We start from the raw sequence: 243,793 nt of genomic DNA, 5'->3' as shown, positions 1-243,793 counted from the left end.
CTGCTACCACCAGACAGACACACTTCGGGAACTGTGTTGGGGAAAACTAAGTGAATTTAGTGCTTGTGAAATGTGCTGGAAAGATGCCGTGTCTATGAGGTAAGTTTCCCCACACAGTTGCATACCTGCCTTGATGACCCCCAGCTAGTAGAGTTGCCTTTTCCTTTTTGTCCTTGGTGATGAGAGAGACTTCCAACAGAGGAGCGTATTAGGATGTGGTTATTTGTCCACTAGGAACTGGACTGAGACACTTCACAGGCCCCCAAACACACTGCTGACATCATTAATAATGGTGCATTTTCTTTCCAATTTAAAAATCATGCCTAAAGAACATTGGCCTCACTTTTAAACCAGCTGAAGAAGTGTTTTTCCATATATTTATGTTTTAGTAAATATTTATGAATTAAGTGTAATGTTCCCTGAGACCAGAAATGGTGTAAATAGAGAATTCTCAATAGCCTATTGTACAAATTAAGCTCACCTCACAAAAATCGAATAAATGACTTTTATTAAATATATCTTTCCTCTAAAATATAAACTATACTCTTATAAATGTGGAGTAGGCCCATATTTTGTCAATCCCATCCAAATATGAATCACTCCAAAATCTGTAAATGATGAAGAAATAACATTTGTAATTACCATAATTTTTAATTTGTCTATAAATATATAATATGAACTTTCTTTGCAAACTATTTAGTTATTCACTTATACTTCATATAGAACTGAGCACCTTAGATTACATACTGTGTAATTTAATTATTGATACTAATACGAATTCTGATTATTTACATTGAACATACATGTTTATATAACATTCCAGTGACTTTTAAGTGTTAAAAGAATAAGGACATAGTGCAGTATAAGTTACATATGTATTGTCCACAGTACACAAGCTGCAGCTTGAATCTCTGAACTTTCTATAGGAACAGGGGTCCAAATGCATAAACATTTTGTACTTGGACAAAAAACGCTTTGCATTGTGTGATCTAGAAGGTTTCAGGGAAGATGCCTCCTCTGTTAAATTCACAAACCTTGGCATTTACTTTTTGATACACTTTGCATAGGCTTTTACTGAAATAGATTCTATGATCAAAGGCCCAACCCTATACTTGCCTCCCCGAAAGAGGTAACCCTAAAATCACCTAAACCAGAAGAGATCAGAGATCTGCCACAGATAACTGCATGAATGGAAAATATTGGCAAATTATTTAACATTTATTTTTTGGGGGGTATAAAATAAGTTTTTAATTCCTTATTGTAAGTGCCATTAAGGTAGAAATGAAAGTTTACTAGATAGGCAAATAACTTTCAGGATTTTTGTGAAGATAACTATATTTGTGTACTGTTCAAAAATTATCTTCTTTCTTGGGTATAACGTTTTGCAAGTACAGTACGGTGTTTGTGAATTCAACCCAGCATCTCTTTAAAATTTTAAAATGAGTATTTTTCTATTACTAATTAACATATGTATGAAAACCACCATAAATCAAAGGTTTATGTATGTGGAAACAGATTTGACTTATTTACTGTGCTCGAGACCTCAACTGAAAAACAATTACAATGGAATCACTGTTTTATTATTTAGTATGTGTGATTTGTTTTCTTTGCCAGTTGAGTGACATCTAAATTAAAGGTTTCAGAGTAGCAGCCGTGTTAGTCTGTATCCGCAAAAAGAACAGGAGTACTTGTGGCACCTTAAAGACTAACAAATTTATTTTAGCATGAGCTTTCGTGCAGCTCACGAAAGCTCATGCTAAAATAAATTTGTTAGTCTTTAAGGTGTCACAAGTACTCCTGTTCTTTTTATCTAAATTAAAACTTACTTTACCTTTAAAGTTTAAAAAGAAAGACAAATCATTGCAATGCTACAGCTGAACTTCTGCAAGCAATCACATTCATGACTTCTGCTTCTTTCTAAAAGCCTGGCTTTCAAAATGTGGCTTTAGTGTCAACACATTATGAATATCTAGTTCAAAGAGTTAGTTCTGTTTGCAGCTTAAAGGTGGTATAAATTCTACTTGATCAACAGTTTTTCAGTCCACTCCTCCTAAATTCTCAGGCCACTTTTTGAATCTCAAATACATTTTTAAATGAATTATTACAGAGCTACACATGTTTCTTAATGAAATCTATTTCAATTTAACTGATTTAGCAGCAGGACATACTACTAGGTCACAATGTTAAGTGAGGCACTGTAACTTGTCTTGTGGGTAAAATTTGCAAAAGCAACTAGGTGCCCCTGACTTTCAGTGGGACTTAGGCTCTTAAAGTTAGGTTAGTTCTTTTAAAAAGTTTACCCTGTGTGCTCATAAGTTAAGGACACTTGAACAGGCCCCTTTGTGCTCTCTTGTTAAATAGCCTGTTAACCACAGAAGTCCTATAATTACTGCTGCTTTGGTGCCCCCTACAGGAATGTGCACATATGCTCCTTACATATGGATCATTTGAAAATGCCCCTCAATGGTTTGATTTGGGTGCTGGGCTGTTCACTAAGGACCTCCTTGCTGCTTTAGAGCAGAGGTTCTCAACTGGGGGTACGCCAAAATAAACTAGAGAGCAGGGCTGGCATCAGAGTCATTGGAGCCCAGAGCAGAAAGCTGAAGCCCGAACAACTTCGCTTCATGGGACCCCTTGTGGCGTGGGGCGCCAGGCAATTGCCCTGCTTGCTACCCCCTAATGCTGGCAAGGGCTTTTAATCTACTGGATATGAGAAAAACGGATTTGGGGGCACAGGTGGGCTGGAGAGTTGTTATAGCATGTTGGGGGGATGTGTCAGACAGAAAAGGGTTGAGAACTCCTGCTTTTGAGCACCCTACTGGAGTACATGCACACACACAACCTACCTGCCGGGGTATTAAAGCAGCTGCCTCTCATGGCTCTTTCTTATGGAACAGCAAGTCATTTAAATAGCACATGAACTGGGATGAAAGTAATATTTTACTGATTTTTTTTTAAATCTTCATAAAGCCGCCACTTCATATAGTATTAAAAAAGAGAAAAAAATCAAGCCTTATTCTGAATCACAACTGATAAGTGCCCAGTCTTGCATCCGCTTAGCCCTTACTTACTCTAGATAAACAAATACTTTGAAATAGGCACAATTTATGATTTTGAAATGTCTACACATACAGTACTGTACTCATTTCAACTGTACAGTATGTGGTTTTAAATTAACATTGTAATATTCCATTTTTGCTACTATTTACAATGAGTTTTGTTATCGTCTCCTGCAACTGACAGTGATTTAAAGGACTATTCTGAAATCTGTTGGTCTTTTTCTGTGTGCGCCTCCTTTGTAGCTGACAAAATGAAGGCTGGGCCTTGGAGAATCACCAGAGCTGAAGTCCCTGCATTGAACTCCAATCTTTTGTAGATTGCTAGCAGCTACAGGTGTCTTCTATTGATTGTACTTCAGATTAGCATGGCAGCTGCATTTTTCTTTTAGGAAACAGATGTAACTTATGCCACCAAACCAAGTCTTGTAATCTTAGCTGAAAGGAATGAATGAATAATGAACACAATTGGCTTTGGACAAGAATGAAGATCCAGTTGCTGAAATTAGAAAAGAGATGGAGTTAGTGGTTGTTCAGGTCACAAAGCACTGATAAAACTAGCAGTCATTTGCAGATTATTTACTTGATTTATTACCTGCTAATATTTTTAAAGCAATCAGATAAAAGAAACAGCACTTTATCATATCCATCACACTGCATCTTATTTTTCTACAGCTTGTCTTGTTGCAAATACTTGGGTCATTAAGAGTAATCAATGACCCTGGCACTGTGCAAAAAATCCTAGAGCTGCAGAGTTTGCTTTCTGATCGGTTTAGAAACTGAACACTATAGGTTCCTGTAGGGCTGGCTTAGCTGATATGAGCATGCCCAACTTAAGATAAGACATGCCTGAACAAGTAATTGCAGAAACTACTCACTATTGTGAATACATGCATATAAATAATGGAAGCAAAAACTAACTAAACTAACTATTGTGGATAAGTTTAGAATAAATAAGGTATACAGAAAAACCCTGAACTGATAAGCTTGCTTTAGAGAGACCAGATGGGTGAGGTGATATCTTTTACTGGACCAACTTCTGTTGGTGAGAGAGACAAGTTTTCCAGCTTACACAGAGTTCTTCTTCAGGTTCTGGGAAACACCTGAAGAAGAGATCTGTGTAAGTTTGAAATCTTCTCTCTCTCACCAACAGAAACTGGTCAAATAAAAAGTATTACCTCACCCACCTTGTCTGTCTAATATCCTGGGCCCAATGCTGCATACAAGCTTGCCTTACACAATCTGCAAAGCACTTGGTCTTTACATGCAAGAAGTATAGATGTTAGGGGTTAGGAAAGATGTGCGACATGAATTGGAATTGTGGTTGCCACCAGTTGTTGGGCCACGCCAGCACGGGCAAAGAGCTGTTACATGTCTAACACAAAAATCGGAGTGATATGCTAGAGTCAAACTGAGTTTTTTGGATCCCAGAGAACTGGATGAAGTGTCCTCCCAGAACTGGATGAGGGGTTCTGGATAAACGGAGCAGAAAGCTCTCACAGGGAATCCCAATAGTTCTGTTTTGAGGATGGAAGTAGTTTAACCCCTGAAGTTTTCTAACAGGTTCAAGTTCCAGCTGTTAAAGGGAGCCTCACCCAGGAGAGAGGAAGGTTAGGGGGCACAGTTTGGATTGTGAAAGCGAGGCTGAGTTCCTGAGGTTTACAAGCCTCCATGCTCTATGCAGCTGCCTTTTCAGGTCCACAAGTAGGTGGCTACAATGGATTTCACTATATAGAGAATATAATTTCTAAATGTCACATGCATCTATGTCACTTTCCATTAAGGGTCTGTTCTTACTTTTTCTGACGCTAATAGCAGAACTCTCAACTTCAATATGAGTAGGCTGGGTCTCTGAAATACTTGTTCACTGTACATGTTGGCATTGTTATCCTAGCAGCTATAGATGGACCAGTCAGGATGCACCATCTTTTAACTAGCCAATGGGGTAAAGATGGCAACTGGCTGTTCTTGAGGGCCAGTGCCTCAACAACTGCTAGTCAAGCCAGTTTCCGGAAGGAAAATAGATTCTTCACTTCACCTCCTGCAACAGCAGATGGAATGTTTTGTATCCCATTGATCGTGCTATAGCAACTGGGGCTGTTCTGTTTTCTATGTTAGACCTCATTCTACATAGAATAAACATGTAAACTCATGAACAATACAGAACAAGATGTCATCACTATGTAGTAGGCAATAGCAGGACAGTCAATTCTTCTATTATAGAATCCTGCCATTAATATTGGCCTAGCTCCACACAAGGATTTAGGCACCTAACTGCCACTCTAGGTGCTGAAGTCCAAAATTTAGATCCTCAAAACCCCTCACTTAGCTCTTCCCTAACCCTTTAGGTGCCTAAACTCTCTAGGCACCTATATTTCCACCAATAAAGTGATTAACCATAGAATATCAGGGTTGGAAGGGACCTCAGGAGGTCATCTAGTCCAACCTCCTGCTCAAAGCAGGACTAATCCCCAGACAGATTTTTACGCCAGTTCCCTAAATGGCCTCCTCAAGGACTGAACTCACAACCCTGGGTTTAGCAGGCCAATGCTCAAACCACTGAGCTATCTCTCCTAAGCCCCTAAATATTTGCTGTGGGGCATGTACACAATCACCTCAATCCTGATGCCCAGGCACCTAGCTCATGCCTACGCCCTATCAGGATCCTCAAATGAGGTCTTCCCCTAACTAACTCACTGCGGGATGTGCTCCGGTAGGCATGCTCAGAGGTTAACTAACTTATCAGCCTCCCTACAAAGCAATGGTGGTGTGGATACTGCTGTCTATATGAAACCTTTAGCCCAGTGGTTAGGCTGCTCCCCCAGGAGTCCTGGGATCATTCGTTCCCTCTATCTGATTTGGATCAAGAATGTGAACTTGGATCTCCCAGCTCTCGGCAGAGTGCCCTAACCACTGGGCTATGGGATATTTGGGGTAGGATTGTCTCAGTCTCTCCTGAAACTATCCCAATTTGTATATGGAACAGGATTGGAACTTGGGTCTGCCACATCCTGGGGCTTGTTCTAACGGGGGGAGGGATAGCTCAGTGGTTTGAGCATTGGCCTGCTAAACCCAGGGTTGTGAGTTCAATCCTTGAGGAGGCCACTTAGGGATCTGGTGCAAAAATTGGTCCTGCTAGTGAAGGCAGGGGGCTGGACTCAATGACCTTTCCAGGTCCCTTCCAGTTCTAGGAGATTGGTATATCTCCAATTATTACTTTACTATTGCAACTGGGCTCCTGGCAGGGGTGGAGATGGGGGGTGGGTCTCTTGGTTTTTTTTGTGAGAAAGAGATGACCTGGCTTAGGTTCCCAATGTCAGGAGAGAGTTCATGGCTGTGAACCCTGAATGAAGAACCATGAACCCTGCCTAAGTCCCTTTAAGGGGTGGGGCTTAGGCTTAGGCCCCCACCCCCTCTTCAGTATTTCCTGGTGGCTTGCTGAGGTGACTCCCTGCTCAGCCTGCTGGCTTTTGTGACTCCCATTCCTAGGCACCTAACTCTCCACATGCCTTACATACAGAGCTAATTCAGGGTTGTGGATTCCATAGGTGGAAGGGTATCTAAGGGTTAGGTGCTACAGTGCTGAGACGAAGTCCTTTTGTGGATCTAGCCCACAGTCTCTACCCTTGAAATGAGCCTATGTTTGTTCTGCACTTGAAGCTGATATGGTTCTTTGTTTCGATGTTAGGATTTCATAAAGCCAGGAATAGTGGCACTGTATTTTAAATGGCCATTTATTTCCACTCTTTGTTCTACATTCAAGTACAGGGAACACTGTGTTTCTACAGAAAATGACTTTCTAAGCCATTCTCTCCCACTGGTCCAGGTCGATGGCATTAAAGTGCAACATTATGGCCTCATCCTGTTAGGTGCTGAGCACCTTCAACTTACAGTAACTTAACTGGGAGTAGCAAGCACTTAGCATTTTGCAGGACTGGACACATAGGACAGAATTTTCAAAAGAACTTAGCACCCGCAATTGTGGCAGATCTTCAGACGTGCTTAAAGCCCATTTGTGCACCAAAATAAGTGGCCAGGTTTTCAAAAGTGCACAACAGATTGGTGGCTGAGTTCTTTTGAAAATCTGGCCCTAAGTGTCACTGTGGGTGCTGAGCATGTTTGAAAAATCAGTCCCTTAGTTAACAAGTGTTTACAGATTGATGCATACAAATGCAAAAACTCTGGAGTGTCTGACCACCATGGAACTCAATTTGTCCCTAAATACAGGAAATCATTCTTCCCTCCTTGCATGGTTTTACCATTTTATCCCTACCCCATTTGTATTTTATTGACTCTTTCTAAGGACAGATCAATGAAATCATGATAAAAGGCCTTGCCAGTTTCCTTATAAATTTTAATAGATATCAGTCATTATTATTTTAGGAGTTCAGCAGTGCATGGAACAATTTACGTTTTGATTACCAGAAATCATGGCACCCAAGAATTGTTTCTATGTGTATATTTAACCTATGTTAGCTAGGTTTGTAAGTGCCTGCCCCAAACCATGAACTCAAGGACAGTCAGCTCCATTGAGCACACTGTCATGCTAATCATGCAAAGAATAATTGCTTGTAATAGTTGCATGCACAAATGGTAACCTGCATTCCCATAGCTAAATGCAGTACTTACAAATTCTCCGTCTTTGCCTCCGAAGTCTAAATAAAGCATCCTAATGCCATCATCTGAAGACACTTTTAGCTTTTCATAGGGACACTGTGCAATTGTTTTGGACAAGGCACCATCTTGTGGTTCAACTGTGAGAGAGAATCCATGTTCATAATGGATGGTCAAACGGCACTCCTGGTTTTTGTAGGTGCAAGCTGAACACGAAAAACAAAATTTAGATTATGAGACCTCTGCCCTTAAAAAGCTTGTATTTGTAAAATGCCATTCACCTCTATGGCGACTTATTAGCCACTCTACTTACAACACTAACAAGGAAAATACCTTTTAAAGGAAACAGAGTCACCCTGTCTACTTCCACATTTTGACCTGCTTTAAACCTCTTCCAAATTCTATTTAAAATAAAAAGAAACCAGCATTCTTTTATAGACAGAAACTCAAGCCACTTTTCTGAAACAAATAGTAGTGTGGGTATGAGATTGGTGATTGGAGATGAGTAGCTAAAGAACTAAGCAGTGTGGATTTGAATGTCAGGGTGAGAAAAGATTACTTTATGTGGCTTTATCTGTATTTCAGAGTCACTATTCCTTAGCCTCTTCACTGGCTTTCACTGAGTTTCCTTGAACATACATAGTGGTGTGTATGTTATGCATAATAGACACACACATATTCTGTATCAATTCCCATGGAAATTCTAGCAGGTTTCACTGGTGTCCTTTCACAGGATTCTCTTGGTTTCTGCTGGTCTGTGATTTCTACAAGAGGGTGAGTTGCACTTGCCGTGTTCCAAATTTTGATTGAAAGTTAACTAGTTCCAGTTGGCAAACAGAATTTCCATCAGGCATATGTAAAGCCCTTCCTTATCCTTTGCTCTTGCAGGTGAAATTAGTTGTTCCGTCTGTGCTGTTTACTGCTGTTCCTGTGCTCAGCAGGGCAAGTTACCTCCACAATGCAACTCATTGACTGCTTACAGGTATACTTACCTGAATGATTGGTTCCTTGCTCAAGAGGAGTGGACATCTGCATAGTGCAGTGTTTACCTTCATCTGCCTGAAGTTCTACCTGGAAATAAGCCCCTCATGGACCTGAAGGATACTATGCCTTCCCAACCTCCAATACGAGATCAGTTGCTCCATACTCTGTCCCTAACTATTCAAAGATATCTACATGTTCTAGTTTGAAGCTTTCTCTGCAATCCTCTCCATAAGTGCTTCACATGTTTGTTTTATGCAGTGCAGACAGAACCCCGAATTGTGTCTGGGTTTGGTGGGAAGGAGTGGTGTGGCCATGGTTTGGGCGCTGGTGGTCCCCCCACTTTTAGGCAGCTCTTGCTACTCCTGGTCTGAGTAACTAGTTTGGTTCATCCTCCTTCCTCCCAAGAGGCTCCCTCTCTGCACTAGGACACTCCCGAATGCATTGCCCCCGGAGCAGCTGATCTGGCTTCATGGGCACCTCCTCAGGACACTACTCCTTACAGAGTCACAGTGGATCAACTGACATGAATGTCCTCGTCAGGACGGAGCTAGGCAGATAAGTGTTGGGTGTGGATGGAAGAAAACCAGCTGAGTGGATGATGTAAACTGAGCGCTGTTACCTGTAAGCAGTTAAGATAACTGCCTGTCATTGGCCACAAAATCAGAGCTGGGTGGACGTGCCCTAAAATTAGAACGGTTGTTTACACCACTTAGCATTAAAAAAGGGTTATTTTTAAAGGCTGGCCTGAAGAGCTGTGGAGAAGGACTATGAAAGGCAGCACTCTGAGAACTGACTGATACCTGTGAAACTTCACATTTGATACAGACCTACAGTAAATTAATCAAATCCTGTTCTACTCCTCCAGCCCGTGAAAGACTACTGAAATTCTTTCTGCTTTACAACACCCAAACAGGAGTCAAATATACAGAGTTACATTAATTTGTTGGGTGTTGTAGGGAGTAAATAAAAAAAAGTAATTCCCCTGGACCTAATTTGTTTCACCCTTCATGTTTGTGTGCATCTCTGAATGCCAAGATACAAAAGAAAATCTCATTAACCTTAAGATTCAGGTAGCACCCCTGCTTCCAAAACAGACATTCAAAGAGCCAGCCTCTCTTTTCAAGCACAAAACGAGCATCAAAAGTTAAAAGCTGCAAAGGGAATCACTGAAGAATTTCAACGAAGATGAAGACTCTCTCGAGTACTAATTAGTTTCCTGGTAATTGAAAAAAGACCCTGATAATTGTAACCAGCATCTATTGCAGCAGGAATTCTGCAGCATGGCTGCCTTAACCTTTACGTTAGCTCAGGGACTGAGACTTAGACCTTCAGGTAGAATTGATGGAGTACCCAATTTTACCAGCATTGGTGAAAGGAAAGAGTAGGTGACAAAGAGATCACAAAACAAGGATTTTACAGCTTTGGGGGATGGGTCTTGAACAGCGAGAACTGCACCCCTTTGAACAAGTAAGAAGGCAAACCAACAAATAGGAGCAGCAGGGTGAAGGGGGCTCAGTCAGGCATTTGAGATCAGTAGGCCAAAATATGGGCTTGTCCACATGGGGAAGTTAATCTGAAATAAGGTGAGGTGTGAATTTGAAGCCCTATTGCTATTCTGGAATAACTCCACTTGTGGACACACTTATTCCAGAATGAGAGCATCCAGACATGGAGATAATCCAGAATAGCTATGCCATTTTCCCCATGTAGACAAGCCCTATGAAGAGAGACTGTCGTGCTCAGTCATTCAATCTTGACTGCATCTTAGAAGGAAGGTAGATTGTCTGAAAGGGGGAGGTAGTTTGCACCCATTGTTATTAGACTGGCCTCCATTTTTTATTTTTAAAAACGCAGGTCAAGGTGGGTAAACGGCCTATATCTATTCGTGAATTTTGGACAGTTATGGTTCTGACCTTACCCACTCTTCTCTGCAGACAGGTCCCCCAACCAGATCACCAGTAACCTTTACTCCCTCCCCCCGATGTCTCCTCTTACTCCAGGAGGATGTTCTTTCCAGGGGTCACAGAGCTGAGGCCTTTGAAATAGAAGCATAGCAGCAGCAGGAGCCCCTCCTTTCTCATCAAGACAATCACTTCCCAAAGGCATGAGGTCCCCATCTCTGACTCTAGCAATTCAGGCATTATTGGCTGCTAGACTCGTATCAGAATGAGGAAGAAAAGAGCAAAATGGACGTCAGAATGACATGATAGGAGGCCTGAAAACACACAATTTGCCACAGTTCCTATAGAAGTTAAAAGCTGGCTGCAAAAGCAGCAATGAACTTTTCACAGAAAGTTTTGTCTACATTCTGAGTTTCAATCAGCTCCAGTGGAAATAACTTGGAGAGACCAATATACTTCTCCAAGCATTGATGCTGGACTAATGATCACAGATCCAGCATTTTGATTTTTGCACTGAGAAACACACCTAAGGACAAATGCCAACGTGACATAACATAAAGAAGAAGAACTTCCAAGTGTTACTCACAGGTTGTGATTTCCGTGATGAGCTCAGCTGAATTGTGGCAGCCCTGCACTATGTTCCTTGTCCACAGTGAGAGGTCTCTGCTAGTCTCTGTCCTGAAGAGATGGGTTTCAATCCCTTGCTTTGTACCGGTGCGCGTTGCAAAAGATAAATCCACCCCAGATTGTGGGGATCCCTTACCTGGACCTGAATGGACCAACCTGAAATTGGATTTAAAAACAAAATAAAATGTTTGCATTGCTTGACGCTGCTCAGACTGCTCGGAGTTTTACGTTGCACAGCTATACGCAATGGAGTGAATTTAGTGCTGGTGAAAGGTTTGAGAGTAACAGCCTTGCAGACTGAAGGCTTCCATTTATCCACACAACAGGTACAGAATGGGCAGAAGCAGAACAAGAAGCCTTAACACTGACCTGCATATGGGAGAGAGTGTGACTCAGTTTCCAAGCCCACTCAGAGCTTGACGTCCCTGTTGAGGCTGCCAACAAGAGTGGCAAATAGTGCTAGTTGTGGGAGGTGGCTTTTGTCATGTGGACTCGTCTTCCAGGAACTGGACACAACACAACCCAGCAGTCCCAAAATCTTGGGTCTGGGGTTGTATATGATCCTAGTTCTCTCTCATTTGGGCTAGGAATGATACTTGCTGAGCCTGATTTTCAAAACATTGAAAGCACCGGGCAGCAAGCACCAAATCTGCCTCGCAATTAAAGCAACTGCACATACAAAGGAGCAACAGGATGTCTAAACGGATGACAGGGTGTCTAAATATTCATCTGAGTGTACAAAACATTCAGTTTGCATCAGGGATTGTGGCAATTGTGCGTAAAAATTAGCTACACAATTATGCACCTGACTCTGGCCTTAGTGCTTAAGCCCTAAACTGTATGCTTTGCTTCAGAGATATGAGCACTAATTCAGATAACATTATATAGAGAGAAACCTCTTCCTTCCAGTGGCAAAACGTATCTCTGATAAAACCTAAAAATCTGCAGCCTACCTTACAATAAATGATGTTAGATAACAAGGTAACAGGCTCCTATAAAATATCTAAGGGCAGACACCAAGTACCATTTTGTATATATTTTTCCTAAAGCGCAGATAATTTCAGATGCACCAGCTAACTGTAACCTTGAACTTTTCTCTTATATTTTGTGAAACATAAAGAAAAATTGAATCTACTTTTACTCCAGTACAACCAGCTGATTTTCTGAGTGGCAAAGAAAGGTTTATTCACCTAGCCCGATAGCTAAATTTCAGAAAAAGTCATTTTAAGATAAAATTTACATCCAAATATCTCTTTTCTCCTTGAGATTATCCATATTTTAAGGGGAGTGCAGGAAGTTAGAGAAGTAATTCAAGGACATTGCAACAGTTCAATTGTAATGATAAATGCAGAGAAACATCTCACCATTTAAAGGTTAAACACTAAATCTCAGAGAGACTGAGAAAGTGAAACCACAAGAAAACAGGACTATAAATGTGTCTTTTTTTAACTCTCACCATATGGAAATGATCAATGTTATACACAGAGACAATATATAACAAAAGGCCACTGCTCCAATACCTGCAATGTAAGATAATCCCTAAATTTAAATATTAATTCCCAACTAACAATTTCTTTGCACACCTTTAAAGAAAGATTCCTTGTGCCTGACATCACAGAACGGTACTCTTTAATGAAGAAAGTGTATTCTAAAATAAAAAGGAAGTAAAGCCACAGGAGTTTGGCATTTGAGAATCAGATGCCTCCATTCTGAAACACTGCCCCTTGGAGAGTGCTGTACACAAAAGCTCATCTGAATAGATAAAATCACAAAGCAAAGACATTATGCCTAGAGCAGGGAGATTTTTGAAAGACATAATGGGCCAGTTCCTCAGTCAGTATAAATAATGGAGGTCGGCCAATTTATACTAGCTGAGGATCTGGCCCACTCCTCCCGAAGTGCGATTTCTTTGCTGCTGGGATATAAAGTTTTCTAGGTTTGTCCATCTTTGACTTGATGGAAACTTTCCATGCATTCGTAGCTTCTGATCCATTTCCTTGATTTAAAAAAGACAAGACAAGACAAACCATGAGAAATTAAAACAGGGCCAGGTTACTGTGTGCAGATCTGCCTCTGACCATGTGGCTGGGGAAATGTGCCTCTTCCACAGAACTGTATGTCATCACAGTACCTCACTTTCATCCTGCAAGGCAGGCATGGCTTGACATATTAACTTCCACAGCCCCCTTCTGAGCTTTGGCATCCTCTCATCTTTTGCGGGGGATCCTGAGGACAGCTGATAGCACACCTCCCTTGCAGCCATGCGACTTGATGGAAGAAGAGGCAGAATCAGAGCTTGAGTGGAGGCCTCCTGAGTCCCCCGTTTGTTCTGCAGGCTCTCTTCCCCACTCCCAGTGAGACAATACGGTGAAAACTCTGCAAGGGCCATCTGGCCCTTGACTATCAGCGCGGAGGACTGGGAGTCAGTACTCCTGGGTATATTCCTGGCTCTGCTTCTAACTTCTTTGGGCAAATGACAGCATGCCTGGGTGACAAGATGGGTGAGGTAATATCTTTTGTGGGACCAACTTCTGTTGGTGAGAGAGACAAGCTTACACAGAGCTCTTCACAACAACACTGGATACAGCATGCCTGGGCCTCAGTTCCCCAATCCGCACAATGGGTATAATAATCACTTTCACACTGCCCTGATGACAAGCCATTTTTAGTAAGAGGGTTTGAGAGCCATATACAGAGGGTGTTTTACAGTATCAAACTGTTGTTATAAAACAGTAAGTCACAGAGCACAGACTCAACATTATTTCCCAAGAGAAACTGTACACTCGGAAACTATTTCAAAGTTCTCTGTCACATCCTTTCTGCTGTGGACAGAGTTCATTAACAGCTCTAATAAGTACTTCCCAGCACTTGTCACACACCGTGCCATTCAATTTGGAAACCACATACTCCGAGATAGTAAGTGCCTAAAACTAGTTCACTTCTACAGGAAAATGGCATCATATGTTATTGATAACATCAATAATACAGCAGGACTAACATTACTGGTGCTACAGTATGTTGACGACACGAGCAGCATGTTGGTCCTACATAGTACCATAACACCACATCCAGTATTAACCATATTTATTCCCTACTTTCTCATCCACACCACTATCTTCTTACTTACTCTGAATACTAGAATTTCAGGTACATCATTTAAAATTCTACTCATCATGGCATCAATTGTACATCCAGTTAGAGATCAGGCTTTGCAAAGTCCTGCAGTGAGACATGAACTAGACAGGTATTCAGCAGGGAGTTAATATTATGGGATATCATTACTTAGGTCTTTAAGTCTGAGACAAAGGACTCCCTAGTCTCGTTTTGGCCAACACTATTGCTGTTTATATGAAATATTGGAAACATCAGGCTACTGAAAAACCCGACAGCCATTAAAGAAAGCCAGCTAAACCAGTTCTTTTTGCTAAACCAAAGAGCATGTTATTTAGCTGCTCAAACTGGCTGATTGACACAAAAATCAGTTCTTCGCTTGAGGAGATATGCAAAACCACTTCGAGAGCTTGCCAACAGTCCTAATAACATTACAGAACCTCAGAATATTTACCAGCATGCATCTTTCGCTATTCATATTAAAAAGAGGTCACCTGAAGGTTATTCAGTGGTGGACACTGTACAAAGAACTCCAGAGATAGACTGGAAGCTGGTCATTAGTATAACCTTCAACTTTCAGCCAATGCAGTCACCGGAAGGACAGACTTTCCAAGGTATGAGATCCACACAGTGGTTCTCAACCAAGGGTCCAAGGTCCCCCTGGGAGCCACAAGCTGGTTCCAGGGGGTCCGCCAAGCAGGGCAGCATTAGACTCACTGGGGCCCAGGGCAGAATGCCAAAGCCCCGCTGCATGGGAGTCGAAGCCTAAGCAATGTAGCTTTGAGGGGGGAGTCCTGTGGTGTGGGGCCTGGGCAACTGCCATGCATGCTACCCCTTAATGCCGGCCTTGGCTTTAATATTCAGAAAAACAGTTATTGTTGCTCAGGTGGGCTGTGGAGTTTTTATAACGAGTTTGGGGGTCTCAGAAAGAAAAAGGTTGAGAACCCCTGAGATACAGTATATGTCTAAGAAGCACTGATAGCTTCTAGCAAAAACAACATGCATCTGATGAAGTGGATTTTAGCCCACGAAAGCTTATGCCCAAATAAATTTGTTAGTCTCTAAGGTGCCACACGGACTCTTCCTTATTTTTGCTGATACAGACTAACACGGCTACCACTCTGAAACCTGAGAGCTTCTAGAGCTTTTTCACCAGAATTCAGAGCAGCCACCAGAGGGCATAAGAATGTTGGTAATTGTAAACCAGTCTGCTCAGGATTATGTTGATATGGGGTGTATTAGGAATAGACAGATCTGTAAAATGCCCCTCCTTACATTCCGTAGAGAGCTGTAAACACAGATTAGTTTTTCAGTTTATCTGATTGCTCCCTCTTCTATTTTTATTCTGTCTACCGTCTCCATTTTTCAGTGCTTTACGTATACACAGTATCATGAGATGAGGAGTACAAACCAAGGTGTTGGTGCTAGGTGGGACTCTGTGGTCTGCATTTTACTTTAATGATATGAAAAGAATCTCAGGCATTTGTTGCAGCACAGAAAAATCTTCACAAATGACAGTGAAATTCTCATTGACACCCTGGGGAGAATTTTCAAAGCAGGTATTCAACTGCTCATCTTAGATTTATGTCAGTAGGCATTGATGTAAGTTCTTCATCAAGTGCAGTCATCAAGCAGCTCAGTTGAGCAGAAAACTCTGAAAACATTACTCCTTTTCTACACAGGATACTCCCCAGTCTGACTTCCCCCAATGAGACCTGCTCTTGGACAACTATGCTATTTGGAAATCTGTCCCTCTCAGCTCAGTTACTCATCCTAGCTTTGTCCCTAACGTAACATCACTGGAAGACTCAAGATAAGACAGTACTAAACTTTCAGACCCTCCTAAAGGGAGAAAGCAATACAAGTTTGAAAGTGGTCTCCACATTTTGGGTTGGTTGAATGTTTTTCTAGTCATGTTGCAGAGATAGTGTTTGTGGAACTGGGGAGTACTCACAACAGCTTGGTGCTCAGATAACAGTGAGGGGACCGTTAGAAATACCTAGATAAATATAACACACAGTAATTGTGATTATCAAATATCTAAGCTTTGTTTTGACATTAATTAACAACAAAAACTATTTGTTGATTTGTGGTCCAAAGCATCAAGAATGTTTCCAGACAAAGGCATTAACTATTAACTGAGTTAACACCATTTAGGTCACAGGATGTAGCTTTGCATTAGCTTTTTGGCATCATAATGTGTAGATGGTCAATATTAAATCAGATTTTGGGATTTAGCATTTTTTTCATGTCTACTGTGATATATGATGCAGTTTTATTGTAGGGTTGTTGGTTTTTTTGTTTTTTTTTTAACTTCTACAGCACTTTACACACATTTAACATTGATTTTTTTAAACTGCACACACTCCTGTGATGTGGGTAAGTATTGTTATCCCTGTTGGACAAATGAGAGCACAGTGAAACACACATATTATGGCAAAAATGTCTCAGACTCAGCACCAAAATGCAGGAGCCCTAACTCCCAATTGCCTCTTGTAATCCTAGAGTACAGTGCCTCCCAGTGTATCGTTTAAACTTATCTCTATTATATATGAACCATATTCCACACAAAGCTGGAAGTGCAGACTGATGTTGTTCTTTAGGGCTGATATGGATGCCTAACATTTATATGTTGAAATATTGGGGGAGGGGGAGAGGGAAATCAAACATTATAGATATAAAAAAAAGAGATCCATGTAAACCTGGTGGCAAACTGACAAGCAAACAAGGACAGGTTGAAATTCTGCTACTACAGTGCAGTAGAAATACTGTACCCCTTATCCTACCTCCAACTTCCTCTGCTCATTGCCTAAGGTAGATTGACCAGGACCAGTATCTGCTACTGAACTTCATCAGTGTTCAGCAGCATTTCAAGTATGCTTTAGCTTAGCAAAAATGTTTTCCCAAGGACTCATAAAAAAGCTGAAAGATGGGAACAGCCAAGATTACAACATACTGTCTGCAAACTTTCCAGGTGAAAAGTTATAAATTGCACCAGTCAATGCACAGAAGGGTATTAGAGAATGTGCCAGTGGGCAAGTTAATCACTAACAAATGTCTGAAAGTAGCAGTTAACATCAATAGTAAACTGCATGCTTTAAAAAAAACAACAACAAAAAACCCCCTGCTCTGTATGGCAGATAATCAAATTAGGAGTCCCACTGGGCTTTGAACAAAATACAAAAATAACAGTATGTTTAAAAAAAGTCACCACAGCTAGCAGTAGACAGGATTAATTGGTTTAAAAAGACATAGGGACGTCCAAACAGAACCCACCTACCCACAAACAGATCAGCAAAATGTGTGCTTCCAGGCATAATCTGCTCACATTCAGGGCTTCAGAAAGTGAAATCACATGGGCTCTGAAGGATTTTTTTTGCCCAGTTTCATTATGTGTCATTGCACAAGTGTCTAGGTGCATTGTGTCACTGATTTCCCCAGTCTTCATTTTCTTAAGCATCAGAAATAGAACACTACTGTAGGCAGGATACTGAAGATGGACTACAATGGTCTCATCAGGAACGTCAGGCAGGACAGAGCTCTTCCATCAGCATAATGAAACCAGCACTGTGAGCGGTGGTAGCTATGTAGACCGGAGAAGCTGTACACACCAGCGCTTACACTGGTGTAACTGATGTCGCTCAGGGGAGTGGTTTATCCACACCCTTGAGTGACATAAGTTATAACAACATAGGCTGTAGTGTAGATGTAGCCAGAGGCATCCAGGCTGCCTCTCCCATTAATATAAGTGGGATGTAGGTGCCTAAATACCTTGGAAGATCTGGGCCCTTGGAGCCTACGGGTTTGTCTACTTTGACCGCAGCAAGGTGGGGTGGGAATCTACCCCTCACTAGCCCTCTGTGATCTCTGTGCATCCTGCTAACATTCCTTAATGCAGTGGCTCTCAAACTTTTGTACTGGCGACCCCTTGGCTCCTTACAGCAGCCTGATCTAGTCCTCTTTGAAATGGCACTAGCTCAAAATGTATTAATGAACTGTTAACATGTGTCAGTAGAGTGCACATAAACAGTTAACCACAGCAGACTAGGGTGGGGTAGATTCACACCCCAACTTGCTGCAGTCTAAGGCCTGGTCTATACTGGGGGGGGGGAATCGATTTAAGATACGCAACTTCAGCTACGAGAATAGCGTAGCTGAAGTTGATGTATCTTAGATCAACTTACCTCCCGCCCTCACGGCGCAGGATCAATGGCTGTGGCTCCCCCATCGACTCCGCTTCTGCCTCTCGCCCTGGTGGAGTTCTGGAGTTGACGGGGAGCACGTTCAGGGATCGATTTATCGCGTCTAGACGAGACGCGATAAATCGATCTCCAATAGATCGATCGCTACCCACCAATCCGGCAGGTAGTGTGGACGTATCCTAATAGTTCATGCTGACAAGCCCTAAGTCTCAGTGAAAGTGTATGGAACCAAAGCTCCTATGGGCCTACGTCAATATTAAAAATGGGACTTCAGTTCATTTGAAAATTTTACCCCGTCCAAGTTGTTTAAAAAAGGCTTAAAACATTATTCCAAGTGCACTTACTGTCCAAGCATTTAGGGCAGGGGTTCTCAAACTGGGGGTTGGGACCCCTCAGGGGGTCACGAGGTTATTACATGGGGGGGTCTCGAGATGTCAGCTTCCACCCCAAGTCCCGCTTTGCCTCCAGCATTTATAATGGTGTTAAATATATAAAAAAGCGTTTTTAATTTATAAGGAGGGTCACACTCAGAGGCTTGCTGTATGAAAGGGGTCACCAGTACAAAAGTTTGAGAACCACTGGTTTAGGGTCCAATCCAACTCCCCACTTAAATCAGTGAAAAGATTCCTGTCAACTTCACTAGGGGACGGATGTGGCCACTGAAGAGCTTTAATTAGTTTGTTTTGGGGCCAAAGAGGGTGTAAAAAAGGCCAACTTCTCCCTCAGAGCCTGAAGGTTAGAAGAAAAATAAGAGATGGGTGAGGAAGTACTAAAGACATATGGCAAATACTATCTTGGCATTTAATCTGTCTTTAGGGGTGAAATCAGTGTTGTGTGCGAGGTACTGATTTGAGGGTCCAATAACGTGCTCCTTTTATTCCCTGAGCAGGCATGGCATGGGCAGCAGCAGCCAATGTGTCCCTTCGCTGTCCTGCCAACATGCCTCCACACGCCTGTGGTTAATCTGACTCCCTAGCTAGGGGGACTGTTCTGGCTGCCTCTCTTGATTTAGCTGAACAATGTGGTCTGTGTAACTCAATGCACATAACGTCACCAAGCAGCAATACTTATACAACCGTGTCTCCAGTCTCTGCTCCCGGGGCAAGGATTTCACATTCTATGTATCCTGCACAATGTGCTACAGTAATACCTACATGCTGGTACAATATGTATCTCCCCAGACAAAGGAGAGCGACTCTCTATCCAGTACGTGTCTTGTATTGCTTCAGTTTTTTAAAACCCACAAGTCATTATTAGTGTTATTTCACTTAATGCAAGCTCCTTTATCCCCCATTGTTTATGTTTTCAGAAAGTTCTACCAAGGAACATGGGCACAGATTAATTTCCTCTCCCACCTGCATTTAAAGCTTCCTCAGGTTACCATTTGCCCCTTCCAGGACTCATCCCCCACTGGGTCACAACATTCTGCCACTTCCTCAGCACAGAAGGATGTTGCAATGGGATGAGATGATCCATCACCCTGGCATTGGCCCAACTACCCCGATACAATGTTACAGTCTTGGGATGTACTATCACCTGCTGCTGCAATGTCGGGGAGTATACACGGTGTCAGAGCTTGGTGACAGAACGTCAGCACGTCCTGCAGTTCTGACACACCCTTCTGCTGCAACATCCTACCTAGCTTTAAATAGGGATTCTTGAATGTGACCCGTTGTCCTCTTATTGGATTTGCTGGAGGGACACTGTAAGCTTGTCAGCGTGTTGTAAAGCACAGTGTGATTACCTTACTTTATACCAACACTGTGTGAACAGGAATGAATAAGTTACTTCTCTTTGACTACGTTTGAAAGTTCCCAAGGGTCTAGATACATTTGGGGTGAAATAACTTCTAGTATCCTTGGCCTTTTGATAAAATTTTGATTTATTTTTCATTGAATTATTCAACAACAAAATCTTAGATCGTTAGGCAACAAAAGGCAGTTGAGTAAACCAAACGAGTGAAAGCTAAAAGGAACTAGTGAGCTTGCCGTGAGTGATACCACTTGTGGCTACTTGGCACCAGTCCCACTGAATGGAACGGCACTGAGAAATAATCTGACTTGGAGTCAGACCAGGGAAATGAGAGCAGAACTCCTTCTCAAGCCCCGAGACTGTTCTAGCAGACAAATATGATTAGAATTAGTGTCAAAAGCCATAGATGACTCTCAGTGTAAGAAACACATGTGGGCAAATCTCTCCATAGTGCAGGATCCCGCACACATGCCGGTAAATAAAAATGAAGTCGGTGTGTCTGACAGCTGTACGTCTGACAGTCTCAGCTCAGGATTTAACTGCGCTATACTAACCCTAGCCAGTATTTCTCTCTGGGGTCTATTGGGAGTCAGATCCATGAAAGAAGCAGGAAGTCCATCACACAGTTGGAAAATACTTTAACTGGACTCTGTAGGAAAAACATGATGGTATGATGCGTGCACTTCCTGTGCTCTACACGCTTGCTTGGCAATGATTTCTCATATGATGCCCATGAGTGAAAATATTTTTGGGGTGGCACTGCACTTTAGTTTTGTCTAAAGTAAATATACTGTGGATCACTTGAAGGACACTAGTTTGGTTAAGAAATATGCTGTAGTCAGGGGTGAAAGTAAAATTGAGCTCTTACCGGTATGGGGCCAGCTCTGCCCCTCCCCCCTAGGAAGGGGTGGGCCTCAGGCGGAAGGGGCGGGGCATTGCCCACAGTTAGCCCACCTGCACTGCCTGGCCTGCACTGTGGTAGCAGCAGCAGCGGCTGGAGCCCCGGGCCCTTTTAAATCGTGGCCCCGGGGCAGCTACTACTTTTGCCTCCCCCCTGGCTGCGCTTTAACGTCGCTGCCCCTTTTGCAACCCCCATCGGTGACCCTGCCGGGTCGTCGCTGCCCCTTTTGCACCCCCCATTGCCCGACATTAAAGCGCTGCCACAGCAGCACTTTAAAGTCTGTGGTACAGGCCGGTACTGGCAGCTACTTTTTACCGGTACACCGTACCAGCCCATACCGCCTTACTTTCACCTCTGGCTGTAGTCTTTGTTTTCCTGTTCACTTGCTTTCTCCACGTTATGGACACAGACACACAGAGGATAGTGAGGAGACCACATGCTTCTCCAGGTCTAAACATCAGTTTCTCTGGGCAAAACATATCTGACTCATATTATTTTTGATCTATCAGGTGAGTTACTTGATTCATTATTAAAAAAGAATGGAAATGGTACTACAGCATTATTTGCAAAGCATTTTCACTCAAACAGGTGAGTCTGGAAACATTGCAATACCTTCCAATGGATTACCTTGATGTACATAGTCATGGGACAAAAAATTAGTGATTTTGGTTGACTCAACTTGACACATATCAAAGGGGCTTGATTTTCAGAGGGCGGATGCTCAGCAGTTTCAGAAAATCAAGTCCTGTTAAATTGCCTCACATTGGGCACCCAAAATCACTAGTCACCATAGAAAAGTCTTTCCCAGTATGTCTATCTCAGTAATGGCCACATAAAAGCATTTTGTTAAATCAATATTTAAGCATGTCATCCAATCAGTGTTATTCATTTGTTTGACTTGATTAGCTATGGGGAGCATTTGGCACTTCAACACACTCCACCAGTTAAAGAATTTCAGTATCTACCCATTTCTTTTGGATAGAGCGCAGGCATTACTAGAGATGGGCAGGTATGGTAACTGGTGTTGAAATACTATGGTGATGGGAACCCTAGACATACCTTAGATAGAAAGATAGATAGATTAGATAATGAGAACAAAGAGTTCACTGAATTAGGAAAAGCTGTAAATAAGCCACTTAGAACAGGAACGCAAACAACACTGAAAGTAAAATATTCCAAAAATGTGCATGACTCTTGGTGATAGGTGAGCTTCCAAAAAACTCAGCTGTGGAAACACTACTGGGTGTCATAGTTCCAACCCTGAGTAGTAATGTACTACATTGACTTCCTGGTAGGTTTAGCACGGATAAGCATTCGGAAGTGCAGATACTTATTTCAAGCCCTTGGGTCTGCAAATTTAATTGGAAATCTCATGGGAACAGGTTCTATCATGAGATTTCCAGAATTTCTGTTTCAATTCTTGGCCCACAGCATTGTGGGAATAATCTTTCTTGTGATATTTTGGCAATTCCAGTCTTGGACAGAATTTGGAAGTGGGGGAGAGGAGGACACATAAACTGAGTATTTCAAGATCTCAACAAAAAGTTTGGTTCTAAAAACATGACATTTTCAAGTGTGATGTACGTGACAATCTCTTTTCTTACTAGGTACATCCACTCCTAATAACAACTGAAGTGCCTGCAATAAAATATAAAGCTACCTGGTGGCTAGCAGAGGGTAAGTATGGAGAGGGCTGAACCAAGCTTCTTTCATTCGTGGCATGCTGTCATATATTAAAAGGTCTTTCTCGGTCAGTACAACCAGTGCTGGCTTCCAGTGCTTCTCATTCTCTCCTGGCACCTGGAACAGAACACAGTTTCAATGAAACAATGAGTGAGGAAGAGAAGAGGGACAGGCTAGCAGCCTGCAACTACAGAGCGTGCTAATGGGAGCAAGTAGGGTTCAGGCTGAAAAGATTAATGAAGAAACAAGTTTTACTACTACAGGTCTCTGGAATGATTCTGCCTCCTGAATAATATCCTAAATTTATGACTAGAAGCAGCAAAAATGGATTAAAGCATAAGGAGAACATCTGTCATTGTCATTAGTACTAAAACTTTCAAACCTGCTGTATCCTTTGCTCACTATTGGCTGTTACATACGTGAAATAAGCAGAGGAAAACGTAGACAGAGCTGGCTCTGTTATTTATATTTGATCTTTAAGAACCTATGAGGTCCGTTGTCCTTGAATAAGGAACTAGAATCAATGCAAAGCATACTGTGAGAAACAACTCTGAAATAGTGACATGGGTGGGTGGGGGGAAGGGAAAACCTGATGATCTCTCTCTAATTTCTATGATTAATGATTGTTGGCATGATCCTGCACTCAACTTACCACTGGGCAGAAATCGTGGCTCTGTTGAAATCAATGCAAAAAATCCATTGACTTCAATGGAGCTAGAATTTCACCTCTGGTGTTTTACTTACTACCATGCACTCATTGTAGTAGTATGTTACTTCTCAGATGAGACTCCTGGAAGAATTCTGCGCCAATGGAATGGATTATCTAAGGAGGCTGCAGAATCAGCGTCACTGGAGGTTTTTAAGAACAGGTTAGACAACACCTGTCATGGATGGTCTAGGTTTACTTCATCCTGCCTCAGTGCAGGGGTCAGGACTAGATGACGTCTTAAAGGTCCCTTCTAGCCTTACATATCTATCAGTCTTCCTGAAGCAACATGAACAAAAACATCTTTTGGTTTTACATTGAAAAAAAAAATCTCTCAAAAAAAGTGAATTTGATTTCATGTTATGTTCAAACTGGACAAAAAGGGTGACTATTACTAAGGCTGCAAGTTTGTAACCTCTGCAGCAGGCAGCCGGTGCACCTGGCCCGGGAGCAGCTCAGGCAGCCCCTGCACCAGTCGCACCAGCCACTGCTGGGGAAGTCTTGGGCCACTGCGCCCCCCGCTGCAGCAGGAGTTTGGGTGTGGGAGGGGGTTGGGTCACAGGATGGGGTGAAGTGGGCTCTGGGTGGCTCTTACCTCAGGGGGCTCCCCGGAAGCAGCAACATCCCCCTCACTCAGTGCAGGCAGAGTGCAGAGCTGCCTAGCCACGCCTCTGCCTAGGAGCTGAGCGAGGGGGATGTTGCCACTCCCAGGGAGATGTGGCACCAGGTAGGGAGCCTGCCGGCTGTGCCAACTCCCCCCCTTCCCCTGCCAGCACCAGGGAGGGTCCTGGGCTGCACGTCGCTGCCCGCTCCACCATCCTCCCAGCACCATGGAGGGTCCTGAGCCGCACGCCCCAGGCCCCCTCTCTGTCCTGCAGCACCTGCAGCACTCCCACCTGAGCACCTGCGGTGCCCCCGGGACACCCCTCCCCCCAAGATTTAGTCAGGAGTATATAGTAGAAGTCCTAGACAGGTCACAGGCCATGAAATTTTGTTTAGTGCCTGTGACCTGTCCATAACTTTTACTAAAAATACCTGTGACTAAAACAGTGTTTCTCAAACTGGGGTCGCCGCTTGTGTAGGGAAAGCCCCTGGCGGGCCGGGCTGTTTACCTGCCCCATCCGCAGGTCCGGCCAATCGTGGCTCCCACTGGCCGCAGTTTGCTTCTCCAGGCCAATGGGGCTGCTGGAAGCGGTGGCCAGTAATTCCCTTGGACTGCGCCGCTTCCAGCAGCTCCCACTGGCCTGGAGCAGCAAACTACGGCCAGTGGGAGCCGCGATCAGCCGGACCTGCGGATGGGGCAGGTAAACAAACCTGCCCGACCTGCCAGGGACTTTCCCTGAACAAGCGGCGACCCCAGTTTGAGAAACACTGGACTAAAACGTAGCCTTAATTATTACCCCCCCACAAAGTGGCAGTAAATCTACCTCCTTCCTTCCTAAAAAGATGACATGCTCCAACTTTCCATTTAATATTATTCCTCTTTTCTGCTGCCAACAGCGAGGACAATTATGGCATAGCTACCTGTTACCAATTCTCTTCAAAACACAGCTACATGTCTTAAAAGATCTCCCCCTGAAATTCACAGCTTGTAATGTAGGGTCATGTATGTGTACTTCTCCTTGATGGTGTCTGACCTGATGTTAGTAATTGTTGTCCTTTGTGGCTCCCACTCCCCCAAAAGCCACTAAAAAGAACCAATATTACTACTGCTAATAGAAATTCTCCTTTAGCCCAAGTGGTAGTGATATGTGATTCTGGAGCAGGTCTTGAGTTTTACTCAGCAGCCAATGAGTTCTGTGTCCCCTGATGACTGTTCTCTCTCTATTTGTGCTGTCCTGGCTTCAAAACATTTTCACAAGCATCAGTTTAAACAAACAGAATCAGAACCAGGTATGGGCTTGAACCAGAACATTGATCCGAAACACTTCAAAGTGAGAGGAAGTTCAGATGTGGTTCTAAAGTTTGTGTATGATGAATATGAATTGAAACATCTGAAACCAAACCACTTGAATGGTAGAAAAATCCAGAGCTGAAACCAAATTTTGAAACTTGGGAACATCTCTATAGCCCGATTAAAGAACCATGTTTTATTGTACTAGGTTACATAATTAAATCTACTAGTGTTAAAATATGGGGCCTAAGTCTCATTTCTACTATTATTCTTTATTATTTGTATTACCATAGTGCATAGGACTTGTAGTCATGGACCAGGACTCCACTGTGCCAGGCACTGTACAAACACATGGGCAGTAACCATGGAGAGGACATGCAAAGACCAGCCCAGGACAGGGATGGTGGAGCCATATTTGTGCCCTCACTGACATTTGACAGCATGAGAAGGGGAATCAGATTCAGAACCAAGTTTAAACCTGGGTATTCTTACAGACCAAACAGGCCCCAATTAAACATCCTCAAGCTTTAGGGAAGTTCAGGTCTACTTCTAAGATGGTTCCCAACCAGAACACCAGGCCCCAAATCTCTCGAACTCTGCATAAGTTTGCATCTCCAACTCAAGTGTGACTTAGTCCCACTCTAAAATACCAGAGGTATTTCCCATGTGAATTAAGTCTTTCAATAATCACACTCCTTCGTAAGTAGGTAGCTGGTTTCTCCATAGTTATTAATGCCTTTATTTTAATTACAAGGGGAAAAAAACAGCCTAAACCCGATTAAAGGTTCATAAGTTTGTTTTGATGAGCATCCATATATTTATTTACAATTTTTCTTGCTGCAACATCTCATTTTCATGTGGTTCCCAGGGGAGAGCAGGCACACAATTAGTCCATCAAACAGTCAAGCAAGAACACCACACCCAAAGTATTAATAGACATGTGCAAATCACAAATATGTCAGTCACCAAAAAGATATCAAGCAACTAATAACACAGATACCACAGTTATCAAGGAAAAATGAAGGGGAACCTTAATCCTGTAATTTCCTAACTTTTTAGTGCTGGACTTACTATGGGAGTGTTCTTTAAATGTCATTTTTTGGATTTATATTTTCTAGGTTTAAAAAAAGAAAATTAGAAAATATAAATTTCATCATGTGGTCATCAGCAGTTTGAAGGCAGGTCCTTCAGATCCATAGCACAGATCGCTACTACTTGAGTTAAGACTTAAGAGCAGTAATAGTCTGTTATTTTCTCTATGGACCAGCCACTAGAGCAGGACATGATACACTTGACAGCAATGCAATGTTGGGAGTAAGCATTCCTGGCTGGGAATGGGTCTTGTTGTTAGAGACACAGTCACACACAGATTTGGCACATTCATTCTAACAGGCAAATTGGCTATGGAGGAGATGTGGCTCAACCACAATGGAGAAAGGGTTGCATGCCCCCAGCTCTGCCCGAAGTGAATCTGTGCAATCTCTCACCTATCCAATCAGTAAAATGGGAGGTTATATTTGCCAGGCCTCTGAGTTGAGGCCTTGATCATTAATAAGGGTTGTGAAGTGCACATAAGTATTTAAGATCTGAGTCAAGAACTCATAGTCTTTTCCTGGCTCCCAGCTCAGCACTTCTTTCCATACACCGAAGTGGTGGCTTCTGATGCTTTTCTCTTCCTGGAGCTCAAGTTCTGTGGGGCCAGGAAGCATGTTAAGTGAAGATGGAATCTTCAGAGATTTTAGCAGCAAGCCTCTAAAAAGCGATCAGTATTTGCAAATGGCAACTTTTAGCCCAATTTGGATGGATTTTTATGGGGTTAGCAAAAGATGCTCTCCAATTCCAAAGTGATCCCCACTCCCCACCTTGCCAAACATCAAATTCCTGCTCCCAATCATGGAAGTGCTAGAATTCCTAAAAAACAAAGAAGGTTGGGAAACATTTTTAATATTGACAAAGTCACCTATTCTCCCCTAGCCTTACTCCTAGAAATGACTGAGTTGTTTTTGCTGCAATTTAAAAACACAAAAAAACAGGACAAGCATGGAAAATTTCAGCTCAAATGGTTAAAGTCTGGCAAAGTTGAGGCTTATAACGGTAAGTGTTACACAACTTTAACTGCAGGCTTTGCTACCAACTCCATCTACAATTATTATTTGTTGGATATTAATATGTAAACACCAAAGAACAATTAAATCTAAAAAAAGAAATTGACTTATTGAGTTGGCAAAATAACAGGGAGCAATATAGTGAGTTGTAGTGTACTGTCTCCATTTTACAGATGATGAAATAGAGTCACGGAAAGGTTATGCAACTTGCCTATGGTTACATAGGAAGTCAATGACAGAGGCGGGATAGCACCAATGTCTCCTGACTCTCAGTCCCCACTGAACCAGCCGGTCAAAAAATGGAAAAAGGGAGAAAAAAAGAAAAATCTGTACAAATGTTGTCAGTTTTTGCAATTTTTTTTACCTCCATCAAAACACTGACAAATTATTTCATTGAAAAAAAAAAATCAAACCTTTGAAAATTTCAACCAGCTCTATTGCTTCATTAGTACAGAATGCTGGCATGTTTGCTGATATGTTCCTATACTATTCAAATTACTTACACCCACCTTGTCTTTCTAATATGCTGGGACCAACACGGCTGCAATAACACTGCAAACAATATTATGACAATTATATGTGCATAAACTGATGCATGTTTTTGTTATTACTATTGTTAGGTATTATACCTTGTACAGTCCAGCCTCCCCTAAACTAATCATCATAATGATTCTGCCTGTAAACAGAGAACAGACTGTGGAGTCTTCCTGGGGGAGTGACCTCCAAAAGCAGAATATGTTGATAGGACTCGGTCCTGCTTGGTCCAAGTTAATTTCCCATATACAAAATGTGCCCTTTTGCCTGGTGTCTATTAGCTTAGTAAAAGATCTGATCAACTTCAAAATTACTGTAAATATCTGACATGTCTTAAAGATAGCATTAAAGACACTTCCAAGTATAAATTTCAGTATTATTTTAGATATGTAAAGTGATGTTTTGTGATAATATTTTGGGTGCTGGTTCTTAGTGGCCTTTTAAAAATTCAGGCACTCACAGTGTAATCCCTTCACTCCCATTACTATTAACAGGCATCATATTCACATAAAATCCAAAGTGCCTTTATCTTTCAGACATGTAAAACCACCATCCGATCAACCATTTAAGCCGGAGACCTTCTTCAAAGCCAAAACATTGGATTAGATTAAAGATGAATGTTTCTAGATAAGAGCTATATAAATACTTTTCAAATTATATTTGGGTTCAAAAATATTCATCCCATGTCAATAATATGGAGTGCAGCTCTTCCAAACCAGCTAACATGGTTGCCTTCTGCATGTGGCTATTAAAGTAGCCCCCAAAGCAAATTAGTACCTAGTTGCTCATCCCAAAGCCTCCTAGCCAAATTCACCACTTGCATAAGCAGCTATAATTCCATTGAAGTCAATGGAGTTGTGTACCTGTTTGTACCTGTAGTAAATATGGACCCTGAAATTAGAAAGACACTGATGCGGTCTACCAAGTAAAGGGTCTTTGACCACACTAGACAATCTGCATCATTTATAGGCTTAATCTACAAGCAAACTTGAAAAAGGAGAGAATACCCTAACAAGAAGAAATGCCCAGAACAAGTATTCTTTGTGCTGTTAGCAACACAGCTTATTGACCTACCTCATCCAGCAGTGCAGTTAAAATCCTGGTTTTACAGAGACTGCCTGTAAACACTTTTCAGTTTTGCCTTTACAAAGCTAGGTAACAATTCTGTGGTACATGGAGCACTGTCTAATTTTCCTGTGTCTAGTACAGGGAATTTCTCGGCCCAGGACTGGAACACAGGAAATCAGTGTTCAAGTCTCACTCTGCCACAAACTTCCTGGGTAAATTTGCGTAATCTCTTTGTGCCTCGTTTCTCCATCCGTAAAACAGGGATAACAAGATTTCTCCCCCCCCCACCACACACACCACTTTTTCTTTGGCCTGTCAATTTAGACTGTAAATTCTTCGGGGCAGGGGCTGTCACTTACTCTGTGTGTGTACAGTGCTTAGTACAATGGCTCCCTGATCTCACTTTGGGGCCCCTAGGTGCTGCTGTTTTACAAATAATGCTGCATTTAGTGACAGCAGCTGAAATACCTGTATGGGTGATCACTGCATTGTCAACAATCTACAGCCCATCCACGATAACAGTGTCTTAGAGTTAGCATTCTGACTTCACCAGGGCAGGCACTTGGAGAGGAAATGTGAGGTGGACATGGGAGAAAAACCTTGTTTAAACTTAGAGAGCATCCTCTTAATTTATCATTGAGAATAGCACATGAAAATAAAATAGAGTTACGATACAGCAGAACAAGTTTGAGCCTTCTCTACCCTTGGATGCATTTGCAATGGCTGGCCACCATGTCAGTTCTTCTACCACCTTGAGCATCAGGACATCGCCTGGCCAGCACCATTGCCGGTGCTAGTCTCCTCAGAGAGGTGCAGAGGCAGGGGCTACCCGCCACCAACTCGCAACATCGGCTCCATGCAGCAAGAAGAGCAAGTGCCTGCTGTGGTCAGGGGCGACTCTAGACATTTCACCGCCCCAAGCAGGGCGGCATGCCGCGGGGGGCGCTCTGCCGGTCGCCGGGAGGGCGGCAGGCGGCTCCGACTCCAGTAAAGCCGCGGGACCAGTGGACCCTCCGCAAGGACGCCTGCGGGAGGTCCACCGGAGCCGCCTGCCGCCCTCCCGGCGACCGGCAGAGCACCCCCCGCGGCATGCCTCCCCAAGCACGCGCTTGGCGTGCTGGGGCCTGGAGCCGCCCCTGGCTGTGGTGATGCCTCCACACCATCTCTCCCCTATTTGAGGGCTGCGGCTTAATGCCATGACTTAGCCTTAAGGACCTGGCCCTGCAAACACTTAAGCACATGTGCAATTTTATTGACATTAATAATCCAATTGTCTTCCCAAAGGCTACTCACATGCATATGCACCATTCTTTGCAAGATCCAGGCCTAAAAGTGCAATCCCTCTGTTACATGACAAACATAAACCAATATATATTTCAGAGGAAAGCAGGGTCTCCCCCGCCCCTTGGGGGAAAAAAATCTCCCTTGAAAGACGTCCTAGTTTTGTGACACCTTTTATATTTTTACTTATATACTTTGAGCCATAGAGTCAGCTGGTATAAATGGACGTAGCTCCACCGAGTTCAACAGACACATTTATTCCAGCTGAGGATTTGGCCCCTGATTGTTTCATCTCCCTTAGGTTTCTCTTTTATAAGTTTTTATTTTAAACTTCAGTTATTTGTCCATTTCAGACTTTCAGGAATGGATGAAAGAGTACTTTCAATTTGTGAGTCCCACGGATAATTAAATTAGAAGCCTTGGTCTATTTTGGAGAGCTAGTTTATATTTTCATTAACTCAAAAGAGCCATTTCAATTACATTCCCTGTTTAGTAAACAAATTATCTATTACTAGCAGACTTCATTTCAGGAAGCATCCAAATATGGCCTTTAAGAGAACTGTTCTGTTATGGTGGTTTATGCTTCGCAAAAAGTGGTTAAAAAACCTCAGATATTGTGGTGTTACATTATTGGGAATCCAAAGTACAACAAAAGACCTTTTGAAAACTAGATCCTTACTATGTTTCCTCTCCCTCTTTTAATGCTCTTTTCTGTTAAAGAAAAAATAAATAGCTTTGACACATGCTGGGGTATGTTTGCCTGTGTATTTCCCCCCCCTTTTCTTTGTCTTTGATGAATTGGTTATGTCCACATTCATAATAAATTTGATTCATTTACAGAAAGCTGCTTGTTAATTTCTGAAAACAATGACTGTGACCGAACAGTATTTCACTGGCTGAAGCAAAACAGTCTCAACACATATATATCAAGCAAAGTTTATGATGCCAAGTGATGTTCGTATTCATAGGAGTTCATTTGATTCAAGATAATTTTCAGTGCAAGGGTGGGTGGAACAGACAGCCACAGGCAAGGGATGTCAACACCTCCCACGCAACATGAAGATGCAATGTGTTTTACTTCTGAACTTTGTAGTTTTAAACAGGAAATAATATGAAGATTGTTTAAAGAGAAAAACGTGTCTTTTCATTCCTCTCTCTCTCTCTGATCCCAGTGAACAACATAATAAAGGCTTGCACCTTTATCAGATTTGGATTTTAGTCAATGTATACAAAATTCCAAAAAGGACACAATATTTCATCCTGCGACTATCTAACAATTACACGTAGAACTGTCAATTAATCACAGTTAACTCACGCGATTAACTAAAAAATTAATCACTATTATTCGCACTGTTAAACAACAGAATAGCAATTGAAATTTATTAAATATTTTGGATGCTTTTCTACCTTTTCATATATATTGTATTCTGTGTTGTAATTGAAATAAAATGTATATTATTTTTATTACAAATATTTGCATTGCAAAAATGATAAACAAAAGAAATTGTATTTTTCAATTCACCTCATAAAAGTGCTGTAGTGCAATCTCTTTGTCATGAAAGTGCAATTTACAAATGTAGATTTTTTTGTTACATAACTGCACTCAAAAACAAAACAATGTAAAACTTCAGCCCTACAAATCCACTCAGTCTTACTTCTCGTTCAGCCAATTGCTAAGACAAACAAGTTTGTTTACATTTACAGAAGATAATGCTGCCTGCTTCTTATTTACAATGTCCAAGAAAACATCCAAAAAATTTTAAATAAATGGTATTCTATTACTGTTTAACAGTGCAATTGCACTATTAATCACGATTAATTTTTTTAATCGATTGACAGCCCTAGATCAAATATGTTGAAATGAAATGTTTTGACCTTTCTGAATCATAATTTTTTGAACTTTCCATCTCACAAAAACTATTGACATTAACAAATTTGGTGTATTGTGATTTTCCATGGGGCAGAAATTTTAATATTTGAACAGCTCTAGGAATTTAACACAAAACAGGAACTGATGACGGATTATCACACATATGCCCTCCTTCTCTTTAAGCAATCTTTCCTCTGTTCTGGAGAGTCACGCAATAAATATTGCACTCTGGATTTTATAGTCAAAAAGTGATGCAAAGAAAAGGTGATTACATATGCCCAGCTGTGGTTCTGAGCGTGTGAACTGTGAGATGAAGACAGCAGGGATGGGAGCCTATGCAAATGTTCCAAGTGTCACAAATATCAGCAGTGTTTGCGTCCAGGCAGATACCTCAGATTTGGTCCCTTATAAGTGGGCCTGGAGTACAGGCAGGACTGGAGCACAGGAAAAGTGGTAGGAAGCAACTGTCATTGCCACAGGTGACTATAGATGGGACTGGATATCATAGACTGCGAGTTATATGGGCCCATGGTGCCCGTGCTCCACCAGTATTTAGGAACGTGGACCTGGCTCCACCAATGTTTGGACTTAGGAGGACACGGGGTCCAGGGCAGCTTGGGGTGCCAGCAGCAGCAGCGAGCAACCCAGCCCCAGCCCGCCCGCTCTGCCTGGCAGGCTCCTGGCGTCACTCGGGGGAGGGGGCAGAAACCAGAAAGAGGCAAGGAGGGGGCTTGGGGGAAGGGGTGGGATGGGGACGAGGAGGGGGCGGAGCAGGGGTGGGAAGACGCGGAGCGGGGGCAGGACATCTGCCATCCACAAGAGCTATTACCTCTACTGCCGCTGTTCCTCAAACCGGGGGCTGGCTGCGGATGAGTTCAAACTCCCAGTTCAATTTACAGCAGCCTCAAGGATGCTTAGATCAGTGGTGTGCAAACTTTTCCAGTCACGCCCCCCCTTACCATTCACAGGATTTGTCGCCCCCCCTCCCCACCATTACTTGTAATTTGAAACTGGGTTTTTTTTTGGCATTTCTTGTAATCTGAAACTGTGTTTTACCCCGGAAGGTGGAGGGGAAACACAAAGATGAGACTGTTCATTCGGTTTAGCGTTAGTGTGTCTGACTCACTCAAAAGGTCCTGACTGCTCAACTATTATACATATTGTCGGTTTATGTCTTTTCATATAAATTATTAATCATTAAATGAGTTTTAAAATTCATGACAATCAAAAATAATTTTAACGGGATAGTAGGTGTACTATGGTTACGAAACTTATTAAATTGTTGAAAATAAGGCAGGCTGTGCTGTTATTTGTATGTTTGTTTTTAAAACGGGTTAAAAACTGAAGTTTCTTCACACCTGCCCAGAGAACCTCTTGAAACCTTCTCCTCCGCACCGGGGGAGTGTACCCCCCCGTTTGCACACCACTGCTCTAAATTGCCCCTGGCTGCCCAGGCCACCTCAGGGGACCATTCCAGCAGCTGGAGATGTGTTCCAGCCACAACCCCTATCCCAGCGGTCAGGAAACAGGTAGTGCAGAGCTGCTATGTGGCTGGCCCTAAGCAACTCAGGGATTCCTCCTATGCCAAGGAAATCATCAGGAGCACCAATAAGCTGGCTTTATAGTCCCTTTGTGCCGGCCAGAGCAGCATAAGGAAGCCGTAGTTGGGCTGAGGCTCTTTAATGTACAATGATTTGTTCCTGATAGCAATTGTTTCTTCATATTACAGCAATTAAAAGGACATCTACTGTGCTTTAAAAAAATAAGGAAGTCTCTGATGCTTTCTGGTTAACAAGATCTCTTTCTTTAACGCAGCTTTTCCAAACCATAAAACTAATGTCTAAAGTTTAAAAGTGGTAAGATTACAAGGTGCTGTAAATAGCTATTGCCCAACCTCAAACAAATGCCCCGCAGTGCTGGATATCTTCTGCAGGGCATGCTGTAGTGCTTCTGCTTTTCATTTTCTCTCTTCCTTAGAAATTGGGGGGAAAAGAAAACCCCAACCATCAACAGCAGTGGCCTGACTATTAAAGTACAAAAGAAGAGACAAAGGGTGAGAAAGGGGCTTACTCACAAAGGCCGGAAGAAGACCAGCCAACCCTGGAAACAGAAGGCTGATCCAGGGACAGTGAAAAGGCCAGTTGTATTTCAACTCTGACCTTCAAGGCCAGTGTGTCTGTGAACAATTTTGTGCTGGCAGAGGGCACAAACTACAGTAGTGTTTACATTTCTAATATAACATATTTATTCATTAACCTCAGGCTTGCTTAGGCTAGCAAAATTTGCACTCAATCTGTTACACTGGCGCAACCTTCTACGGCATAGTCAGTGCTCTGGTGCAAGACCAGGGTATATCACACCAGTGCAAGCTCTTTCTCACAGTAGTGCAATACGTCGCCACTGGGGTTTGTACCAGTGTAGCTACATCAATGAAAAATAATCCCAGGGTAAACAGGGCCTTACAGTATGTCTACACTGCAGCTGAAGCTGTGATTTCAGCTCACAGATGCTGCTGCATCTTCACTGCTATTTTTAACCAGACTAGCTAGATTAAAGCTAGTGTTAAGTGTGCCTAGCCAAGCTGCAATCACACAGGGCCGCCCAGAGGATTCAGGGGGCCTGGGGCAAAGCAATTTCAGGGCCCCCTTCCATAAAAAAAAAAGTTGCAATACTATAGAATACTATATTCTTGTGGGGGCCCCTGCGGGGACCGGGGCAAATTACCCCACTTGCCCCCCCGGGCAGCCCTGCAATCACATCTCTGACTGTGATGTAGACCTACCCTCAGAGCTGCTTAGCTGCATAGCCCATCATCATCTACATTCCACTCTGTCAGTTCCCCTCCTCAACTATCTCTTCCCAAAAATTCCAACACACACAGAGCTGGGGCATCTCCACTCTTATCTTCCACATTGGGGCCCTTGACCCATGACCATGTTTATCCACTGCACGTTCATGGCTTTTGATGATTACTACAGGGTTGGGATAGGTTTTGTAAATGACGTCGTACAGAGTTCTGTATGGACGTTTTATCTGTGTAAGTGAGCAAGTTATGGTATCAGATTGCACGTGATGCCTGCAAGATACGGTTTTCTCCAATGTTTAGGAAAACTCATATGAATAGGTGGCATATTGTTAGGAATTGTTGTAAATTTGCGATTCATTTTTATGTCGCTATTAGAGAATTAAAATCCGCAATGGTATACTTCTTTTAGGGCAAATGTAAGGCTGAATGTTGGATACTCAGCAGAAAGCTAGATCCATTTAGGCTCCATCTCTCTCCCCCAATTCCACCACCAAACCCTGCATTATCTAGCCTATCTCCTGGGATCACCAGGTATATGTGTAGAGTAAAAAAAAATCAAAATAAAACCTATCCCAACCAGAGCTCCGATCACCAGGGAAGGAAAAGACACAGGAGTCTCTATGACATCCTCTAGGGATTTAGCTTTGTCAGTTTAATTATGTGGAGAAGAGCTCATTAACTGCAATGATGCATGCAGAACAAAAAATGGGAGCTGGGTGGAGAATGGTAGTTCTATTTTCCATTCAAAATTTCAAAATCTGGTTTCATTCTAATTCAGGATGTAAACCAAAAGTTGTGAAATTCTCTACCAAAGGGCATTCCTGTACTCTGCCTGTCTGTCCTGGGGGTAGAGATCGTGGAAGTCTGGGTTGTGAAAGAGGCAAGAGCTTGGGAGCTGGGACTCCCAGACTCCCTGTTCCACATCAGCCTTCTAAGGCAGGCTGCTGAGGAACTAGGCTGGTGAGCTGGCAGGAAAGCAGGTAGGTTTGCGATAGAAACCTCCGCTGTTCCATTTGATGAGAAAGAAGGAAACATCCTTGTAGCAAGATTTTTTTTTTAAACATGCAGCTGTTATAAGCAGCTCAGAGGTTTGGAATGTTAGAAGAACTATGTCCCACTGGGAAATGAGTTAGAGGCTAGAGTGCAGAAGGTGCACGATAAATGCCTGTTATCAGTGAGTTCTGTAATTTATTATGTGGATATCATCACCATACATATGGTATATCCACACACAACCATTCTCTTGTAAAAAATGCTAGGGGATCTTTAATGACTAATCAATAGTGCCAACCTTAAGCAGTCAAAAATCACAAGCCAGTCCCCAAAACCCATGAGACTGGCTATGAATGTATGATTTTTTTTTGGAAAAAAAACCCAAAACCACCCAAATAATATTAGGGTTCTTTTTTGTTACTCTTCTGAACCTTTAGGCTGCATTTGCTTTACATTTTCAACCTTTTTTCTGCAACCACAAAAGCAAGAATCTAATCTTATTTTTCCCTTTTACTTTTTTTTTTTTAAATGCAGAGATTTTTCACGCACTCTTGATTTCCAGAACAGTGGCAATTAGAAGTACACCAAAAATCATGAGACTTGTGATAAACTCATGAGAGTTGGCAAAACTGGACTATAAATTAGGGTGTCCATTTTTACACCTCATTCAAATGAGATACTATATCTAACATCATTGTTGGGCACCTGTTGAGTATGCATTCAGTTAGAAGTATACCATCTACTGAATTAACATTGCTCCTTTCTGGAGAACCTTGACTCTTTGTGGGGCATCACTGACCAGGCCTGATGCTGCTTAGTTTATGAGATATGACAAGATCACAGCCCAAAGGGCTATGGCACCAATCTTTTAACTAATCAATTATCTGTGATAAAACATCCGCCCTCAAGAGCTTGCTACATTTAACAGGAACTATGAATATTCAACATAGGTGAATTAGCAGTATGATTATATCGAATCTTCTACTTGGTAGTTATCTATGCTGAGTTTTAAATTAGCCACACATGGTACTAATGGATTTAGTGCAATGCTATGTTATTTCATAAAGATTATTAAACTATAGACCATTAGCGCTGTCAATCTTCAGACTTAAGTTCTATGAATATCAACAAATTATATGGTATGAGCAATACAATTTTGAAAGTTGATGCTTTTAAGCTATATTTTTAACACTTTCACTATGTGACCATAGCATTTAATTTCCAGAAAGGACATTCCTACTGAGCACCGATCATCTCTCTCTGGTAGAAATGTTTTAGAGGAATAAAGTAAAGAACTTGTCTAAGCAGATGACATGGGGCGAAGGTTTCACACATACTTTTAAGAGTCACCACTGATGTACATAATTTAGGAACCTTAACAGTTTCCTGGTGATGATATCATCTCTTCTGTTTCTCTTTGCAAATTCACCACATCTCTAAACAAAAATGTGTGAGATGCATATCTTTTAATCAAGTTGGTTTCATCAATAGAGGAAACTTTCCTATTGTGAGTTAATAAATCATAGTACATAGCAAATGCCAGGTACATTCAGAAAGAATCAGCTTCAGTATTCACAGGATTCCCTAACAGTTAAAACAAACGTAGATCAAAGGTCACCATTCAAGCCACATAAAAGTGAAAGAACGTAGAGCTATGTATAGAGAATCATCATAAATTCGGCATTCTTTATTCAGATAAAGCTCCTATTGAAGTAAAAGGAAACTCTGAGTACAGACTGCAGGATTTGGTCCGGAGATAAAAAAAACCATAAAAGGCCATTTGTGCTATCCAGTGTGATCATCCCCATCGAATACAGTGCATGGTCCCGGAAAAGGCAGTTCCAATGATGTCTTATTTAGCCTGCTCTTGGTTATTTGTTGTGATGGTGCCACAACTACCTCTTCTTGATTAGTTTGTGTCACTGTTTTCAATTGCTCAGATCTTTCTCCTAATACATAACACACTTTCTTTCCTTCACATAGAACCATTGCTCTATATCTTCCGAGACTAAGAATTATTCCTTTCCTCCAATTATACTCTTACTATGAAGGTAAATATGAGTTCCCTCTTTTATAGACTTTATGGGCCTGAGTCTCTTCTCACATAAAATGGTGTAAATCAAGAATAACTCCACTGAATTACCGGGTATCAGAAACTACACATATCACTTCCTCATATATCTTGTTCTCCAATTATGTGTTAATTTGTTGCCCTCTGTGTAGTCTCCAGTTTTTTATATAGTCCTTTTTAAACTACTAGGGAACCAACTGCATGCCACATTCCCAGTGCAGTCACAAAGCAGTTTTTAAAATGTGATTTCTCCTATTGGCTTTTAGTTTCCCTAACCATATGGAAAGTATTAAGTATTTGACAAAAAAAGAAGCTATCAGTGTTCTTTTTGCAATTAATTAGCACAATTCTATTACTAATTGTGTGAATGAGCAGAAAATCTGTATGGCATGCCTGTATTCAAAACTAAACATAACTACAGATAAGTTGCCTGAGACAAGTGACCAAGGAAAAGAGAACAGCTGTGTAGAGACTTTATAAATACAGGACAATCTCAGAGTTACAAACATCTCAGATAGGGTGACCAGATGTCCCGATTTTATAGGGACAATCCCGATTTTTTGGGTCTTTTTCTTATATAGGCTCCTATTACCCCTCACTCGCTGTCTCGATTTTTCACATTTGCTGTCTGGTCACCCTAACCTCAGAAATGGTGGTTGTTTGTAACTCTGAACAAAATGTCATAGTTACTCTTTCAAATGGTTCCAAATGAGGAGTGTGGTTGACTGATCAGTTCGTAACTCTGGTGTTCGTAACGTAGTAGCAGCCAATGGAAAGATGGATGGTCCATAGGACCAGAGGGGCCTCACCGTCTCATCTCGCAAGCAGACCTTATCAATTGATCTTTGATTGAACTTGGGTGGAAGTGGATTTAACACTAACTCAAAAGTCTGTATCAAAGGGAGTCAGAAATGAGAGTGAGTGGAAGAATCAAAGTGTATAGCATTTTGCACTGGCTTAATTCCACTGACCTCAAAGGAGTTAGTCCTGATTGAAGTTAAAATCAAGCCAGACATCCCTAGTTATCTGCTACACCAGTTTAGGATAGAACAGCAGCCTGACTGTCACCTCTGAGACAGGTAGGCACCTTCTTGCCTTTATTTTTTTGTAAATGTCTGTACAGTAACCGGAGCTAAAATCAATCCATCAGCCCACTTTTCAGATCCACCTTGCGTGTCCAAGTTATTCAGGTTTACAGATGCATAACAATTATCAGATAGTGCTTGCTTCCTTGTGAATATTTTTCAGAATTGTTCATTCTTTTGGATATTATCCTAAAGCCACATCCTATTTCTGCTGCCTATTCTGGTACATGTTCAGGCAGATGTCAAAAGCCATTTGAATAGAGTAAGGAATAATTTTTATTCAATGCTTTTCTTGACTAATGGAAAGAGATGTACATGACCTCCGAGAGTGCAAACAGACCTTGTTTCCTATCCTAAGTAAAAAAACAGAAAAAGTAAGACTCCTTTCTTGGAGATCTCCTTGTAAAGCAAAAAATTAACCTCAAAGTTATAGCAGGTTCAGCCGGGGCTGGTTTGGGTCTTTCAAATGAGGAACTTTATAAGAACTATCCATGCACCTATTTTGACTCAACATTCTCATCTCTGTGCTGATTGAGGAACCAGGTTGGAGCAAACAGCCTCTTCACTTCAGCTTCACTTCACACATGACCATCATAATCTCCTTCCTCCACTGCCCTCTCCTCCACCTTCCTCCCTTCGATGCTCCCTCTTCTTTCCCTTTTCATTCCATTTAGCTTATCTCCTCCTGAGTCCCACCTAAACCCCGCCCCTCCAAAAAATCCCCATAGAACTAATATGACAATTGCCACCATCACATTACTCTCTCTGCTTGTGTGTTATACTCCTTTCTTCTTCCTCTTGTCTATGTAGATTGTAAGCTCTTTGGAGCAAACATTGTCTACTACTCTGTATTTGTACAGCACCTAGCACGATGGGGCCTCGTTCTCGGTTGGTTCCTAGGCACTGCCATAATAAGCATGATTATTAAATAATCATGGTTTAGTTGGGTTTTTATACCCACCCCAGACCCTACCCCAAGTAGTAAAACACCACAGAAGAAAACAAACTCTTACTCAAGCTTCTCTTGCCCCAACCCCATCTAACCAGAAAGGCCCACTATCTCAAGAGAAGCAGTCCTCTGAGAAGATTCCCCACTTCATCCCTCCAGCTGCATATGTCCCATCCCTCTCGAAGCTGATCTTCCTTTGTGACATTTCTGCCGTCTAGGTACTAACTGCTCCAGTCTCCTCCTGTTGCCTGTGCCTTGAGCTCCTGCCCTACACCCCCACACAGAGGATGGATCACTTGATGACTGCCTGTTCTGTTCATTCCCTCTGAAGCACCTGGCATTGGCCACTGTTGGAAAACAGGATACTGAGCTGAATGGACCTTTGGTCTGACCCAGTGTGGCCATTCTTATGTCCTAAAAATGCTTCCCTTACTGAAAGCACCCCATAATGCCTTTTACATGAGGTGGGGGAAAGAAGCACAAAAGGGTGGGTGAAGTGAAGTGAGATCACAGAGCAGGATATATATTTATTTACATAAATAAGTGCACAAGCTTTTCCTTCCATAAGCTTTCTTCTCAACATTCCTTTTTTTAATTAGATTTCCCCCCCCACAAATGTCATTGATGTTGCTAATATAAACCAAACAAGAAGGTATATAAAAAATGTACAGCAGCATTCTAAAATGTACAATTATTTTTAGTAAGAGATCAGTAAACAGACACTTACATGGTACAACTTGTTCAGCAAGAACCTATAAATAAGGGAAAAAACCCACAATATGCAATATGTTCACACAGCTTCAGGAATGTTCAAGTGTGGCCAAAGTGCATAGCTGTTGGAGCCTGGTGATTAAAAAAAACAGGTGTTTCCTGCCAGTAGCCTAGGTTACCATATGAGAACCCAAGATATACAGTCGCCTAAATAGCATCTGAGAAGAGATTTGGAAATGTCTATTTGTTTTCAGAGGTAATGCCATAGACACTGGGAGCAGCAGGCCCCTGCACTTAATGGAAGAAACATTTAAAAAAGTGTATGCACACATATGAATATTTATTCATCCTCCTATTAAAAACTTCTTGTTCTCTGGCTGTACATACTTAATTGGGAGGTCAACGAATATACAATGCTTTCCTGACCAAATTCTCAAAAGCAAAATGTAAATTTGTGTGACATGCAAACCCATTTTTTTCAATCTTCCCGCAGAGGTCATGTTTTCTAGACCTTTAATTATTTTTGTTCCTCTTCTCTGGACTTTCTCCCAATTTGTCCACATCTTTCCAGAAATGTGGTGCCCAGAATTGGACACAATACTCCAGTTGAGGCCTAATCAGCACTGAGTAGAGCAGAATAATTACTTCTTGTGTCTTGCTTACAACACTCCTGCTAATACATCCCAGAATGATGTTTGCTTTTTTTGCAATAGTGTTACACTGTTGACTCATATTTAGCTTGTGATCCACTATGACCCCCAGATCCCTTTCCGCGGTACTCCTTCCTAGGCAGTCATTTCCCATTTTGTATGTGTGCAACTGATTGTTCCTTCCTAAGTGGAGCACTTTGCATTTGTCCTTATTGAATTTCATCCTATTTACTTCAGACCATTTCTCCAGTTTGTCCAGATCATTTTGAATTTTAATTCTATCCTTCAAAGCACTTGCAATCCCTCCCAGCTTGGTATTGTCCGCAAACTTCATAAGTGTACTCTCTATGCCATTATCTAAATCACTGATGAAGATATTGAACAGAACCGGACCCAGAACTGATCGCTGCGGGACCTCACTCGATATGCCTTTCCAGACTATGAAGCACTGATAACTACTCCCTGGGAATGGTTTTCCAACTAGTTATGTACCCACCTTATAGTAGCTCAATATAAGTTGTATTTCCCTAGTTTGTTTATGAGACGGTCATGCGAGACATTGTCAAAAGCCTTACTAAAGTAAAGTTATACCACATTTACCACTTCCCCCCTATCCAGAAGGCTTGTTACCCTATCAATTTATCACGTTGGTTTGACAAATCCATGCTGACTACTACTTATCACTTTATTATTTTAGGTGTCTGCAAATTAATTGTTTAATTATTTGCTCCATTATCTTTCCGGGTACACTGTACATTGCAGGAAGCAAATAAATGTATCATGTACCTTCTTGTAATGTACAGTGTACCCGGAAAGATAATGGAAACTGAGCATATTCATAAGAGCAGGTACTTAACTTAGAGTTCCACTGAGCAGCTTTATCTCTAGAGTTCATATACAGCAAGCCACAGAAAACTACTAACCCTAGCAGTGACCAAACCCATCTTGTCCTGTGAACATTACAGAGCAGCAGTTCCCAAAAAGTGGTCCAGGGTCCACAGACAGCGGACTGGTCATAGGGCACTGGCTCCTCCTTGTTCTGCTCATCAAAGATGTCACTAATACTAATTCTCCAGGTAAGCAATTGCTGTAGTTGCCACATGTAACCTTGATTTGTGTGTTTCCAATAGTTTAAAAATAAGGAATAGAACCAAACTGAGCTCCTCAAGGGTCAAGCTTCTGGGACAGTTACAAATATTTTAACTTAGTGGAGGACTATGAATGACATAATGAGTGATAGAATTAAGACTTTATTAAATAAAATTAGTTAAAGCAAACAGACTTTCCAATATAACCATATACTGCATTGATACTCACATTCTAGGATGAAATGGTGTATGTAGGGGTGATTAATCCCTGTATGAGTAGAATGGGTATGTAACCCTCTCTAATGGTACCTTGATGGTGGATGAGCATGCTAATCTAAAATTAGCATACTGCCCTTGGTATAATCATAATACCCCTTAGTTAATTAGCATTATGCCTACCTTTTACCATATCTGTATTTTCACTACCACCATTAAATATTTTCTACTTTCTCACTGGCTATTTCACATTAAATGTCTTAATTAACATCTGCATCAATATCATTCTAATAACTATCGATACAGATCCCATTCTTCCAAAATAGTCACATTTTGTCCACTCGTGAAAACCAAAACACGTTTATAACATGACCTGGGGTTATGTCCTAACTTTTCTCTCACTTGCTTCCGAATTGTCTCACTTCACTTCACTCATGTTTTGCTAGGCCTTGTTATCAAACCCAAATTTGGGCCCCAAAACCTACTCTCTACTTACATTTCAACACACTTCTACTTAACATAAGCAAGCATCACCTCTACAGGCTACACACAGGGATGCTATCTGATCACCGAAGGGAGGGAGAGAGCCCACAAGACAATCTCTTTAGTAAGACATGGGTAAACACTGCTCTCAAAATCGTTTCGGGAGCCCTACTAGAGAGCTATTTGTTGTTCAATGCTTCATGATTTTCTGTCTGACTTCCTATTTCAAGCAATAACATTCTTTCAGCCTTATTGATAAGTTTTTGTTGTATTAAAGTGATGGCTTGGAACTGTCTGGGAATCTGTGGTTGTATTTATTCAACCTTTGCATGTCTAATGTCCTCCTGCAGCTGGATGTTTAAGGCTTATACTCATCCCAGCATTCTTAGTTTCATATTCATGTGGTTAACATGCAATGTTTGTTTTTTTCCTAATCCTTAAATTGGGGTAAATGGCCGGGAGTAACAGATTGTGCATGTTGGGATTTTTGCCCATGGCTCTATGTGGATGGTTAACCAGCTGCCTGCTAACAAGGCCATGTGGGTAACAATCTGTTACTAATTTGGGGGCAAATCCTGGCGCCCTTACCCAAGTGAAATTCCTGTGGACTCGGAGACTGAATATGAAGTGCAGGATTCAGCCCTGTGTTTTTTAGTGAACTAGTGTCTTCAGAATTAGCTGCTAACTGTTTGAACGCAATGGGTCAGATATGAAGTAACTCCATTGACTTCAATGGAAGTACTTTGGATTTACACTAGTGTAAAATGAGATCATAATCTGGCCTGTTCAATCCAGCACCATTTCTCACAATTGAGCAAAAGCACTTGCATATAAACTAGCTGTTGTGACAATGTTCTAATACCTCAACCCCTGATCAAAGTGGCCTTTCCTATGACGATGGAAGGCCTCTCCTTGGGTAATATATTCATACATGCGTGATCACATGTTTGTCAAATGGAAACCATAGCCCTGCTCTAAAATGCCTTCAAATCCAAGGAGAATCATTGTGTGGTAATCGGACAGCCTTAAATGTATTATTCAATGGCTGTTCCCCAAAGCAGCTTCCCCTTGGTAGTAAAATCATTACCTTACTGTTTAAATGTTCAGGCTTTAATCTCTATTTCACAGTTCATAAAGCACCTTTATGATGCAGAGATTTTTTTTAAACAGACAGAAGATGGCTTGTTTTTTCCTCCCTTGATTACATTCTACTCCCACAAGCAGTGAACCACTGACATGTACTACTGTTTTTAATTGCACGTTTCTATTAAGATGCCGGCACAGTGCATCTCTTTGAAACCCCAGTGTGATTTTGCTACGTGCTTGGCATCTGCACAGTCAGGTCTGAGGTTAATGTGTACACCATACAACTCATTAGCTGCACGTAACTATCAGAGCCAAAAATCAACATGATTGATCCAACAATACGTTTGGTCTTGGGACTGAGCCTCAAATGAGGTCTTATCAAAAGCAAAGGAAAGCAGCTTGGCACAAATTATGCTGTACATATTAAAAGCTTTTCTTTCAAACTATTCATTAGGGAAGGTAAGAATGACAACTAATATGGGCCTCATTAAAAACTGAGAAGAGGAAACCCCTTGGAGAAGGCAACGAGGCTCCATCACTATCAATTTGTTTTTCAGTCTTTCGCTAAAGCTTTTATTTATGTTACAGTGAAGACAGTGGAGTGCTTAAGCAGGAGGGGAGAAAAAATAACAACACTTCAGGGGAATTAATATAACTCATTACCACTCCAAATGAGCAGACAGGATAACTTTGCAGCAAGAAATCAGCCTATCGGGTTGAAGAGTTTGGGGGGAGAAGGGGGAATTGAGTTAAAGCACTTCTGTCCATCTTTCCTATCATAAAACAAATATCTAAAATAAGCACACACTAGTATTGGCTGTGGGGAGTGGAAGATATAAGTGAACTTTTCAACTAATGACACGTTTCAGAGTAGCAGCCCTGTTCTTTTTTCAAGTAATGGATTCCTTTCAACTGCAGTCCTTTATGAGAATTTCCCACAGAACTAAACTGTTCTTGCTGCAGAAGGTCCTTGTGACCAGTATCTCGCAATATACTATTTTGCATATGGCACTGCCATGTTCTCACCTTCCGTTGCGACCAGGAGCATTGAAAATGCTGGCAGTGGAACAATTAGGTTAAGAAAGAAATACTGCCACACTGTCTCCAAAGTTTTGTTGCAGTGTAATTGTCTAATGGCACATTTTTGTTAGGGCTGTCATGGTATTAGGGTATTTTCTTTTTATAGGATGCAATAACAGGGTAAAAGCCTGGAGTTAATAGCTTTAGGGGAATATTATATAAGCAGAGGTTCATGGCTAAAATTAGACTGATTTTGTAGAGTCTGCATTGAATTAATGTCTTGCCATGTTGTAAATTATAGTGCATGTAACTTTTCCCTCACCATTATATTTTTTACTCTCATATTTTCCTAAAGGTCAATCTAATCACTCCAGCAAGCAAACTTTGAGTCAGAATTTAGTTTCTTTTCAGGGTATTTTTAGAAAAATTTGTGTTATTTTCCATCTCAACTCTTGTTTGGCGAAACAGACACTTTGGACTGAACGGTCTGTCCGAGAGCCAATGCAGTGCTGGGAGATGGGCTCCAGCAACTGTAACCCCCGAGCCAAGCAGAGGTGGAGGGAGGCATTACGCATGTGAAGGACAAAGCATGCATAGTGCTTCTGGGAGCATGCTTGGCACACCCACCTGTTTACACCTACGTGACAGGTGCTGTCAGCCAGAGACGGCATCTGAGCAATATAACTGGTGTATGCACTGGCAGGGATGGCCAGGGCCCTAATCCAATGCCCACTGAAGTTGAATGGTCAGAGTCCCATTTACATCAATAGAAGCTGGATCAGGCACATACCCCCAACAGGTCCAGGCACACCACTTCTGGTATTAAGGACACAGTTTTTAAAAGCAACCTCTAATATTGCATCAATGTTTAGGTACCTATAGAAACATAACTGCCAAGCAGGATCAGAACTGTGGTCTTTCTAGTCTGGTTGGTATGGAGGGAACTTGCTTTCCCCCAAGATTACAGTGAAACTTTGCTGCTTGCTCTGCAAGTGGTTGCAATAGGGGTCCATGCCTGGGGGAGGCTTTGAAGAACTTACCGCTGGCTCTATGCCACTGATTCTGTCCTGGTCTCGGTGAAGGGAGCTTCCATGCAGCCTCCTTAACCATCTTGGCATGGCCCTCACTAACACACAAGCTGGCAGCCTGGTTTCTCTGCGGCCTGCTCAATTATCTCAGCATGGACACTGTCCGCATGCAAGCTGGGCATCTGGTTTCTCTGTCTTGGCATGTACTTCACCCCGACACCAATTAGGAGCTTTGCCTTTGGTGCAAGAGCTGCCCTGGTGACTGTGTGTGTGTGGTGGGGGGAGGGGACTACTCTTTGTCCAACATTTCCAAAGTTGGGGGATTGGGACGGGGATGCTTCTCCTCAGAAAGCCAAAGGGTTTTTTTTTTTTTTTTTTTTAAAGTTTAGCAATTTGGCTTTAAGACTTTTCTCCCTCAAATCAAGAAATGGAGAGATATTTAGCTAAAAATGTCTCTACAACTCAGTGAAAACTCTGCTCCAAAGGGAGCCATCGTGTGTGCCATCTGAAGGCAGAGAATTACGGAGAGTTCTCCTGTGAGGTGGTCCTAAACCCGGGATCAGAGTAAAGATCTGCTCTGCCCCTTGCTGCCACTGTGAAGACTGTCTGACACGGAGCGAACCAAGAATAGCATAAGCAAGTACACTCAGGCAAAAACAGCTGAGCCAAGCAGCAGTTGAGGGTCTTTGCTACATAAGGCAGGAAAGTTAAGTAAGCTATATAAGGCAGCAAACAAAGAGCCATGCTTTGATCTAGACGTGTGTTCATCAGTCAACAAGCAGGCCCCATCTCTAACACACTTTAAAATGTTTTAGGAAAGCAAGACAGGCAGTGTGGTTAACAGTGTACATCACACTTTTTAAAACATGAGTCTGCATTATGTGATGAATTAGTGACTGTACATTTGGTAACACTTACTGATAGGAACTCAGCAAAGGGATGGCTCTGCTGAAAACAGCTTAGTTAAAGTGGCTCTCTTTCAGCGAGGACAGGGCTTAAGCCATTTCTGAAAACTATTCTGATCTGTGCTTCATGTGGGTGAGGTACATGAGATTGGGCACCACAGAGCTATCTGTGGGATGAAGCACATACCTTGCTTCAGCCAAGTGATATTATTGAACCTTTATATTTCAGTAATGCTTAGAAGCATGAGTCAGGTTGCACTGGGCCAGCGTTTCTCAAATGCGGCCACGCTGGCCACATGCAGACACCAGGGACTTTGCTTGCGGCCAGCCACAGGCTCCTCGGTGGTGATTAGGGAAGAGGTGCAGGGAGGGGAGGGAAGCAGCGGCCCTTCCCCCAGAGCCACCAGCAGGGGTTGGGCCCTGCCCCCCTCTGCAGCAGAAACACTGGAGAAGCAGGCAGCTGGTGAGAGTTCCCCACCTTCCTGGGACCGGTGGAGCTCGGGCTTCTGGCTTCAGCCCTGGGGTGGCAGGCTCCCATGGGGCGGCGGGCTCTGGTCCCTGGCCACAGGACTTCGGCCCAGACCCACTGGCCCCCACTGCCTCCCCTAGCCCATTGCCCCTGGCCACACTGCTTCCTCCAGCCCCCCAGCCATTGTCCTGGCCCCCACTGCCTCCCTACCCACCTCCCCATTCAGGGCTTAATTTGTCCCCCAGCTTGTCGGGGCTTTGTAAATTTCCTGTGAAAAGTGATATCTATATGTTTTGTTAATATCACTTTTCATTGTCTCCCAGCTAGCTGGCAAGTCTGCTGCTGTGAAAAATGATATTAACAAACATACAAATCTCACTTTTCATAGCAGCAGACTTACTAGCAAGTCTTCAAAAAAGCAACCAAAAAAAAGCAAAGGAAACAACAACAAAAGCCAAGAATAGGCGAAGCACCTTACTTTGGTTTCTATTCTGTTTAGGTTCAGTAGAGAATAGAGACAACTGTACATTATTTTTATTATTGAGTTTTCAAAAAAAAAAACCCAAACCCTTACATAAATAAATTACAATGATTTGGAGATGTATACATGCATGTTTATTTGTTTTTTCCAAAAGTTAATGAAGTATTTTAGGAAAAACTGTCAGAGAGGCCACCAGCAAGAGTTGGTGGCTGCACTCTGAGGCCACCAAAAAAATTAACATAACATAAGAACATAAGAAAGGCCGTACCGGGTCAGACCAAAGGTCCATCTAGCCCAGTATCTGTCTACCGACAGTGGCCAATGCCAGGTGCCCCTGAGGGAGTGAACCTAACAGGCAATGATCAAGTGATCTCTCTCCTGCCATCCATCTCCATTCTCTGACGAACAGAGGCTAGGGACACCATTCTTACCCATCCTGGCTAATAGCCATTTATGGACTTAGCCACCATGAATTTATCCAGTCCCCTTTTAAACATTGTTATAGTCCTAGCCTTCACAACCTCCTCAGGTAAGGAGTTCCACAAGTTGACTGTGCGCTGCGTGAAGAAGAACTTCCTTTTATTTGTTTTAAACCTGCTGCCTATTAATTTCATTTGGTGACCCCTAGTTCTTGTATTATGGGAATAAGTAAATAACTTTTCCTTATCCACTTTCTCAACATCACTCATGATTTTATATACCTCTATCATGTCCCCCCTTAGTCTTCTCTTTTCCAAACTGAAGAGTCCTAGCCTCTTTAATCTTTCCTCATATGGGACCCTCTCTAAACCCCTAATCATTTTAGTTGCTCTTTTCTGAACCTTTTCTAGTGCTAGAATATCTTTTTTGAGGTGAGGAGACCACATCTGTACACAGTATTCGAGATGTGAGCGTACCATGGATTTATATAAGGGCAATAATATATTCTCAGTCTTATTCTCTATCCCCTTTTTAATGATTCCTAACATCCTGTTTGCTTTTTTGACCGCCTCTGCACACTGCGTGGACATCTCAGAGAACTATCCATGATAACTCCAAGATCTTTTTCCTGACTCATTGTAGCTAAATTAGCCCCCATCATGTTGTATGTATAGTTGGGGTTATTTTTTCCAATGTGCATTACTTTACATTTATCCACATTAAATTTCATTTGCCATTTTGTTGCCCAATCACTTAGTTTTGTGAGATCTTTTTGAAGTTCTTCACAATCTGCTTTGGTCTTAACTATCTTGAGTAGTTTAGTATCATCTGCAAACTTTGCCACCTCACTGTTTACCCCTTTCTCCAGATCATTTATGAATAAATTGAATAGGATTGGTCCTAGGACTGACCCTTGGGGAACACCACTAGTTACCCCTCTCCATTCTGAGAATTTACCATTAATTCCTACCCTTTGTTCCCTGTCCATTAACCAGTTCTCAATCCATGAAAGGACCTTTCCTTTTATCCCATGACAGCTTAATTTACGTAAGAGCCTTTGGTGAGGGACCTTGTCAAAGGCTTTCTGGAAATCTAAGTACACTATGTCCACCGGATCCCCCTTGTCCACATGTTTGTTGACCCCTTCAAAGAACTCTAATAGATTAGTAAGACACGATTTCCCTTTACAGAAACCATGTTGACTATTGCTCAAGAGTTTATGTTTTTCTATGTGTCTGACAATTTTATTCTTTACTATTGTTTCAACTAATTTGCCCGGTACCGACGTTAGACTTACCGGTCTGTAATTGCCAGGATCACCCCTAGAGCCCTTTTTAAATATTGGCGTTACATTAGCTAACTTCCAGTCATTGGGTACCGAAGCCGATTTAAAGGACAGGTTACAAACCTTAGTTAATAGTTCCGCAACTTCACATTTGAGTTCTTTCAGAACTCTTGGGTGAATGCCATCTGGTTCCGGTGACTTGTTAATGTTGAGTTTATCAATTAATTCCAAAACCTCCTCTAGCGACACTTCAATCTGTGACAGTTCCTCAGATTTGTCACCTACAAAAGCCAGCTCAGGTTTGGGAATCTCCCTAACATCCTCAGCCGTGAAGACTGAAGCAAAGAATCCATTTAGTTTCTCCGCAATGACTTTATCATCTTTAAGCGCTCCTTTTGAATTTTGATCATCAAGGGGCCCCACTGGTTGTTTAGCAGGCTTCCTGCTTCTGATGTACTTAAAAAACATTTTGTTATTACCTTTGGAGTTTTTGGCTAGCCGTTCTTCAAACTCCTCTTTGGCTTTTCTTATTACACTCTTGCACTTAAGTTGGCAGTGTTTGTGCTCCTTTCCATTTGCCTCACTAGGATTTGACTTCCACTTTTTAAAGGAAGTCTTTTTATCTCTCACTGCTTCTTTTACATGGTTGTTAAGCCACGGTGGCTCTTTTTTAGTTCTTTTACTGTTTTTCTTAATTTGGGGTATACATTGAAGTTGGGCCTCTATTATGGTGTCTTTAAAAAGGGCCCACGCAACTTGCAGGGATTTCACTTTAGTCACTGTACCTTTTAACTTTTGTCTAACTAACCCTAACTAATTGTTGTGAGAAACCCTGCACTGGGCACTGTGATATGCACAGAAGCTGTTAGCAGTAGTTTAATAAAGAGAGTTATACACTACAGCTCCAGAGGATGAGACTGAAGGTGGAATTAAAAGGAAGACTTCTCCTAAGATCCCTGAAAAGGCAGAGAGATATCCAGTTTCCTTCGGGCAGTTCTCTGCACCCGTTTCCACTGCGGTGCTCTCTCCAAGCGATGGGTCACAATTTCCTCTTTCAAAATAAATACTTGGTTTGTTCACAACTTTAAGTATATCTTCAGAAGGCCAGACTGGCTTTTAATTTTTACTACATGTTCCTGCAAATTCTGTGGTCACCCACAGGAGTTCATACAAGACACGTGTCTCCTGGTCCGGAAATTGTAAAAGCAAGCAAAATATCACAAACAACATAATCCCACCAATGAAATGCAGTTTCCTCTGGGTCTGAAATAACAGTAGCACCAATATGCAATATTTTAGGACAGGAATGAAGACTATTGCTGTAAATTAAACCATAGGGAGAACTCAGAACATACATAATGTAATTACCTCTACTGGAATTTCGCTAGGGCACTGGGGCTAATTATAGACTCATAGAACCCTTGTGAAAAGTGCTATGAGGGATATGTAGGTTCTGATTTTTAAACTCAGCCTGCAGTTTCATGTTACTTCAGGTTTACGTCTTTCCTAAGCAGAGGCTGGTCATTCTCCCAGATAATGCAGTCTGTTACATAATTGAGCACTATGCTGTGCTGTTTTACGAAGCAAACAACCAAGTTCTGGAGTTAATAAGTTACAAAGTCAAGCAAAATGGGGCAACAGGAGAGATCTCCCTGTTCTTATACAAGCGTTCAAAAATAAGTGAGCTAGCCAGGATTTAAAAATCAGTTTCTTGTTGGGGAAATATATAGGATGTTTCCATTTTTGTGAGATAAGTAGCAGGAGTTTTATCATTGAGGTGAATGGGAGAGTGTATAATGCTGCAATGAGGTAATTATAGATGGGGTTTTGAAAACTGCAGGAAAACTCCTGGGTTGGGGTTGAAGGACTGCTTAATTCTGCCAAAGAGGGCACACAGGGAATGTGCTGAATTCAGCACCCTGTTCAAGTTGGGGGGAGAGATAACTCAGTGGTTTGAGCATTGGCCTGCTAAACCCAGGGTTGTGAGCTCAATCCTTGAGGGAGCCACTTAGGGATCTGGGGCAAAATCAGTACTTGGTCCTGCTAATGAAGGCAGGGGGCTGGACTCAATGACCTTCCAACATCCCTTCCAGCGCTATGAGATAGGTATATCTCAATTATAAAGTACCATGACTGCTCCCATTTTCTGGGTTGCACCAACCAACTCCTGGCTGGGACTGTAGGAAGCTTGCACCATGGTGCCTCACCCTCCAAGTCAGATTTCTACAACCTGGGACCTGCAGCTTGCATCCCGGTGACAAAATAAAACCAAGCTGAATTACTTTATATTATACATACCCTTTATTTCCCCCTTCGAAATGGGCTACCACAATAAAGCGGTTAGGAGATTTTTGACTTCTGACCATTATTACTGTACACAGCTGAGTGGATAGGTTGGTGTGAAAACATGTTTACTTTCCAAAGACAACACCTCTTAATATCTATCAATGCTAATTCTTCACCGTAGCTATTCTAACAGTACAGAAATTAGTACACACAGCCAAATCCTGGCTCTATTAAAGTCAATGCACATTTTGCCATTTTCATGCTGGTCCACAATGTATACTAAAATTTGACGCAAGATTTTGAGCCACAAGAAGGGGTTCCACTCACTGCTGGTGCGCCTCCTTGTGGTTAGAGCTGGGAAATAGTTCTTGCCCCATCTGGCGCCCCCTCCCATCTGCTACTCATGCTGACCTCTCTCTGTGACTCGGGGTGCTTTCTCTTCATGACTTGGCCTGCTGGCCAAGGTCAGATAGACCCCTCCCTTCCAGGGCAAGAAAGGTTCCACCAGACAAGCTGTCCATATGCCGTCTCAGGCAGTCTTCTGTTCCAACTCCAGGTCCTGTGCCACTTTGCCAGTGGCGGGCAAGAGAACCTGGGCTCATCTGCTACTCTGGGTTCCAGCCCAGGGACCTGATGACTAGCAACCTCTGTCTGCTCAATCTCAGACCCTGTTGCTGTTTCCACCCAGGCTCCTTCATTCCCCACCTCACTATCTCCTTGCCTATCTCTGGGTTTACCCCTGGAGCTTCTTCTGCTCTCCGTGGCTACTTCACTCGTCTAGGTCTCTTGTAAGTTTCCCGAATCGAGGGCAGGACCCCACAGCTTACTCTCCTCCTTGTCCCTGGTCAAGTCCCTTTACCTCTAGTAAGTGACTGCAGACTTCCTCACGGTAACCTCTTCCTGCTCTCACCTCCTGGCTCTCTCCCAGCTCCTCCCCCAGCTGGATTCCCTCTACCGTTAGGCCCTATCAGTACCTGGTTCTCCTCAAGGTGCAGCATCTAAAGAATTTGCCCCTCCTGGCCCACATTAACCTGCCCAGAGCTTGTGGGGGGCGGACACCCCATCACAAGACATGAAGAAAGCGAGGGGACCATGTGTAATGCAGATTATATGGTGATTGTGAGGAAGAGGGCAGACGGCAGATGCTTTTTCTTCTGAATGAGGAAACACTGGGTTCAGTTTATAAATATATACACTCAGTAATAATTTTAATGAGAATAAGAACAAGCTGCATTTACATGGTACCTTTGATCCTGAAGGATTCACAAAAGGATTCAATGACAAGAGAAATCAATTGCCCACCAGTGGAAATGCAGCCCCCACTTTAGGGTGGACTATGGAAGCTATTTTGTACCAGTATCACTGCATAAAATGTCAGTGTATTTTCAGAATGGATGCTCATCTCTTATTTATTTAAATGCTAGCACGTCCACAGTGTGCTGTACTGCAAACCTGCTGTGCTGCTAAGGAACTGTTTGCAATTTCACAACTCTCCTTTATTTTAATCCTGCTATGTGGTGATGCTGATCACAAACGCTTGAATAAGGAAAGGCACTCTGCAATGTATTCTGAGAACATGCAAAATATGATGCTTTAAAGTGACCTTTTAACCTGCTCATCTTTAACATGGATATTTACTTTAAGCCTATCGATATACCATTGCAAGGTGTGTAAATATTCTAATGCAGAACAGCTACATTCACTTAGGATTGGGAGACAGTCTCCTGTTCTGAAGAATACAGGCTGAGCATATAGAGGTTATGCCTTCAGAATGGGGCTACATACTCAGATGATAATAAAACTTTTCATGCCCAATAACTATTGGTGTTTTGCCTCTTCTTCGGGGAGATGATTTGGAAACAATGAGAAGCCAAACCTATTCTATGTTCAAAGAGCTTATAAAAATGAGTGGGGGAAAAGGGAGGCTGCCCTGATGACCCCAAAGCTGCCAACTGTAAATTTCAAAGTTAAAATTCATTAATGAGGTTCAGCAGTTCTAACAAAGGGCCCTATTCTATTATGGTGAAATTCAACCCAGAATTTTATGTGGTATATAGGCCTCAGGCTGGCTCTCTACAGGGTGAGCTTCACCTTAACATAAACAGCAGGGTTAACGATCACGGACTTTTAGTGGCTTTTCTAAGCTCGGATGGAGCTGGGAAAGGTATCTGAAAATTTCTGCATCCTTTGCCTCATTATGAAGCACTAATACACCACATGTGCTGCTGATGAAATCATGTGTCTTTTTAAGTACACTGTAAAAATCTATAGCCCAGCACTGCTAGTGGAACCATCAGAGAACACAAACTATTAGAGTGTAAAGTAGATTTCTGGAGCTCTGGCACTGAAATAATGTTGGACCTGTTCCTGTGCATGCATGGATTGTTTTCTCATTACACCAATGGTTCTCAAACTGCAGCCCATGAACCACCAAAGGTCTTCCTAGTGTATGCAGATTTTAACATTTGAGAGCCAAGCAGATGGGAGGCAGGCACCTCAGAGGATCTGGTTACTAAATGGTCTGCAGAAGCAGAGTGTCTGGGAACCACTAAGTTAGATAAGATACAACAGGTCACAGCAGGCACAATCAAAGGCCTTCGTAAAAGCTAAATAAAAACAAATATCTGATTCAGCCTCTACTTCCAGACACACAGAGAGCTTTGAAATGAAAAAGGAAATATCTCCATTACCTTTTCTGCAAGCCAGCCTAGATGCCTAATCTCTCGACTTCCAGCGATCCCACTTTTTCCCAGCTGGTCTTTCAACTCTGAAATCACCCTGGGAATAAGATCACTCACACTGGAGTGGATAGCATTGAACCAGGCCTGGGCTGTGGCTGAATCCTTACTCCTTAGAACCACAGTGTGCTTGGCATCGGGTGAATGGACTTCAAGAAGCCTAGAAAAACAGGAGGAAAAATATTACTTTCGCTCTCAAAAACTTGGGGTAATTAATTGACTAAATATACTACGCCCTTTTACAATAAAGCAACTGAGCTAAGAGGACATCGGCAAAGTCTTAAACTAAACTTACCTTTACTGTTGTTGAATTTAATAGCATTCACCTTAAGGATTTCAGCTCTGGTGAGGTTAGTAGTTGTTGCTCCTTTGAAATGCTGATCCTTAAAGGTGACTTGCAGGGCAAGACCCTGTCCCATACTTGGAACTTCAGTGGGAGTTCCAAGCGCGGAGTGGCTAGGTTAGCAGGGACATTCATTTGTTACTTAAAACATATGTTGTTGTTTTTCAGGTCCCATGAATTTCCAGCCTGCTGTGGATCACCACCTCCTGCCTGATGCGATGCCCCAGCAAGCATTATGCTGGTGACATGACACCCTCCATGAAACCCTGATGGAGACTAGAGTGTATCGATAAGGGTTAGGCAACTCCCTTCTTTTTCCAGTATTACAGATTTTCCTGCAATGATTAATACACCTGTTATAAACCCTACAGAATAGTGCAACAAAGAAATAAAAACCCCACTACCTGATCCTATATAAGGTGACTTAAACAGAGTTCCACTGTGAGCTTGATGTCACCACCAAGCAGGAGCCAGCAGGCCACACTGATTCAGATTTCGTGGGAAGTAAAGTAACAAATGTTCCGAATGCTCCCTTTAGACCCTGTCCACACAGAATGGGAATTTGTTAGCTATAACCATATCAAACAATGGTTCTTGCTAGCAGTGTCCTGTTACGGTTTCCCTGACTAGCATGGAGATGGGTACTTTTCCCCCCGAGAACCATGCCCCACAAACCATAATGTGGGTTGCCACCTGTCGTTTCAAAGTACAGTTTAAAACAGTTTTTGGCAAACGAGAAATTTCCTCTCCATGCTGGTCATGGGAACTGTGCCAAAAACATTACTAGCAACAACTGCTTTTAATGTGTGCTGTCTCATACAGCTCTGCTCCCAGGGTGGACAGAGCCTTAGATATGGATTGGTGGGGTACTGTGTGCGTGCATGCACACACTTTTTTCAGTTAACTTTGTGGGCCACTTTTAATGCCTCCCATCAGAGCCTGAATAAGTTAAAGTGTGGCCCAGCTATGTAAAGAGTGTGTGAAAATGGCACTGTGGGCATCCATATTTATTGCCTCTGTGACTCCACATTGCATTTGCTGTTTATAATACAAATAATAAGACTTCCTCATCTAAATTCCATCTTTGTAAATTCATTACCTGAGATCAGAGAGTCAAGCTGTATACTTCCTGGTTTGAACCTCACTGCTGTAAGCTCTTTCGGGAAAGGCCAGGCTATTTCTATTTCTGTGTGTACATTCCTAGTACAGTGGAGCCCCGCTCCTTGTTTGGGGATGCCAGACAATACCATAATATTCATATATACATCATTATCAAGATCCTGAAATTTGGAGCTTAGTTAACAATTCTGCTGATATACAAGTCAGAGCAGAATCCAACTTACTCTCCCATAGCTGAGTTAGCACTATAGGGTTGACAGCAATCATTACACTTTTTGGGGGCTGAGGGAGCGAGAAGGGGTGTGTGTATGAGACTCTAAAAGCCCCTCAATGTGAACTGGCAGAGGACCCACCATACTGTAACTCATGTCAGGCCTGACACACTCATTACTTCAAACACACAGTCATAAAATGTATCTAAAAGGTGTCATGTAAGGTATATGTAAATTGATGACATGCTGGTCTTGAAAAATCATTGTACGATGTATGTGTGAGTTGTGTATAAAGAGTGCTGGAAATATGTTCTTAAAAATGTTTGGGAGGCAGTGCATAAACCCAGCCTGCCCTAGACAAAGGAATATTGTTGTACCTGCCTGACTGGCTTGATCACATGCAAAGGACAATGAAAATACATTTACATATAAGGTAAACAAAGCCATCAAGCTAACAAGCAATGGAGAAGATAGCTTAGTGATCATACCAAGGGACAGAATCTGCACCCCAGGAATCCTTCCTGGCTCTTGAGGCATAGACAGTGGACTTTGGGAAATATAAAGGGAGCAAAAACTTAGGGGACATAAGGTATAGCACCTTCTGAAAGTTGGATCCCCTAGTGTGGAGAGCTAGAGACGGTAACTTGATATAAGAACGAAAACTACTTAGGCAAAGATTGTAACTTGCTAAAATTAAGATTTAGTCACTAGAAACCATGTTTTGTTTGTTACCATACCTGTCTCTTTTTCTTTTCCTTAGTATCACTTACATCTCTGTTCTTTATTTAATAAACTTATTCTTAGTTTTACTATAAACCATCTCAGTGCTGTTTTATACTGAAGTAAGTGTGAGTCTTCAGCTAACCTAATCAGCTGGAGCGTACACTATCTTTGGAGGCAATGAACTTAATTTCTGTGAGTGCCACAGTGAGAAGGAATGGACACAGCAGAGAGACATCTCTGGGGAACTCAGGTTCACAGATTCTTACCTGCAAGGCAAAGTTTAAACTGGCAGAGTCTCGAGGACTTTGCTGGTGAGGAAAACAGACCCAGTGCTCTCGCCACTAGGCCACACTGTCCTCCATTTTAATAATTCTTCTAAGGAAAAGTATTATGTGGGGAAAAGACTTGTACTGCGCTACTTGTAACAAAAGTTAATGTTCAGCTTGATTTTGTGAAACAATGCTCTTTGCAAAAGTATTATATGACAATATCTTTAAAAGAACCCCCAAATGTACTGTGTTACAAACAAAACATTGTACAAGCACTGTAATGAGAGACTGTTTTCAGTTACAATGAAATTGACGGCAAGTTTGGTGTTTGGTTCTTTTTAAGTTAATTTGCAGCAATGTTTGGTTTAAAAATAAATTCTCCATGGCTAAATAACTTCCAAATGATAACATGAATCCTTGCCATTTTGAATTAGCAGCCTGAATGATGTGTGTCACTTTAATAAACAGCTATTTTAAACACACAAACATATAACTTGCTACGTTTGCCCCCCAGAGTGTATTTTCCTTGGCTGCATCAATTTAAAGTGTATGTCTAAAATATCTATATTCCTTTTCCCTCCCATCAGCTGTGTCTAGATACAAATACAACAATATATAAATAGAGTCCTTCAGTTTCTTGGCAAAATACATCAATTTAGTTCTTCTTATCCTAACCATCATGAGCATTTAGAGGGTTTATCCCCAATAAATTCCTTTAATTGAATCAAAATAATCAAATCCTGTTACAATTTGGAATTATGCAATACATTTAATAGAAAAATTTGCAAAGTATCATCTGTATATGATTTTTTGATAGGGTTTATTTTTAGGAAAGGTGATTATACCCGGTTTCTTGTAAATTGCCTGTCAGACACCAAAGCTTGATAGTGATGTACTAACAACTGCAAATGGCTACATTACTCTTCACCACATGACAGGAAGATGGAACAATATATACGGTATTTTTTAAAGTGATTTTAGAACTGAGGAAAGATGTGTTGACAGTAATGACAACTGAGCCCTTCTATCCACAGAAAAGATTCAGCATGGGAAGTAACAATGCAAGTGTAGCACCCCTCTCTTCCCCGTTGTGGACAGTCCACATAAGATGAGAGGTCTACTATAGCTACCAACTATTTACTCCTTTTGCTCAGTCAGCAGAGACTCATGATTTTATGCGGAAAGTCCAGAGATCAAATCTTGCAGCTAGCCTGAATGAGGGTCATTATAAGAGCTGTGTAAATAACAGATTTTTTTTTTTGTTTGCTGGCAGTTCCAAAATAATAGTAATAAATAATAATAATAATAATAATAATAATAATAAAATAAACTGGCTAGGTTGAACCAAAACTGATATTCTTTCTGAATTTTCAGCAAGTGAGAAAAATTTCATTTAGTTTCTGTGCATTTTTAACCCTTTCTTTTTTAAAGCAAAGAAAATGAGGGGTTACATTCATAGAGGAGGGGGAGGTTTACAACCCTACCCCTTCTTCTGCTGCTAGGCACCTAAGCCCTCTCTCACCAAAAAAACACACCGAGAAGGAGGTGCCCCTCTCCCCCAATAACTTTTAGCCCAGTGCTTAGGGCACTCCCCTGGGATGTGAAAGATCTAGGTTTCAAACACTACTCTGGAGCAGTGACTGGAACCCAGGTTTTTCCACGTGGATGCCCTACTCACCAGACTAGTGTCGTTCTCACTCTGACCCCATGGCTGTTCAAGTATTATCCAATCTATAAAAAGGGAAATAAGGACAACTGGGGAATTACAGACCAGTCAGCTTAACTTCTGTACTCAGAAAGATAATGGAGTAAATAATTAACAAATCTATTTGCAAACATTTAGAAGATAATAAGGTGATAAGTAACAGTCAGCATGGATTTGTCAAGAACAAATCATGTCAAGCCAACCTGATAGCTTTCTTTGATAGGGTAACAAGCCTTGTGGATAGCAGGTGAGCGGTACATGTGGTATATCTTGACATTAATAAAGCTTTTGATACAGTCTTGCATGACCTGCCCATAAACAAACTAGGAAAATGCAACCTAGCTGAAGCTACTATAAGGTGGATGGAAAATTGGTTGGAAAACCATTCCAAGAGAGTAGTTATTAGTGGTTCACAGTCATGCTGCAAAGGCATAACAAGTGAGGTCCCACAGGGATCAGTTCTGGATACGGTTTTGTGCAATATCTTCATCAATGATAGAGAGTACACTTATAAAAGTTTGCACACAATACCAAGCTGGGAGGAGTTGCAAGTGCTTTGGAGGATAGAATTATAATTCAAAATGATCTGGACAAACTGGAGAAATGGTCTGAAGTAAATAGAATGAAATTCAATAAGGACAAATGCAAAGTACTCCACTTAGGAAGGAACAATCAGTTGCACACATACAGAATGGGAAATGACTGCCTAGGAAGGAGTACTGTGGAAAGGGATCTGGGGGTCATAGCGGATCACAAGCTAAATATGAGTCAGTGTAACATTATTGCAAAAAAAGCAAACATCATTCTGGGATGTATTAGCAGGAGTGTTGTAAGCAAGACACAAGAAGTAATTCTTCTGGTCTACTCAGTGCTGATTAGGCCTCAACTGGAGTATTGTGTCCAATTCTGGGCACCACATTTCTGGAAAGATGTGGACAAATTGGGAAAAAGTCCAGAGAAGAGCAAGAAAAATTATTAAAGTTCTAGAAAACATGACCTATGAGGGAAGATTGAAAAATATTGGGTTTGTTTAGTCTGGAAAAGACAAGACAGAGGGGACATGATAACAGTTTTCAAGTACATGAAAGGTTGTTACAAGGAGGAGAGAGAAAAATTCCTCCTCTTAACCTCTGAGGATTGGACAAGAAGCAATGGGCTTAAATTGCAGCAAGGGAGGTTTAGGTTTGAACATTAGGAAAAACTTCCTGTCAGGGTGGTTAAGCACTGGAATAAACTACCTAGGGAGGTTGCGGAATCTCAATCATTGGAGATTGTTAAGAGCAGGTTAGACAAACACCTCTCAGGAATGGTCTAGATAATACTTAGTCCTGCCATGAGTGAAGGGGACTGGACAACCTCTCAAGGTCCCTTCCAGTCTTTTGACTGATAGGAGGGTGGTGAAGCACTGGAATGGGTTACCTAGGGAGGTGGTGGAATCTCCTTCCTTAGAGGTTTTTAAGGCCTGGCTTGACAAAGCCCTGGCTGGGATGATTTAGTTGGTGATTGGTCCTGCTTTGAGCAGGGGGTTGGACTAGATGACCTCCTGAGGTCCCTTCCAACCCTGATATTCTATGATTCTGCAAAATGGAACCACATCAGCAGGAGACCCATCCCAGAGTAGCCAATAGCACTGGGGTTAAGGCACTCACCTGGGTTCAAGTCCTTGTTCCAGAATAGGAATTCTAGCCTGGGTCTCCCACATCCCAGGTGAGTGCTTTAACCACTAGGTTAGATTTTATAAGGTCACCCCCCCAACCTCCTCCTCTTCTTTTCTGAACGGTGCCTAAATCTTCTTGTGAACCTAGCATGAAAAAAATCAAAACAATTCATTTAGATATTTCTGAAGTCATTTTTTCATTTTGACCAAAAACAAGGAGCCAAAACAGACCTGAATTTGCAAAATGTTTCAGTCAACTCAGATGTGCTTTTTTCAAAAAAATGTTGAGCTGAGTGGAATTTTCAGACTAGTCATTGTGCAAGTTTCCCTCATAGAGTGTTACCAAGTCACTTCTGTGCTCAGAGGTCAAAAGCATTATAACTTCACTGCCTATCCCTCCTTGTCTCTTACAGAGTGTACTTGATACATTCACAAATCCTACTGGGAAATGCTCTGAGTTAACAGCTATTTGCTGACTCATGGTATTTCCATATTTTCTGAAAAGAAATATTGATGATCTTAGTAAACTCAAACTCTAAAGTGCTTAAATTTTTCCAGCAGTCCAGTCTTTGTAGCTTTAATTGGCTCCCTGGCTGAACTGACCAGCTCTTGCTGAATTATGTTTATCTGCAGTTTAGTGATAAAGTTCTCTTTTAATTCCCCGTTGAATAGAAATATTTAGGGCAATGCCACAGCTGTGTTTACTCTCACACTCCACCACAGTTATGTAAATACTGCATATGGAACTATTTCTGATAAAGCCCATACCAACCCAAAGGAATTATATGTTAGCTCTAGATGGCTGCCAAGATGTGCGGTCTCTCTCCAGATTGGCAATGCATATGAATGATATCACATTTTCTCAGAGATCATTTGGCAAACCTTATAATAAAAGAGTAATTTTCTCTCTCTTGCAGAGTTCCAGTGAGCCAAGGAATATCTCCCTGCGTGCCTTTTCCTACTTACAAAAACATGGGTCCGACATAAAACCCGAAACCTCTAAATGCTGCAACCTTGCAATAAAAAGAACATTCACCTCCCCACCCCCCTGAATTCCAGAGCTTTTATTTTATAGAGGGGCAGATATCTAAGACAAATACCCAGTATACTATATTAATCACACATTTGATAAGATCTCACTGGAAAGGAGTGTTTGTTTTCTAAGAACCACCTTTTGTCAAATCACTTGAGGATTTTCCCCTCCTACATCATCTTAGGGCCAAATTTTGCCCAGATTTACACTCTGTACACTCTCTCATGGATCAGATTCAGGAGTCTGTTACTCAGATTAAAGGGAATGATAACTTCATTGCAATTAACAAAGAGTGGCATCAACAGAGTTCCTGAAGTCAGCAGAACTACTCTGGATTTACGCCACTGCAATTGAGAACAGAATTATTCCCACTGATTCCAGATTTCCATGGGGTATAAAGTCAGCACAGCACTTGATCATTAGGGCCAATTTCTTTTCTCAGTTACCCTTGCGCAGCCTGCTTGGATCAGTGGGGACATTTTGGTGCATTTCTCCAGTGCAAAGAAGGCCATAGTGTCCCAAGATCTCAGTCCCCATCCCACTCCAACATATAATGTTTCCCTCTGAGTTCCCACGTGGCTCCATTGGCAGCAAGTGCTGTTAGGGTTGTGCCAGTTCAATTCCAGCTCTGGTATCAGGGAACTTAACTAGGAATAAGATGTTGAAATTAAGAAATGGAAAAATTTAGGTTTCATTTCAAGGGAAAAGTCCCAGAAGTCCAACCTATTAGACAGTGGAATAATTTCCTAGGAAAGGTCGTGGAAGCCTCATTACTTGACATAATTAAATGTGGACCAGAACAATGTTATAGGGTGAGATAATCTAGGCCTTTTCCATCTGAACACTCTATGGTCCCATGATTGTCACAAGAATGACAATTGTGCTCAGCATTTAACAGTTTCTTGCTGACTTGCAACTAATGCCAGTTAAGTTGAGGATTTGTATGATATAAGATACCTGTTAATTGGGAACTTGACTGGACTGAAATGCCCAGCTAGGGTAGAATTTTGTCCTGCAATAAAAATGTGTACTGACACCGACTGATCTACAAATCCAAACTAACCATTTACTTTATCTAGAGCGGGTAACAAAAGACATCAATTTAAAAAAAAGTATCTACAGACATTAAGCAATTTTTTTCCCCTTTGCACAAAACTCTTATCTTCGTCCCTTTTCATGCTCTAGTCGTAGTAGTGCTGAATGCTGAGACAGTGATATCCAGTCCAACCCTCATTACTATGGGTAACTGGTTTAAGTACTGAACCATTGAACCAAACTGTTTCAGGTACTGGTGAAGGTTATTTGAAAAACCAAGGAACAGTAGAGTGAATTTGTCACAGAGAGTTTAGTGTCACATAACAGAACAAAATCAGAGACACTGCAGGATCTTGCCTGTACTCTGGACTGAAGCACCTTTAAAGCTTCCTGATATACAAAGCCTGTTCACGTTGCCTTCCATATGTGTTTGGGGTGAGAACCTAGAGCACAGCTCCTTGAAGCAACTAGCTGTCAATGGAGGGGGGAAATATATGTGTTTTGATGAAAAAAATACTTTAAAAATCTCTCTCAGAAGTTACAGCTATCCTAAAACCATTGCCAAGTTCACAGAATATAGCGTGTGCAGTTTGTGGTGAATCTCCACTAAGTGTGACTATACTACTGTACAGTGCATAGTACGATCACTTTATTCAAGGAAAATCTTAGAGAATATGGGACAGAATCTCATGCCACAGCACGCATATAACTTCCACTGGCTTCGGTGAGAGTTAGATGAATTCTGTGGTGGGAAAATAGGGCCTCAATTAAGAGAAATCAGGTAGCAATGTCACAAGACACTGGGGTGAAGAACGGGACTCCAGAAGCATCCATAAAACAGCTGAGAAAAGCAGAAGAATGAGGATACAGTCTCCAAGAAGACTGTCTTATTAGTCAACTTCCTGCCATAAAGAGATTACTAGAAGAGCACACTCCAATTCTTTTAATTTTACACTTCTTTGTGGAGACACTTGTCCTTTTATCTTAAGAGATCACTAATGGGCTGTGCAAAAAGGTTAAATAAAAGCAGCAAGAAGAAGAAAGGAACATCTGAAAGAAAAATCACAAAATTACCTAGGGTTCAATTCCTGGCAGCACGGTCCAGTGGAAAGAGCAGTAGCCTGGGAGTCAGCTCTGCCACTGACATGCTGTGACTTGGGACAAGTAATTTCACTTTTCTGTGCCTCAGTTCCAACATCTATAAAATGGGGCTAATGATACTATCACATCACACCCATATTCTTCATAGAAATATGCTTATGATATGAATATGGCATAACTAAGATCTGTTTTATGCAAGATGGGTCATGTGAAATATCATTGAAAAGATTATGATTTACTGAATATGATTATCCTATTTGTACGCATGTATCATTTCTGTACCTGAAGTTAGAAATATTGACTATGTAACAATTACAACTGTGTGTGTACTTGGGGGAACACCAGCCAGACGTTAGGCAATCAGCCTCAATGGGCCATTTAAGGAGGACAATAGAACCTTGAAGATACTAATTTCCCCACCTTCCTGAGCAGCTGCTTTGACACTGCAAGGTCATGTCTTGATGTCATCTGGTACAAGTACCACCGTAGACACTGCTGGTATTTTTCCACTGGAAACAAAGCATTCCCACCTTATGTAAATCTTATTTAAGGCTGAGAAGGGAGTCAATCAAAGCTCTTCTCCGCTGCCTCCCCGCCCAAGAAGGAAGACTGCTGAAAGCACCCGAAGAGACAAAGGGACTAAGCTGGGGAAAGTCAAGGGCTGAGTCCAGGCCGAGGCAGGGGTCTAGCCTGTGAAGAGAAATAACTGGAACTCGAAGCTGCGGAAACTCTGTAACCCGCCTAAAACAATGTTTAGGGTGAGAAATTATTGTTTGTAACCTGTTTCTTTAGTGAATCAAGCTAGGGTTGGGTGTTTTGTTTTATTTTCTCAGTAATTTGCTTAATTCTGTTTGCTATCACTTATAATCACTTAAAATTTATCTTTTGTAGTTAAACTTATTTCTTTTTTATTCCAAAATCCAGCTTGTGCAATTCATGGGGGGGGGGGATTTTTATGAGCTTGCGTTGTACAGATCTCTCTATACAGCGCAAGACAATGTTGTTTTGGGGGTTATACCCCAAAGGAGGTGTGCACATGAGTGGTGAGTAAATCCCCTAGCTGAGTCCTCCCACAGAGAGTTAATCACAGACTCTGTGTGATTCTGCAGCTGCGTGTCCCTACCTGCGTGTATGCTGGAAAAGGGCTTAAGAGCGTATCACAGCAGCATCAGTATAAGGGCAACCCAGGTTGGTGGGACAGGTAGACTCAGTGGGACCCCAGCACATCTGGTGGGCATTCCAAAAGGGGGGTCCAATCTCATCATAGATACTTATCCTCCTTTGTAAATACACTACAAAAAAGCCCTAGGTAAGTGCTAAGTATTCCTATCCTCATGTGAGCAGATATAACAATGTCAGTCTAACTCCCTCGTATTGTGATCGCAATCAAAGAAAAAGGCACTTAGTATGAGAACTGTGTATGTGTGTGTGAAAACATGAGCGCAGTTAAGTGGCCATAAGGAGTTAAGAATAGCTGGGGTTGTATGTGTAGATTCTAGTAGAATAATTCCAGCAATAAGAGCCCCCACCATTATCTGTAACCGAGTCTGTAGTTCACACACGCTTTCCTTTTAAGGACACAGCGGATCATTTATGATGTAACATTTATCTAGTGCAATGCTTTACAGAGACTCGGAGGGCCAGTTCATTGCCCTGCACCTGTAGTTATTTACACTAATACAAAATGAGTGTAAAGTGGATGCAAAAATGCTACAAAATCAGAATATTAGCATTTTGCATTGGTGCAAAATCAGCAGTTCTCAAGCAGGGGTCCGGGGCCCTCTGGGGGACCCACGAGCAGGTTTCAGGGGGTCTGCCAAAATAAACCAAAGAAGAGGGCCAGCGTTAGACTCTCTGGGGCCTAGGGCAGAAAGCTGAAGCCCGAGCCTGCCTCCTAGGGTGACCAGATGTCCCAATTTTATAGGGACAGTCCCGATTTTGGGGGGCTGTGTCTTATACAGGTGCCTATTACCCCTCACCCCTTGTCCCGATTTTTCACACTTGCTATCTGGTCACCCTACATGTCTGGCAAAACATGTCTGTGCCAATAATCTTACTTATACAGTGAAACCCCGCTATAAACACGATGATTGGGGTCCAAAAAATTGGATCGCGATAAATGCGGGGTTGCGGTATAGCGAGGTTTACCATTTCAAGCCGGTCAGTTTCAAGCCGGTCAATTTCTCTTGGGCAGAAAACGACATGCGTTTGCAAACTGCCCATAACAGTAACTGAAAGGGTGCAGCTCCAGCAGCGGGGCTCTCAGCCATGCAGCGAGAGAGGGAAACACTAGGGGAGAGCAGGGGAGACGTGCAAGCAGCAGAGGAAGAGCGAGGAGCAGCTGGGAAGGAGAACGGCTCTTCTAGCCAAAAGAAGAAGCGAGGGTAAGGGGGGGAAGAGGCAGTGGGGGAAGGCAAATTCCATTTTTTGCCCCCCCTTCGGCGGCACTCCAGCCTCTTTTTTTCTTTTTTCTTTTCTTTTTTCTTTTTTGCACTTCAGCAGCGCTTTGGCCGTTTTTTTTTCTTTTCTTTTTTGCGCTTCTGTGGCGCTCCAGCCGCTTTTTCTTTTTTTCGCTTGCGGCGGCCGGAGCCACCTTATGATCGCGTTATATCCGAATTCGCGTTATTGCGGGGCACGTTATAGCGGGGTTTCCCTGTATTATAACTAAGTTCTTGAGGCCTTTCATTCCAGGATACCCAAGTGTTTTAACAACCATTAGTTAAGGCTCCCAACAGCCCTTTGAGGTAGGTAAGGCATCCCCATTTCAGAGACGACTTGGCCAAGGTCAGATAGCAGCTTTGTGACAGAACCAGGAACAAGACCCAGGTCTCCTGATTTCCAGGCTTCTACATTCATTCTTAGACCATACTAACAAAAAAACCACTATCTCACACACACAAGTCACAAGCTAACAGCAACAGAAGTATGAAGGGAGGGTGAATAAAGCAGACTGTTAATATTTATTATTTGTATTACCACAGCACCAAGGAGCCCTGGGAATGGACCAAGACACTTTTGTGCTAGGTGTTGTACAAACACAACAAAAAGACGGTCCCTGCCCTAAAGAGCTTACAATCTAAGTATAAGCCAAGAGACCACAGATAGGGGAGTACACGGAAACAATGAGGCCTGGTCTACTCTTAATAATTAGATCAACCTGGCTACGTTGTTCAGGGCTGTGAAAAGTTTTGTGCCCTGAGCTCTGTAATTAAGTTGATCAAATTCCTGGTGTAGACGGGACTAGGTCTATGGAAGAATACTTCAAAAAGAATTTGTCCGTTGACCTACCTATTGCCCCTTAGAGAGATGGATTGACAACATAGCTGGAAAAAACCCTTCTACACTGTAGTGCCTTAGCTGTAGCGGCTGTAGTGTTGACATGCTCTGAGACAATATTAGTCCACATGATAGGCAGTGGTCTCAAGTTGTTTGTGTGCATCATGGCAAAGAAGATATTTAGGGAGGAGTTTGAAAGAGGATAATGAAGTTTTATGGGAAACTCCTTGTAAGCGTGGTGGGAGTAAGCAAGAAGCTGCTTGTTTGAAAATTTTACAAGTGGACAATGGAAGCTAGGATTGGAGGTAGGAGTCAACAGCTTGATAGCAACTGACAGTTGACAGGTAGAGTGGGGATAGGCTATGAAAAACCTTGAGAGAAAAAACAACTAGCTTATGTTTCTGTTAGTAACCAGCAAACTGCGTGCCGCTGTGGAGATTACACCCACGCAAAGTAAAATTGTTTCTCTCTCAATTAAATGATGATCCACAGAGAGACAAAGCAAAGTAATTAAAGTGCTTCTTCACGATAAAAACCATTACTCACTTGCTACAACTTGGTCATTCTTAACTTGCACAGTATGCAGAATACACTGCCACAGAGGGCCGGATTTCCTTCCCACTTACACTAGAGCAAATCCACTAGCTGTAATGGAATTACACTGATATAAATCAGGAGTACAAGGAGAATCCGGCTCCTATTTTGTAACATCAACTATGCACTTTTTTGGATACATGGAAAACAGGGCTGTGGGCATGTTTCATAATAGTGAGGTTTTCAAATCTTGATGAGTGTCCTGGCCAACTTCCCATTCAGGTAATCACATGTGTGTGCTTTGGCTTCCCAAATCTGCCCCAACCCTCAAAGTTACAGAGACAGACACATTCCACCTCCCCGCCAAAGCAGGGAGGATGGGACACTCACCTAGGTCACCCCTGCCCCCCAAATTTGAAAGAACAAGACATCCACCCACCTTCACACCAACACAAGAAGCAGAAATGAAACATGAACCAGCCTTTCCCCTGTTCTAATGATCAGCTGCATGGATATGGCCCTGCAAAGTTTCAGGGATCAAGAAAGCCACGTTTGAATCCCCCCACCAAAAATCTTAAATTCTCATGAGCTAGTGCAACTAGTGAAACTGAGAATCCAGGACTGATGTTAGGTGCCAAGCTACATGCTCTCCTCTCTTGTGGGTTTTATTAAAAGTACGGAACTCCCACTGTGAAAACACATATTTATAAAATGACTAGACAACACTTACAATGAAAGCTGACCTAATAAAACAGTTCATTGTTTTCTAACACAGCTTTATTCAATATCATGTTACTGTGCCCTGCCCTCTGCTAAAACATAATCATATTTTTATTCTGTCCTCCTCCCTTCACTGCTTGTTTATTTCACTCACCCATTCTGCCTTGTCATTAAGACTGTGAGCTCTCTGGGGCATGGGCTGTATTTTACTATCAGAGAATCATAGAAGATTAGAGTTGGAAGAGATGTCAGGAAGTCATCTAGTCCAACCCCCTGCTCAAAGCAGGACCAACACCAAATAAATTATCCCAGCTAAGGCTTTGTCAAGCCAGGCTTTAAAACCTCTATGGGATGGAGATTACACCACCTCCCTAGGTAACCCATTCCAGTGCTACACCACCCTCAGTGAAATAGTGTTTCCTAATATCCAACCTAGATCTCCCCCACTGCAACTTGTTCTATCATCTGCCACCACTGAGAACAGCCGAGCTCCATCCACTTTGGAACTCCCCTTCAGGTAGCTGAAGGCTGCTATCAAATCCCCCCTCACTCTTCTCTTCTGCAGACTAAATAAGCCCTGTTCCCTCAGCCTCTCCTCATAAGTCATGTGCCCCAGTCACCTAATCATTTTCGTTGCCCTCCACTGGACTCTCTCCAATTTGTCCATGTACTTTCTGCAGTGGGGGGCCCAAAACTGGGCACAATACTGCAGATGTGGTCTCACCAGTGCCAAATAGAGGGGAATAATCACTTCCCTTGATCTGCTGGCGAACGCTCCTACTAATGGAGCCCAATAAGCCGTTAGCCTTATTGGCAACAAGGGCACACTGTTGACTCATATCCAGCCACATCCTCTGTCACTAGGTTGCCTCCCCCATTCAGTAAAGGTCCCACACTTTGCCTGACCTTGTTGCTAACATATTTGTAGAAACCCTTCTTGTTGCCCTTCACATCCCTTGCTATATGTCTTTGTACAGTTGTCTATGTCATATGTCTTCACTATATGTCTGTACAGTTTCTAACACAACTGAGACTCAACATGGTTCACACTTCTAAAAATAATTAATAGCAGCAGCATGACTGGATATTTCCTCTTATAGAAATGTCCCATGGAATTTACCAGAGAATAAACTTTCTAAAGCAATTTTTAAACTTACCGACAGAATTCTACATTAGGGTTCTAATTCTCTATTCAATCACTAAGATGGTTTAAAAATTCTATAATAAAAATTTTATTCTATATTATATTCAATGAGTATTTTCAGTAATTTCTGTAGGACCCTAATGACTTTAATATTATCTGCCTAAATACTATCACTCTGTGCAGGTTGCCTAGCTACCGGTAGCTATGTGTCACTCAGCTGCTTGGCTGGATGGTTTTTGCTCACATGCGCAGGGTCTAACTGATTGCCATATGTGGGGTTGGGAAGAACTTTTCCCCCCAAGATCAGATTGGCTGTGACCATGGGGGTTTTCCACCTTCCTCTGCAGCCTGTGGCATGGGTCACTTGTCAAGATCACCTGGGTATATCTCACTTAATTCCCTGCCATTGCAGGGGTCCCAGCATTGGTGCGCCTCAGTCCCTGCTATTCTCTACCGTGTGACAAAACAGTAATACTTTGGTCTAATTTTGGTTGGGGGGGGTGGTGGAGGGATGTCCTGGAAGATGACAGTGGCGTGTGATATAAAAGAGATGCTCTGGTAGCCCCATCTAGGCTTAAACTCTATGACACTATGTCACTGTGATATTGTCCTTAACCCCCCTTTCCCATCAAAGGTCCCAGTGTTACAAATACTATGCTCATAAGTAACTTTATCTTTGAGAGCTGACCCACTGAATTTACTCTTTAGGATCACACTGCTTAGTCCAGCTGAACTGCTGCCAATGGGTAAAGTTACTCATGTGAACCAGTGTTTGAAGGATTAGGTTGAACACATTTTGTTTAGATGGATAAATGGCAAGCGGGGGTTTGAGTCAATGCAAAACAGCAGAAACCTGAATTGATTCAGCTTGGCCTCATCAGTCATTTTATCCAGCATGTGTCACATTTTTTGCATACTGAGCCCGTAAGTGTTTTTGCATCAGGTGCAAAAGAGGCTTTAAAAGCAGAAGAAAACAAATCTCACCTAAGGGAACTCATCAGAAATTGATGAGAAGGTTTGTTGTACTGCGGAAACATTTACTGCTTAGCGATATTAATAACTTTTCCCAGTCTTGAGTTACTGGGTTGGGAGGGGGATCTTTTCCCTTTGAGGCCTGACAATCTCTAGTACTGCTATTGTATATGACACTTGTCAATAAAAGTGAAGGCAAACAGGCTGCAGTGGTAATTACCTCAACCTAGCTTATTCTACCCTAAAATATAACAACATAGGCTCCTGTGTCTGGACCAGCATGAGTTAGATAAATAGTGCTAAAATGCTCTTCATGTTTTCTCCTTTCACCATGTTTGTGTTTATTAGAAATACTGTCCTACAGTCCTCAGACCTTGGATTGATTTGTATTGCATGGGACATATTTTTTTATTGTCCCAATGTCTTCAAGTAGCAATGAAAATCATACACCATCCTGCTAACACTAAACTAATGCACAGAAACATTAGGAGAGAGAGAGAGGGGGATGGGCCTGTAACAATGCTCTGGGTCTGTTTTTTTGCAGGGCCTGCACCCAAGACCTGTGGATCTAAAAGCATGCAGCTTTACTGCTGAGCTAACAGGAACAGGTACATTAGACTGTTTAAAGGCAGTTACAGACTAATGAATCTCTTTACATAGTCCAGTCTCTAGAAGGAGAGAAAGACCCTATACAGGCCCAAAATGGGAAAACAGACCTCGTATCTCCTCCGTGTCTGGGGAAATCTGGTTCTAGAAATCAAACTTCAATTTTTAAAAAAAAGAGGTATTTCCTTCTCAGTCTCTTTCAACTCAGGGGAACAACAGTGCTAAGTAAAACCAGTTCAGCAGAAATCATTCTATAATCTAGCCCCTCTCGCTGATCTACAAAATGGTTCTACTGCACAGCTGTGACCATGTTGTATGCAGACCTCTTCACAACCATGTTTGGGCTTAGCCACATTTAAAAGTGATTTCAAATACAGTTTCAAGTCCTAGTATGGAGAGGGCCTTAGTGCAGGCTTTGGCAGCCAGCTGATTCTGCTATTATAAACACTACAGTAAAGTTACATGATCAGTTATAGGATCCATGTGTGTTAGGGAACTGTGTTATAAAACAGTAGTGCACTGAACATGCTGTAACATAGTATGGTCTTGCCTGTGCTTTAAGAATGTTTTGGAATCCAGCTACTGTCCTGATCTAAGTTATACAGGGTACATCTTCTAACCTGCATTATGATGTCATTCCACTACGGAAAACTTCAGTTCTGATATTCAGATATCTAAAAAAAGAAATTATGCTCATGTGACCCACAATATTCTGCGATTTCACTGCTCTTGTCGAGTGGCAGAGAGACCGTTTGCTTGTATGGAAAAATCCAGCATAAGGTAGTGTGAAATTTTGCATGCTGGACTACAGTAAAAATCAGAAGTCACTCTTTCCACAGGAAACAAAAGCAACCGGAACAGAAAACCATGCTAATGAGTGACATGGCTCTCCCACGCATTATTTCTTAGTCACACCAAAAACTGCACATGTCACTACCATATTTTGTCATGGATAAAACTTGTATACTATTTACAAAGTATTATGTATAATGTGATGTTGGTTCCACAAAATGGTTTTTAAGCAAATTTTAGGGTCAGGATTGTGGTAGAGGCCCAGAATTACAACATAGCGAAAGACGATTAGGCCTCAACTGGAGTACTGTCAGAGTGGTTAAGCACTGGAATAAATTGCCTAGGGAGGCTGTGGAATCGCCATCATTGTCTAATCTGCTCTTAAAAATCTCCAAACACCTGTCAGGAATGTTCTAGATAATACTTAGTCCTGCCTTGAGTGCAGGGGACTGGACTAGATGACCTCGAGGTCCCTTCCAGTCCTATGATCTAAGAAGGAGAAAACTCAAAGAATCTAAAACTCACACGCGACAAATATTGTTATTCTCATAGCGGTCCATACAATGGGAATGGAGAGGGTTTTTTTTCCCCCTATCAGACAGCCTGTGACTGGGAGAACTGCAGGCTGGAAGGCTAGTGATGCAGCTGCCAATCTCCATTTTAAAAACCAACCCCCCCAGCATTCTAGAGTGATGGTCCAAACCACTGCACTCTGTAGCAATGACAGCTTGCAATAGTGCTTTGGGTTGTTACTGCAGAAAACTGGACTACTCTTTTATAAGGGTTGACTACCACTAACCTTGCCAACAGCCCTTTGATGAGTTGGGGACTAGGAAAGGAAAAAAGAATATCAGCGTTGAAAGGGATCTCAGGAGGTCATCTAGTCCAACCCACGGTTCAAAGCAGGACCAATCCCCAGACACATTTTTGGCCCAGATCCCTAAATGGCCCCTTCAAGGTTTGAACTCTCAACCCTGAGTTTACCAAGCCAATCTCAAACCACTGAGCTATCCCTCCCCCCATAAGTGAACCATAAGAGCAGTATGTACAAATAAGGAAGAGAAAAGTGAAAGGGAAAAAAAACCTAAATGAACAATAGATCTAGAAGTGGACAGGAGAGGTGGAGAAAATTAAAAGAAAACAGCCAAAATATTGGAACCCTTCCAAGATGCAATACAAGGGAGCCAGGAGCATGTATCCTTCAAACCATCATGGGGGATGGGAGTGTCTCCAGCAAAAACCAAAAGCATGGGGAATCATTGCCTTACACAAACCCCACCTCCTCGTTCCACATGAAACGCTAACTCTGAAAATGTAAATTTTCAGTCCCTCCGATATGTAAGTGCTGAGAATCAAAAGAGCTCCAAGCAGCTTCTTTAAAAACTTGTGTGCTAGAGAAGAACAAAAAGCCCATTGTTTGAATGGAAGAATCAGTCTCTATTTCCACCCCCTCACTGACTCTATTGGTTCTCTTTGTTAGCAGCTGTTAAAATAGACGATCATTGAGCGTGCTGGTGTGATGCAGCTGTTCCACACATGTTATAAATAAGGGCCAGTAAGCTCATCTTATTTTTAGCATTGTGAAAAAAAAATTAAAAAGCCACAGAAAATCACCATTTATTTTCTCAAATGTAACCTCTCTCTCATTCTCCCCTTCAATAGTCAGAGATGCATTTAACTGACAAGACAATTAGGCCACCCTTTAAAAAAAAAAAAAAAAAGCAACTTTTTTCCTTCTTGTCTGATCTTATTTTTCTGATGCTGCTATTAGTGAGTGGGGGGTTATTCTTCTTGAAGAAAATCATACAACTGTGCTAACAGCAAAGTGTTAATTTGTGTATTTCTTATGAAAAATATTTGATTGTGCCACCAGAGCTTTTTTCCAGTACACACCCCAAAGCTGATGAATGTGTATTTACCACAGCAATCTCATCAGTGTTATGAAATGCTTTGTTGTGAAGTGTTTGCAAAAATACTTTGAGAACTTCACATGGAATGAGCTTTGTGAAAGCCAAGGGCCAGATTATTATCTCAGTTCAATGGAGTTAGATGTAACAAAGAATCTGATCCTCAGTGTTATCGTTCACAGTATTCAAGCTTTATAGTTAACAGCTCTAAGATGAATAATAGAATAGCATGTTCTAATGCAAAAAATTATGCCAAGACAAAGCCATAGCTTACCTGTTTTCAGGATCCGACACAGCCATGTTGCGCGTCACGTAGCACATTTTGAGTGGAATTGTTTTTTTGTCTCTCTGGATGGCGAGAGAAAGCTGCGACAGTGGGTCGAAGGATACACCTCCCAACCGTGGAGATTCAGGTGGAGGCGTTTCCCACCCAATTTCTGAAACTGGAGAACCTTTCTTCACATATGGGGTTGCCTCTCGCATGTATTTCACTATTTAAAAAAAGGAAATAAATAGACACTCAATAGATGCTTAGGTCCAATGTGACTTCTAACCATTATTACTATTTATTGTTGCTGTTGGGCTAGCATCATTGTACTAGATGTTGTACAACCCCATAGGAAGATATGGACCCCACCCTGAAGAATTTATAATCTTCTTCAAAATTACACAATAAGTTGGTGTAACAAACAAAAGAGGGGCTGGGAGAAGGAGAACAGAGGTAACAGCAAGACGACTAGGTGGATTCACAGAAGGGACCATTATGATCATATAGTCAGATCTGCATAACACCAGTCATAGAACCTCAGCCCATAATTTCCATATCAAGCCCATAACTTTTTTGCACTATAGCATATCTTTAAAAAATATAATCCAGCCTTGATTTAAAGGCATCCAGTCTGTCTTGACTTAATGACTTCAATCCCCCACACCCCTAGGTAAATTGTTGCAATGGTTAACTAACCTCACTATTGAAAATTTGCATCTTATTTCTGGTTTGAATGTGCAGTGTGGTTGTAGCCATGTAAGTCCCAGGATATTGGAGAGACAAGGTGGGTGAAGTAGACCTGAAGAGGAGCTCTATGTAAGCTCAAAAGCTTGTCTCTCTCACCAACAGCAGTTGGTTCAATAAAAGACACTACCTCGCCCACCTAGTCTGAATTTGTCTGGTTTCAGTTTCCAACCACTAGATCTCATCACACCTTTTTCACACTAGATAAAAGAGCTGCCTATCAGCCCTCTCTCCCCAGTGTAGGTGCTTGTAGATCATGATCAAGTCCACCCTTTCACCTTTGTGATGATCTAGAGATATGTCTGTATAACCTATGAATTCTGGGTGATACCATGAAGTAGCATCATGAAATTCCTGTCTTTTTGTATGTGACATTCCACCTTGGTTGGCATGGGCTGTATCACGTCCTCCTAGAACACATACAGTGGGGTGGCACTCAGAACTCAATGATCCTATTCAGTTGCAAACACCTTGGAATAATGGGTGAGCTCGAGCCCAGGAAAATCAGACCCCTGGCTATGTCTATACTATCACTTATGATAATATAATTTAGGTCATTGAGGGATGCGAATAAGCCACCCCCCTGAGCGACCTAAGATATCCTGACCTAAGCACCGGTGTGGACAGTGCTATGTCGGCGGGAGAACGATGCAGCTGCACCACTGTAAGCTCTCTAGTGTAGCCATAGCCATAGTTTACACTACAAATTATTTTGTGGATAATCCACACCCCAGAAAGATGTACGTTATACCAACCTAAGCGCCAGTGTGAATAGCACTATGTCTCCTGCTGACACAGTTATGGCCTCTCACGGAAGCAGACGTTATTAAGCCAACAGGAAAACTCTCTCTCATCGTCTTTGAGTGTCTTCACCAGAAGCACTCCAGCAGCGCAGCTGCATTGGTACAGCTGAGTCGCTGTAGCGTAGACATAAGGTGTGTCTATACTGCCACTTTTGTCAGTATAACTTCAGTTATTCAGGGGTGTGAAAAAAACAATTTTTCAACTGTAGACGTGGCCTAAATATTTTTTTTAATGGATTATTTTCAAACTACCTATTGAAAATAAGTTCCGATAGGTTACTAAACTGTGTGCTAGTGATGTACCAGCACTCGTCAGCCAAAAGAAACTTTGGGCCCCAATACGGTAGCTACTGCATGCATGCTATTCCCACGCTCTTCAACGGGAGCTATGTGCATAGGGAAGCAATAGGACTGGGCCCTCTAAAATTAAGAAAAGAGAGAGGGGAAAAACTGAAGTTGGAGTCAAACCTTTGGATCGAAATCTAAACATTAAGCAAGAACATTGAAATGTGAGTATAATTCCCAAGATACTGGGAACTGAAGCAAAGACTGTTCCCTTCCCCATGCCAAGTGAGTTTCCATGCAATGTAATGGTGACATCATGACAAGCTGCTGCACTATTTCAGAAGCCTCTGTGAAAGGACTGAGTGGATATATATTACCAGGAGAAGGGGGTAGAAAAACAACATGCTTTCCAGGGATCCAAGTACCAAACACAGTGCAATCTAAGCAAATTCCCAGGAGGGAAAAATCCTGTAGAGTCTGGTTGGGATTTTCAGCTCCCTTGAATTTTTGAGAGAATGATATCTAACTTCGGGCTTGGCTACACTTACAAGTTGCAGCGCTGGGAGTTACAGCGCTGGTCATGCAGCTGTGGAAGGGCCAGCGCTGGAGTGTGGCCACACTGACAGCTACCAGCGCTGCAGTGTGGCCACACTTGCAGCACTTTCCAGCGCTGTATTGAGAGGTGCATTGTGGGCAGCTATCCCACAGAGCACCTCGTCCCGTTTTGGCGCCGTTTTGGCGCTGAGTATTGTGGGAAGGGGAAGGAAGTGTGCGGGTCATTCCGCTTCCTGTTTGCCAGCGCCCCATGGTGCATCGCTTCACATCCCAGCATTCACTCTTTCCAGCAGCGTTTGGCGCCATTGTGAGTGTCTTTCTGTTACTCTCTGTGTGAATCGCGATTTCTGTGGCAAATGGAGCCCGATCTGCTGAGGACTCTGCTGATGAGTGTCACCAGCACAACACGTTTGGCAGTCCAGCTATTCCTTCAGCTCCAAAGTGACAGTGAGGATTCCGACGATGATATCAATATGGATTTGCCTGCCGCGTGTGACACTAAAGTGCTTGCGGCATTTACGGAAATGCTCAGCACCGTTGAACGCCGCTTTTGGGCTCGGGAAACAAGCACTGAGTGGTGGGATCACATCGTCATGGAAGTCTGGGATGACGAGCAGTGGCTGCAGAACTTTCGTATGAGAAAAGCCACTTTCATGGGACTGTGTGCTGAGCTCGCCCCCACTCTGCGGCGCAAGGACACAAGATTGAGAGCTGCCCTGACGGTGGAAAAGCGAGTGGCTATTGCAATCTGGAAGCTGGCAACTCCAGACAGCTACCGGTCGGTCGGTCGGGAACCAGTTTGGTGTGGGAAAGTCGACCGTGGGAATCGTTTTGATGCAAGTTTGCAAGGCAATTAATCGCATCCTGCTAAGAAAGACCGTGACTCTGGGGAGCGTGCAGGACATTGTGGATGGCTTTGCACACATGGGTTTCCCTAACTGTGGAGGGGCGATAGATGGGACGCATATTCCTATTCTGGCCCCCCCCCACCTGGCATCAGAGTACGTTAATCGGAAGGGGTATTTCTCTATGGTTCTCCAGGCGCTTGTGGATCACCGCGGGCGTTTCATTGACATTTACACAGGCTGGCCTGGAAAGGTGCATGATGCACGCATCTTTCGGAACAGTGGCCTGTTCAGGAAGATGCAGGCAGGGACTTTTTTCCCAGACAGGAAGATCACAGTAGGGGATGTCGAAATGCCCACTGTGATCCTTGGAGACCCCGCGTACCCGTTACTGCCTTGGCTCATGAAACCCTATACAGGGAAGCTTGACAGGAGCAAGGACCGGTTCAACTACAGGCTGAGCCGGTGCAGAATGACTGTGGAGTGTGCTTTTGGGCGTTTAAAAGCCCGCTGGCGTTGCTTGTATGGGAAGCTAGACTTGGGGGAAAGCAGCATCCCCGCGGTTATATGCGCTTGCTGTACCCTCCATAATATTTGTGAAGGGAAGGGTGAAACATTCAGTGAGGCATGGACCACCGAGGTTCAAGTCCTGGAGGCTGAATATGCACAGCCAGAGAGCAGGGCTAATAGAGAGGCCCAGCACAGGGCTACAAGGATTAGGGATGCCTTGAGGGAAGAATTTGAGGCTGAAAGCCAACAATAATGTTTGCTGCCTTGCATGGGAGTGAATTGCACTGCTTACACTGTTATTCTATTATCCATAATAATAATATGATTTGTAGTGCCTCTTTCTTTACTGGGCTAAGGTATCTTTCACTATCTGCTATAATAAAGACTGTTTTCAAAGCCAAGAATTGTTTTATTGAAAAGAAAAAAACTTCCTTGACAGACAGACAGACACACAACATTTCATGAACACAAGAGGGCAGGGGTGTGGGTTGGTGAACTGTACAGTCACAAGTTTGCATATGCCCTGTCTGGATTGCTGTTTAATGAATCCTGCACTTCAGGGTTCATATACTGCATGGTGATGGGGGTTGAATGCAGAGGGTAAGGGTGGTGGTAGGTATCAGGGCTGGTTGGGGAACATACAGGTGTTGGAGGCAGCTGGTGGTGGTAAGAACCTGGATGCTGGGGAAAGGTGGTTTGAGCTGACATTGGGGCACAAGGCACAAAGGACGGGGCGGGTGGGGGAGTAGCACGGTAGTGCTCTGCTTGCATGGCAACGAGTGACTCTATAGACTCCGCTTGGCGCTCCAGGATGCTTAGCAGCCGCTCCGTGGTTTTCCTCTTGGCCACTGCATTTCTCTTGCGTGTCCTGCTTTCTTTCTCTCGCCAATCCTTCAAGTCCTTACTCTCTCGAGCAGACTGATTAAGAACAGTTTTCAGCATGTCTTCTTTGCTCTTTCGGGGATTTTTTCTCAAATTTTGAAGCCTCTGTGATGTTGAACATCTGGGCAGTCCAGTAGTCAAGGTCACTGTAGAAACAGAAATGACAACATTTAACACGGGCAGCATTGTATCCACTATCTCCAGACATGAATTGTTACACTGAGGGAGTGAGTTCTTATTTAAGCATTCTTTTACCCACACGCATAACACTACAGAAGCCACGACATGGTGAGTGAGCAGTGCTTATATGGGGAGAAGTGGGGCTTGGGTGTAAGAGGGGAGCTGGTTGCTTCGGGTAATCTGGAGTGCTAGAGGGGTTGAGTGAAATGCAGATGCAGGGGTGATCTTATCTCCCTATCTCTTCACTAAAGAGTCTCCCAACATTTTTCACAGGACTTAATCCTGGAAGATGTTTCCCTACTGCGAGTCACTAGGGAACAGCGGGGGGCTCTTTTAGAGCAATGTGGATTCCGCCCGGGACCCTATGCGGCTTGCCTGTGTTCAGAAATGGTCCCCCCACCACTGGCAGAAGAGTGGCGCGGACGCGTCACCGTCACTGGGACAAGGGACACAGTGGCTCTGCCTATAAACCTGCGCAGGCATATTGCCCACGCTCTGGATGAAGCTTTTGCTGAGATAACTGAGGCAGATTACCGCGACGTGATAGACCACATCAACGGGCTATTCCACATCTAGAGGCTGGCATGCATGCATCCATAACCCCCCCTCCTCTCCAGAAACATTTCACCCAGAAAATAAAAGCCGCTTACCGGTAACACGCTCCTCTGCTTGTCCTTCTGCAACTGCTGGCTGCTGCGATTGGGTGCTTTCCTCCTGGCTTGAGAAGAGCTCCTGGCTGCATGCCTCCAGGGAATCTGCGGTTTCTTCCCCCATGCCAGGAGCTTCACTCGCGGTTTCCTCCCCCCCCCACGCCTCCGCCTCCGCCGCCTCCTCCGCCTCCTCCTCCTGTCCCCCAGCCTGCTCAGAAGTGTCCATCGTTATCCTGGGATTGGCAGTGGGGTCACCCCCAAGTATCTCATCCATCTCCCTGTAAAAACGGCAGGTCGTGGGAGCAGCTCCGGATCGTCGATTCCCCTCTCGGGCTTTGTAATAGGCACTCCGCAGCTCTTTAATTTTCACCCTGCATTGTACTGCGTCCCGATCATGGCCCCGATCCAGCATGGCCCTTGATATCTGCTCAAAGATATCGTAATTCCTACGGCCGGAGCGCAGCTGTGCCTGAACAGATGCCTCACCCCAAACACTGATGAGGTCCTGCAATTCACCAGTGCTCCATGCTGGGGCTCGTTTGCCGCGTGGAGGCATGGTCACCTGTAACTGATTAAAACTGATTGCACTCCACACCTGGCTGCAGCAAACAGGAAGGAGATTTTTAAATTTCCCGGGGCATTTACAGGGCGGGTCACCTGAGCCAAGAGCAGTAGAGTGCAAACTGATGTGCAGAGTGGCTGAACAGGAATTCTGGGATACCTCCTTATTCCCTGGAGGACAGGTAAAGCGCTGGTGAGTGTCCACACCTGCTGGGCAGCGCTGGATCACCAGCGCTGCACTCCTTATACCCCTGCCGGGATGGGTTTTCAGCCAGCGCTGCAACCAGGGAGTTGCAGCGCTGGTTGTGCCCTGCAAGTGTGGACGGGGTGTTGTTGCAGCGCTGGAAAGCCTCCACCAGCGCTGCAACTTGTAAGTGTAGCCAAGCCCTTCCACAGGAAGTTTTGAAAATCCCAGGCTTTAATGCAAAAAGAAAAAAAAAACCCACTGATAGAATTTGATAGAGAATTACTTCCGTGCTATAGAATTCTATAGGCTGGTATAAAAGTAAGAAAAAAGAAAAAAAAACTGTAGAAGGAACAGTGAGGAACTAAAGTTTACTGATTTTTAGAGTAATTTCTACTGAACCCTATTTCTACAGAACTCTCTTGGTTTTGTCCCTATTCAGTTCCACAGAGTTTTTTCCAGAAGGGCTTTAATGCGCTTGTGTGTTCAAATATTCTTTTTTAAAAATAAATATATAGAGAGCGATCCTATAAAAATGACGTATTGTTGTGGCCATGTTGGTCCCAAGATGTTAGAAGGACAATGGGGGTGAGGCAATATTTATTGAACCAGCTTCTGTTGGTGAGACAAGCTTTCAAGCTTCAGAGACCTGAGGACGAGTTCTGTGTAGCTCAAAGGCTTGGCTCTCTCACTATCAGAAGTTGGTCCGATGAAAGGTATTACCTCACGCACCCTCTCTCTCTCTAACAATGATGGCATATAAACATAGCAGGGTTCATGGTTGTATTGGGTGGCAGAATTTGACCCTATGTATATTACATAAATATTTTTGTATTGTGTATATTTCCAATGCATATGCCATCACTGAGTCAATGGGGGTGGGCAAAACTAAAAGCAGGATTATGGTAATAGACATTATGGGCCCAACCATTTCTATTCCATACTCTGGTATCAAAAGGGCCTTAAACCCACTGACTTCAATGGGAGTTTTACCATTCGCTTCAACAGGTTAGGCCCTAACACTGAAAAACTGCAATACAGAATCAAAATATTAATGGGAAAAGAGAAGGTAATGAGTTTTATGTTAGGATCAGAAAATTCCAGAGCTGGTGTTCCCTCTCAGACACAGTGGGTACGTCTATACTACAGGACTATTCCGAATTTGCATAAACCGGTTTTGTAAAACAGATTGTATAAAATCGAGTGCGCGCGGCCACACTAAACACATTAAATCGGTGGTGTGCGTCCACGGTCCGAGGCTAGCATCGATTTCTGGAGCATTGCACTGTGGGTAGCTATTCCGTAGCTATCCCATAGTTCCCGCAGCCTCCCCCGCCCCTTGGAATTTCTGGGTTGAGATCCCAGTGCCTGATGGGGCAAAAATCATTGTCGCGGGTGGTTCTGGGTAAATGTCGTCAGTCACTCCTTCCTCTGGGAAAGCAACGGCAGACAAGCATTTCGCGGCTTTTTTCCCTGGATTGCCCTGGCAGATGCCATAGCATGGCAATCATGGAGCCTGTTTTGCCTTTTGTCACTGTCACCGTATGTGTACTAGATGCCGCTGACAGAGGCGATTCAGCAGCGCTACACAGCAGCATGCTTTTGCTTTTGCATGACAGCAGAGATGGTTATCAGCCATATTGTACCATCTACCAATCCATAAATTGGTAAAAAGATGAGCATGGTTACCAGTCGTTTTGCACCATTTGCTGCTGTCATAAGTGCCCCTGGCTGCTCTTAGCCAGGGGCGCAAAAGCCAAAATTGGGAATGACTCCCAGAGTCAATCCCTCCTTTTTGGTATCTAAAAATAGAATCAGTCCTGTCTAGAATTTGGACAAGTGTATTAGAGAACCACTGTATCATAGAACCAGAGAGCACAGCTGCTCTGTGTCAGATCCAGCAGAAATAATGAGCTGTATGCTATTCACAGGGGGTGCTCCTGCAACAACCCCACCTGTTGATTCCATTCTTCCCCCAGCCTTCCTGGGCTACCGTAGCATTGTCCCCCCACTTGTGTGATGAAGTAATAAAGAATGCAGGAAGAAGACACAGTGACTTGTTAGTGAGAAATTAGTGGAAGGCAGCCTCCAGCTGCTATGAGAGTCCAGACAGGACAGTAAGGAGTGTGGAGGAGAGGAGCCCAGCATCCCTCTGCTAGTCCAGGGGCAATTGAATCTTTTCTTTACACATGAAGGGTGGGGGCTGATGGAGCTCAGCCCCCTGTTGCTATGATGACGATGGTTATCAGCCATACTGTACCATCTACCAGGAAAAATTAGGACCAGGCGCCCTTCATTGACCTCATTGATGCTAGTACGCATGGTTACCAGTCCCTTTGCACTGTCCCATATGCCAATAGGCTGATGATGACAATGGGTATCAGTCTTATTGTACTATCAGCCACCCATAGAGGGGCGGGGGAGCAAGGATGTTGGTGTTGAGTGCTGCACCATCGTGTCTATCTGCAGCATTCAGTAAAGATAGGGTGACATGTAAAAGAGTCAACAGAGGATTGTTTTCCCTTTCACTTCTGGGGGTGGGTGGGGGGGTGCGTAAATTGCCGAGCTATGCCCTGACCCACCGCTGACACTGTGTTTGACCCTAGAAGCATTTGGAGCTCAGCCAAGAATGCAAATACTTTCGGAGACTGCAGGAACTGTGGGATAGCTTGAGTCCTCCAGTCCATGAGCGTCCATTTGATTCTTTGGCTTTTCGTTACGTTTGTCATGCAGCAGTGCGCTGAGCCCCTGCTATGGCGTCTGTCTGGAGATTTTTTAAAAATGATTTTGAATTTCATCTTCTGTAATGGAGCGCTCATAGAACAGATTTGCCTGCCCTTACAGCGATCACATCCGCATGGTCCATGCGGGAGCTCTTTCTTTATTTTGATTTTTAACTGCATTGCCACACGTGCTGATCTGAGCTCCACGCTAGGCAAACAGGAAATATTCAAAAGTTCACGGGGCTTTTCCTGTCTACCTGGCCACTGCATCCGAGTTCAGATTGCTGTCCAGAGCGGTCAGTGGTGCACTGTGGGATACCGCTCGGAGGCCAATACCGTCGATTTGCGGCCACACTAACCCTAATCCGATATGGTAATACCGATATTAGCGCTACTCCTCTCGTTAGGGAGGAGTACAGAAACCGGTTTAAAGAGCCCTTTATACCAATATAAAGGGCCTCTTAGTGTGGACGGGTTTGGCGTTAAATCGGTTTAATGCTCCTAAAACCAGTTTAAACGTGTAGTGTAGACCAGGCTAGTGACACACAAGTCCTAAGAGCGATTGAAAGTAAGGTTGCCAACTTTCTACTTGCAGAAAATCGAACACCCTTACCCTGCCCCCAGCCCCACCCCTTCTCCGAGGCCCTGCCCCCGCTCACTCGATCCCTCCTCTCTCTCCTCCACCCTTGCTCGTTTTCACCAGGCTGGGGCAGAGGGTTGGGGTGCGGGAGCGGGTGAGGGCTCTGGGCTAGGGGTACAGGCTCCAGGGTGGAGCCAGAAATGAAGGATTCAGGGTGCGGGAGGGGGATCCGGGCTGGGGCACGGGGGGTTGGAGGGTGAAGATTCTGGCTGGGGGTGCAGGCTATGAGGTGGGTCCAGGGTTTGGGGTGCAGGAGGGGGCTCAGGGCTGGGGCATGGAAGATGGTTTGAGGTGCAGGCTCCGGGTGGGACTTACCTCAGGCAGCTTCCAAGAAGCAGCGACATCTCCCTGTGGCTCCTAGGCGGAGATGTGACCACATGGCTCTTTGCACTGCCCGCGCCTGCAGGCACTGCCCCCTCAGTTCCCATTGGCCACGGGTCCTGGCCAATGAGAGCTGCTGAGTTGGCGCTGGGGGCAGGGGCAGCACGCAGAGCCCCAGTGGCTGTCTCTCCATCTAGCAACCAGAGGGAGATGAAGGCAGCTTTCCAGGAGCCATGCAGAGCCAGATAGAGAGCCTGCCTATGCTGCCAACAAGACTTAACAGCCCAGTCAGCAGTGCTGACCAGAGCCGCCAGGGTCCCCTTTTAACCAGGAGTTCCGGTAAAAAACCCGAGGGGTAGCTGTGTTAGTCTGGATCTGTAAAAAGCAACAAAGAGTCCTGTGGCACCTTAAAGACTAACAGATGTATTGGAGCATGCGTCTGACGAAGTGGGTATTCACCCACGAAAGTTTATGCTCCAATACATCTGTTAGTCTTTAAGGGGCCACAGGACTCACTGTTGGTGACGCCTGGCAACCCTAATTGAAAGAGAAGCAGCTCCAGAAAGCACTAAGTTTTGGTCTGTTTTTAAAAAAATCTAAGGTCTATAATGAACCAAAACCAAAAGCATGTGATAAAAAGGAATAGGAAAAACCACTGAATAGTACACAAGATCAGCTGTTATAAAATGAATGAGATTTTAATACTTCAGGATATTTTTTTCTTTAAAACACCAGAGTGTGTATTCATAATACAAGGTTTAATCTGCAGGGACTGAAAATCTAGTGATTACATAATTGTAGCTTGGTGTAGTGGTAGACAATAATTTCAGTCTAAAACTGTCTAAACTCATCCACTTGATGCTACAACCCAACTCCAGAGAGCCTTTTAGTCTGTACTAATTAATAATCATGCCCTTTTGCTGCACTGCAAATTAATAACTGTGGTCAAGCAATTAAAATTCCAAACTGCAGAACCAACCCCTCCCCATTCCTTCTGTGCATTCCCCGCCTCCCCTCCTCCCCCAAAAAAAGAAAGGTGGAAATGGCAGTCAAATGAATTAATCCACTGATATACGTTCAGATCCCTATTTTTTCCCCCCAATTTGGAAGGCAGGAAATGAAGCTTCCAAAAAACAAAAAAAACAAAAAAAAACCCAACACACTTCATTAATGCACAATTCTGCCAAGTCCCAGGTCCCCACAATTAAGTCTTTGTAGCTTTCCACAGATGACAAAAGAAAGCATGCCTCTTATATCTTATGAGGGAAATACTACAGGCAAATCTTGTCAAGTCTTCTACCAGACACGATACTGAAGAGTCCGGAATTTCCATGGACACATTCAAATTGGTTTTGCTTAAAAAACAAAATAAAAGTCCTTCATTACTACGGAGGCATGGTCAGGAAGTGGACGTTGACAATATGAAACTGAAAGGAACAGCATGTCCTTGTCGGCTCAAAGACAGAGGATCAAGACTTTTACCTTGCAGGGAAAGACAGAGGGCATGCAATCTGTGTGCATTCTCTTAAAGAAGTGATTGTTGATTGCTACTGCACTGACTGCTTGGTAAAGAAAAAATAAAACTTAAAAGACTATTTTCAAAGTTGTGCAAATGCTAATGGAAAAATTCAACCAAACAAGAAACTTCATTGAAAAGTCATTCAAATTCCCCTACACCCTGTTTCCAGATGAAAACATTTTTCTTATTTTATCCTCTCTCAGGATGAAAGTTAGCCCTGTGCAGAAGCCCTACGCAAGCCCCTCATACCAATTAAGACCCATGTCAGCCTTGCATTCAGGGCCAAACCTTGATACAATGGAAGCCCATGAGGGCTGATCCAATGAGACCAGTCTTTGGCCTTCTGGGGTTAAGTGGTGTGAAGGGCATTATTTGGGCTCTCTGCACTGGACTGACTTTCCCCCTTTCTGACACAGATCTGACCACAGGCGATATAGCACACAAAGAAGGAGGGGGGATATATCACACGCTCCTGACAAAGCAGCTATGCTGGATGCTCCTGATAACCATGGAAAAGACCTAGTACAAGAGAACCATATGAATGGTCTTCACAGAGCCTGTCAGTAGGAAAGGAGAGAGGAGAATGCAAACTCACACCACCGAAGTAGCAGAATGGAGAAGAGACAAGGGCCATCTAATCTAATGCTACTACAGGCAGTGCTAACCATCCACAGCGACACAAACGTTGGCAAAGAGACGTTGTAGAAACACTCGGGAAGAAGCAGATCAGCTGAGCAATTTGATTATTCAACAGGGACGTGGCCTTTGCTTTACAGAAATGTCATATACTAGTATTTCAAATGCAGCAGGTTCAGTATGTTACCAAGACAGTTTCAGAGCAATTCATAATTAAATATCTTAACAAGTTATTTTCGGTGACACTTTTCCCTGTAACACACACAGGACCAAATTCAGTACATAGCTACCCCAGCATAACTCCAGCATTAGCTAAGGTTGTAGTCAATGGAGTTACTTTGGAATGACACTAGTGTAACTGTGAGAAGGATCAGGACCATAGGGTCAATTTCTGCTCTCATTTACATCAGGACAGCATAAGTATCAGTGACTGCAGAGTTTGTCTCTGATTTCAAAGCTCAGACCAAAGGCCAAATACTCAGTTAAATCCGTGCCACTGCACAGATGTAAAATGAGGAGAGAATCTGGTCCTAAACAGCTATAGGTGCTGTCATCATAACTAATAGTGAGGAAAATGCATGTTCATCATTTACTCTAGGGAAAAAAAGTAAAATTATGGTTTCTATGATAGGGCCACAGGAAATAGTTTTAATCACTTCTATACTGAAATGGAGAAATCAGAGCAAGTATTACTGTACATTTGTGGGTGTTAAGTTTCCATCCACTTTCCTACAGACACAACACCTGTTCTCATGATCAAAGAAAGCCACCTCAAGTATTTATTATGGTTGCTGAATGCCAAAAGGTTCTGAAATATACTAAACCTCTTGATCTGTCAACAGCCTTAGGTCTCTGTTAACAGATATTTTACAAATTAGAAAAGTTTAACATGTTGAAAGAATACAAATGCCCTCTTCACTCTCTTGCACACAAAAAAGTTAGAGAACTTGGCAAAGAGTTCCGTTTACTGTTTTCTGTCTTTCTTAAATGAATTCAGCTGAACTCTGCATACCCTGCTTCAGCTCTTAAAGAGATAGGGTTTGCGGGCCCAAATTGTGACCAACCATTTTTTAAAATCTGTGTAATTCCTTCTGTGTATGCTTGTATTCTATTTTATTTGAAACGGAGGAGTCAGTGCTCTTTAAGGAAAAAATAATCAGTGTCTTCAACTAAGCACTCATGAACCACCATACAGTACACCTGAGCTATGATACATAGGTGATTGGGCAAACAGTTCAGATAGATTCTGGAAACAGACACTAGATATAATTTTATTTACATGGGTTGGGGGAGGAAACTGAGGCTAGAAACTTCTTGGTAAGGAACCAGATTTCAGCTTCAAACTTCCAATGTTCTATTATAAATGGGGAGGGTGAACAATTTTTTAAAATTAAGGGTATGTCTACAGTACGAAATTAATTCAAAATTATTCTATTCAAATTTTCAGAAGCGATTTTATACATTCGGTGTTGTGTCCCCCCACTAAAGCGCGTGAATTCGGCGGAATGCATCCCCAATACCAAGGCTAGCATCGAATGTCGGAGTGGTGCACTGTGAGTAGCTATCCCACAGTTCCCACCGCCCACTGGAATTCTGGGTTAAGCTCCCAGTGCATGATGGGGAAAAACATTCTCGTGGGTGTTACTGGGTGTGTGTCGTCACTCACTCCTCTGTCCGTGAAAGCTACGGCAGACACCATACTGCCAGCAGGCGGTGCACCAACTGTCTCATGGTACTATGTATTATGAATCCACCTCGCATGTCCACTCGTCTTTCTATCTACTCTTTTATCTAACCATTTCCCGCCTTTTTTCGGCCACTGTGAGCCGAGCAGCACATTTTCTGCCGCAAACTCTGCTCTCCCGCTCTTGCAGCACTAGCAAATTTCTCCATGGTCCTGGGCTCACGTGGAAGCTACAGAAGGCAACCATTTCCTGCTATTTTTCGGCCATCATAAACTGAGCCACACAGCTTCCGCCACAAACTCTGCTCTCCCGCTCTTGCAGCTCTAGCAAGCTTCCCACCTCCATGAAAGCTACAGAAGACAACCATTTCCCACCTTTTATCGGCCATCTTGAATCAAACAACTCTCCTACATTTTGCACCTTTTTTTCCAGGATTACCCGTGCAGGTGCCATAGCGCAGCAATCATGGAGCCTGCTCAGATCTCTGCTGCAGTTTTTACCATTGTAAATAACTCTGGCATTATCCAGCAGTATGTGCAGTACCTGCAAAACCGGGTGAGGAAGCGACGACAGCATGATTACTATACTGATGAGGACATGGACACAGATGTTCCTAGAAGCACAGCATGTGGCGATTGGGAGATCATGGTGGCGTTGTATCCTGTTTTGACTGTATCCTTTTAAATAAACCTTTATAACAAACTCTGGTGGTGGCAGCAGGCTGTGGCGCTTCATAACATAGTCACACCCAGAGGTGAACACTGGTCTATTCACATCCTGGATGCAATCATTGATTTTTCAATGGCACAGAGAACCTCCTTGAAAATTTCATATCTTCTTACAGGTAGCTACCTACCTATTAAAAACGTTAACACATCCAAAGGGACTTTCCCTCCTGATCCTTCAATTTACTGTATTTATTTTCAGCCTCAAAGTTTCTTCTTCAAACAACCATTGCTGCCCAGTTCAGTTTTACATTCTATCATGAGCTGTGAATTCTAGTTTCAAGTTTCCATATGTAGTTGATTCGTATCTCTTTTTAGTAGGGTTGTGCTTTCCCTAAATAAAGTAACAAAACAATACATCGCCATATATTTTTCATTAAAAAATGTAAGTGTTTTTGGTAAATATTCCACAAAACCTAAACGTATAATGCTAAGTTTAAAAAGTGAACACTCATTGTCACTTAGAGCCTGAGATAAAAGACAACATGGGCTCTGCCCTGAACAGCTTACAGTCTAATACACAGCAAATCAACAGTGAGCAGTGGACAGGTACAACATACAAGCTAAGTAAACAGGTGGTCATTGGCCACATCCTGATAATTTAAAAACAAAGATATATTGACTATAGCCAAAGTACTGCAGAGCCTGGTCATGAATCAGCCAGTTCATTTCTGTTAAGCGTCCATTCTAAGGCCTGGTCTACACTAGGACTTTAATTCGAATTTAGCAGCGTTAATTCGAACTAACCGCTCAACCGTCCACACCAGGAAGCCATTTAATTCGAACTAGAGGGCTCGTTAGTTCGAATTTGGTACTCCACCCCGGCAGGTGGAGTAACGCTAAATTCGACATGGCTAGCTCGAATTAGGCTAGGTGTGGATGCAAATCGAACTTAGTAGCTCCGGGAGCTATCCCACAGTGCACCACTCTGTTGACGCTCTGGACAGCAGTCCGAGCTTGGATTCTCTGACCAGCAACACAGGAAATGACCCGGGAAAATTTGAATTCATTTTCCTGTCTGGGCACTTTGAATCTGACGTCCTGGCTGGACTTCGGGGCAAGCTCCGCAGCACCTGCAACGATGCAGAGCTCTCCAGCAGAGGAGTTCATGTTATCTGTGAATAGAAAGAGGGACCCAGCATAGACTGACTGGGAACTCTTCGATCTGATCGGTGTGTGGGGCGAGGAGTCTGTGCTTTCGGAGCTGCGCTCCAAAACACGGAATGCGAAGACCTACGAGAAGGTCTCCAAAGCCATGAGAGACAGAGGATACAGGCGGGATGCAACGCAGCGCCGCGTGAAAATCAAGGACCCCAGACAAGGCTACCAAAAAATCAAAGCGGCAAACGGACGCTACGGAGCCTGCCACCACTGCCCCACCAGTGACCGTGGACTCTGACGATGGGACAGTGTCGACGGCCAGTTCCTCGGTGATGTTCGCGGACGGGGAAGATGAGGAAGGGTTTGTAGAGGACGAGGCAGGCGAGAGCGCTTACAACGCTGGTTTCCCCGACAGCCAGGATCTATTCATCACCGTCACGGAGATCCCCCAACAACCCTCCCCGGCCATTAACCCGGACCCTGAATCAGGGGAAGGAGCAGTCGGTAAGTGCTTTAACCATGTTAACTTTTATTCTTAATATAACAGGAATCTTAACTGTGTGAAAAGGAGGACTCTCTATATATGGGGATAGAACAGAAATCATCCTTGGAGATCTCCACGAAGCTCTCCTTGCGTTAATCGAAAAGCATCAGCAGGAGGTTCCTGAGGAGAGCTGCCTTATTGGGTGCTCCGTGGTAGCACAGTTTTCCGCGCAAGGCTTTCATGAGGTACTCAGGGAGCACTGCCTCCCCGAGCACGGCGCTATCGGGCCCTGGTTCGTGCTAGCTTCCACGCAGCATGCACTCTCTATCTCCTTCAGTGACCCTCCTCAGGGTGATCTCGCTCGGAGACTCCTGCATCTAATTAGGGTAATTACTGTAATTTTACGCCTGGTCCAAAGTATTTTTAAAAAATCTACGGACAGACGGCATAGCACAGACTCAGCACGCAGCTGCGTGACGAGCGTAACGGAAAGCCAAAGAATATAATGGACGCTCATGGAGGGAGGGGGGAATGAGGATGCAAGGTATCCCACAGTTCCTGCTGTCTCCGAAAAGTATTTGCATTCTTGGATGAGCTCCAAATGCTTCTAGGGTCAAACACAGTGTCTGCGGTGGGTCAGGGCATAGTTCGGCAATTTGCGCACACACCCCACCCACCACCAGAAGTGAAAACAATCCTCTGTTGACTCTTTTACATGTCACCCTATCTTTACTGAATGCTGCAGATAGACGCGATGGTGCAGCACTCAACACCAACATCCTTGCTCCCCCACGCTATGGATGGCTGATGGTACAAAACGATGGAAATCCGTCCTCATCATCAGCCTATTAGCACATGGGGCAGTGCAAAAGGGCTGGTAACCATGCCGACTAGCATCAGTAAGGTCGATCAAGGGCGCCTGTCCCTAATTTTTCATGGCAGATGGTGCAATATGGCTGGTAACCGTCCTCATCATTGCAACAGGGGGCTGAGCTCCATCAGCCCCCACCCTTCATTGTAAATAAAAGATTCGATTGCCCCTGAACTAGCAGAGCGATGATGGGCTCCTTCATCCACACTCCTTAATGTCCTGCCTGGACTATCATTGCAGCTGGAGGCTTCCTTCCAGTCATTTCTCACAAACAAGTCACTGTGTCTTATTCCTGCATTCTTTATTACTTCATCACACAAGTCGGGGGACAATGGTGTGGTAGCCCAGGAAGGCTGGGGTAAGAACGGAATGAACAGGTGGTGTTGTTGCAGGAGCACCCCCTGTGAATAGCATACAGTTCATAATTTATGCAGGATCAGACACAGAGCAGCTGTGCTCTCTGGTTCTATGACACAGTGGTTCTCTAGTACACTTGCCCATAATCTAGGCAGGACTGATTCTATTTTTAGATACCAAAAAGGAGGGATTGACTCAGGGAGTCATTCCCAATTTTGGCTTTTGCGCCCCTGGCTGCTCGGCCAGGGGCACTTATGACAGCCCCAAATGGGGCAGTGCAAAAGGACAGGTAACCATGCCCATCTTATTACCATCTTATTACCAATTTATGGTATGGTTGATGGTACAATATGACTGGTAACCATCTCTGCTGTCATGCAAAAGCAAAAGCATGCTGCTGTGTAGCGCTGCTGGCCCGCCTCTGTCAGCAGCATCTAGTACACATACGGTGACATACACAAAAGGCAAAACAGTGTCCATGGTTGCCACGCTATGGCGTATGCCAGGGCAATTCTGGGAAAACGGGCTTGAAATGATTGTCTGCCGTTGCTTTCCCGGAGGAAGGAATGACTGGCGACATTTACCCAGAATCCACCGCGAAAATGATTTCTACCCCAGCAGGCACAGGGGTCTCAACCCAGAATTCACAGAGACAGCCTAGACTCAGTTAATTGTTCGCAAAAATGTATCTTTGCAAGGAATTCACTCCCTGTTTCCCATCTCACAGCTTCCACTGTCTCCAGACCTGCCACAGCATCCCCCTCGCAGAGGCTGGCGAAGATTAGGCGGCGAAAGAAAAAGACAAGGGACAAGATGTTCGAGGAACGTATGGGCTGCTACCTAGCAGAGGCGGACCAGCAGAGCCAGTGGAGGGAGACCGTCTCTCTGGGCCAGCGCTCACACAGCGAACGGGAGGAGAGGTGGCGTGAGGAAGACAAGCAGGCGACTGAAACAATGCTTGGACTAGTGAGGGAGCAAACGGACACGCTCAGACGCCTTGTGGATGTTCTGCAGGACCGCAGGAGGACAGAGCCCCCCTGCAGTGTATCTGCAACCGCCCTCCCCCGCCACAAAGTCCCATAGCCCCCTCACCGAAAATAATCAGGAGGAGGGGCGGCCGGGGACGTGAATACTGTCACTGCACCACAACACAGTGCTCAAGTACCCAAAAGCTATCATACCGTACATTTGCCAAAGTCCTTCACTTCCAGACTCACAGTAGTCCCAATCCCAGTCCCATCCCCTAACTGTCTACTTAATTAATAAAAATGATTTGCTGTTAATTACTGTTTCCGTTATGTTTTTTCAAAGAAGACTGTGTTCGAATGGGGGGCGTGGGGAAGGGGGTGGTTAATTGCATAGGACAGTCATCTTTCCCAGGGTACAGACACGGGGGCAGGATCAGCAGCGGGTCACACACACGGTGCAGTCAGTAGGCAACCTGGTCGGTTTTTGGAGGTGGTTTCCAGGATCTGTGTGGGCGGGGGAGATGTGACTTTGCAGCGGGGGAGGGCGGTTACAGATCTTATACAGCGGTCCTTGTCCTGGACCGCTGAGTCACGCAGCTGAGGAATCTGTATCCGTCCTCCTCCACCACGAGGTCACATATCCGCCCGCACACAGAATTACATAAAGAGGGATGGCAGGCTCCGTTGAAAGAAGCCTTCCGGCACTGCGGACCGCTCTAGGAGCAGGAGCCTGTCATTCCTTGAGTTTAGAGGCGGTCTTTACATCACCGCACACCCTACCCAGCACAGCCTGCGTCCCAGTTTCAACCCTTTCACGAAAAGTCATGAATAAAGAAACCTTTGTTAAGTAATAATGGGACATGTATTTTATTTTTACACGTGTGCTGGAAGTGGGGGTAACGGGGTGAACGGGGTATGTAACCGAAGAGGAGAGTCAACAGTAACTGGGTAAAGAAACAGGGGCAGGTTCAGCTTCTCTGTAAAGAAACTGAACAATCACAGGTCACGCTGCTCGCTGCTCGCTGGTATTTGAAGAGTTCCTTGTCGCTGTCCCAGGCGCCTGTATAGGGCTTCATGAGCAAGTGCATTAGCAGGCAGGCTGGGTCCCCGAGGATGACTATAGGCATCTGCACATCCACAACAGTTATTTCGTGGTCCGGGAAGAAACTACCTTCCTGCAGGCGTCTGAGCAGCCCACAGTTCCTGAAAACACACGCATCATGAACCTTGCCCGGCCACCCGACGTTGATGTTTGTAAAATGTCCCCTATGGTCCACCAGTGCTTGCAGCACCATTGAAAAGTAGCCCAATTTCTCAGCAGCTGACTGTGGAAGACGTGGACGATAAAGTGCGAGGAGGAGAAAACGGCGATGATCGCAGCGGGCTCCGTGCTTGCAGTGCTGTGGCGTCCGCGCTGTCACTGACCAGAAAAGTGCACGAACAGATTGCCCGCAGGCGCTTTCACGGAGGGAGGGAGGGAGGTTGTGATTGACGGTTCAATGACGACACTTACCCAAAACCACCCTCGACACATTTCTCCCCCCAGCAGGCATTGGGGGCTCTACCCAGCATTCCAATGGGCAGCGGGGACTGCGGGAACTGTGGGATAGCTTCCCACAGTGCACCGCTTCCAAAGTCGACGCTGGCCCCGTGAATGTGGACTCAGAAATTCGAATTAGTGTATTTAGTATGGATACACAAATTCGACTTCATAAGGTCGAATCCACAAATTCGAACTAACTTGATTCGAAATAGTCTTGTAGTGTAGACAAGGCCTAAGAATGTTTGCATACACAGAGCACATCTCTTACTATAGGTGTATTTGACAGTGTAAGCTTTGTAACTAGAACTGTGTGAATCTTTCATACTGAAAGATTGTTATCATCGATAGTACATGGCTGCACTTTGATTTCCTCCAAAGAGGCCTACATTTTTTTAAGGTGGATTTTCATGGTCACATAGTAAGCCATCTATGCCAAAACCTTGCAAAGCCACAAACAATATAACATGAGACACTATCATGGCACATGCAACAAACTACAAATTTTCTTCAGTGGCCTACTACAGTACTTACATTTGCCTGGGCTTTCTCCCCTTCACAATGTCAAGCATTTTTCACCAATACTCTTAAAAGTAAGGTTGGTATTTAAAATAGTTTATCTAAAGTTCAGAAATGAAGTCAAAGCTTCTTATGTGCTTTACAAGTGTGTTGATTTTTCTTCTGTTAGTTTGCAAAACTCCCTCTCTAATCATCCATACTCTCAGATGAAATTCAAGGTGTCTGGTGTTGCCTGTACACTATAATTTTTCTATTTACCTGACTAAGCTCAAGTGTCAGAACAAGATACATAAGGGCATTATGTTTTTGGAACATGCCATTATTTCAGCAGTCACACAAATCATGGAATAATGCAGGATAGACCGGAATTGGCACACATCAAGGGAAGTTATTACACTGGGTATTATTATACCTGTTTTACAGCTGGGCTAAACTGACACAGACAAATTAAATGACTTCCTCAAAGTCACACAGTAAGTCAATGGCCAAGTTTGGAACAAAACACATATCAGTGCCAACTCTCAGTCCCCTGCTCCACCCAGGATTCCATTTTCAGTCAGTCTGTCCCTCTGCTCCCTATATTCTGGGGCAACTGGGGCTTGCCCAGCCCTTGGTGCAAGTTAGAACAGTTGCAAGTTAGCAGTCTAACTTATGCTCTGCCTCTAAAGGCTCCCCCTCCCCCAATGGACCCTGGGAAGTAGAGAATAAAAGTAGCATTATGTCCTCTCAATTCACCTCCTCCCTTCCCTCGCCTTCTCCTCCTATCATCATACATTCCCCTCCTATCATCATACATTCCATATGGTTGGCAAAAGAGCTTCAAAAAGCTCCTAGATCAGCTGGGAAGGCCCTACGCAGGAGTTATTCTCAGGAGGCAGCTTCTTCCCCCTTTATAGATTTTTGCTGCCAGAACAGCATCAAAGGACCACAGGGAAGTGAGAACTGGACCAACAATATATATAATGATGTTTATCTAAGAAGATACAGATGTATTTTAAGGACACTCCATACTACTTGCTGGTAACGACACATAGGAATCACTTCTCCCATCAGTGAGTTGCAACCATCTCAGAATTGTCATGCTGCAGCTGTTTAACAGAGCATCCACAATAACAGCACAATGATAGGGCAGGAAGAGCATAATGCCTTATTCAAATGAATGTATGGGGAAATTTGCACAGAAATGTTGGGATTTTTGATGCAGATAGGAGAATAGGAAATACCAAAAACTGTGAGGAACTACACCTGATAACTAGGCCCATCGTCCCAGGGCTACATTCATTGTGTAATTATGGGATAGCATGGCACCCACAATTTGACTTATCTTGGCTTGGGATGAATGGGCATGCAGTCCTTTGCTATGCGGTGGAAGAGGACAAATCTATGTGCACATTAAGAACCCTCTGCTTGATATTACAGATCCTGCTCAAAGTGGCTGCATGCCAGGAGGACTGGGAAGGGAGAAGCTGAACCCAGTTCTAACCTTGCGTAGCTTGACCACTGAAGCTCAAGACTTGGCATGGGGAGACCTACAACAAAGCATGGGAGAAGGAGACAGAGCCTGAAAACAGACCTCAATTCAGTCCTTTCCCCGCCCCTAGCACTTCTGCCAATGAGGCCAGTTGCTGAGCCTCTGGAAGGAGGGATGGGCCTTATTCCACATAATCACTCAATGGCAAGAAGGAATCACAGACCCGCAAGGTGGAGAGAGGAAGAGAAGAAGCGACAACACAAGGAGGAGATGGAGACCCCAAGACAACCCCAGGACTGGAAAAGAAGGAGCAAGGGAAGAAACAGAAAAAAATGGCTTTTGTGTTTAAGGCTGGGATTTGAATGACTTTCCTTCCTCCCTGGGATTACTGTTTCCAATAGACACAAACAGCAAAGCTCCAATAACAAACTAGAAGAATTAACTTAAAACATCGACCAGAGAGTCACAATAAGCACAGGACTTTTTTGAACAGGGGAATTTCTCAGAAACGCAACGGCTGAACGAACTGCTACTGAAACCCAACTCTGCATTCACAGAACAATGACATCGCCCACTAGTCACTGCAAACCACACCAAGCAGCTGAAAAATCTCTTTTTAACAGCAATATAACTTTCCCATCCATATCCCTGATGAGTCACAAGCTATAGGACCTTAAACTTGTCACTGATCCAGGACTGAAGATTGCCCTCCTGGTACACCAGGCACCATAACTTTAAGGAAAAAACATCACAGCTGAGGGAAAAAAGTAACTATTTTTACAGCAGGTTTATCACTTTTAAATAGTATTGGGAAGTTTCTCTGAGGTATGGGATGCTACAATAGGCCTGATCCTGTTAGATACAGAGTATTTCCTACAATGGACTAAGCTCTTTGGTCAATAGGATTTGGCCTTAAATCCTATTCAGGAACAAGGCAAATCTACCCTTTTCGGTTTAACATGTAGCTTTAAAGGTAACTTCGGGAAGGGTCAAGCCCTTTAGCATAGTAGACAACACTTATTTCACAGATGGCCCAGCAGTTATCCTGTAAATATAATCGTGTTTCAGTGGACACTTAATCCTCCCAGAAAATGGACAATGGTTTCCTGTCCTTACACAATCTCATTAATCCTCAATTTACTGACAAGAAAAGTCTTCCATCCACCCGGGCTTTTACTCAGAATTGTCTGGCACTGTTCAGTTGTTAATGCCAGCATGTTCACCCAGCTTCTCCACAGGACAAGGCAGATATAGGTTGCCCATAGCAGCTGCTGAGCAGTGAGTGCAGTTGACTTGGCACATCAAGACAGATTTTTTCCACTGAGCACAAATGCCAATTCAGAGTGTCCCAGGTCAGGTCAGAATCAGGTTAAAACAGTAAAACGTATTATTTTTCACAGGCAGCTAAATGCTTGTCAAACATGTTTTTGGTCAACTGCAGCACAGGAGGTTGATAATAGCAGGGATTCTCAAACTGGGAATCATGATCCCTCAGGGGATCACAAGGTTATTACATGGGGGCTGTGAGCTCTCAGCCTCCACCCCTAAACCCCCGCTTTGCCTCCAACATTTATAATAGTGTAAAATATAAAAAATATGTTTTTAACTTATAAGGGGGAATCACACTGAGTGGCTTGTTATGTGAAAGGGGTCACCAATACAAAAGTTTGAGAACCACTGAGTTAGAGGCTGCAAGTGATACAAGAAAACAGACCACATTTTCTTGGCTGAGTCACTAAGGCCTGGTCTACGCCTAAAAATTAAATCATTCTAGTTACATTGCTCAGGGTGCAAAATTTTTCACAGCGCTGTGCAATATAGTTAGGTCAACCTAATCCTGAAAACATTTTGGAACGGAATTCTTCCATCCATTTAGCTACACCTCTTGGAGAGGTGGATTAACTACATCAACAGAAAAAACCCTCCCATCAATGTAGAGAACATCTTTCTCTACAGTAGAGATCCAGGGTTGCAGCTCTGCTGTTGTAGTGCAGACATATCCTGAGTGTTATAAAGAAAAGCAGCCTTATCTATTTCAACCCCTCACCAGCATTGAGCAGAGAAAAAAACCTGAATATTTTTAACCAGAAACAGCTTCACAGTAGAAGGACATTAAACTCATTTGTACATCTGTTTACTTTTTGATTTAGTAATTGTAATGTACGCTATACTGGAGACGTGGCATTATAGACCTGGAGAAGCATTCATGGTACTTAACACAGTCTAATGGACCAAAATAAATATCTCCTTAAGTGAATTTTCTTTCATCTTTAAAGCAAACCATTTCACAAGCTCCATAGCAAGAATCAAACTCAGTTTGTTGCATCCAAACAATATCACTACCTTGAATTCATGTTAGGGGCTAGACTCTGATTTTAAAGATGCAGTCCTATGATAGTAGGGGATGTGTCATGTAGTGCTTGCATTCTACACCCATTTTATAGCTGGATCCTGCAGAAGTGAAAGTGGGTTGGAGAAAAGCTCATGGCATTTCCCTATTGTTTATCTGCACAGGGCTAGCCATAGTCTGACCATAGACATCTAAAGGACAATATAAGCGCCTCTTTGTAGGACTTCACTTTTTTTCCTTTAAGGAATGAAAGGGGTTAAGGCCATGCTCAAGTATTGCACAACTGCTGGCCAGAGCAAGATTAACAGCCTGCACGAGTCAAACTATTCACCGTCATCACAAAATTCCTTTATTAAGTGTATAGCTGCAGAGCATCCTCCAGATAAGCTTCCTTTACAGTTCTCTGTCCAGTTGCATTATCTTTACTAACCTCCTGAAATTTTAACAGCTATGAAGCAAAGGTTGTAACAGGGCACTGTATTACTTGCCTGTAAACCTAAAGAAAAGGACAATGATCCAGTTCAGAACACATGGAAATAGTACAGGGATTACCCTGAACCATGATACTCTACTAGACCTCTGTATTCTGGATGGAACCCAGACATAAACTTAGCCTTGACTGCAAACAATAACAAACTGCTATGGGAAACAGTGGCTGCTGGTGAAAACAAAAAAACAAACAAACAAAAAAAAACCACAGTTGGATAATACAATAGCAAAATGTGTGTTGCAAGTGGGGCAATTTGCCCCAGGCCCCGCAGGGGCCCTGCAAGCCCTGGCCCGGCAGTGGTCTGGGTCTTCGGCAACGGGGGGCCCTTCAGTGCTACCAAAGACACGGAGCGACTGAAGGGCCCCCCCGCATTTTGGTGGCGACAGGCCCTTCAGTCACTCCAGGTCTTCGGCGGCATTTTGGTGGTGGTGGGGCCCTTCAGTGCTGCCGAAGACGCAGAGAGACTGAAGGGCCCCCCCGCCGTCGAAATGCCACCGAAGACCCGGACCGCCGCCAGGTGAGTACAATCGCCACCGCTCCCCCGTTTTGTCCCAGGCCCCCTGAATCCTCTGGGTGGCCCTGATGTCACCATCTAATGGAGATACTCTTTAGCTCGATTGAGGTCTATGCTGCAACACTAAAGGCCTTAGGTTCAAAACCCTACTGACCACCCGTGTGGAGAACTGTTGCAGTTGCAATGTATTTTCTTGTAACAAAGACAGATGTAGTAGGTGGCTTTTCTGACAACGTAAGGAAGTAAAGGAAATCAGAGAAGAGTTATACAGTTGCTAAGATGCATTTGTATGTAACTTGTATGAGTGATTTTTCTTGTTTGCACTTTCACACTCTATTCAGGGACCAATCAAGTTCTAAAGCATTTCGGTGCCACTGCAGGGTTGGGAGATTTTAGCACTGGGGACCCTGTATCAATACTATTTAAGCCTACTTGTCCCAAGCTTTGTTTTTCACTTTATTAATCTTCATGTAGTTGCCATTCGGTATAAATAGCTCTAACAAAAAAGGAAAAGAGCTTCAAAGAAAGGCCTGCATATATTTGTCTCTCACAAGTCTTGGAGATAAACTTGCTAAGAAAGAAAACAAAACTTGCAACACAAAAGAAGAGTGAAAAAAAATACCCTATTTGTGCTTGTTTGTTGTTATACTAATAGATCTTCTCTATGCTCCAGTGCAGGAGGGGGCTTTTACAGAGGGGGCTGAAAGCACATCTTTACCAGCCATATACAGACTCTGTGACAGAGAACAGTGACAGCTATGTGCTTGAGGCTTATCTGCTTTATTCAGTTCAAGAGCAAATATGTTGCCACATTGCACAGTGTGCAATCAGGTGATATCACTTGTTGTTAATTTCCTATAGAAGATAATAGATTCATAAATTAGAAAGCCAAAGGAAACCACTGTGACCATCTAATCTAATTATTTTTTGTCAGGGTCCAAATTTCTTGGACAAGGTGTAGTCAAGGTCCAGACTCCAGAGAAAACACAAAAAACACAACAATAATGATAAGTAAATAAAAAAGATTTTGTGATCTGTTCAAAATCATCTGGTGGTCCAGATTTGGCCTGCAGTCCACCTACCCCTGATCTAGTCCGGTCTCTTGTTTAACACAGGCATTAGGACTTCCTTGAATTAATTCCTGTTTGAAGTAGAACATATCTTTTAGAAAGACACTTATTCTTGATTTAAAAATTTCAGCAATGAAGAATCTACTGCAACCCTTGGTAAGTTGTTCCAATGGTTAATTACTCTCATAGTATTGTATAATTCTAATTTATTAATCAAGATGTCATTAGGTACCAAGTCAAATGCCTTACAAAAGTCTAAATATATTACATCAACAGTATTACCTTTATCAACCAAGCTTGTGATCTTGTTTACACATACACACACACCCACACACATTAATTATATTGTATCATATTAATTATATATAAAGTTAGTTTGATAAGATCTGTTATCCACAAACCCACATGCTTGGCATTAATTCTTTATGGATCAAGTCCCATATCAGCCATCACACTGTTTTGCCTGGGATCAATGTCAGGCTGACAGGACTATAATTACCTGTGTCATCCCATTAACCCTTTTAAAATATTGGCACATCATTAGCTTTCTTCCATTTCATGGAACTTCTCCAGTGATTCAAGACTTATTGAAAATCAAGATTAATGGTCCAGAGTTTCTCAGTCAACTCTTTTAAAACTCTTGAATGTAAGAAATCCAGACCTGCTGATTTAAAAATGTCTGAGTTAGTGTTCGAATGGAAAGTATTTCATCAGCATATGATATGTCATCATCCACTTTTTCTAAATAAAGAACATTTGTTGAACACTTCTGCCTTTTTTGCATTGTTATTGATAATTCTACCATTTCCATCTGGTAATGGAACAATACCATTGCTAGGATGCTTTTTGTTCATGCTGGACATAGATTTAATCTTGTATCCTTTCACTTTCCTTATCAATTTTCTACAATTCCTAGATTTTAATTTATAGTCATAACCATCAACTTCCCCTTACTTCCATTTGTTACATACAGGGTTGTGACACTTCCCGAGGCAACCCAGAGTTGTGAGGCACCTCACCACCACCTGCCCTTAGCATGAAGAAGTCTTTTCTGTGCTTGCTGTGAATCAGCTGCCTGAAACCACCAGCCTCTGGCAACACAAGCACTGCCTTCCAGGCCTCACTCTCTCTGTGCAGGGTAGCAATAGGCACACACCATCCCCCCGAGTGTCTCTCTGGAGTGCTCAGTCCCCGTACCAATGAACACTCAAAGAACTCTCTGATTTGCTATTCCCAGAGGAAGAGTAGACTTGAGAGATTCTCAGGATCACCACTTTACTTACCACACAGCATGTGAGAGAGAGCAAACAAGAACAAGTTTATCATCTAAGAACAGAGATTCAAGTGACAGACAGTGAAAATATTGGAAACAAATGGTTACATATGTAACAAAATAATAACATGCTTTCTAGAGCCTAAACTTAACTAAAAAGGCATTCCCCTATCTCCTACAAGATAGCTTCCCCCAAATCCTTTCCTCAGCATTTTCAATCAGTTTGTCCAAGATCCCTTCTCACAAGCAAGCCCATTGGCAAATTGTCCTCACAGACTGAAGGAACACTCCAGAGTGGCGTAGTTATGCCAACCTTAACCCCACATGAAAATTGTACTATATCGGTGATGGGACATAGCTACCACCTCTTGCTGAGGTGGAGTTATTAAGCTGTCTCCCACTGACTTAGTGCAGTGGTTTTCAAACTCTTTCTGGCGACCCATTTGGAGAAAATTGTTGATGCCCACGACCCAAAGGACCTGGGGATGAGGGGCTTGGGGCGGGGTCTAGGTTTGGGGGGGGGCTCAGGGCTGGGGCAGAGGATTGGGGCCCGGGCTTACCTCGGGTGGCTCCCGGTCAGTGGTGCAGCAGGGGTGCTAAGGCAGGCTTTCTGCCTGACCTGTCACCACGGACTGTACTGCGCCCCAGAAATGGCCAGCAGCAGGGCCGGCTCGTATGCAGAGGCACGCAAGCAGCTACACGCAGCTCTCGTCCATAGGCAACACCTCTCCCCAGCTTCCATTGGCCAGTTCCCGGCCAATGGGAATGTGGAGTCGGTGCTTGGGGTGGGGACAGCATGCTGTCAGAACAGGTAGGGACTAGCCTGACATAGCCGGGCAGCACCACCCAAGGGACTTTTAATAGTCCGGTCGGCAGTGCTGACCAGAGCCACCGCGACCCAGTGCCTTACATTCTGCGACCCAGTACCAGGTTGCAACCTGCAGTTTGAAAACCACTGACTTAGAGCATCTTCACCAGAAGCTGCTACAGAGGCGCAGCTGCACTGATTCAAGTTTGTAATGTAGACATGCCCATAATTTCATTGTCTTGATCCTAAACAGGATAAATCCTGCTATTTTTCCCCTCCAACCCCCACAATCTATTGATTAGTATTTTGATGAGACTGTAATTGGGTGTCCACTGTGAACCATACAATACTTCATTTGCACGTGATCAGCCAGAGTGAGGTAAGTATCTCTTCCCCCTGCCTGACAGGGCTATATTTATCACCTTTCAGAGACTTCCTTTAGCTCAGAGGCACAGAGAACATAATTGTAGTACATATACAGAGCTCTTCACATATTTTCTCTAGATACGTCTCACAATGATTATGATGACAAGTGTGACACAGGCTTTTATTAGAGACCTTACATGACGTTTCTGAAGGACTAGTAGATAGATACCAGATGCAGGGGCAGGAGCGGTGGAAACTCCCTAAAAGTGGGGAGCTCACGGGCATCCAAACTGTAGCCTCATCCCCCCCATGCTACCCGTTCCCTGAGGAATCGTCCCCCTGTGCTGCCCCTTCTCCCCAAACCCACACCCTTACATCATCCTTTCCCACAAGGCCCTGTCTCCACTCGCTCCTTTCCATCCCCCTCCCCCCATCGCTCGCCCTTATGGCCGGTAAAAAGCAGAGGGCATAGTCCTCCCACTTTTAAAAGTAATGGGGCTATGCCCGCCCTGTTCCAGCCCCTGAGCAGGGGATCTCTAACCCCTGTGTACCCCTGTGCCCTCTGCCAGTTGGCATCAAGATGTCCGTGGGTCACAGGGTTTTAGTACTATTATTTATAGCTGCATGGCACTCTAAGTAAATCAAAGCGGGATTTCTGCCCAAAATCTTAAAGACTAGCTCCAATTCCTAATAAAGTCAGTTGAAAGATTTAACTTCAGTAGGAGTTGGCTCAGCTCCAATATTCAGATAAGAATAACAGGCGACAATAACCTGGAGCACTGGGATGGAATTGGGAAAAAATATTAAGGTCAAGCAATCACTTGGGTGACTAGCTGATGAACCCCAGCTCAAATGACTCTTATTATTTGTGTTACCATAGCACTGGGGAGGGCGCTAATCAAAAACCAGGAACCCAGGGTGCTTGATGCTGTGCAAACACAGTGGCTGCACCCAGGGGCTTACAATCTAGGCACTTACTATGGCTTTGAAGCCAATGGCAGAGCTCCCATAGACTTGCATGGCACAGAGTCAGGGCCCTGTGGAGAACATCAAGCACAATAATGTTAGTTAAATGTTTGCCGGGGTTCACAAGCTCAGGATGCTGTTCCTATGACTTTCCTCTCTACTCCCCACCCCAGAAAGGCCATCAGAGTGAAGTAAACACTGCTCCGAAGAGATCAGCCACGTGAAGCCAGTTGACCTTTGGGCTCCTTGCCAAAGCAAGGGTGCGCTCCAATTTTTAAAGGACAACTTTGAAACCCTAGATTTCAGCAAATGTCACAAACCAATAAACAATTTAACATTTATAATATGCTCTGGATGCCCTCATTGCCGACCTTTCAAAACCCACCTCCCTAGTTCCTCCCTCTCCCAGAGGCAACAAAAGTCTGCAACAGAGAACTAGTGGCAGACAAATGGGCTTGCATTCTTCAGAAATGTTATTCTGTAACACCAGTCTGCTTGGTTTGTGCTCACGTTTAAAAAGAAAATGTCATGAGCTAAGCTAAATGATGAACTCAGCTATCTTATTCCTATTTATGATAGATATAGAATCAGGCAAATTAGTGCATCACCGACAAAAACAAAAAACAAAAACAAAGAGACAGGCCTCTGTCCTGAGGAGCGTATAGTCAAAGAGCTAAAATAATCTCTAGTGTAACCCCACAGAATTCAAGTGTCCAGTCCTGCTGCCTTAGAGATCAAAGTCAAAACCTCTATTGACTTAAATGGGAACAGGATCAGAGCCTAACCAATCTATTCTCTTCACTGTACTCTGTACAGACCCCATATACTGCACCGTCTGTATTAATCTATCAGTATCAGTGTTGTCAGGGGATTACTGAGTTGCTAAATTACCCAGGTAGGATTCTGATTTGCTCAGTCAACAAGACAATGTTGGGGGAAGAAGATCGGGTTCAGTTGTTTGTATGTTTTGTTTTGTTTTTTTAAAGAGTTATTTTCACTCTGCTTATGTGAATGGTCAAAGGCACAACAGAGCATCCAGTTACTTAAAATTAGGTACTGAGAGGACTGAACAGTTGTATATACTCTCTGTTACACTAAGGGCTAGATTAAACCAACGCAGGTCAGGGAGAGCACACAACACCTTTCACAGCTCATATAACTGGAATGAGTGCAGACCACACAGTGCAACTCTGTGGGACTTGGTCAGTGCAAAGGTGGCCTAAAACTACTTTTGATTTTCACCAGACTAATTCCTTTGTACAATTTACTGTGGCCTGTACTAAGCTGTACTGCTGCATAGAGCCCCAAATGGCCATTCAAGCATCTTACCTGGTTATATCTCCTTTTTCCTATTCATGATCCCTGTGCCAGCCACAGGGAGAGGGCTTGGCTATCACAGTTACCAGGCTAACTGCATTTCTGACCCCTAGTCTCTTCAAGTTCACATCACTCAGGTTTCAGGCCTTGAGCCCTCACCACTTTTCGGGCAGGAGTGAGGAAGGAGAGAGACTCTTGGGGGAGTTGGGAAGGGAAATCACATCATTCTTACATTCTCAGACCAGGCCCCGGGCTGCAGACCCCAGGGCTAACAGTGATTACCTCAGCAGGCCTGGCTTACGTTCAGTATCTGCAGTTCTCTTCCCTCCATGACATTGGTAACCAATGACCAAACAACCTTCTTAAAGCAATGTATTTATTTTAACTGGGGTTCTCAAACTTCACTGCACTGCGACCCCCTTCTGACAACAAAAATTATTACACGACCCCCGGAGAAGGGACCGAAACCTGAGCCTGCCTGAGCCCTACCGCCTGGGCAGGGGGGCCAAAGCCGAAGCCTGAGCCCTGCCACCTTGTGCAGGGTGGCCAAAACCAAGGCCCAAGGGCTTCAGCCCTGGACGGTGTGGCTCAGGCTTCTGCTTCAGCAACCAGACCCCAGCAAGTCTAACACCAGCCCTGGAGACCCCTTAAAATGGGGTCCCAACCCACTCTGGGGTCCCAACCCACAGTCTGAGAACCACTGAGAGCCAAAGCACTTAAGACAAAAACAGATCTTAAAACAAATGAGCAGTCTGCATGGGTGCCTGCCTCTCTCTAAAGCTTACCATTCCCTGGAACTGGGGAAAGCCGAGCTTCTTCAGCCTCCCTCCACCAAGCCTTCCTCTGTGACAGCCTCCCTTGAGAGCATTTTTTAACCGCTTAGTGTACTCTTGATAGCTAGGCTCCCAGCATGGGCAGAACAAGACTTGGCACTTCTCTGCAGACACCACAGAACAGCTTTCTCCATTGTCTTTCAGTTGTCTGCCATTGTGTTAGCTCTCTGCTTGTATTTCCAACGGTCCTCTAATTACATTAGATTGATACACTCATACAGGAAATTGTAATAACCTCCAGATTTCCACAGTAACTTTACCTCACTCACCAGGTCACATATAGTATTCATCCCATTGCATACCATGTCGGCGTACTTAGCTTATTACATAGCAGCTCCACATCTGCCACAGCAGCACAGAGTCACTAGAGGAGATCTGTACCACTCAAAGATCCCCTTATGTAGGGGAGATCCTTCTGGCACCTGCTAAGATGACTTTAGAAGACCCATGCGTAGGCACAACGCTGCCCCAACCCAGCTGATGATCTAACCTGTAACATTCATAAGGACCCAAAACCCTTTAACAACATACAGTAAAATTAAACTTTGAGGAAAGGATTAATGCTTGAACTGGATAAGAAAATGTTATCAAATTAGAAGAGTAAATATAGGAAAAGAGTATCTTTTATAACAGGAAAATCAGATCCACTGTTAGGGCTATTATTGATATAGACACATAATAGGATAAGCATAGCAATTACCGACTGTCTACTCTTTTAACACACTCGACTTTGTGATCGTCTACAGGACACAGAGTTATTCGTAATGGTAAATCTTGGCTGTATTTAATACAGGCAGTAATTAAATGGTTATAAAACGTGACACTGGAACGCTGACAAGGTCCGCGAGTAGCATTATCAGCACTAATGGTCTAATAGTCAATCTGCTGCACTCCTACAGTTTAAATAACATTTGCCAGAATCCTCCAGTCAACACTCCCTGTCCCCTCCCCCCCCCGCCTTTTTCTTTTTGCATCAGGCTGCAGTAATCTTACAGGATCCCGCTGTGTTCAAATGATGAAAAGCTCAAGAGGTTCTTCAGTGAGAAACCACATAACTAAGCACTGTTTCAGCATCCAGAGACACTGGCAAAAGGGATTACAAATGCCTCCTCATGTACCCCAGAGAAACACTGGTGATCCTATTATTCCCCTCTCATTGTAAAGCCTATATAACAATTGTGTTAAAAAAAAAATCCAAACCATAATTATGTGACTGACAGACATCCATTAAACTGAGCCCAAGCACAACTGAGTCCATTTAAAGAAACGTGGAGCTAAGGTCTCAGCTATGGACAAGAGATACTAGCACAGCTGAGGGGCAGGGGATACACAGTGGTGCCTGCTTTGAAATTCCATTGATCTTGGAGCTGGCTAAGAGACAGTCCAGTCTCCAGCATTACTAACAACCACCTCAGCAGCTGCAGGCTGCTGCAATAGCAAGAAATTCATGGGCACGGCGATTCCCAGGGCACTTTTTTGCCTGGAAGTACCTCCAAGGTTGGGGGCTAGGAGGGGGGTTTGCATAGAGCTGCCAGGCTGGCTCGATGCCCCTTTCACATGGGGGATTCTCAAGCAGCCAGTGAAGCCAGACTAGGAAATGTGCACATAACGGTTGTCACTTTCCCTTATCACCTCTTCTTCTTTTGTTTGTCATCATCATCACTGGCTATATCTATGTCCAAACCTGATGGCCCATCCTGCCTACATTTCCAATATCAGTGGGACTACTCAGGGTAGCAAACACTTCATCTAGTCGTAAATATTTGTAGGATCAGGTCCTTCCATCATAAGTTTTTCAGGGCATGGACCATATATTTTATTGTTCTGTAAAACATCATGTGCTTTAAGGTATTGTCAAAATAATAACCACTTTTCTGCCTTTTTCTCTTTCTACTTCCCCCTTCCTCCCCAGGCCAGATTCATCATTTTACTGATTATATCCCATTGTAGGAAGCAATAAAATGCACAGCACAGACAAAATCCATTTTGCTGTTTCTCTCACAAAGCAAATCTTGTACAGACTTTGTCTGTTACAGTTCATTTATAGCAAGACACGTAGAAAGCTCAATCTGTGGGAGTGTGACTTCTGTGTTCTACAGAATAAAGGATGTGGGTTTTTTTCTTTTTAAAATAAACTACAGCTGTAATCCCAACTATTTGAGTTAAAACTTGTGCATTTTTAGTCTGAGTAGAAGCATGTTCCAGTGACAGAGATTATGTAGAGCTTCATTGTTTTCCTTTAAGCTTTTAATATTTATCATTTATAGAAAAGGAAACAGTGAGATATACATACAAATGCACACTTTACTGGTTCCATGTCATGGGTACAACCAGTTCTTGGTATGTACCACTTTGCTCTGTTGTTAGAAAAACAAATCAGTCACCAGAAAAATAACGTGGTCATAGCTACTGTACGCTGAAGCTATTTAACCACATCACAGATAATGAAAGAAACTCAACAATACTCAAATACCCTTCCCTGTTTATCCCTCTATCTTATTTGGGTTGTTCCTCCATACCTTCTACTTCCAGAACAAGGAGTAATGGTCTCAACATGCAGTGAGGGAGGTTTAGGTTGGATATTACAAAAAACTTTTTCACTAGGAAGATGGTGAAGCACTGGAATGGATTACCTAGGAAGGTGGTGGAATCTCCTTCCTTAGAGGTTTTTAAGGTCAAGCTTGACAAAGCCCTGGCTGGGATGATTTAGTTGGGAATTGGTCCTGCTTTGAGCAGGGGGTTGGACTAGATGACCTCCTGAGGTCCCTTCCAACCCTGATATTCTATTATTCTACTCCGCCAGTGATGCCAACCTCAATTAACCATGTGTCCACCTCTCCCACAACCATTTCTTCCCAAGTGCCCCTTGCACATAGGACACCCTGACCATATTAATGCATAAAGCTACTCCTCTGACCATCCTCAAGGTCCACTTTCTACCATGAAGCCTGTGGGAGGTTTCCAACGAACAACGTCTAGGCGGGTGGACAACAGGGATTACCACTATCTGTTTTATTGTCAGTTTACTTGTTTCCTATAATTAACAAATCACTTTAAATGTGTCAAGATCATGTAATAAACTTAGATGCACTATGTAACTACACTTTCCTTTCACTGTTACCCTCATCCTCCCTCCCACTTGACACATTGTGTCTTTAGTGCTCTTCCCCAAAGAGATTAGGATCTATCTCCTGTTAAGTGTTGTACAATGGAGTTCTAATCCTTATGTTTGCTGGACTGGAGAACGAGATGCTTATTTTGGTATTATGTTCACTGGGGGCCAAATCATGGAACTAACACCAAGCCCAACAGTCAGGCTGCCTGCAGGGGACCTCTTTAGAGTGTTGGAGAGGCAGTGGGAATGACTGGGCCCACCTCACGAACAGGAGCATAGTCCCATGGCCAGTACATTCCTCCTCCATTTGAGAGGATGGCTGGTGGAGCTTGGCTTAACTCAAATCCCCTTATATGTAGGTGCACAGGGAACACCAACAGAGAAGAACTTGATACGGCACAGGCTTTTCAAATCCTCCCTCCCTCTTCCTCAGCAAAACCTCTGTAAAATCAGCCCCTCTATACCCCTGGAGAATGGGGAAGTATTTGGCCTCCAGATCAAGGCAGATTAAGACCAGCACTGTTATTCCTGTCTGGCTTTCTTCAGTTCCCTTCTTGACTGTAATTCCATGTGTACCCAGTATAGCATGAATAGTAAAAAAAATGTGAAGAGTAGAAGCACGAATAGGAAGATATTAAAATTCAATGGTCTATACCACAAACTAACTGGTGTTACAAAATTACATTACAAAATTCAGTTTATAAAATTTAAGCAGCTTACCCTGTCTTCCAGTAATATATATTACAGGCCACATTCTGCTTTTAGTCACATGAGTCCAATGCCCACTGCAGTCAATAAAAGCTGCACACGTGTAACAGAGCAGAATTTGGCTCTACATCTTATGAAACAAAATTCAGATTTTGTTTCCAGTTATAAGCTTAGCAATGAAGCACATACTAGTATACGTAACCCTTTATTGGCCTGGAAGGTTAAGGGTCTTTGCCGGACTAGGAAATGCTTACTGCAGTGGTCCCCATCCTTTTAGTCTTGCGTGGCGGCGGTGGAGCATCCGCTGAAATGCCGCCGAATTTCAGCGGCATTTCGGCAGCGACGCCTCTCGATGACGTCGCTTGCCGCCAACAAGCGACATCATCGAGAGGAGTCGCCGCCAAAATGCCGCAGAAATTCAGGGGCGACACCTCTCGATGACACCGCTTGCTGCCGACAAGCGATGTCATCGAGAGGCACTCGACCGCCGTCCAGGACACAAGCGCATTTAGATGCCCCCGCGTGCGCCATGGCGCCCACGGACACTGCGTTGGGGACCCCGGCTTACTGTTTTTCTCATTGTAGATCACTTGTCAAACACAATTCAGTGTCTTATATACTTTGTTACACCCAGACACTGGACCTGGTTCTCTGATTCCTTGAACCTTATGTAGTCATTTATATCTATTCAAAGTGAATGTAAAAAGCAACCACCTGATACACAAGTGTGAGTTTTGAATTTCTGGATATGTGTTATGAAATGATCTCTTGGTAATCTTTCTGGAGCTTCCTAGCAGAAATGGTCACACAACAGAAAATGAAGAATTAATCTCTCACCTGCTAGTAGCCAATCAGCTATTTATAGCCTATCATTGGAAAAAGAAAAAACAGTCCAGCTGTAGCGGAATAGTTCAAAAAATAAGGGAGGTTGTGGTTATGGAAATGTAACACACCAACTACATACACAGCAAAACAGACACAGGACAAGTAGATACTTAGGTATTTAATAACCTCTTCTTCGATACTCAGACAAAGTACATTCACCAGCAAAAAAATCCAGCACCCCATCCATTTTAATATAACCATTTGATAGACATACTCAGCCATTAAATATGTATAATCAGAGATTTCACTCAATTGAATAAAATCACTAGAAATGACGTGTTACATATATAATGATGCTCACACTGTAATGGGGTAGAACCTTGTTCAATAAGTCTGATGACTATATTCCCATTTAATGGCTCTATAAACAAATGGTCACTGTTACCACATAAATATCAGAACAAAACAGTAATTGTTACAAGGATGTCTGTAAACCTGCTAATACTTCATAAATAAATAAATTAATAAATAGTGAATTCTGATTCAGAGGGCACTCACTCTGCACAGGTATAAATGACTACCCTAGAGTCAAGGCATGTCTATCTTATTCAGGATACTTGGTTGAGGATCACACATGTAACTAACGTGGCTTGTTCTGCCATATTGTGGACAGGGCTTTGGATTTCCCAAGACTCATTCAGGATTTGCTCTTAAATTGCACTTGCATTTCTCCTATGTACATGAACGCAAAGCAAAATTGTGTTATGTTTAAAACAAGTAGTTATGAGATTAAAATAAAATGTTACTGGGCTTGCGGTTTTGTATATAAAATACTTCGGTTACCCAAAGTTTGATTTGTCGTAGAGAACAAGGGAGTTGTGAGACAAAATGTTAAATCAAGTCAGAAAACTGAGCAAAGGCTAATGTTTAAGTCAAGTCTGGAAAGAAGTAGTAAGAAACAAGTATTTGCTTCTGCTTACAGCTACATCCACGCCATCCAACTGACTTTAATAACCAAAGGCAGAATTTGGTCCTATATTTCACTAGCACTCTGATTTAAGAACTGGAGACATACTTTTCCAAACGTTGCTACTCATCCAGCATGCAAAACCTGAGTCTACTCAGTCTTGGATTCAGAGGTACAGTGCATCCTCAGCTCCCACTGAAGTCAAATTGAGTTTTAGGGGCTCAGCATCTCTGAAAAAACAGACCCAAAGTGTCGCAAATTATGCGACCAAAACTTGAGGCCCTTGAAATCAGTGGCTGCTTTTTAAAAATTCTAGGCTTAGGCCTTCAGACTGAAAAGTCCTGAGAGAAAATTAGAAAAATGAACACAGAGTAAAAGTGCTATTGAGAAAAAATTCTGGGGGGGAAGGCTATGGAACAACCGAGACACATTTCTTGGCGTGGAGAGTGTACCCACCACCAGGAAGAGCCATGAAGTCCCCTGTAATCATCCATGCTCACAGAGAACACTGACCTTTCGAGAGACAGCACGAATAGAGATGCGCATCACACTCTAAAAAATGATGAAAAAGAGAAGTTCATTGAGATGTGACAGTTTGTTTGCAAGAGAGAATCCTGTTAGCCCCAGCAGGCTAAATCATGTAAACCACCACCACACTAAGCAGCTCTACCAGTGGATATATCAAGTGACATCAATTGACGTGTCCTTTTCTTTGCCCTTTAGCTTCTTTTTTCCCCTGCAGACATGCGGAATCTCCTGTCTAATAACATTTTAGAAAGCTGTATAATCTAGGGTTTAGATGTTATAAAGAGACAAGGAGATGTGCTGTAGGCCTCCCTTTTTTGGGAGTGCGGGGGGATGGGGGGGGCGATGAGACTCTGGCTCACTGTCCTCAAGCAAACTACTAGAAAGTATCTTGAGGGGAATCATTTGGGGAATCATGGTTACAATGCACAGCAAATGAAGGGGGAAAACAAAGAAAGCCTAAGGAAGAGTAAGCAGCAGGTTTACTTTAAATCAGGGAGAAGCAAACCTAAAAAACACCCAACCAGAGCACAGAGCTGAGCCTGACCATTCTCATTCACCCATAGACTCAGGAAGTCTAGTTCAGTGGTTTTCAACCTGTGGTCCATGGACACCTGGGGGGTCCACAGACTATGGCTAAGATTTCCAAAGAGGTCTGTGCTGCCATTTGAAATTTCTTCTGGGTCCGCAAATGAAAAAAGATTGAAAACCACTGGTCCAGGTTGACCACAGCATAAAAGAACATACTGCAGCTTGAGTAAGGAATTCATAAGGCAATTTTTTTTTTTTTTTTTTTTACTTTCCTGGTAATAAAACAACAGGAGGCCCTGACATTTCTGCCATAATTATAGTCTAGTATCAGCAGTAAGAGTCAAGCTGAAATTTAAAACTCTCAGGAATTTGTCATTTTGTTTAGTTGCTGCAGGGGACTGATACAAAGGCCAAAAGTTATCCTAACAATGTAGCAAATCCATTCTGTGTCCAGAAAGCCTTTCTATTGAGACGGTCTCCTGGTTACAATAGAAACAAGATCAGAGTTAATCTCCAATAGAGAGCTATGCGCCCTGGCTAAACAAAATGTATACCCCTTCATATTCTGCATCAAAAAGCCCTGCTGACAACAGCAGAACCTATGAACTGTTAGTTATGAGGACACAGTAGGACTGTTGAGGTTGAACTGAAATTACTTCATCATCTCTGTTTTGGTTAGCTTTTTTTCCCCCTCACTGAAACTCTGATGTTTTCATACCGTGCTGTTTATTTTAGCAAGGAGCATTAGGTGTTGGAATACTAAAGAACCATGTTTGCTATTGGACTTCTGAGCTATAATCCACCCTAATCAATGTAATTACACCACAGATTAATCTGGCCTTTACTGAATTTTCCAGTTTCTTCAGTTAACCCACCTCCTGTCCTTCCCCCTCCCCGCAAGACATACACATATATACCCCTAAAGGATTCAAGACAAGATTACACAAATTCAGCCCTGGGGCAAACAGATGCAACTCCATTTGCTTCAGTTGAGTCACACCTGCTTATGACAGGGCTATTTTGGCTCAAAGTATTGGTAACTACAAAACTTGTAAGAAATAAATGCTATCCCCTTTTGGGTGGTGAGCTGCAATTTTGATTAGTAGAGGGCCAATAAGCCTGAATCCATACAAGCCAGACACTAGGAAAAGAAGTTTGGAGATGCTGTTAACTGAGGGGAAATAATTATTCCCAGAGAATACCAAATATCCATGTACATCCCTAACATGGGGGTCTAGTACAGTACTTAGAATTAAGTTGTGTTTTTTGCATAGAGATTAGTTCCTGATGAACTTTTGCCATTCTATCCAGCAAGTTTTGCGTATACATCCATTAATTGCTTCTTTATATTGTTAATGTCTAATCATCATCTTGACCCAGGCTATAATTAGCACAGTAACTGGACAGGTTTCTGTGAGGTATAGGTTTACTCCCAAGTATTACAATAAAGATTTATTCAGATAACTGAATCCTGGACAAGTTGGACATAATTGCATCCTTCTGTTTCACTACTGAGGAAGAAATTGAGAAATCGTGCTAATGCAGAAGCATTCTGGAAGACTGATTAATGCTGGTTTAACAGAGTTCGTCCTATTCGCTTCCCTTTGTTGATCTGGTTTTCATCAGCTGTAACATTCCGTGTCTGTATGAGTTACCAGAAAAAGGGTTGTCCTCGGTCAGGCACAGACTTTTCTTCCGAGCTATTTTCTCTGCTTGTGTATGGAAGTTAAAAATGTGAATGAATATTTGTGGAAGTGGTTGGTTTTTTTGTTTGCTTTGTTTTTATTTATTTATTTATTTATTTTGCATTACTTGTCCAACTGTATGAGTTTTTCACTGATGTTTCCCTTTTAATTTATGGAATTATTTTATTAAAGGAAATGCCACATTTAAAACACAGAGCTAATAAGTGTCTGGCCAACAGCCAGGGCCAGATTATGACATTCTGAGGCTCTAAACCAGTGGTGGGCAAACCTGCGGCCCGCACCCGGCCCGTCAGGGTAAGCTGCTGGCTGGCTGCAAGACAGTTTGTTTACACTGACCATCCACAGGCCTGGCCACCCGCAGCTCCGTGGTCACGGTTCCTGGCCAATGGGAGCTGCAGGAAATGGCGGCCAGCACGTCCCTGCAGCCTGCGGCTTCTCGCAGCTCCCATTGTCCGGGAACAGCGAACCGCGGCCACTGGGAGCTGCGGGCGGCCATGCCTGTGGATGGTCAACATTAACAAACTGTCTTGCGGCCTGCCAGCGGATCACCCTGACAGGCCGGGTGCGGGCCGCAGGTCACCCATCACTGCCCTAAGTTACGTCAAGTGTAAAAGGCCCCATACCATAAAAAAAATGAATTTATTATTTTCACAGAAAGGACAGTGAATATATAAACACAAAAGCTTTATATTTGCATATATACAAAGGTGAATAATCTTCATTTTCAGCAGCCCTCTCTGTTACAATGACATCAGGACAAACAAATTTTAGACAAATTCTTTGAACTAACTGTGTATGTAAGTAAAGTAAAAGTAAACAATACAATATAAAAAATCCATAATAAAAAAATACAGTAAATAATACAATTTACTAGAAGATTTCTCAGGAATTTTTTCTTCTCCGTTGGCGCATCTAGATTGTGGAATTCCTTGTCTGAATACACAATGAGACTCAGAGGATGGCAACAGAGGATACAAGAGGCAATAAAGGATATAAAATGCAGATAACCCACAAGCTTAAAGCTCAACTATTAGTTATATTGATCTGAATTACACCCAGGTAATAAGCAAACAATCAGAAAACTGTATGTGGGTGGTATTTTTCCAATAAATTGATTTGTTTTTATTCTGAATTTTCCAATATTGGTACTAAAATTAGTAGCAGAAAGCTTTTATTGAAACCAGTAAAAAATTATTTCTATTATAAATATTGAGATTTATATATCTATACAACAAATAATAATATTTTTATTAATATATATATGCCAAAAACCTGTGTTATTTTACCAGGATATTTCTGTGAAAGTTAGTGCTATTTTGTCTAAGTTCTCACAGGAAAACAAGAGGATATATAATTTTTTTTACACCATGAATATGGAAAATTATCCTTTTTTTCATAGGAATAAATGAAAAAATGTTTGATTAATTTTGTTAGAGAAATACAAAGTTTATTCAGACTATATATAAAATATATTTATAAATGTTTATTATGATTTAATTTTTGCTACGAAACAATGAATTGTTGCTATTTTTCTTTTGCCATACTATAAAAATACAAGGTATTATGCATATGATGTGATTTATTAGTCTATATAAGAATTTTTACATAGCATACTACCTATAATAAAATATTATCTTGTGCGTTCCAAACCCACAGAGCAGAAAATCCCAGTCTTTTTCCTAGGCAGATATCTCTCTTCGTGTTCGCTTCTCTAGCCTCTGCTCCCCCCAGGACCACTAATTAATCTCGAGTAAAAAGAGAAAAAGAGAAAGGACGAATTTAGCAGAAAAAGACTCATAATCTCTAGACAGACATTGAGAAAGTGAGAAAAACTAGCTTATATTTAAGTAAATATAACGAATATTATAGGCTTTAATAGCCTATGAATCATATATGCACATAGTTTGAAATAACTTGTTCACCAAGTACTCAAAATATTTTGATATATGTATATCTTCCTTAACTTCTCTCAAAACCCTCTATTTATCCTTTCATCAGCACTCTCTGATATTTACTGTGAAGATTCCTGAAACTTGCAGAGGGAAGCCAACACAAATTTTGCTCCTCGAGATCCACTCGACCAAAGTCCATAAGACGATCATCTGCAAATCCAATCACGTGAACCATGGATAGTGCATGAAGCAGAAAGTGATGTGTGCATTAAAATACACAATTGTGTGTATGTACAGATCAAAAGAAGAACACACTAACATATGAGTTTGGCAGGATTGCTTCACGACACTGCCGTCTCCGACCTCACATTTTTCCCATTTTTATCGGCAGTGAGATTTATTTATGTCATAACTATAAAGGGAAGGGTAACAGCCCTCCTGTGTACAATACTATAAAATCCCTCCTGGCCAGAGACACCAAAATCCTGTTACCTGTAAAGGGTTAAGAAACTCAGGTAACCTGGCTGACACCTGACCCAAAGGACCAATAAGGGGACAAGATACTTTCAAATCTTGGTGGGGAGAAGGCTTTTGTTTGTGCGCTCTTTGTTTTGGGGGTTGTTCGCTCTTGGGACTAAGAGGGACCGGATATCAATCCATGCTCTCCAAATCTTTCTGAACCAGTCTCTCATCTTTCAAACTTCTAAGTAACAGCCAGGCAAGGTATGTTAGGTTTATCTTTGTTTTCTCAACTTGTAAATGTTCATTTTGCTAGAGGGTTTACCTCTGTTTGCTGTAACTTTGAACCTAAGGCTAGAGGGGGTTCCTCTGGGCTCTTTAAATCTGATTACCCTGTAAAGTTATTTTCCATCCTGATTTTACAGAAATGATTTTTACCTTTCTTTCTTTAATTAAAAGCCTTCTTTTTAAGAACCTGATTGATTTCTCCTTGTTTTAAGATCCAAGGGGGTTGGATCTGGACTCACCAGGAATTGCTGGGGGGAAAAGATGGGGAATGGTTCATTTCTCCTTGTTTTAAGATCCAAGGGGGTTGGATCTGGACTCATCAGGAATTGGTGGGGGGAAAGGAGGGGGAATGGTTAATTTCTCCTTGTTTTAAGATCCAAGGGTCTGGATCGGTGTTCACCAGGAACTTGGTGGAGAAGTCTCTCAAGGCTACCCAGAGAAGGGTTATAGTACTTGGGAAGGAAATATTTGGGGGGGAGAGGGAGGTAGACAGAGTTTCCCAAATGACTCATAAATAATTTGGGTGGTGGCAGCAAAACCAGATCTAAGCTGGTAGTTAAGCTTAGAGGTTCTCATGCAGATCCTCACATCTGTACCCTAGAGTTCAGAGTGGGGAAGGAACCTTAACAATTTAAATAAGTTATGAAGGCCTGGTCGGAATTTTACCAGTAGCAGCTGGCCAACAATGCTGCCTTAGGAGACTGACAGCAGACTTACTCATAGAAATATTAATTTTACAAGTGCAATTATCGTTTTTTCCCTCAGCCTTGGCCTCGCGCCTGTCAATAATGAACAATTAGTGAGGGATAAGAGTATTTGTGTAGCCAGATATGTATATTTTTGTCATGTTTGAATGAAAATGTCTATATTTAAGAGAGAATCTTCTTTTTCCCCATATCTCCTTTATCAACCAATTTTGATAAAATTTGAAATGGAGTTAGTTTTTTCTTTTTTTAGAGGCCCCTCATATTGCGAGGCCCCAAATCGTAGCTTAGTTATCTTATCTGGCACTGCCAACAGAGTGGCAAAAATGTTAGAAATGGTCAGAACATTTTCAACTAAATGAAATTTCATTAGAATGGGCTGTTTTGTCAAAGCTGACAGTTTCAATGATGTTTTCAGTGGGAAGGTTTTTGAGGTCCAGGGCTTTCTTGTCACCTCTGATGAAAACCTGAGCTATTCGATCTGAAAACAGCTGTTTTGACAATTCTATTTCGTGAAAATGTTTAGAACAGGACCAAAAACGTTCAATGTAGGAAAAAAACAACAACTCTGAAACTTTGAAAGTTGTCACAAAATCGAATTGTCTTCCAGACAGCTCTAAAATAAGAGTGATACTTCCTCATTCTCAGTGCATGGTTTAATGCAAGGCTTGTGCATAGCATTCACAAGCCATGGAGTCTCAAAAACACCCAAAGGTTGTCTCTTTATTAGTTTATGGCCAGACAACAGAATCATTTTAAGAACTAGCTTAAAGAGATCAACAAGCTCTGTTACTCAAATCGTTTACTAAATTGAAAATTACAAGTTAGCTCGCCTGAAGGGAAAAAACAGGTTTGCTACACTAATTTCTTCTGAATCAGATGCACTTTCTCTGAATCATCTCTGGCAGCCACAATATCCTTTTTCATAAGGATGTCTTCTTTTCCCAGGTAAAGTCACATGTTTGTTTGCACAAGTCCTGCCATTGGTTTTGTTGTGGAACCATGAATACTGACAATGTATCAACACTGCTATCAAGTTGAGTCTGGCCTACTAAAGTAATATTGCCTAAATGTATATTCCTTATCCTGCTGAAGGGAGGTTTGTAAACAAGATGAAGGTATAATTAGTGACAAACAGAGGTCATACTTAAGATGGAGAAAAAGAAGAATGTGTTTATGAAAAGGTTGAAATGCTGTAACAAACAGGCACTTTGCTCCTTTTAAAGATCTTTGAAACTCTTGCTTCCAAGACCAAATACCTGAAAGATCTTCACTTCATTACTGTGGCATGCTGCCAGATCATAATGCAAAGAGGGTGGGGTGGATGAGCCATAAGAAGGGTTTCTGGTGTATTAATTCCCTAACTCTCTTAGATCTTGCTTCCTGACATCAAACTTTGTTTATGGATCAACTCTCAGTCTTTGCTCAATATAGATGGGGGTACAGAGAGGTTAAATGAGTCACCCAGTGTCACATAGTAGGGCAGTGATAAAGCCTTACCAGGTGTCCTGACTCCCAGCTTTATCCCGTATCCACACTCCCTTCAGGTTATCAGGTAACTGACTTCACCACCAATAAGTTGGAATCAATAGTACCCAGGACTATCAGCAGATCAGAATTAAGCAGAAGACTCCACAGATTTTAGAGCACAGAGTTTCTGCTGTATAATAGTTTCCATGTGTACAGAGGATGCTTAGTCCCCAAGCCTCAGGATCATGTTAGTCAGGATCATCTTTGTTTTTTTCTGACAGCAGAACTCTCATAAGGGCTCTTGCATTCCAGGACATTTGAAAGCATGGTACAGGAAAGCATAGGTAATAATGAGATATGTCAGCATACTATGGAAAGCATCTCTCCCTTGGCTATGTCCCCAGTTAGTCACCCCAAAGCTAGCAGGGCCCTGATCCTCTGACATTCACACACAATTTCTTCCACTGATTAAAAGAGGGTGTGAGGGAAATGATGCTGCTTAGGCACAATGCCCCACCCGCAGACAGAGTTTTGGCCATGTGAGAGAGTCATCCACTCTTCCTTTCTCACCTCTGGAGCTAAAATCAGAGGCAATAACCTGGCCCCAAATTCAGATCAACTTCTAGGTAAAGCCACCCTAGCAAGAAAACAGCTTGTTTAGAAAAGAGTTTAAGAATACTGTGAAGTCATTTGATTCCTCCTATTTCCTACTTAGCTCAAGCAGTTGTAAAAACCAGTGCCACAGGAATTTACTACACACAGTGGTTTACAGACATACTTTTGCCTTGGTCTAGCTGGTTTCCATCCCCCTACTTCAGAACGCTGAACACAAAAGTTCAACCCTTCCTTCTAATGAAAATGGGCTGTGATGTATCTTAACAAACAATTTTGGATGGCAATATGTGCAAGACTAACACAAATGAAACCTGACCGCCATATGAGACAGGAGTCTAATCTTTTGTCCTTAAATCATATTAGAGTTTCATTTTATAATCAAGTGGAGTCTAAAAATTCTGCATGACACAGCTGTAATTATAGAAATCTGTGGCCAACACAGACTCCTTGGTTTCCTAATCAATGTTCATCAGGCCCATCCAGCCTCATCTGGCTGACAAACTGATGCTTGCAATACAGAGGGCTGTACTCAGACCACTTTGACAGATAGCCTGCTGTTCTACTGCTAGCCCATACAAAAACCTCTGAAGTGCATATGCCACAGCAACAGAAGTCCCAAAATCCAATGCAGTTTAATTTGCAGCAAAGACGTGAGCAGAATTCCCTACTACTCAAAGAAGGAAGGCCATGCGTGAGATATGAATAAAACATTAAATGCACAGCAGGTAATCAAACGACTGAAGATGTTTTGAAGGGTTTTTCTTTTTTTTATTATTATTTTTGGCAGGGGGTATTGAAGTCGTCTGTCTGTTCCTAAACTTACGTCTCTCAGTTGGAAGCACAACATGCTGCTGTTGTGCTGCAAGGCTGAATTAAACTACTTTTTATATTTTACACCAGATAACTCCTACTAAATTTAATGGGCTAAAGAAAAGTTGTATCTTATTAATTTTCATATTTCGAGCTCTCTTCGACTGAAGGAAGGCTAGGAGGCTGCATTCTGCCAATTCAAGTTCAGCTCTATGTCTGACTGTCTATTAGTATCAATAGCCAAGTCCCCAGTGTGCTATTGCTTCAGTTACACTGGTGTAAATCCAGAGTAACTCCGCTGACCTCTGCAATTACACCAGTGTAACTGAAAGAATTTGGCCCATGTGCCTTTCAGAAGATGAGAGTGTAATGTTACCACTGATTTCACTGCAGAGTAAACCCACCCGATTTGCTAGTCATTCCTAACAATAGGAGTTTTTTGTAAACACACAGCAGACTTCAAATGCTAGAGGGAGTATGTCTCACAACAGGGAGCAGAATGCACCTAGTAAAGCAATGGACAAACAGGCAGAAGTTCTGGGTTTACACATATTCATAAAATCATGGATAAAAGCTAGGAACTGGGCTGGGAATCTGAAATGGAGAGGCAAAGGGCAACAGAAGAACTCTCTTCTTCTCATCCTGTCACTTTAAAAAATGCCCTTCCCCCTTCCCTACTGCTCTCTTCAGGATATCTTCCTGAGCTGCCTTTAAGCCAGAGTGGCATATTTGAGTAACTTTAATTAAACTCTCCTTATGCTCATGAACTTGCTCAGGCATCTTTTGGTTTTGGTGTTTTGTTCCCTCCAGGGCTCACCAGGAGGTCCCCCCCCCCGCACCCCTCCAAAGCTGTCACAGCTTTAATAAACACCTGCTCCTCACTACAAATTTACCAGAGCCCAAGCCAAGCTCTCCCTCTACTTCAGCGTGGAGAAGGAGGCTGTTCCTGAACACGGATCAAATGCTTGTCTCTCTGTAAGCACAACGGGGCACGGGGGAGGGGAATCCTTGAAACAAACCAGGAAAAGAAAAATGTCACAAGCCAGCCACTCCTAGGATGGAGCCATGTGTCCACTGGCAACTAGTTTGAACATAAGAATGGCCATACTGGATCAGACCCATGGTCCATCTAGCCCTGTGTCTTGTCTTGCAACTGTGTCTGGTGCCACGTGCTTCAGAGGCGACGAGCACAACAGGCAGTCATTGAGTGATCCATCCTGTCGTCCAGTCCCCACTTCCGGCCGTTGGAAGCTTAGGGACACCAAGAGCATGGGGTTGCATCCCTGCCCATCTTGACTAATAGCAACTGATGGACCTATCCACCATGCACTTATCTAATTCTTTTTTGAATCCCATTATAGTTTTGGCCCTGGCAACGAGGTTGACTCTGCCTTGCGTGAAGAAGCATTTCCTTTCAACAGCCTCTTCCTTTCCTGAAGGTCACTGAACAGTCACCAGATAACCATAACATCCAGTCACTACTGACATGGACTGAATTTGAATGGTCTGTGGAGAGGTAAAGACTCTGTATCACAATCCTAATACTCATGGCTAGGTATTCCCCACTCAAACCACTGCTACAAATGGTACCTTTGCTGGTTAGCCAAGGACTGAATGGAAACTGAGCTTCCTGTTACTGGATGGAGTCCCAGATTAGAGAGGGTTGAGACACACCAATGGGGCATGTGAAGGCTTGTGCGGTCACTGGCCATGCTGTACCTGTTCTATGGATAAGGATGGCTTTGTATTCCAGGACTATTAACCTAGCACTGTTGCACACCTCCCAGCTGCCTGAGCCCACCTCCCAGCCAGATTTCATCCTCCCCTCCCCACTCCACTCCACTCCCCTGAACCTCGGCAATTTTATTTTCAGTATGTTTAATATTTTCTCTCAGAGGACAGACATTTAGCATTTTCCATGTACTAGCACAAGCTACATTCGTGGGATTCAAGTGGGGGGGGAAATGGATAATTACAATTATAAGTGAGGTTAGATGTTTAACTGTGGTGAGTCTTACTCACATGCACAGTGTTAAACAGTTTGCTAAATGTGGAGACAGCAGGGAATTTCCCCTTTCCCTCCCAGATACACAGGTGTGGAATGTGGAGTTTTCACCTTACTCTGAGCAAATACCACCCATTAGAGTTTGGAGAGTGTATCCCATATGCTCAATTCGCTGCAATTCCAGGAGGACCTGGGAATTGCTGGAGTAAACATCTACATTTACTGTTGCTATTAACAGTGTCACAAGAACAGGCTATTTTTAATCAGGTTCGATGTTCAAACATTTTTAAAATGTGCTAAAAACAGAGGGAAGAAAACAAAGGTAGAATGCTACCTCCTTCCCACCCCACCCCACCCCACCCCCCGCCTAAAATCACCAATGAACCCAGGTGCCTAGAACAGAAAAATAAGATATTTAACCCCCACAGCAGCATCTGCTTCTTTGGCAAACTCCCAGGTACTCTAAAAGCAGAGATGTGCTGAATGGATCAGCCAAAAGATAAGCAGGAGGAAGATCAGAGGGAGTGATTCTATCTGCTGGTTTGCAGGCATCATACCACCTGTGGCCCTTCCTACCTCTATAGAAACTGCAGCTGAAGTACTGGCTGCCATGAGGATTCCTGTAGTCTTGTTACTGGGAATACAATAATAGGGGCAATAGGCAAGAGAACATAAAATAAGACCTTAAAAAAACAACAACAACAACAACAAAACAGAACATGTCTGCAGAGCATCACATTGTTCACCCTATTCATATGATGTATTTCTTTTTTGCCGCATCTGTCTTGTTGATTTAGAATGTAAACCCTTAACAGCAGAGACTGCCTCTCCCTCTCTGTTTGTACATTGGGACTCCACTCTTGGTTTGTCTCTGGTGCTACTATAGCACAAAATAATACAAGACTTTGTGCATAACCGTGCCAGAATTTAGACAACAGATACGTACGTTAGCCAACCTGTTCTCCCTTCAACCCTCTACTGAACTACAAAGTCAACTCAGGATAATCAAGGAGAGGGAAATTAAGGCCTCTCTAAACCTTGAGAGCTTTACAAAAATGTATAATTCAAAAATTTATCAAAGTGGTTGCTTCTACGTGGCTCAGAAGAACGGTAACGAGCCCTTCCCTCATTTGCATCTATCCCAAAATGGTAGTGACCCACGATCTTCACCATTATATGATTAGCAACGACAAGAGAATATGAAATGCATTGCAAGTCTGCATCCAGATTTTAACAGACAAGTGTGCTCATTTCCAAAAGACACCAACGCATATCATATAGTTTTGCACCCTTCTTGGCCGTATTATGAGAGACAGGAGACCAGCATCCAAAAAGTGAGCTATCTTTTCACTCCTATAGAAGGCCCCTTCATATGTTTGAGTGGAGGTACTAGTGAGGCAGCACAGAGGAAGCTTTCACTGCTCCTGCTTGCAACATCAAGTATTTCAGGCTCAAATACGGCTGAATTCACTTTTTAAAGCAGTTTTGGACCTTTGGATTGGGTTGCCTTTTAGGTTTGCTTTGTATCTGCTTTTAAATTGGTTCACCAATTCTTACTACTACTAAATACAGTTAAACGTGCTGTCTTAGAGATGCAAAGTATCTCATTAGGAATGTCCTCTCAAACATTAGCATCTCAGATGCAAGGGGTGTATATTCAGAGTAGCTCCCGTAACTTTATTCCAAGTTTATCTTCTCCAAATAGGTATTTACACCCTGCTTATCACCACTGTATTAAGGTACCTTACTAAATCTGGAGCTCCCAAGCTTTTTCCATAGTTTGGACTACAATGTAGTAGAGAAATTGTTTTTCAGACACCTCCTACTCTATTCATGCATACACTATGTCCTGTGGCAACTACGGCTAATGCTTGCATGGAAGAGTAATACTCAAAAAATATTTAATGTGTTTTTAGCTGCTTTCTAATGAGATTAAGCAGCTGGAAACAAGAACCAGCACCATGGGACCAGCCAGCTCTCCACAGACCACCACTCACCACAGTTTGGAAACAACTGACATATCATACAGGCCCTGAAGCAAAACCCATTGAACTTAATCAAAAAAACTTCATCCACCTCCAGTGGTCTTGGATTGTGCCCATGTACAGATAGTTTGAATACAGACTCTGAAATTCTCTCCCCCATTTCCCTGCAACTTAAATTACTCCATGTGTGTGGACTCTGCATTTGAAGTAAAAAATGAGTTACTTTGTAGGGGTCCATCCATGCGAGTAACTTATAGGATGCCATGGTTCTTTGGAGAATTGTTAAGCTCCCTCAGGTGCTAGTCTTGTCTAATTCCCCCCAGCTGTTTTTTTCCTCCACTCTAGCATTTTAGCTCTTCCTAAGGACAGCATCTGCCTCCCAGGTCTATGACTTGGGGAGCAAGCAGGACAGAAAGCCTATCCAGTTTGTTATAATTTGGATGGCAAGGAACATGTTCCAATGAAGTATTACTGGTGATATTACCATGTGTGGATTCACAGTAGCTCACAGAGCTATACATGTGCCAGTATTTGAGTTTATTTCCCACCTGACGGAAGTGGTATGGTTATCAAGCCTTTGGGTGCTAAGCCTACCTAGAGGCAGCTTTAGGTCAAAGTGTATTTCATGGGATCATTATGACTTTGAGAGGAATAGTCAAGTGCAGGAAGAGGCTATCTAGTCAGAAGACCCCTACTTACCCCCCACTTCCGGAACAGAGCTCGCAGGAAAACAGCATCAGGCTGAATGACTCTGTGCCCAGGACCCCATCACTGTTTCATTAACCAGGCCAGGTGCCACAGTTCACGCTGCTAGTTGCCATTCTCCAGAAATGCTTGCAGACAAATTGCTGCCACTGCGTTTCATGAGCAATAAGTGATGCAATGAAAAAAGCGGGCAGAGTTGCATGCATACGGACCACTGTTGTATGCCAAGAGACCTGCGTTTCTTGGGGCCAGCTGATGTTCTCTGAGCTCTTGTTGTCACACCAAACCAGGTCCCTCCTGAAACCTGACCTCCTTCCTCCAATTCCACTCATCATACTACAAAGACAACCTGGCAAAAGTCCCCACCGTTGTGAAGAAGATGGGAAGAAAAGAGTTAAAGGGGAGAGGAATAAAGGAGTGGAACAACTCAGGAAATGAAGACTGGAAAGAGATAGACTCACTTTGAGGATTTGGAGAAACATGTTTTTGTAAACAGGCAGAATGCCCACGCCATTCCCACACTCAATATGATATTGTCGAGACTCCTATTCCCTCTTGGGGTTTGCCTTTATTTTTAAAGGAAGTAACAAATCCCTAAGGCTGCTCTACACTTACAAACATAAAAGCCTCAGCCTCAGATAACTAGTCTCTGGGTTTTACTTGGCCAAACTTTCAGTCCTCCCTCTAGCTCTCCCCTTCCTCAGAGGGATGCTCAGTCTTTTATAATGATGAGATGGAGCCAAGACAGACACCTGGTCTGGATGCTAGGGTGAGTCAAGACAATAGCTCTGTATCTCTCAATTGTGTCTTAAAGTCTGAAATGGTTCACAGAGGCAAAACAAACATTTTTGCCTAGGGCCCCAACATAGCCAGGGTCATTTGTGGCCGTACTAAGCATTTGTTACTTCCTAAGCCCATGGTGAGATCACTTCTCTTCCAACTGAAAATAAATTTAGTCTACATATAATTAGTATTTATGAAATGTAATAAAGAAGATGACCAGGACCATCATTTGATTACATTAAAATGGATTAGATTCCAAACAGAGCTTTTCCTGGCTACCTACAGGAAGTTTATAATAACAGGGCCATTCAAAAATGCATCTGCTTTTAATTTAACTGTTGCACAAATCAAAGTAAAAGGATAATGCAGAATATCACACTTTAATATTTTGTGTTACAAGTGTGCAATATTTATAGGCAATAGATTGTTTCATTGGTTTCTCCATCTAAGAGTGCATTTCGGAAGCCCCTCAAAGGAACATTCTGACCAGTTTCGGCATAATTGTCTTCACCACTGAAGGTCTTCAGTGACTGAAGTAAGCGCAAGCTGGTTTTTGTTTATTGAATTAAGCATATTGTATATTTCAATTAACCAAACTATTTACCGGGGGATTCAGTGGAGGCAGATACCTTTTAGGACAATTTAAACACAGACATCCAAATTCAGAGGGGTGCATGCAAATTTCAACAATGTTTGCATGCATTTAACTGAGAATTTAGCCCAATTATTTGCTGTCTGTGGGCTGCTCCAAAGATCATTGAAGTCAACAGAAAGACTCCCTTTGACTTCTAAGGGCTTTGGATCAGGTACTGGATGTCAGATCATTAAGATCTGCATCAGTCATTGAAACTTCTAAAATACTTTCTTGTTACACTGAGAAGGAATCTTCTGATTTGATTAGCTACTAAAGATATTCTAGAAATTAGACTTTCTTCAAATGATGTATTATTTAGTTCTTTTAATAAACATGCTGTTTGGAAACTGCATTCAATTATAACTATCCTTTCCCTTAAAATTAAACTTTATATTTATAAATGAAATGTTCTGTCATTACTATTTTTAAATGGACAGATCCAAGACTTGGCTAGAGTACAGTGGCCCTGATTTTCATAAGTGCTGAACACATAATACCTACTGGGAGCTGCAGCTGCTTGGCACATCTGAAAATCAAGCCCGGTAGGTTACATATCAGACACTAGCACTCTGAGATAGAACGATGGAAAACTTTAATCATCATAATACTACTATTCATTTCAACAGCATTTTCCATTGGAGGATCTCAATGTGCTTTACAAACATTAAGTCCAACATTTTCTAAAGAATCACTGATTTGGGGTGCCTCAATTTTCTGTTGCCCATTGTCAGAGACCCTAAGTGTTCTGCTGATAACCCTGTGGTCACTCATGTTGAACAACCAAAAACTGATGTAATGGACATGTTGACAGACGTTGGGCCTCAACTACTTTCACCCTCACACTGTTCTGCTGTGAGGTAGGTATTATCATTATCCCCATTTCATAAATGAAACAACTGAGGTACTGAAACATTTCTTTCCTCCCTTCCCCCGCCCCCACTTATGCTGGCAGAGCTCTCACTGAATTGACCCTATGGGTATGTCTGCACAGCCCATGGATGACAGGCAGCAAGCCTCCAGCCCCAGGTCGGCTCACAGGGCTTGCACTAAAAATAGCTGTGTAGGCATACTCCAAATACCCTGTTCTAGATCACACAATAGAGGGCCTGATTTTCCCTTGCCTTGCACATTGTCATTTTTACCTGTACAAACCGAGTGTGTACTGTGTGCAAAAGAGAAGAGATATGAATTCCCACAAACTGAAATTAAGGGGGAAAAATATTTGCATGAGTTCTGAGCAGTTCTACTTACAAGGGAGCCTAGAGATCTCATTCCACTGATAAGAAAATCTCCAGTGCACCTTGCAAATGACATGTCAAAGTTCACCTCACTCACTAATCATTCCTATGTCTGACTGTTCACGAAGTGGCACAGACAGTTGTCACAAGGACACTACATGAGCAATCATGTAAGAGGGAACATGAGAAAAACAGGGATCAAAGAGCGACATAGAATGAAGGTGGGGGGAGGAGGGGAAATCAATGGACCCCTTCTGCATTTGGATGAAGGTTAGACAGAATATGAAGAAGCCTCACTTCCCAGAATATTTGACAGACCCAGGTAGAGCAAATGAATGAAATATGTATTATTCTGATTGCATGCCCTTTCTACCAAATTCTCCAGACATCAAACTCATGCATTTTGCAAAGAACATACCCTACTTACTCTTTCTGTACAGTGTTTCCTGTTCAGTCTCACTTGTTGCTTCATCTTGTGAAGCCAAACCTCTGATCAACTACTAGAGATTAACAAAACACACACTGAAAAGTATAGTTTATTCTTACACTTGAACAATTGTGACATTTCACGCGTTTGTAATTCTGATCAGCTCAAAAGGTTAACAGAGCAGATATATTCCCACAGGCTATTCATATCCTTAATGGATTCTTTACTAAATCTATAAACCAATGCAGGATGGGTTGAATATATTTAAACAGTAAAAACTAATTAAACTAACTGCAACTACTGCCTTTGAAGTTTTAGTAGTTGGTAGCAATTTCCATTCATCTATTTTTATGTGCGAATTGGAAACATTTGTGAAACTCAGTGTTCTTCTGTCATGGAAATTAAGGACAGTATTTTCAAATACAGAATCATCAGAAATCCTGCAACAAGTAAAGCCATTAGTTTAATCATTGTGCTTTGATAATTCTGCCCTGGCAGGGCAAGAATGAGATGACAGCTTTTCTCCCCGATTTCTAAATATGATTGTTTGTTGAAAGGATTCTTTCTCTGAGAAGTTTCTCTGTAAAAAGAGGTATGTTTCTTGTCTCTCGGGCTGCTGTTACACTCAAAGCTTGGGGCAAAAGTTTGCTAACACCAATGCAGCTCTACCAGTAGTAGCAACTGTGGAAGCTCTAGTGTTAACATAGTTCCTCCCAAAGCCTGCTGACATTGTGTCCTCTAGCCTTGATCACAACAGGTCTATGACTAGGGGCTTAAAAGTGCTAGTGGGTTTAAATCCTTATTTATATTAGCCTTGTTACCACTGGTAGAATAGCACTGGTGTTGAAGACAGTCTAAATTTTTTTGCCAAAATAACCTAGTAGGAGAAGGTCTCAATGGATTTCCAGATCCAGTTTGCCCAGTCTCCAAGTGAAAGAATGTTGCAATCTGGAAGTCATGCTGTACTACCACGTTCATTATCACAAGCAATTAAGATTCTTCAGGCCAAATTCTCCCCCATCCCTTCCCTCCCCTTACACTTCCCCTACTAATTTTAGTGCAGATATTTACAGTTAGGTTGACGTAAGCTGCCTTGTGTCAACCTAACTCTGCATTGTAGACCAGGCCACAGTAACTTGGGTAGGGCATTCCAGTGTGGCTGTTCACCCAGGTTAGCCTTGCTCAGGTGTGCACAGAAACACATACTGATCACCAGGGCTAACTCTATGGTGAAGACATACCCTAAGATACGAATTCAAAGAGCATAAGGCCCAGTGTTTTGCACCAAACATCAGGTGCTTTAAATGTAAGGTGATCAAAGAAAGGTAAAAAACTGGCAAAAGAGATGTCTAAATTTATAACATTACAGTATTATTGCCCTATGAACTCTGGTGAAAGGTCAACAATGGGAACAAACGCTTTGCTACTGAAATTTTTGCTACCCATCTTTCCCCATGGTAAATGAGCACTCCTTCCTGACATAAATACGGGCCCTCCTCTGCCATCTGAGCATCTTGAGCATAAAACTCAGGGAGATTCTCTTTTCCAGCTCTTGACGGGTAGTCCAAGAGACGGAACTCAATTGTACAGCTGGAGGAGAGTGAAGCAAAACCTCAGCTCCTGCTTTCAAACACCAAGTAGAATTCTCCACATGGCGACAATAAAATAATGTTCCCAGATCCTAAGGTGGATAAAAAGTTTCCCCTTTAGTTAAAAATAAATTAATCTATTTCTTTATTCAGCAAGAAGCAAAGAGATTTGGCATTCTGAAGCAAATTTTAAGGGAAAAAAGGCAGGGTAACCTCATCACCCACCCCCTAAAACATCTTACCCAAAAGGAATCAGTTTTGTAACAAAGAAGTCTTGCTATCACAGCTCTTCCAACGTGAAGGGCTTTTTTTTTTCTTTTTTTTTTTAAATTGATATTTGTTAGATCCAGAGGCACTAGATCAGGAATCGGCAACTTTTGGTACACGGCTCGCCAGGGTAAGCACCTTGGCGGGCCGGGCCAGTTTGTTTACCTGTTGTGTCTGCAGGTTCGGCCAATGGCGGCTCCCACTGGCCGTCCCAGGCCAATGGGGGCTGCGGGAAGCGGCAGCCAGCACATCCCTCGGCCATGCCGCTTCCCACAGCCCCCATTGGCCTGGAGCGGCAAACTGTGGCCAGTGGGAGCTGCGATCGGCCGAACCTGCGGACGCGGCAGAGAAATAAACAGACCTGGCCCACCAGGGTGCTTACCCTGGCGGGCAGCATGCCAAAGGTTGCCGATCCCTGCACTAGAGTCTGGAATCAGACAAGAGAGTTGTAGAAAAGGAAGAAGAATAGATACAAAAGCTTGACAGAAATTTGCTGGCTAGATCTGAAAGGAAAAGAAACAAACACACACTCTTCCAGGTACAGCAAGTACAATTTCCCATTTACATTTACTTCTCTTCATTTTCTCTCCCATCTGTACCCGACTTTGTGGCATCCATCCCACAACAGAGCAGTCTAATTAGAAAGGGGATACTTCATCCTTTCCGTAACCTCATCAAACAAAAGCTCTGGAAAAATATGGGGATTTGACTATAACAAGAGTTAAGATAAGCTTAAGTAGAGTGCATGAATGCTGGCACTGTGCCCAATGCTCTTGAAGGGTTTTCAGAATGCCAGCACAATGTACTTTCCAGCTGGCACTAGGCCTAACACTCTTCAGGGACATTTAGAAGGTAGCCTGTAGCCCAGGACCTGATGGATTTGTAGCTTTCTATAGACTCGCCTGCTTATTGGACGGTTTGTATTTGTCTGACGTGACTTAACTAAAGACTGTGAAGAAAACAAATTCCATTCTAACATGCCAACCCTGAAAAGGGGCTTATGCAGGACAACCCTTATGCCACGACTCTTCTGTAGGATCAGGGCCCAAGATGCATTCTGGAAAATTCTAGGAAGGACTCGCAAGTGTTCTTCAAGTGTTTCCTGACAATGTCACAGCAATAAAACACAGCTAAATAAAGGAGCTTTTGCACCACTTTTTATTATATTCTAATAGTTTGTATAGTCATAACATGCATTATCTAGCCATTTGCTAATACCAGATATCAAGATTCTGGGTATGGCATCATGCTTATACTTGACTGAGACTTAAAGCTTCAAATATCTTAATAGCATGCAAAAGCAACAGAAGGGGAAAAAATCAACTGCTGGAATAAAATAAAACTAAGTACAGCATACTGTTGCCCCACTGAAATCAATGGGAGTTTGGGGTCTTTACTAGAACACTCTTACAAACTGAAGGGAGAAGCTCTGATGAGTACTTGTTAGTCAGATAATGTACTCTATGCTTACACAGCATCTGCTTTCTGATGATCTCTAAGTGTTTGGCAAACATTAAGGACCCAATCATGAGCCACATATCATGCTTGCACAGGAAAGTAATGGGGTATTAGGCACCTCCTTGCTCCCCTGCACTAGCTAAGAGAGAGACTGTGTGTATGTAAAGCCTACTCACCCTCATGTGCAGGTGGGCACAACAACCCTCTCTTGTCCTCCCCCAACATGAAACAAAGGTGCAGAGGGGGAAGTGAGGTGTGCCAGAAAAAGAACTGGCTTTGGAGCAGGGACCAAACTGTAATTGGGGTCTTGCCTATACATGGGGTTATTCCTGATTATCTCCACAAGTGAACACACTCAATCCAGAATAAAAGAGTGTCCATACATGCGGTTATTCTGGAAAACCTAGTGTGCTTTAAATTCACATCCTATCTCAAACTATATTAACTTCCAAGTGTAGACAAGCCTTAGATCTCAAGTCAGACTCTGCTGGGCTCCCAGAGCAGCACAACTACGGGCTTATGCCACACGGCCAGGTGCCAATCCAGCCCTAGTAATCAAGCCTTAATACCCCAAAGAGATAGGTGCTAGTATCCTCACTTTACTTATGGGGAAACTGAGGCATAGCAGGATTTCTATAGTGACTGAATTGGGAATAGACCCTCTGATTTCCTGACTCCCAGTCATGCACGTCAACCACAAGACCCATCTTTCCTGTTATCACAATAAACCTATGTTATGTCCAGGCTGGGCACTTTCTGAAGAATTCTATGAAAGATTTATGTTTCGGTTTTATGCAGTAACACATAGTTATATGAAAGCTGGGTTACATGTGCACTGAATCAGATTACAGGTGAGGAGCATCCTTAACTGGCAGCTGACAATGCACAGTAGAAATTCAGGTTTCTCACCATGGCATGGGCTTTACACAGGATCTTTCAAACTCTTAAAGACCTAAGGGGGATATGGATAGAAAGGAAATGGCCCCAGGAATGAGTGGTGTGTGGGAGAAAGTTCTGTTACTGTTTTTTTAAAGGCACGGGCGCCGCCTTGCTGAGGGAGGAATGAGCTGAGAAGGGGAACAAGCATAAATTATGGCTCTTCCCTCATAGGAGAGTAGACAGGAGCAGGAGCAGGCTGCCTAACCCTTTGAGGCTGAGGATTAAGTGGGCCCAACTGAGGTAGTAGCTTGCTAAGGCCGTACAGCAAGCTAAATCACAACCCTGTTCCCAGAGGAAGCTGGGGCTCCTGCTGATTTAAAGAGAAGGATAATAATTAGCTGAATTACCCAGCTCCAGGAGGAGGCTTGGGCTCCTGTTGTAAGCAGAGATAGAGTGACAGAGAGGACACCCTGAGGGAACTGGAAACAAGGCCCAGAGGGCAGGCCTACAGAGGAACCCAGAAAGCCAGAAGAATCTTTTGTTTATCTGAGATTTTTGTTATGGACTATTTTGAACAAGATTTTATAATAAACCAGCCCTAAGGAGGATACTGTTGAGTCAGGAGGACCTGAAATGGAGTTACTGGGTTCCTGAGAGGGGAAAATGAGGCAGAGTGTGCCTGGAATGCCACACTTAGCCAGTAGAGGACACTCCAGGGCAGTCACATCCTGTGACACTTAGCATAAATAGTTATTTTAATATTCCTTTACAAGCTAAGCATTGCCATCACTCACAATTTTATCATGATCCTTGCAATATTTGGTGTTTTTCTTTAAACCCCAGCTCCTGAGGTCATGTGACTATGTGAGAATTTCAGTTTTCATTTAAAAAAAGGTTTCTACCGCTCACAGTTAGAAGGGAGGAGGGATAGTTCAGTGGTTTGGGCATTAGCCTACTAAACCCAGGGTTATGAGTTCAATCCTTGAGGGGGCCATTTAGAGATCTGGGGGAAAAAATCTGTGTGGGGATTGGCCCTGCTTTGAGCAGGGGGTTGGACTAGATGACTTCCTTCTAACTGTGATATTCTGTGATCTGAGCAGTTGCAGAAAATAGCTTGAAAGCCTGAGCCTCAAGGCTCAAAAACCAGAAGGCAATAAAAAGAACTCACAATTTTTGTTTTAAAAAAAATGTGGGGTTTTAGGGGGTGGGGAGGAGAATCTAATGATATTTGAACACTTGAGATTGACAATACTGTAAAAGTGAGAGGAAACTTTCAAAGAAATGAACATCTAAATGTATAAAACAAAAGGGAGGGAGTTAGCCTCTCTTTCAATAAAATGCACAAAAGGCTGTTTTTGTCATTGTCCTTTTAAGAACATGCCCTACATCTCAAACTCCCCTAAGAAAGAGGTCCAGATGCTTTTTTTTTTATGAATGGGGTCCAAAACCTAGATTAGTGTTTAATTTCATGTGGAATCCAGTTCGCACCTATGTTAAACATTGTGCCTATATGCAAGTAACTCACAGTTACTCAAGAGGTCAGAAAAGTCAGAATATGACTAGATCTCTCTTGCTGCATGTTCTTCTGGGCATTAAAGAACAGATATCCTAGTAATGGTTCTGTTAAAAAGCTGTATGCCTGTTCTTATTAGATCAGATTTTATACTTTCTTTGGTTGGATTTTTGGTGTCGCTGACAAAACGGAATATTTAATAATTAAGAAATGATACCACACTCTCTTTTAGAGGACAATCCAGCTACAAGATCCACTAGCATGGACCTATGAGGAGTCCCATTGATTGACTTCAACCCATTAACTCTGAACAGTGGAAACTCCTCAAGCTAAAAAAGCTGGCGCTTCATTGGTGTGGGGAGATTATTTGCTGGCCATTTTTTCCTCCTTCTAAGACTCCATCATTGAACAAACTAGCAGAAAACCAAATAAACTGCTACACATGAAAACAGCTATAAAATTCTTACAGCACATGGGATGTATGCTGGACACAGCCATGCCACACTGTGAATGCTCACCAAAAGATCTTGAGTGCTTTCTTCCACCACCTCTCCCTCAAAAGCATGAATATCAAAAATATCATAATTGGGATTTGTTGCAAAGCTAACAAAATTTAAAGGCTATGAATCACGTAACTTCACTTAACTTGGTTTACTGGAGTCTCGCTCAATCTACAATAACAGACAAGTGGAAATAATGGGCTTTGGCTCCAGCACAAAGCCTCTTAAGAATTAGCTTTCTAATTAGTGTCAGTAGACACTTGGTAATGCTCTCTATTTAACTGGGCAACGATTGTTAGGTTCCCCTCACATCCGACTACTTCTACAGTTGACTGATGCAATAAAAAAAAAAAAAACCTTGAGGCTAGATCAGGGGTCTCAAACTCAAATGACCCCGAGGGCCGCATGAGGACTAGTGCATTGGCCCGAGGGCCGCATCACTGACACGCCCCCTTGCTGCCCCTGGCCCCACCCCCAATCCACCCCTTCCATGAGGCCCCGCCCCTGCCCTGTCTCTTCTCCACCTCCTCCCCTAAGCGTGCGGCTCCCCGCTCCTCCCCCCTCCCTCCTGGAAAGTGCTAAGCGCCACCAACAGCTTTTTCAATGCACTCTTCCAATCCTTGAAATATGTCACGTCCCGTTGTGATACCCTTCAGTGGCATTAAGTCTAGCAGTTCTTCAGTTATATTCAAATTGCAGTCCACACCTCTAATGAACACTGCACACTGTGCGGTATCTGATACATCTGTACTCTCATCAAGAGCAATTGAAAATACTTCAAAGTCTTTTGCCATTTGAATCAATTGTTTTTGCACATTATCAGCTAAATCCGTTATCCTGCAGGCAACTGTATTTGCAGACAAGCTTATGCCTTCAAAAACTTTCTTCCTATCAGGACATAAAATTTCACTGGCCTTCATAAGACATTCTTTTATGAATAAGCCTTCTGTAAAAGGTCGCGATGATTTAGCTATCATTTCGCTTATCACAAAACTTGCTCTTACTGAATCTTCGCTAGACTTGTTAATCCCTGAAAATAAATTTCTTTGCTTGGCAAATACTGCTTTAAGTTGCTGAACTTTTTCCTCTCGGATTTTTCCGGTGAATGCATCATATTTTTCACGGTGCATCGTGTCATAGTGCCGACGCACGTTATACTCCTTGGGAACAGCAATCGTTTGCTGACAAATAAGGCATTGAATTTTATCTTTTACCTCTGTGAAAAAATATAAATTCTCCCATTTGTCTTGGAAAACTCTTTTCTTCCATGAGTGTTCTTTTTTTTGACGAAGTCATTTCCAAGCAGTTTTAATAAATATATACACTCAGTAATGCACCTCACTCAAAGGACAAAACACGCACTTAGATTTACTGCCTAAGGCTCTGGGAGGGAGTTTGGGTGGGGGAGGGGGTCTGGAGTACAGGCTCTGGGAGGGAGTTTGGGTGGGGGAGGGGGTCTGGAGTGCAGGCTCTGTGCTCGGTGCAGGCTCCAGGCTGCGGCAGGGGGTGGGGGTGCAGGCTTTGGGACGGAGTTTGGGGATAGGAGGGGGTGCAGGGGTGAGGGCTGTAGGGCTGAGGGTGAGGGGTTTGAGGCATTGGAGAGGCTCGGGGCATTGGAGAGTCTCAGGACTAGGGGAAGGGCAGCCTGCCCTGGCCCTAGTGCAGGGGGGCGCTAGGACCCTGCGGCAGCAGGTGATGCCGGAAGCCGGCATAGCGGAGGAGGAGTGGAGTCAGCGTGAGCTCCCGGGCAGGCTACCGGGCGGTGAGGGGGCAGCAAGTGGGGGCTGGTAGACACTGGGGGAGGCGCGTGGGGGCGGCAGGTGGGGCCAGGGGAGAGACCCGGCCCCAAACATTGGGGAGCAGCGCGCGGGGAGCTTAGGCACAGAAAATAACTCGGGGAGGGGGGCGGGGGTGAGGGGAGTTTGGCGGCGACAGGAAGTAACTGGGGGAGCTCCGCGGGCCGCAGGGAAGAGCTCCGAGGGCCACATGCGGCCCGCGGGCCGCATGTTTGAGACCCCTGGGCTAGATCCTGCTCTAAGTGTGCACGTGTGCACAAACTCTGATTACTCTATCGGCCATGTGCTGTTTTCTTAGGGTGGAAGATCCATGGAACAATCAGGAAACATTTAGTCAGACAGTGGTACCCCCTTTGTACACAGAAAAATAAAAGCATTGTCCCCAGTGCAAACATTCCACACTTTATTACAGACTGCTTAAACTTGCTTACTGTCCCCAATTTGCTACATGCCAACTAAAATCCTAAAGATATAAAGCGCTAGGGGAGGATTCCAGGAATTCCACCTGATGCAAAGGCACTGAAGAATGTTTCAGTATCAACGAGTTGTAGGCGGTTTCCTCCTGCTTCTCCCAAGTGCAGCTGAGATATGCTGTAATTCAGAGGTGCCCAGAGTATGATGCACAGATGAAATGTTGCCAGAGAACCTGGCAACTCCCTATCATTAAAGGCCTCAACTCCCTATCATTAAAGATATGAGTGGCTGCAATCTGTGCCATTTTATTCAAATTATGTGCCGCTCTTGGTTTCCTGACCAGTGGTTTATGTGGTTCTTAATGGAGCCAAATCTGGGCACCCCTGAATAATATGAATAAAAATACTGAGCACTTTACATTTTCAAAGCACTGTAAAAAAAATAGGTCCAATCCTGCTCCTATCGACATCAACAGCGGATTTGACATTGAATTCAGTGGGAGGATGACTGGGCTTTCTACTTCTGAGCCACGTTCTCTGCTCCATATTCTTCTCTTATGTTGCTTCTAAATTTATTTATCTTTCAGAACATCCAACAATGAACACAATCTGCCTGATTCTCTTCTCTTACATTGGCATAACTCAATAGTATCTTGTGTGGAACAAGAATCAGGCCAGAGTTCAAAGTTCAGCTAGTCATTTTCAGAATTAGGTGCAAAACAAGGACCAAACAACTCAGATTTGTTTGTTTACTTTCAGTATATGAGGGAGGTTGAATTACCCCATTGCCTGTCATATGGAAGCACTGGTGTGTACCTTCCTGCATCCCCTCCCCACTAGCTGGGATTCTTTAAGGAGGTATTTCCACCAAATCATTGCAAAAGAGCAAAACTGTCCAAGGAAAAAGATTGGAACAAACAAAACATAAGAATGGCCACACTAGGTCAGACCAAAGGTCCATCCAGCCCAGTATCCTGTCTACCGACAGTGACCAATGCCAGGTGCCCCAGAGGGAATGAACCTAACAGGGAATGATCAAGTGATCTCTCTCCTGCCACCCATCTCTAGCCTCTGACAAACAGAGGCTAGGGACACCATTCCTTATCCATCCTGGCTAATAGCCATTAATGGACTTAACTAGATAAATTCATGGAGGTTCTCCTTTAAACCCTGTTATAGTTCTAGCCTTCTCAAGCGCCTCAGGTAAGGCGTTCCACAGGTTGACTGTGTGCTGTGTGAAGAATAACTTCCTTTTATTTGTTTTAAACCTGCTGCCCATTAATTTCATTTGGTGGCCCCTAGTTCTTATATTATGGGAACAAGTAAATTAACTTTTTCTTATTCACTTTCTCCATACCACTCATGATTTTATATACATCTATCAAATCCCCCCTTAGTCTCTGCTTTTCTAAGCTGAAAAGTCCTAGCCTCTTTAACTTCTCCTCATATGGGACCCGTTCCAAACAGGGCCGGTTCTACCATTTTTGCCACCCTAAGCAAAAAAAAAAAAAAAAAGCCACTCGGACTGCCCCAAGAATGGACAGAATGCTGCCCCTTAACATGTGCCGCCCCAGGCACGTGCTTCCTCCGCTGGTGCCTGGAGCCAGCCCTGGTTCCAAACCCCTAATCATTTTAGTTGCCCTTCTCTGAACCTTTTCTAATTTTGCGTTTTTCAAAAGCAGCTTTGCAAGGCAACACAGTGCTGCTCTATAACCCAGTCTTCCATAAAACTGCTAGCAACCAAATTCAGGGAACCAATTCTGAGTCTCTAATCAGAGAACAAAATCTTAGTAATTAAAGTGCCCTGTACAGTCTTGTGACACAGCTGAGGTATTTTATGGCTTATGTTAAACTTTGGCTAATATACATTTACTCAGATTAATTACTTGGTGGACAGTTCACTCTGGAGCATTTTTAAGCTGACTGAGGGAAAAGACACTTGTATCCCATTTTATGATGGGCAAACCGCAAACATGTTACTGCTTTGGTTTAGAATCCATTTTTCCCCATTTCCCATGAAAGAAGGCCAGTAGCATAATTCTGTTTGTGTGCTGTACAAACAAAGCCATTTTGTTTCAGACTTGGGTATTGTTCTCCTGGGCAGCTCTGGATCACAAATTTTATACTGACAGCGTTCAAATATAGCTGATCTCACATTTTGCTAAATAATTGTAACGATGTAACAGATTTTTAACCATTAGACTCCCTTCATCAAACATAAGTAATCAAATTGGATACTGTGGGGAAACTCGTATGCATAAATTTGTAGGATCTGAGTTTAAATTCACACATTCTGCAATACTGCTCTTGTTTTGAAACCATTTTGAAGTTTCTACTTTTTTTTTCTTGATGTTACTTTTCCACTGGCACATATTACCTTTTATTTGCTTGTTCGGTTTTGGTACGTTTGGATGGGAAGGGAAAGAAGGGAGCAGGACTGTTAATGAAAAAGCTTAACACTTTTTGTTCTCACTTTTGGCTTGTGAGAGTATTATTCACCATCAGTTTCTTCAAAAGTGGGACATTTTAGACGGTTGAGTGAACTCATGTGGACACAACAGAGGAAAAAGAAAATCTGGGCCTGCTCCCGCAGACACGTCCTCAGATGAGTAACTCTACACACTTAACAAATTCCACTGAAATATGAGAGTCTACTCAGGGTGTGTAAAGTTACCCAAGTGAGTAAATGTTTTGCAAGACCAGGGCCTAGGCAAAGGAACAGCCTTCAGCTGTACTAGCAGTATAGGGGTTTATGATAAACAGGGATATGTTTAACATATCTTGATTCTCTACTTTATGGTTAAATCCCTCTTTTAATTGTAGGTGGCAGCATTGCAACTCTAAAAGAAACAAGATAAAGAAGCATGTCAACTCTGGCATTTAGCCAAAAGGACATCACCAACTGACGAGAGCTCTCCCTGTCTTAGGATACCACTCAACACCAGTGAATGTCTGTGCAGTTCCAGGAAGGTGTACAAAACATTTAACAGGAGGAAATCAAGTTTAACACTTCACTCATGCAAATTGTTTATTTAGCTGTAAATGCAGTTTCCTGTATAAGACTATTTTGATAATCAGCCTGAGCGGCATCTGGCTGTTTTTAACATCACCTAATATTATAATCAATGCACAGAAAGGCAGACTGACTTATTTTTGTGACAGTCACATAGCAGCAAGTTTGCACTTCACTGGAAACCAGAGAGGAGTCAAATGCAATCTCCACAGTGATGGGGCTTCTAGAATGGTGTGTATTCTGTCTGCCCAGTAATCACAGAACTACATCTTGAACTACAACCCTCCAGAAGACACTACTGTTGGGCTGATCGGAAAACCAGAATTTTTCTTGCAGAGCTGTCCACAATTTTTCCTAATTGTATCCCAGGGACAGCTCATGGGTATCTAGTTTATCTACTGCTATATAAGGAACACGAATGTCTGCTAGCCATGACTATGCCCACACAGCCTCTAGCTACTTCTCTCTCTGCACCCTGAGCTACCCCCCACCTGCACACAGCCCCTAGCTACCCTTCTCCCTGCCCCCTGAGCTGTTTTCAAAGTTTTTGAGCTAAGCCCCCCAACTGAGTTATAACATTTGGTTGCCGCCTCCCCCCCTTCCCCCCACACACACCCCAGACAGGCGGGTGGCCTGTTGAGGTGAGTCAGAGGGTGGAGGTGGTGCTCCCTCCCCAGACCCCACCGAGCGGAGCTGGCTTGAGCCCCGCTGGCCCCTGTCCACCCACAACAGAAGTCAAACTACACATATGCCTGAATTCCCACCCCCTGGCCCAGAGCGCCACATCACCCCTTCCCCTGCTGGGCCCTGGAATTTTTATACCATGTTGTGGGGGGCCTCAGAAGGAAAAAGGTTGAGAACCTCAGACCTAGTGGATGGAAAAGGACCATTGGGGCAAGCTAAGAGATAGGTGTGGATGGTGCCTCACCCCCTTGTCCCATATCAAGAGAATATAATGACAGATCCAAATGCCTGGTCATTGACACCCAGCAAACTATGACCATATATTGCCCCACCCCACCCGTCTCAGGAACAAAGAACTGGAGAGATGGGGGTTGAGTGTGGGCTGCAGGAAGCAGGCAGGCACACCTGGGAGCCTGACAAAGAAGGTCAGATGGAGGGAGAGAGATGGAACTTCAACTGTGGGGTTCACTACAGCTTGGCTGGGCTCCAAGCAAAGCAGAGGGGACTACACTTTAAGCTTCATTCCTCTATGCTAACCTAAAGACTTCCTTTGCTGTGTTCCAGATGACTAATAAACCCTACTGTTTTGACAACACAGTGAGAGTGTCACTGCAAATGCTTGGAGAGGTGCATTGATCCCTAAAAAGGATACAAATCTCCATCAGGGGTCTGTCTCAGCTGGACTTGCTGAATGGAGCTTCACAGTTTGAAGCAGCAGCGCTGCAGGTCCAGAAGTCCAGTCTAAGGAAGCGGTGAAGCTGTGTGGATTAGCCTGGAGGAACAGTGAAACCCCTAAGGGGTCTCGTACACTGTAGGAGTCCTTCTTAGAGACCGTTCCAAAGTTGGGGCCATAGCCCTGACTCTGTGGTGCCTGTCACGGATCCAACATCCAACCCATAACTGACAGTATGAATAATTCACTTTCTTTGGTTAACACCGAACATTAGGTTAAAAAATAATTGGTGTTTAAAGAACTATCAGTGACCAGCACAGAAATGAGCTCAGAGGCTGAACTGGTATCATATCTATTCTATTATCTATTTTCTTGTTAAAAAAAATTCTGGAACACAGAAACTCTCTCTTCAATAGGAGACAGAATAGCTTTACTACCAGAGGATACAGAAACTGGAAGGCAGGTTGCTCCCACAGGACACAATCCTGCAATAAGCTCTGCGCAAATAGATCCCTGTACTCATACAGAGCCCCGAGGAAGTCAGTCAGGCTCCATCCGTGAGTGGAGTTTACCCACAGAGTTCATCACAGGGCCACTTGACCAACAGACTAATACAGTCAGGATATAAGCACATCAAATCTTCCTTCACCTCCGTAAACTCCACTTAACACACACATATATATATACATATTTAGTGGGGTGAAAAACACCTATATATATATATAGGCATTTTTCACCCTACTAAATTTGTGAACAGGGAAAGAGGGAAAAAAAGAATGAAGTACTATTACCTCAAGTCCCTCCACAAGAAGCTCACCTTCTATGACTCTGTGAACCCTTCTCCCTAATTAGCTCAAATAGATATCTCTACATGTAAGTCTTTAATAAAGCAAAAGTTAAAGGTGTTATGACTCCAAGTGAAGCAGAACTGAAGTTGCAACTGTAACAAGGAGTAGTAAAAAAGTTATGCATATTTTATGGCAATTTTTAGAGGCTTCAGAAATTTATTTAAAATTTCTCTTTTTCTTTGGGTCTTTACTGTGAATATCCTGGTACTAAGGAAACTTACCACCTTACAGGTAGGAGTATCTGAAAAATACCAATTTAAAAATTAAAATTTTATCATAGATTTGTAAAACAGTTTCCTGTACGACAGGCAACACATGAGGGATACACTGTGGCATAGTATAAAGATTTTATGAGAACTCACATTTCATAGTATGTCACTCACAGCTTCACTGCTCATTAGTAATGCAGCCATCTCAGCTCATGAAAATACAACCCCAATACCACACCACAGCACCATGAAATGCATGAAGATATATGTAATAGGAAACAGAACAGAACCCAGTTAAGAGGGATAACATGTCCAAAAGCTTTGTTGGAAAGATATAAAAATACAGATGCTTGGGTATATAATGAACCACATAATTATGATACTTGATACACTTCTACCTCGATATAACGTGACCCGATATGACCCGATATGACACGAATTCAAAGCAAGATCGATATAACGCGGTAAAGCAGTGCTCCAGGCGGGCGGGGCTATGCACTCCAGTGGATCAAAGCAAGTTCGATATAACGCGGTTTCACCTAAAACACGGTAAGATTTTTTTGGCTCCCAAAGACAGCGTTATTCCGAGGTAGAGGTGTATTTCAGAACTACTGTGTAGAGATGTCCAAGGTTTTCTGGCTAAATAGTTTTCCCATTTGAAAATGTCACTTTATCAACATTTCCACAGGGAAAATGTCAATTAAGAATTTGTTTTGATTTTCTGATGAGAAAATTCAAATTCAAATTTTTCATTTTGAATTGACATTTTGAAACTAATCCACTTTAAAAAAAATTTAGAAATGTCATTTCAAATCAAAATGAAATAAAAAATCCCATGGAAAACCTGGAATTTTTCCCAGCCAAAAAATTGCAAAGTAGTATTTTTTTCCAAGAAACATTTTTACTAGAAAAATATGGGGTTTCTGACAAGTCCTCTTAGTATGTAAAACTATATTCTCATGAAAATATGATGATCTTGTAGGTTTTAAATAGCAAAGCCAGACATTTCAATTACCCTACAATGGCCCTGATTCAGTGTTCCTCACACAAGCAAACCTCAATAGGAGTTTGCTCTGTTTTGGTGGGATGAGAATTACCATAGGGGTTCAGGCCCCATATTTATTTCATCTAGGCTTTATGGATTAATTCTGCTATTTTGACAGTCTATTCTACACCTTTTTTAAAAAACAAGTATAACAGGTGGTGAAAGGGAAATGTAACCGACTTAGGACCATTTTTGAGTTTTAGGAATATTTTGTAAATCATCTTTTTAGGATCTGTATTTATAGCCTTTCCTTAATGGGATCTTTGAAGGTTGATTTTGTTGTATGTGAAGTGGAAACACCAATAATTTGTTCCTTATATGTTTCCTTTATGGTCTGCCCCCATGAAACATATGGGTACAATTTATTTACCCAAACAGCTATTTGTGAATGGACTGTGAACAGATTTTAACATAATTGCTTTCACTGGCACTTTTACCGAATGAGGATCCTGTATTTTTCCAAAGCTTTTTTGACTGGACACCTCTCTCCTGAGCTAGAAGATTGACATTCTTGCCGACCTTCAGTACTTGCCATTCAGTTTCTAACACAGGAAACTGGACTTACAATGTAGGCTCTTCTCTAGCCAAGATGAGGAAGCGTCCCTGCACTGGCTAGGGACTGCATGGCAGAAACAATGGATTAGCAGCAGCCTCTGCAATACCAGCAGAAGTTTTGTAGACAGACTTTATGTTGTTTTGCTCTGTCTCCTGACAGCATGCTCAAGACTACTTCAGTTGTTTAAAGAACTGGAGTTGTGTTAACATTTTGTCAGGCCATTTACTTGGGCAATATCCAGACTCTACTGTTTGGAAATGTGCTACATGAACTTAACTTTCGCAAACTGCAGTAATCACATCTGGATGCTTCATGAGGAGTATACAATTAACCAGTTCATTCTGGTTTTCAGTCCATACCCTTTCTAGTTCAACTCAGGAAGACGTGTTTGTTTTCAGAGAGTTAAAGTCAGCTGAATTCTGCTGCTGTAGGCCCTGGACGAGGCCTCTAGTGGCAGAATGCACAGAAATCACTACTCTGTTGGGGTGGGAGGGAAAAATGGGCCAGCACTGCCCACAACACTGAAATAAGGTTCACCACATTCACCACAGAAATACGTTTTAAGTTGCCTATTATATATATCCTCCAGGAATGTACTCTTCTGATACTGGTTCTCAGGAGGACCCCACCACCACCACTATGCATCATGGATAGATGTCATACATACCAGGCAAATCAGTAATTGTGTAAGATTAGCTGGTATGAATGAGGTAAGAGTGGACATTTAGAGAGGATTAAATGTTCTTTGGAAAGGTACGGCAAGTTAAAACTTTCGTATACACAACCCCCCTCAAATTAGGGGGGGACTGAGGGAACAAAACTCAATTAGCTCAAACAGCAGCAGTGTTGAAGACAAAGCTTGCTTATCTTATTCATGCAAAATATTCATTAAGTCCAGGTGTTAAATTCCCCCCCTGGAATTTCAAACCAATGGGGGTCTTGCATGAATAAAGCAAACAGGATGTAGCCCACTATGAGGAATCTGGTCTGCAACAGCATTTTCCATTACCTACTTGTTATTCCCCTTTAAGGCCTCAATCCTGCTCCCACTGAAGTCAATGAGACTTTTGCTACTGACTCCAGTGGAAGAAGATAGACACCACCCAGGCTGGGGAAGGGGACTATTTGCAGTGACTAAACCTGGGACCTCTCTCTGGATGTAAAACATGAGCCCCTATTACTCACGCTAAAACACCAGGACCATCCACTGAGAGGCAGTAACAGACTCAAACTTCTCTATGTGGCCTAGCCACTAGAGGAAGGCAAAGTACCACATGGTTAGGGTGGGTTATGCTAAATCCCTCCTGAACACCTTGAATACCAAATTCACTTTACTGTTAGTCCAATGAAAAGAAGAAACAATTGCACCAGCAATGAATTTGACCCCTCAACTTCAGAACCTTGCAGAATCAAACCCAATGTCAGTTTGTAGATAAAACAATTTTGGTTATCTTAATTAACCAAACCTCATCAAATATCTTTCTCACCTAACTGATCAACATTCACAAGTATTCATTACATTAATGGTATAAAGTGAAAATTGCTTTTGTACCATTGAACACACTAACAACAATAGAGCAATAAACTTATTTAAATGGCCACGTTACTCTTAGGTCTGACTGAAATATCTGCCTCATGAGTCGTGAGTAGGACCCACAAACTGTAGGGTCAATTTTTTTGCTGGTGTAAACAATCAAAACTCCATTGAAGTCAACAGAACCCTTTTACACCAGCAGAAAATTTGGACACTTTCCTTTTTTTCCTGAAGGCTTTATATTCTGATGTTCAAACACTGAATATGCTTTAAAATGGAGAGTTAAAACAACAAGTGGAAGGGAAGAAATACTGTTCTCCTAGGACCCAATCCTACAGATATTTATTCAATAAGCAACCTTACATACACTAGTTGGGGCCTTTGATGTGAACAAAACCTACTAACAAGAACAAAAGTTACTCATGTGTATTAGTGTTTCCAGGAGCAGGCTCTGACTTTAGCTGAAATTATTATTAGTGTGCTTAACTTTAATAAAAAACAACACATAAAATGTCCCTAAACCTCAAGGAAATAAAAAATGTATTCAAAGCCCTATTTTGGATCTGGCTTTATTAGTTCTGCCAATATAGTTACCTCCAGTAGCTCAGCAAAAGGCTACATAACATTTTAATCAGGAGTGCACTGTATGTTAATCATTTCAAATCACAGACAGTCTCTCCCGTCTACTGTTCTGGCTCATTTCCTTACAATTAAGAACTACATCTTACTCAAGTGCTACAATACAGATATATTACTTCAGATGACATACAGTGCAGTGCCTTAAGTACAGATTTAGAGAATGCTTAACTCTTTCATTACTTGGAATTGTAGACAGAATAATTAAACAGACCAAAATGAAAATGTACAGCAGCAGCAAGTAAATTTAGCTTGCCCGTTAGCCAAAAAAATGATGCTTCTTGATTTCATTAACGTTAAAAAGAATACAGCAATGTAGCAAAGAGTACATCAATCTGAACTCGGTGTGTAAAGCAAACCTGAGAGATCTGTTCACAAAGTATATGCTTAATTGCATTCTATGAAATGAGAGAATATAGACTTCACAGCTAAAACTCCATAACAAAACACACCTCATAAAATACATATAGTCACCCACATGGACAATCCCAGATAACTGATGAGTTGATGCCATACTTGGTATTTTTATGCCGATATTTCTGGTAGTTTAGTTGTTCCATTTGATGCACTGCATTATAGGTAGGGTGACCAGACGTCCTGATAAAATCAGGACTGTCCTGATTTTGAGGAGACTGTCCCACGTCCTGATCAGAGTATGGTTAGGACGCCATTTGTCTCGATATTTTGTTTCCTGGTCTTTGGCGGCAATTCGGCGGAGAGTCCTTAAGTCGCAGATGGTCTTCAGAGGTATTTCGGCGGCGGGTGCTTCTGTCTTTGGCGGCAAGGTTTATTACCCATCGCTGAAATACCGCCGAAGACCGTCCATGACTGAAGGACTCTCTGCCGAATTGCCAACGAACTCCCGGACGGGTGAATGTAAAAAAAACGCACCCCGCCTCTCTCCCCCTGCGGCAGTCCCAATATTTTCCCCTTAACATCTGGTCACCCTAATTATAGGTGATATACATTAATGTTTAAATGTAAAAAGTTATACCTCCTTGTAGGCAAGCTTGCTAACACTGCTGTTTTTGACAGATTTAAACCTGAGTAATTACTGAGTTGAAGTTGGTCAACTGCATTCTGATTACTTCAATTCCCCCTGCAGGTGCTGTTGGATCAGTTACTTTGTGTCACAATGTATTATATTGTGTTGCTATGCTCTGTGAGCTTGCAAGATGCTGGACACTCTCATTTCAATAAACTCCCCCTCTTCACAGGCACACAAGACACAAAATGCAGTAGAAATATCTCCTTTCTGCTAGGCACGGAGGCCAAGTCACAGAGACCCATGCAGAGGCACTCTAAGTTGCCAACGAACGGTGCTCTGCAGAGGGCATCTACACAAGATTGTGAAGTTGATGGGGAGCAGTAGGTGTATGACTCAGGGCCCAACACACAGCGTGATCCACAGCCCCAAATGCTGGGTGAGGGGCGGGGAGGAGCTATGCAAAGGGAAGCAGCCATTAATCCTACCAACAGGTGCTCACAGCTGACATGACCTGTCTGCGTGTTCCTTCTGAGTTACTCGCAAGCCTCTCTAGCCCTGAATAATTGTGTCTCTGGAATTTTTTCATACTCACTGTTCATCCCATTTCCTGCTCTCTGGTAAACAGATTAGATACTGGCTCTAGGACAGAACAGTTCTCAGCAGTTCTCTGGGGCACTGCTGAGAACTGACTATTGATCCCCAACTCTTTGTTGTGTCTCTCTTAGCTAGTTTCCAATCCATGACAACACCTTCTCTCTCCCTCCATGACTACAGAGTTTCCTTAATACCCTCTGGTGAAAAGATTTTTAAATGCCCAAATAAATTACATCTACTAAATCTTCTTTTCTACTTGTGACACTTTCTCAGGGCATCCAGAACCATAGGACACCATGTTACCTTCCAGTTCAGCACGAGAGACATGTTGGTGCTAAACTGAGTATCAGTTCCCTGCCCCTACAGCAAACTTCTCAAGATCCTTTATTTTGCCTTGCAAGTTAATACTTTGTGTACCCCAGTCCCCAAACTCCCCGGAAGCATCTCCCTGTAGTGTCCAGCCCGTCACTCAACATTCACACCAATTAGCAGGTAAGCTGTCCCCAAAGAGACAGTGTACACGCAGCTGGAAGGTTACTCCACAAGCTCAGGTCCTTTATAACATAAGAACATAAGAATGGCCACACTGGGCCAGACCAAAGGTCCATCCAGCCCAGCATCCTGTCCTCCGATAGCGGCCAGTGCCAGATGCCCCAGAGGGAATGAACAGAACAGGTAATCATCAAGTGATCATCCATCCCCTGTCACACAGCACTGTAATCTATGGTGAAAACAAATATAAGTCCATTAACAAAGAGCAAAGATTCACAGATTCTAGTGAGGGTTGAGTAAGAATAATGGAAACAGAAACAGTTATAAATAAACCAAAAGTATATCACGCTTTCCCGAGACTAAAGCTTAACAGGTTACAGCCCTAGTTTCTCACTCTCAATATCTTTCTGCTTGCCGGTGTTTAGTCTATCCAGGACCCATTTCTTCAGAATCAACCCCCTCTGCCAAGGGTGTTCCTCAGCAAAATGGATAACAAAGGGGTTCTTTTTCCTCCCTCTTACAGTGCTGCAAATCTTTGAAATGTAACCTTTCAAAGTGCACCCCCAGATAAGACTCTTCTCCTCTGTTCCTTGTTTTCCAGTGTGTTGGTGCCATGCTGAGTTCTCATCTCCCCTATCAACCTGTTTTTCCTATTGACAATATGCAAACAGGGCTTCCTTTCTGCTGATTCCACAATGCTTAATTTACAATAGATACAGGAAGATAACTACCTTTCCTCCTGTCTGGAAGAAACCAGCTTCCTCTTCTGTTTGGTTACAGACTCTAAAGCATCATACTAGTATCTAAAATGCCTCATATAGTGTTAATACATATATTTCACAATACTAATACCCATTGTGTCGCCAGCTTTCACTGATACCTCACACAACATTCTTTATAGATAAATACTATGACAGCAATGTGTTAGATGTAGTGAGTTTGTCAGGCCTGACAGGAGCTGCTGCACAGAGTTGTGAGTCATCAACGGGCCTCTGTATCACACTACTGACCTGCTCAAATAATTCTTTCAGATTAGAAAGGCACAGGTTTCCTTTGAAACAGCCAGGCAGGCTTGTCCCTAGCATATTTTGTTCATGGTGGTATTTTACGACTCTTTATTTACCATTTCAACCAATTTCCCTTTGTACTGACATAGTTGTAATACTTATAACAAATCCATGGCTACATAATCGAACAGATAAAGGCATAAAGAGATCCAATGGCTAGAAGTTGAAATCAGAAAAAAATTCAAACTGGAAATTTTTCACAGTGAGGTTAACTGACCATTGGAACAGATTATCAATGGACATGGTGAGTTCTCCACCACATAGGAGCCTTGAAATGAAGACCAAATGCCTTCCTAAAAGATATGTTCTAGTTCAGCCACAGGCTATTGAGCTAAAGAGAAAATGTATGCCTTGTGTTATGAAAGAGGTCAGCCTAGGTGATCATAATGGCCATTCTGGCCTTAAATGGCTATGAACAGCAAAACTACTTGGGAATCTTCACTGTTATTACTGTGCTGAAAAACATGGCCACTGAGAACTTCATGGAAACAGAACTTAGATCCTTTTGTTCCAAATTCAGTCCCCTATTTGAGCTAAAGGAGAATATCCATACTTGTTATAGGACCAATGACATATAGCTGAGCAGTTCTGATTCAATCCAGCAGAGGGTAGTGGTCTATATTAGCTAGTTTATTACATAGTTAACGGTATTAAAACCATCTTCCTATATGTTTAGAATGGTTATTGAAAAAAAATGGCAAAATCAAGATACAGTTCTATTTCAATAACTGCAGCAAATCCTTAGCCTTTGATATTTGATATTATTTATCTTAGAGGAATTCTCTATTTTTTTTTAAATGTACATCAAACGAAGTAGCTAACAATTCATTTTTACAGTTCAGTCTTTCATTACTGCCAAGAGTTGTGGTTTCCTTTCCAGGTATTCTTTAACTTGAATGCCAGACTAAATTCATTTAAGGAAGTTTAAGCAACAAAGTGTGTTACTGGGCCAAATCATGTTCCACTTACATGAGCTGGTCCTAGTAAACCCATAAGATTTAGCCCATGGTATCCTTGTTTTCCTTATAGCAATTGAAAAAGGAGAATTTTCACCAGATTTACTGGGAGGAGGTACTGATTCCTATTTGTGCATGGTAATACAGACTGCCTACAGACTATATTAGCCTTTATAGATCATCCATTGATTAGATTAAAGTGTTCCCTCTCAATTAAAAACTAAGCTTCAAAACCTTTACCATAATTTTCAGTCAAACATAATTATCAGGACTCAGATTATCACACAGTTCTTGGAACTGGTGTAACTGAGACTAAGATTATATAACTTTCTTCTTTATCTTGTGATTTGATATTCAAATAAAAGGTGTTTAAAAGATATCTAGGAAACCCATTAAGCACAATCCAGCTTCTAGATGATAACAGAAGCATTTGTTCAATTAGATATTTGCTGGCATAAAGGAAGTGATTAGCCTATTTTATATATTTGCTGTAGGTATAAGTAGTAACTTTATAAGTGAGGAACAATACATGTGACTGGCAATCTCAATTTTAGCTCTACATTCCCGGGGCCAAAGCATACATAGATTTCGTTAGTGGCTACAATGTAATATATAGGTCAGCAAGGACATATTTTATGCCCTATATCTCTCTTACTATTTTCACATTCTTGCAGGAGATGAGCATTGTTTGACAAGTAATGTCTTTTGCAATCCCCTAAAAGTAACTTGTTGCCAGATCACTGCTGTAGGAAACACATGACAACATAGGTAAGTGAGAGCAGTTTTTCAGTAGTCAACAAGTAGTCTTTGGCCATTTTGCTTTATGTGAAGTAGACTTCTGTTTTATAAGGATGAATTATTTTGGTTTTTTTCCCCAAGAGAAGATTAAGAAAAGGGAAATTTATTTATAGTAGTTGTTTTTCACACGTTGCTTTAGTTCACACTTTAAATGTACATGATGCCAGTATTTTCAGCTCCTAGAAATACTGTATATAAATTCCACTGGGGAAATATTACACCATATAATAGTACAGAGCAACAATATGCTTCCATTCACTCTAATGAGCAGAAAATTGCTCCTATCTGACTATTATTCTAGTCTAAATGAGAATCACAAAAAATGCTGAGTGAAATACATACAAACATTAAGAACCCCTGTGAAGATCCATTCTGTGTTTAATGCTTTGACGCTTGCCAGCCTCCATCATGTCCACCTCCATATTAGCATGTTAAAAAGTGATATGGTTCAGAGGTGTATCCGAATCCCTCTGATGTAAACACATACATTGGTTAGGTTATTTTCCTCTACCCCAGTCCAATGAATTAGCAGGCAGAGGCAATCCTGCCTGAAACTAGCATAGATTATGTTTAGTTTTTTTAACTTTATTATAGAAACATAAAAAGGGAATCTGTTTGGCCCATTAGTACTTACAGAAAGTGCCGTGATGTAGCGATCATTCTTAGATGCTTTTTAATACTCCTGTGATTCAAAAAACAAGATATCTATCTCCTTGAATGTAAGTACCTCGCATTGCGCAATCTCAAAGATCACTAGGTTTTCTGTGGTGTCTACTGTAAGGGGACCAAATTTAACTGGAGGGTAATAGGTAATAACTGGAGATATACCAACCTCCTACAACTGGAAGGGACCTTGGAAGGTCATTGAGTCCAGCCCCCTGCCTTCACCAGCAGGACCAATTTTTGCCCCAGATTCCTAAGTAGCCTCCTCAAGGATTGAACTCACAACCCTGGGTTTAGCAGGCCAATGCTCAAACCACTGAGCTATCCCACACACACTTTTTAAGCAGTAGCTATTACTACAATTAGGCAGCATTCCAAGCCCATAGGTAAACAGTTCACATTTTATAAAGAGATATTATAGTTTCCCATCTAAACAGCATCTAAGTGCATATATGGTTAAACACGAATTTGAGGATGACAATCCAACCTAAGCTCCAGTGCTATCCCCACTCCCTCTGCTCACCAGCCTGCCTCCTTCCCCCAACACATGATTTTCCTGTTGTAGGTCTAAGCAGGGCTAAAGTAAGGGGGCTCAGAAAGAAGCACATCTCCCCCTCCTCAGGAAAGATCACAGGGGAGCTGTCCCTCTTCACCCTGGCAGCATTTCCTACAGTTCTCCCCCTTCCTTGGCTAGTCAGGGACAGCTCCCCTGCCTTTTTCCAAGCTTCTTTAAAACCACTGGGTGTGAGCACCTTCCACCTAAAGCTCCCAAAACAGCATCCTCTCTGCCTCAATTACTTTCTATTTTCAAATTTCTGTAACAGACTCCTCCTCTGGGGATCGGGCACCGAGGGGGACACAGCACACGCTGACCAGGAGGTTACACAAACGTCTTTCTCTAAACATACACTCTAAATTGGTGTTGCCTTGCTTTCATGTTAGACGGGTACGAGATTGAGGGTGTGCCACAAGCCCTGAGCAAGGCACAGCGCATTGTTCTGCTACTCTAAGAGCAGAAAGAAACTGAGCCATCCCTATACTGGTACAGATTACATCCCCTTGCACCAGCTCCGATACGTTGGCTGATGCAGTTGGGGAGAAGGGGTTAGACCTAAGGTTCATCCCTATTGCATGCACCCCCATTCTCCACGCCCATCCATGCAGGAGGGGAAGCAGCCACGCGCCCCATATACATATCGCTCTCTTTCATGTTAGTACCCGCAATGCAGGTGGCAAGCACAGGGGATAAGGGGGTGCCTTCCATCGCCTTAATCCTCTGTGCTGGCATGCGGAATGCACCCCAGTTTGACTCCCACTTTGTAAATACATCATTTAGCTGGTCAAGCATTTTTGCATAGTGTTTCTATAGAGGACACCATATAAAATGAAGGCCTCACTGCTGTGAGATGCTGGGTTTCTTCAAGCCTCACCCACTTCAAATTGGGAACAGAAAGAGTCAGCATCTTTCAGGATCAGGCCCTTAGAACTCCATTGCACTGAACTCGCCCATTCAGATTTTGTTGCCCAGCGGGCATGAGTAAATTCCATTACTTCCCCAACAATATAAGCATAACGTATCACGACACAAGAACTAACGTGTTAGCACAGCAGCTGGCAACGTTCCTCTGCCTTGCCAATTGTTTTTAATGGGGGAGAATTCCTGGAGGTTTGTCTCTTGCACACCTGTGTGTTTTTCCTGCAAAGCCCACTGTTTTTAATACAGAGCTCTCTAGGAGGCTACGGTTAGGGAACTGCAAGTAAATAATATAGGGCATAATCCTGTCCCCACTGCAGGCAACAGCAAAACCCCCATCAACTGCAGTAGGCAAGCAGGATCAGTCCAGCTGTGTCAGCCTCTTTAAAAAACAAAGTTTAAAGAACCTTTGATTTTCCTTTCTTTAATCATAAAAGGACTGTTTTAAATGGCATCACTGAAGAATGAGCTGCAAAGTGGGAAACTGACTCTCAAACTGGCTCTCTTGTTTTAAGCTACCTGTCCTTCATAGATTCCCTGTCAACTGAACAGCAGGATCTAGGAGACACTATGGCAGATTCTGATTTCTCCAGTGGACCTGGCCCGATGTAAATATTTCAGCATCAGTCATCCATTGGGGTGACTATGAAAACATACCATTGAATGATGAGCACTACTACTCTGTTGCAGAAATAAGGCATCAGCATTAATTTCAATGGAGGAACGAGCCGAAGGCAGCAGCTGCAATAGGGTTTAAAAAGGGGGACGGAGGGGGCAGGAGTAGACTGAATCCCTGGTCAAACTGCCTGGTCTTTGCTCCTATAGGGAACAACACTGACTCTTTTATAAGTGTCACATCGCTTCTGCATGTCCAGTTTTATGTATTATGCATAGAGGAAAAGAGTTAAGAAAATTATACAGTATTTGCTATGTTAATCATTAGACAACACCAAAGGTCAAATTCTGTCCATACGTCAGTAACCTCTTCCCAAAGATGGAATCTGGCCACAAGAGTCTCTCCCTTTCTGCTCTCTGACCTAGTAGACCGTCATGAACCATTTCACTGCTGAGTGAAGAAAAGGGGCAATTACATAAGAAAACTCTGACAAACAACTACCCACTTTCTTCTGGGTGCTGAGGTCCCATTGTTATAAGATGCAAAGTTGATCAGTTCCTCACTTTCACAGCCACAGAGTCAGCTGAAATGTTCTGCCTTGTCTTTTACCCCATAGACTCTATTAGGTTTTAAACCAAGGATTCTCATCCCCTTTCCATACCATAAACTTATAGTCCGCTATTTATAACTGATCCTCAAATGCACCCCATTCCAAGAGGTATTACGGTTCTTCAGTGACTCAAGAGAGGCACATCAGAAATTGTATTGTTGTTTAGTAGAACCACAGGGAGGACACGTTGAAAATGACTGAGCAAATCCATTTCAAACTCAGATAGGCGGTATGGAATGGCAGCAGGTTAACCACCTCACTCCACAGATGCTAATGACTCTAAGGTCAAGAACCTCTGGTTAAATGAACTTCTGTACAAACAAACAAGCACTTTATCAAAACACACACATACACACCAAGGGCATTTTCTTTTTAACACTCACGAGGCGTGTTTCTTTCTGCTGAACCTTTTCTCAGGTCTAGCATCTAAATTAACCCTCAAGGAAAAAAGACACACAAAAGATTTTTTTAAAAAAACAGCTTTCAATTCCGCTCTCACAAGTCTTGAGATCTATGGAACTTTTTATCTGGTCTCTCACTTATCCTCTCTCTTGTTTTTGTCTCTCCTCCCCAAACACTTTGCCTTCTTTTTTGGTCTTTAATACAGTGTGTGCCAAAACTAACTCATTTAGAGTGAGACTCGCTTCTTTTGCATTCAGTTTTTAAGGTGGCTTCTAAAAGATCATCTCACTGCTGCTTGGGAATCAATGTCTGTTTGTTTGTTTTTTCCCTGCAAATGTTTCAATGAAATATTTGCAAATTTCTACCAGATTGGTTCCCTTTTCCCCCTGCTATGACCTAGGAAGGGGAGGGTAAATTTCAGTCATTTAAAGTCACACAGGTTGGCATAGCCCTGTGTGATCTGATCTGCTTGTTTCTCCCCCGTTTTGCAGCGCAAAAGTAGTAGTCAAACTCTCCTCCTTGTGGATCTGAGATCTGCTGCTTCTTTTTTTTTCCCCCTCACCCTGTCATGTGTTATCTCAGCTGTTTAGGAAGGCTTTCCTAACCACTTCTCCTTGCAGAAAGAAGGGCTGCAAAGCCGCAGGCTGGGGATCCTGGCGATAATTTTCACTTAACCCACGTCAATGTGTGTGATCTCTGTAGTTCCTGGAGTTCTGTCACACTTCTTTCCTCCCCGTGACAAAGAGTTTCAAATCCCTCAACTGTGTGGCCAGAGACATGCAGTTGCTTTATATCCTGCTCAGGTTTGCACCGTACTGTAGTTTGTGTTCTGGTCTGGCAGGCAAGGCTTTCCTCCTCTTTTTTTTCCTCTCTCTCTTTTTTTTCTCTCTCTCTTTTTTTTTTTTTTTAAACATACACCCAGAGAAACTTGCAAGGCCGGCAGCTTTGCAGCTGGGGTTCCTGGAGTTTCTTTAGTCAAATTAACTCCTAACGTTCCCTAGCCATAGGCTGGAACCTCTCTGCTAACGTACGATCCGATCTGCTTTCCTTATAGAGTTGCAAAGTCCTGAGCTGTGCGCCTGGGGATCTTAGCGCTGCTTTAAAAGAAATTAACTCTTTACTTTCCAGTCACACAGACTAGCACAGCCCTGGAGTTTGTGATCTGAGCGCTCCGGGGCGGATATGTCCCTCCGCCGCGCCATAAACACGCCAGAGAACAGGTAGCAAGAGTGGCCAGCTCTGCGGCGTCTGTCACCCCTTACCTACCGCTGCCCCACAGGCAGCAGCAAAGCCCTGATCCGCGAGTCTCTCACGGGAGCAGGGAAAGTGGCTGGGGCATACCGGAGTCACGGTGTCTTCCCCCCTGCTCACCCCCCACCTGCCCCGCTGGGCGACCCTGGCCTCCCCGTGCGCGGACGGGGAAGGGGGAAAGGGGGGAGCTGCCGGGCCCATTTTAACCCCTTACCTTCCAGCAGCACCTCCTTGCCCGCCCGCTTGAGCGCCTGCACCGCCTCGTCGTGGGTGGCGTCCCGCAGGTCCGTCCCGTTCACGGCCAGGATGGCATCGCCCACGTAGAGGGCCTGGGTCTGGTCGGCCGCCAGCCCCTTGAAGATCTTGCTGATGAGGATGGGCATCTTGTTCTCCTTGCCGCCCTTGATGCTGATGCCCAGCCCGCCCAGCTCCTGCTTCTGCACCTTCACGCACCGCTTCTTGTTGGAGATGGCGTCGGGCACTTGCTCGGGGAGCTCGGTGAAGGCGGTGCGCACCCCGGGGCCACCCCCCGCCTTGGGGCTGCTGCTGCCGCCGCCGCCGCCCGGGGGCTCGGCCGCCCCGCCGGGGTTGCCCGCGGCGCCCGGCTGGCTCCCGCGGCCAGCGGCAGCCCCTCGGCAGGGCGCCCCGTTGCCGCTGGCCCCGACGCCGTTGTGGGCTGCGCCGTCGGCGCGCTCCTCGCCGCTCAGCACCAGGGCATCCTCGCCCAAGTTGGCCAGGACTTTGTGCCAGCGGTCCCGCACCAGGACTTCCAGCCAGCCGCTCCGCTGCTGCGCCCGGCCGCCGGCCGCTGCCGCCGCCGCTACCGCCACCGCCATCTTTGGAGCATTCTTAGCGCGCCATGTGATTGCACAGCCCGACCGACAGCCCCGCACAGGACAGGGCTGCGCCCCGGGAGCGCCCCGAGCGCCGCCAGCTGCGCCGGGGGGCGGAGCAAAGCCCGCGCTCAGCCGAGCGCCCCGGCCGGCCGGCGGTAGCAGCCTGGCAGCCGCTCACCTGATCCCAGGCGCCACCCCCCGCCCGCCGGCCGCTCACCTGCTGCGGGCGGCACGTGGAGGGGAGGCAGGGGCAGCGCCGATCCCAGCCCGCTGCGCGCCCCGGCAAGCCCCTAGCAGCAGCCCCCGCGCTGCAGGCAGCCGTCAGCTCCTGCGGCTCCCTGGCCACCTCCAGCCCACAGGAGGGTCCATAGCAGGAGGCACGTGGAGGGCAGCTCACCTGCTCCGCCCCCACCTCCCAGCAGCAAGCACAGATACGTCAGTAGACCAGCGCTAGCTGAAATCTACCCAAATCCGCTTTCAACCCCATTCCTCCCAGCCCTTTACCTCCCACTTCTTCCGGGGAGCAGTCTCGTCTCTCCACTCTCCTTCCCTGGTTTTGGAAGTCAGCGGGCTAGTTCCCTTCCCCTACCTGATCTCTCCACTTTGCCTATCTTTCTCTTTATAGTCTGGATAAGGAGGGACCCCCCACTCCAGCTGAGCCAGGGTCACTAACCACAAATGCCCCTACAATAGTACAGACTCAGAAGGGTGGTTCTGGTTTTGGGACAGAACATGAACATACGAACGGCCCAGTAGCCTGTCTGCTGCCAGATGCGTCAGAGGAAATGAGCAGAACAGGGCAATTATTGAGTGATCCATCCCCAGTCCCAGCTTCTAGCAGCGAAGGTTTAGGGATACCCTCCCAGAGCATGGGGTTACATCCCAGACATGGGCGGTGCGTATCATAGGCTGGGGGAGGCTTTGCCTCCCCAAACAGCCCAGTGTGGCTCTCCTCTAAAGGCCCCCTCCTGCTTTCCTTTCCCTTTTGGCCCCAGCCCAGACAGGCTAGCTGCTCCTCTTCAGGGAAGTGGGCTGGGGCTAGGGGGCTGTGGCTGGCCTGCAGCTGGGACTTGGGGTGGCTGGGCCGCTGGGGCTGCCCAGTGCTGGAGGGCCCCTGGGCACTGGGGTCGCACCACACAGTGCTCGAGGGTGGGCTGCCAGCACTGGGGCTGCTTGCCCTGTGCTCGGGGGAGCCTGGTGGTGCTGGGGCTGGGAACCACGTGCCGCCCGGCACTTGGTGGCTGGGGGGCCGCCCGCATGCCCAAGGCTCAGGGGTCCGTGGCCCACCTGCCCACATGGCACTTGGAAGGTCGCCTGCCCGCTCAGTGCTCAGGGGCTGGCGGCCACGGGGTGGGGGGGGGCCTCTGGGCTCTGGTGAGAGAAGGGGGATGGGAGGAGTGGGGGTAGTCTCCCCGAGCCAGCAGGTCACCTGCTGCCCATGATCCCTGACCATCCTGGCTAATAGCCATCAATGGACCTATGCTCCATGAACTTCTCTAATTCTTTTTTGAGATGGCCTTTTTGGCAACAAGTCCCACTGTGCATTGACTGTGCATTGTGTGAAGAAATACTTCCTTTTGTCTATTTGTCTAATTCTATTTGACTATTATGAGAAGGAGTAAATATCACTTCCTTATTCACTTTCTCCACACCATTTATGATTTTATAGTCCTCTATCATATCTCCCTTTAGTTGTCTCTTTTCTAAGATGAATAGTCCCAGTCCTTTTAATCTCTCGTCATATGGAAGCTGTTCCATCGCCCTAATCATTTTTGTTGCCCTTCTCTGTACTTTTTCCAATTCTAATATATCTTTTTTGAAATGGGGCAACCAGAGCTGCACTCAGTTTTCAAGGTGTGGGCGTACCCTGGATTTATATAGTGGCAAGTGAACCGAGTGCTGACTCAGGCTTTCATACCTAGCACTCTGTCACACAAGGGTCTCTGAGTAGCCTGTCGACTGAGACAGAAGCAGGACCAAGGATGCCCTGTTACACAGCGTTATGTACTTTCTGTCTTATTATCTATCCCTTTCCTCATGATTCCTAACATTCTGTTCGCTTTTTTTAAACTGCTGCTGCACATTCAGCAGATGTTTTCAGAGAACTATCCACAATGATTCCAACATCTCTTTCTTGAGTGGTAACAATCAGAGATGACTCGTGCCTCCTGATACTGGGGAAGGGGGGGTCACAATGTAAAGAGGGGCACACATGACCACCCCACATGTCACCTCTGAGAGGAACTTCCAGCCACAGCTCCCCGGGCAGCCAATCCCACTGGCTCCTGGGGGGCTGGGGCCACAGGAGTGGGGAGCACACCCCTTTGGGCCTGGCTGGGCGAGCCCTGGCTCAAGGAGACTGGCAGCACCATCGTCTCTCCGAAGCTCTTGGACACCTCAGCAGGGGAGGGCAGGGCATGGGCAGCGCCCATACCTCTGGCTGAGCCGAGGCCAGGGAACCTGCTCCCAGTCCGGGGCTGCCACGCTCTCCCTGCCCCACCAGTTACCTGCCAGGGAGCGGGGGGCTCTGTCCTTCTCTTGCTGCAGCCCCGTACCGGTACGTTCGGCCCCTCTCTCTGGCACCGGGCCTGGGCAGGAAGCAGGATGGAGCCACTTCTCATGCCCGCTGAGGGTTGCTGCTCCAGGCTGCTGCCTCTGTGCAGCATGGCAGTTGCCTGAGAGAGAGCCCAGCTGGGGAGGGATTGGCAGCTGGCCATCTCCGTTCCCCATCCTGGCCCTACTGCCGGGGACGGGCTGAACAAGCCGGAAACGTGCTCCATGGGAGGCACTAGGGCTCAGAGCTTCAGCTCCATGGGACACACTAGGGCTTGGGGCTTCATCCCTTCAAGAGGCGCTGGGCCTCAGGGCTTCTTCCCTGCAGGGCATGCCAGAGCTCAGGGCTTTAGCCCCACAGGGTGCGCCAGGGTTCGGGGCTTCATCTCTGTGGGGTGCGCCGGGATTCAAGGCTTCAGACCTGCAGGAGGTGCCAGGGCTAAGGGCTTCAGGCCTGTGGGTTTGTCCACTCTGGACAGCTCCAGCTGAATTTAAGTCCAGGCTTTAGGACCCTTTGGAGTGGGAGCTCCAGCCTGAGCCCAGAAATCTACACAGTAGTGAAACAGCCTAAGCCCCACAAGTCCAAGTTGGCTGGTCCAGGACAGCTGCAGGTTTTCCTTTGCTGTGTGTACGTACTTGTAAGCAGGGTCTGAATGAATGCTTCCCTGACAGCTAGCTGGGAGCGGGAGAGACTTTGGGTCTGTTTATGTAAATACAATTTGCTCCTGCTCTGTTTACATATTCAACAGACTTGGCTGGTGTTGGGTTACAAATCACCTTAGTACTGTATGCAGGGGTAGTGAAATACAGTTACCAATGTTGTAATTATTGTAGGAAAACAGGAAAGCAGGACTGTACGTAACCTAGCCCAAATAGGGGGGTCACCCTCAGTTGAAAGAACCTTGTTAAGCCAGGGGCTTGAATGCCACCACCCTATAAGAGTAAAAGATGGGGGGGCGGAGAAGAGAGATATTCTAGTCAGGAGCAAAGCCTCACTAAGGGTTCTTCTCTACTGTTCAAAGAATAGCACTAAATAGGATTTATTAGGAGTTTTATTAAAATGTTTCTTCTCTACACTGAGACTCTGTGCTTGTGAGTGGGTAAGTATTGCCTCTAGAGGTGCTCAGGAGTGGTGTGTAATTTTCCCAGGTTACTGGTGGGGGCTCGAGCCGGTTCTGTGGTGTATCAATGGAAAGGAACCCCTAGAGATAGAAGCCAGCCCTGGCAGAAGAGTTACATACTCACAGTGAGACACAGCCCCTGCCCCAAAGAGCTTTCAGTCTAGTTTTACAAGGTGTAATAAGGTGCTGAAACAAATAACTGGTAGGGAAGTAGGCTGGGCAATGTTGGTGATAGCTGAAATACAAGCTTATTTTTTCATAGACTAAGCTGTATAGACAACTAAACAACACAATGGAAATGATTCTTTTTAAGGGATGAGTGAATTTAAATAAATACAGTAGCACTAATGTATAGTGAATACAGTGAAACTTCAATTATCACAAAGTAGAAGGAATGCTCCAGGTTGTTTCCATGCAGTCCAAGGTGCACATGGAAACTGGTTCCTGTTAGGGAATCTTTGCACTAAGCCCCGTACCTGGTGAAGAAGCACAGGAGTGTCCTAGGCCAGTGGCTCTCAACTGGGCTTGGCTTAGAGTGCACAGCACCTTGTGGGACAGAACCAGTTATGCCTCTCTGCCTCTTACTACATGAGCCTATTACCCCGGAATCCAATAGGTACATGAGCCTATTACTTCATGTTTGCCTTCCAGTTCAAATACTGCTAGATCAGTGGCTCTCAGCCTCTCTAGACTACTCTTGCATCCGACGAAGTGGGCATTCACCCACGAAAGCTCATGCTGCAAAACGTCTGTTAGTCTATAAGGTGCCTCTAGACTACTGTATCCTTCTTAGGAGTCTGATTTGTCTTGCCTACCCCAAGTTTCACCTCACTTAAAAACTACCTGCTTACTAAATCAGACATAAAAATACAAAAGTGTCACAACACACTATTACTGGGAAATTGCTTACTTTCTCATTTTTACCATATAATTATAAAATAAATCAATTGGCATATAAATATTGTACTTGCATTTCAGTCTATAGAATATAGAGCAATACAAACAAGTCATTGACTGTATAAAATTTTAGTTTGTAATGACTTCGCTAATGCTTTTTATGCAGCCTGTTGTAAAACTAGGCAACTATCTAGATGAGTTGATGTACCCCCCTGGAAGACGTCTGCATACCCCTTGGGGTACGAGTACTCCAGGTTGAGAACCACTGTCCTAGGCTGTGCAAGCTTCTCCTCTGGACCCTGCCAGTATGCCCCAGTGCTGTGTTAACAGGGACACTTCCACATGAAAGTAGTCTCTGTGCTTATTCTGTTTTTTAAATATCTGCTGAGATTGGCTAAACAACAGGCAGTCTTGCCATACCCAGTGCTCAAAAGTCATGAGGCTGTCTTAAAAATCATGACATGCAAAAATAATACATTTTTGTGTTTGTTTATTTGCCCTGTGGCTTTTGAGCCTTTAGGGTGCACTCATGTGACATTTACAAGCTTTCTTTGCAGCTATGAGAGCTAGAAACATACCTTGTTAGTGAAAGATGAAATTCTCCTGCAATCACCTAACTGTAGGAGCTGAGGCTTTAAGAAAAATATCAAAAATTGCAAAAGTTGGCAACACTGACAATGGACTGAGGCTATCTGGGCATTTCACAGAGGCCTCTGCACAGCCATTACCTAATCTGTATTCAAGAGGTAGAAAGGACTATTGTCTTAGTAACAAGCCCACAAACCATCACTCCTTTCTACTATTTGTCTTTCAAGTTATGTGGTGATTCAGGATCTTTCACTTACAACTGAGCAAGCATTGTATGGAAGGGACTGTAACATTAACAAGGAGTTTGAAAACTCTAAATGTCTATGATTAGGAAAGATGAATAATACTTTTCCCTTTTCTAGCTACCTCTTCCCAAGGACCTCAAAGTGCTGTACAAACATTAATTAATTAAGCCTCACAAGGGGGCTAGTATTGTTATAGCCATTTTATAGATGGGGAAGAAGAAGCATGGAATGATAAACGCCTGGATCCACAAAAAGGACTCAGGTATTGTGATGCTGAGTGTCACAACACCTAACTTTTAGGTGCCTATAAAATTATAGGTGAACAACAGTGCAATGTACAAAGTCTGAGTTAGGTGCCTAGGCTCCTATACAATGAATGAGGAGAGATACCTGCCTCAGAATGCAATCCACAAAACCAGCATGTCAGAGAGCCACCAAGGGTAGCCAATGGGCGATGCTGAGGAGAGGGGGGTATGCTAAACCCCTCCCCTCTTTCATAATTTGGTGTCAAAATCTGGGTTCAGGGAGGCACCTATTTCTGCTTGTGATTCACAAATGGGGGGAAGACGGTCATTTAGCTGCCTAAGTTGTGTGTGGGGCCTGATCAGAAGCCTCCTAATTCCACAGGAAGTAGCCAGGATTAGGGGCAGCAGACAGGGGTGCTGGCCTAGAACCTAGTGGTTGGGCAAGGGTACCAATCCAGGTGGGGAGCGGGGAGCCCTCGTTTAAGTTCCCCTCCTGCCTCTGAGGGGGTCTTTGAACAGGGATCTGCTACCTCTCAGCCCAGCCATTAGGCTACGGAATAGTCTGATGTGGGGCTTCTTCAGTCCCTCCTATTGAAGTTGTTCCACTTTTAGTAGTAATTAAACATTATCTGGGCCAGAGAAAGCATTATAGCCTAGTTGTTAGGACACTCATCTGAGAAATGGCAGATCCCTATCCAAAACCCTTCTGTTCAGACAGCGGGGGGACTTGACCCAGAAGTCTCTCACATCCCAGCGGAGTACTCTAACCATTGGGCTAAACATGATAAGGGTGATGGTTGTTCTCCTGCTCCTGCTCCTCCTCCCCTACTCCCCCTCCCAGCTCTTTTGCGTGGGGTTAGGCTGTCTCTGAGCACACTAACTGGACCAGGCCCTGCATGCGACTTAGATAGCTGAATACATATCTTTCCCCTGGTTCGTGAATCCATCAGGGCTTAGGTGGGAGATAGGCACCTAAAGTGATGCAGCAGTGCACTTGCCCAGGGGCAGAACTATAGGCACCTAGGGAATCTGTTACTGCAAAAACTTAAGCAACAAATGACAGAAATTTGACGCTAAGTATTTTTCAAACTTTAGAAACTTTATAAGCAAACAAACAAACAAACCCCCACCACCAATAATTTAATGATTTTTGCCCTGTTTATAGAAAAGCCAAAGTTTAAATTTTACAAAAAATAAAATGAATGTTATTTAATTAATCCAGCACACTGAGGTTACTATATGCGTGGCACATGTTTGTGCCATTTCAGAACTCCTGCGTGGTTCCCACTGAAATACCTATAGTATATTGGCAACTGCACTGTATGTAATTGAGGCTTGTCCTTGTTCCCAACTTATTTAAAATCTCCTCCCTTTCCCTTCCCCATTCCAGCAGAGGTAAATAATAAGGGTGTGCAGGGCCAGCATCACAGGTACTGGTGCCCTAAGCGAGAGTCTCATGACAGCCATCACCCCCCTCTTATCCCAGAGTTGGGAGAAACCAGGGATGACATTTTTCTCATTAAAAAAGTAAAAAGAAGGAGATGTAAGGGCTAGAGTGGAGCTTTAGGGGCCAATCCAATGGCAATTAGCTGGACGTGCAGAGGCACATCACCCCAGCAGAAGCACCCCAAGGAATCATACCTGAAGCAGGCACGGTGCAGCATGCCTTCCATCCTGTGAGGGGCCAGTCCTGGTACCTGCTGTGGAGAGGGGGAGGTGCTCTTGTTCTGCTGTATTTGTGCCCTCTCATTCTATTTTGGGAAGCTGAGATCATAGTTGGAGTTAGTTTCTAACTCTCCTCATGTTCTCTGAGAACAAAGGCTGGGATGGTATCTGGCCTCCAAGCCAAGGGGCAGGAGCAGACGGTTCCTTGTGTCCTCTCCCCTCCTTGTGTGCTCCACAGAGCCAGACACAGTCTAGTCTTTAAATCAGTAAATCACACTCTTGAGAATGGTCCCTGAAATGCCGGTGAGAGTGTACAGTAGGAACAAGAATAGATTAAAGGGTATTTAAGGCAATATTGTGGGGCTTTTCCGGATATTTTTTCTTTCTATTTCCTTTCTCTCCTTCAGGCTCTCAGTTCCTTTCTTTATAAAAAGCAAATGATAAACACCGGTTGCAGTATAGTGGACTCTGTTTCTTGTGCATTAGAATGAAGGCCCTTAGTTGTTACCAGAACATTGCAGTGTGCAAACTCTCATCCCAGTGAAGCTGTTCTGTGAAATAATATAATCATCATACTATACTGGTAGGGTTCAATGCTCCCTTGAGGGCTTCAGTGGGAGTCCAAGGTGCTTAGCGCCTCACCGGAGTGCTCAGCACCATGCAAGGCCAAGTCCATGGTCACTAAAAAGGGATCCACTGTAGACATAGCTCATAAATAGCTGCACCAGATGACTGGCCTGTTTGGAAAAGCCCCATATAGAATTTAATAGGGATTCAAGCAATAGGGTTCTATTGTAATTTAACGTTTCTATTGTAGTAGTGCTGAGGTCCTCCACCTGCTCAGAGCCACGTTGTGCTAGGCACTGTATAAACATATGATTATGCTGGAAAGTGTTAATGACTGCCATCAAGTGGATCTTTGCTCTATAGATAATCATCAGGTTGGTGAACACTGATGAGTGTGCTAAGCACCCTTCTTTCAGGCTCTGTGGAAAGAACAACTAATTCCGTTTACGCAGTGAGATAGCTGGAAACTATAGAAGGCACCGCCCAAGGCACTGGGCCACATGGCAAACACTGAGCAGAAGTTGACTGTGCAGGCTGAGGCTAAGGTCTGGTCTACACTATAGAGTGAGGTAGACACAAAGCAGCGTACATCGACCTAACTATGGAAGTGTCTACACTTAAAATTTTGCTCCCACCGATCTAACTGCCCTGCTATGCTGACTTAATAACTCCACCTCCATGAGCAGTGTAGAATCAAGACTGATGTAATTAGGTTGACACAGAGTCAGTGTAGACTCTGCATTGCTTACGGCAACTGTTACTGGCTTTCAGGAGCTGTCCCACGGTGCCCTACACTGACAGTACAATCAATATAAGCCTTCCTGGTGAGGACGCTCATTGCTGACACAAGACGCAAAGTGGAGACACTCACAAGTGATGTAATTACTGTGGCGGCTGTATGCTGACATAAGTAAGATTGACTTAATTTTGTAGTGTAGACATGGCCTAAGGGATCATTTGGCAAAATGTGTGTGTGCAAGACGGAGAAAGCCAGGAAAAAGCAAGCAGAGAGGGAGAGCAGCATTCATGAATGTGGCCCTGAGAGGTAGCAGGGAGAGTTTGTTGGGTGCAGAACTGACTTGGGGGGCCTACTTGGAATAGTGAATCAGGAAACTTCCAGCTGCTATTTGTTCCTACCATATGCAGGGAACTAGGACCTACTGTACATAATTTGTAAATCAACAGGCTTGCACCAAGGAATATATCTGAGTCCACCATCAATCTCTCCTCCTAACAGAAACAAGGGGCCGAATATTGTCTAACCATTGGAGCCACATTGGCAATAATATAGTGAATGACACTCCCTGCCTCAAAGAGCTTTCTATCTAAAACACAAATGGCCCTAAAAAGCCATACCATAGTGGTGAATGATGTCCTATTTATAGGTTTTGCTTTTCTATTAACGTCTATGGGATATCTCAAAGCTATTAGAATATCCTAATTTCCTATTCAGTGTGGTAGGGGGCTTTTTAATCAGAAATAGGGTTATGATCCTTGAACATGTTTCAGACAATGGAGGTTAGAAAAAATCCAGTGTGCATAATAAAGTTACCACTTTATTACCCTGAGCCAGACCAGCTCAACGGGGGAACCCAGGTAGAATGAGAGCCTAGAGATGGAAGCTTGAGAACAGAGAGGAATAGAGTCTGACTCCTGCAGTCCTAGTTAACACTGCAGGAGCCAAACTTAAACGAATCCTGTTTAAGGGCAGTGTCAGAAACCAGAACTATTTTCCCCTTGCCCCTCTCACTGGCAGCCCATTGTGCTACAGCATTGGGGGAGACAGTCTGCTTTGAAGTCTCCATGCAAGTGCTCCCTTAGCTCTTCTGGTTAGCTGAAGGCTACAGATGCTGCGTGAGGCCTTTGTGTACTTGAGGTTGCATTGTGATTTGCCTCCAACGCTAGTAGAGCATTCTGATTTTTGTTACTCTCTAGCTTCAAGATGGCCAGAAGTTTCCACATAAATCATTGTAATTAAAAAAATAATAAAAATGTGCTCATTAGCTAGCACGTTAGGGACTAAACTTTTTAAAGTCAACGCTCACTTGCATGTGCAAGAAGTTCCCATACATGCACTCATGTGTGTCACAAATGGGTGTGCAAATTGGGAAAGTGCTCCCACCACTTGCAGCTTAGGAGCCAAGAAGCCCTCAACACATATGAAAGCATTTCTACTCTGCATGCACAATGCTGGGGGCAGGTGGGCATGCACACGACTTATGCACAAAGAGGAGGGGGGCACATCCATTTAAAAACATGAGCTGGATCCTGCTCCCATTGAAGTGAATGACAAAATTCCCATTTCTACCTTGTCAGGATCAGGCCCATAGTTCTGCAATCTAAGCCTCAGCCTCAGTCAGTTTTATGGTAGAGGTAAAAACAACAAACCCTAAAAATAAAGGCTCATAACTAAAGTGTTGGCACATCCTTAACTACAATAATGAGGTTTTTTTCCCCCTCTCTTGGCATCCTGTACTTCTTCTGCTGGTCTGTTTCAGTGCAGTTAGTTTTCCCAGACACTAAACCTCATAATGTTTTTTTTCCAAATGGCTCTGATTTTGTCACATTATGGTTTCTTGAATCAGTTTTATCTGTTGCATAAAAAAGCAGGTTGTTTCAAATGCCTAGATCAAAGATTTAAGCTGCAGACAGTTACTGAACAAATACAAATATGAATGAGAAGATCAAAGGGAAACAGGTTAATCTGGTTAGGTGTCAAAGATACCCAACTGCTTTTTATTTCCTGTGTTCCAGCCCCATTCTTTCAATGTTACAGAGGCAGAGCAACAGACACCCACACATTCCAATCACGGAATTGAAAGGCCTGGTCCTGCAATTCTGATGTAGATAAGATTCCCATCGAAGCAAATGGAATAGCCAGGATGCTGCGGAATATGACTTCATTGACCTGACTACAAGTTTTGTCCCCATAAGGACTGAAGGATTTGGGTCCAAGATACAGAAACTGCATCACTGAGGAGTGAGACCCAATCTGATGACTCAGTCTGTATGCTTAGAAAGTTCCCCAGGGCTGGGGAAAGGAATTCTCACCAACCAATCCACAGAAATCACTGAGCCTCTCAGCAGCTGCTATTTCCCAGTTCAGGGTTGGAGAAACGTCCCAGCCCCAATTCTCCACTGCACGCTGATGCATGCAGAACCCCACTGGGCTCTTCAGCATACTAGTGTGTGCACTTTCTGAACGAGCAGTTGGAATCCTGTTCCCACCCTCTGCACAGCAGAACCACACTGGTTCCCACTGCAAGATGGAGGAAAGGGACGGGATTTCCCCCATATAACACAAACACATGTTTTTTGTCATATGTATAGTGCATAGACTACACCAGGAAGGCCTGTTTCTCTGAGGGATGGGAGAATATAATGTTAACAATATAGGAACATTAGGCATAATGCTATTTACTCTCAGTGCTCCCATACACATAGCACTGCCAACTTCTTTCAGCTTTTACTTCCATACTCTATGAATGTTCACTCCCAGACTCCATTCATCCCCATTGTTACAGTAAATGTATGGGCCTGGTTGCCCTCTCACTTACATTGCTGTAAATCGTGAGTGACTCCATTTAAGTTAATGTAAAACTGCGTAAGAGAAAAGAGAATCAGCACCTGTGTATTTTTGCTGACTGACTCCTGTCTGTATATTCCAGAAATCAGAAACCAAGCTACAGGATCTATAGTTAATTCACTGGGGAAATTACCCTTTTGTGTCATGTTGGCAGTTATGGGGGTCTCAGACCATGTGTGTCTTTCTCCAAACCAGCCAGTAGGCCTTACTAGGCCAAAGAGAAAACCACTGAAAATGTATCTGTGTGTGAGTGCTATTATTCCGAGAACAGCACTTTCAAGTGTCAAGAGTAACTTGAAGGAAAGCCCCAGAGGGGTAGCCGTGTTAGTCTGGATCTGTAAAAAGCAACAGAGAGTCCTGTGGCACTTTTAAGACTAACGGATGTATTGGAGCATAAGCTTTCGTGGGTGAATACCCACTTCGTCAGACACATGTGGGTATTCACCCACGAAAGCTTATGCTCCAATACATCTGTTAGTCTTAAAGGTGCCACAGGACTCTCTGTTGCTTTTTGAAGGAAAGCGAGAGCCAGCTCCAAGCCAGCCACAGGAGCTTGGAGAGTCAGTGGAAGAACAGACCCCCTACACAAAGCAAACCCAGGGATTGCTAATATTTTAAAATAGATCCTATATTTCTTTGCTAAATCAGGGACTTTTATTAGAAATAATAAAGGCACAGCCTAGAGACTGCTGGGAGAGGTACCATGCAGCTCCAACATCTGGGCTGCAGCTTCCCTCCCTGCAATTTCCCTGCCCTCAGCCCCTTTCCTCCTGTGTGTCTTTGGAGAGGCTAACAGAGAATAGCTGACCATGAAGGGCGAAGGTGTGTGGGAAGCGAGGGAGCAAGATTTCCTTTGCGTTAAACTCTAATATCATTTTCAACACTTTGCAACACCCCCCTCCACACACACACACCCTGATGGCCTTTCATGACCCTCCTGGGGATTGCAACCCACTGGTGGACAGACGCTGGCCTACAGGATTCCTACTACAAGGGAATCGACACCACTTGCTGCCCTTGGTATCCTTCCTAGATGGTTTCACAGTGCAGAAAGAGATGGGGCACAGTCAGCATTAATGTGCAAACATGCTGTAGCTAGAACTGGTGCTAGGCATAAGCAGACTAAGCAATTGCTTAGGGCTCCGAGCAGTTCAAGGGGCCAACCTATCCCAGGGGTGGCAGAGCCTTCCCAAAAATGAGGGGGTCAGGCATCCCCACTCCCTCTGAGGCTCCACCCCTCCTCTTCCCCCCAAGGCCCTGCCCCTTCCCTACCTCTTCCCCAGAGGCACCTCCTCTTCCCCCAAGGCCCCTCCTCTTCTGCTGAGGCCACACCCCTCCTCTTCCCCCAGAGACTCCGCCCAGTGTGGGATGGGGCAGAAGCAGCCCCCTGCCCCTGCCAGTGTCCTCACCTGCTGGGCGCCCCACCCAGGGTAGATGGAGGGACCCAGGCTCCCCCACAGCTGCCCGCGCAGCTCTTACTCCAACCAAGCTCTGGCTGAGGGACAGGGTGGGGCCTTGGGATCACAGCTTGGTCATGGTAAGAGCCATGCAGGCAGCTGTGGGGAGCCAGCATGGACCCTCCACCTGCCCTTGGTCGGGTGGGGAGCGCGGGGGGGTGGGGACATAGACTGGGGGCTGTTCTCAGGCCCCCCGCACCGTGGGTAGGGGTAGGGTCCACGCAGCTCCCACGTCTGCCCAGCTCCCCTGCTGGGCTCCACTGGCTGCTGGCCTGGCCCGGGGGATGGGGCCTCAGGGTCCACTGTGGTGAAAAGTTGACAGGCCAGGGTGAGTCTAATCCAATTCCCTTGGAAGGCCCTAGTAAGACTTCTGTCCACTTCAACAACAGTTGGATCCGGTCCCATATAAATCAGAAGATTTATAAATGCTGTTTTATTAGAAGTGGGAATCATGTTAGCGTGATAGAGAGAGTAAAAACACCACCACACCCTTTATGATGTTTCCTAGGCAGTGGCATCACCTACAAATCCTGAAGCACTAAAATTAATTAAGAGGAAGACGCATGTTTATTCTCAACAAGAGAATGATACTTTGTTCATTATAAATAAAAGTGCTTTAAGCCTTTAAAGATGCCCTGGGAAAGCAGAGCAGGTTGTGGGCATAAAAGAAATGAAGTGATCAAAGAATTCTGGTTTCAGCAAATCATGTTCGTGCATGATACTCATAATTCAGGGTGCTAGGTAGCTAGTCAAGTGTAATTAACTTCTTCTGGGATCTGACATCTTATTTCTTTTTTGGTAGCAAGAACTTCAGTACATAATGTTTGTGGTAGAAAGCTGATCAATGGAAACATGCCATTACCTGGAATACTATGTTCTTTTGATTCTCTTTCTGGATTCTGTAACAGGGAAAGCTCCTTTTGTTCCTTGAGCAGAACTATAAAAGGACTCGGCACAGAATAAAGTAGAGAAGAAATGTGCTTGCCATCACATCCACACCAAGAACATTATAATATGAGTATGGGATGTGATTTAACCAGAAAATTTTTAGTACCTTATTGGGGAGGAGTGGGGAGACTGGTCTATAGAAACAATTCTGCATTTGTTAGGTGACCATATTTGGTTTACAAGTACATAAGACACTCCACTTCAATTCAAACAACCCAGCAAAATAAACAGAGTGTGACAGTGAAAGATCAATGAGAAATTAGTCCCATTAGCATTTAATTTTTTTCAGTGGCAATATTTTCTGAACAATGGCCCCTACTGATGCTGTGAGTGCCTGCATTGTGCCTTCTACTCATCGAACAGACATCACTTTATTCTTAGCAGCTGTGTTCTCTAATTGGGAAAGAGAATGTTCCAAAAATGATAAAAAGGGAATCTCATCACAGTGTTGAAAATCAGTTTGGAGCATAACTGATTCTGTTGCTCTGGTCTTTTCTTTCTTTCTTTTTCTTTGTTAGCATCTCTGTGAAGAATTTGTTCTCAGAAGTGGCAAGGTAACTAGAGGCCAAACCTAAATACAGTAGGTTCATTTTTTTAACTTCTGGAGTCATTTGTATTTTATTAGTGCTTATCAGCCTAAAAAGATAAACAGGGGCTTTGTCTACACTAGAAAGCATTTGTTGCTGTAGCTAGATGGCAAACTTTCCTAATGGAGATGCAGCATATACCGGCAAAAGAGTGTTTCAAGACCTTCCAAGCCCACCAATTGTTTACAGGTGTTCCCCCAGAGCTCTGCTAAGATTGTGGGTGCTTCTATTTAACCCCTTCAAGGACAATGTGGCAGGAAAGCAAGGAACCAGGGCTTAGCAAAGGAATTTCTTAACCACAGAAACTTCACTCTTGAAAGCATTTGTGAGTTATGGATCTTTGAAAAGAACCAAAGGTCCTGAGATGCACCCACCCCATGTTTGATCATGATCCTTCTGTGAGTCCAAGGTTTGTCAGCATATCAGGCTGGGCAGATTTCCTTCTGCCCTCTTCTCTTCAGAAAGTCTTTCTTACATGTGGTGATGGCTGGACTCCTTGCTCAGAGCAGTATCCAGCTCTTAAATAGAGTCTGCCTCCTTCCTTGCTATCAGAGCTGGATTTAGGGGCAGGTGACCCAGACGACTGCTTGGGGTGCTGGACTTGGGTGTGTGTGCTGGGATCAGGATGCTGTTTTTGTTCTTAACGACAAAAGGGAAAATAGAATGTGTGAAATAAAATGTTTCAGGTATTCCATATATGGATTCGTTTTTCACTAACCTCCTACAATGTTACAGTGTTGACCTTTGTAGAATCTCATGGAACTTTCTAGACTTTCTGAGAACTACATTTTCCTTGAGCCTGCTAGAATGTTGTCAGCCATGCCCTTGTGGGTATATGAGGGGCATAGCATCACCAGTCAGTCAGTGAAATATAAGAATGAAGTGAAGTGAGGGCCCAGCTGCAATATTGTGAACCTTGTTTTATTGTGTAGTTGTGAAAGAGTCCTTGTGTTTTAAGACTTGAAGAGTGTAAGTAGCACTAATAAAGGACATATTTAATGAGATGCCAGAGATATCTATCAAACCCCTGTCTACTCAACAATCTAAAAGGAGTACTGTTACTTCTTTTGCCATGCTTAACATGTAACATGTGATGACTTTCTAAGACTGCACAACATAGACTTTTGTTCTCCCTAATACTGTCTGTTTTCCCCTGTAGAAAATAAAAGATGCCCCCAAAGAAGCCTTCATGAGCTCAGTATAGGAAGCAAAAAGCTCAGTTGCAATCTAGTTTGCAGAAAGGCAAATTTGATGGGAAAATATCTGAAACAGAACAACATAGACCAGGCTTTAGGCAGTAGTGATTGTCCCAGTGCAGAAGAAATTGAGGCACAAAGCATAAATGATGGAAGCCCTATTACTAAGGAATTAGCAGATTTACCTGAAGATGAGGAATGGAGAGGTGAGGAAAGTGATGGAGAATCATCCAGTTTTCCTGGCAGCATAAAGGAGAGTGATGATAAAGAAGAATGTGGCTCAGATGAAAAGAAGAGTAATGACAAAGAAAAATCTGGTTTACATGAAAAAGAGAGAAATGATAAAGAAGAATCAGCCTTGCATGATGACAAAAACAGCAGTGAGAAAAATTGTACATCACAAATGGATACAGCAGATCTTGCTTTATGGCTGGTGATCCTAAACTCTGCTGATATTGATTATACAATTTTGAACAGGCTGGGCAATATCAAGGCTATGATGTGCACAGAAGTGACACTTCTCAAAGTCACACTGCGAAAGAGTGCTCAAGACTGGTGAGAAACTGAATTGGCATTGGTTAGTTTTCTCAAAATTAACTGACGAAGTTTTCTGTTTTTGTTGTAAAATATTTGACAAGAATGCCAGATCATTGCTTGTGCTTTCTGGGTACAATTATTGGCATAACTTAGCTGATGCTCTGAAGCAACATGAAAAGTCACCGGACCATTTTACAGCCTACTCCAAATGGATGGCGTTCGAGTCCAGGCTCAAGCTGAATAAATGCATAGATGCTGAAAACCAGCGCAGTATTAATGTAGAAACCCAGCGCTGGAGGAACGTTCTCAAACGTCTGAACTCAATTAGCATTCTCCTTGAGTCAGATGCAGTGTCATCTTCTTTAGATTCAGTATCTCTCTTTGGAGTACTATAAAGTATATATGTCCTATTTAAAGCATCAAATATCAGGTGGAAGATCCTCACGGACAATGTTACAAATCTGACCATGAAGCTGCTAAGTAACACTCACTGTGAGAGGCGCTTTGACAGTGAGGTACCAAGTGTCTGAGATTTATGACGCCCTGATGGAACTGGTGAAGTCAAGTAAAGCCAAGGCTGGAACCCAATATGAGGCAAACTAGATCACTGACTTTAAATTTCTGGTCTCAGTTGTGGTTTGGCACCATATCCTGTTCCAAGTAACTGTTGTAAGCAAGGCATTACAAACCCAGTCAGTGGACATTGCAACTGCTACTACTTTGATGAGAAGCTAACTTGATTTAATTGTGGCCTACGGAGACAACAGATTTGAAAATACCACCAGTGCTGCCAAAGAAATGGTGGAAAACTTAGGAGTTGAACCTGTTTTCAAGGAAACTTGTATTCATCAGAGGAAGAGATAGTTTGGTTACGACGGCAGAGATGAGGTGCTGGGAAGCTCAGAAGAAAAATTCAAAAGAAAGTTTTTTTGCTTACTCATTGACACTGCTTGAGTGTCCATCGAAGAAAGGTTTAGACAAATAAAGCAGCACAAAAAGACTTGGTTTTTTTGGTATGATCTTAGTAAGCTGTTGGCAGACAGGACAACACTCTTGAACAATTGTATGGACCTTCATCAGATGCTGACACATGGGGAATGTTTGGACATCAATGATAAAGACCTCTATGTTGAATTGGATAACATCCGTCACATTTTGCAGAGCTGAAGAACACTTTTCCTAATATGTGGATAGCGTTGAGGATTCCGCTCAAGTTGGCGGTCACAGTTGCAAGTGGTGAGTGCAGTTTTTTGAAGCTCAGGCTCATTAAAACATATATTCAGTCGATGATAGCCAACAAGAGACTGACATTGCATGCTATTTTATCACTTGAAAATGCCATTGGCTACGCTTTGGATCTCTCTTATGCTGTCAGGTTTCAGAGTGGTAGCCATGTTAGTTTGTATCAGCAAAAAGAACAAGGAGTACTTATGAACAAGGGCATAAAACTTATGCCCAAATAAATTTGTTAGTCTCTAAGGTACAAGTACTCCTCATTCTTTTTTCTTATGCTGTGCTTCCATTCGAGAGGGCAAAAGTGTGAAAAGCAACCTTTTGAACTAAAGGACGAGGGTTAACATTCCATGGCTGTCTCTATTGTAACACTATTTAATGCTGGTCCACCCAAACTTGGCACACAGTTTCATTTCTTGATGTTAGGACATTTCAGTTATTCTTAAAATTAATAACTTTCTATCAGCTTAGAGGAAATGAATTAATTTTTATTTGCTTATATATGGCATGAAACTATACAGATTTACAGATCATAGTGTGCAAATTTATCATCTTATATGACAGGGAGAAATCATGCATGCAAATCATGCATCAAAGTCATTAAATGGGCTACAAATGCAATAAAAATAAAGCATTCAAAAGTTTAACAAAAGGGGTGGCACTGAAGACACTCCTTACCTAGGGCACCATTTGGTCTAGGGCCAGCCCTGCTTGCCATGTTTCCACTGGAAAATGCCAGTTCCCTTCCCTAGTCATGCTTGCCTTCCACCCACCCTCCCTCATGGCCCCATGTGTAGGAAAAAATCATTGTCTCTCAACTGTTGGCCAAACCTCAATCAAACCCAATGACTCCAGATTTCTGTCTGGATGACTTCTTAGTGATAGTCCTTCAGTGAGGTGTCAAGTAACTTTTCTGGCCTGGGCCACTGTCTGGACTGCAACCTATAGGCTTGCCTGGGGCAAATTTAAACATATGTTCAACACAGAATACAAAATAGAGTTAATAATTTGATACAAATGTAGCCCATTCTGTCACATATCTATATATACTAGCCTATTTGTGCATTCTAATAGATCTGTGATGGGGTATGTATCCCACAGGTAATGAAAAATTAACTGGAGACAGAGACCCATTAGTGCACTTGGTCGCAGCTGGAAGGTGGGCCAGGCCCAGGTGAAGATGAAGTCCAGCTGGGGGGGGTAATGGGGTGGTCAGTATAAAGCCTACATAAAAAGGGGGCTGCAGAGAAAGAGGGGAAGAACTCTGCAGTCCCTCTCTGGTTGCTAGAGAGTGAGGGAAAGGCTTGGAGATGTACAGTAAGTCCAAGCAAAGGGTGTGGGAAAGGGCCTGAAGGAAGGCCAAGGTAGGAAGAAGTCCAGGAAGGCAGTGAGGGGTCTGAGGGAGCAGCCACGGGGTCTGTGTAGTGAAGCCCAACAGAGAGGGAGGGTCTGGATTCCTCTACTGACCACCAGGAAAGATAGTATAGAAACACCCTGGTCCCTGGTCCAACAGGGAGAAGGACTATTGAGTCTGGAGCCAGGCCTCCAGGGAGGAAGCCCTGGGAGGTGTTGCTCTGCACAAGAGTGGGAGGATGACGCTGCAGAGCCTGGGAAGAGGTGAAGAGTCTGTAGAGGGGTGAGCCTGGGTAGGGTGAAGAGTTATGTTTATTTGAGTTTAGTATTGGACTCTTTATTGATCCCAAAAGGGGTGGGCCTAAATGTGACCTGGCTGGGTGACTGACTCATGAGAAGAGGCCCCCCCTTGCAGGGCTGGAGCGACTGCAATCAGGGGTCCCTAGAGGGGGACAGCCTGCTACACCAAACTAGCCATGAAGGCATAGGTGCTGGAACTAGCGGTTCTGGGGGTGCTGCCGTATGCCCTGGCTTGAAGTGGATTCCATCATATACAGGGTTTACAGTTTGGTTCAATGGCTCTCAGCACCCCCACTATACAAATTGTTCCAAAATCCCTGCATGAGGGGGAATGCGAGCAGTGAGTCCATTCCTCTACAACAGGTTTTCAACCTTTTTTCATTTGCGAACCCCTAAAAAATTTTGAATGGTGGTGCTTGGAAATCTTAGACATAGTTTGCGGACGCCCTGGGTCTGCAGACCACAGATTGAAAACCACTGCTCTACTGCATTATTTATAATAGCACCCAACACATGCTCAGCACTGGACCAACATATGGCAGACACAGTCCCTGCTCTGAACGGGTTTACAATCAAAAGAGATCCTCCTTCCCCGCCCAAAAAGAGACACACAAGAGTCCTGCTCCTGCAAACACTAATGCCCGTGTTTAACTTTATGCACATGATAATCCCGTTGAAGTTAATGAGATTATTCATATGAGAAATTGTCAAAAGTCATTGTGGCTCTTGGAGGTAGTTGTGGGACGGGACCAGAAAGGATCTGGGGATGGGGCTCATGGCAAGAAGCCATAGAAATGATGTTCAGGATGAAAAACCTTAAGGAGTAATAATTCTCTTCTTTGACCTTCTCTGGGGATTGTTAATTATTGTTAATACTGAGGAAACATATTTGATAATAATTAATGAAACTTACTTAGGGGGGAGGGATAGCTCAGTGGTTTGAGCATTGGCTTGCTTAAACCCAGAGTTAGGAGTTCAATCCTTGAGGGGGCCCACTTAGGGATCTGGGGCAAAAATTGGTCCATTTAGTAAAGGCCAGGGACTGGACTCAATGACCTTTCAAGGTCCCTTCCAGTTCTAGGAGATTGGTGTATCTCCTATTATTATATTTGTATATCACTTTAGACTTTCAAAACAATGCACACGCCCATATTAAAAAAATTATTCTCACAACAGCCCTCGGAGTTAGGTAAGAAAAAACTGTTTTCCCTAGGCTGCATAGAGGGAAATGATCTTGTGTCGAAAGCACTGGTTTAGAAGCCAAAGGATATTACTTGTATTCCCAGCTCTGCCACAAACTTCCTTTGTGACCTTGGGCAAGAAATTTAACTGCTCTGTGCCTCAGTTTCCCCATCTTTTTAAAACGGGGATGATAATACTTCGCTTTCTTACAAGGGCTTTGTGAGGAGGGTGAGTAAGGCAATGGTTGTGAAGTATTTTGAGATTGTAAGACTGGAAGCGTTACAAAACTGCACAGTAAAATAAAAAGATGAAGACACATACCCGAGACAGAGAGGTTAAGTAACTTGCCAAAGGCTGGGCACTCAGTCAAGACAAGATCAGAACTCAAGAGCTTCTAGCGCTCAACCATATAAATAGACAATCAACAATCTCTGGCTGAAGCTGTTGGGTCCAAATAGCCAACTTATGTACAAACAGGATGTAAGATAATATATTTGCCACAGTTCCCCATCTCCACTGCATAGTTACTAATACAGATTCCATGCTACCCAGCAGTACAACATATCCAGCCAGATGTACTGTGGCATTCGGCAGCAATGAATGCCACGGTTTGTGAAATGCCTGTCAGTAAAATTAAAAGCATATCACATAGGCTGACCTTTTGAGTGTTGCTTGGCGCCTAGACTGCAAGTGACTGCCTCGACTGAGACATGCAGCTTTTCCCTTCTCCGAGGGTCTATATGTCAAAAAATGCTACAGCCCCTTTTTCATTTTCCAGCAGTTTCCATCCTGCTGTTTCTCTGGCATTCATGGGGTTCTCAAAGAGTTAATTCAAATGAAGACTAGTTTTCCATGTACTTGCCTTTTGCTGTTTATTCATCCAGTGTGGCAGATTTGTGATTACCCAGAGATCTCTGGGGAGACTTAATTGGAAGTCTGGTTGAGAGGGGAGCTATTTCTGTGCCTTGAAGTTGCATTCAATAAGGCCCCAATTCAGCAAAGCACTTAAGTACGTGACTGAATTTAAACCTGCTGAATGCCCATATAGTGGGATTTATACACGAGCTGAAGTCCTCTGGTGAATAGGGACAGACTTAAGCACTTAAATTTAATGATGGACTAAAATACTTTGCTGGATTGGGGTCACTGGGCCAAAGCCTGGTCCCAGTGAAGCCAGTGGGAAAACTCCTTTTGACTTCAATGCACTCACAATTAGATTAATAAATGTATAGAGTTTAAGGCCAGAAGGGGCTATTAGATCATCTAGTCTGACCTCCTACATATCATTACATTTCACCCAAATACTTCTACACTGTGCCCAATGACTTCAGTTAAACTACAGCATTTTAGTCCTCGGGAGACAAAACTGTTGTGTGCCACAGGCAGAAAACAGGAGAAGCCAAGGTGATACCAATGCCTGAAGCCCCTGTGCTAGCAGGGAATTGAGTAGGGGAAACATGATGGGATGATCATAGCAGCCGATCCATGCCCTATGCTGTAGAGAATGGTGAGAAACTCCTAAGGTGCCTCTGATATCCCAGGACTCAAACCCAGGCCTGTGAGTTCCCAGACAGCCATTGCATCCTGGTCCCCATCCAGTGTCTACTGAAACCTAGTAGGAGGAGGAGCTAACAAAACTATAGCCCCATCCAAGGCACCACCCATGGGAGCCCTGATTAGAGATTACCCAGCTCTACCGATTGGTCCAGCCATACTGTTTAAGCCAGACGGAGGCATAGGCAGTTGTCTGAACGTAGGCGGTGCACGACTCTTTCATTTGGGGAGGCTTACGCAAGTGCCAGAAGCTCTCTAGCAATGGGGGGGCCACCATCACCTAGATTGTGACCCCACCCCCTGTTCTGCCCTGAGGCCCCACCCCTGCTTGGCCTCTTCCCTGCCCCCACACCACCTCTTCCCCCAAGGCTCTGTCCTACCCACCACTCGCTCCTCTCTGCCCCCTTCCCCGAAGCCCCCTTCCTCCTCATTGCTCACCCTTAAGGCAGGAAAAAAGTGATGGGGCCATGAACCCATCACTTTGAAAAGTGGGGGCTGTGCCCGCCCACTGTTTTCCTGCCTTAAGGGTGAGTGACGGTAGAGTGGAGCGAGTGGTGGGAAGAGGCAGAGTGGGGGTGGGGCCTTGGGAAAAGAGGTGGAGTGGGGCGGAGCATGGGTGGGGCCACGGTCCACGGCCACTTCTAGGCAGCTTCCGGTGACAGCGCTCGAAAGGTGGCAGGCCAGTGTGCCTCCAAACGGTAGTGACCTGCGCCGCATCCGGCATTTCTTGTCCCCTGCATGGCCAGCCTTTTCTGGGGAGGACCTTCCCAAGCCTTTTATATGTGCCGCCCATGTGTCTGAGGAACTAGGTGTTTCTCTGTTGCATTGGACACTGCTTGTGACTGCTTCCTGCATTCCGCATGCCACTCCTCTCTTGATTCCTGCTCCACTCCTGCCTCGCCCCTGCCTTCAGTCCTAGTTCCCACCGTGCTCCTGCTCCATGCCTGATCCTTGCTTCTCTTCTGGTTCCCACCCTTATGCCTTACTTCTGACTATCTGTTACCAGTCCTGGCTCTGACCCCCAGCTCTGGCTTCTGACTCTAACTTGACCCTTGGCTCTGGCATTTTGTATTTGATGCTGGCTCTGACCCCCAGCTTCGATTCCTGGCTCTGATGGTGGCTTGACCCTTGACTCTGGTAATCAGCAGTTGACTCTGGTTCTGACCCTGAACTCTGTTCCCTGACCTGGATGCTTGCTCCGCCCACTAGACCCGACTCTTGCTCTGGGCACTAGACCAGACTGCCCCTAACATCCCCAGCCAGTCTGAACTGGTGGAAAATTCTTTCCTGGTCCCCAATATGGGGATCAGTTAGGCCCTGAGCAAACCCTACCATCCAGACATCTAAGACAGAGGATTTTTATGTAGCACTTAAGAGCACCTGTCCACCTCAAATGGTATCCTGTCTCTAGCTGAGACTATTCTCTGGTAATTAGGAGGAAGGTGAAAAAACAGAACAAAATCTAGATTACAAATATGCATTGGGAGAAAAAATTCCTTCCTGACCACTGCAGTGATTGACTGAAGCCCTGAAGCATCGGATTAGACTATAGTCATCATAATACAGAACTACAAGTGAGGGCATGTAGGCAATCCCATGTTCTCTGTTGAGGCCAATGGCAGGGGATCTCACTCTTCCCAGGGCCCAGGACGGAAGGCGACCCACAGGCTCCAAGTCCAAATGGGACCATCACAACCATCCAGCCCAATTCTCTGCACACGCAGACCACAAAACCTCTCCTAGAAACTGTACTAAAGCCTTGCAGAAATCTATCTACTCTTGTGAAAGACTTCAAGTGATGGAGACTCCACCCTCTCCCCAGGGAAACTGTTCCCCCAATGTTTAATTTGGCCCATAAAGACTTCAGTTCATCTGGGGCACAATTCTTATATAGGCACTGAAGTCAATGGGAGCAGAGGATACCCAGCACCTTGTAGGATCAAGTTCCCAGCCATTATACACTGAAGTCAGAGCTCTGGGTAACTCAACCTCTGGGTAACCAAAAGCTCTGGGTGAACTGAGGGTTGAGTCTATGTGTGTGTTGTTTTTTTATGTGATATAACAGGGAAACTATTTGTAGGTCACTGTATCTAAAGTGAAGTGAATGCAATTGTAACTGGGTTATTCATTAAATGGCAACAGTAACTGAGTTACTTATGAGAAAATACTAACTGAATCCTACTTCACTGTAGACCAGGGGTCGGCAACCTTTCAGAAGTGGTGTGCCGAAACTTCGTTTATTCACTCTAATTTAAGGTTTCACGTGCCAGTAATACATTTTAATGTTTTTAGAAGGTCTCTTTCTATAAGTCTATAATATATAACAAAACTATTGTTGTATGTAAAGTAAATAAGTTTTTTTTAATGTTTAAGAAGCTTAATTTAAAATTAAATTAAAATGCAGAGCCCCTCAGACCGGTGGCCAGGGCCCGGACAGTGTGAATGTCACTGAAAATCAGCTTGCGTGCCGCCTTCGGCACGAATGCCATAGGTTGCCTACCCCTGCTGTAGACAATAGAATCTTTGCTGCAAAGAAATCAGGAACGGGACTAGGTGGTCAGGGTGCTGTGAAGATTAGGGGCTGATGCTACAGTTCTTACACCTTGGCTTCCTCACGAGTTTTTTTTTCCTCAAGGCTGGGCCCTTAATAGATTAATGCTTGTAAAACATTCTGAGAATGAAGGGCTAAATTCTGCCTTCGTTTACACAACTCTCTCCACTGAAATCAATGGGGTTGCACAATGCAAATAAGGGCAGAAAGACCAGTGTATGCTAAGGGATGTATTTACAAAAGTGTCTAAGCACCATTAAAATCAATGGGAGTTCGGCACCTAACTTGCTTAGGTGCTTTTGAAAATCCCATTGAACACCCACCTGCATCTTTAGGCACTTAAATACCTTTGAAAGTCTGTTCTGATGAACCAAAAGGGACCCAGCCACAACCACTGTGTGGAGCAGAAGGACTGAGTGAGTCCCAGCAATGGTACTAAATTCCCTGAAGGAGGCAGAACGGAGCTGAACGGATGTGAGGGGATTTGTATACAAGCACTTACTAAATCTGTTAATTTTTAGTTGTCTGCCTTCATGTGGTATAACTGAATGGGACTCTTTTTCATGTGACTGTTTCCCTTCAGTTCCCGCCTGTACTTTTGTGGACAGGGAACACGACTAAATTCACCTGTTAAACTGTTCACAGCAAATTGTTCACCCAAAGATAAGGAATGTACTCCTCGCTCCACTCTGTGTATATCCTTTGGCCAAAGTCACCTTCTAGGTGGACACTACAAGGGTAACCAGCTATCAGCATTTTAAAATCACATTCATTATAAAGATACAATAATGCCGTTAAGAAAGATCAGATTATTGTGAAGCCTGGACAAAAAAATCAAATGATTTTTTAAAGAGGCCTATAGCCAGGTGACACTGACTTTTCAAGCTTTGCTTTGGACTTGTCTAAACACTTTTCTGCGATTGATAGGAAGAGATTGAATCTCTTCTTATCAATCTCAGAAAAGTGCCTTTGGCATTGGCATAGGTTCCGGAACTAGGGGAGCTGGGGTGCTTCCCTGGCCTGAAGTGGTTACCATTATATACAGAGTTTACAATTTGGTTTCTCAGCACCCCTACTATACAAGTTGTTTCAGCGCCTCTGGGAATTGATGGCACCTTGGTTGCTCCTGTTTTCTGCCTGTGGTATACAATGGTTTAGCTTCCTGAGGACTCAAATGCTTTAGTGTAATGCAAGTTACTGGGCTCAATACAGGGGTAATCTGGGTGGAATTTAATGGCCTGTGTTATACAGGAAGTCAGACTAGATGATCTCATGATCCCTTCAGGCCTTAAATGCTATGAAACTATGAAAAATAGATTAGTAGAAATGGAGCAACTTGAAAATAATAATAACGGCCATACTTTGCCTGGAACATTGTCTCACCCAAATCAAGTATTCTAACTGATGGAGTATGTGCCACCTTGAAGGAAAGAATGTGGCGCTGGGGGATGGAAAGTGATGATGGCCAGGGGACATGCTGGAATATTGACAATGGACATGTACTTGCTGAATTGTTTCATGCGTCACAGTTTTAATTTTCAAAGCACAGAAAAATGGATTCACTGCAACTCTTTGGGGTGGCCTGTAGCGTACATATACTGCATGCCCCTAGCACAGGGGTAAATAGCAGTGAAGATGGTGAGCCACTGCTTTGGCAAGTAGAGTAAAAACACACCTGAATGCTGTATGTACCCAAGTAGATACCCTACTCCATTCACCCAATCAGTGCTTCCCCTGTCTACACTGCTATTTTTAGCTGTGTAGCGTCTTGCTGCTGGAGCCTTTCCCTGCTGCAGAGAAAGACTCTGACAGCAGGAAAGGCTCTGGCAGGGGGAGGCAGGACAGAAAGGCCCCAGCAGCTGTCCGTGGTGGAGCCTGTCCCCACTGCCTCCCCCCTGGCAGCGCCTTTCCGTGACACGCACAGCTACGCCCTGCTGTTTGGACGCAGCCTGCTTTTCACTGTGGCTTGTGGCTACACATATCGCACATGCCACTGCAAGTTTTAGGTAGTTCAACTGATCCTATTGATGAAAGGCTCTGCAAATTAAACTCACACTAAAGCAGTGATTAGCCATACCACATAGAACTCCTTAATTATGGGGACTGAGCACAGCAATCAACAATAGCGTTTAATCATTTAAAACGGCTTGTAATTCATTTTTCAGCGTTTGGGAACTAAAATTCTTCGTGTGAAAACCTGCCTTCTTTATTTGGGCAAAACTCTGACTGATGACAATGGGGTTTTTGCCTCCGTAAGGAATAAAGATGGTTTGATTTGGCTCAAATCCTCCACGCCTTGTAATTGCTGCACAACATCCAAATAGTCAGACTTGTGCAAGGAATTTGCTATGGGGAAAGGAGACGCCCACGGGCTGCAGGGTGGCAGTGAGCCTAGTTTGTGGTGGGGCTACAGCAGCCCTCACCATTCTGTGATGGGGGAAATGCTGAGGAACGGCACCTTGCTCTCAGCACCTTGCAGGAGCTTTAAAATTAACTGATTCTAAATGCACCATTTTGTTTTTAATTTCAGCTCCCTACTTACTTCTTTTCGAGTTTCCTTCATTTCACAATATGAGAGATGAAAAGAAAGGCACCAAACTGTTTCTTGCAAAAGAAGTTTACTCTGCTCTCAGTAAAGAATAAAAACAAAAGCAATGCCAGCAATGAATAAAGTACCAATGTGTAAAGTTAATGAAGCTCTCCAAGCATAAAGGGATTTTTGTAGGTTTATAAATAATTTTTTTAATCCTCTAGTTTCATCCCGCTTTCAGATTATATATTGGTTTTTCCTTTGATTCCATTAGCCTTTTTACTCCCTGTAAATGTGGATTCAAATATGAGTTTAGGTAGGTACCAATGTTTTCAGATGTGTCATTCCTCTTTTTAGTCATTCTTTGGCCATATCACAAAGATCTCACACAATCTGACAAGGTTAGCAGGACTGCAATAATAGAGGTGCCACGGATCAGGAATTAGATGTACACCCAAGACTGTGTGGGAAAGCTTGCATGGCATTGGCTTGAACCCTGACTAATTGTATCATAAGCAAATAACTAGTTCTTAACATTCATATATACTAGATTCTCATACATTTAATAACAAAGCAGTGATGAAGCAAATGCTGATTTCATTCAAAAGAACTAGGTGCAGTCAAATATTATGAACATCTTTTTTCGGTATGGTAGGTGACTTCTATAGTTTGTACAGTGTTTTAGTCTGTGAAGGTCCAATTCTCCTCCATAGCTGTGGTGGCTCCAGGCACAGCGGATGCTAAAGGTTCCACTCTGCAAAGGGGGCAAGGTTTATGGAGCATTTACAGGAGCTGAGCCCTATGGAGGATCCATATTGGTCCCCACACTATGGGGCATGAGTAGGGGCAGACCAGTGATGGCAGATGTGCTTATCTATAAGCACACGAGTAATCCCACTGAAATCAATAGGACTACTCCTGTCCTTAAGGTTAAACATACGTTTAAGTGCTTTGCTGGGCTGGGCCAAGAGTGCACAGCACCTTGTGGGACAGAACGAGTTATGTCTCTCTGCATCTTACTGCATGGGCTTGTTACTTCACATTCAGGGCCGGCTCCAGGCACCAGCCCAGCAAGCAGCTGCTTGGGGTGGCCAACGGTGAGGGGCGGCACGTCAGGGTCTTCGGCAGCAATTTGGCGGCGGGTCCCTCATTCCCTCTCGGAGCGAAGGACCAGACGCCGAATTGCCGCTGAAGACTGAAGCAGCGGCGGTAGAGCTGCAGATCGCGATTGTGGGTTTTTTGTTTTTTTTTCTTTTTGCTGCTTGGGGCAGCTAAAACCCTGGAGCTGGTCCTGTTCACGTTAGACTTCCAGTTCAAATCCTGCTAGATGATACAGGATATTGAAACTAATGGGAGTGTTTCCATTGACTCAAAGGCCTTGGCTACACTTGCGAGTTACAGCGCATTAAAGGAGCCCCGGGCGCCCTAGCTCAGTACCTGTCCACACTGGCAAGGCACGTAGAGTGCTCTGACTCCGCGGCTAGAGCGCTCCTGGTACTCCACCTCGGCGAGTAGAATAACATTTGAGGTGTTGCATTACTGCACTCTGATCAGCCTCCGGAAACGTCCCTTAAGTCAAGTGGCCACTCTTGTCATTGTTTTGGATAGGCCCTTTGAAAGCTCCGTTTGACAGCCGGCATGCTTATCTGCTCCGAGACATAGCAGCCATTACTATGGAATGCTGTGTGTGTGAGAGAGAGAGAGGCGGGGGGGAGGGGGAGATCTGCTGCTGTCTGAACTTACAAGACAACATGCTGACATGCTTTCAGCTCCCCAGAAATCCACTCTCTCTCCCCCCACATACACACAACACACTCCCTGTCACACTCCACCACCCACCATTTGAAAAGCACATTGCAGCCACTTGCATGCTGGTATAGCTACCTCAATGCACTGCTCTCTGTGGCTGTTGCAAGAGCTGCTAATGTGGCCACACCAGTGGGCTGACAGCTGGCAGTGTGGACAGACTACAGCACTTTCCCTAGTGCGCTCTGTGAAGGCTGGTTTAACTCAAAGCGCTCTACATTTGCAAGTGTAGCCATGCCCTAATAGAGCTTGGCTCAGGCCCATAATTTTTATTTTCTGAGACCCTCAGAATATGGGAATGCTGCTGAAAATTAAGCTCCTATGTAAAGACATTCAATAGCATCACTAATAGATAAGCATTGTGGGGTTACTTGTTCCAGGAGTCAGGATTTTGACATAACTCTCTAGTTTAACACAAACCTAGCAGCTGCCATGCTCATCACTGCAATAGCTTGTTTGGTTGTTTAGTGCAGTAGTGCCTGTAAGATCAGACAACCAATTGCTAGATGCAATACACACACATAGTGAGAGACAGTCCCTGCACTGAGGAGCAGGGACTCCTAACTCTAATAAGTTTCAATGGGAGTTAGGTGCCAAAATACCTTTGAGGAGCTGTACTTTACAATCTGCATAGCCAAGACAGATAAAGGAAGTATTATTTTACCATATCAAGGCACAGAGAGATTCAGTGACGTGCCCAAGGTCACATAGGAAGTTTGTGGCACAGCTAGGAATTAAACCCACATTTCCTGAGTCCCAGTCCAGTGCTTTAATCACAAGAGCATCCTTCCTCTCTGGTTAGAGGGAGTATTTGAGAAAATTCAACTCTTCAGATTGCAAAGGAGTTACACCAGGGATGAATTTACCCCAGTAGATTTTGAGTTTAAAAACAGGGTTTTAAAGGAGGCTAATCAATGGGACAGTCAAGGCAGCATCACCAGCGATTTAGCAAACAAAAATGGCAGGTTGTTTTCCTGTATATGAGTCTTCATACATAAATAGACTTTAAAGGCCATTGTACCACACGAATACAGCTGGAACAGTGTATAGTATATTTGGTGATGAAAAAGTTAAGAAACCATTCTGATCAGGAAGCCATAGGCATTTCTGTACGTTTCTCTCATAATGATCCCTTAAATTATTTACTGTAAATCCTCTGGAATGAAAACCTCACCTGATTCATTTGACGAAGGAAAAGGTTTGTAATTTTTTTCTGTATGTCATATATATATATACACGTTTAGGGCTATACGGATTAAAATCCACAATTTCAGGCTTGCAACTTTAGTAATCCTCACTTGCCTTCAAGAAAAAAAGAAATCCCAAAGAGTCAAGGAAACTAAAGTCCTGGGGACTGCAGGGGAATTCCACACATGCCTGTCTTTTGTAACTCCCGTCTTGTGAAAAAAATGTTATCATGGGTTTTGCAATAGTTACAATCAGGCCAAAGAAACTGAAAACCAAGGTTATTTTTTTTTTAGTTTTTACGTATAACTTTTCTTTCTGAGATTATTTTGTTTACATTTCTTTTCTTCAAGTTTCCTGTCTGATTTAAAGTGTATATACTTTACATTAAATCCTATTCTCCTGTTATATCTTCATTCAGCCTGTTTTGTACTGTTTCATGGCATACACACAGAGAAGTTAGATAAAAACAGAAATTACTCTTGCTGTAAGGATGCAACATAGCACTACTTTATTTCTTGGAATTCAGAACAATAAAACACATGAATTCAAAAACAGAGAGAGACGAAGCAGGCTGCTCCCTAAAACAGAGATGCTCAACACACCCCGCCTTTCTTTGGGCTGTGAGACTCGGATCCCATGCTTCTCTACACAGCCCCCAAGCCTGAAAGCAAGACTAGGAAAACATCCTGAAATTTAAAGTGACAGTCTACAATTTTAACAGAGTTTTAAATATACCACATTTTGAAGAACAGCCCAGAAAATATTTTTCTATGCCCTTTTAATTTTCCTTCCCCTGATATTACCAGTAGGCTTTTTCAGACTTTATATCGCTATTATTATGCAGTGCTCATGCAGCCAAACACCTAATAAAAATCTATGGGCTAAATCAGGGGTCGGCAACCTTTCAGAAGTGGTGTGCCGAGTCTTCATTTATTTACTCTAATTTAAGTTTTCACATGCCAGTGATACATCTTAATGTTTTTAGATGGTCTCTTTCTATAAATCTACAATATATAACTAAACTATTGTTGTATGTAAAGTAAATAAGGTTTTTAAAGTGTTTAAGAAGCTTTATTTAAAATTAAATTATAATGCAGAGCCCCTGGATCGGTGGCAGGACCCAGGCAGGGTGAGTGCCACTGAAAATCAGCTCGTGTGCCGCCTTTGGCATGCATGCCATAGATTGACTACTCCTGGGCTAAATCCTGAAGACCGGATTCAGGCAAAACTCCTGTTGAAGCTTATTATTTTTGTTGTGATGGTGGTCTTTTTAATTGGAGTGAATAGGTTATGATAGGTATGATAAGTAAACATTATTATAATCTGAGAGTAGGTAAGTAAGTACCCATTTTACTGGTTAGGAAACGAGTCACATTTTGTGACTTTCACAAGGTCAGTGCAGAGCCAGGAAGAGAAGAACCCCAGGCGTCCTGACCCAAACCCTAGACCACACTCTTAGTTTTGTAACTACTGTACATAATTTGTTATTAGATATTATTTAATATTTCCTTATATAGCTCTAATATCAAATCTCTCTGATATTTGGTGATTCACTTGTATCAAAACGGCTCCGTTAAATGATGTTTGGTTTGTTAGGTTTTGTGTTCCCCAGTTCTCAGACAGGGACACCAAAATCAGAGCTGTATTAGTCTTCCATTTTTTTCACTCCTTTCCCATTTCCTTCTCCCACATTCTACTTGGGATTCCACAGTAGGGGATTTGGTGTCGCTGTGTGGCAAAACACTGACAAGTGAGACCAAGAAGTTTATTCTAGATTTATGGAAGACTGTAACTGTAACTGATGTTGCACATAGGCGCCAACTTTCCCCAGCGCCGGTGGGTGCTCGCGCCCCCTGGCCCAGCCCTGACTCCACCCTTTCCCCGCCCCCATTCCAACTCCTTCCCCAAAGTCCCTGCCCCTATTGGACCCCTTCCCCAAATCCCCGCCCTGGTCCTGCCTCTTCCCCAAGTGCGCCGCACTCCCCTCCCCCCAGCACTTGCCGTGTGAAACAGCTGTTTCGCGGTGCAAGCGCTGGGAGCTAGGGGGAAAAAGCAGGCACGCGGTATGCTCAGGGGAGGAGACAGAGGCGAGCTGGAGTGGGGAGCTGCCGGTGGGTGCAGAGCACCTACCAATTTTTCCCCGTAGGTGCTCCAGCCCTGGAGCACCCACGGAGTCAGCGCCTATGATGTTGCATATTTGCAGCCAAGATCCAGCTACTGAGCAAATGTTGTTTAGGGGAGCTAGATGTTGGAATGTGCAAAGGTAAAAACTCACTAACCTGTCATGTGACGTCTTTGCTTTAAATGCAGATTATTTAAAAAAAAAAAACTCCCAGTGAGAGTTATTTGCAAAACATTATTCAGCAAGTTGAGACCTTGTTCCGTTACTCATGCTTCCTGAAAAACAGCAGGCAGGACATGCAATGCAAGAACGGCAAACAGGATTTTAATCTTGCTGAGCCTGTGCCTCTCCCCCTGTTCCGTCCTGTGGAACTTTTACATGAAACATTTCAACTTCCTTTGAAAACAAACCAACTTTAGTTGGGCTCATTAGGCACAAGGAGTCACATTTGTCAATGGAGGAATCACCCTAAGCCTGAGGTTGGGCCATCAAGATTAACTAGTTTGAAAATCACACTTAACTAGTAAAATAAATAAAGCTAGACTGTTGTGTTGTGGGTGTTATTTGAAAAACAAGCCAAATGGAGAGTTTTTTGGTGACAGGGCTATTGGGTAGTATAACAGGAAGGGGAGGTAATACTGTGATATCTTCACTTATGGTGAGTAATATTTTACTCCACTAACAGTTCAATTAAAATCAATGTGATTTATTCAAGCAGCAGGGCCAAGGTTGGATGTAGGGGCAGGCGACCCAAGCGAATGCCTGGGGTGCCAGGCCTGGGGAGCGCTGGGCTCGGGGAGCTGTTTTTGTTGTTAGTGACAAAAGTTTAACAAATGGAGCAGGGGTGACACTGAAGAAGCTCCTGGTCTGGGGCGCCATTTGGTCTAGGGCCAGCTCCGAGCAGGGCCTTGTCTCTATGAAGGAAATTGACCAGCATAGCTATTCTGAAATAACTCCCCAACATGGACTCTCTATTCCAGAATAAGAGGGATTTTATTCCAGAATAAATTCCCATTTATTGCAGAATAAAGTATCCACCTTGGGGAATTATTCCTGTTAAACTATAGCAGAGTACTTATAATAGAATAGCTATGCTGGCCAATTTCCCCATGTAGACAATTGCCAGCAGATCGAGGGATGTGATCATTCCCCTCTATTCGACATTGGTGAGGCCTCATCTGGAGTACTGTGTCCAGTTTTGGGCCCCACACTACAAGAAGGATGTGGAAAAATTGGAAAGAGTCCAGCGGAGGGCAACAAGAATGATTAGGGGGCTGGAGCACATGACTTATGAGGAGAGGCTGAGGGAACTGGGATTGTTTAGTCCGCAGAAGAGAAGAATGAAGGGGGATTTGATAGCTGCTTTCAACTACCTGAAAGGGGGTTCCAAAGAGGATGGATCTAGACTGTTCTCAGTGGTAGCAGATGAGAGAACAAGGAGTAATGGTCTCAAGTTGCAGTGGGGGAGATTTAGGTTGGATATTAGGAAAAGCTTTTTCACTCAGAGAGTGGTGAAACACTGGAATGGGTTACCTAGGGAGGTGGTGGAATCTCCTTCCTTAGAGGTTTTTAAGGTCAGGCTTGACAAAGCCCTGGCTGGGGTGATTTAGTTGGGAATTGGTCCTGCTTTGAGCAGAGGGTTGGACTAGATGACCTCCTGAGGTCCCTTCCAGCCCTGATATTCTATGATTCTATGATTCAATCCCTAAGGTACTATTCAACTTGAATAAGGGTTTCAGAATTTGGCCCTAAATGATCTATTGAGTATTATTATTTTTGCCATAAACTAATTATGCATGTGTGTGTTAAAATTGCTTTACATTTATGATGAAAAAAATCAAGCTTTTCATATGTAACAATGTTTTGAAAAGAAATGTCATGATCATGGTATGTGACAATCATCACTCAGGCCACATCATTGTACATCATACCTCCTTCTTCTGCTTTTCATCTGTCTGATTGTAGTTATAGACTAATCTCTTCAGCACAAGGACTATGCCTTCTAATGGACTTGTACCTTATCACCTAGCACATTTTGAGTGCTACTGTGATATAAATAAACATATCATAGCATTGTATACAAAGTCAGATTGGAACTTGTACCAAAATTCTTCCATTTATAACTTCATGGAGTATATTTGTATTCACAGACATGTAGGGCCCAGTCCTGCTAGGTGATGAACTCCTCCTGCATTGTTTTAAGTGCTCTCAACTTCTTTTAAAGTAAGTGAAATTGAGGGAGGTGATATTTGTAGGATTGAGACCTTACAGCCTGATCCAATGCCCATGGACCTCAGCAAGAATTTTTTCATTGAGTCAAATGGTCATTGGATAACACCGCAGGGGAAGAGGGAAACCACTTGGTATAGTAAAGTGCCATTTGCAGAAAAGTGGTTCTGCAAAAATGACATTGTGGGGTCCCATATTTAGGCTCCCTCTATGACTCCACAGCCTCTGTTTACAAGTCAAAAGATAATTTTCTAATTGAATACTACATCTGGGATATGAAAGTCAAGCTGAGTGCACTCTCTTAGATTACTACAGTTAGAAAGATTCTGAAATTGGAATTTTAAGGTGATACAAGGAAATGAATCTTCACACTAACATAATTAAGCTATGGCACTCTCTGCCACAAGGTATCATTGAGTCCAAGAGCGTGGCAGGATTCACTAGAAGATTGGATGCTGGTGTGGGCAGTGAGAATGGTCACCATAAGAGGATTCAAAAACGTATAAAAGAGAGAAACTCTCATGCATACGGACATAAACCAAACCCTAATTGCCTGGGTTTAAGAAGAAACTTTACATTATCAGGTTTTTGGTGTATTTTTTTTTAATCTCCTTCTGAAGCAACTAGTATTAGCCACAGTTGGAGACAAGATACTATACTAGCTGGGGACTGATCTGATCTGTTAGAGCTGTTCCTATATTCCCGTAACTCCTGAGTTCAAATCCTGTCTTGATTTACAGCCTGGACAATCCCACTGAAACCAATGAAAGGCCATGGGAAAATCAGTGCAGGATTTGACCCCTAGTGTGCAATGGTATTGTATGCACCACGGGGCTAACTGACTCTCTGAGATCGTCTGGGAAGGACTCACTACCTCACAGGATTAAGCTGAGGACAGCCCCAAATTATGAGTCCCCAGTTGCTTCTTAAGTCCATGTTCCAGTGTGCCCAAATCTCTCAAATATGCTGTGACACAGCTATAATAACCCCCTGACTTGGGGCAAAAATGTCAGTTTCCCAGGCAAAACCCCTGGAAGGGGAAAAGAGAAATAACAAATGCACAGGGATGGCAGTGTAGAAAGTGCATTGCAGTTTGTTCTCGGATAGGGTACGGGATGAAGGGGCAGAGCCATGGATATTCTTGGCTCCAGCCTTGCAGATCTTTTGGGTATTTTCAGGGGATTTCTTGCATTCCCCTCTGGCAGTTATATGCTACTTTTCCCTCCAGAGCCGGAGGTGGGAGAGAGCAGAAGTTGCAGAACGGAATTAATGCTGCATTAAGTAACACATGATAATTTGTCGTGTAATTAGCAGCTGCTTGCTGAGAGACGTGGCCATGCACTGGCCCACCCTCTCCATGCCCATTCTTTAATGGTGATCACCATATATGGAAACCTCCCAGTAAATGTCATTGGCAGCTCTTCCTTGGCCTCTTCTTTCCCCTCCAAACACATAAACAACATACACTGTACCACAACCCAGCAGTGACTACAGTTTCCTTTTTTTTGAGGAACAGGAACCAGCTGACAGGCTGAAATTTCACTCCACAGAGCTGAAAGGCTGAGCAGCTCTTTAAAAATGGAGTCAATCAACTTCAAAATCCAAGTGCCTGATTGTCCTCTTGCTGTGTTTCTTCTACACGGGTGTCATTCCAGTGACATCAGGGAAGTTACTCCCACTTTACCTCAGGCATAAAGGCCTGAGTCGGCAAAGCACTTATACAGGCATTTAAGCATGTGGTTAAGTCCATCCTTATTCAGCATGTGAATCAATGAGACTTAAGAAGGTGCTTAAAGATAAGCTTTGCTGAATCGGGGCCCAAGTGAGTTCAGAATCAGGACTTGACAGAAATAAGGGGTCACATAGATCTCTCAGGCTCATATTAGCACATGTGAGGTTTGCAGAAAAAAGGTGGTACAGTTTGCTGTGCCTAGTCCCAGAGGTGCAGCCCAGGGAAATGGCTTTAAGACACATTTGTCCCCTCCTGATTGTGGAGTGCCACCTGGCCATAATTTAGACAACTGGAGGTCTGTCTAAGTGACCAGCAGCTTGTCCCTGGCTGCCTAAGGGCAGTTGGGCTGCCTGGAATCTCCACAACACTAGGTGCTTTGGTCCCACCCTCAACAAGGGGGCTTGCAAGAAGGTATTTGGAGGACACTAGGGCTTGCAAGGAGGTACTTGGAGGACATCTTGTGGAGGTCTTCCTTGGTGCCTGTGGCAGGGAAATTCTCCTTTGGCCAGAACCGGGACTTTTAGGGCCTTGTTACTTAACATAAAGAGGTTGGAGGGGGTGAAAATCTCATTCAAAGGGTCACCTTCAGCTTTCTAGTTGCAAGCATAGCCAACCCCACTGAATTCCCTGGAGCTGCAGCCCATTTCAGAACTAAATATCTGAATTTGTCCTGATGTCGAGAACTCTTTTGAAGGGCTTTTATTTCAGTCAAAATTCACATGAAAGAAAAGCATCTGAAAGATATTCTGATTGCATGATTTTGATTCAAAGCTGCCAAGTTATCACAGGGACCAAATGTGGCAATAAATAAATTACATGGGAGACTATAACCACAGGCTCAACACAGACCCGCCTATGAAAAGAACTTCCTAACAATAAAACCTGGAAGCCTGCTGATTCTTGAACACCTATGGCTTTAAAACATAGGCCAATTGTGAGTTCTTATTTGGATTATAAACTGTTTGGGGCAGGGACCATCTTTTTGTTCTGGCACCTAGCACAATTGGGGTCCAGGTCCATGATCACTACAAATTATTATTAATAATAATAGGCCAAAACTTTGAAACTTGTGTGTCTAAAATTAGGCTTCTACATCCATATTTAGACACCTAAAGAAAAGTTTATATTTTGGTGCCTAATTATGGATTTAGTAGGTTAATGTTAGGCTCCAAGGTTTAGAAATTTACATAGATTAGATTTAGACAAGGGATGCATATTAAAGAGGTATGCATCATTCTATCTCATCAGATGGAATCAGGAAGCTGAGCCAATGTTAAATGCCTTTGCTGCAAATTAATCTGTTTAGCAACAGCAGCACATAAGAGACATTTCACTCATATTTCTCAGGCAATTTTTTATTCCAGTTTCTTACGGGAAAGGAAAAAGTTAATATCTTTTTTGCATAAAGCATAAAACATAAGGAGAAATCATTGTGAAATGTATTTGCAGTGTCAGTTTTCCTGGATGATTACAGGAAATGGTAATATTCGTTGTTAAACTCTAAATAATACTTTGCTCTTTCTAATACCTTTCCTCTGGGATTCTCAAAGCACTTTATAACCATGAATTAATCAACATATCACTCCTTTCAGGAATAGAATTGTTATACCCAATTTACAGACAGGTAAACTGAGTTGGAGAACGTTTAATTGACTTACCAGAGGTCACAAATCAAATTGGTGGCAAAAATGGGACTAGAACCCAGGTGTCCTGACAGCCAGCCTTGTGAGCTAACCATTAGATCAGACACCTTATTTCTAAAAATGAAATTCTTGATACTGAAGTGTGAATGTGGTTTCTATTTATGACAATGCATGAAATACAATATAAATGACCATTAAAAAACATTTGGTGAAAGAACCATATTATAGTATTTGAAACTACAGGGCAAATATTCAGATTTATGTTAAATGAGATTTTAAAAAATTGCTAATGCTGATTCTCAGTTTAATTGGCAAATCCTTCCTTTTCATATCTTCAACTTTTCAAAGACAGGTAGAGTTGATGAGAATGTGTCTCATCAACACATCAGGTTCATTAATCAGCATGCACGAACACATAGGCTTTAGAGAAAAGTCTTCAACTCCTCCAGCTTAGAGGGAAACATTCCTCGCAAATATCACTGCTGGGTGTAATTGATGCCAGCTACAGAGTTGCTGAGAGATCCATGCTCACAGCATGTAAGGAATAGTGCATATGTAGTTTATCTGTCTCCTGTTCTCTAGTCATTTAAACTGTGAAAGTTGCATATACGGTGTCATTTTGAATGGACCTGAAGCACACAGAGAACAAATGGCATTGCTGGCTGTGCCAGATCAGTGATGAGCCCAGAAGTTGACTAATACAGACATTCTGAGTTAGGCTTTTTATGGCCAAAGTGAACCATAGGAATTTCTTACCTCAGTATTTATCAAACTGGTTCAGTCAATGGGAACAGTCAAAGGGTCAGGCTTGTTGAATTTACAGTTAAGAGCGTCATCAATGCAGCATAGGAAGGCCAACATTATGGGGTTTTGATTATGTTGGGGAAGTGTCTGCTCATGATCACACTGTGTAACTCAGGAGTAAATCCACTGGCTGGAGTTACTGTGGATTTACACCAGTGTTAATGAAAGCAAAATTTGGACACTGTTGCCTTTCCTTTGGTCTGATGTATAATACCATCCACACCCTTACCCCTTACTGACTGCATCAACAAATCCCTGTGATCTAATTTAGTTTGTTGAACCGTCTGTGGAACGGTGCTGACTTTTTGTGTTTGAGATCACTGCGTTTCAAATGATTGAGTGCTTCTAGCACTATAGTTTTTATCCAGATCGTCTGTCCTTGCAAGAGATTTCATTTACCAGACTTAATTTCATACAGCTGCTAGAATATATCAAAGTGCTCAGTAAACTCAGCCCTCACACAGTCTCTCAGTAGTGGAAGCTGCCATCTGTCTTTGGCGATCTTTATTAGGTCCCTTCTTCCAAGAATCCTGAGTATTTTGTTTTAGTCTCACATGCTGCTCTTTAAAGGTACGCTCTGACGTCAGCTGATGTCCAAGTGACAATGGTCCCTGGTATAATCAACACTGGTAAAGACAGAGCTGGGGCAGGAATGATTTAAAGCATACATCTGCTGTAATGCATACAGAAACCTTCCATCTGATAGTGTCTGACAAGTGTCTAAGGCCTGCGCACACAACTAGTCTGGGTTAATGGATCCTAGGCTCAGTTTTCCACTGCACCTTGTGTAGTCATTTACCCCTGTGCAAACTGGGTGTAAAACACTACCAGAACGGAGTGACGCCATATCCTGCCCACTTTGCATCAGGGACAACAGCTACTGAGGGTGCAAGGCAGTGGATAATTACACATCCTGTTCTTTTGGTTACCCCTTTCCCATTTGTGCCAACATGCTTGTTGATTGCTGGTTTGTCTACACACAGACATTGCACTGGTTTAGCTTAAATCAGTTTTCAAACCAATTTAAATTGGTGAACAACCCTAAGTAGATACTCTTAGGGTATGTCTACACTACTCGCCAAATCAGCAGGCAGCGATCGATCCAGTGGGGGTCCATTTATTGCATCTAGTCTAGATGTCATAAATCGACCCCCGACCGCTCTCCCATCAACTCCTGTACTCCACTGCCGTGAGAGGCGCAGGCAGAGTGAATGGAGGAGGGCAGCAGTCGACTCACACAGTGAAGACACCGTGGCAAGTAGGTCTAAGTACGTCGACTTCAGCTACGTTATTCATGTAGCTGAAGTTGCGTAACTTAGATTGATCCCCGCCCCCAGTGTAGACCAGGCCTTAGTTCAGTTAAAGAGTGGCTTCGTTCAGTTTCACTGAAACCTGTTACAAATTGACTCAAACTACATTGACCACTACCAGGCATTGGCACCAGAACCAGGGAGGCCAAGGGGGGGTCATAACCCTCCCACTTTTTGAAAGTGAACCCTGCCCCCTTCCCCTCCTCTTCTCCCCTAACCTCCCCGAGGCTCCACCCCTTGGCCAGGCCAGTGTGGAGCCCATCCAGGAAGTTGTGGGAGCCACGCGGACCCTCTACCTGCCTGTGGAGCGGAGGGGCTGAGAACAGCCCCCGGCCCGTGTCCCTGCCCCCTGGGCTCTCTACATGGCCCAGGGCCAGGGCAGGTGGAGGTGAAGGGTCTCTGTGCTGGCTCACCACAGCTGCCCACACGGCTCTCCCTGGCCTAGGGGGAGTTGCTTCAGCTAGGGAGGGTTGGGAGTAGCCTGCTAAGGCCGGAAAGGTCCTGAGACACCAGGGGAGTTTGGGGCTGGGCCCAGCTTAAGGGCAAAGGATTTTGTGTTTAGTTTTTGAGCGTTAAATTACTAAACCAGTCCCTAAGGAGGGCTGTTGTCACTGGACTCATGAAAACCTTTGTAGAGTCTATTTAAGAAGCTCCTTGAAGGGGAGAGGGGATCTGAGGCAAGCCACCTGCAGAATAACCAATTCCAAATCAGACCTTTAGTGAGCTGGTGCAACGGTGCACGTAGAGAAGAGTCTTAGAATATATACGTTTTGGGGCAGGAACTGTCTTTTACTATACATTTGCACAGCACATAGCATAGCAGGGGCCTGATCTGGTGGAGCCTTTAGGAACTACCACGATATAAATGTTTCATTATAATAACAAAATGTCCCACTGAGATTAATACTAACGGGGCAGAAAGAAAACCCTTTTAATATAATAATATGATAATAACACTTAAGACCTTAGAGCTTTTACTCTTCACAGTAGCTAATTAACTAATATGCAGCCAGTCACACCACAGAAGCAACAGGGAGCAAACATGCAATCCTGCTAAGGTCAGGTTTTCAGTCTGAGCTTCAAAGCTATTGATTCCGGCATATATCTGTCTGTGTATCCCCCATCATGGCACAGTCCAAATGCCAGACTGTACCCTATGCTTCAGCCGGCAGAGGGTAGAGTCTAGTACATCCTAGCTTAGGGCTTGCACTGCTCTGTGGCAGCATTCCTCTGCTTTCCTCTCCATGGTGGAGGCCCATCTGTGGGTGCTCTCTGAGGTATGGACCAGCACATGAGGAGGGATCAGGAATGAGGAAGTGGGCGCACGCCAACATCACTTCCTCACCAACCCAATATTGAATGTGTCAGTAAAAATGTACCCACCTCTACCTCTCACTGCAGTGGAATTTCCCTTTAGGGTTTTTTTTAGGTCCAGTGGGAGAGCACCTTCCAGCACAATTCCTTTGGCAGCCATTTTGATAGGGAGCTAGAGTAGCTGGGAGCTAACGGGGTTCAGAGCACAAGGCTTGCATGCATATGGACTGTTGCTGGATACCCTAAAATGTGTACAGCTCTCAGGGACTTACTAGTTTCAGGGGGCTGAATCCCTTGCTGCTTGTGTGGTGGTGGTTGTGGGGAAAACTCTCCCCCTCCATGGGAAGAACCCTGTGGAGGTCCCCCCATTGGGAGCACCCTACATAGCATATGAAGCAGTCTTTCTCTCGTATACAATACTTTCTAACTGAAGTTTGGGAGCTGTCTGAAGGAAGCCATTCTTTTGAAGTGTTCTGCCTGACTGAGTCTGCATTCAATATACAGACTTACTAAATGGTTATTTTTTGGGTGATGGGTTATTCCTGGATTCTGTGGTTTTCTGGTGTGCATAGATAAGGAAACCACCAAGGCCCTTGCAAGAGGAAAAAACCTGCTGTAAACGAGGGAAACCGGAACTCTACTGTCTATTCTTGGTCAGTTTTATTAACTTGGTCAGCTGAGCCACTTTCTCCTGGCTTCCTTACAGAGATGGCTCAAAACTGAAACCATTTTCCCAAATCTGTGAGTTCTGGTAGAATTGGACCACGTTTGGAGCAAGACTTGGCTTCGGACTTTACGAAAACCAAAGCTCAGTTGAGCAGGTTTTGGATAAGTTAAGCTATCCTTCTTTATGATCCTTTTGGGTTCTGTAGCCTTATTATTCCTCAGCAAGAAAATGGGTGGGGAACCACTTATTTGGCTTGTTGAAGACAGTGTTTCTTTGTAGAACATAAGTAAATTGAATCAGAATAGACAGAGTGCTCACTGGATTCTGCATTACAAAATGTAGTCACTGTTTTCCCATCACCACTGCTGGAATTTAGGCAACCACATTTTCTAGCGTAGCAGTGTCCCTGAGTGCTCGACTGCAAATGCTGCAAATGCAGCTGGCATTCCACAACACTGAAGACAGCAGATTGGTCCCTCTGTTCTTGAGATTCCTCTGTCTTGAACGAGTCAGCTTCAAAAAAATCTCATATTTTGCTCTTGTCTTTTGTTGCTGTGATTGTGTTCATGTCTGCAGTGAGTCATGCTGACCGGTCAGTTGCCATACTGCACGACTCCCATGTACAAAGTCCTTTTGTTCTTCATGCAGAGGCAAACTGATTTGCTCAGTCTAGGATTAGTGACTGCCTTCCTACATCATATGCTTTACACAGAGAGACAACTGCAGAAAGAAAGTAATGAAGACTCTGTGTGATCCTCAAGAGTTTCTCTCTGTAGCTGACTCCATCTGTACATAGCTTCTGTGCTACTCATCCACTGCACAAGAAGCATCTGGGCAAATTGCAGAAAATTGATCGGGGGGGAAAAAAGGCAGAAGCACCTGCCACTTATGCCTCAAGTGATGCACAGGGGACCTGGTGCACACAAGCTTTGCAGGCAAAACACAGGTCAAGTATCTTCGTACAAATCAGAAGGCTCAACACCAAGCCAAATTTTGCTTTTAATTCCACTCATATAACCTCATTGACATCAATGAGATTGCATCAGTGAAACTGTGAGCAAGATTCACCCCAGAGGAGAAGGAAATGGAGTTGATGAGAAGGAGAGATTAAGGACCACATTTAAAAGAAGCCTCTAACTAGTCTCTTTTGCTCCCACTTCTTTTGTTGTCTGAATTCCTGGTGGGTTCAAATGCCACCACTTACGCAAATAAGCCCCCGATGCAGCTAAGTAGAATACATGGATGCAATCAGTAATTTAGCCATTGGAGTAGTATGATTTGTGACCACAATTAATTTCAAGTGCAAAATATATGGCTGCACCTTTGGCAGGTGTGCACAACCCTCACAATAAGGGAGATGGCCCTTTGGAAATGTGGGCTTAACAGTGAATCAAAATGCTAGTTTAAATAAAATTGAATATTCCAAGTTGCTGACTAGATTAGGACTCAGGGACTAGGGTTCTATTCCAGGCTTTGCCACTGACTTTGGGCAAATTATCTCTGTTCGCTCTTTCCTCTCTATCTTGTCTCTTTAGCTTGTAAGCTCTTCAAAGTAGGAACTGTTTATCATGATGTGTTTGCATAGCACCTAGCACAATGGGAACTCAGTCTCAGCTGAAGTCACTGTGCTCTACTGTAATGTAAATAAGACACAATAAATCAGACTCAGAAGTTTACAAACTATCACAAGAGCTGACTTTCAGGCCTCCCTCTTATCTGGATAAATGGGGTTGGACTGTACTTCTGAACACTTTTTCAAGGTGAACCAAAATACACATTACCTGCCAAGACCTAAGTCAGGCCCATCACTAATACTTAGGCAGTGTAGGAGCAGAGCTGTGTTTCCTAAGCCTGCTTCAGGCGTTAGTTACATCAGCCATTGAAACCAGGCCTGAGCCTGGGTCCTGCCAGGTAATGGAAGGAAGAAGTGATCTGAAACAAGTTTCTTTTCTCCATGCTGGTGATTGCTGGTGGTGACACTTTCCTGAGGAGCCCAGGATTGAGAGTCACCTTGTTACCCACCTGCCTCCAGGAAGAGGGAAACTTGCTTGTGCTTACCTGGGTGTCAGCTCTCTGATACCATCAGTCTGTTAGCCACCTAAACAACATCCTCAGGGCTCTGCCAGCCCTTCCTTTGCCTTGCAGGTTAAGAATAGGTGCATCCCACTCCCTGAGCCCCCTCAAAGTGTTCCCCTGTGATATCCGGCCCTTAACCACTGGATGCTCACAGAAACTATTGGTAGCAGGGCACAAACCAGCTTGTTGGAGTCAGCTGAGGATCAACTCCTATATATCATAGCACTGAGCTACATTATAGTGAAAACAATCACACATTAATATAAAAGAGGAAGGTATCAGAGACAGTGAGTAAGGATAATGGAACCAGAAATGATTACATGTAAAATGAAAAGTGGGAACTGGAGAACAGGAGTGGCTAACAGGGGAGTTTTGAGAGGGAGTTGTCCAGGTGAAAAAGGAGTGATTACATGACCCTTGGGGTAAGTTTGTTGTCTGTAGTGTGTGTGTTTGTGTTTGCGGTGTGCTTGCTGCTTGACTGAAATATACTGTGTGGTCTGTTTGACTGGGGGACCGTTTGCTAAGCCTAGTGGCCTGCGAGGCAAGGCTGAGAGTGTCTCAGTGAGGCTTTGATCCCTCAGCCCATCAACCCTTAACCAGGGAGCGGGGCTACTCAGGAAGACTGGGGCTTTAAAGCGACCTAAGCGACCAGGAGCAGCTAACAGCGGAGTTTTGAGAGGGAGTGTGAGGGGGGCTAGATATATTTAACATTCTTTAAACTTAAAGCCCAAAACACCCCCTGATAAAAACAAAACAACAGAGGAACAAGTTTCAGGAGTAAAAAGATAATGCAGGCAGAAATCCAACAACAAAGTGGGGGCTATGCAGTTTATTGCCCCCAATGCAGCATGTATTATTACCTGCCGTATGGGTAGGCGGCGTATGTGTGCATTCAGTGCAAGGACCTCCTGGCCCTCAGAGACCATGTATGGGCTCTGCAGGCCAGAGTGGCTGAACTATAGGAGCTAAGAGAGACAGAGAGGTACAGATGAGACTTTCCAAGACACAGTAGAATGATCCCACCCCTGGTCTGACAGCCTCTGTGCTATTGAGGAGGATGAAAGTCTCAGTGACGGAGAGCATCTAACTGGAGCAGAGGGAAACAATCCCATAGTTAGGACCCTCTAGATGATGTTGTGGTATCCTCTCGCACAGAGGATACCTCTCCGGGAGAGGGAACTCCAGTTATTAGGAAGAGACAGGTATTAGTTATGTGGGATTTGATCATTAGAAACATAGATAGCTGGGTTTGCGATGACCAGGAAAACCGCATGGTGACTTGCCTGCCTGGTGCAAAGGTTGCGGATCTCTCGAGACATCTAGATAGACTTATGTGTAGTGCTGGGGAGGAGCCGGTGGTCGTGGTACATGTAGGTACCAATGACATAGGGAAGGATAGGAGAGAGGTTCTGAAGGCCAAATTTAGGCTGCTAGGTGAGAGATTGAAATCTAGGACCTCCATGGTAGCATTTTCTGAAATGCTTCCAGTTCCACATGCAGGGCCAGTTAGACAGGCAGAATTGCAGTGTCTCAATGCGTGGATGAGACAATGGTGTAGGGAGGAGGAGGTTAGATTTATTAGGAACTGGGAAAACTTTTGGGAAAGGGGGACCCTATATAGGAAGGATGGGCTCCACCTAAACCAGAATGGAACCAGATTGCTGGCACTTAAAATTAAAATTAGTTTTTAAACTAAGGGCTGGGGGAAAGCCAACAGGTGCGGAGGAGCACGTAGTTCGGACAGAGACATCCCTTAGGGGAGAATCTATAACTGGAGATTATCTATATCCTAGTAAGGAGGAGAGGATGGAAGATGATAAAATACAGGTAGGATCTGATGAGAAACAGTCAAATGAAAAAGAGTCTCATTCAATTACATTATGTAATGGGAGACAGCTAAAAAGTTTTTTCAAGTGCTTATAAACCAATGCTAGAAGTCTAAATAATAAGATGGGCGAACTAGAATGCCTCATATTAAATGAGGATATTGATATAATAGGCATTACAGAAACTTGGAGGATAATCAATGGGACATAGTAATATCAGGGTACAAAATATATCGGAAGGACAGAACAGGTCGTGTTGGTGGGGGCGTGACACTATATCTGAAAGAAAGCGTGGAATCAAATGATTTAAAAATCTTACATGAACCAAACTGTACCATAGAATCTCTATGGATAGTAATTCCAATAATTATAATAATAAGAAGAATATAGCAGTAGGGATATATTACCTACCACTTTACCAGGATGGTGATAGTGACTCTGAAATGCTCAGGGAGATTAGAGAGGCTGTTCAAATAAAAAACTCAGTAATAATGGGGGATTTCAACTATCCGCATATTGACTAGGTATATATCACCTCAGGATGGGAAGCAGAGATAAAGTTTCTTGACATCTTAAATGACTGCTTCTTGGAGCAGCTAGTCCTGCTCCACAAAAGGAGAGACAATTCTTGATTTAGTCCTAAGTGGAGCACAGGATTAGGTCCCAAGAGGTGAATATAGCTGGATCGCTTGGTAATAATGACCATAATATAATTAAATTTAACATCCCTGTGGTGGGGAAAACACCACAAGGGCCCAACACTGTAGTATTTAATTTCAGAAAGGGGGACTACACAAAAATGAGGAGGTTACTTAAACAGAAATGAAAAGGTAAAGCACCAAAAGTAAAATTGCTGCAAGCTGCATGGAAACTTTTAAAAGACACTATAATAGAGGCTCAACTTAAATATATACTCCAAATTAAAAAACATAGTAAGAGAACCAAAAAAGTGTCACTATGGCTAAACAACAAAGTAAAAGAAGCAGTGAGAGGCAAAAAGGCATCCTTTAAAAAGTGGAAGTTAAATCCTAGTGAGGAAAATAGAAAGGAGCATAAACTCTGGCAAATGAAGTGTAAAAATATAATTAGGAAGGCTAAAAAAGAATTTGAAGAACAGCTAATCAAAGACTCAAAAAGTAATAGCAATTAAAAAAAAAAACAACAGAAGAAGGAAGCCTGCTAAACAACCAGTGGGACCACTGGACGATTGAGATGCTAAAGCAGCACTCAAGGACAATAAGGCCATTGCAGAGAAACTAAATGAATTCTTTGTATTGGTCTTCATGGCTGAGGATGTGAGGGAGATTCCCAAACATGAGCCATTCTTTTTAGGTGACAAATGTGAGGAACTGTCCCAGATTGAGGTGTCAGTAGAGGAGGTTTTAGAAAACATAATCCCAACTATACATATAAAATGATGGGGTCTAAATGTTAAAGTTAAGTTTAGACTCTAAGAAGTGTGTTACATAAGGACATAAGAAAGGCCATACTGGGTCAGACCAAAGGTCCATCTAGACCAGTATCCAGTCTTCCGACAGTTGCCAATGCCAGGTACATAGAAGGAATGAACAGAACAGGTAATCATCAAATGATCCATCCCCTGTAGTCTATTCCCAGCTTCTGGCAAATGGAAGTTAGGGACACCCTTCCCATCTTGGCTAATAGCCATTGATGGACCTATCCTCCATGGATTTATCTAGTTCTTTTTTGAACCCTGTTATAGTCTTGGTCTTTACAACATCCTCTGGCCAGGAGTTCCACAGGTTGAATGTGTGTTGTGTGAAAAAATACTTCCTTTTGTTTGTTTTAAACCTGCTGTCTATTAATTTCATTTGGTGACCCCCTAGTTCTTGTGTTATGAGAAGGAGTAAATAACACTTCCTTATTTACTTTCTCCATATCAGTCATGATTTTATAGACCTCAGTCACATCCCCCCTTTGTCATCTCTTTTCCAAGCTGAAAAGTCCCAGTCTTATTAATTGCTCCTCATATGGAAGCCATTCCATACCCCTAATCATTTTGTTGCCCTTTTCTGAACCGTTTCCAAATCCAATATATCTTTTTTTGAGATAGGACAACCACATCTGCACACAGTATTCAAGATGTGGGCATACCATGGATTTATATAGAGGCAATATGATATTTTCTGTCTTATTATCTATCCCTTTCTTAATGATTCTGTGTAGAAATAAAATAACTTTATTGATATTTCCACCGCTCTTAGTCACATTAAATATTGTCAAGGCAGTTGTAGGAAAAAAAACCTTTATCTTAACACAGAGGCCTGGCTTCCAGAAATGCTGTTCAAATATACTTGTCTAACTTTCTCTCTTGCATGTTCTTGTTTTTAACTTTCACTTAATATCATTCAGGGATTTAAAAAAACAAAACAAAACACTTGCTATTTCAAACATGAATGACAGTGCTTTAATATGAACATACGGACTGTACTGCATATATGCAACTGACCCTCTCCTTAGTTTATTTTATCGGTACAGTCATCATATCTAATATTTAGTAAACTTTTTTTAAATTTGTCAGTTGGACAACAGAACTCCCTCAGTCAGCAACCAGACAACAGTATGATTGGTTATTCAGGACAGGGCAAGGAACAAATGAAGTGTAATGCATAGATCAGTGACACTAAACAATGGACACATCTGGTCCATTTAAATTTCACACGTACAATATGTCATAGAATATCAGGGTTGGAAGGGCCCTCAGGAGGTCATCTAGTCCAACCCCCTGCTCAAAGCAGGACCAATCCCCTGCTCAAAGCAGGACCTTAGCAGGCCAATGCTCAAACCACTGAGCTGCACCTACTGCTGTCTGAAAAACTATACATGGTAATTTCAAACCTGAGTCTGGGATTTGGTAGCATAAACTCTCCACTCACTGCTGTAGCCTTTGTAGTCCTGTCTTTGCCATTGATTTGTTGTGTGACCTTGTGCAAGTCACTTACCTTCCCAGGACCTCAACTTGTCCATCTGTAAAATGGGTCACACAGTACTCACTTATAGTTCACAGTGGTGTGGGAGCCTGAATAGATGTTTGCAAAATACTTTTGAGATCTGTGGTTTAAGGATCCTCCCTAGGGCCTTGATCCTGCAATGAAATCCATGTGGCAGACCCCTATGCAGGCATGAAGGGCTGTTTTTGGGCATGGAGGAACATCTGCCTCTGCAGAGCTTATTGCAGAATTGGGGCCCATTTAAGAGCAAAATTCATCACCTGCTCCTCTGCTGTTATTGTTGCTGCTGAATACATTGATTTCACCTTTCCATGTAGCTTTAAAATGATCTCCACAAAGGCTTGTTTTCAAAAGGGAATTTCTCTCAGCATAATGTATTCCAGTGAGGCTTCTGATAATCAGAACAAGAACTTAATAGGCACATTTCTGCTTCTAGCTCGGTGTTCCAATTAAGAGGATTCTGCACTCAGAGCAGACACTATTTTGATAGAGAAAAGTGACTACAGCTAACTCTACAATTTGAAGAAGAATTATCGTATTGCAAAGTTACATAATGTTTAGGGGGTGGAGGTGATGTTCCCCGTGTAGTAGTTTGCCCAGTTAGTAGATCTAGCCTTAAAGTCAATACAGCTGACGCGCAGTAGAATTCATTTTACGAACACTCATCTGACAAATGACCAGTTATATAAACCGCTTTTCCTGTGGAGGGTGGGGAGAGGGAAACACATAACAATAGTAATGTTGGTCCCTTCACATGCCGATGCCTTCAGTGCACTGGAAATCGCTTTGCAGTGGTTTGAAGGACAAAGAGAGAGCAATGCAGTGCATCGTAGTATAGATTATGCACCAGATGTACTGTCATTTTGAGACGTTTCAGTTAATGAACATTTCCATTTTATGAATTCTTTAATCCTCGGTGAGTTCATAAAATAGGGGTTCTGCTGGCTAGTAATGAAAAAAGATCATGTCGCAAATATCTGGTCTTGTCTTTCCGATTTACACTGACTAGAAATGTTCTGCACTTTGAGATGGATTATCACATTTAAAGTGTATTAGTGGATACCAGCTGTGTGCTGTAATTATTTGGCTAAATATTCCTACATTAGAGGAACAAATCTGGGCTGCCGGTAGAGATAATGGGCCTGATCTCCCACTGCCTTGCATCCTTGTGCAGCATTTATACCTGTGCAAAGTGGGGGGTAAAATGCTGGTAGACCAGAATGGTAGCATTTGGCACTCATTGTGCCGGGGGAGATGACTAACTGTGCTGCAAGGCAGCAGATAAGGCGAGGGCCATGCTGTGATCAGAATACTAAATAATCCATAATAATAGCCCCGGATATGGAGGGGAGAGGATTTTAAGTTGCACAGTTTTCTTTCTAGGTAATTGTAACTCCTGGCTGCGATAGTCGAGCACTGTAATTGCTTTGGATCCTCTAGAACCCTGAAGTATGTGGTTGGTGTGTGTGGGGGGAGGTATTTGTATTCATAGCTTCCCTTCCAGGTGCCTGATCTGTCACCTCTGATGTGTGTGTGTGTATGTGTATGTGTGTGTGTGTGTGTGTGTGTGTGCACCACTCCCCACTGACTCCATTGGGGAGGAAGGCACTCAGCACCTCCCAGGTTCATAGCCAAAATCCTCTGAGGAGTTGCTGCTAGTGAAGTGTCAGTGTAACTGCAAAGTCATCAGGTGACTGACTATGTCAAGGGGGGAAGGGAGAGAAATATTGCTGATTTCAGTACAGCTTCGTTGAGGGGTTAGCTAACTTTTGCAGCCTCTACTGGTCAAATGTGGAATGACAAAATATTGAGATTTTTATAATAATTTCTCAGTGACAGGATGGTAGATCAGTGCGGAGTGAAAGAGATATTTGGAATCTGGAGGATATTCCTGTGACACTCTGTACCTCAGGGGAACACCCTGCACCCCCATGTTCATCCTTATAATATGATTATGTGGTATCCAATGCAAAGTTTGTTATGTCAGGTGTCTTCGGAAAGCTCATGATGCACTGAGCATTGTTAAGTATCAGAGGGGTAGCCGTGTTAGTCTGGATCTGTAAAAGCAGCAAAGAGTCTTGTGGCACCTTATAGACTAACAGACGTTTGGGAGCATGAGCTTTCGTGGGTGAATACCCACTTCGTCGGATGCATGTAGTGGAACCTGTAGGAGAACACTTCAACCTCCCTGGCCACACAATAGCAGATCTTAAGGTGGCCATCCTGCAGCAAAAAAACTTCAAGACCAGACTTCAGAGAGAAACTGCTGAGCTTCAGTTCATCTGCAAATTTGACACCATCAGCTCAGGATTAAACAAAGACTGTGAATGGCTTGCCAACTACAAAACCAGTTTCTCCTCTCTTGGTTTTCACACCTCAGCTGCTAGAAGAGGGCCTCATCCTCCCCGATTGAACTAACCTCGTTATCTCTAGCCTGCTTCTTGCTTGCTTATATATACCTGCCCCTGGAAATTTCCACTACATGCATCCGACGAAGTGGGTATTCACCCACGAAAGCTCATGCTCCCAAACGTCTGTTAGTCTATAAGGTGCCACAAGACTCTTTGCTGCTTGAGCATTGTTGTTACAGTAATGTTATAGGTTGCAATTTCATGTATATAGTTATGAGGCTGAAAATGTGTCCTCATGGCTTAAAACAAGCCCAAGCAAAAGCTCTCCAGGAGCAGAGGCCCAGGCAAAACTCTCTAAGAGCAGAGGGGCAGTTCACACCTCATCAGGGCTTGTATGGGACAAACCCAGCCCAGACTTACAGGAACAAAGGACACTGGCCTAGGCAGCAACAAAGGAGCTGTTGGACTCTCGAGTGAGTCACCCCCTTCCCTTGGTCAGTTTGGGACTATGATGAGGTAATGCTCACCTGACTCTGAAGGGGGGAGGGGAAAAGCCAAGAGGGAAGAGAGGACATGATAAAAGGGAGAGACGTTTGCCATGCTCTTCCTCTCTCTTCCGCCTACACCTACAGACGAGGCCGGCTTTAGGAAGTGCGGGGCCCAATTTGAACATTTTCGGCAGGGCCCTGGCAGGGATGACTAAACGTTTTTTTTTTTTTTAAAAAGCCTTTCATTTCTTAGCAACCGGTTCCCTATAAAAAGTTCTGATTTAAGGGATGTGCCACAGAATGTATTTTTTGGACCAATAGGATTACCATACGTCCGTGTTTTCCTGGACGGCGATTTAAGAACCAAAACGCCTGACATGTCCGGGAAAATACGGATGTATGTTAACCCTACCTAAAGTTCTTTTTTAAAAAGATGGGCCTGAACTAGAAATGAGCTCTGTTTCACATGTGTGGGTCCCCGCCACTCCCTGGGGGTGTGCTAGGGTGACCAGATGTCCCGATTTTATAGGGACAGTCCTGATTTTTGGGTCTTTTTCTTATATAGGATCCTATTACCCCCCACCCCCATCCCAATTTTTCTCAGTTGCTGTCTGGTCACCCTAGGGTGTGCACGTGTGTGGGTCCCAGCTGCTCCCTGCCCCCCTCATTGAAGCAGGTGTGCAGGGTTACTGCCCTGGGAACTGCAGGGCACCAGTGGACATGGGGCTGGCTGGAGGCAGGGCAGGGGCTGACTGGAGGTAGGGTCTGGCTGCAGGCAGGGCAGGGGGTGGGGCTGGCTGGAGACAGGGGTGTGTGGGGCGGGCTGGCTGGCTTCAGGCAGGGCTGCAGGGGTGTGTGGCAGGGGTTGGCAGGGCTGGAGACAGGAGTGTGGGACTGGATGGTTTCAGGCAGGGGCGTGTGGCAGGGGTTGGCTGGAGACAGGGCAGGGGGTGCAGGGCTGGTGCGGGCAGGGGGTGTGGCAGGGGCTGGCTGTGGGCATGGCAGGGGGTGCAGGGCTGACTGGAGATGGGCTGGCTGTGGGCAGGGGGTGCAGGGCTGGCTGCAGACAGGGGCTGGCTGCAGGCAGGGGCTGGTGCGGGCAGGGGGTGCGGGGCTGGCTGCAGGCAGGGGGTGCGGGTATAGGGGGTACAGCCCACTCTATATGGTAAATGCCCCCTCCTCCACCAGGGTAGAAGCAGAAGCTCGGGGCTCCCCTGCTTCCACCGCCCCGGCCCTTTAAATAGCCAGAGCCCTGGGGAAGCGGCGGGGCTCCGGCGGCTATTTAAAGGGCTGGGGCGGTAGAAGCAAGGAGAGCCTTGGACTTTTTAAGTAGCCCCCAGAGCCTCGCAGCCCTACCCCAGGGCTCCAGCAGTGGGGCTCTGGTGGCAATTTAAAGGGCCTGGGGCTCCAGCCCCTGCTGGGAGCCCCAGGCCCTTTAAATTGCCCCCTGGGGAAGCTGGGCCACCCTGGTACAGCACCCTGGCTCTTGCCGGTATGCCGTACCGGGGCTTGGGTGCGGGGCCCTCTTAGGGGTGGGGCGCGATTCAGGGGAATCGGTTGAATCGGCCTAAAGCCAGCCCTGCCTACAGACACCACCACCACCAAGTGACTGAAGTGCTGATCAAAAGGGAGATCCTGGCTGAAGGGTAACCAGCCAGCCTGTGGTGAGAAGCATTAAAGTTTGCAAGGGCATTGAAAGTGTTAAGATCAGCTTAGAATTTGTTTTGCTGTTATTTCATTTGACCAAATCTGATTTGTTGTGGTTTGACTTATAATCACTTAATCTATCTTTGTAGTTAATAAATTTGTTTCTTTATTCTATCTGAAGCAGTGCATTTGGTTTGAAGCATGTCAGAGACTCCCCTTGGGATAACAAGCCTGGTACATATTAATTCCTTTGTTAAATTGATAAACTCATATAAGCTTGCAACTTCCAGTGGGCATAACTGGACCCTGCAAGATGGAATTTTCTAGGGTTGTGTCTGGGACCAGAGATATTGGCTAGTGTCATTCGGTTGCACAATCCAAGCAGCGGCTGGCCAAAAGTGCTCACTCATGTGCTGGGAGCAGCTTATGTGCTAGAGGCTGTGCGTGAATAGCCTGGGAGTGGGGGTTCTCACAGCAGAGCAGGGTAAGGCTGGCTCTCAGAGTCGAGGATTGGAGTGACCTAGCAGAGCACCTATTCAGATAACACCAGGGGAATGTCACATTCCCCACCAGTTTAAAGGAATATAACGCAGTTCAAACCTGAGCATGTTACAATATACTATCCCTGTAAAATATAAAAAATAATGTGAAGATTTTTCAGTCTTCTCATTGTTTGAAGAGTGCTGGAAGGAGACCACTGAAATGCACATTTGAGGCACACTTTCCATTTGACAGCACAGTGCTGAGCCTTGCTCAGAACAAATGTGGTCCCAATAGTGGTATGAAGTTCTGGGCACCTTGAAATAATGAGATTAAACCCCTTCCCTCCCTTTTTTTAAATTTACTTTCTGGTTTCTGAATATCTATGGTTTACCCACTTCATGTTTTCAAACTTTTCTCCAAAACCCTCAGGGCTAGCAACTTGCTTTTTTTAAAAATGAAAGCTGAGATTCTCATACAATCTCTTGGTTTTAGAAGCTGGGGCTTTAATGAAAATAAGAACATAAGAACATAAGAAAGGCCGTACCAGGTCAGACCAAAGGTCCATCTAGCCCAGTATCTGTCTACCGACAGTGGCCAATGCCAGGTGCCCCTGAGGGAGTGAACCTAACAGGCAATGATCAAGTGATCTCTCTCCTGCCATCCATCTCCATCCTCTGACGAACAGAGGCTAGGGACACCATTCTTACCCATCCTGGCTAATAGCCATTTATGGACTTAGCCACCATGAATTTATCCAGTCCCCTTTTAAACATTGTTATAGTCCTAGCCTTCACAACCTCCTCAGGTAAGGAGTTCCACAAGTTGACTGTGCGCTGCGTGAAGAAGAACTTCCTTTTATTTGTTTTAAACCTGCTGCCTATTAATTGCATTTGGTGACCCCTAGTTCTTGTATTATGGGAATAAGTAAATAACTTTTCCTTATCCACTTTCTCAACATCACTCATGATTTTATATACCTCTATCATGTCCCCCCTTAGTCTTCTCTTTTCCAAACTGAAGAGTCCTAGCCTCTTTAATCTTTCCTCATATGGGACCCTCTCTAAACCCCTAATCATTTTAGTTGCTCTTTTCTGAACCTTTTCTAGTGCTAGAATATCTTTTTTGAGGTGAGGAGACCACATCTGTACACAGTATTCGAGATGTGGGCGTACCATGGATTTGTTTAAGGGCAATAATATATTCTCAGTCTTATTCTCTATCCCCTTTTTAAAGATTCCTAACATCCTGTTTGCTTTTTTGACCGCATCTGCACACTGCGTGGACATCTTCAGAGAACTATCCACGATAACTCCAAGATCTTTTTCCTGACTCGTTGTAGCTAAATTAGTCCCCATCATGTTGTATGTATAGTTGGGGTTATTTTTTCCAATGTGCATTACTTTACATTTATCCACATTAAATTTCATTTGCCATTTTGTTGCCCAATCACTTAGTTTTGTGAGATCTTTTTGAAGTTCTTCACAATCTGCTTTGGTCTTAACTATCTTGAGTAGTTTAGTATCATCTGCAAACTTTGCCACCTCACTGTTTACCCCTTTCTCCAGATCATTTATGAATAAATTGAATAGGATTGGTCCTAGGACTGACCCTTGGGGAACACCACTAGTTACCCCTTTCCATTCTGAGAATTTACCATTAATTCCTACCCTTTGTTCCCTGTCCTTTAACCAGTTCTCAATCCATGAAAGGACCTTTCCTTTTATCCCATGACAGCTTAATTTACGTAAGAGCCTTTGGTGAGGGACCTTGTCAAAGGCTTTCTGGAAATCTAAGTACACTATGTCCACCGGATCCCCCTTGTCCACATGTTTGTTGACCCCTTCAAAGAACTCTAATAGATTAGTAAGACACGATTTCCCTTTACAGAAACCATGTTGACTATTGCTCAAGAGTTTATGTTTTTCTATGTGTCTGACAATTTTATTCTTTACTATTGTTTCAACTAATTTGCCCGGTACCAACGTTAGACTTACCGGTCTGTAATTGCCGGGATCACCCCTAGAGCCCTTTTTAAATATTGGCGTTACATTAGCTAACTTCCAGTCATTGGGTACCGAAGCCGATTTAAAGGACAGGTTACAAACCTTAGTTAATAGTTCCGCAACTTCACATTTGAGTTCTTTCAGAACTCTTGGGTGAATGCCATCTGGTCCCGGTGACTTGTTAATGTTGAGTTTATCAATTAATTCCAAAACCTCCTCTAGTGAGACTTCAATCTGTGACAGTTCCTCAGATTTGTCACCTACAAAAGCCAGCTCAGGTTTGGGAATCTCCCTAACATCCTCAGCCGTGAAGACTGAAGAAAAGAATCCATTTAGTTTCTCCGCAATGACTTTATCATCTTTAAGCGCTCCTTTTGTATTTTCATCGTCAAGGGGCCCCACTGGTTGTTTAGCAGGCTTCCTGCTTCTGATGTACTTAAAAAACATTTTGTTATTACCTTTGGAGTTTTTGGCTAGCCGTTCTTCAAACTCCTCTTTGGCTTTTCTTATTACACTCTTGCACTTAAGTTGGCAGTGTTTGTGCTCCTTTCTATTTGCCTCACTAGGATTTGACTTCCACTTTTTAAAGGAAGTCTTTTTATCTCTCACTGCTTCTTTTACATGGTTGTTAAGCCACGGTGGCTCTTTTTTAGTTCTTTTACTGTTTTTCTTAATTTGGGGTATACATTGAAGTTGGGCCTCTATTATGGTGTCTTTAAAAAGGGCCCACGCAACTTGCAGGGATTTCACTTTAGTCACTGTACCTTTTAACTTTTGTCTAACTAACCCCCTCATTTTTGTATAGTTCCCCCTTTTGAAATTAAAGGCCACAGTGTTGGGCAGTTGAGATGTTCTTCCCACCACAGGGATGTTGAATGCTATTGTATTATGGTCACTATTTCCAAGCGGTCCTGCTATAGTTACCTCTTGGACCAGCTCCTGCTCTCCACTCAGGATTAAATCTAGAGTCGCCTCTCCCATTGTGGGTTCCCGTATCAGCTGCTCCATGAAGCAGTCATTTAAAGTATCGAGAAATTTTATCTCTGCATTTCGTCCTGAAGTGAAATGTTCCCAGTCAATATGGGGATAATTGAAATCCCCCACTATTATTGGGTTCTTAATTTTGATAGCCTCTCTAATTTCCCTTAGCATTTCATCATCACTATTACTGTCCTGGTCAGGTGGTCGATAATAGATCCCTACTGTTATATTTTTACTAGAGCATGAAATTTCTATCCATAGAGACTCTATGGAACATGTGGATTCGCTTAAGATTTTTACTTCATTTGAATCTACACTTTCTTTAACATATAGTGCCACTCCTCCCCCTGCACGACCTGTTCTGTCCTTCCGATATATTTTGTACTCCGGAATGATTGTGTCCCATTGATTGCTCTCAGTCCACCAGGTTTCTGTGATGCCTATTATATCTATATCCTCCTTTATCACAAGGCACTCTAGTTCACCCATCTTATTATTTAGACTTCTGGCATTTGTGTACAAGCACTTTAAAAACTTGTCCCTGTTTATTAGCCTGCCTTTTTCTGATGTGCCAGATTCTTTTTTATGTGACTGTTTATCAACTGATCCGGCCCTTACATTATACTTCTCATTCCTCTGCTCCTGACTATAACCTGGAGATTCTCTATCATCAGACTCTCCCCTAAGAGAAGTCTGTGTCCGATCCACACGCTCCTCTGCAGCAGTCGGCTTTCCCCCATCTCCTAGTTTAAAAACTGCTCTACAACCTTTTTAATGTTTAGTGCCAGCAGTCTGGTTCCACTTTGGTTTAGGTGGAGCCCATCTCTCCTGTATAGGCTCCTCCCATCCCAGAAGTTTCCCCAGTTCCTAATGAACGTGAACCCCTCCTCTCTACACCATCGTCTCATCCATGCATTGAGACTCTGAAGCTCCGCCTGCCTACCTGGCCCTGCGTGTGGAACTGGGAGCATTTCTGAAAATGCCACCATAGAGGTCCTGGATTTCAGTCTCTTCCCTAGCAGCCTAAATTTGGCTTCCAGGCCATCTCTCCTACCCTTCCCTATGTCATTGGTACCTACATGTACCACGACCACCGGCTCCTCCCCAGCACTACACATAAGTCTATCTAGATGCCTCGAGAGATCCGCAACCTTCGCACCAGGCAGGCAAGTCACCATACGGTTCTCCCGGTCATCACAGACCCAGCTATCTACATTTCTAATAATCGAATCTCCCATTACTAACACCTGCCTTTTCCTAGAAGCTGGAGTTCCCTCCCCCGGAGAGGCAACCTCAGTGCGAGAGGCAACCCCAGCACCATCTGGAAGGAGGGTCCCAACTACGGGAAGGTTTCCCTCTGCTCCCATCGACTGCTCTACTTCCCTGGGCCCTTCTTCCTCCTCAACAGCACAGGAGCTGTCTAAGCGGAGGTGGGACAATTCTACAGTGTCCCGGAAAGCCTCATCAACATACCTCTCTGCCTCTCTCAGCTCCTCCAGTTCCGCCACCCTGGCCTCCAAAGTCCGTACATGGTCTCTGAGGGCCAGGAGCTCCTTGCACCGACTGCACACATACGCCACCCGCCCACAGGGCAGGTAATCATACATGCGACAGTCAGCGCAATAAACTGGATAGCCCCCACTCTGCTGCTGGGCTTCTGCCTGCATTGTCTCCTAGTTAGTGAAAGGGTGGTTTACGGAAAGTAGTTTTGGAATGTGGTTCGGTTTATAGGTTTTAGGGGGGGGCCACGGGGAAGGGGTTAGGGCTGGCGAGGGGCTCCCGCTCCCTTCCCACTCCCCTTCTAAACTCCCTTGCGAAACTCCCTGTTAGCAGCCCCTGGTCGCTTGTGCGCGGCTTTATAAAGCCCTGGCCTGAGTGAATGCCCCGCCCACTGATTAAGGCTCAGCCAATTACCAGAGGCTTCGAGCTTTCAAACCTGCCTCCAACTGCCAGCCAGAGCACACGGTCCCTCAAACAACCAAACAAACAAACAGACTGACAAACACAAGCTCAGCACACAGCAAGTAACCCCCAAACACAAACAAACACACACTACAGACAGTCACTTACCCCACAGATGCTGTATTAGCTCCTCCTTCACCTGGAGAACTCCCTTGCAAAACTCCCTGTTAGCAGCCCCTGGTCGCTTGTGCGCGGCTTTATAAAGCCCTGGCCTGAGTGAATGCCCCGCCCACTGATTAAGGCTCAGCCAATTACCAGAGGCTTCGAGCTTTCAAACCTGCCTCCAACTGCCAGCCAGAGCACACGGTCCCTCAAACAACCAAACAAACAAACAGACTGACAAACACAAGCTCAGCACACAGCAAGTAACCCCCAAACACAAACAAACACACACTACAGACAGTCACTTACCCCACAGATGCTGTATTAGCTCCTCCTTCACCTGGAGAACTCCCTTGCAAAACTCCCTGTTAGCAGCCCCTGGTCGCTTGTGCGCGGCTTTATAAAGCCCTGGCCTGAGTGAATGCCCCGCCCACTGATTAAGGCTCAGCCAATTACCAGAGGCTTCGAGCTTTCAAACCTGCCTCCAACTGCCAGCCAGAGCACACGGTCCCTCAAACAACCAAACAAACAAACAGACTGACAAACACAAGCTCAGCACACAGCAAGTAACCCCCAAACACAAACAAACACACACTACAGACAGTCACTTACCCCACAGATGCTGTATTAGCTCCTCCTTCACCTGGAGAACTCCCTTGCGAAACTCCCTGTTAGCAGCCCCTGTTCGTCTGAAAATACAAACTATTGTGCGACTTATGATAACATCACAAAAGTTGACAACCCATCAACCATGTGTGTTACAGGCATGCTAGGTGCTTCTCTAGTGTAGACAAAGTCGAAGTATAGGTCCTGTTTATCATATACCTCATGCCCTTAAACTGTAACCCTTTAGGGCTAGGGAATTGGCTGCTTGATTAAGGTACAACATCACACATACATGCAGTGCCATGTAAAACAGAATTCCCTTTTGGGGCTGGTCTGTCTGCCCCTCCGTTACATTGGTGAATGAGACTTTCAGATCAGATCAGCAATGATTTCTCTGATGTTCTCAAAAGTAAGGAAATATTTAAGAGTAATACTCAAGTCATGGATGGCATGTGAAAGCTTGTGGGGGTGTTAATTGGAGCCAGTTATTACCAAGTAAAAATATTTCTATGCTTAATGTTGTAAATATCCACTGATTATATTAGGAGGGGAAAAATCCTTAGCAGATTGCTGTAGCTTTCTAGCACAATCATGAGAGAGCCTGGAAATTCCATGTTAAGGTTACATATTAAGAAAATAAAATGAGACTTCATAAGTGTCCCATAGACTTTAACATGAGTGGGATAAGATTGACAGTGCACATCTAGGCTATTCAGAACCCAATTCTCCATTTCACTGTGGCCTTTGTAGTCACTGATGCTTGTGCAAAGTGAGTATAAACTGCTACCATTACTGTTAGCAAAAGGAGAATTCCTGTCAGTAGCACTTTACATCCACGTTGTGCAGGTGTAAGTGACTAGACAGGCTACAAGACAGTAGTGAGTTAGTCCTTCCAAGTTACAAGACCAAATTATGATTTCATTTATACCAGTATAAATTTAGAGTAATACCACTGAAGTCAGTAAAATTAGTCTGGGTTTACACTACTATAAATACAATAAGAAGCCGACCCTTTGATCCATATTCATATGTGTTAACTCATGGATGAGTTTGGACCTTTGTGTCTAAAACCTTCCTTAGTTATGTGTATCTACACTCTCATTTAGACTCTAAGTACCTCAGCTGGCAACGTTAACTGTATTCGAAATAATACAATACATCTGCAAGTGAATACTGCCAACTTAATTTTAAAATGCCCATTAGTTATTAAAAAAAGAAAGTGATGTCAAGATGGAGGGCTTCTTGTTCCATTAAGACTATCTCATGCCCATGGAATTAAAAAACATTTTTTTTTACCCAGTTGTCGCCTATCATAGTTATCATGAAAAAGTCTGGAAAAGTTCATGACAAAATATCCTGCAAACTGGAGTCACAAAATTAAAGACTTTCCAATATTCTTCAGTCTAGCTAGCCTATGAATTGGGAGAGAGACTGTTGTTTAATGTTTGGCAATAGCACTGAATGTTCAGACTCTTGAGTTCTATTCCAGACTCTTTCACTGACTTGTCATGTTACCCTGGGGACATCAGTGCTTCAGATTAGCTGTATGTAACATTATGATAAAATGCTTTTTATGATGCTTTTTATAATGATAAAAAAAACTTTTGATACGGTCTCCCACAATATTCTTGCCAGCAAGTTAAAGAAGCATGGGCTGTATGAATGGACTATAAGGTGGATAGAAAGCTGGCTAGATTGTTGGGCTCAATAGGTAGTGATCAATGGTTCCATGTCTAGTTGGCAGCCGGTATCAAGCAGAGTGCCCCAAGGGTAGGTCCTGGGCCAGTTTTGGTCAATATCTTCAGTAATGATCTGGAGGATGGCGTGGATTGCACCCTCAGCAAGTTTTCAGATGACACTAAACTGGGAGGAGTGGTAGATACGCTGGAGGGTAGGGATAGGATAGAGAGGGACCTAGACAAATTAAAGGATTGGGCCAAAAGAATCTGATGAGGTTCAACAAGGACACGTGCAGAGTCCTGCACTTAGGATGGAAGAATCCCATTCAGTGCTACAGACTAGAGACCAAGTGGCTAGGCAGCAGTTCTGCAGAAAAGGACCTAGGGGTTACAGTGGATGAGAAGCTGGATACGAGTCAACAGTGTGCCCTTGTTGCCAAGAAGGCTAACAGCATTTTCGGCTGTATAAGTAGGAACATTGCCAGCAGATTGAGGGACATGATCTTTCCCCTCTAGTCAGCACTGGTGAGGTCTCATCTGGAGTATTGTGTCCAGTTTTGGGTCCCACACTGCAAGGAGGACATGGAAAGATTGGAAAGAGTCCAGTGGAGGGCAACAAAAATGATTAGGGGGCTGGAGCATATGATTTATGAAGAGAGGCTGAGGGAACTGGGCTTATTTAGTCTGCAGAAGAAAAGAATGAGGGGGGATTGATAGCTGCTATCAACTACCTGAAAGGGGATTCCAAGAGGATGGATATAGACTGTTCTCAGTGGTACCAGATGACAGAGTTAGGAATAATGGTCTCAAGTTGCAGTGGGGGAAGTTTAGGTTGGATATTAGGAAAATCTTTTTCACTAGGAGGATAGTGATGCACTGGAATGGGTTACCTAGGGAGGTGGTGGAATCTCCTTCCTTAGAGGTTTTTAAGGTCAGGCTTGACAAAGCCCTGGCTGGGATGATTTAGTTGGGGATTGGTCCTGCTTTGTGCAGGGAGTTGGACTAGATGACCTCCTGAGGTCCCTTCTAATCCTGATATTCTATGATTCTATGATTAATGCATTACACCTCCCTCAAAGATATGTAGTGATTTTGCAAGGCTTAATTAATTGTTTATAAAGTGCTTTGATGAAAATCAGTGCAAGGCAGTAGGGTTTCCAGAAAAGAAATACATAATTGTAGTTTAAAAATAAACCCATCTGCATTTCATTCCAGGAGAACAGTCTTAATGAAAGGTCAACATCTCAGCCATAATTCATAGATCTTTTTCTATATGATGTTTTTTTTACAACTAATTCTGGACTATTACATAAATAATACCATATCCTTGAAGTTGTTTTGGACAATGATTTATTTTTTTTAAATGTGGTGTAAAAGTGCTTTCTTTACATCTTCTTTCCAGCATTGATTGGCCAATAATGCCATTACAGTAGATAGGATAATTTATGCAGTATGCAGTAATATTTAGATTCTTACTGTTTGGGAAAGGGGGAATTAACATATTTCTAAAAATGTCTGTAAAATATCAAATTTTATCCTTTCAAAAAACTACTACTGAAATATAGCGAAATATTTTCAACATCATTAGAATCCAGCCTTGGGACTTTCCATGTGGTGTGGCTTTCCTCATGCCCGCAATGACTCTTGCCAGCCCTTTGGTGGCACTGCCTGGGGAGGGAGATTGTAGTCTCCTTAGTGCCTCCTAGAGAATCCATTGTCTGCTTCTGGTGCAGCTTCTCCAAGATCCAAATTTAATTTCTCTCTCTGGCAACAATCAGTAATGGCCACAGCTAACAGTTCAGGCAGGAATTATATTTTTTTAATTAGTGTAACGCTGTAATATAGTCGTCCAAGTTCTTTTTCTTAGCAATCAAGCAAATGTTCGGTCTTTGAAAGACATGATGTGTGTGGTTGTTAGTTATGCAAAGTTCTGTGTAATGGCAGCTGTGAGAGCACAAAGACAGTTTACTCTTTGCTTTGGTCTCTGTTTGGAGTCCATTCTGAGACGAAGTTGCTCTCTGGGAGCCAGGCATTAGTGTTCTGCTGAGATTCCTGAAAAAGGGATTGCCTGTGTGGTGTCTGTGACCACCCCTGTTCCAGAACTGGTGTAACTAAAAAAAAGTTACACTTAGGCCTGGTCTGCAGTACGACTTTAGGTCAAATTTAGCAGCGTTACCTTGATTTAAGCCTGGACCCATCCACACGATGAAGCCCTTTTTTTTTACTTAAAGGGCTCTTTAAATCAGTTTCTTTACTCCACCTCCTACGAGGGGATTAGCACTGAAATCGGCTTTGCCGGGTTGAATTTGGGATAGTGTGGACGCAATTCGATGGTATTGGCCTCCGGGAGCTCTCCTAGAGCGCTCCATTGTGACAGCTCTGGACAGCGCTCCCAACTCAGATGCACTGGCCAGGTAGACAGGAAAGGCTCTCAAACTTTTGAATATCATTTCCTGTTTGGCCAGTGTGTTTGCAGAGCTCATGCAGAGCTCATCAGCATGATGTGCACATTGCCAGGGCACATTGCCCTGCCCGTACTTTGTGAGAAGTCTATGACCATGTCCCTCTCGTCACCGCGCTGCCATCGCCTCCTCGCCTGGTTTTGTGTGAAAGAATTGTCTGCCGTTGCTCTGATGGAGGGAGGGGCGACTGATGACATAGCTTATAGGGAATTAAAATCAACAAAAGGGGTGGCTTTGCATCAAGGAGAAACACAAACAACTGTCACACAGAATGGTCTCCTCAAGGATTGAACTCAAAACCCTGGGTTTAGCAGGCTGCTGATTTCACAAAACAAATCGGGTCAATTTCTTGTTTTGATCCATCAATCTTTTACATCTTAGGCTGGTAGCAGACAGTGCAGTATGACTGCAAGCCATCGTCATCTCCTGGGTGCTCGGAAGAAGATGCTGTATTACGATTGCTAGCCATCATCATCTCCTGGCTGCTTGCTAGAAGACGGTGCAGTATGACTGCTAGCCATCGTCATCTCCTGGGTGCTCGGCAGAAGATGGGAATGACCTGGCTGAGTCACTCCCATGTCTACTCAGGCACCCCTGACGGACCTCACGGAGGTTAGCTAAAAGAGCACCCAGGAATATGACGACAACGGCTACCAATTGTAATGCATCGTCTGCTGCCAAAAGGCAATGAGCTGCTGCTGTGTAGCAATGCAGTCCCATGTCTGCCAGCACCCAGGAGACATAAGGTGACAGTGAGCTGAGTGGGCTCTATGCTTGCCGTGGTATGGCGTCTGCTCAGATAACCCAGGAAAAAAGGCGCGAAACGATTGTCTGCCGTTGCTTTCATGGAGGGAGGGAGGGAGAGGGGGGCCTGACGACATGTACCCAGAACCACTCGCGACACTGTTTTTGCCCTATCAGGCATTGGGATCTCAACCCAGAATCCCAATGGGTGGTGGAGACTGCGGGAACTGTGGGATAGCTACCCACAGCTACCCATAGTGCAATGCTCCGAAAGTCGACGCTAGCCTTGGTACTGTGGATGCTTTTTAAATTTCCTTCTTCTGTTGCCTTTTATAAAGCATTTATGAAGAAGCTATGCAGAAATAAGAGTCTGATCCTGAGGAGTATGGAGAGTTAAAATTCCTATTCAAGTCAACCAGAGCTGTAGGTTGCCTACTTTTCTCAGGATTGGGCTCGAAAGCCATTCTGTAATTATGTATCTAAAGCAAAAATCCATATTCTAGAATTAAAATGAATACTGGACACACATTTGAACTGTTTTCATGACTGCAGAAAAGGCTCGACAAGGGAGCTGCACAGTGCTGTTAGTTTGGGAGCAGCACCACTTCTACAAGCTGGGGACAACATGCTAATTGGGAGCCATTTTCAATCAGGCCTAAATGAGCCCCCTATTGTTTTGAGCAAACTAGAGGTTTGTTATCAGCAACTACAAGAAAACCCAAGTTTTAAATCTGTGGTATTAATTGGTATATGAAACAAGTGCTTAAAAGACTCCCTAGGTGACCAAAGTGAGAATGACATTTTTCTATAAACATTTATTTTCCCCAGAATTATACAGTGTATCTGTTTTGCCTGGTTGATTGTTTTTCTTAAATACTCCTCTGTTCCTCTGGTCTCTATATGCTATAGGAATCTGTTCTGATCAGCAGGTTTGAAATTGTACTAGTCACACCCTGATTTTGAGGATGTCAACAATCAAAGTTTGCACTAATGGGTCTTCCTGTGGCTCCATAGATCAATTTGGGAAGAACAACATTTACCGCACTGACTACAGAGACATTTTGTGTTGATTGAGCTGCCCATAGTTTCTGTACCTGGCACTGTGCTTTCAAGTGAGCAATGTGGTTCTTCTCATAGGATGGACACCCAACTTATGGCATGGTGCCATGTGATGTGGTCAGTCACCGGTTGCTTGACGATCAAGTAAGAAATATTCATCTTGTGCAGATTTTGTTTCAGAGAATTTTGGAAGTGTTCTATCTGCCCGTCACACATACGGTTGCCGGAGCTTAATTTAGAATATAGAATTTGTTTTGATAGACAAGTCTCCGGCTATGAATTATATGACTAGTCCATCTCAGTTGGGTGCAAATCAAATGAGCCTCGATACCAACCAAACCAGCTTTTGCCAAGACTTCTGTGCTGGACACCTGTTCCTGCCATTTGATGCCTAGCAGTCATTATAGGAGTCACAAATGGGAACTGTCAAGTTTTGAATGTACTGTTGACAACAGGTCCATGTTTCACACTGACAGTGCAATGTCGTGAGGAAAACAGCATTATACACTTTGATTTTTTTTCTGTAGACGGATTCCATGTTGCTTCCAGATTCCGTGATAAAGGCAACTATATGTGCTGCTGTCTTTCTGTCAGGAGGCGAGTGTGATGGATGACACTCACCTCTCATGAGTGCTTTCTGTCGGCTAGGTGTGCTACTGCAATCTCTCCTAGTCCTAGCACCCCTTATAGATTGTTGACCTTGCTTGGTAGGTCTTCAGTGGCTGAGCCCTATGGCTAAGTCACACAGTGAAAGAGTGAATGAGATAGCAAAAGTCCAACAAACTATCTATCTGTCTTCATCAGTGTTTTAAGCCCTGTCTAGGGCTCTTTAAATCTAGCCCCTTTTCTTGGGCTTTTTAAACTAGCTGTGCCTCCTTTTCACAACTTAGGCCACACCCGGGACTGACTTGTGGGGGAACCCAAGCCATGTCTCAGCCCAGGGAACCTGTACACAGCAGCCATGTATCGCTGCATCCCATTTGCTCCTGCTATTTCCTGGGCCTTTTCCCATATAGCCCCTTAATTTTCACCCTTACCTCAGGTCTGTTCTTTGATCTTCTTCCTCCTTCTCACTGAATGCCAGTGCCACCAGAACCCTTTTACTGTTTCTCCCTCTAGCTACCGAAACCAGCAAGGAGCACCCTTCCTTGTTCTTGCGGACTCAGCCAGGAACTGACCTGCTCAGGCCCTGCAGCTCCTTTTATCTGAGCTTGCTGGGCTCTGATTGGCTATTCTGCACAGCCTTTCAATGCAGGACCCACCTTCACTGCTCCTTTCCGAGGGCAGGATGTGGTAGGACCCCAGGACCAGGGCCGGCTCCAGGCACCAGCCCAGCAAGCAGCTGCTTGGGGCGGCCAACGGTGAGGGGCGGCACGTCCGGGTCTTTGGCGGCAATTCGGCGGCGGGTCCCTCATTCCCTCTCGGAACGAAGGACCAGACGCCGAATTACCACTGAAGACTGAAGCAGCGGCGGTAGAGCTGCAGATCGCGATTGTGGGTTTTTTGTTTTTTTTTCTTTTTGCTGCTTGGGGCAGCAAAAACCCTGGAGCTGGCCCTGCCCAGGACCTCTAGCAGGGGGTCTCAACAATTGAGATCTGACACCAGGTCACAGGCAGTCAGGCCTAGTTCTTGGAGTACGAATGCCAGAGCTCAAGGTCAAAGCAGAGCCAGGTATCAAAGCTGAAGGTCAGAATGGAAGTCAATGTCTGAATGCCAGAGCCAAGGGTTGAGACTGAGTCAGAGCGAGGAATCAGAGCTGAGGTTCAGAACCGGATTACCTGGAGCCAGGGAATGCAGGAACAGGAATGGTTCTAAAGCAGGAGCAGGGCTGGGACAGGACTGGAACAAGGCTGGGTGCAGGGCAGGGTCTAGGCTGGAGCAGTGCAGGAACAAGAAGGAACAGGACATGGAGTGAGGCAAGCACAAGGAGGTAGGGAGTCTGTTGGCACGTGTGTTGAGCAGTCACTGATTCTCTGCAGCTGCTGTGCTTAAGAGCAAGGCATCTGATTGCCTTCACCAATCAAGTAGTTCTACTGTCAGAGGGGTAGCCAAGTTAGTCCGTATCCACTAAAACAATGAGGAGACTGGTGGCACTGTAAAGACTAACAGATTTATTTGGGCATAAGGTTTCGTGGGTAAAAAACCCACTCTTGAGATGCATGGAGTGAAAATTACAGATACAAGCATAAATATACTGGCACACGAAGAGAAGGGAGTTATCCTACAAGTGGAGAACCAGTGATGACAAGGCCAATTCAATCAGGGTGGATGTGGTACAATCCCAACAATTGATGAGGTGTCAACACCAAGGGAGGGAAAATTGCTTTTGTAGTGAGCCAGCCACTCCCAGTCCCTGTTCAAGCCCTTGCAAACTTAACACCATTAATTTGGGCTTGAATAGGGACTGGGAGTGGCTGGCTCACTACAAAATGATGATGAAAATCATGTTAATTATGTTTTGCTGAGCACAAAAACCACACTGTGACTCAGATAGAACTTTGTTGATCATTGGGCCAGGTGCCAGTTCAAGAGAATCCGTGCAAGAATCTTACAAGTCATAGAGAGACAGGAGTTGCTGCAGCAGTTACCACAGTTGCTTTTTGAGCTTTTGCACTTATAGATAGTGATGATGTTGACATCTTTCAATTGTTGAGTTATGAGTTCTTGAAGCCAGATGTGAGAAGAATTCAAAAAGCTTGTCAATGAGAAGATTTTCTCCATGTTTGAAAAGTTCAGCTGGAATGCATGAGGACCAGGAGATTTGTTATTTTTCATTGCTTGGACAGACTTCAACACTTCAGCTTGTGTGGGCTGATAGGCAAGTGCGTTGGATGTAGGCAGTTTGTGGACATTATCCAGTGATTCATCAGACACTAGATAAAAGATTAAGTAATTCACTAAAGTGTTCATGCCACCATTGGTGGATGGCAGCGTGATCCGTGATGAGAAATTCCCTATCAGCACTCATTAGCAGTTTCAAGGCAGACCAGATAGGGTCATACACAGCTTTAACCACATCAGAAAAGCCTTTGGAGTCATATTTTTCAGCAATGAGCTTGAATTCATCTACTCTGTGGTCAAAGCACATATGTTGCATTTGGTGGAGTTTGTGCTGGAGCATGCTGCAAGCTACTCTGTGTCTGACCGTCAACTGAGAGACTGGTCAGCTAAGAGCACTTCATGAGCTTGACATCAAGAAGATTAGATATTTCAGTTCAGGATCATTATCATTGAACCAATCTGCATGACAGTGTTTCGTATATCCAATGAAGTCCACAACAGTATTCATGCAGGAATACCCATTCGGCAAATACATTGTCATTGATTGTTGGAAGAGTTTCCAAAATGGTAGTTAGCTGTTGTGGCAAGGCACCTTCTTGGTCTCACCAGCCACCGCTGCATTTAGCCTTGGTGAGATAGGCTTGGGTAAAACAGTCCCTCTTGGTTGCACAGGGGAAGTCTGTTCCTTCTCTCCACCAGTCTTATGGGCTTGTTTTTCTCCCTTATGGGAGGGAATGCAACCCACCCTGCTGGTGAGTCTCACTGTCTCGCTGCTCCTAACCTACTGGCAGCATGACTCCTTCTCTCTCTCTCCCTCTTTTCCTAACAGGGGAGGGTTTTAAACGGTCTCAGGCAGCCCTTAGTTAGAATCAGCTGATCCTAACTGACCTCAGGTAACTCCCTCTCAGCTGATCTTAATTGAGTCTCTGGTAACCCCTTCTCAGCTGAACCTGATTGACCTGTAGTTACCCCTCCTCAGTTGATAGGGAGGAGGGCCTTTTAACCTTCTGGGACTGTTTTCTACCCCCCACCACACACACATATCCCCTTCCCCGCAGCTGTCTGTCCCAAGTTTATCATACTGTATATTGAGAATTGTTCAGTGGTTGACAGATTTTTCAACTGGGCAACATTTAGACACTTACTAACTGGTTTTTATCCAAATGAAAAGAGAAAGCTTTGATTGAACAAGGTGGTGGTCAGTCCAGCAATCAGCTCCATATAATATCTGAATTATGCACACGTCTCATAAGTCCTGCTGTTGGCCCGTGTAAGGGTCTGGTAAGGGGCTCATCCTTCTCAGGCGCAGCGGGGAGCCAGTGCGCCTCTCTACAGCAGCAGTCTGTCTCGGGCTCAGACCCCTCCGCAAGGGCTGAGCAAACCAATAGTCTCTACACATTGCAGAGTCATGTGCCACATGGGTCATTTTACAGGCCTCTAGAAGAAAGTGTACCTAACACTCCCCTCTGTCAGTTGACTCTCTTCAGCAAATCACATCTCGCACAGTGCCTCAATGTTGATGCAGTGTCTTTCAAGCTCCTGAGCAACCTGAATGGTCTGCCTAGCAGGAATGGTCAGTTTGGTTTGGACAATCTAGGTGCAACATACAAACATTCCATGTCACAACACGGAGACAAAAGGAAATCTTTTGAGGCTTGTTTAAGTTTTGACTGCGTGATGAGACACCCTCCAGCTGTGAAAAGCTGGTCAGGGCTGTTTGGGACGAGCAAGTTTTAGGGAACCTTTTCTAGCCCTCTCCTCAGGTTGAAGTTGGCTGTGCCGTCCCTGAATAGAGCAGCCGCGTTGATCAGCTGCCAAACTACTGTGTCACCCCAAGTCAATGCAGAACAACCAGTCTTCAGCCGCCATGTGTAGATTCATGATTATGACTCCCAGAAATGTCCATTGCCTGTCACTTTTGCAGATCCCTCATGGCTGTGGGACATATTGGATGGTCAAAGCCTGCATGGGAATTCGTTTAAAGTGGACAAGCAATTGCGCAACAACTTGCATACTCTCTTGACCAACAAGACAATTTCCAGTGGCAGGATAAAGCTGAGACAAATGAAGGGCTTGCTGACTGCACTGCAGGTTTGTATTTGGATTGACCACCTGTTAGATCAGTTGCCCAACTGACAGGATAAGAAGCCTTGTCTGCCCAACCAGAGCCTCGTCAGCCAGGATGTTCCGGAATTGATGCCTATAAGTCTTCACTGCTACCATAGCAGCCTGGAGAGAACAGCTCACCAACCATATTTTGCCCTTGAAAGTAATCCCTTATTCTCCCTGTTTCCACCATCCCATCACACGAAAGAGGGGTTGGACTTGTGGGAAGCAGTTTTAAACGGCATGTTACAATTCTCCCCTCACTTTTCACAGAACTCTTATTAACAACAATGGCACTTTTATACATGAATTAAGGCTATTGTGTTGATGTGGGGCAGGGGGATGTCTCATGCTCTACGAGGAATGTATTGTTAATAAAACCCTTATTTACTGTTATATTAGTTAAGTATGGTTCAGAGGTTTGTGTTATTGCTGGTGACTCCAATTGTAATAGCCGCTATTAAAAATCTTTTAAACCTTTTATTAAAGACACAAAAAAAGAAGATGCAGTGAATGCATTTGAAACTTAAAGCAGTAAATAAGGCTTTCATTTTAACAATTTCCTTTTAGTAGTACAGTCTCTTTACAGAGGAACTCCCCCTCTCCCCACCAGTTGAAACACTCTTTACGATGGCATTAAAGATAATATTACCAGTCCTCTTTGGAAAAGGAGAAAAGGTTAGTTTAGATGGTCTGGAGCTTTTATTTTTGAAGTTCAATCCTCTTCCCTTTAAGATAAAATAAGACAAGCACACACAAGGGGAGAGAAAATAATAACAAGGAGAGAAAATGCAGTTGCTCTCTCTGATACTGTCTTTCACTTGAAGCCCTGCTGCTGGAGTCGCAGAGGCCCAGCGCATGGTCTGATCTGATGCATCACACTGAGCTGGCAAACTCGTCCCAGCGTCAGGCTGTTTAAGACATTACTTTTAGCTGGCCTTTCTGGTGACAGGGTCTGGACAGTGTGGCGTTGTGTGGCCAGCTAAGCCAGACTTTAGAGAAGGCAAAAAGAAGGAAATGGGGAAAAAGGAAATATAAGGTGGGGAAGGAAAATGACACATTAGGGAAGTTGGACAGCAGGAATCCTAGGTTCACATTCCAGGTGTTCAGAATTTAGCCAAAGCTGGTGGAAATGGTGATGCCATTTGGTTCCCTATCACTGTCCCAGTCTGATCAGGATGACTTTCAGGATCAGGAAAATGGTGTCCGACTATATCCTGGAGTCCAAGGAGATGGTGATGGTGGCAGCAGACATCAAGATAAAAGCTTGTTGGTTCCAGTCCCCTGTCTTGCTACTCCCATTTAGCAACCCCAGATAAACAATGCCCCAGCAGGAGTGGCAACCTCCTCCCACTAAAATCACCCCATCAGAACACATTTCTGTGAGTTTAATTATAAACATTTCCTCCCATTCCTAGAATGTTTTCACTTATTGCCATGCCAACCAGTGACTTTACTAGGAGCCTTGAAAACCCTTTATTGCAGTTCTTTTAGCATAAAAAAAAATACAGTTTGCACCAGTCTCTTTGTCTCCAAGTTTTGCAAACTTTCATATACAATTTTACATAACAGGCCAAGTTGGACTTTTGTTACCTTTGGTAATGTAGAGTACAGCTCTCTGCATGGCAATACCCATTCATTCTGAAAAGAGTTCCTATTGACTACTATTTTCTCTTTCTCTGAAGTCTATTCTGTTGCTCTGGGTCAGAGCCAAATTCTGCTCTCCTTCCTCCGGAGAATACTCCCATTCAAGTCAATGGAACCACAAACATCTATAAGGAAAGCAGGATTTGGTCTGTACTCTATATGTGAAAATATGCATAGTTTGTTACTGGGAAGGTGAAATTACAATTCTTCACAAATGCAACAGAAAATATCTAAGAACCTCTGCTCTCAAGAATGAAGTTGTAGAGCCCTCTTGTGGGCGGAAAATAGAAGTCCTAATTATTATGAAATAACCACACACTTTGGAATAAATTTACAATGGGTTGCTAAAAACATGCTTGCAGATTTGCATCTGCAGTATCTGTAGTGATATCCATTTGTACAGCCAATCAGTGCACAAATCCAACTTCTACATGCAAATGAGAGGTTTTACAGATGTAACTTGAAGTAGATGCACGTGTGGAGGAAATATCAAACTCAGGCACGTATGTGGCTCAGTTGCTAGGAAATCCCTAAATACAGAGTCTCTATGGTGCTGTCTGTGCTGTATTGTGGGAGTGGAATCCAACCCCCAAAACCTGGAGTATTTCCCCACACAAAGCCCATGACATGGCATGCAAGAAGGGACTTTTCCCTGTTGTGTCCTTAACCATCTCTTATTGACCCAGGATCACTACCCTCTCTCATTGGGAGTAGTACTTCTGAATGTAAGTATTGACTGGCATAGGCACTTCACTAATACTTTACTTAAGGCCCAATTTTGCAGTCCTTATGCAAATTGAGTAGTTCTTACTCACAGGAGTATATTGCTTGACGTAGGAGTCTCAGAATAAGGCTGGGCCATTCCTTGATGGGGAAAATCCAGATACCCTTCTTGTCTGTTTGCTGTTTAACATTCCTTGGTTAATTGTATTCGACATAAAATAAACTCTGAAGTCCAAGTTAGGATAAAGCACCTTCGTATTATGATACTGAAGGGTGTTTTCCATCCTTACACCCCGGTACTCTGATTAGCTACCATAAATACCTGTGCTGTGACTGGCTATTTCCCTCAGACATTTCCATCCATACACCTTCAGGATGTGGCCACTTGAAATTGTGAACCATTCACTATCCTATCACCCACCTTTTATTTAAAAAAGACTACAATCAGGGCCGGCTCCAGACCCCAGCGCGCCAAGCGCGCGCTTGTGGCGGCGTCCCAGCGGAAGGGTGGCAGGCGGCTCCGGCGGACCTACCGCAGGCATGCCTGCGGAAGGTCCGCTGGTCCCGCGGCTCTGGTGGAGCATCCGCAGGCGTGCCTGCGGGAGGTCCACCGGAGCCGCGGGGCCCGCGGACCCTCCATAGGCACGTCTGCGGGAGGTCCACCGGAGCCGCGGGACCGGCGACTGCTAGAGCGCCCCCCGCGGCGTGCCGCCGTGCTTGGGGCGGCGGAAATCCTAGAGCCACCCCTGACTACAATATTCTATAACAATTGCTGAAAACGTTGCTGAGTGTAATAATATATGATCCAGTCAGAGGGTGATTATAATTATGTTAATCTAGAAATCTTTACACTATTGCAAATCCCAAGAGTCCAGAAATCATGAGTCACACCTCAAAATATCATAGTGGTGGTTTAACAATCATGAGATTTTAACAAACAATTCATACACTTGGGATTCATTTTATTTGTCTTCTGGTATCTGAGCCTTTAGGTAACACTGGGGTCTTGTTTTTAAACTATTCTCTGCCATCACAAGGGCTAGAAACTAACTTTTCCAAATGTTATTTTAACTATATTTACAATAGCTTTCCATACAAATATTAACAGATCTTATTCATAATCTATACTTGTTTTCTTTAAAAGATCCAATTTTGTTTGTTTGATCAACCTCTTGCATTATCTTATGTGTTTATTTTGTTCAAATACCACAAAATGGTAACCTAATCTACTGAGCCTGTCTGTCATTTTTTCCATTAGAAGGATTTCCCATACTTTATTTCTCCACCCCACTAATGTTGGGAGATCTGTCCTTTTCCAAAACTAAACTGTGACCATTTAGAATACATCTGTACGTATCTATATCAAAGTACAAATTCCATTTTGTTTAGTGAGCACCGTTTTGGTTGTGAGACCATACTGTGCCTTTCCTGTTGTCTTTTTGTCTCAGTCTTGGACTGCAATTCCAAGACGTGTTGGCAGAGGGTGAACAATGCAGCACAATCAATGGTTGTTAACAATGAATGACTTTGCCCTGGCAATACAAGGGGTATGCCAAAGAGACGACTGTGGCCAAACTGAAATAAACCAATTTTTTCAAGTATGGACTTCAGATGGGCAGTAACAGATCATCTGACAGGGGCTTTCAGGCGGACCAGGAAGGTCACATGACAGGGAATCAGGAATTTATACAAGAACAAGGTTTGCTCTTTGTAGCTGTATCTTACCAACCAGAACAAAAAACCAAAATTGGGCAGGAGTAGAAGGAAGAAGGAAAGGAGGTTCTTGGGACCCTGAAAGGAGAGAATGTGCAGAATGAAATGCTGCTACTTTAGGGCAGGTCTACACTACGGGGGAAAATCGATATAAGATACGCAACTTCAGCTACGTGAATAACGTAGCTGAAGTCGAAGTATCTTATATCGAATTACTTACCGTCCTCATGGCGCGGGATCGATGTCTGCGGCTCCCCATGTCGACTCCGCTACCGCCGTTCGCGTTGGTGGAGTTATGGAGTCGACATGAGTGCGTTCGGGGATCGATATATCGCGTCTAGATGAGACGCGATATATCGATCCCCGAGAAATCGATTGCTACCCGCCGATACGGCGGGTAGTGAAGACATACCCTTAGACATCAAAAGCAAAATGGAGACTATGTGCAGAATGAAGTGCTGCTATTTTTGACAACCCCCCAAGCAGGGCTTACAACTGTGTGGACGCAACAGTGAAAGCTGTCCATTGTTACAATTTACAGCAGGGATCAGGAGTTCTTAGAAAATTATGCAAATATATTTACAGTTTTAGATCTCAACCCCTTGTCTAGTTCCTGCAGTGAGCTTTGAAGAGGGATGTAGCTTCAAGCAGCAAAATCTCGATGGGATGATTCTCAAGAAATTTGTCTTTCATTTTGGAAAAGAATATTGCCTACATCAGTCTATGGGATTCACTTTGCTTCACATGCAAAGGGAACATCAGAGGTGTCGTGTAGCACTGCCTGGTAGAGGACAAGGATGAAAGCACCACGAAAGGCTGGTGAGGAGCACAGCCAAGCAGCAAATCATCAAGAGGTTTCCAGAATGCCAGCTCTCCTGATTCAGGGGTGGAGTCTGTCAAAACAGCTTTATATAGTTCTGTTTTTATTTTTAATGGGATACAATCTAGGACTTTCCCACACTGACCGTTACAAGTAGAAGTATGATTAGCTGTGTTTTCCTGATGGAATGATGAATTGCTGGGAGAGCAGCAGAGTCACTTCTCACACACAGCCATGTATACAAACACCGGTTCTGGAAAGAACTATTAACCTGGTCTGTTCTAATTCTGAAGGGCACTAGAGAGCTCTGATCTTGTTCTTCTAAATATTTCCACTCCCTCTTTCACACGGCTGTCCATAGAGGCAATGTAGAGGCTGACATTAAAAGTATTATCATTTGGATCATGCCTGAATTAAATTGGATCTTGACTTTTCCCACCAAGAACAGAGCATGATTTTAGGAGTCTTAATCCTTCTTTGTTCAGTGATATTCACTGTAAACATTATTTAACCTCGCAGTGGCAGTTAGCCTTAGAAACCAATGCCATGCATGCAGATAATCCTATCTGTTTCTGGGAATCTGCCAAAGCTTTTCTGAGGGGAAGCTCTGCCAAGAAAAAGATGTTCAGACAGGATCTATTTGAATAGAAGGAAACAATTAATGTACTAGGAAAAGGGAGAATTTAAAGAGGGGCAATAAAGCTCTGTAGACGAGTGGACTCACCCCTGCGGCGCCTCCTGCTGGTGACTTCTGGGAATTAGCTCATTCCAGCTCCGGAGGGCCCTCTGCAGGCCGGTGATCCGCCTCTCCTCTGGCCCTGTGTCCCTCCCTGGACCCCGGTGCTCTTTTAACTGGGGTGCTGCCCCCTGGTGCTACCCCACCAATCTGGGTCTCCCCTCCCTGAGGAACCCCCAACCCACTACCCCACTTTGCCTCAGTTTTGGCTACTGCTTGGTAAATTCAAAAGAGCACAAGCTAAAGGCCTGATCTGCTACCATTGAATTTAACAGGAATTTTGCCATTGATTCAATAAGACCAGCCACAAGCTCTAATTCCTCAGATGCACGATATTGATGTAGCTGCTCCTTTGAAACCCTTACATAAGCTAACACTTCAAAGACTGAGGGTTTAGTGTTAGAAGAAACTTTCTCCCGTCATGATAAGCACAGTACGTTCATTCAAGAGATAGTTACATGGCAATAAAAAGCTTCTGTCACAGGGTGATCTGGCTCTTTAAAGGGATTGGGGCTCAGCCACACCCATGCAGGCTCAGCTCACCTCCCTAGGCAAAAGGAACAAGTCCAGGGGTTCCATGATGGGAGCATGTGATTCAGACCCAGGTCTGCCGATATAAAGGGCAGTTTGTGACAGTGAATCTGTTGAGTGCAGGGAGACACTCTAAAGAACAAGAGGGCTGTGTGAGCTGTTCTACATGGGGAGACTCTCCTCAGCTTGCAGGCAGAGGCCCCGGGGAGTGCAAGCATTAGCGTTACTTGGCTTCATAGCTTAATTCAAATATTCCTTAATGTTAGACTGCGTTATATACATGCTGTCATTTTACCATGACAACTAAACGATATCATGATTACTTTGTTCTTTTGGGCATTTTAACCCATGTCTGGTATTTCATGAAGAACTTAACTTTCAGTAAACTAGATACAGGTTACTCCATACATGTACCCCTTCTTGTACAAATGAAGGCTCTGATCCTGCAAAGACTTACTCCCAGGTTTGATGTTCTGCACTATGAATAGTCCCACTGCACTCAGTGAAACTCTTCAAGTGGCACAAAGTTAAGCATATGATTAGTGCTTGCTGGCTATGTCCCTATAGAATGAAATTGGACATCTACGCTATTTAGTCATCCTTAAAGTTCAGTTATCAACACAGCAGAACCCACCTCCAAGATATATGTGACAATTGAATGAAACAAAGGAGAAATCTGTGAGAGCGATTTCTACTTAGTCCCCCATCCTCACCTTAACTCTTCACTGGTTAGGGGCATGGTTGACTAAAAATATGCTTTGTCCACACTGTTAATAATGTTAATAACTGGTGAATCTTCACTGCCTACTGCCTCAGCTAGATGCCTATTCAGGCACATGTGTTGGTTCCTGTAACCCCATAGGCACACTTATTTTTTGCCAGTGATCTGACTAGAGTGGCAAAGACTTGGGAAGCAAGTTCCATCGCCAGCACAAGTGTGTTCTGGGAAATCCAAACTATATTCATAGCCCTTTGTTATTTAAAGAATATTGGTAGCCTTAATCACAGAGCTCATTAGGACTTGGACTGTTTAAGTGTTCACCTGCACTTGAGTCCCCCAGTGTGGACTTCCCCAGGCCAGACTATTGCCAGGCAGCATCAGTCACTAAGTATTTTGTCATTTACACATCCTTAAATCTCAGTTACTTATTCATTTTAAGAGGCAGTTACACCATGTGATGCTGGGCTTGCTTGGATCTCTGAAAGTGCGTTCTTAAAAGCATGAATATGTATTGTTTTAAAATGAAATCTTAATTTATTTTTGTGCAATTTCTAAAAATATAAACTTAACTTGAATTTTTTTTTACATTCAGCCTTTGAATAAGGTACTGGGAATAAAGAAACTACTTCTGTACACTGAAACAGAGTGAACATCTGTAAATGAGATACCCAAAAATGGCTGTTAAAAACACGTGATTCAAATTGATATTTACAGGAAGTCACACAGCTGTGTAAGTAATTAGGCACATAAAATATACATACAGTTATACTGGTACTACAGTTACCTCCTACTTAAAATTATAGACTCAAAGAAATGTAGGGCTGGAATGGACCTTGAGAGGTCATCAAGTCCAGGCCCCTGCGCTGAGACAGGACCAAGTAAACCTAGAACATCCCTGACAGGTGTTTGTCCAACCTGTTCTTAAAAACCTCCAGTAATGGGGATTCCACAAGCTCTCCTGGAAGCCTATTCCGGAGCTTAACTACCCTTAAAGTTAGAAATATTTCCCTAAAATCTAATCTAAATCTCCCTTGCTGCAGATTAAACCCATTACATATTGTCCTACCTTCTGTGGATCTGGAGATGAATTGATCACCATCCTCTTTATGACATATTTGAAGATTGTTCTGAGGTCCTACTCAGTTTTCTTTTCTCAAGACTAAACATGCCCATTTTTTTTAAAAAGTTGCCTCATAGGTCAGGGTTTCTAATCTTTCTAGCATTTTTGTTGCTCTCTTCTGGACTCTCTTCAATTTATCCACATTTTTCCTAAAGTGTGGTACCCAGAATAGGACACAGTGCTCCAGCTGAGGCCTCACCTGGGTGAGTAGTGTGGGACAATTACCTCCTAGGTCTGACATACAACACTTCTGTTTATAACCATCACATTGTTGACTCATATTCCATTTGTGATCCAGTATAACCCTCATATCCTTTTCAGCAGTACTACCACCTAGCCCATTATTCCCCATTTTGTAGCTGTCCGTTTAATTTTTCCTTCTTAAGTGAAGTACTTTTCACTTTCTCTATTAAATTTCATTTTGTTGATTTCAGACCAATTCTCCAATGTTGTCAAGGTCATTTTGAATTCTAATCTGGTCCTCCAAAGTGCTTGCAACTCCTCTGAGCTTGGTGTCCCCACAAATTTTATAAGTATACTTTCCACTCCATTATTCAAATAATTAATGAAAATATTGAATAGTATTGGACCCAGGACTGATGCCTGTGAGACCCCGCTAGATACATCCTCTGAGTTTGACAGTGAGCCATTGACAATTACTCTTTGAGAATAGTCTTTCAACCCGATGTGCCACCACCTTATAGTCATTTTATCTAGACCAGTTCCCTAGTTTATTAGAATGTCATGTGGGACTGTGTCAACAGCCTTAAACTAAAATCAAGAGATATCATGTCTACTGCTTCCTCCCATCCACTAGGACAGTAACTCATCAAGGAAGGAAAGGAGGTTGGTTTGGCATGATTTTTTCTTGACATATCCATGCTGGCTATTCCTTATAACTAGGGCCCTACCAAATTCACAGCCATGAAAAACATGTCACGGACCATAAAATCTGGTTTCTCCCCCATGAAATCTGATCTTTTGTGTGCCTTTACCCTATACTATACAGACTTCATGGGAGGAGACCAGTGTTTTTCAAATTGGGGGTCCTGACCCAAAAGGGGGCTGCAGGGGGGGTCACAAGGTTATTTTAGGGGGTCATGGCATTGCTATCCTTACTTCAGTGCTGCCTTCAGAGCTGGGTGACTGGAGAGCAGCGGCTGTTGGCTGGGCACCTAGCTCTGAAGGCAACGCCCCACAAGCAGCAGCGCAGAAGTAAGGGTGGCAACACCATACCATGCCACCCTTACTTGTGCACTTCTGCCTTCAGAACTGGGCAGCTAGACAGTGGCGGCTTCTGATTGAGGGCCCAGCTCTGCAGGCAGCAGTGCAGAAGTAAGGGTGGTAATACCATACCAGGCCATCCTTACTTCTGGGCTGCTGCTGGCAGTGGCGCTGCCTTCAGAGCTGGGCTCCTGGCCAGCAGCTGCTGCTCTCCACCTGGTCAGCTCTGAAGGCAGCGCCACCGCCAGCAGCAGTGCTGAAATAAGGGTAGCAGTACCGCAACACCTCCTACAATAACCTTGCGACCTCCCCATCCGCAACTCCTTTTTGGGTCAGGGCCCTTACAATTACAACACTGTGAAATTTCAGATTTAAACAGCTGAAATCATTAAATATATAATTTTTAAAATCCTATGACTATGAAATTGACCAAAATGGACTATGAATCTGGTAGGACCCTACTTATGACCTTATTTTTCTCTAGGTAATTACAAACTGATTGTTTTTAATAATTTGTTCCAGTATCTTTCCAGACATTGAAATTAGACTGGAAAGATAATTCCCTATAATTCCCTGGGTCCTCTTTGTTCCCCTTTTTAAAGATAGGTCCCTTGTTTGCCATTCTTCAGTCCTCTGGGACCTCGCCTGTCCTCCATGAGTTCTCGAAGATAATTGCTAATGGTTCCAATATTGTTCCAGCTAGTTCCTTAAGTACCCTAGGATGAATTTCATCAGGCACTGCTAACTTGGATACATTTAATTTATCTAAATATTCTTTAATCTGTTTTCTTCCTAGTTGGCTTGTGTTCCTTTCCCCTTGGTATTAATATTAATTGTGTTGAGTATCTGGTCACCATTCACCTTTTTACTGAAGACTGAAGCAAAATACGCATGAAATGCCTGAGCCTCATTGAGAGTTATCAGCTCCTCTTCCCCATTACACAGAGGACCTACACTTTCCTCATCTTTCTCTTGCTCTTAGTGTATTTAAAGAACTTTTTCTAGTTACTTTTGATGCGCTTTGCTAGCTGTAACTCATTTTGTACATTAACCTTTCTGATTTTTTCCTACATGCTTGTGCTATTCTTTTGTACTCCTCCTTAGCTATATGTCCATGTTTTGTAGGATTCCTTTTTTATTTTCAAAATATACTTTCTGGGACAAATCCCAGCTTTTCCAGACATCCTGCTCTTTATAAAACTTCTTTAAATATTTAAAATTTTCACTCTATGAAGTGTAATTTGGAGGCAAGACTGAGTTGTGTTTACTAGCAGAATTCTGCAAGAAGTTTCCTTCAGGCTGCTTATTACTCAGAGAGTCTGCTCCAGAGCAAACAATAATGGTCAGATGACTCCAACAGTCAGGCACGGCAGTGCCACAACATGCATTTTGAGAGATACAGGGTGGGGGTGATGGAGCTGCACTCCAGGTATCTGGGTGGGGAAGGAAGAAACGTGGCTGTAAACCACTTTTATTACCCTCTCCCACAAATCCTGGACCCTTTGTGCAATGTAGTACAGCTTCTTTAAGGAAAGAGCTAAGCTCCTTGTTTACTTGAAGAGAGGGAAGTCTTTGCAACTTACCTTTGAAGTCTGGTAGTGTAAAACAAACAGAACATTGGCAAAGGGATCAAAGTCTAGTGCTGTCTGCTGCAATGCACCTTCCCAGCTGTTCTGTGCTATGATCATGAAAAAGCTAGGGCTTCCCACACATGGAAAAGCTTACTTAGATAAAAGCCCCACATTTAATTATTAGGGATCATAAAGTATTCCAACCCTGTAAAGTTTACAGTGTAAACCCATACCATGTAGTATGTGATAGGATGATATAGTAAGATTAAAAGGGAATATCTATAAAATGGTGGTTTATCCAGTTTTGATGTATGGTGCTGAGTGCTGGGTAGCAAAGAAGAAATGTGAGCTGAGTATGGGTATGTTAGAGACATGCTCAAAATAACATCCATAAATTTAAAAAAGGAGTGAGAGCAGGCTCAAATGGTTTGTCAAATGCAGCCCTGACACCTATGTCAGTAAGAAAATCCAACAGATTAAAACTGAAGGAAAAAGACAGAGCGACCAACCCAAGAAGTGGTGGGATGTCCTAAAGGAAGACATGTTAACTTGTGGTATGGACGGTAGAGCAGTGGTTCTCAACCAGGGGTACACGTAAGAACAGCCATATTGGGTCAGACCAAAGGTCCATCTAGCCCAGTATCCTGACCAAGAACTAGCTGCACCAGGCAATTCAACTCCCCAGGCTGTAGCTTGAAAGCTGGCCATTCAGTGAAGGAATGCTGGCAGTATTTAAGAGCTGGTTTGAAACTTTTCTTCAAATTTTTTTTTCCCCAATAGAAAATATGATTATTCCCTTCAGACCTGATTGCACACAGTCTGGGATGCAGATTTATAACATATATTTTTCCATGGTGCCTTCAAAAACGTTGACAATTCTTAGGCAGTTGGTGTGCTGAGACCATTGTCTATCATGCTGATCAATATTCTCTCATTGTGCTCCCCTGTTGTCTTTTATCTTATCCTTAGATTGCAACTCTTTGGTGCAGAAACGGTCTTTTTTTCCCTATATTTGTGCAATGCTTAGGACAATGGGGTCCCAATGGGGCTCCTAGGTGCTATCAAAAGACAAATACTAAATAATTATTCTATTTTGCTTTAACACTCTAAATTATGTTTTATACTTTTTGGGAAAATATGTTAATGGTCATTATTATGATTTTTGCCTTGGGACTTGTTTGGCAAAGAGACTGGGAGGAGGAGACCAGACCTGGGAGACAATGAGGGAAATGTGTGTGTGTGTGGTGGGGGGATTATATGCTGCTTAGAACCATTTGGGATACTATAAAATGATAATAATCGAATAAATATTTAATGTTCCTTGTGGAGGAGGAAGACAGACAAAAATCAGACATTTAGAACTGGCCAATGTCACTAACTGAAAACTGAAGTACCGTACTTCAATCTACAACACTAGTTTCAGTAATTGATTTTTAAAAATGTGCTTAGCTCAAGTAATAGACAGAAGCAAGAATTTGCTGGGCATTATGTACATGGGTATGATATCATTGACAATCAGTCCAAAAGCTCCTTGTCGTTTTATAGCCATTTCCCAAGACATTTTATTGGTTCAAATTGAAAGATGTTAATCTGGTGGCTCTGAATGGAGTTTAGTCGAGATATCCACCAATTTAAGCATAGGATATAGAATCCTCTACAGAATGGGATAAGAAAAGAGATTTACTGAACTACTGCACATAAAACTGCTTATCTGCAGAGCAACAGAGAGCCAAGTATTAAACCCTGATTGTGTTTGTTTTATTTCATGGGGACTATTATAGTTATTGGCTTGCTACTCTATATTCTATCCCAGAGCATGGTTTCTAAATTAATATACACTAAATCAATGAATTCCCATCTCATGCAGTTTCATGATCATTATATTAGAGTCCTTTATAGCAAACACTTAAAACATCCAAAGCAAACCCAAATATGACAACAGTAGGAGCAGTTTATTCAGAGAAATACAGTAAATACTATTTTAGAAAGGAATCTTGTGCATATCAGCATAGGTCCAATGGAGCTACTCCAATTTATGGCAGCCAAGGATCTGGCCCATTGAGTAAGTCTCATGAAAGAATGGTTAACCAAACTATGGGATAGTTTCCCCAAATCAGAGCCAAGTACTGTGAGGTGCTGAGCTTCTCCTGGCTTCAACCTTCATTGTAATCTGACCCAACCAGAATTGTGGTTCTCTTGTGGTTCCAAGAGATTGACCCATGCAGCAGCAGGTCTACCACCACAAGGTGATGCAGACAATCCCTTCCATGCCAAGGAAACCATTTTCTATTACATTTCATAGGACTTTTCATAAGAATAATGGTGGGGATCTCCCTTTTAAGAGATCCCAGAGCAAGGTTCAGCCCGGAGAGACCCTGATTACAGTGGAGATGCACTAGGAACTGGAGGAGCTGCTGGCACCACAGATGTGGCACTGACACCTGGGGCCTCAGAGTGGATGGCCTTGGCCCAGAATCTATGTTTTTGGGGAGCTGGCTCAATGGTCTGCTCCATGATGAGAGAGAAGCCCTGTTTCCCCAGTGTAACAATTTGGGAGGAAAGTATGAGGGGAACCTAGCAGAGGTTCTTCCCTCTTTGGTCCCTCTCATAGAGAAACCCATGTGAGCTGTGAATGTTTCAAACCAAAACATGGGTTTGGGTTTAGTTCGAAGATTGGGCAAATCTAAGGCTATTTGTATGCCTTGTGGTTGACCCAACTCTGCAGAAACATTGTGGTTCTGTTATTTATTTTCCTGTTGGTTAGTGTGTAATAGTGCAATCGTATTTCTTTACTTATATTTAATTTCCCTTAGTGACTGTTTAGGGCATTGTGTTCAACAGGTTCTTAGAGAGAGTTTGGGCCACTCGCCAGTATTCCAGGGAAGTGAGCCAAAACCCTGGCAACAATGATTCCAAGACCATTGTCAATGCAGGAACATGTCCTCAGTGAATGTAATTTTCCCTTAGTGCAAAAAAAGAATAACATCTTGGGAACACAACCGAATGCTGTTGAACTGTAACACAATTGACTTCTGGTTACAACAGAATTAAATGCTATTTTAATCTCATAAAAGAAATGAAAAACCTTCAGATTTAGGACCGTGGACCTATCTTTCACTGCCTATCTCAAGGGAAGGTAATCCATTAGAAATATGTTTCAAGATGCCAAAAGCAATAAAAAGGCAGAGTCTCAGGGCTGGCCAAATTCTGGTTAAAGTGCTTTCTCTGTGGATCACACTCACTCATTAATTCTAGCACTGGACAATTTCCAAGCTGTATGGTTGCTTTGCAACAAGGGGCAAGACCCCAGTGATTAGATGCCTTTACCGTCTTACAATTTTACTTTCTTTTAATGTACACTGTAAAATGGAAAATTGATTTTTCAGTACTTAGCTGTTTTCTGAAGCAAGATCAGTAATTTAAGTCTGTTGAAAATGGACACAAATTCTGAACACATTAAAGCAGCTTAGAACACAAGTAAATATGGGTCAGTGGTTTGGCTCATGGATATACAATATTATCCTAGTATATATTTTTTCAATGGGTAGGAAAGTACCATGGTCAACATGCTTTCAACATAATTAAATCCATTGCATATTATTTTCTTTCAATATGGATTGTTGATAAATGATGGTCCCTTTGGCATATGTAGGAAAGGAAACACACAAAAATCTCCTTATTAAACATGCTTATCTTAGACATTGTAACATACACTGTTCTTAAAATGTATTTATATATTTAAAAATCAGTAAATAAACCAGCAAAGGAGTGCACTGCCAAAGCAAAAATCATCCTTTACAAAAAGGCAAGCCATGAAATTATGCTCTTCTATTAAAAGACTATACTGAGACACATAGGGATATCTGTGGTTACTTTGAAAATAGATGTGTTTGGTTTTTTTAAAAAAATTCAGATGCAGAAGAAGCCATTTATATTTTAAACTTCAAAGGAATACAATGAATAGAATTACAGTTCTCTCTGCTGAGAAGCATAACAATTTTATGGTAAACTTCTTTTAGGATATGCCTTGTTAGAAAAACCTAAATTCTGTTTCAAAGCCTAAAATTCATTGTTCAGGATTTTTTTCAAGATCAATCTTCTGATTCTGTTGAGGATCTCTCCAGCATGTGACAGAATGGCCTTTCAGCCACTTAACTAATTTAACAGGGCTCCTATTCACTAGGATATTAGGTCTTGTTAAAACATAATGGGTGAAATCCTGGCACCATTGAAAGCAATGGCAAAACTCTCATTAACTTCAACAGGGCCAGAGTTTCACCCGAAGATAGATAACCATTCTTCAGTTAACCCAGAATTTCAGTTAACTGAAATTTAGAAAAACCCATGCATTATGGCTTACAGGAAGCCCCACCCCAGATCCCACACCCTCAGCTGGAGCCCTCATTCCTTCCCTCCTGCACTCCAGTCCCCTGCCCCAGTCTGGAGCCCCCTCCCAAAGCCTTAACCCCTTATTTTGGGCTCCACCCCAGAGCCCTTACCCCCGCTGGAGTCCTCACCCCATCCCGTGCCCCAATCCCCTACCCCAGCCTGCTGACAGTGAGTGAGGGTGGGGGGAGAGCAAGTGACAGAGGGAGGGGGATGGAGTGAGCGGGGGACGGGGTCTTGCAGAATGGGCAGAGCAGGGGTATGGCCTCAGGGAAGGGGTGGGGCAAGAGTGTGTGGGTTTGTGCAACTAGAAAGTTGGCAACCCTAGGGAAGGGTCTCTGGCCTTGGGCAGGGAGCTGGGGTGCAGGAGGGGGTGAAGGCTCAGGGGTGGGGCTGGGGATGAGGGGATTGGGGTTCAGGAGGGGGCTCTAGGCTGGGGCAGGGATGCAGGCTTTGGCCGGCACTTACCTCAGGTGGCTACCGGAAGTGGCTGGCATGTCCAGCTCTTAGGTGCATGGGTAGCCAGGGGGGCTCTGCATGCTGCCCGTGCTCACAGATGCCTCCCCCAGAGCTCCCATTGTCTGCTGTTCCCAGCCAATGGGAGCTGCGGGGCCGGCGCTCAGAGCAGAGGCAGCGTGCAGAGCCCCTGTGGCCACCCCAGGAACTGGACATACCATCCGCTTCTGGGAGCCGCATGGAGCCAGGGCAGGCAGGGAGCCTGCCTTAGCCCTGCTGTGCCGCCAATCGGACCTTTAATAGCCTGGTCAGCAGTGAGGACTGGAGCTGCCAGGGTCTCTTTTTGACTGGGAGTTCAGGTCGAAAACCAGACACCTGGCAGCCCTACCATGTAGATGAATTGGGAAGGGGGCCTTCTCTCATAATGTCTAGCACAATGGTTAGGGTACTCATTTAGAAGGTGGGAGATCCCTGGTTCAAGTCCCTTTCTCCACCTGAGGAAGAGAAGGGATTTGAACAGGACTCCACAACTTTTCAGGTGAGTGCCCTGTCTACCGTATAGTCTGAGTCTTCCACTATTTATCCACAGTGCAACAGCTTCAGCATTGGACTAAAGAAAGCAAGCAACACCTAAGTTTCTTTGTGACTCTAGCCCTAAGTCTTTATAGTGCACACATGAACGGAATGATTTATGAACAATGTGTGGGGTGAGAATTTAGAGAAATATAAATTATGCTTGTTCAGCAGGTTGACATATTTTAATATTTCCCACATGTTTCTATGACAATCTTCATGGAGTATATATTTTTTAATTTTATTTGCATGGAAGAAGCTTGTTGGGACTGCACATTTCACTTGATTTTGTGGCTGAATGCTGTCTAATACAGGTTGTAAATCTGTTTGGAAAAATATATATGGGTTTTCATCACAAAATGACTCTCATGGCAATTCTGAAGTTTTTAATAAGCATAATTTAAATGTAAAAGGAACTGTTAAACCCCTCTGCAATGCATAAACTTCAAAAGTGGGGTCAGTAAATCTCCTGCAGAACAGCAGAAGCCTTCATGACAACAGTTGCTGAATATGTAGAGCAGTTAAACACATTGTTAAAACTCTTAAATCAATAAACCTTGC

General features: G+C 43.6%; 1 protein-coding gene across 1 annotated transcript; it reads right to left on the bottom strand.

Moving 5' to 3' along the window:
* Positions 1–491: 491 nt before the first annotated feature.
* SNTB1 (syntrophin beta 1) lies at positions 492–157,010 on the bottom strand. Its single transcript, XM_045006776.1, has 7 exons — positions 156,352–157,010; positions 74,482–74,698; positions 55,012–55,219; positions 22,809–22,948; positions 11,142–11,338; positions 7,686–7,876; positions 492–3,555 (listed from the first exon to the last, which is right to left on the bottom strand). Exons 1-7 carry the CDS (start codon positions 156,971–156,973, stop codon positions 3,463–3,465), a joined length of 1,668 nt encoding a protein of 555 aa, XP_044862711.1. The 5' UTR covers positions 156,974–157,010; the 3' UTR covers positions 492–3,462.
* Between the last annotated feature and the right edge of the window lie 86,783 nt (positions 157,011–243,793).

The sequence above is a fragment of the Mauremys mutica genome, chromosome 2, assembly GCF_020497125.1.
Source record: "Mauremys mutica isolate MM-2020 ecotype Southern chromosome 2, ASM2049712v1, whole genome shotgun sequence".
NCBI classification, from domain to species: Eukaryota; Metazoa; Chordata; order Testudines; family Geoemydidae; genus Mauremys; species Mauremys mutica.
This window is presented reverse-complemented; position numbering and strand designations above follow the sequence as displayed.

Bases quoted from the DNA above. Each gene is read 5' to 3' on its own strand.
- SNTB1 (XM_045006776.1), bottom strand. From the start codon at position 156,973: ATGGCGGTGGCGGTAGCGGCGGCGGCAGCGGCCGGCGGCCGGGCGCAG. The intron at 55,220-74,481 runs GTAAGCTATGGC...CTGTTTTTCTAG, and splicing joins GTGTCGGATCCTGAAAACAG to GCTTCTTGAAGTCCATTCAC. The intron at 11,339-22,808 runs GTAGCTTTATAT...ATCCAATTTCAG, and splicing joins TACCCTCTGCTAGCCACCAG to GTTGGTCCATTCAGGTCCAG.